We start from the raw sequence: 288,358 nt of genomic DNA on the forward strand, positions 1-288,358 counted from the left end.
TACCAGTCAATATTGGCACAAAACCTTCAGGCTTCTGCTAGAAAGCTGAACATGAAGAGGAACTTCATCTTACAGCATGACAACGACCCAAAGCATACATCCAAATCAACAAAGGAATGGCTTCACCAGAAGAAGATTAAAGTTTTGGAATGGCCCAGCCAGAGCCCAGACCTGAATCCGATTGAAAATATGTGGGGTGATCTGAAGAGGGCTGTGCACAGGAGATGCCCTCGCAATCTGACAGATTTGGAATGTTTTTGCAAAAATGAGTGGTGGAAAAAGTTCTGAAATGATTTATCTTTGTCTCTTTTTTTTTTTACATCACAGAAACCTGACATTTTAACAAGGGTGTGTAGACTTTTTATATCCACTGTATATATATATATATATATATATATATATATATATATATATATATACGTTTTTCTTTATATATACAGACTAGCAGAAGGACCCGGCTTCACTCGGGTATTTTCCATGTATTTCATTTAATGTTTATGTGTGTTGTTAAAAGATATCGACAGTATCCACAATAACAGTGACATCTACAGTACCCCGCCCCTTAAACAGTGACCTCCACAGTGGCCTGCCCCCTTAACAGTAACATCCACAGTGCCCTCCCCTTTAACAGTGACCTCTACAGCGGCCACCCCTTTATTAGTGACCTCCACAGTACCCCGTCTCGTTAACAGTGATTTCCACAATAACCCGCCCCCTTAACAGGGATCTCTACAGAGCTCTGTTCCCTTAAAATATGACCTCCACAACACCCTGCCCCCTTAACAGTGACCTCTACAGCATCCCGGCGCTTAACACTAACCTCCATAGAGGACCGCCCCCTTAACTGTGACCTCCACAGTTCCCTGTCCTCTTAACAGAGACCTCCACCGTGCCCGTCCCTTTAACAATGACCTTCACAGCATCCTGCCCCCTTATCAGTGACCTCCATAGCAGCCCGCCCCTTTAACAGTGACCTCCACAGCATCCCGCCCCCTTAACAATGACCTCCACAGCAGCCCACCCCTTTTAACAGTGACCTTCACAGCGGCCGCCCCTTTATTAGTGACCTCCACAGTACCCCATTTCCTTAACAATGTGTAACGGTCGCGTACACACACACACACACACACGGGGGAGGGAAGTGACCACTGCGCTCCACCCTTACCCCTGGCCCTGCCTACTTGCCTCGCGAGTCCTAATGACAGGGGACAACTGGACGGCAATCCCTAACTTGGAATAAGTGCAGGGATGACAGACAGACAAACAACAGGACGTGAACGGACCGAGTCAATACCAGGAAAGCTACAAAGTACAAATGGAGCAAGCAGAGAATTGTCAGGAGAAGCCGGGGTCATAAATACCAGGAGAGACGTGAAGTACCAAAGGAGTCAGCAGCGGATCGTCAGGAATTCAGCAGGAGGTAAGTACGCCAGGAAAGACCAAATCACAGGTGGAACCTAACTTAACAGGCAACCTGTGGCCAGCAGGCTGCCTGTATTTATAGTGGGGAGTGAGGGTCATGTGACGTGGCCAGCGTCACATGACCGACAGACCAACCAGTCGAGCACCGAGTGATCAGCTCGGCGCTCAAGGCAGACTAGGAGCAGGGAGCCACCCAGCTAGTAAAGCCGCCCTGGGAATGAGGTCAAACACAGATCCTCATTCCCAAAGCTAAGCAACAGTTCTGCGGGCAATGGGGGACCGAGTGCACCTTTCGGAACCCTGTTACAGTACCCCCCTTTTTACAAGGGGCCACCGGACCCAAGACTTCAGGCGATGGCTTTTCAGGGTGTTCTAAATGAAATTTTTGAACAAGTCTAGGAGCATGAACCTCCCTGGCAGGTACCCAAGATCTCTCTTCAGGTCCATACCCCTTCCAGTGAATCAGGTACTGCAAGGTATTACGCACCTTCCTGACATCCAATATTTTAGACACCACATACTCGACAGCATCATTAACAAGAACCGGCGGAGGCGAGGCTTTTGATGGTACTACTGGTTCAAAATATTTTTTAAGTAGAGACTTATGGAACACATTATGAATGTGGAATGACTCGGGCAGCTCCAACCTAAAAGATACCGGGTTAATCACCTCTGTGATCTTATATGGTCCAATAAAACGAGGAGCAAACTTTTTAGAATCTACCTTAAGAGAGAGATTCTTGGAGGACAACCATACCTTATCCCCAACCTGAAAATTCACCCCCCTTGAACGTCTCCTATCGGCCTTGAGTTTCTGAGAACTTTGAGCCTTTTCTAAGTTCGATTGAACCCGGGCCCAAACTGTGCACAGTTCAGAGGAGAGCCTATCCGACTCAGGGTTAGAGGAGGAGACTGATGACCCAGAATGAAAACGGAGATGGAAACCATGGTTACAAAAGAAAGGTGAAACCCCAGCAGAAGAATTGACACGGTTATTCAAAGCAAATTCAGCCAATGGAAGAAATTTCACCCATAATTGCTGGTCATCAGCAACATACGACCTCAATAATTGTTCGACAGACTGATTAAGGCGTTCAGTCTGCCCATTACTCTCAGGGTGGTAGGCAGAGGAAAACGACAATGAAATTTTACATTTTTGACAGAAGGCCCTCCAGAATTTGGAAACAAACTGCACACCCCTGTCAGAAACAATATTTTCCGGGATACCATGCAATCGAACAATTTCTTTCACAAAAATAGACGCCAGGTTTTTGGCTTTTCGGGAATGAAATGGACCATCTTGCTAAACCTATCGACCACTACCCAAACTACAGTCCTACCCTCCGCCGGCGGTAGGTCAGTTATAAAGTCCATCGAGATATGGGACCAGGGTCTACTGGGAATAGGTAGGGGTCGTAGGTTACCAGCAGGGCGAGTCCTAGGTGTCTTGGACCTGGCACAAACTTTACAGGCTGACACGTAGGTCTTGACATCCCTAGTTAGAGTGGGCCACCAATAAGATCTAGAAACCAGATCCTTAGTGCCCTCAACACCCGGATGTCCACAAAAGGCAGAATCGTGACACTCACCCAACAGCTGGAGACGAAATTGTACGGGAACAAACAACTTATCTGTTGGGGTGGATACCGGTGCCAGATGTTGTTCAGACCTAATGCGAGCCGAGATATCCTGGGTAAGAGCTGCTAAGAAGATTTTTGCTGGTAGGATGAATTCAGGTGGTACCTCAGTAGGTTGAAAAGCCTGGAAGCTCCGAGATAATGCGTCCGCCTTCACATTTTTACTTCCCGGCCTGAACGTGATGGAAAAATCAAAACAAGTAAAAAACAGAGCCCATCTGGCTTGACGGGGATTCAACCTCTTAGCAGACTCGAGAAACATAAGGTTTTTATGGTCAGTGACAACAGTTACACAATGCCTTGCACCCTCCAGAAAATGCCTCCACTCCTCAAATGCCCATTAAATGGCTAGCAGCTCCCTATTCCCTATGTCGTAGTTTCTCTCCGTGGGAGAGAATTTTCTGGAGAAGAAGGCACATGGTCTCAGATTAGTGAGGCTAGCAGGACCTTGTGAAAGGACTGCTCCTGCGCCGTCCTCGGACGCATCCACCTCCACAATAAAAGGTTTCTCCTGATCAGGCTGGATCAGAATGGGGGTGCTACTGAATGCCTTTTTTAATTTTTCAAATGAAGAAATGGCCTCAGTAGACCAATTCTCCAAATCCGCCCCTTTCTTAGTAAGGTCGGTCAACGGTTTAGCAATTACGGAAAAATTCATAATAAATTTTCGATAGTAATTGGCGAAACCTAAGAACCGTTGTAAGGCCTTTAAGGATGTAGGTCTTACCCATTCCTTAATTGCTAGTACCTTACCAGGATCCATCTTGAAGGCGTGAGGAGTCAGAACATGCCCTAGAAACAGAATCTCCTGTACACCAAAGACACATTTCTCTTGTTTAGCAGATAGCTGATTCTCCCTCAACACCTCTAATACTTGTTTAACATGAGACACATGGGATTCGAAGTCAGGAAAGAATATCAAAATGTCGTCAAGATAGACAATAACAAATTTACCTAAGAACTCCCTAAGAATGTCATTCATGAAGTTTTGGAACACAGCTGGGGCATTGCTGAGTCCAAAAGGCATCACCTGATATTCAAAGTGTCCTACCGGAGTATTGAACGCCGTCTTCCATTCGTCTCCCTCCTTGATTCGGATTAGATTGTATGCCCCTTTCAGGTCAATTTTGGAAAGCCAGGTTGCCCCCAGAACCTGGTTAAATAAATCCGGAATCAATGGGAGGGAGTATCTATTCTGGACAGTGATTTTATTTAATCTCCGGTAATCGATACATGGCCTAAGACCACTATCTTTTTTCTTAACGAAGAAAAACCCCGCCCCCATAGGAGAGACAGAAGGTCTAATATGCCCTTTACCAAGGCTCTCCTTAATATAATCTTCCATGGCCTTGCGTTCGGGCATAGAAAGATTATAAATTCGTCCTTTAGGAAACTTGGCCTCCTCTACTAGCTCTATGGTACAATCATAAGGTCTATGGGGGGGTAGAACCTCCGGGGTTGGTGATGAGAATACATCAGAATATTCTCTAACAACAGAGGGTAAAGTATCAGACTTTACTGAGACCCCAGCCTGTACCACGGACAAGCACGAGTCACACTTAGGCCCCCATCTCACCAACTCCCCATTGGACCAATCTATAGTGGGGTTACGTAGTCGGAGCCAAGGCAACCCTAGTACCACCTCAGCAGGTAGGTTCTCCAGGACTAGAAGCGAACATCTCTCTGAGTGGCACACACCCACGGTTAGAGAAATCTCCGAGGTACATAAGCTCACCGTACCACCAATAAGAGGAGTAGCATCAATAGCCATGACATGGATAGGAGTTGGTAAGGCAAACATAGGAATAACCAATCTTGCAGCATACTCAGAGTCAATAAAGCTAGCCGCTGAGCCAGAATCAATAAAGGCCTTACCCGGCCATTTATCTACTCCCAGAGAAATCGTAATGGGTACCGAAAGCTTACATTTAGAAAATTCAGGGTGTACCTGGTCTTTAGGTTGCCTTGCCTTAGGAGACTTGACAGAGAGGACCTTCTTAGGACACTGGTTGATCCAATGGTCAGGATCTCCACAGTAAAAGCATTCTCCACGTCTGCGGCGAAGATTCCCTCGGGTCATGCCAACCTGCATGGGTTCTTTGGTGGAGACCTCAGCATTGTCTCTGGGATAGGCCTCTGGCTGGACCACCATCTGGGAAGAGAACTGTTGTTCCTGTCGTCTCTCTCTAACCCGTCGGTCAAGTCGGACAACAAGGGTCATCATCTCCTCTAAGGTCTCTGAAAGTTGATAACTGACCAGAAGATCCTTTAATTTATCAGACAGACCTGACCTGAACTGACTCTTCAGGGCTGGTTCGTTCCATCCTGAGGGGACACACCACCTTCTGAATTGGGTGCAATAATCCTCCGCTAGTAAATTGCCCTGAACCAGTGCCTTTAGAGCCGTCTCGGCTACTAGAGCCCTGTCTGGTTCATTATAGAGGGTACCCAGGGCCTGAAAGAACCCCTCCACAGAATATAAACAACTGGCGCCAGCAGGTAAAGAGAACGCCCAGTCCTGGGGATCACCCTGTAATCGGGAAATGATAATGCCCACACGTTGACTCTCGGGGCCAGAGGACACGGGGCGCAAACGGAAGTAAAGTTTTCAACTCTCCTTAAAAGAGAGAAACTTCTTCCGGTCTCCAGAAAAGGGTTCTGGGAGCTTAATCTGGGGCTCAAAATGCGGACTGGAGGCCTGAGGAGTGGAAAAACCTTGCCCTAACTCAAAAGAACTGAGTTTTTCCCCTAACTCCTGCACCCTCTGCGTCAGATTAGAGACATGGTCAGTCAGGGTCACCAGAGGATTCATAATACAGTGGTTATTGGGCCTGTTAATCTGTAACTGTCGCGTACACACACACACACAGGGGGGAGGGAAGTGACCACTGCGCTCCACCCTTACCCCTGGCCCTGCCTACTTGCCTTGCGAGTCCTAATGACAGGGGACATCTGGACGGCAATCCCTATCTTGGAATAAGTGCAGGGATGACAGACAGACAAACAACAGGACGTGAACGGACCGAGTCAATACCAGGAAAGCTACAAAGTACAAATGGAGCAAGCAGAGAATTGTCAGGAGAAGCCGGGGTCATAAATACCAGGAGAGACAAGAAGTACCAAAGGAGTCAGCAGCAGATCGTCAGGAATTCAGCAGGAGGTAAGTACGCCAGGAAAGACCAAATCACAGGTGGAACCTAAATTAACAGGCAACCTGTGGCCAGCAGGCTGCCTGTATTTATAGTGGGGAGTGAGGGTCATGTGACGTGGCCAGCGTCACATGACCAACAGACCAACCAGTCGAGCACCGAGTGATCAGCTCGGCGCTCAAGGCAGATTAGGAGCAGGGAGCCACCCAACTTGTAAAGCCGCCCTGGGAATGAGGTTAAACACAGATCCTCATTCCCAAAGCTAAGCAACAGTTCTGCGGGCAATGGGGGACCGAGTGCACCTTCGGAACCCCGTTACACAATGATTTCCACAATACCCCATCCCCTTAACAGTGGCCTCTACAGCAATCTTCCACTTAACACTGACCCCCATAGCGGACCATCCCCTTAACTGTGACCTCCACAGCAGCCTGCCCCTAGGGTGGCCAGAGGTCCGGTTTTAAGCAGGACAGTCCATCTTTCAGACTCCCTGTCCTCCGCCTGGTGCAGGACCTGGACGGACACAGGCATGTTCTTTTGAACAGCTCACTCTCAGACAGCAGCACTGTGCTGTGTGAGCGTGAGCTGAAGGGAAAAATTCACCCTCTCTCCCACCCCTGCAGATGACAGAAGTTGATTTTTAACTTAATTTGTTCAATCCCCATCGGCTGCGGAGTGGGAGGGGCATGGCTTAGCAGGACCTGCGGGTGGTGTTTTACAGTCCGTCATTTGAGAATGGCCTAAACGGCCACCCTACCTGCCCCTGAACTGAGACCTCCACAGCACTCTGCTCCCTTAACAGTGTCATCCACAGCGCCCTGCCCCTTTAAAGCTGACCTGCAGCAGTGAAGAAAAATGGCTGGGTTTAAATGGAAACCTGGTGTAGTACTGTGTGTATGTTGAGACTAAGGGCCTGCGAGCTTCTATTGGCTGACAAGGGTCATGTGACCAGGCTTCTATTGGCTAATGCATTTTTTGGGAATATCTCACACAGGGATGTCCTTTTGAACATCTCACTCTCAGACAGCAGCACTTTGCTGTCTGAGCATGAGCTGCAGGAAGAAAGTCACCCTCCCTCCCACCCTGCAGCTCACAGAAGTTTTTACCTTAATTTTTTCAATCCCTGTCAGGCGCGGAGTGGGAGGGGGTGTGGCCTAACCAAATTGGGTCGTGACCTAACTGGATCAGGGGCGTGACCTAACCAAATCAGGGCGTGGCTTAGCTGGACCTGAGGGCAGAGTCCCTGAATGGCCACCCTACCTGCCCCCTGAACTATGACCTCCACAGCACTCCACTCCCTTAACAGTGTCATCCATAGCGCCCCGCCTCTTTAAAGCTGACCTACAGCAGTGAAGAAAAATGGCTGGGTTGTTATGGAAACCTGGAGTAAAACTGTGTGTATGTGGAGACTAAGAGCCTGCGAGCTTCTATTGGCTGATAAGGGATATATGACCGTGTGTATGGCAGTTGGGATATGAAGAAAAAGACTTGCAGGCTTGTATTGGCTAATGGAGGTCATTTTTTGGGAATATCTAAGGAATGGTACGTCCTAGAGAGCTGTGACCACCACAAGATTTCTTTCCAGGTAACAAGGGATGTGTATACCAAGTTTCGATGAAATCGATGGTTGCGTTTTTGAGTGATGGTGGAACATACATACATAGATATATACGTCCTTCTTTATATAGATAGACTGATAAATAAATGAGATCCCCACATAAAAAGTTGGTGTCCCCACACAATATTTTTCTCAAGAGGTCACCACCCTGTATTGGTGGATGAATAATGCAGTGTACTGATCGTACTCTTCTGATCCAATGTATAATCATGTCATGTCTCCTTAGGGTACTTTCACAGTAGCGGCAGGACGGATCTGACAGGCTGCTCACCCTGTTGGATACATCCTTCTTCTATTTCGCCGTGCCGCCGAACCGCCGCTCCGTCCCCATTATAGTCAATGAGGGCGGAGCTCCGGCGCAGCACGGCAGTGCACGGTGAGAGGCCGTCAGACTAAAAAGTCGGACATGTCGTAGTTTTACTGTGTAATGAAGTCAGGCGGCACAGCGTACTGGTTGAGGGGTGCTCGGTTTGTGTGGAGGTAATCCCAAAATCAGAAGAATGAAAGAAAACCGGCACTCCAAAAAATCTTTGCTGGTGATAGATTTATTGGTCACTCATATGACGCGCAGCGTTTCGGCACTCACAGGTGCCTTTTTCAAACAAGAAGTTTGAAAAAGGCACCTGTGAGTGCCGAAACGCTGCGCGTCATATGAGTGACCAATAAATCTATCACCAGCAAAGATTTTTGGGAGTGCCGGTTTTCTTTCATTCTTATGTCGTAGTTTTAGTCCGGCGGCCTTTAGCCGTGCACTGCCGTGCTGCGCCGGAGCTCCGCCCCCATCCCCATTATAGTCAATGGGGACAGAGCGGCGGCCCGGCGGCATGACGAAATAGTGGTAGGACGGATCCGGCAGGTTGAACAGCCTGTCCGATCCGTCCTGCTGCTAGTGTGAAAGTACCCTTACAGGGTCACATAGGAAACTTTGTGAGCAGGGGCGTAGCTATATGGGGTGCAGAGGTAGCAGTTGCTACCGGGCCCAGGAGCCTGAAGGGCCCAAAGACCCTTGTGCCACATAAGACACTGGCATTATATAAAGTGCATGCTGGTCAATTTACACCTCTGGCTGGAGGGAAGGGGTTAGGTCAAGAATTTGGCATGAGGGGTGCCCTTTCAATGTTTGCACTAGGGCCCATGAGCTTTTAGCTACGCCCCTGTTTGTGAGTCTTCTTTCACCACAAATAATCTAACTTTTATCAGATGGTAAAATGTGACAATTTCTTTCTGTAAATAGGATTTCTTTTCTTTTTTTCATTTTGTGTTACTTCCTCTTCTCGTCTCTTCCTCTTGCTTCATAGAAGAAGTAGTGATATACATAGAACAAACTTCCTGCAGTTGTCCAGATCGTCCACCTTCATCTGCAATGAGACTTTTCATCCTACTCTTCTTTTGCTTCCATGGTAAGGTTCAGTAACTTCCCATTGTATATGTTACGGAGATACTGAATTAAAGGTTGTGGGGGTTGTAGAGGATGACAAAATGTTGACTGCCTCCAGAATTATTCCTGCCTCCCACAGGGGACTACCTTATCTTATATACTGTATGTCCTGTGCTGGGATCCCCAGAGACATCAGAATCTTTTGCTATGAGAGTTGTATTTTATGGTTAGTTGTCAATCACAATGGCAATGACAATGAAAACTATGTAAAGTAATCTTTATGACAAACCAGGATGTAAGAGAGTTGAAAACTGTTTTGGTGGCAATACCACCCATGTTAAACCGTTGCACTGTTTGGGAATGTTGATGAGGACACTCCAGTATTGCAGTTGTGTTATTGTTTAGTTGGACGCGTAACTGCAGCATCAGGTAGGTAGTGAGGAACATCCAAGGAGAGATTTAGCGTTGGTACTGTACATAATTAACTACCTGCTGGTGCCCAGTTGGGGGTCCTTGATTCCAATGTCCTGGTTAGGCTAACCGAACTTGCTTTATGCCTTTCCCAAATCCGCCCCTTCTTAGCTAATTGTAGAATGGTCCACCACAGACACAGACAGCATTCATCCCAATAATATTCTCTATGGTCTTCTAGGACTAACATGTTTTGCTCTGGTTTTTTGAGTCCAAGGAGACCTTAAAATGTTATATACCAATTCTGAGGGCAATTGTAGCATATTTCATTCAGGGAGAATCAAGATCTTCTAAAAAAAAAAAAATTTGATGAAACGAATTTCAAGAAACTCGATAATCTCTATTGTAGACCCACTAGACACTTTTCTCTAACTTTGCTCCATATGGTTTACTACTAAAGCAGTTATGATGCCACATACCGATCTAACTCATATGGAGAGCATGCCAATAATGCTGTTGCCTATCAAGCTCAACCAAAGAACACATGGTATTTGTTTGCTGAATTTTGACTGGCTGCAGCAATTAGTCAAAGCATGGAAATGGAGAAATTGTCATTATGAGAAATGTAATAATCCCAACTACAATCCGAGGCTTAGGTCTGTTCTAATCACCAAGCAGCATGGTTCCCCAGGTAATGCATCCAGTCAATGTGTAGATATCCAGATCATTCTACACCTGTGACCTTTAATCAATATATCCGCAGTGAAAGCAGGTGTAAGAAAAAACATTTCTGTCCTTAAATGAGTTATCTAAAAAACTAAAACAAAATAATATTACAGAAACCATATCTAAACTAATACACATTAGATATGATACATATGAGATTCTTAGCAAATATATATTTAATCAAGAGATATCTGAGTCCACCTACCAAAGTGACCTCGGTCCACACTTGAACCTACTCTATTTAATTTCTGGCAAGTGGGCATTAAAATTCAGGAGAGCAGAACCTACACATAGGCTACTTTTTACCTCTGTGTGCATTTAAGCATCTAAGGAGAGGAAGAGTGGACTCCAAACTATGAGATATTAGGAGCATATTAAGACTTGGAGGTGGCCACACCTGCAATTTAAATATACACTAGCAGATGTGGCTGCCTCCAAGCCTCAATACACTCTTAGGATGAACAAATTGATTCTACCAGTTTGGGATTCATTCCGAATTTCTCAAAAAGTTCAGCAGAGAGAGAGGGAGTTTCTCATTATGGAGATCCTCTACTATGCGGAGTACATGCATAGGCCAGGCAATGGGTTTCTGTGAAAGATATTCAATTAGGTTTTGTAATCCTATCTGATGCCAGCAGAAGTTAGACATGATCATTTTCATATATTTTCCCCAGAAATCAAGAGAAGCTTAGTCTAGCCTCCAATAGTCATCATGTATACCAACTGGTCTCTATAATAGAAATAGTACCCACCCAGAGGATCTCACCAAGGCCTTCCAACCAGAAAAGTTGTTTTGATGTGCTTTAGGGTGGGTTCACATCAGCGTTATGGATTCCGTTGTTTTTTTCCGTTATAACATGGTTATAAGGGAAAATAATAGAATCGATAATACGGAAGTCAAAATGGAAGCCTTTAAGAGGCATTCCGTTTTGATCCTTCATAATTCAAGTCTATGCGAAGCATAACGGATCCGTCTGGTTCCCGTTATGCAGAACGGAAAAAAAAGTACTGTCGACAGGACTTTGTTTTCCGTCTTGCATAACGGGAACCAGACGGATCCGTTATGATTCCCATAGACTTCTATTATGATGGATCAAAACTGAATGCCTCTTAAAGGCTTCTGTTTTGACTTCCGTCTTATGGATTCCGCTATTTTCCGTTATAACCATGTTATAATGGAAAACAAAAACTGAATCCATAACGCTGATGTGAAATCAGCCTAAGGTCTCATGCACTCGACCGTATGTATTTTGCGGTCCGCAAAAAACAGATCTGCAAAAAATACGGATGACATCCGTGTGCATTCCGTCTTTTGCAGAACAGAACAGCTGGCCCCTAATAGAACAGTCCTATCCTTGTCCGTAATGCGGACAATAATAGGACATGTTCTATTTTTTTGCAGAACGGAAATACGGACATACGGAAATGGAATTCACACAGAGTAACTTCTGTTTTTTTGTGCAGACCCATTGAAATAAATGGTTCCACAAAAAAAAACGGAACGGACACGGAAAGACAATACGTTCGTGTGCATGAGGCCTTACTCTGAAAAAAGACTTTTGTCCTGAAGGATATACACTGCTCAAAAAAATAAAGGGAACACTTAAACAACACAATGTAACTCCAAGTCAATCACACTTCTGTGAAATCAAACTGTCCACTTAGGAAGCAACACTGAGTGACAATCAATTTCACATGCTGTTGTGCAAATGGGATAGACAACAGGTGGAAATTATAGACAATTAGCAAGACACCCCCAATAAAGGAGTGGTTCTGCAGGTGGTGACCACAGACCACTTCCCAGTTCCTATGCTTCCTGGCTGATGTTTTGGTCACTTTTGAATGCTGGCGGTGCTTTCACTCTAGTGGTAGCATGAGACGGAGTCTACAACCCACACAAGTGGCTCAGGTAGTGCAGCTTATCCAGGATGGCACATCAATGCGAGCTGTGGCAAGAAGGTTTGCTGTGTCTGTCAGCGTAGTGTCCAGAGCATGGAGGCGCTACCAGGCGACAGGCCAGTACATCAGGAGACGTGGAGGAGGCCGTAGGAGGGCAACAACCCAGCAGCAGGACCGCTACCTCCGCCTTTGTGCAAGGAGGAACAGGAGGAGCACTGCCAGAGCCCTGCAAAATGACCTCCAGCAGGCCACAAATGTGCATGTGTCTGCTCAAACGGTCAGAAACAGACTCCATGAGGGTGATATGAGGGCCCGATGTCCACAGGTGGGGATTGTGCTTACAGCCCAACACCGTGCAGGACGTTTGGCATTTGCCAGAGAACAACAAGATTGGCAAATTTGCCACTGCCGCCCTGTGCTCTTCACAGATGAAAGCAGGTTCACACTGAGCACATGTGACAGACGTGACAGAGTCTGGAGACGCCGTGGAGAACGTTCTGCTGCCTGCAACATCCTCCAGCATGACCGGTTTGGCATTGGGTCAGTAATGGTGTGGGGTGGCATTTCTTAGGAGGGCCGCACAGCCCTCCATGTGCTCGCCAGAGGTAGCCTGACTGCCATTAGGTACCGAGATGAGATCCTCAGACCCCTTGTGAGACCATATGCTGGTGCGGCCCTGGGTTCCTCCTAATGCAAGACAATGCGAGACCTCATGTGGCTGGAGTGTGTCAGCAGTTCCTGCAAGACGAAGGCATTGATGCTATGGACTGGCCCGCCCGTTCCCCAGACCTGAATCCAAATGAGCACATCTAGGACATCATGTCTCGCTCTATCCACCAACGTCACGTTGCACCACAGACTGTCCAGGAGTTGGCAGATGCTTTAGTCCAGGTCTGGGAGGAGATCCCTCAGGAGACCGTCCGCCACCTCATCAGGAGCATGCACAGTCATTGTAGGGAGGTCATACAGACACGTGGAGGCCACACACACTACTGAGCCTCATTTTGACTTGTTTTAAGGACATTACATCAAATTTGGATCAGCCTGTAGTGTGTTTTTTCCACTTTAATTTTGAGTGTGACTCCAAATCCAGACCTCCATGGGTTGAAAATTTTGATTTCCATTTTTTTTATTTTTGTGTGATTTTGTTGTCAGCACATTCAACTATGTAAAGAACAAAGTATTTCAGAAGAATATTTAATTAATTCAGATCTAGGATGTGTTATTTTTGTGTTCCCTTTATTTTTTTGAGCAGTGTATTTGCAGAAGTCAGGCTTATTATGTTTTAGTGTGACACCTAGAGGCTCTGCACTTTGATTGACATTGCCAGGCACTGTCAATCAAAGTGCAGAGGGCATTGGCAGTTGCAGAGAGAGCTGAGCCTCCAGATGTAATGGAAACAACGCCATTGCTCCTAGAGGCTCATTTGCATATATTAACATTTTCTACTCCAGAGGTTGTTTCTTTTTTGTCTTCCCAGAGCCATAACTTTTTTACTTCTCCTTTCACATAGACTTTTTTGTGGGAAAAGTTGTACTTTGTAATATCAGCATTTAATAGTGCATAGTATGTAGTGGGGAAAAAAATTCCAAATGTGGAATTGGGGAAAAAAATTCTACCACAGTTTTAATTTTGTTTTTATTGCGTTCACTATGTGGTACAACTGACTAGTGCTCTTCATTCTCCAGGTCAGTACAAACCCGACAATACCACATATGTATAGTTAAAAAAAAAAACTTGAAAAACATATATATTTTTACATTTTTCAACCCCTATAACTTTTTGGTAGTTATGTCTGCGGAGCTGTAAGAGGGCTCATCGGCCATTTTGACACTTTTTTTTCGTTTTGCCTTGTTTCCTATGGAGCCCTGCTACAGGCAAGGACTCCATAGGAAACACTGTGCAGCAGCCTCCTGTCGTGGACTATGACAGGGGCTGCCTCACACAAGCTTCGGCTCCTCCGACCGTCACATGGGGGAGCCGGAGCATACCTGAAAGCACGTGCTTTCGGTAATACATGCCCTCAGATGCCGTGGTCAGGTTTGACGATGGCATCTGAGAGGTTAAATGTCTGCAATCGGCATTACCACTGGTCACGGACATCGGCTGTGGGTGCCTGCTGTATGAAACAGCAGGCACCAGGTTGCTATGAGTGAAGCGGGCGCCATCTTTAAAGACCTAACATGTGACGTACTATTGGTCACAAGTCGGGAAGGGGTTTAAACTTCATTTTTCTCAGCAATGTGGACACATATGAACATGGGACCAACACAGATGTCTTCAGCTGCCAAGCGCACATGTAACAGGTCAGCCGGTGTCGTAGGTACAAATCTGCTGATAGATGTCCTTTAGAAGAATAACATCCAAGTAGTACATTCTGGCCTGCACATTTTGATTGTTAAACATATTAGGAGAAATTTTATGACCATCAAAATATATTCTTGAGGTTCCTTAGTATAATCAGTTCCTGTAAAGCTTCTCCCAGTGATGCCCATGCTCTGTGCTAGTATACAGAGCAGTGAGATCACAAGTAGGCCACTTATATTCTGGTGGCCATTTTCTCTTCTCCATCATTCTTAGAACTTCCATGGTGTCTTTGATAAAACCTGGACATTGTCTGACAATTAGCTGGGTGAAATCATCCAGCCGGTTGGAGAGCTTACCCATCAGTGAACCTATACCAGTTATGATAGGGGGAAAGACAACTTTGTGTATCTTTGGAAGGGCATGGTATATTGGAATAACAGGGAAAGGTGAATTCATGGCCTCTAACTCTTTGGAACTAAAAAAAAAAACTCTTCCAATATATGTTTATATTTTATACGGATCCGAGTGCACCCGTCTATAAATTTTTCCGTCCTTGAGCGACGACATAATTTTCCTTTCATTTAGAGCCATACCCATAACTGATCTCTCTTTATCAGAATAAGCCAGTACTCTCTGCTCTGCACTTATAAGGGGCAATCACCCCAAAACCGCTGTCTGCAGATGAGATGCTGGCTTATTTAATATCTGAGTCATATCTCAAGGCTTGTTTAAAAAGTCGAACATCGATAGCTGCCTTACATCTGGTGGCATCAGAGCCAGAGCTTGTTAAGATTTGCATCCCTTTCTTCTCAGAATTTTTAAGGATGATTACATAGTTTATAGTAACATAGTTTATAAGGCCGAAAAAAGATGTGAGTCCATCTAGTTCAGCCTGTTATCCTGCAAGTTGATCCAGAGGAAGGAAGGCAAAAAAAAACTCTGTGAGGTAGAAACCAATTTTCCATTCTTCCCGATTCCAATCAGGCAATCAGAATAACTCCCTGGATCAACGACCCATCTCATAGTTACATGTGACTGTTCTCAAATTCTTGAAGGGCTTTCATCTCCAAATTAGTTATGTTCTGAGATGAAGGCTGGCTTCTTGCTTATTAATAATGTAGGTGATTGAAATATTACCTATGTTACTTGAATGGGTTAACTTAGTATGGCTTAGTAAACCCTGTATGTCAGTTTTTGTTTTATGCCATGACTAGGGATAGCATGAGTCTGTCTGAAATGTGTAGGGAATGATGTATTACAAGTGATCTAATAAAGGAGAAGACTTATGGATGTGCTGGTGGACTTTCTCAGTTTGGTATGCTGTATCCGTAGCAGAAGTGACCTCTTGTGCGCCATCCTATATGTGTGGTCAGATACATTGAAGCTACAGACTCGGCATCCTTTTCTTATTTACTTGTTGCCATAATATGACTGTCCACTAAAACCCTCACACATGTATCCTAGCCATTGTTCTTGAATTATTCTATATTGAAATAAAATCTTGATTTATAATTTGTTTTCTCTCCCTAACCCCTGTGGTTTATTACAGGGATCTGCTGGGCATCAAATTTTTACTGTGTTCACCAACCAAAAACCCTCCACGTGAAGGAAGGAGATTCGGTCACCATCCCGTGTTCATACACCTTTCCTGAGGACCACAAAGGGAAGTCACAGATTATAGTAACTTGGTGGGAAGCATATACAGTACACTGCTCCAGTGTCAAGAAATACATAATAGAGAATAATGGGAATATTCATAAGGAGTATAAAGACCGGATCTCTGCAGTAAACCATCCTGATAACCAGACAGCGTCTATCGTAATCCGAGGACTGAAAGCTTCTGATGGAATCACATTCTGCTGTGGAGTAACTGTGGTCAATGCTCGCTATCAATCTAATGATGTGTATGGGACGTTTCTGAACCTTGCAGGTAAATAAACATTTTATATAATACCTTCCTACACTATGGACCTATGTAAAAAAGTATATGTTAAAACAAATTTTTGGGGACAGATATATTTTTAACACACAAAATGTGTGTGTATATATATATATATATATATATATAATGAAGAAAAACTGCGGCACTTCCAATTGTTGAAAAAAAGTGAAGTCCTTTATTCACCCACTCTCAAAGTTTCAGTCCACTTGCTGGGACCATTGTCCAGCCTTTCTCAAGGCTTGAGAACGGTCTCAGCAAGTGGACTGAAACGTTGCGTGGGTGAATAAAGGACTTTTTATTGAATAAACAGTGGTCAAGTTTATACTGCTGGCACTCCTTCTCTTTATACTAAGGTGTGCTGCCCTGGATTTGTTTGTTTGTGTATGTGTGTGTATATATATATATACTAGCAGAAAGACCAGGTTTCTCACAGGTATATTTCATTTAATGTTTCTGTGTGTCGTTAAAATATATCGACAGTATCCACTATAACAGTGACATCTACAGTCTGCCCCCTTAACAGTAACATCCACAGCGCCCTCCCCTTTAACAATGATCTCCACAGTGGCCGTCCCTTTATTAGTGACCTCCACTGTATCGTATCTGGTTAACAGTGATTTTCACTATAACCCACCCCCTTAACAGTGACCTCCACAGAGCTTCTTTCCCTTAAAGTGTGACCTCCACAACACCCCGTCCCCTTAACAATGACCTCTACAGCACCCCGCCCCTTAACACTGACCTCCATAGCAGACCGTCCCATTAACTAAGACCGCACCATTCCCTGCGCCTTTAACCACCTCAGCCCCCAGTGCTTAAACACCCTGAAAGACCAGGCCACTTTTTACACTTCTGACCTACACTACTTTCACCGTTTATTGCTCGGTCATGCAACTTACCACCCAAATGAATTTTACCTCCTTTTCTTCTCACTAATAGAGCTTTCATTTGGTGGTATTTCATTGCTGCTGACATTTTTACTTTTTTTGTTATTAATCGAAATTTAACGATTTTTTTTGCAAAAAAATGACATTTTTCACTTTCAGTTGTAAAATTTTGCAAAAAAAACGACATCCATATAGAAATTTTGCTCTAAATTTATAGTTCTACATGTCTTTGATAAAAAAAAAATGTTTGGGTAGAAAAAAAATGGTTTGGGTAAAAGTTATAGCGTTTACAAACTATGGTACAAAAATGTGAATTTCCGCTTTTTGAAGCAGCTCTGACTTTCTGAGCACCTGTCATGTTTCCTGAGGTTCTACAATGGCCAGACAGTACAAACACCCCACAAATGACCCCATTTCGGAAAGTACACACCCTAAGGTATTCGCTGATGGGCATAGTGAGTTCATAGAACTTTTTATTTTTTTTCACAAGTTAGCGGAAAATGATGATTTTTTTTTTTTTTTTTTTTTTCTTACAAAGTCTCATATTCCACTAACTTGTGACAAAAAATAAAAAGTTCTATGAACTCACTATGCCCATCAGCGAATACCTTGGGGTCTCTTCTTTCCAAAATGGGGTCACTTGTGGGGTAGTTATACTGCCCTGGCATTCTAGGGGCCCAAATGTGTGGTAAGGAGTTTGAAATCAAATTCAGTGAAAAATGACCTGTGAAATCCGAAAGGTGCTCTTTGGAATATGGGCCCCTTTGCCCACCTAGGCTGCAAAAAAGTGTCACACATCTGGTATCCCCGTACTCAGGAGAAGTTGAGGAATGTGTTTTGGGGTGTCTTTTTACATATACCCATGCTGGGTGAGATAAATATCTTGGTCAAATGACAACTTTGTATAAAAAAATGGGAAAAGTTGTCTTTTGCCAAGATATTTCTCTCACCCAGCATGGGTATATATAAAATGACACCCCAAAACACATTCCCCACCTTCTCCTGAGTACGGAGATACCAGATGTGTGACACTTTTTTGCAGCCTAGGTGGGCAAAGGGGCCCATATTCCAAAGAGCACCTTTCGGATTTCACTCGTCATTTTTTACTGAATTTGATTTCAAACTCCTTACCACACATTTGGGCCCCTAGAATGCCAGGGCAGTATAACTACCCCACAAGTGACCCCATTTTGGAAAGAAGACACCCCAAGGTATTCCGTGAGGGGCATGGCGAGTTCCTAGAATTTTTTATTTTTTGTCACAAGTTAGTGGAAAATGATGATTTTTTTTTTTTTTTTTTTTTTCATACAAAGTCTCATATTCCACTAACTTGTGACAAAAAATAAAAACTTCCATGAACTCACTATGCCCATCAGCGAATACCTTGGGGTCTCTTCTTTCCAAAATGGGGTCACTTGTGGGGTAGTTATACTGCCCTGGCATTCTAGGGGCCCAAATGTGTGGTAAGGAGTTTGAAATCAAATTCAGTGAAAAATGACCTGTGAAATCCGAAAGGTGCTCTTTGGAATATGGGCCCCTTTGCCCACCTAGGCTGCAAAAAAGTGTCACACATCTGGTATCCCCGTACTCAGGAGAAGTTGAGGAATGTGTTTTGGGGTGTCATTTTACATATACCCATGCTGGGTGAGATAAATATCTTGGTCAAATGACAACTTTGTATAAAAAAATGGGAAAAGTTGTCTTTTGCCAAGATATTTCTCTCACCCAGCATGGGTATATATAAAATGACACCCCAAAACACATTCCCCACCTTCTCCTGAGTACGGAGATACCAGATGTGTGACACTTTTTTGCAGCCTAGGTGGGCAAAGGGGCCCATATTCCAAAGAGCACCTTTCGGATTTCACTCGTCATTTTTTACTGAATTTGATTTCAAACTCCTTACCACACATTTGGGCCCCTAGAATGCCAGGGCAGTATAACTACCCCACAAGTGACCCCATTTTGGAAAGAAGACACCCCAAGGTATTCCGTGAGGGGCATGGCGAGTTCCTAGAATTTTTTATTTTTTGTCACAAGTTAGTGGAAAATGATGATTTTTTTTTTTTTTTTTTTTTTCATACAAAGTCTCATATTCCACTAACTTGTGACAAAAAATAAAAACTTCCATGAACTCACTATGCCCATCAGCGAATACCTTGGGGTCTCTTCTTTCCAAAATGGGGTCACTTGTGGGGTAGTTATACTGCCCTGGCATTCTAGGGGCCCAAATGTGTGGTAAGGAGTTTGAAATCAAATTCAGTGAAAAATGACCTGTGAAATCCGAAAGGTGCTCTTTGGAATATGGGCCCCTTTGCCCACCTAGGCTGCAAAAAAGTGTCACACATCTGGTATCCCCGTACTCAGGAGAAGTTGAGGAATGTGTTTTGGGGTGTCATTTTACATATACCCATGCTGGGTGAGATAAATATCTTGGTCAAATGACAACTTTGTATAAAAAAATGGGAAAAGTTGTCTTTTGCCAAGATATTTCTCTCACCCAGCATGGGTATATATAAAATGACACCCCAAAACACATTCCCCACCTTCTCCTGAGTACGGAGATACCAGATGTGTGACACTTTTTTGCAGCCTAGGTGGGCAAAGGGGCCCATATTCCAAAGAGCACCTTTCGGATTTCACTCGTCATTTTTTACAGAATTTGATTTCAAACTCCTTACCACACATTTGGGCCCCTAGAATGCCAGGGCAGTATAACTACCCCACAAGTGACCCCATTTTGGAAAGAAGAGACCCCAAGGTATTCGCTGATGGGCATAGTGAGTTCATGGAATTTTTTTTTTTTTGTCACAAGTTAGTGGAATAGGAGACTTTGTATGAAAAAAAAAAAAAAAAAAAAAATCATCATTTTCCACTAACTTGTGACAAAAAATAAAAAATTCTAGGAACTTGCCATGCCCCTCACGGAATACCTTGGGGTGTCTTCTTTCCAAAATGGGGTCACTTGTGGGGTAGTTATACTGCCCTGGCATTTTCCAGGGGCCCTAATGTCTGGTAAGTAGGTAAATGACCTGTGAAATCTGAAAGGTGCTCTTTGGAATGTGGGCCCCTTTGCCCACCTAGGCTGCAAAAAAGTGTCACACATCTGGTATCTCCGTACTCAGGAGAAGGTGGGGAATGTGTTTTGGGGTGTCATTTTACATATACCCATGCTGGGTGAGAGAAATATCTTGGCAAAAGACAACTTTTCCCATTTTTTTTATACAAAGTTGGCATTTGACCAAGATATTTATCTCACCCAGCATGTGTATATGTAAAATGACACCCCAAAACATATTCCCCAACTTCTGCTGAATACGGAGATACCATATGTGTGACACTTTTTTGCAGCCTAGGTGGGCAAAGGGGCCCAAATTCCTTTTAGGAGGGCATTTTTAGACATTTGGATACCAGACTTCTTCTCACGCTTTGGGGCCCCTAAAATGCCAGGGCAGTATAAATACCCCACATGTGACCCCATTTTGGAAAGAAGACACCCCAAGGTATTCAATGAGGGGCATGGCGAGTTCATTGAAAAAAAAAAATTTTGGCACAAGTTAGCGGAAATTGATTTTTTGGATTTTGTTCTCACAAAGTCTCCCTTTCCGCTAACTTGGGACAAAAATTTCAATCTTTCATGGACTCAATATGCCCCTCAGCGAATACCTTGGGGTGTCTTCTTTCCAAAATGGTGTTATTTGTGGGGTGTTTGTACTGCCCTGGCATTTGAGGGTCTCCGCAATCATTACATGTATGCCCAGCATTAGGAGTTTCTGCTATTCTCCTTATATTGAGCATACAGGTAATGAGATTTTTTTTTTCCGTTCAGCCGCTGGGCTGAAAGAAAAAAATGAACAGCACAGATTTCTTCATTCGCATCGATCAATGTGGATGAAAAAATCTCTGCCAAAAAAAGAAAAAGGAGGGGAAAGGCGTCTGCCAGGACATAGGAGCTCCGCCCAACATCCATGCCCACTTAGCTCGTATGCCCTGGCAAACCCGATTTCTCCATTCACATCAATCGATGTGGATGAATAAATCATTGCCGGGATTTTTTTTTTTATATATACAAAGTGTTTGCCAAAGTATATGAACACCGCCACCTCCTCAGCTCATATGCCTCGGCAAACGTATCTTTTACTGCAGAGGAGAAATCTCGTCTTGCAGCGCCGCATACACCGACTTGCGTGTAATCTGACAGCAGCGCAATGCTTCTGTCCGAATGCACATCAGTGCTGCAGCTAGTCGATCGGTTGGTCCACCTGGAAGGTAAAAAAAAAAAAAAAAAAGAGAAAAAACCAGGCCGCAACACAATAATTTTATTAACTTTGGAAGAGAACATAGAAACTTTAACTTTTTGAACTGAACATTAACCTTTTTGCTTACTGGTGTTTTTTTTTTTTTTGTTTTTTTTTTACCTTTATAGAACAAACCTCTCCTTCCCCATGGGTCAATGTGCAAAGCGCAAATCGCCCAAAGATGTGGCGAAGTACGTTATGCACTTTGTCCCATGTGAAAGGAGACGTTTGCAGCAGCTGTGAGTGAATGGGCCCTAATAGCCCTGTGTGCCTGTCCTGGTGAGATGTGATCCCTATGCTAGGTGTACCTGTGTGTGGTACTTCCGGAAACACTCTCCTAAGCATAGGGCAGGGTGGTCAGGGCAGTCAGGACAGAAATAGCGGGTGTCACGCCTTATTCCACTCCTGCTACAGACACGACATCTTTTTCGGGGTGACGGTTGGATTGAGGTACCAGCAACGACATTGGGGAAATGTCGCTCGTGTAGACGGCTAACTACACTGGTGGATGGGGCCACGGAACCTTCTGGATACAGGAGGTTCTCGATGATCTCTTCCTGGAATTTGAGGAAGGATCGTGTTCTCCCAGCCTTACTGTAGAGAACAAAACTATTATACAGCGCCAATTGAATCAAATATACAGACACCTTCTTATACCAGCGTCTGGTTCTGCGGGAAACTAAATACGGAGACAACATCTGGTCATTGAAGTCCACCCCTCCCATGAGCAAATTATAGTCGTGGACTGAGAGGGGCTTTTCAATGACACGGGTTGCTCGCTCAATTTGGATTGTCGTGTCTGCGTGAATGGAGGAGAGCATGTAAACGTCACGCTTGTCTCTCCATTTCACCGCGAGCAGTTCTTCATTACACAAGGCAGCCCTCTCCCCCCTTGCAAGACGGGTGGTAACAAGCCGTTGGGGGAAGCCCCGGCGACTAGGTCGCACGGTGCCACAGGCGCAAATCCGTTCTAGAAACAAATGCCTAAAGAGGGCCACACTTGTGTAGAAATTGTCCACATAAAGATGGTACCCCTTGCCGAATAAGGGTGACACCAAGTCCCAGACTGTCTTCCCACTGCTCCCCAGGTAGTCAGGGCAACCGACCGGCTCCAGGGTCTGATCTTTTCCCTCATAGACACGAAATTTGTGGGTATAGCCTGTGGCCCTTTCACAGAGCTTATACAATTTGACCCCATACCGGGCACGCTTGCTTGGGATGTATTGTTTGAAGCCAAGGCGCCCGGTAAAATGTATTAGGGACTCGTCTATGCAGATGTTTTGCTCGGGGGTATACAAATCTGCAAATTTCTGGTTGAAATGGTCTATGAGGGGCCGAATTTTGTGGAGCCGGTCAAAAGCTGGGTGGCCTCTGGGACGGGAGGTGGTGTTGTCGCTAAAATGCAGAAAACGGAGGATGGTCTCAAATCGTGTCCTGGACATAGCAGCAGAGAACATGGGCATGTGATGAATTGGGTTCGTGGACCAATATGACCGCAATTCATGCTTTTTAGTTAGACCCATGTTGAGGAGAAGGCCCAGAAAAATTTTAATTTCGGAAACTTGGACTGGTTTCCACCGGAAAGGCTGGGCATAAAAGCTTCCCGGGTTTGCGGTTATAAATTGTGTGGCATACCGGTTTGTCTCTGCCACGACTAAGTCCAAGAGCTCCGCAGTCAAGAACAGCTCAAAAAATCCCAGGGCCGAACCGATTTGAGCCGTCTCAACCCGAACTCCAGACTGGGCGGTGAAAGGGGGAACTACAGGTGCGGCTGAAGTTGGTGACTGCCAATCAGGGTTTGCCAGCACCTCAGGGACTCTAGGGGCTCTACGGGCCTGTCTGTGCGGTGGCTGCGACGGGGTAACTACTGCACGTGCCACCGTACCAGCTTCAACTGCCCTTCTGGTGCTCGCTACTTCACCATGTTGTACGGCAGTGCTGGTACTAGGTCCAGGAAGGGCTGCGCTGCTGGTGTATGCCTCACCACGTGATCCGGCAGCGACAGCCCCACTCTGCTGCTCTTGAAGCGGATCCTGCGTAACCTGTGGTCTAGCGACACGGGGCCGGGTACGCCTGGTGCTATCAGGGACCTCAGCCTCCTCGTCCGAACTTTGGGTCAGAGAGCCACTGCTTTCCACAGGTTCATATTCTGACCCGCTAGATTCGTCAGATGAGGGTTCCCACTCCTCATCCGACTGGGTCAGAATCCTGTAGGCCTCTTCAGAAGAATACCCCCTGTTTGACATTTTGGACTACTAAATTTAGGGGTATTCCCTGAGACTACCCAAGAAAAAAAGCAAACCTGTCTTACAAAGGGGAGGCTAGCGAAGTACCGGAGGCCGCTGCGGTTGATAAAAAATATCAAAACTGATTTTTTTATCGCCGCAGTGCGTGTACAGTGAATGTGCAGTGATCAAAAAACTAAAAATTTTTTGTCACTGCGGCGGGGCGGGCGTGGGTGAACGCACGTGTGGGCGACCGATCAGGCCTGATCGGGCAAACACTGCGTTTTGGGTGGAGGGCGAGCTAAGGTGACACTAATACAAGTATAGATCTGACAGTGATCAGTTTTGATCACTTACAGATACTATAAAAGTACAAATGCTGATTAGCGATACGCTAATCAGCGAATAAAAGTGACTGCGGTGCAGTGGGCTGGGCGCTAACTGACGCTAACTACCTAACCAAGGGGCCTAAACTATCCCTAAAACCTAACAGCCAATACTAGTGGAAAAAAAAAAGTGACAGTTTACACTGATCACTTTTTTTCCTTTCACTAGTGATTGACAGGGGCGATCAAAGGGGTGATCAAAGGGTTAATTGGGGTGCAGGGGGGTGATCTGGGGCTAAGGTGTAGTGTTTGGTGTACTCACAGTTCAGTCTGCTCCTGTGCTGGATCCAACCGACGAAAAGGACCAGCACAGGAGCAGACAAGCCATATAACAGATCATATTTACTAATATGATCTGTTATATGGCTTGTGATTGGATTTTTTGAAAATCGCCAGCCTGCCAGCCAATGATCGTTGCTGGCAGGCTGGTGACGAAATTGTTCTTTAACTTTTGCCGGCCCGCGATGCGCATGCGCGGGCCGGCAATACCCGAAATCTCGCGTCTCGCGAGATGACGCACGGATGCGTCCAGGAGGAATGAATCAACCACCTTCCGGACGCATCCGTGCGTTAGGCGGTCGGGAGGTGGTTAACAGTGACCTCCACAGCATCCCGCCCCCTTATCAGTTACCTCCACAGCAGCCCGCCCCTTTAACAGTGACCTCCACAGTGGCCGTCCCATTATTAGTGACCTCCACAGTACCCCATCTCCTTAACAGTGATTTCCACAACACCTTGCCCCCTTAACAGTGGCCCCTACAGCAATCTGCCCCTTAACACTGACCTCCATAGCGGACTGTCCCCTTAACTGTGACCTCCACAGCAGCCTGCCCCTAGGGTGGCCAGAGGTGCGGTTTTAGGCCAGACAGTCCGGCTTTCAGACTCCCTGTCCTCCGTACGGCGCAGGGCCTGGACAGACACAGGAATGTCCTTTTGAACAGCTCACTCTCAGACAGTAGCAGTGTGCTGTGTGAGAGTGGATCCAGGTTCCAGTGCATGAGCCCTCCTACCTTCAGGGTTTGCATATGCGTTCAGGAGATCAGGGTCAGGATTAGGGCGGCTGTAGGTTGTGGCCTGCTCCCTTCATTGTTGTCTGGCCTAGTAACAGTTCCCACTATACGGTTTCCCCCCACTCCCCACCGAGACAGTATGTTCCATAAGGTGGCCCTCAAGGACTGGGCTGGAACACCCAGGCAAGGAGCAAAGCTCCAACACCAAGCAAGGCTGTAGTACAACTGCCCCCAGCCAGCAAGCCGCAGGTTTATATCAAGCTTGTGGCCACACCCAGGAAACACCTTAATCCCCACTAGCCAGACGATTAACCCCTTGCTCACTAAACAGCAGGGAGGCACACCTTAAAGGGGAAGTGCACGTGCAAACCACAAACTACACGTTGTCCCTGGCAACCAGTCTGCACGGCAACCGCGTCACGGTCAAACACCAATATGACTGTGACACCAGTATTATGACTTACTCCACCTCTTGCAAAAGTGGCTACAGCCTGATGTGCTGAGTCCCCTGGCTATGCTGGATAAACTATTAGCCGATATGTTCTGGAGGGCTTTGCCATACCCTCTCCTGCACTGGATTGGTCAGGTGTCTCCTGGCATTGCCCTTGAGATGGTGGACTTGGTGGAATGCTATGAAGCTACCAGGAATCTAAAGGAGTGTTCTGTAGGGAGGGGGTCGGCGAACCCCAGAAATCTCCACCCCAGGCCCGGAGATTTGAGCCGATAAAACCCACCGGGGATGTCCTTAAATAGGCAGCTTTGCTCAGAAGCCATGTCTCTGTGTTGGTATCTGGGAGCCTTGTGTCTGGATGAAGGCTTGCTACCTGTTTGGCGTGAAAACAGGTTGGTGTTGCTATCAGCAAGGACTCTTTGAGGCAGAATTGCAGCATGGTGTGAATTACCACCAACATCGCAAGGTAACTTTTTGTTTGAATTCGACTGCTTGTTTTGTCACTTGCCTAAAGTGTGAATAAAACACTGAACTGTTTGATCCAAAGAACTTGTTGTTCCCTCTCTACTGCCTCCGCTAATCCTGTCTACCAGAGCGAATCCCCACTATATATATATTGTAGGAGGGCGCAAGGGTCCGTCATTGACGAAAGGTATGTGTCACCGAGGTTCCTGGCCTCGGTGAGATAAGACACTCTCTGACACTGTTTTACTTAGTGTGGCTGTAAAGCCAATCCGGGTCGGTTCTTATTGGGAGCAGCCAAAGAGCAGGGTGGGTGGCTGTTCCCCACATCCAGGCCAGCTTTTGGGCTGGGGTTTAAAAACCCAGCCAGCAGCTCAGCTGGGTGTGGTATGTTCCTCTAAGTGAGAGTGGAGCTGTGAAAGCTCTGTGCTTTTGGGAGCTGTATGAGAGCCGCCTGCTGGGAGTTAGGCGCCCTAAAGCCTGCTGTGGTCTGCCAGGTGATTTATGTTATTTTTGGGAGCTCTTGCTGTGTGAACTAACACCAGGACTCTGTAAAGCATTGTTTTTTCTTTTCTGCCTTTTCTGTGTGAATAAACACTGGACTTTTGTTTTTTCAACCGTGGTCTTGCCTCTGTATTGCGTCCGCTTACCCTGCCTACCAGAGCAAATCCCTACAATAATATATATATATAAAACAAACGAAAAAATAGCAGCACTCCTAAGGTTAGCCAGGTGCAAAAATCCTTGGAGGGATTCTGGATGGGAATCCACCGGACGTAGGTAAAGATGAACAAGGCAGCACTCCGGTTTTGGTGAAAAATATGTGGATTTTTTATTACACTTAATGCAACGTTCCAGTTTATCTCAATGGAGCCTTTGTCAAGCAGTGATAACAGTGCCCAGTACAAGTATATATAGGTCCATATACAGATTATCATGATTAAACAATGATTAAACAATTTAAGACTCAATTAAAAAGTGAACATGATTTTAGATAAGTAATACAGTGATAATTCAGATTATACAGGGTGGGCAATTTATATGGATACACCTTAATAAAATGGGAATGGTTGGTGATATTAACTTCCTGTTTGTGGCACATTAGTATATGTGAGGGGGGAAACTTTTCAAGATGGGTGGTGACCAATGCGGCCATTTTGAAGTTGGCCATTTTGAATCCAACTTTTGTTTTTTCAATAGGAAGAGGGTCATGTGACACATCAAACTTATTGGGAATTTCACACGAAAAACAATGGTGTGCTTGGTTTTAACGAAACTTTATTCTTTCATGAGTTATTTACAAGTTTCTCTTTGTTTACAGCCATTGACATGTCGCCGAGGTTAACACGTGAGGAGCGGATAGAAATTGTGTTGATGTCTGGTGAACGCAGTAACCGGCTCATTGCAGCAGATTTCAATGCAAGACACCCTACGAGACCACCCATCTCCCATGATACAGTTAGCAAACTGCTTGCTAAGTTTCGTGAAACTGGTTCAGTGTTGGAATTGCCAAAATGTGGACGCATGAAATCTGTCTCTAATGAAGAAACATCAGTGGCTATCCTAGCTTCATTCAGCAAGAGCCCACAGCGTAGCACTCGCCGCATGTCACTGGAGAGTGGCATTAGTCGAACATCCCTTCGGCGGATATTAGCTACTCACAAATGGCACCCTTACAAACTCCAGCTACTGCAGCATCTCAACGAGGATAACCCAGATCGGCGCACTGAATTTGCAGAATGGGCAAAACAAAAATTGGAACAGGACCCTCAGTTTACGCAGAAGATTTTGTTCAGTGATGAGGCAAACTTTTATGTGAATGGTGAAGTTAACAAACAAAACCACCGCTATTGGTCTGACACTAACCCACATTGGATAGATCCCTCCAAGACTGTTGGAACAAAAAAAATTATGGTATGATGTGGTATATGAGGTACAAAGATAGTGGGGACATTCTTCATCAATGGAAACCTCAAGGCCACTGGATATTCGAAATTGCTACATGATGATGTGTTTATGCACTGAAGCTGGCACATTCCCTGAGTTTTTCCAGCAAGATGGTGCACCACCACATTATGGGTGTCAGGTCCGAGCATTCCTAGATGAACAGTTTCCTGGAAAGTGGATTGGTCGTCGTGGGCCAGTTGAATGGCCCCCAAGGTCTCCCGATCTGACCCCCTTAGACTTTTATCTTTGGGGTCATCTGAAGGCAATTGTCTATGCTGTGAAGATACGAGATGTGCAGCACCTGAAACTACGGATATTGGAAGCCTGTATTAGCATTTCTCCTGCGGTGTTGCTATCAGTGTGTGAAGAGTGGGAGAAGAGGGTTGCACTGACAATCCAACACAATGGGCAGCACATTGAACACATTTTATAAGTGGTCAGAAACTTGTAAATAACTCATGAAAGAATAAAGTTACGTTAAAACCAAGCACACCATTGTTTTTCTTGTGAAATTCCCAATAAGTTTGATCTGTCACATTACCCTCTTCCTATTGAAAAAACAAAAGTTGGATTCAAAATGGCCAACTTCAAAATGGCCGCCATGGTCACCACCCATCTTGAAAAGTTTCCCCCCTCACATATACTAATGTGCCACAAACAGGAAGTTAATATCACCAACCATTCCCATTTTATTAAGGTGTATCCATATAAATGGCCCATTCTGTACATCCCAAGGTAACCATTAGTGATGAGCGGCAGGGGTCATATTCGAATTTGAGATATTTCATGAATATTCGTCGAATATTCGCAAATTCGAATATTCGTTATATTCTACTTTTTGTTTTACTCGAAAAAATCGGCAAAGTAATGATCGCGTAATATGCGAATATTACGCGATCAATACAGGCGTGGGTCAAAAATAAATATATAGCACTACAGAATTTAGTGCTATATATTAGTTTTTTTAGAATATTCGTCATTTTTTTTCCATCTGAAGTCATGATTCCTCCCTGCTTAAGTTACTTAAGCAGGGAGGAATCATGACTTCAGATGGGAAAAAATGACGAATATTCTAAAAAACAAATATATAGAGAAATATAGCTAATAGTGATGAGCAACAATATTTCGCAAATCTTTGGCTGAATATTCACCATAAATTCGCTAATTAAATGATTTGTTTACTTGATTGTAAAGAATCGGCAATGTAATATATTCACGATAAATTCGCGATTAGAATATTTAACACTATTCGCGAATACGAATATATAGCACTATATTCTAAATATTTACGAATTCTCGCGAAGTGGCGATATTCGCGATTTAAATTTGCGATTCGAATATTCGCACTCAACACTAGAGGTCACATTGCAGCACCTATAAAAGAATACACACAATGGGCATAAGTGCTTGAACGTTGCTTAACCTGTAAACATGGTGGGAAAAACAGTGCAAAAACATTATTCATTTATTAGTGCAATCAATACTATCATAATACGCTCAAATATAGTCCTTTTTCTTGAAGTGCTTTAATATGGAATCCTCTGGAAACAAAACAAAAGTCACTTGTAATCCACGGGAAACAATAGAGTTAATTGTAATCCAATAGAAGGTACTATATATTTGTAATCCAAGGAACAGTATAAAACAGTAGATAAAAGCACGTAAAATAGCAGCAAAAGTGAGAACCATACAGTAGTTCCATGAGGCTCTCAAGTAACCTGAGAAAGGGCATCAAACAATACGCAAACTTGGCACAAACTGGGGAGTAAAAAGTTGATGAAGATGGGGGGAGTCCTTACAAACCATGTCCAAACTGGTGAAGAGCAAACATGGGCAACACACAGAACAAATGGCCAACAGATCTTCACCCATCAAGTGCAGTCCATGTTGTGGATCCCAGTAGTTCTTTATTTTTTAAGGACAAGGAGGAATTTAGAGAAGGACTTGCACGTCCTCCTCACTGCTGGAGCTGCTGAAGCTCATTAGAGGGTGCTCCTGCTTTTGATAATTAAATATCGCAGCTGTTGTAGTGCGCCACTGCCCTCTTGTGGGTTTTTTTGGTACTGACTGAGCAATTAGTTTAGAGAATGCAGCTGCCACATGCTGAAAGCCGGAATCCCTAACCGGTCCAGAAGTGGGCAAAACCTCTGGCTGAAGGGGTTCTGGAAGTTCAACCAGGTGAGACTGTGGATGCTTCCACGGTAGAACATAAAGTTTCACCCTGGGATTAAAAGTTAGGACCGAGTTATTAATCTGGTCCACACGTAGTGTTGGGGGTGCTGCCAGGTCAGGGATGAGGGGCTCTAGCTCAGGTTGTGCGCGTTCCCTGAAACGCAATTGTCCATCCGGGGTCTCTTGTAAGCATCAAACTCTCCCTGCAGAGCCTGGGTCTTCCTGCCAGGTCTCTGGGGTGAAAGCAGGGGTTAATGGCATTGCAAAACGGGTCACTCCTGCGGCAAATGGGCCTTGTATGAACCACATCAGGGTATATTCTACCTGATCCCCAACATATAAGGATAATTTATCTGCAGGAAGCCCACTCCTCTCTCCACGGAAAACCAGAGCACAATTCCGGTGCGCCGGGTGAGTTTAGGATCGCCGGGCTGGGGGTCGTCCAGGACTTGCTTCACCTATTCCTCCACTGCCGTTTTATATTCCCACTGACTTTGGGATTGGCTAATAATTTCGAATGGGACCTCAGGATTGAGGTGATTGGGCCTGGGCTCAGTCCTGCTGGGCGGCGGAGTGGAAACTCCTGCCGCCTCCGCCGCACCAGCGGGCATGCGGAGCGGGGCCTCTCTAGGCCTAGTAGGTGAGTCAGGTACCACCGGGCCGTTTGCAGGGGCAGCTACGGGTTGGACTGGGCCTCAGGGAGCAGGACTGCTACTACCTGATGTCGCAGCCGGGTGGCCGGTTCCGGCGCCTCCTGCTGGTCATCTTTGACAGTAGTGGCTGTCTTCGGAACGGCGGTCAACTCATCCGAGGACGCAGCTGGTTTCTGAGCGCTTGACGGTGATGTCACTGGGGCTTGGTTAGCCTTGTCGAAGGCTTCAGTAGGAGCAGGCTTGGGTGTGGCGGCCATCTTGGAGGACGTCTGGTCTGTGAGTTCAGCCATCGCAGAGGAATCCACAGCCTCTGGGGTCTGGACTGTAGTATGAACGTCATCTTCCACGGGAGCAGGCTTGAGAACGGCGGCCATCTTTACATCAGCAGCGGCGGCCGTCTCGCCACCAGTCGAGGAATTCACAGCCTCCGAGGACGCTCTGAAGGTGCTGGGGGCCAGCTCTTCTCACAAGTTGGGAGACCCGGATCTCCAGTGAGTGAGTCGCTGTCACAGCCAGTTCTGTGAGAAGGTCTGGCAGACGTTCTTCTCTACCTCTTGGATGAGGTTCTTTGTTTTGGTTTCACTTTGTCATCTCCTTTCCTTCTCCCAGCTGTCACCTATTTACACTAATTGTTTCCCCTTTATATTCCCTCTCATACTGCCTCACTTTGCGGTTTATACTTCTTCCTGGATGAGTTGTTCACTGTTGGAGGCTACTACTGCTGATTCCTCAGATAAGTCCTTTTCCTTTATTTGTGTTTCCTTGCTGGCTTGATTCTAGGTGACCCAGACTCCGTCCGTATTAAGTGCAGGGAGCCGGTGTTCGTGTCCCCTCACTATTATAGGGTTTTCAGGTGTCACATTGTATAAGGTACGTGGGCATGCAAACGTCTACCATAAAGACCTTTGCATGGGCATAGCAGTCAGGGAGAGCTCTAGGGGTTTTATAGGGTTCACCCATATGCTCCTTAGTTTGTGATCAAGCCAGTCGGATGTTTATTTATAAGTTCCAGCTTTCTGCAACACCATCCGTGACAGTCGCATAGACTGGTTCTCCTAGCACAGACATTTGGTCCCACTTGGGCTTTGTGAGCGCCATCTTCCTTGGCTCCTCAGTTAGGATGAATGCAGGAAGTGAGGGTGGAGCTCATGGGGAGGAGTCTTCACTTCCTTGGTTCACATTGCAAAGTTCTTGGTGGGCAGGCTTTTGTTTTTCCGCTTCTAGTAGGGCATAGTCATCATTTTTGCGCTCTTGAAGGCCATGAAGACACTGCGCCATTAGGGAAAAAATTGTGGATTAACCCTTGAAGTGCTCACGCGCACAATGCAGCGTTTTCTGGTCCCGCAACAAAAGTAATAAAGTCAATTTTCAGCATTTTTAACACAATTCTTTGGCCTTGTAGCAATGATAGGCACACAATCTGATCCTGTTGTAGCATTGATAGGCCCACAATCTGATCCTGTTGTAGCAGTGATAGGCACACATTCTGATCCTGTTCGTGATGCCACTTTTGCAGTGACCAAGAACGGGTACGCTGACGCCACTTTAATGCAGTGGCCGGGTCAGGTGGATAATAATCTGTATTTGTCGTGATGCCAATTGCAGCGTGTGCATGGTACTATCCCAGGGCCCTTCCAAGGTGTTATAATGCATGTCCCAGATTAGGAATGCCAGAGTGGTGTAATGGCCTATAATGTCTCTATAGGGTAGTGATAGTTGTGTCAACGGTGTCTCCTACCTGGGTATGGCTGTACTCCTGGCTCCTGGCTCACTTACAATAAATTTGAGTGTAGTGATAGTAGGAGTAATAGAGGGATTTTGCAGAATAAATGATATCCAGACCTTTAGATGAAGTTCAAACGTTTCTTTACTTGACATAACTTGTATCCAAGCAGTATACAGCTTTGGTCTCTAGTCCCAGCATGTTTTGGCAATCATTGGCAGGAATGAGTACTTCTGCTTTAAATCTGGAGCTTGCAGGATAAGTCGTCTGCTTGGTAGCTCTGTAATTGTGACAGGAATTAATCTTCTGCACTTTTCTGTAACTTCTTCTGTATGGGGACAGACTAGCTCAGGAGGAATCACTTCTCCTAGGTCTCTGGACTTAACTCACAGATTCTCAGGGGATACTTTCTTTCTTGGACTCTGGAGGTTTTAGTTTCTGCTTTATTCATCCAGCTGAGGCTGAAGGTGCTCAGGCTGGGTATATGACCAAATCTCAGCCGAGACAAGGTCCTTCCTGTCTTCCCTATGCAGGGGAACTCCTCACACACACCCTTCCCCTAGCAGGGGGCGGGCTACATTAACTCTAACTTCCTTCTCCACCCATGTTGCAGGATGTGGGAACAGCCCACTTCTCTCACAGAGGAGGAGCTAAGCTGGAATAATCCATTCCAGCTTAGATATACTAAACTGTAACTAGTACCTTGCCAACGTGTTGCTGCCACCTCCTGGTAACCAGGCAAATTACAGGAATAATTACATTTAACATGGTTTTGTATGCATATTTCTGGAGGACATACTATAAATTACATCAGATGACAGTATAAAGGCACTTAGGAGATAGTAGCAGGGTAGAGGCGTGTAGTAACACAACTCTGGGGTGTTACAATTGTCCGAACATGTGTTTAGCACGCGGGGGGGGGGGGGGTGATCACAAACAGGTGCATTCGTCTGTCCACAGCCAACGTGGATCAAGCTCACGTTCATTAAAATGAACCAGACATGGATCCCACAGGACTAGAGATGTCCCAAACTATTTGCCGGCGAACAGTTCCCGGTGAACATAGCTTGTTCGCGTTCGCCGCGGCGGGCGAACATATACGATGTTCGGTCCGCCCCCTATACATAATCATTGAGCAAACTTTGACCCTGTACCTCACAGTCAGCAGACACATTCCAGCCAATCAGCATACCCTCCCTCCCAGACCCTCCCACCTCCTATCAAAAAGCAAGGACAGCATCCACCTTAGATTCATTCTGAAGCTGCAGTGTCACAAATTTGAATAAGTTGTAATTGCAATGCGATTAATACAGGTTAGAGCTGGGTTTCTAATGGTTTTATTGCTAGAATATAACGAAGATTGAGAATATAGTGCTAGATTCGTTATATTCGTCAATACAACCATTAGGAACTTAGCTCTAAGTTGAATTAGCAATGCGATTAATGCAGGTTATATTAATCGCATTGCAAATTCAACTTACCACACTCTGCGTCAACTACGTAATTTTCCATGGGAGTTTTGCCATGGATCCCCCTCCGGCATCCCACAGTCCAGGTGTTAGTCCCCTTGAAACAACTTTTCCATCACTATTGTGGCCAGAAAGAGTCCCTGTGGGTTTTAAAATTCGCCTGTCTATTGAAGTCTATGGCGGTTCGCCCGTTCGCGAACATTTGCGGAAATTCGCATTCGGCGTTTGCGAACGGAAAATTTTATGTTCGCGACATCTCTACACAGGACTTGTCCGTACCTTGGCCAGAGTAGAGAGGTATACCAGACGCACCTAGCCATTGTTGTACTCCGGCACAGTTTGTGCGTTCTCTTTGCTATTTCCAAATGTTTTGGTGCTTCCACAACCTAAAAACAAAAAAATATATAAATATTAATAGAAATAAGGTTGGTGACCTCCTCCGCTTCCTCTGTATGCACCGCCACATCCACTTCCTCCCTCTGCCACGTCCGCCTCCTCCTCCACTGTAACCTCCGTCTCCAGGCTTAAAATTGTTATGTCTTATATTGGCAGAGTAGAGATGTATACTGGGTGCACCTAGCCATTGTTGTACTCCAGCACAGTTTGTGCATTCTCTTTGCCATCTCCCAATGTTAGGTGGTAGACAGTTACCACCCCCCATCCCCCCAAAAAATTAATAATACTAATAAGACGACCCATTTTGAATCCATCCAAAAGGGAGAGGAAATTATTCTGTGTAGCGTGTCTGCGAAAGTCATGAATATTTGTAGGAGAGTAAATTCTTATGTGGAGTGTGTCTGTGACACTGGCAATTTTTTGAAATTTATAACACCCCTTTGGCATCTGTCTTACTGTAGCACGAGAAAGATTATTTTAATATATAGTCCCCAGGGGGACGTGTGAGATCTATAACTGAGGCAAAAATTTTTACCCAGTTTTAACCCAGGACATACAAACACCAAACTGTCACGCCGTGGCTCTTAGCAACCTGACACAGAATTGATGGACACATGGAAAAAAAACAAACAGAAATAATGTTGGCTTCCTCCCCCGCCTCAGCTGTCTCCTTCACCTACACCGCCATGTCAACAGCCTCCTCAACTACCTACTTCACTTGGACCTCCGCCTCTTGGTTCAAGATTGCAATTTTTTATCTTTATGTATGTATATCTGTAAAGATTAACCCTCCTCTTATGTTAGGGTCAGAACCGACCCGTTTTCAGGTTTTGAATGTCTATAAGTATCACATAAATTTGTTTATTGCATCAAGATTTTTTTACTTTGTCAGGAACCTCTATTTAAACAATGTAATAGAAAAATAATCCTTTTCACTAAATTATAAAATACTGTGGTGAAAATTAAGACGTTTATGGTGTTAGGGTCAATTCTGACCCAGTTATAATATAGGATTATAGGACACTAATAAGTGCTAAAACTGAAATCCTAAACACTCTCTCTGCTTAGTAACACTGACAGCCAATCACCTCTCAGCCCTGTGAGCTGTAGTTAGGGAGGGGCCCATCTCTTTGCCTGCTTGCCTGCTTCTCTAAATAAAGTAAAGAAACATAGGACCAATACATTTCAGAGTTGCTGACTTGCAGAGTAATCATCTCCAATATGCAGCATGCAAGAGTGAGAAGATTTACAGGAAGCCAAATACTGGATTATATCTTGGATGAAAATGAGGCAGAGGACACAGAGCAGCATAGCGATATGGATGAGCAGGTTTCTGAGGCAGAAGATGAAGTAGAGTATCAACCAGAATACACAGACACATCTGATGAGTCTGATGAGGAGGCCACCAGTGCTGAACCTGCTGCTGTTCCTGCTGAAACATTCAAATCCAAAAGTGGTAAGATCTGTTGGAGTTCAGAACCTCCTGACTTACATGGCAGGGCAGCTGCTGCAGATGTAATCAAAATGACCCCTGGGATCACAAGGTTTGCTGTGACGAGAGTAAGTGACATCAAAACATGTTTTGAACTGTTCATGCCATGGTCACTAAAAAAAGTGATCATTGCAATGACAAACCTTGAAGGAAAAAAAGTCCATGGCAACATGTGGAATGACATAAATGAGGAATGCCTAGATGCTTATATTGGTGTTCTTCTTGCTGGAGTGTACAGATCCTATAATGAGGCCACTGATAGTCTCTGGGACAAGTCAAGAGGCAGATATGTCAAGATGGCCGATGGCTGTGTTTTCTAACATCCTAGATGTGTCTGCATACAATGCATTTGTGTTATGGACCCACATCCACCCAGGTTGGAACACAAAAAAAAATAACAAGTGGAGAATATTTCTCGAGGAGCTAGGAAGTTCCCTTGTCAAGGCACACATTGAGCAAAGGAAACGGGTGTCTCGAGATCCAATCGCTGCAGCCGTGATCAGACAGATGCAGAGTTCATCAAGCACTCCATCCACACCATCAGCAACACAAAGAGAATCAGTGCCAGCATCCTCATCATCATCTAGCCTTGCCTCAACATCAACCAGCACAGCCACAGCCACAACTCCAGTGATGCCATCTGATTCTAAAAGAAAGAGGTGTCAGGTCTGCCCCAGCAATAAGGACAGAAAGACACACACATTATGCCTCCACTGTAAAAAATATATCTGCAAAGAACATGCTAAAAGTGTCAGCTTTTGCAACACATGCATCTAAAAACACCCACACAAACACACACAAAGATGCTTTGAAACTAGTACTTGATTTCTATTGGTTTGCCTTGCTTGATTGTGTGTTGTTTGTTTGACCTTGCAAGTCTACATTTTGTATTATTACTTGCTTTTCATTGTTTATGAACGTTTTATGTTAAAAAAAAAAAAGACTTTTGGCTATTTTCTTGAAGTAAATATATATGGGTCAAAATTGACCCTAACACCATCAATGTTATTATAGTTAATGTTATTAAAATAAAAATATAATTTTTTTTTTTAAGAGATGTGTTTAAATACTCCTCAGAAACATTCTGGTGACATAACAACCTTTTATTTACTTATAATATTCTATTGAGGTTTATTTTACCATTTTTTAAATTTGGAAATAAGAGGTATGCTATCAAAAGAAAGGTCTAAGGGGTCACACCAAAAATATTAAAACCAATCTTTTCAAGGATAAAGAAGCCTAACAAGGTATCCAAGAGGTAAGAAACAAATTGGATGATAAATAATTGTTCAGAGGGTATTTTATGGCTGATTTAAGACACGGGTCAAAACCGAACCCGTTAACATCATGGATAGTAACAGAAAGCTAACATAAGAGGAGGGTTAAATCAAGGCAACTGGACTTACTGTGAGAACCTTCACAGACTTTATGTATTTATGTCATTTTAAGTCACTTCTCTATACACATTTGTTTTCAAGGCAATTGCACTGCTTTTACGCACACTTTGGAGCCTTTTGCATCCCACTCGCCCTTTTTATTACTTTTTTACAGCCATTTTAGTGCCCCAAAGTTCGGTTCCTCATAGACTTCAATAGGGTTTGTTGTTTGGGGTCAAGTTCAGAACGCGAATCGAACTTTGAAACAAAGTTTGGCTGAACCCGGACATCCAGCGGTCCAGCGCTGATCCCTAGCCCTGAAATTTTTAGGCCTCATATATAATGTTGTGCTCTACTCTGTGTATTGCTGTAGTAATCAAGTATAGGATGGTTTTAATAATTTCAACAAAAAGAAAATTTGATTGGAAACGTGTGGAGATAGTAATAAAGGGAAATGGATTTAGGAGTAAATTCATTATTACTCACAGATAATTTGATGCCCTACCCTGTGTATTTGTTTACTGATTACCTATATGCAGGGGCAGATTAAGTGCATCATACAGTTGCAAGAAAAAGTATGTGAACCCTTTGGAATGATATGGATTTCTGCACAAATTGGTCATAAAATGTGATCTGATCTTCATCTAAGTCACAACAATAGACAATCACAGTCTGCTTAAACTAATAACACACAAATAATTAAATGTTACCATGTTTTTATTGAACACACCATGTAAACATTCACAGTACAGCTGGAAAAAGTATGTGAACCCCTAGACTAATGACATCTCCAAGAGCTAATTGGAGTGAGGTGTCAGCCAACTGGAGTCCAATCAATGAGATGAGATTGGAGGTGTTGGTTACAGCTGCCCTGCCCTATAAAAAACACACACCAGTTCTGGGTTTGCTTTTCACAAGAAGCATTGCCTGATGTGAATGATGTCTCGCACAAAAGAGCTCTCAGAAGACCTACGATTAAGAATTGTTGACTTGCATAAAGCTGGAAAGGGTTATAAAAGTATCTCCAAAAGCCTTGCTGTTCATCAGTCCACGGTAAGACAAATTGTCTATAAATGGAGAAAGTTCAGCACTGCTGCTACTCTCCCTAGGAGTGGCCGTCCTGTAAAGATGACTGCAAGAGCACAGCACAGACTGCTCAATGAGGTGAAGAAGAATCCTAGAGTGTCAGCTAAAGACTTACAAAAGTCTCTGGCATATGCTAACATCCCTGTTAGCAAATCTACGATATGTAAAACACTAATGGATTTCATGGGAGGATACCACAGAGGAAGCCACTTCTGTCCAAAAAAAAACATTGCTGCATGTTTACAGTTTGCACAAGAGCACCTGTATGTTCCACAGCAGTACTGGCAAAATATTCTGTGGACAGATGAAACCAAAATTGAGTTGTTTGGAAGAAACACACAACACTATGTGTGGAGAAAAAGAGGCACAGCACACCAACATCAAAACTTCATCCCAATTGTGAAGTATGATGGCCCGGGCATCATGGTTTGGGGCTGCTTTGCTGCGTCAGGGCCTGGACGGATTGCTATCATCGAAGGAAAAATGAATTCCCAAGTTTATCAAGACATTTTGCAGGAGAACTTAAAGCCATCTGTCCACCACCTGAAGCTCAACAGAAGATGGGTGTTGCAACATATCAACGACCCAAAGCATAGAAGTAAATCAACAACAGAATGGCTTAAACAGAAGAAAATACGCCTTTTGGAGTGGCCCAGTCAGAGTCCTGACCTCAAGCCGATTGAGATGCTGTGGCATGACCTCAAGAAAGCGATTCACACCAGACATCCCAAGAATATTGCTGAACTGAAACAGTTCTGTGAAGAGGAATGGTCAAGAATTACTCCTGACCGTTGTGCACGTCTGATCTGCAACTACAGGAAACGTTTGGTTGAAGTTATTGCTGCCAAAGGAGGTTCAACCAGTTATTAAATACAAGGGTTCACATACTTTTTACACCTGCACTGTGAATGTTTACATGGTGTGTTCAATAAAAATATGATAACATTTAATTGCCTCTATCACACTCACACAGCCCACTGCCCTGCTGCCCATCATTAACATTCATTAAAATTTACTATGGAGCTTTGGCTGCTGCTCACTCTGGCTGCTGCTGGAAGCAGGTCCTTTTTGCTTGCTGCTTTCTTATAGTTGCCTGCCACTTGCCGCCCACAGACCCAGCCCGCGGTCTGATGAAGCTGGCTGCTGGCACTGAGAAGACTGGGGGCGGGCATTAGTTAGGTCAGACTCACAGATGGGGCAGGCACATTGGCGGCTCTGGCTGGTGGGGATAAGCACAGCAGCTTCGCCTTCTGTGCCGGAGGAGGTGGAGCTGCAGTGAATGACTGAGTCACGTGCCCGCTCTGAGTCCTCAGCACTCTTCCGCCTAGCTTTGTGCCAGCCTTCAACCGCGGCGCAGACGGTTGTCAGTGTCTGCAGCAGGCAGCGAGTAAGTAAAGCTCTGCTGCTGCAGAGTATACTTTGCTATATTAATTTGTACAGACTTAATTACTGGTGGCACAAAATGGGGCGTTTGGGATGGAGAATTTGCGATGGGCCCTTCTCTAACCCTGGGCCAGGAGGTGCCGACCCAAACACCCCAATTATAATCCGCCACTGCCTATATGCTGGTTTAATTAAATTGAACAACCATCCCAAAAGAAAAATTTAGAACTGCGTTGATCTAGAAATAAACATATAGCCTTAAAGGGATTCTGTCACCAGGTTTAACCCCTGTCAGCTAAACATATGCTGATGTTCAGGGCGTCTTCACGATTCCTAATGTGGGCTTCTAAATGTGATCCGTAGCCTTATTTTGCTAAAAAACAGGTTTTACTAACCTGTCACTCAAAGAAATAAGGTGCCCAAGGGGATGTCAAAGGATGCAAGGTGCCGGCCGCACCCACCGCCGTTCGTGCCCAGTGCCGCCTTTCCAGACTTCTGAACCGCCTCCTAATCCTCTGTGCCGCCTCTCGCTCCCCCTTCCTCCCCCCTCCTCCCTCGCCCCTTCTCCCTCCTCCTGCTGTAAGATCTCGCGCGTGCGCACTGAGCTCTGCCTGATGCGCCCGTGCGGACTTCTCGATTTGGCTTCTTAAAGTGAAGTGCGCATGCGCCGGCACTTTGCTCAACCCAGGTATGACCTGCACTCTGGCGCCAGCCTCTCAGAGCCCTGTGAGCACACGTGAGATCTTACAGCAGGAGGAGGCGGGAGGGAGGGAGAGCGAGAGGCGGCACAGAGGATTAGGAGGCGGCGCAGAAGTCTGGAAAGGCAGCGCTGGGCACGAACAGCGGTGGGTGCGGCCGGCACCTTGCATCCCTTGACATCCCCTTGGGCACCTTATTTCTTTGAGTGACAGGTTAGTAAAACCATGTCAGGATAGATCTTCTAAAGAATCTAATATCGAGATGTTCAGCCACAGATGGAATCTAAATAAAAAGAGGAGACTGCTTAAAGGGAACCTGTCACCAGTTTTATGGTGTCCTAACTAAGGGCAACATAAATAAGTGATTGATTCTCTTAGAACAATGCTGGGTCACTTTCTTTAATTGACCCAGTCAATCTACCAACATCTTGTATTGAAAAGCTCCAGCTGATAATGATGAGTCCTGAATATTCATGAGCTCTTGACTCTCCCCGCCCACCTGTTGCTGAATGACAGTTTGTTTCCATATGAACCAGCAGCAGGTGGGCAGGGGAGTGGCTATAGCTCTGAATTAAATAAACGCTGGACTTAATGATATCACGCCGGACTCAAATCAGCTCTTTAGCATGCGGCATGCGGCATCTTTGTGTGTATATTATGAGGTAACCACCTGTCATACCAGTAAGTCAATACATCTAAGGTACTTTTTAGTAGTTAATGATTGTATATAATTAGTTAGATTATAATCAAATATCCACATGACAGGTTCCCATAACTAAAGATAAAAGAGAAGAAATACTGTAACTACTCGATTGAAATAAACTCTCAATGATTTTAGAGTGAGCAGCGATCCAGCAATCCAGCAGATAGGCAATACTACCAAACACGTGGGACGCCAAGTCTGGAAAATAACCATTGCGGCTACAGTGCTCGGTGTATGTGTGGAGTATACAGGTATATTCTTTTTTAGAGGCTTTTTGGGTAATCCTTTGTAACAGAGCACCTTAATCCAGAAATCACGACAGGTGAGCCACCATATACATTTGACTACATAGGATGTCTCGATAGTAGTTCAGTTTATCCTCCCTCTCAGTGGATAGAAAAAAGGCCTCCATTTTGGAATTGTAGCGAGGGTCTAACATGATGGAGAGCCAGTAGTCATCCCTCTGCCAAATTGTGACAATTCGGCTGTCACTGCGCAAGCAACTGAGCATGCATAGGGCCTTTTGTGCAAGGGACTTCATGCCTCCATCTCCACTGCATACTGCCACAGTGTGTCGGTGTCATCTATCTGGTCACTTGTGCAGAAAAACCACCCATTTATGTATACATTGCTTGTGCGTGAATATCCTCCTCCTCTAGTTCAGCCTTCACACGGCTCATGTGGCCGTGAGATGTAGGCGCCACATCTCCTGTCCCCTGGCCTGCCATATTTAGCAGCATCTGTTCCAGGACATGAAGCAGTGGAATGATGTTGTTCATCCCGTAGTCCTGGTGACTGACAAATTAAGTGGCCTCCTCAAAGGGCCTGAGCAAACGGCAGGTGTCATGCTTGATCTGCCACTGGCTAACGTCAAAGTTACACAGGGGAGTGCTTCTGTTTGCCTGCATCATCAAGAAATTGTTTATGGCCTTCCTCTGCTCATATAGTTGGTCCAACATGTGGAGGGTGGAGTTCCAATGGGTGAAAACGTCACATATGAGGCGATGTTAATGAATGCCATTCTGCCTTTGCATGCACAGTTTCCTGGCTATTTTCAGGATGTCTTGCAGATGGGTGGAAGACTTAAAGGGAACCTGTCATGTGGATATTTGATTATAATCTATATAATTATATACAATCATAAACTACTAAAAAGTACCTTAGATGTATTCACTTACTGGTGTGACAGATGGTTACCTCATAATATACACACAAAGATGCCACATGCCGCTAGCTGATTTGAGTCCAGTGTGATGTCATTGAGTCCAGCGTATATTTAATTCAGAGCTATAGCCACTCCCCTGCCCACCTGCTGCTGAGTCATATGAAAAATAACTGTCAATCAGCAGCAGGTGGGCGGGGAGAGTCAGGAGTTCATGAATATTCATGACTCATCATTATCAGCTGGAGCTTTTCAATACAAGATGTTGGCAGATTGACTGGGTCAATTAAAGAAAGTGACCCAGCATTTTGCTAAGAGAATCAGTCACTTATTTATGTTGCCCTTAAATAGGACACCATAAAACTGGTGACAGGTTCCCTTTAAGGAACCGTTTTACAACCAGAATAAACACGTGCACCATGCAGGACGCATCGGTCAGCCCTCCTTGATGCAGCACCGACACAATGTTCTTCCCGTTGTCTGTGACCATGGGTCCAATTTTCAGTTAGCGAGGAGACAGCCAGGATTCAATTTCTAGATGGAGAATGTGGATGCACATCCAGAGAAAAACACTCATCATATGGGCCAAGATCCTCTGATAAAGGTCATTTTTGACCGAAACATTGGGACTTCTCTTTAGGCCCCATGATTAGGCCCCATGTATTGTTACATACTCTGGATGAAAATTAAACACAAAATGATGTTGATGTAATTGCACAAATATGTATTAAAGCATCGCTTGAAAAAGAATCTTTTGGTTACTGAACTAGACCTGAACTTGACCTCCAACCCCATAGAAGTCAATCGAAACCCGAACTTTGTGCTTTAAAATGGCTATAAAATATTCATAGTATGAGCTGCAAAAGGAACCAAAGTGTGCATAAGATTGCTCTGCAAACAAATGTGGATAGGGAAATGACTTAAAATAATATAGAATAGAAAAAAATAAACCAGGAGGAGGAGGTCCAAGTGGTGTAGGAGGTGGGTGAGGCTGTGGACATGGCGGTGTAGGTGGAAGAGGCAGAGGAGGAGGAGCTAGCCAAAACTATTTTGTGAGTATTTTTTCTCTTTATTTCTTCTTTTTCTTTGGGGAGGCACCAAAACATTGGAAAATGGCAAACCGAACAAACAAACTAAAGTATAACAATGGCTGGTGCGGCCGGTATACCTCTCTAATCTACTCAATGTACGGACAAGTAGCCCTTCGTGTTTTGCGGTAGCGAATCAATTTAACTTGAAATAGTATTTAAAAAATCATACTTACCTCATCCTTGCTCACGACGGGCCGCCGGCCGCTATCTTGATTGAAGATCCCGGCCGAAATCTGTGCGTGTTGACGTATGACGTCACCGCGCCAGCTGGCATTATGAAGTCGTCTCGGGCGCCCAGCCTGTCGCGAACAAATTAATGAGGTAAGTATTTATTTATTTTTTTATTCAACACCAGATTAATGCTGATTCGCCGCTCCATGTCATTGCACCCGCTACTTACAAAGAAATGCACTTTGTGACGAATTACTTAGTAAAATTCGGCAAAGCAGTCAAATCTAATTTTCTAAAACTTCACTCATCTCTAGCAGGCACTGCAGCATGTGCTCTCTTATGTGTGCCAGGCTGCCCAGAGGCAATGACCAGCTGTCTTCAGTGGGAGGTGTATTGTCTGAGTCCTCTGAATCCCCCAAGCCCTGCTCCATTGATGTCCATGAACTGATTTGGGTGCCACCCTGCTATAAACACAGTTCCTCCCCCTCCTCCTTCCTATCCTCAAAAACTGTGCCCTGGCTGGAAGTTGGTTACCTGGCCGCTGTTGGTGCAGGAACCCACCCCCCAAGCCACCTGTGGACAACTGGTCTGATAAGTGTGTGAATGATTTGTGTTCCTCCTCCTCTTCCTACTGTGCCACCACCTCATCCATCATTGCCTAAAGTGTTTTTTCATGTTGGTGCAGTATTCGAAACAGCTAAACACGGCACTCACGTCCCACATGGAGGGAAGTGGTGCTGTTCCGTAGAGAGACTCACCCGTGCATGCTGCAGATGAAACTCCACTATCGCCTGCTGCTGCTAGAACAGTCTCTCCAGCATGTAGAAGATGGAGTTCCACCTTGTCGGTACATCGCATATGAGGCGGTGAGCGGGAAGGTAGAAGTTATGCTGCAGGGCAGACAGCAGCTCTGACATATCGGGGTAATTCTTCAGGAACTTCTGCACCACCAAATTCATCACATGCACCAGGCAAGAGATGTGCGTCAAACTGGCTAGGCCCAGAGCTGCTACGAGCATAAGGAGCCTTAGATCTTTCGTGGTTTTTCAGGTGCCTACTCCACTGCAGCTTGTACTTTGTATTTAGATGCCTAGTCATGTAGGTGGTTCTCAGGTTTAGAAAATGTATGCCTCGCTTCAGGCTCTGCCTGCGCAGCATGCTAACCACCTGTGTCTTTTTGTCAGCACATTGCCTGAAGAACTGCTATGCCAGGGAACTAATTTCACCTGGCTTTGTTGTGCTCAGTCCCTCAGCATGGTGGGCAGGAGTACTGGCTAGGGGCCAGCTGCTGTGGTTTTGCGCTCTGCTCCTTCTTTTGCTGTGCAGCTGGCGCTGCGTGACCACCACCTTTTCCTCAGAATTGCACATGTCACTCGGATGACCTTGATTCCATGTGGGGTCTAGGATCTCATCATCCTCCACTTCATCTTCCACCCACTCCTTACCCCTGCCCTCCTTGCTGGTCTGCACACTGCAGAAAGCTGCAGCAGTTGGCACCTGTGTCTTGTAATCATCATCATCACAGATGTGCTGCGGTGGTCCTCCCACATCATCATCCTCAAATATAAGTGGTTGGGTATCAGTGCATTCAATCTCTTCCACTTCTGGGGCAGGGCTAGGTGGATAGCCCACGGAAACCCCACCAGCAGAGTCATCAAAAAGCATAAGTGACTGCTGCATGACTTGGGGCTCAGCAGAGGTTGAGGCGGAAGACAAATGCTCGTGGGACGTTGGTGCCAACTCTGCGCTTTCAGCACGGGACCGGGTGGAAGACAACGTGAAGGAACTGATGGCACTATCAGCCACCCAATCTACTACCGCCTCTACTTGTTCTGGCCTCACCATTCTTAGAGCGGAATTCGAGCCTACAAAATGACACAAAACGTCCTGTCGGCTGCGTGCACCAGATGAAGGTGTTTAATTTGGGCGCGTAGCTGGCACAGATTAACAATGTCATCTCCTTACAGAAGGAGCTCCACCAGCACCAATATTAGCAGCACCACGGACAGAGCATTAAATAAGGTACTTATTTAATGCTCTCCTCATTCTTTGAGTTCACCCACAAAATTGACAGACGAACAATTGTATTTGTGTGTCAGGGGTGCAAATGAGGTGTAGCCAAAAAATGGCTACAGGTCACCCACAGAATTAACAGACAGATTAACAGCCTAAGGCTACTTTCACACTCGCGTTTTGTGCGGATCCGTCATGGACGGATCCGTTCAGATAATACAACCGTCTGCATCCGTTCAGAATGGATCCGTTTGTATTATCTTTAGATTCTTTAACATAGCCAAGACAGATCTGTCTTGAACACCATTGAAAGTCAATGGAGGATCAGTTTTCTATTGTGCCAGATTGTGTCATAGAAAACGGATCTGTCCCCATTGACTTACATTGTGTGCCAGGACGGATCCATTTGGCTCAGCTTCCTCAATCGGACACCAAAACGTTTTGGACCACTTGTGAGACCACTGAATGGATCTCACGAGCGGAAAGCCAAAACTCGAGTGTAAAAGTAGACTAACATTGTCCCCCACTACATCAGCATCCTGTCCCTACACTAGTTATAGCAGAATGGCAGCGCAACATGTGACCAGTAGTGTTGAGCTCGAATATTCGAATAGCAAATATTAATCGCGAATATCGTAACTTCGTAAATTCGCAAATATTACGAATATAGTGCTATATATTCGTTATATCGAATATTCGTCATTTTTTAACATCTGAAAACATGATTCCTCCCTGCTTCTTTCTTGTGGGTCAATAAGCCATTGGCCCACAAGCAACTTAAGCAGGGGGGAATCATGTTTTCATATGGAAAATAAAATGACCAATATTCTAAAAAACAAATACATAGCAATATAGTGAATATATTCGTTATTTTGAATTTTGGCATTATTTTTTTCCTATCTGTACAGTTGTTCGCAAACTCCTCCCCGACAAGCGTCCCCGTCACCATGGGAACGCCTGTGGGTTAGAAAATACCATCAGATCTGAGTTTTCCCTGAGATCGTGAAAACTCAGATCCGATGGTATATTCTAACCCACAGGCATTTCCATGGTTACGGGGACGCTTGTCGGGGAGCAGTATGCCAAAGTGGAATAACAGTACACATTGGAAAAAAAACGAATATTCTAAATAACAAATTTATTCGCTCTATTGCTCTAACTTCGTCTTTTAGAATACTATGAATATTCTAAAAGACGAAGTTAGAGCAATATTACGAATATTCGTAAAATACACATATAGACTGTAATTTAGCTAATATAGTGCTATAATCTTTTCTTTTTTTAGTCAAATTTTTTTTGCCTCTTCTGAACTTCAGTTTTGGAAAATATGTACACTATTAAAAAAAATTACTATAGCACTATATTAGCTAAATTACAGTCTATATGTGTATTTTACGAATATTCGTAATATTGCTCTAACTTCGTCTTTTAGAATATTCGTAAAATACACATATAGACTGTAATTTAGCTAATATAGTGCTATAGTAATTTTTTTAATAGTGTACATATTTTCTAAAACTGAAGTTCAGAAGAGGCAAAAGAAATTAGACAAAAAAAAAAAAGATTATAGCACTATATTAGCTAAATTACAGTCTATATGTGTATTACGAATATTTGTAATATTGCTCTAACTTCGTCTTTTAGAATATTCGTAATATTCTAAGAGACGAAGTTAGAGCTATATATAGAATATTCGTAAAAAATATACACATATTAACCTAGCCATAGTCATAGGAACGTTGCCTTATACTGTCAAAAGAAAAATCGCATTACGCAAATATCTAAATTGTATATTATTCGCGATAAATAGAATAATGACGAATATTCAATTTCGACGAATATAAGACGAATATTCAATCGAATATTCGCAAAATATCGCAAAATCGAATATGGCACCTCCCGCTCATCACTAGTGATCAGGCATTTATACAGGCTGGGTGACGTGCTGCACTGGCCAATCACAGCCATGCCAATACTAGGCATGACTGTGATGGCTTCTAAGTGCCCACAGCTTAAAAGATTGTTGATTGGCTGCACTCACTGCAGCCTTTCAACAAGCTTTATTCTGCATATGAACACCAAACCCGAACACGGACTTCCCTCATCCCTATTGTCAAGGCTTTGTTACTACTAAATTAATTAACTGTATTAATTGTAATTCCTATGTATTGATGGTGTCTGTTTATAGGTGGAAAGTGGTTGTCTCAGGTGGAGGAACTGATCGCTGTAGAAGGAGAAGAGCTGATCATCCCCTGTCATCACCCGCTGAAGACCCTGAGGGAAGCCCTACAAGTGACCTGGTATGGTGGATACACTGAACTGTGTGATGTTATTAAAAATGAAATTTATAAATGGGACCAAAAACCCACTATCGGTGCAGATAAATTTTCACTGGTGAACATCTCTGAAGACTTCTCTCTGCGTATACACCGTGTACAGAGTAATGGACATCCCCAGTATTGTTGCCGTGTGACCACCAGTGATAGAGAAGAATTAAAGAGCCGAATTAGTACAGAACTGATCATCGCAGGTAAAGAACTATTCCTTGTTGTAAAAAGAGAATGTAACGAGGATCATTATCAAGCAAGGACATCTGTAAAGAATTTGTATGTTCTCCCCATGTTTGCATGGATTTACGGAATTTAGATCTTTCTTGAGCCCCAGTGGGTGTAGAAAACTATGTGCGTGCATAGCTCTGTGGAATATACAGTAAGCAGTATAAAATAAAATAATAATACTAAATATACATAATGGGTAGGTATAGGTATGCTTCATAAATATGATACTAAAGAATTGGTGCAAAGGTTTTCTAAGAATACTAGCTAGAATAGCATATTTTTAAAGAGGTCAAATCCCTGAATCCAATTTTTCCATTCACTCAGCTATAGAGTTAAAGGTGTTGTCTGAGTTTTGAAAAAAAATAAAAATAATTGCACTGTAAAACTGATGGTCAGCAACAGTGATGGCCAGTTCGCATTGTTCGCCCGCGAGCATATGCGGGCTGCCATCTTTTTCCACAAGTCCGGCGAGGCACAGGTAAGCGCTTACCTGTGCCTGTGTGCGAGGCCCCCGGTGGCTGTTCTGGGAGCTGCCTGCTCCCGCTGACCGCACTTGTGGAAAAAGATGGCGTCCCGCATATGTTTGCGGGCGAACAATGCGAACTGGCCATCACTGGTCAGCAATACATACAATACATAAGCTAAGCAAGTTTTAGGCAAAAATAATTCTATTTGATGAAGGGAATTTTGCTTATTGGAAATTGGAGATTTATATCTATCTCTGTGTATTATATACTATATTCAGATTCCTCCAATATACTTTCTACTGAATCTACACTTCAAACCAACTCACCTGACCATTAGTGATGTCCCGAACTATTCGCCGGCGAACAGTTCACGGCGAACATATGCCCCTATACATCATCATTGAGCAGGGGCGTACATAGAAATCACTGGGCCCCATAGCAAAAATCTGAATTGGGCCCCTTAACCCCGCCCACTACCCACCATGGACCCTCCTACTTCCTGACCTGGCTCCTCCTATGCCACACCCCCATTAAATACATTTATACATGACCTACAGAAACTGTTAGGGATAAACATTTTTATTTTATTATTAACCAACTTTGTTCAGTAACGTATAAAATGTGCATGTATTTTCCAATAAGGATTTGTTCTGTGAAATTTTTTGTAATTATGTATACGGAACTATATGGGGGCTCAAATTTTGCGGGGCGATCTGAACTTTCCATTGATACCATTCTGGGGGGTTTATGACTTTTTGATCACTTTTTATTTAATTTATTGTGGAAAAGGAAGTGACCAAAAACAGCTAATCCACCTTTTGGACTTTTTTTCTGTTTTGCTGTTTGCCATATGGGGAATATTTTTTTATATTTTCATACAATGGGCGTGTCACTTGCCAGGCTTGCCAGAGTGTGCACAGGACAGTGGACACAGATGGGCCATGTCACTTGCCAGGCTTTAGCAGAGTGGGCACAGGACAGTGGACACAGGGCGCAATATGTATGCCACACAACTAAGCGAGTGCAGGGCAGGAGCGCATACACATCACTCCTCCTGCCTCTGTCCACTGTGCTAAAGCCGGACGTAAGTCATCCCCCACATCTTAACCTAACTTGCTACCTGCACCATTTTGTCATCACTTCTCTTAGGGTTCTTTCACACTTGCGTTCTTTTCTTCCGGCATAGAGTTCCGTCGTCGGGGCTCTATGCCGGAAGAATCCTGATCAGTTTTATCCTAATGCATTCTGAATGGAGAGAAATCCGTTCAGGATGCATCAGGATGTCTTCAGTTCCGGACCGGAACGTTTTTTGGCCGGAGAAAATACCGCAGCATGCTGCGCTTTTTGCTCCGGTCAAAAATCCTGAACACTTGCCGCAAGGCCGGATCCGGAATTAATGCCCATTGAAAGGCATTAATCCGGATCTGGCCTTAAGCTAAACGCCGTTTCGGCGCATTACCGGATCCGACGTTTAGCTTTTTCTGAATGGTTACCATGGCTGCCGGGACGCTAAACTCCTGTTTGCCATGGTAAAGTGTAGTGGGGAGCGGGGGAGCAGTATACTTACCATCCGTGCGGCTCCCGGGGCGCTTCAGAGTGATGTCAGGGCGCCCCATGCGCATGGATCATGTGATCACATGGACACGTCATCCATGCGCATGGGGTGCTCTGACGTCATTCTGGAGCGCCCCGGGAGCCGCACGGACTGTAAGTATACTGCTCCCCCGCTCCCCACTACTACTATGGCAACCAGGACTTTAATAGCGTCCTGGCTGCCATAGTAACACTGAACGCATTTTGAAGACGGATCCGTCTTCAAATGCTTTCAGTACACTTGCGGTGTTACGGATCCGGCGGGCACTTCCGGCAAATGGAGTACACGACAGATCTGGACAACGCAAGTGTGAAAGAGGCCTTACCCCAAACCCCTTTAACTCCTTGGAGGAGGAAAGCACACTGTCCTCTATGAGCCCCCCCCCCCCCCCCCAACCCCTAATGCCCCCCAAAAAAATCTCAGGACACAGTGTGCTTTCTTCCTACTTTTCCCCCATGGGCATTTTGGGTCTCATAGAGGACAACAGGACTCACTGAAGTGGGATTGAAGCATGTCCCACCACCCTGTCCTGGCTGTCCCCCCCCCCCCCCCCACCCCTCCTCTCTCTTGCTGCCTGGCAGTGGCCTGTCAGAGTGTCAGGTCAAATCTGATTCTGACATTATCAAGAAGACAATAGACACACATCGACTCGAACTCGATCATACCTAGAGTCGACTCTCTGCAGTGCTGTCAGTCTGCTCTCTCTCTCTGTGCGGCGTCTCGACTCTCAGGCAGCCAGAGCCAGGCAGTGACACGGCAGCCTCAGGAAGGAGTCAGTTAGGACAGGACTGGACGGATGGTTCTTCAGGCCAGCCAGGGACACACACTGGCGAGACGGCCGATGGGCCGGCGAACCAATTCTCCCGCCTGTCTGAGTCTGATTCCGCAGCGCCAGCAGACAGGATAGGATCAGCAGGTCAGGAGGAGGTCAGCCGGACAGGATCTGATCAAACTTCGGCGCCTCAAAGGGGAGGGGCGGCGGCGCGATTGCGGAAGAATAGTTAGGCAAGTTAGCAATAGCTCATATTTATAAGAGCAGCCGCACATAGCGCTATAGGCCCCCGCAATGAGTGGGCGGGGCCAAATAGTGTGGGCGGGGCCTTCGCTGCGCTTCGGGCCCCCCAGTGCCGCGGGCCCCATAGCAATGGCGTGGTCTGCCTCTATGGGCGGTACGCCACTGTCATTGAGCAAACTTTGACCCTGTACCTCACAGTCACAGCAGACACATTCCAGCCAATCAGCAGCAGACCCTCCCTCCCAGACCCTCCCACCTCCTGGACAGCATCCATTTTAGATTAATTCGGAAGCTGCAGTTTTAGTGAGAGGAGGGACAGTGTAGCTGCTGCTGATTTAATAGGGAAATCGTTAGCTAGGGCATTGTTCTGTGTCCACAGACTCATCTGCTGTAAGGACTGCGTCCTGACAGCACCCCAAAAAGCCCTTTTTAGGGCTGGTACATCAGTCTGCTTTTTTTTTTTTTATATATACACTCACCTAAAGAATTATTAGGAACACCTGTTCTATTTCTCATTAATGCAATTATATAGTCAACCAATCACATGGCAGTTGCTTCAATGCATTTAGGGGGGTGGTCCTGGTCAAGACAATCTCCTGAACTCCAAACTGAATGTCAGAATGGGAAAGAAAGGGGATTTAAGCAATTTTGAGCGTGGCATGGTTGTTGGTGCCAGACGGGCCGGTCTGAGTATTTCACAATCTGCTCAGTTACTGGGATTTTCACGCACAACCATTTCTAGGGTTTACAAAGAATGGTGTGAAAAGGGAAAAACATCCAGTATGCGGCAGTCCTGTGGGCAAAAATGCCTTGTGGATGGTAGAGGTCAAAGGAGAATGGGCCGTCTGATTCAAGCTGATAGAAGAGCAATGTTGACTGAAATAACCACTCGTTACAACCGAGGTATGCAGCAAAGCATTTGTGAAGCTACAACACACACAACCTTGAGGCGGATGGGCTACAACAGCAGAAGACCCCACTCATCTCCACTACAAATAGGAAAAAGAGGCTACAATTTGCACGAGCTCACCAAAATTGGACTGTTGAAGACTGGAAAAATGTTGCCTGGTCTGATGAGTCTCGATTTCTGCTGAGACATTCAAATGGTAGAGTCCGAATTTGGCGTAAACAGAATGAGAACATGTATCCATCCTCTGATGGCTACTTCCAGCAGGATAATGCACCATGTCACAAAGCTCCAATCATTTCAAATTGGTTTCTTGAACATGACAATTAGTTCACTGTACTAAAATGGCCCCCACAGTCACCAGATCTCAACCCAATAGAGCATCTTTGGGATGTGGTGGAACGGGAGCTTCGTGCCCTGGATGTGCATCCCTCAAATCTCCATCAACTGCAAGATGCTATCCTATCAATATGGGCCAACATTTCTAAAGAATGCTATCAGCACCTTGTTGAATCAATGCCACGTAGAATTAAGGCAGTTCTGAAGGCAAAAGGGGGTCCAACAACGTATTAGTATGGTGTTCCTAATAATTCTTTAGGTGAGTGTATATATGTATATATATATTGCAGTTGCCTGCCCGTGTGTGAGAGGCTGCAGGCCCACAGACTGTACTGTGTGCACACCACTCATATAGGGTGTCACAGTACCTTGCAGATAAAAAAAGTCAATTTATTATTTAAAAAAAAATATAATCACAGTTGCCAGACAGTGAGAGGCTGCAGGCTCACAGACTGTACTGTGTGCACACCATTCAAACAGGGTGTCACAACACCTTGCAGATAAAACTAAAGTCAATTTATTTTTTTCTCTGTAATAAATATAATCGCAGTTGCAAGCCAGTGAGTGTCTGGCCGACACAGACTGTACTGTGGCCACTGGCCAGGCCACCACTCATACCGTTACAGGGTGTCACAATACCTTGCAGATAAAACTAAAGTCAATTAATTTTTTCTCTGTGATATAATTGCAGTTGCCTGCCAGTGTGTGTCAGGCCCACACAGACTGTACTGTGCCCACTGCCCACCACTTATATAGGGTGGCACAGTACCTTGCACGCATAGTACCACTTGTCTAAAAAAAATGACAGGAAGAGGCAGGCCACCCCGCAGGGGCCGTCGTGGTCGTGGTGCTGTGATTTCCACTGGCCCTGGAATAATGCCCAGTGTTCAGAGGCCACGTACCCTGAACCCCAAAAATTCTGAGAAAATAGTTGACTGGCTTACACAGGACACCCAATCTTCAACAGCTTCTGCTAAGAACCTTGACGCACCATCCTCAGCTTCGGTCACCTGCTGTCAAGTTACCACTCTCCCGCCCGCTGCCACCACTACCACCACAGCCACCACAGCCGCTTCACTTGATTCGTCAGAGGAGTTATTTACACATCAGTTGGATGAAATTAGTGATGCGCAACCATTATTGCCAGAGGATGTAGATAACAGGGATATGTCTCAGTCAGGCAGGATTACACACATGGACGTACAGTGTGATGATGATGATGATGATGTTGTACCCGCTGCTGCTTCCTTTGCTGAGGTGTCAGATACAAGTGAAGTGGTTGATGATGACGATGTGTCCGTGGATTCCACATGGGTGCCTGCTCGAAGAGAAGAAGAAGAGGGGGAAAGTTCAGAAGGGGAGACAGAGAGAAGGAGGAGACGAGTTGGAAGCAGGGGGAGGTTGTCGCAAGGAGCTAGTGGCACAGTCAGACAGCATGTATCGGCACCCGGGGTCAGCCAGACAGCACGCCAATCAACGCATGCTGTTGCCACCACCAGAATGCCGTCATTGCAAAGCTCAGCAGTGTGGCATTTTTTTTTGTGTGTCTGCCTCTGACAACAGCGATGCCATTTGCAACCTGTGCCAAAAGAAACTGAGTCGTGGGAAGTCCAACACCCACCTCGGTACAACTGCTTTGCAACGGCACATGATCTCACATCGCAAACGCCAATGGGATCAACACATGAGTACAAGCGGGTGTGAGAGTAAATTGCACGGCGCAGACGCAGGGACCGTGGATCCAAACAAAGGGGAGGGAGCCAGCGTTTTTTTAACCATCTCCCCGTTCGAAAAATCAATTCAATAAATGGACCCCAGATTGGGGACGTAACAGAGATTAAACTGATGAGAAGAGAACTACAGAAAATAACACTCATATAGGGTGTGAGAGTAAATTGCACGCCGCAGACGCAGTGACCGTGGATTCAAACAAAGGGGAGGGAGCCAGCGTTTTTTTAACCATCTCCCCGTTCGAAAAATCAATTAAATTCACCTTTCGGGGACCCTTGGTGTTGTACGTGGCTGGGTGGAGGAAGAAACCTTCAATGACATCAACGGGACATGGCTAGCTTGGTATCCAACCTTGTGCAAATGGGGAGTTTGCGGTTGGGCAAATGGACTGTTTGCGGTTGTTTGCGATGCATTAAAAGGGGAGTTTGGTCTGTCAATGTCTGTGAAGCGGGCGTAACCCTTACACTACCTGATCGATACAACATCATACCTGATCGTATACACACACTGGATGTTTTAAACCACGTTGTTCAAAATTTTTTAGGATTGTTAGGTGATTTATGCCCTTTATGGATTAAAACCCAACTCTGCGTCAACTATGTAATTTTCCATGGGAGTTTTGCCATGGATCCCCCTCCGGCATGCCACAGTCCAGGTGTTAGTCCCCTTGAAACAACTTTTCCATCACTACTGTGGCTAGAAAGAGTCCCTGTGGGTGAAGTCTATGGCGGTTCGCCCGGTTCGCCCGTTCGCGAACATTTGAGGAAATTCGCGTTCGCCGTTCGCGAACTGTAAATTTTATGTTCGCGACATCTCTACTGACCATTAGTACATGTACATATAGAGACTCATACATAAATAGCATATATAATCTACTGGTAATACAATTGCAGGCTACAAATATCTATATGCACATATATAATGTCTACTGGAATATTACACTTATATACATACACACATAAGATTACATATAACTTAGTTTGCTCCTGAAGTAATGTTGGTCCAGGAAGAGAGAGCAGGAATCCCAAGTTTCATATAACCTACATGTTCCTGTGTCCCAGCCCCACCATGGACTCCACCAAATGACCACCCAAATATCTTCCCAATTTGTTGGCCAAGAGAATGTTGTCCAACTGATTTTACAATGTGCCCTTCCTGCCTTTGATATGCTAACAAGGGACACAATTAGGGATGAGCGAATCGACCTCGGATGAAATATCCGAAGTCAATTTGCATAAAACATTGTTCTAATACTGTACGGCGCAGTAGCTCTGTACAGTATTAGAATGTATTGGATCACATGATTTCATAAATTAATTTGTACTGTAAAAAAACATTTCCCAAACTGGGGTTTGGTTCAAAGTGGTACCTTGGAACCGAACCCAAGATCGGGAAATGTTTTTTTACAGTACAAATTAATATATGAAGTTATTGCACGAAGTCTTGCGAGACTTCGCGAAGTAATGACTTCGGCTCATGTGAGCCAATACATTCTAATACTGTACGGAGCTCCTGCTCCGTACTTTAGAACAATGTTTTATGCAAATCGACTTCGGATGTTTCATCCGAAGTCGATTCGCTCATCCCCAGACACAATGACCAAATGGCTTCTGACCATACTGATATCACTCAATGGGTGAATCTCACTGAATAATATCAGTATATGCTATATCATATTTGTGTGGTCTTGGACTGAGTATTTCCTCATTTTCCTAGTTCTCTTCTGGCCTTTGATTACCTGCAATAACAACAATCTCTGAGGTTATCCTCATGAATATTTGTGCCCCTCCGCCTGCTCTGCAAAGTGAATGAATAAAAGTGCTGCCCTGAGTGACATGTCTGACTGCTAGGATACTCAGCAACATGTTGTATTTGTAGGACTACAAATCCCAGCTGTACAATGACACTGCTGATACACACAGGATCTTCCCCTTACCTGTTCTTGTGCAATGCTCTGTAGAACTCCTCCAGTCTGTCAGCTCTGTTTCTGCAGGTTGAGAAGGGAAGATCCTGAGCATTTGTCTCTTCACTGCCTGCAGCTGCTCAACAAAGCCTACAGCCCCGAGTCTGTGCGGCTGATGGTAGAAGTGGTTAATTTTCCTGAAAAATCCAGTGGAAGGGTGACACAGGGCAGACAGGAGCAGCAGCTGGCAGTGTAGGGGGGGTGACCAGCACAGTGACATCTGGTGCACAGACACAGAGCTGCTCCTCAGGCTTGTGCTCGAAACATAATCAGAGCAGGGAGAGAAGCTGGCACCATAGGTCAGTGAAATCTGAGAAAGGGGCAACTGCAGATGAAGTAAGTGCATTGTAAACTCCTTACATGTGATTAGTTAGAAACATACAAAGAACAAAAAAAATAACAGACCCTTTAATTATAAAATGTTGTGTGTGTTCTTTCTAGTTTTGTATGTTTTTTGCAACTTCACATGAGTCAAATGCCCTCACAATATTTTCAGATACAAACAAACTCCTGTTGAGCACCACATTTTTTGTCTTGAGTGGTGCCTCTCTACAGGTCTGTGTCCCCTCAAAACAATATGTCAGCACTGTATAGTATATACAGTACAGACCAAAAGTTTGGACACACCTTCTCATTCAAAGAGTTTTCTTTATTTTCATGACTATGAAGGCATCAAAACTATGAATTAACACATGTGGAATTATATACATAACAAACAAGTGTGAAACAACTGAAAATATATTATATTCTAGGTTCTTCAAAGTAGCCACCTTTTGCTTTGATTACTGCTTTGCACACTCTTGGCATTCTCTTGATGAGCTTCAAGAGGTAGTCCCCTGAAATGGTCTTCCAACAGTCTTGAAGGAGTTCCCAGAGATGCTTAGCACTTGTTGGCCCTTTTGCCTTCACTCTGCGGTCCAGCTCACCCCAAACCATCTTGATTGGGTTCAGGTCCGGTGACTGTGGAGGCCAGGTCATCTGGCGCAGCACCCCATCACTCTCCTTCATGGTCAAATAGCCCTTACTTTTAAAGTTTTCCCAATTTTTCGGCTGACTGACTGACCTTCATTTCTTAAAGTAATGATGGCCACTCGTTTTTCTTTACTTAGCTGCTTTTTTCTTGCCATAATACAAATTCTAACAGTCTATTCAGTAGGACTATCAGCTGTGTATCCACCTGACTTCTCCTCAACTCAACTGATGGTCCCAACCCCATTTATAAGGCAAGAAATCCCACTTATTAAACCTGACAGGGCACACCTGTGAAGTGAAAACCATTTCAGGGGACTACCTCTTGAAGCTCATCAAGAGAATGCCAAGAGTGTGCAAAGCAGTAATCAAAGCAAAAGGTGGCTACTTTGAAGAACCTAGAATATGACATATTTTCAGTTGTTTCACACTTGTTTGTTATGTATATTATTCCACATGTGTTAATTCATAGTTTTGATGCCTTCATAGTCATGAAAATAAAGAAAACTCTTTGAATGAGAAGGTGTGTCTAAACTTTTGGTCTGTACTGTACGTAAATCTGAGGTAAATGAATTTAGAGTATGGATCCATAGAACAGGTAGTAAATTCTGGATTACAGATGAGCAAATAGATTCTAAAGTTATTGAATGTTACAATTTCCCCAAAACATTTGGGTTCTAGAGAATAAAAACATTAGGGTTTTGTTTCAGATGAATCACTCAAAATGGCAGGCACCATTTTAAAAGTTAGAAGACAGAGAAGGTATCTGCCACCAAAATGGGATAATTTATGGACTGTTTTATAGGCTCCAAAGAGTGAACACATGTGTCTCCTCTTGCTTCTTCAGATAAACTCACCTACTGAACTAGGGGCGAACCTAGACTAATCACCCAGTCTCTTAAAAGGGAAGAGTCAGGATGGGTAACCCTGAATTATCCATACAAAACTATGCAGATACAATGCAATTTTTTATCAGAACGTTAAATAACATTTAAATAACAAGAAACAACATTTTTTTGTGTTCTTCTAGGTCCATCCTCATCCTCGTCAACATTCACTGTAACCCAGCCATATAACATCACAGGTCATATAGGACAGTCTGTGAACATAAGCTACTTCTACAGCCGATATATGGAGAGTGATGTCCTGGGGGTTGATATTTACTGGAGAGTGGGCAACACAAGCGGACCTTACGTCTACCACCCCTACAAGGAGATGATTCATCCTGATTATAGAGGAAGAACAGAAATGCAAGATGAAGCAGGTTTGCAGATACGGGGGCTGCAGATGTCAGACAACTCCATGTATTACTGCTTTGTGATGATCAGACTGTGTACTGGAAACAGCAAATATAAAAAACTAGCTCAGTATGGAGAAGGGACACGACTAATTGTGACAGGTAAAAAATAACATTGTGGACCCTTTGCACAGCTTCCTGAATGACAGATAGATGTAAACACTACTAGAAATGAGAAAATTGAAGTTGACAAAGTGGAATTCAATCAGAATTTCAGGAAAAATTTGATTTGTCATTAAGTCAAATTTCCTCGCGCTTTATGGTAACAAATCATATTTTTTCTAAAATTGCTGATACACATGTTAGAAAGAGTAAATAAGAAGCCCGGGTACTAGGGATCACCCATAATGCCATGCAGACATCCAATCAGCAGATAGCCAGCCCCTATGATGTCACAGGCCTATAAAAAGTCTCCTCCTGCCCGGTCTTTGCCATTTTACAGTGAACTTAGTGCAGGGAGAGACATTACAGGCACTAGAGACAGTGTTTAGGCAAGACTTTATTCACTAAACATTACTATTGGGCAGTTCAGGGACAGTTTCTTGATAGAATAGGGATATAATAGGGAGGCACTATCCACACTGTAGGGAGAGAGCAGGAACCAATTGCACAAAACAAACCTGGGTAATAAGAGCTCTGCTATTACACCTTGCTGCAGTAATTGGGATTAAAATGTCCTCTAGTACTACAGATTTTAGGTTGTTTGCATTCTTTTATATATACAGTAAGTATTTCCATGAATCCTTAATTCTGTTATTGGGGTGAAACTGTGGTCTGATTCTACAGATTTTGAAGGGGTTCACAATCTTTTATATATAAATTAATCTGTTAATCCTTGATTGTCTAATTGGGGTGAAATTGTGCCCTGATACTACAGATTTTAGGGTGTGTACACTCTTTTGTATACCCTTTTATACATAAAATAATCTTTTAATCCTTAATTGTGTAATTGGGGTGAAATTGTGCCTTGAGAGTACTTCTGTTTTACACTTACAGTTACTGTTACAGTCTAGTATGTCTGACAGACAGGTGACAGACCCTTCAAAGGGAACAGGCCAAAATGTTTCTGGAGCTGGCAGAAGTATCAGCAGAGGAAGGGGGTGGTAGCAGCAGTTGCAGCGACAGGCCAGAGCTGCCAGTGTCATCCAGATGTCGGGTTTGGACCAGAAACCTAGCTGTTCTTAAATGATTGACTTGGTAGACTTCAACATCATCTCAAGTGACATCAGACACCCACAGCCAGGAGTCGGTGGGTTCCTCTGACACCACGCTTAGTTGGCATGGCCCCCACCTGTCCTGAACCACCCTATTTTATTTTGTGTTGCGTCTGCCTGTGAAGTCTTGTATGCTGTTGGCTCGGCTCCGCTTTTCAGAAAGGACGAGCTTATTAAGGACAATCAGCAGCTACTGCCCAGCCAAGATGTCGAGGAGATATCCAGTGCATCCTTCGGTAGAGCCACAATGAGAGTCGTGCGGGAGTATATGTTATAAGCAGTCAGGCAAGCGACCCTGAGACTGGTGAGAGTGACATCAGTAATGTGCATACAGTAGTGGATGATGATGTAGCTGATCACATGTGGTAGCCGGGCTTCATCATCTTTATCATCGGCAGGGGTTGAAGGTGGCACCTTGTGCATGAGGCAGCGGCTGAGCCAGCAGGGTGCTAGTGTGGCCTTGAGACAGCAGCTTGGCAGCAGTGTGAGGTTTGGAACCAAACGTGGCTGGGGTAGAATGTCTGCTACTCAGGAGCCTACCTGTCCGGAAACAACTAGCAGTGCACAGGTTCACAGAGGCAGCAGCAGGAAGTCAGTGCGGAGAGGTAGAGGGAAAATGCCATACTCACAGGTGTGGGAATGTTTCATCAAGCAACCGGACGACATCATTGTGGCCATTTGTCGAATCTGTGGGCACAAGGTGAAGTGTGCTGGCCATGCATCAATACATGCAGTTTAACCATAAAGTGGCCTGGGAAAACTGACGCTAATGTAGTGGTACAGCCTGGCGCAGAAACCACTGCATCACCCAGTGACCTGCACCACTTTTCCACAAGTCAAGACTACCCCAACTCAGCAGAAGGGAGCTCTGTTTCCTTCCCATCATCTACTGGTCCTGATGGTCCTGCTCCTCCTCCTCCTATTCCTCATCACTCATTTCTTCAGCAATCGATCACTGAGGCGATTGCAAAAAGACAACAATACACATGCTTCCTTTACATATCTCTCCCTAACACGTGTTGGGACTGTACAACATTTTATTTACATTTGGTCACTGGGACCATAGATGTCCCTGATTTACACGTGTTATTGATTCTAAAATTTAACATTTATTTCTTATCCTTAAAATGTAATGAACACTACTATTAAAATAATCAGCTATGCATACTGGATACATATGTGAATTGTGCCAGTGATACTGTTTCCTGAGTTCTCAGTGTTGCCAATAGAGGGCGCTTATGGCATAGGCTGTTTGAGGCTCTCTTGCCTGTGATTATGATGCTCCAATACTAGGTTGCTGCGCTCTGTTATTAGCACAGTGCGCCACCCTCAACAACAATCGCCCTCATGAGGCACACTCTCTCACTCTGTGTCCTCTACAGATCACGTCCTAGTTATGCATAAGCTGGCTAAAACACGCTATCTGCCCCCCGACATGTTTCGCCAAGACACTTGGCGTCTTCAGGGGTTTGGGCAGTGAAGTGTGTGTTGGGGGCGGATCCCAGTTTATAAGACCTCCCTATCGGCGTGGCCATTCTGTTGTCCAATACATGTCTCTCTTTTTCTGAGTCAGTAGCGCTCAGCCACTCATAATGTATCTACCATCTGCGATTCTTAGATGGCTCCTCCTAGTGTTTCAATAGCCAATGATGGTTCATCTGCGCCGTGTGAATTGCGCTAATACTTAATCTAAGTTACCGATCTCTGTGTGTCACTTGCGCATGTCTGGGCACTTAGCCGCTGGCTAATGTCAGTTCAAACTCTATGCGCTTCTCCGTTCTGGATGACGCCTAGGCTGTGCGCCGTCATCCATATGCGCATGTCATCTGACTTAGTGTCAGTGCCGTCCGATCATGGAGTATATTGCGGCTGCTCAGGGTGATTGTGCAGAAATGTCAGATCAGTAAAGTGCTTATATTCATTCTCCCTTATATGTTATAGGTCCTGATACATCTTTACAAATATCTCTTTAGGTTCTTATCTCCTAACCTAATTTCATAGTTCTTATAACAGCATGTCTGAATATACGTTCCCTTATTTTATCCATATCTATGTCCTTACTTGGAAGATGAGTTTTATGTCTATATGTTAATGTTATTGGACATTGCCTGCCCTGTGTCAATATCTATTTTACATTTATGTATTACAGGTTCTTGTAGGATCCCACCCATCCCAGGATACCCTCAACTCTCACCACGTAAGTATTTTTTATGTATACCCTGTGCATTTGGGCTACTGTTCGTTATAGTATATTTTTTCCTTAATTTTTATGTATTATGATTATTTATTGTTTATTTTATATTTTTATTTATTTTTATTTTTTTATTATTAATTTTTTTGTGTATTATTTTTTTGTATATATTTTTATATTTTATTTTTTTGGAGTCTTTTGTTAATTAAATTAATATTATTTTTTACATTATTTTTTACATTATTTTTATATTATTACATAATATTAATTTAATTAACAAAAGACTCCAAAAAAATAAAATATAAAAATATATACAAAAAAATAATACACAAAAAAATTAATAATAAAAAAATAAAAATAAATAAAAATATAAAATAAACAATAAATAATCATAATACATAAAAATTAAGGAAAAAATATACTATAACGAACAGTAGCCCAAATGCACAGGGTATACATAAAAAATACTTACGTGGTGAGAGTTGAGGGTATCCTGGGATGGGTGGGATCCTACAAGAACCTGTAATACATAAATGTAAAATAGATATTGACACAGGGCAGGCAATGTCCAATAACATTAACATATAGACATAAAACTCATCTTCCAAGTAAGGACATAGATATGGATAAAATAAGGGAACGTATATTCAGACATGCTGTTATAAGAACTATGAAATTAGGTTAGGAGATAAGAACCTAAAGAGATATTTGTAAAGATGTATCAGGACCTATAACATATAAGGGAGAATGAATATAAGCACTTTACTGATCTGACATTTCTGCACAATCACCCTGAGCAGCCGCAATATACTCCATGATCGGACGGCACTGACACTAAGTCAGATGACATGCGCATATGGATGACGGCGCACAGCCTAGGCGTCATCCAGAACGGAGAAGCGCATAGAGTTTGAACTGACATTAGCCAGCGGCTAAGTGCCCAGACATGCGCAAGTGACACACAGAGATCGGTAACTTAGATTAAGTATTAGCGCAATTCACACGGCGCAGATGAACCATCATTGGCTATTGAAACACTAGGAGGAGCCATCTAAGAATCGCAGATGGTAGATACATTATGAGTGGCTGAGCGCTACTGACTCAGAAAAAGAGAGACATGTATTGGACAACAGAATGGCCACGCCGATAGGGAGGTCTTATAAACTGGGATCCGCCCCCAACACACACTTCACTGCCCAAACCCCTGAAGACGCCAAGTGTCTTGGCGAAACATGTCGGGGGGCAGATAGCGTGTTTTAGCCAGCTTATGCATAACTAGGAAGTGATCTGTAGAGGACACAGAGTGAGAGAGTGTGCCTCATGAGGGCGATTGTTGTTGAGGGTGGCGCACTGTGCTAATAACAGAGCGCAGCAACCTAGTATTGGAGCATCATAATCACAGGCAAGAGAGCCTCAAACAGCCTATGCCATAAGCGCCCTCTATTGGCAACACTGAGAACTCAGGAAACAGTATCACTGGCACAATTCACATATGTATCCAGTATGCATAGCTGATTATTTTAATAGTAGTGTTCATTACATTTTAAGGATAAGAAATAAATGTTAAATTTTAGAATCAATAACACGTGTAAATCAGGGACATCTATGGTCCCAGTGACCAAATGTAAATAAAAAAACAATACACATGCACTCGTTCAACGGCATGGTCACCACTACTAGAGATGAGCGAATCGAAGTTTGACGAAGTGTAATTCGATCTGAATTTCAGTAAAAATTCAATTCGCACCGAATTCGAATTTCCTTACGCTTTGTGGTAACGAATCTCATTTTTTCCTATAATGGCTGCTGCATGTGTGAGGACAAGAAGCAAGGAACGAGGGATCAACCACAATGCCATGCATGCAGCCAATCAGCAGCCAGCCAGCCCTGTGATGTCACAGTCCTATAAATAGCCTCAGCCATCTTGCATTCAGCCATTTTCCAGTGTACTTAGTGCAGGGAGAGATGTCAGCAGGCACTAGGGACAGTGCTAGGAAAGAATTGAAAACTTTTATTTTGCTTTATAGAAGTTCAGGGAAAGGAGGGAGGAATCACTCCACAGTATTGAAGCAGAACAGGGTTCAGTAGGGGAGTTTACAGCCTGGGTAATAGGAACAATCCTATTACACCTTGCTTCACTGACCGGGGACCCAAATTGCCATTATACAGCTCTGTAATTCCAGCAAACCGTTCTTGTTTTCGGGTGAAAGTGCTGTGTGATACAGCCATTAACAGGGTTTATTACAAGGAAATATTTCTATGTCTTATTTTCCCTTGTGCGGTGCAGTTATATGTTCTAAAGTATTTTTTGGCTTCTATTAGTGGGAAAAAAGGGCTTATTAGCCATTGTGTGGTGAAGTGAGAAAATTGCAGACTTTTTTCGCGTGTATTAGTGGCAAAAAAATATATATTTGCCATTCAGCAGTGCAGTTATATGTTCTAAAGACTTTTTTGGCGTGTATTAGCGGCAAAAAATATCTAATTTGCCGTTCAGCGGTGCAGTTATATGTTCTAAAGCCCTTTTTGGCGTGTATTAGTGGCAAAAAAATATATATTATTTTCCGTTCAGGGGTGCGGTTATATGTTCTAAAACCTTTTGTGGCGTGTATAAGTGTTCCAGGACACTGCTTCATGTCCTGGAACAGATGCTGGTAAATCTGGCTGGTTAGGGGACTGGAGACAAAGCGCCTAGATTTCATGGCCACATGAGCCCTGTGGGGGCTGAACTGGAGGAGGAGGAGGACACTGGAGCACAAGCAGGTGACAGGAGAGGAGGAGCAGGAGCAGCCAGAGGAGCTACAGGGCGATGAGGAAGACAAGGCAGAGGACGCAGACACACTGTGGCAGTATACAGTGGAGATGGAGGCAGAAAGTCCCTCCGAGTCACTTGCACAAATGGCCCAATGCATGCTCACTTGCTTGCATAGTGACAGACGAATTGTCACCATTCAGAAGAGGGATGACTTCTGGCTCTCCACCTTGTTGGACCCTCGCTACTGGTTCAAAATGGGGACTTTTTTTTACACCCGCTGAGAGGGAGGGCAAACTGAACTACTATAGAGACATCCAATGTAATGAGTTGGCCGCTGCCCATCTGCGCCTTTGTTCATCCTCTCGCAGGTATGACCAGGGGGCCCTCTGTGCTTACGTTCCTCTGCCATGGCTGCTGTGGCAGGGTGGGGGGGGGGGGTAGGAGCAGTTCCAGCTCCATCAGCAGCAACTTGAGCCTAGAGTCGCTGATGAGCAGCTTTCTTTACCCGCTTAGTGAGGAAACTACTCACCAGCAGCTAGATATAGAGCAGAACCTAAACCAGCAGGTGGTGGCATACTTGGACAGTACTCTGACACCCCATATTGAAGATCTGCTGGACTACTGGGCCGCCAAACTGGATTTGTAGCTGCAACTGGCAGAGTTTGCCCTGGAAAAGCTGTCCTGCCCAGTCAGTAGTGTGGCATCAGAGCGGGTGTTTAGTGTGGCAGGGGCCATAGTTACCCCAAGAAGAACTGGCCTATCCACCCAAAATGTGGAGAGACTGACTTTTTTCAAGATGAAACAGGCATGGATCAGCCAGGATTTCCACCCACCAATGCCTGATGCATCAGACTAGATCATCCAAGGTGCCACACCAACACTTTGACAAAAGAGACCGGATTCTTCTGGCTACCTGCCTCAGCTACTATTCTAATGGTGTCACCTGCCTGATGCCACACATCTGATGCCAAGTGCTCCTTCTTTGACCCACCATCTTCAGCAGGTACTGGTATTGCCACCCACCTTCACACTCTGTCACCGGGTCACTCTGTGGTCTACTGATGCTGCTGCCACCTCCACACTATGTCACCTTGCCATTCTATGGTCTCCTGATGCTGCTGCCACCTCCACACTATGTCACCTTGCCACTCTGTCGCCTCCTGATGCTGCTGCCACCTCAACACTGTCACTGTGCCACTCTGTGGCCTCCTGATGATGATGCTGCCCCCTACACACTGTCATTGTGCCACCCTGTGGCCTCCTCCTGATGCTGCTGCAGCCACCTCCACCCTCTGTCATTGTGCCACTCTGTAGTCTTCTCATGCTGCTGCTGACACCTCCACACTTTCATTGTGCCACTCTTTTGCCTCCTCCTGATTCTGCTGCTGCCACCACCTCCACACTCTGTCATTGTGCCACTCTGTGGCCTCCTGATACTGCTGCTGCCACCTCCACACTGTCATTGTGCCACTCTGTGGCCTCCTCCTTATGCTGCTGACACCTCCAGACCCTGTCATTGGGCCACTCTGTGGTCTCCTCATGCTGCTTCCTCCTCACCACTATATCATAGGGCCACTCTGTGGACTTTTCATGCTGCTTCCACCCTCCCCACTTCATGACTGGGCCACTATTTTGCCTTTTGGCCTGGCTGACATCATCATTTCTTTGACCCTTCTTCTGATCTGTCAGAAGGAAGGAAAAATGAGACGCACAATGGATCCTGTCTATGTAACTGCTGTAAGGCCTGCATGACATGGTCCCTATTTTGCATCAGAATTGGCTTATAATTTGGTAGCCAAAAGCAGGAGTGGGTACAAAACACAGAAGACATGCAAATATTCCATTTACGTGTCATCTTTGTTTTGGTACCACTCCTGTTGTTTTTGGCTTTAGCAAGACTGATGGATTACTGACCAAATGCCGACCAAGTGAAGGCGGATGCTCCACAGACAGGATCAGTTTTTTGGGGGTTTATTGTTCTGAAGGATCAGAGGCAGGGCAAAATAATCAGTGATGTCAACACAAACTTACTGCTGACACCCTCTCCACGCTGTCGGGGGGCTTTACTTGTATATGTGTTTAATACAGGGTGGGCCATTTATATGGATACACCCTAATAAAATGGGAATGGTTGGTGATATTAACTTCCTGTTTGTGGCACATTAGTATATGTGAGGGGGGAAACTTTTCAAGATGGGTGGTGACCATGGCGGCCATTTTGAGGTCGGCCATTTTGAATCCAACTTTTGTTTTTTCAATAGGAAGAGGGTCATTTGACACATTAAACTTATTGGGAATTTCACAAGAAAAACAATGGTGTGCTTGGTTTTAACGTAACTTTATTCTTTCATGCGTTATTTACAAGTTTCTGATCACTTACAAAATGTGTTCAATGTGCTGCCCATGGTGTTGGATTGTCAATGCAACCCTTTTCTCCCACTCTTCACACACTGATAGCAACACCGCAGGAGAAATGCTACCACAGGCTTCCAGTATCCATAGTTTCAGGTGCTGCACATCTCGTATCTTCACAGCATAGACGATTGCCTTCAGATGATACGAGATGTGCAGCACCTGAAACTACGGATACTGGAAGCCTGTGGTAGCATTTCTCCTGGGGTGTTGCTATCAGTGTGTGAAGAGTGGGAGAAAAGGGTTGCATTGACAATCCAACACAATGGGCAGCACATTGAACACATTTTGTAAGTGGTCAGAAACTTGTAAATAACTCATGAAAGAATAAAGTTACGTTAAAACGAAGCACACCATTGTTTTTCTTGTGAAATTCCCAATAAGTTTGATGTGTCAAATGACCCTCTTCCTATTGAAAAAACAAAAGTTGGATTCAAAATGGCCGACTTCAAAATGGCCGCCATGGTCACCGCCCATCTTGAAAAGTTTCCCCCCTCACATATACTAATGTGCCACAAACAGGAAGTTAATATCACCAACCATTCCCATTTTATTAAGGTGTATCCATATAAATGGCCCACGCTGTAGAACAGGTTCTGTAGACATCTATGTGGAATCAGCTGTCAATGGTGTAAAAAGAGTGCGCTTCTTCTTGACGCTAACATTGACTTGTAAAGCTGAGTTCACACTTGAGTTATTTGGTCAGTTTTGGCCCCGTAACTGCCCAAAATAGTGAAGTGTGCAGTGATTCTAAGAATGACGCCTGTCATCTGCATGTCATACTAACTCACAGTATTGTTTCACTACCACAACAGACTTCATATGCGTGCTACTGCAAGGCACAGTGTTCTAAACCATTATAAAGACTCTCTGCAGCCAGGAAATAACCGTTTATTAACGTGATTCACCCCGAATAAATTCGGATCGAACCAAACTTTTTCGAAAAATTGGTCGAACAAGCCAAATTGAATTTTTTTAGAAATTCGCTTATCTCTAACACCTACGATGGTCAATGACAACAGTAAGAACGTTGTATCAGCACTGCGTCAAGGAGGGCTGACCTATGCGTCCTGCATGGCGCATGTCTTTAATCTTGTTGCAAAGTCATTTCTGAAGTCTTCCATCCAACTGCAAGACATCCTGAAAATGGCCAGGAAACTAACTGCCACTCTTACACTTCAAAACACGCCCTGTTTGAACTGCAAAGGAAGAATAGCGTTAACCAACATTGCCTGATAAGCGACATTTTCACCCGTTGAAACTCCACCCTGCACATGTTGGACCGATTATATGATCAGAGAAAGGTCGTTAACAATTTATTGATGATGCAGGTAGACAGGAGCACTCCCTGACATTAGCCAGTGGCAGCTCATGCGTGACACCTACCGTTTGATCAGGCCACTTTGTCAGTCACCAGAATTACGGGATTAACAACATTAGAGTTGAGCGAACACCTGGATGTTCGGGTTCGAGAAGTTCGGCCGAACTTCCCGGAAATGTTCGGGTTCGGGATCCGAACCCGACCCGAACTTCGTCCCGAACCCGAACCCCATTGAAGTCAATGGGGACCCGAACTTTTGGGCACTAAAAAGGCTGTAAAACAGCCCAGGAAAGAGCTAGAGGGCTGCAAAAGGCAGCAACATGTAGGTAAATCCCCTGCAAACAAATGTGGATAGGGAAATGAATTAAAATTAAAATTAAAAAAATAAAAATTAACCAATATCAATTGGACAGAGGTCCCATAGCAGAGAATCTGGCTTCACGTCAGCAGAGAATCAGTCTCTTCATGCCATAGCAAAGAATCTGGCTTCACGTCACCCACCACTGGAACAGGCCACTGTCACACATTTAGGCCCCGGCACCCAGACAGTGGAGAGAGGTCCCGTAACAGAGAATCTGGCCTTATGTCAGCACAGAATCAGTCTTCATGTCATAGCAGAGAATCAGGCTTCACGTCACCCACCACTGGAACAGGCCACTGTCACACATTTAGGCCCCGCACCCAGACAGAGGAGAGAGGACCCGTAACAGAGAATCTGGCCTTAAGTCAGCACAGAATCAGTCTTCATGTCATAGCAGAGAATCAGGCTTCACGTCACCCACCACTGGAACAGGCCACTGTCACACATTTAGGCACGGCATCCAGACAGAGGAGAGGTTCATTCAACTTTGGGTTGCCCCGCAATATAATGGTAAAATGAAAATCAAAATAGGATCGAATGAGGAAGTGCCCTGGAGTAGAATAATATATTGTTAAGGGGAGGTAGTTAATATCTAATCTGCATAAGGGATGGACAGGTCCTGTGGGATCCATGCCTGGTTCATTTTTATGAACGTCAGCTTGTCCACATTGGCTGTAGACAGGCGGCTGCGTTTGTCTGTAATGACGCCCCCTGCCGTGCTGAATACACGTTCAGACAAAACGCTGGCTGCCGGGCAGGCCAGCACCTCCAAGGCTCTGGCCACGTGGACAATTTGGAGACCCAGAAGTTGAATGGGACCGAACCATCAGTCAGTACGTGGAGGGGTGTGCACAGGTACTGTTCCACCATGTTAGTGAAATGTTGCCTCCTGCTAACACGTTCCGTATCAGGTGGTGGTGCAGTTAGCTGTGGCGTGGTGACAAAACTTTTCCACATCTCTGCCATGCTAACCCTGCCCTCAGAGGAGCTGGCCGTGACACAGCTGCGTTGGCGACCTCTTGCTCCTCCTCTGCCTTCGCCTTGGGCTTCAACTTGTTCCCCTGTGACATTTGGGAATGCTCTCAGTAGCGCGTCTACCAACGTGCGCTTGTACTCGCGCATCTTCCTATCACGCTCCAGTGTAGGAAGTAAGGTGGGCACATTATCTTTGTACCGGGGATCCAGCAGGGTGGCAACCCAGTAGTCCGCACACGTTAAAATGTGGGCAACTCTGCTGTCATTGCGCAGGCACTGCAGCATGTAGTCGCTCATGTGTGCCAGGCTGCCCAGAGGTAAGGACAAGCTGTCCTCTGTGGGAGGCGTATCGTCATCGTCCTGTGTTTCCCCCCAGTCACACACCAGTGATGGGCCCGAGCTGCTTTGGGTGCCACCCCGCTGTGAACATGCTTCATCCTCATCCTCCTCCACCTCCTCCTCATCCTCGTCCTCCTCGTCCTCCAGTAGTGGGCCCTGTCTGGCCACATTTGTACCTGGCCTCTGCAGATGCAAAAAACCTCCCTCTGAGTCACTTCGAAGAGACTGGCCTGAAAGTGCTAAAAATGACCCCTCTTCCTCCTCTTCCTCCTGGACCACCTCCTCTTCCATCATCGCCCTAAGTGTTTTCTCAAGGAGACATAGAAGTGGTATTGTAACGCTGATAACGGCGTCATCGCCACTGGCCATGTTGGTGGAGTACTCAAAACAGTGCAACAGGGCACACAGGTCTCGCATAGAGGCACAGTCATTGGTGGTGAAGTGTGTCTGATCCGCAGTGCGACTGACCCGTGCGTGCTGCAGCTGAAACTCCACTATGGCCTGCTGCTGCTCGCACAGTCTGTCCAGCATATGCAAGGTGGAGTTCCACCTGGTGGGCACGTCGCATATGAGGCGGTGAGCGGGAAGGCCGAAGTTATGCTGTAGCGCAGACAGGAGAGCAGCGGCAGGGTGTGAACGCCGGAAGCGCGAACAGACGGCCCGCACTTTATGCAGCAGCTCTGACATGTCGGGGTAGTTGCGAATGAACTTCTGCACCACCAAATTTAGCACATGCGCCAGGCAAGGGATGTGCGTCAAACCGGCTAGTCCCAGAGCTGCAACGAGATTTCGCCCATTATCGCACACCACCAGGCCGGGCTTGAGGCTCACCGGCAGCAACCACTCGTCGGTCTGTTGTTCTATACCCCGCCACAACTCCTGTGCGGTGTGGGGCCTGTCCCCCAAACATATGAGTTTCAGAACGGCCTGCTGACGTTTACCCCGGGCTGTGCTGAAGTTGGTGGTGAAGGCGTGTGGCTGACTGGATGAGCAGGTGGAAGAAGAGGAGGAGGAAGCTGAGTAGGAGGAGGAGGAGACAGGAGGCAAAGAATGTTGCCCTGCGATCCTTGGCGGCGGAAGGACGTGCGCCAAACAGCTCTCCGCCTGGGGCCCAGCCGCCACTACATTTACCCAGTGTGCAGTTAGGGAGATATAGCGTCCCTGGCCGTGCTTACTGGTCCACGTATCTGTGGTTAGGTGGACCTTGCCACAGAATGCGTTGCGCAGTGCACACTTGATTTTATCGGACACTTGGTTGTGCAGGGAAGGCACGGCTCTCTTGGAGAAGTAGTGCCGGCTGGGAACAACATACTGTGGGACAGCAAGCGACATGAGCTGTTTGAAGCTGTGTGTGTCCACCAGCCTAAATGACAGCATTTCATAGGCCAGTAGTTTAGAAATGCTGGCATTCAGGGCCAGGGATCGAGGGTGGCTAGGTGGGAATTTACGCTTTCTCTCAAATGTTTGTGAGATGGAGAGCTGAACGCTGCCGTGTGACATGGTTGAGATGCTTGGTGACGCAGGTGGTGGTGTTCGTGGTACATCCCATGTTTGCTGGGCGGCAGGTGCCAACGTTCCTCCAGAGGCAGAGGAAGAGACCGAGGCGGCGGCAGCAGCAGAAGAGGCCGAGGCGGCAGCAGCAGAAGAGGTAGCAGGGGGAGCCTGAGCGACTTCCTTGTTTTTAAGGTGTTTACTCCACTGCAGTTCATGCTTTGCATGCAGGTGCCTGGTCATGCAGGTTGTGCTAAGGTTCAGAACGTTAATGCCTCGCGTCAGGCTCTGATGGCACAGCGTGCAAACCACTCGGGTCTTGTCGTCAGCACATTGTTTGAAGAAGTGCCATGCCAGGGAACTCCTTGAAGCTGCCTTTGGGGTGCTCGGTCCCAGATGGCGGCGGTCAGTAGCAGGCAGAGTCTCTTGGCGGCGGGTGTTCTGATTTTGCCCACTGCTCCCTCTTTTGCTACGCTGTTGGCTCGGTCTCACCACTGCCTCTTCCTCCGAACTGTGAAAGTCAGTGGCACGACCTTCATTCCATGTGGGGTCTAGGACCTCATCGTCCCCTGCATCGTCTTCCACCCAGTCTTGACCCCTGACCTCCTGTTCAGTCTGCACACTGCAGAAAGACGCAGCAGTTGGCACCTGTGTTTCGTCATCATCAGAGACGTGCTGAGGTGGTATTCCCATGTCCTCATCATCAGGAAAAATAAGTGGTTGTGCGTTAGTGCATTCTATCTCTTCCACCCCTGGGGAAGGGCTAGGTGGATGCCCTTGGGAAACTCTGGCAGCAGAGTCTTCAAACAGCATAAGAGACTGCTGCATAACTTGAGGCTCAGACAGTTTCCCTGATATGCATGGGGGTGATGTGACAGACTGGCTTGGTTTTCATGCGCCATCTGTGCGCTTTCTGCAGAAGACTGGGTGGGAGATAATGTGAACGTGCTGGATCCACTGTCGGCCACCCAATTGACTAATGCCTGTACCTGCTCAGGCCTTACCATCCTTAGAACGGCATTGGGCTCCACCAAATATTGCTGTAAATTCTGCTGGCTACTGGGACCTGAGGTAGTTGGTTCACTAGGACGTGTGGCTGTGGCAGAACGGCCACGTCCTCTCCCAGCACCAGAGGGTCCACTAACACCACCACGACCATGTCCACGTCCGCGTCCCTTATTAGATGTTTTCCTCATTGTTCCCGTTCACCACAATTTAGAAAATGGCAAATTTGGGAATAGTTTTTCAACCCAGAACAAAAACTGTGCTTTTACGGTCACTACAAATAATTTGACCAGCTAAAACAGTACAGATTTGGTTGAATAGAAATGTGAGGCCTATTTTTTTTTGCGCTGTGTGACAGGTATACGTTTAATCACAGAATTAGACTTGTATCTGCACGGTAGCGTGTGTGTTAAGTTTTTCTGAATGACACTATCAGCACCTTCAATCTAAGATATCCTTTTTGGGATAGATTTAAAGTAGGCCTGATATAGCATAAACTACTTATTTTGAGAATTGCACATTTTGGAATAGTTTTTCAACCCAGAACAAAAACTGTGCTTTTACGGTCACTACAAATAACTTGACCAGCTAAAACAGTACTGATTTTGAGGAATATAAATGTCACGTCTATTTTTTAGGCACTGGGTGACAGGCTCAACTTGCCCCTGATGTAGTATATGGCCAAAAAATAACCACACTATTGATGGTTAAATGCACTTGGGTGACACAAGCTCAGCCTGCACCTGATGTAGTATATGGCCAAAAATTAACCACACTGTTGATGGTTTAATGCACTTGGGTGACACAGGCTCAGTCTGCACCTGATGTAGTATATGGCCAAAAAATAACCACACTTTTGATGGTAAATGCACTTCGGTGACACAGGCTCAGCCTGCAGCTGATGTAGGATATAGCAAAAAATAACCACACTATTGATGGTTAAAAGCACTTGGTGGTAGCTTGTGCTGGCGCACCACAAGCCACAAAATGGCCGCCGATCACCCCAGAAAAAAGTGATATAAAAACGCTCTGGGCAGCCTAAAAAAAGTGAGCAATTCAATATTAGCACTTCAATGATCCACAGAATGAAGTCTTTTGGAGGAGTTAATCTGCCTAATCTCGCCCTAACGTCGCAGCAGAAACCTCTCCTTATGCTTGAATCAGCAGAGTGATGTGCAGCGCTACGTGACCCAAGCTTATATAGAGGCTGGGTCACATGCTGCACTGGCCAATCACAGCCATGCCAATAGTAGGCAAGGCTGTGATGGCCTCTTGGGGCATGTAGTATGACGCTTGTTGATTGGCTGCTTTGCAGCCTTTCAAAAAGCGCCAAGAAAGCGCCGAACACCGAACCCCGAACCCGGACTTTTACGAAAATGTTCGGGTTCGGGTCCATGTCACGGACACCCCAAAATTCGGTACGAACCCGAACTATACAGTTCGGGTTCGCTCATCCCTAAACAACATCAATCCACTCCTTCACATTTTGATGTTGATAAATCTGGCTGGCCAGGGGACAGGAGACGTGGTCCCTACATCTCGCAGCCACCTGAGCTCAGTGGGGCTGAGCTTGTGGAAGAGGAGGACATTCACGCACAAGCAATGTATGCAAAAATGAATGGTTTTTCTGCACAAGTGACAGGACAGGAGCAGAGGGTGCTAGAGGGTGATGAGGAGGACCATACAGGTGACCCATACACACCGTTGCAGTATGAAGTGGAGATGGAGACAGGGAGTCCCTCCAAGTACCTTGCACAAATGGCCAGATGCATGTGTAGTGACAAGCGCATTATCATCATTCAGCAGAGAAATGACTACTGGCTCTCCACCATGTTAGGCCATTGCTACCGCTCCAAAATGTTTTTTTTTTCCACCACCTGAGAGGGAGGATAAGCTCAACTACTATCGAGACATCCTATGTAGTCAGTTGGCCGATGCAATATGTGCATCCATCCTCACGAACATGACCGAGGGGGCCATCTGCACTCACGTTCCACTGCTATGGCTACTTGGGGCAGGAGAAGCATGAGCTCCTTAAGCAGCAATATAAACCACTAGCAGCAGCAAGACTTGTAGCAAAACCGAAACCAGCAGGAGGTGGCATACTTAGACTGCATCCTGTCACCCCACATTTAAGATCCCCTGGACTACTGGGCATCCATACTTAATTAATGGCCGCAACTGACTGAGTTTGCCCTGGACTAGCTTTCCTGCCCGGCCAGTAGTGTGTCATCAGAACGGGTGCTTAGTGCGGTGAGGGGCATAGTTACTCCAAGGGGAACTTGCCTGTCTACCCAGAATGTTGAGAGGCTGACCTTTGTGAAGATGAATCAGGCATGGATCAGCCAGGATTTCCACACGCCAGTGCCTGATGCATCAGACTAGATAATTGTGGGTGCCACACCAAAACTTTGTGAAAAAGACCTGTTTTTTTCTGACCACCTGCTTCAGTCACTATTCTGATGTTGCCACCCGCCTGATGCCACACACCTGCTGTTTCCACCCTCACCACTCTGTGACTGGGCCACTGTGTTGACTCCTCATGCGTTTGCCACCTCCCCACTACGTGACTGGGCAACTTTGTTGACTCCAAATACAGTTGCCACCCTCACCACTCTATGATGGGGACACTTTGTTGACTTCTCATGTGGCTGCCACCTTCCACACTTTGTGACGGGGTCTCTAGTGTCCCTCTTTGGCCTTGTTGACATCACTATTTATTTCACCCTTCTTCTGATCTTTTTGAAGGATGGAAAAATGAAAAACACAATGGATCCTGTCTTTGGAGCATCCGTAAGGCCCCTATCACAACGTCCCTATTTTGTATTAGGATATGCTCATGATTTTAAAGCCAAAAGCAGGAGTGGGAACAAAACACAGAAGACATGCAAATATTCCAATTATATGTCATCTCTGTTTTGGATGCTCTCCTGTTTTTATTTTGTTTTTATAACCTTATAAATAATAATGATGGATTACTGACCGAATGCTGACCTTGTGAAGGCGGATGCTCAAAAGACAGGAACCATTTTTTGGGGTTGTTCTTGTGAAGGATCAGATGAAGGGAAAAATAAACATTAATGTCAACCGAAACTTACTGCTGACACCCTCTCCACTCTGTCAGGGGGACACTACTTATATCAGTGTGTAACAGAACAGGTTCTGTAAATCTATGTGGAATCAGCTGATCATGGTGTAAAAGGAGTGCACTCTTTCTCTCTATAGTACAATCTTGGCCAATTGCACAGTTGTATGTTTGAGTTCCCAATTGAGGTCTTTGGTCAGTTTTGGCCCCCGTAACTGACCAAATAAGTGAAGTGATTCTAAGAGTGATGCCTGTCACCTGCCTGTCATACTGACGCACAATAACTGTTTCACTATCACAGTGGACTAGCTATGCAATGCACAATGGTGTTCTACACCAATATACAGGTTCTCTGCAGCCAGGGAATAGCTGATTTTTAACAAGATTTTAGAAGATATATGGTGGCTCACCTGTTGTGGCAAATGGTTCTAGTGCTCTCAAAAACCTCTCAAATGTATGTATACTAATGCCAGAAGCATGACTAATAAAACTGGGGAACTGGAATTAGTGATGTGTGAGGAGGACTATGACATAGTGGGAATAATTAGACATTTCTGGATGATAGCTATGACTGGGCAGTTAATGTACAAGGTTACAGTCTGTTTAGAAAGGATCGTCAAAACCGGAGAGGAGGAGGGGTCTGCCTTTATGTAAAGTCCTGTCTAAAGCCCACAGTCCAAGAATATATAAGTGAGGGACATGAACATGTGGAGTCACTGTGGGTAGAGATACTTGGAGCTAAAAACAATAATAAATTACTAATAGGAGTTTACTATAAACCACCTAATATACCAGAGTCCACAGATTATATAAATGTTAAAAAGTATAAATCTGAAGGTGTCGGCCCTTTAAATAGTAATGAGGGGGGAGTCGCAGAGAGCGACGAGGAGAAAGCAAAGCTGTTAAATAATATTTTTTCCAATGTATTCACTGAGGAAAATAAACTGTCAGATGAAATGCTGAATGTAAAAATAAATTCCCCATTAAAAGTGTCCTGTCTGACTCAGGAAGAAGTACAACAGCGACTTAAAAAGATTAAAATAGACAAATCGCCAGGTCCTGATGGCATACACTGCCGTATCCTAGGGGAATTAAGTAATGTCATAGCCAGACCATTATTTCTGATATTTGCAGACTCTATACTGACAGGGAATGTCCCACAGGATTGGCGCATAGCAAATGTGGTGCCAATATTCAAAAAGGGTCCAAAAACAGAGCCTGGAAACTATAGACCGGTAAGTTTAACATCTGTTGTGGGTAAACTGTTTGAAGGTTTTCTGAGAGATGCTATGTTAAAGCATCTCAACGGACATAAGCAAATAACGCCATATCAGCATGACTTCATGAGGGATCGGTCATGCCAAACTAATTTAATCAGTTTCTATGAGGAGGTAAGTTCTAGACTTGACAGCGGCGAATCAATGGATGTCGTATATCTGGACTTCTACAAAGCATTTGACACTGTACCACATAAAAGGTTAGTATATAAAATGAGAATGCTCGGACTGGGAGAAAACGTCTGTATGTGGGTAAGTAACTGGCTGAGGGATAGCAAACAGAGGGTGGTTATTAGTGGTACACACTCAGATTGGGTCACTGTCACTAGTGGGGTCAGTACAGAGATCTATACCATCATCTATTTATCCTCAGGACTGTGACTGTGACGAGGGGACAACCTCTGCGTCTGTAGGAAAGAAGGTTTGTACACAAACATAGCAGAGGATTCTTTATGGTAAGAGCAGTGAGACTATGGAACTCTCTGCCTGAGGAGGTGGTGATGGTGAGCACAATAAAGGGATTCAAGAGGGGCCTGGATGTATTTCTGGAGTGTAATAATTTTACAGGCTATAGCTACTAGAGAGGGGTCATTCATCCAGGGAGTTATTCTGATTGCCTGATTGGAGTCGGGAAGGAATTTTTTATTCCCCTAAAGTGAGGAAAATTGGCTTCTACCTCACAGTTTTTTTTTTTTGTTTTCCTCTGGATCAACTTGCAGGATGACAGGCCGAACTGGATGGACAAATGTCTTTTTTCGGTCTTATGTACTATGTTACTATGAATTTATATCACAATAACCAATTAATTGTGTTACAATCACCTATTGATTATATAAAATAGTGTATAAATGCATACATAAAATTGCAATAAAAAACTGTAGAATGTATTAAGATATTATATTCTAATATAAATATATACAAAAATTATAAAAAAAATCTGAAAAATGTATATAAAAGTATATACAAAATAATGTAAATTAATCAATGGGTAATCTTGTTGTAATTTTAATTAAGTTAGTTATGTCCACGTAGGAAATAGATATATCCATAATTTCCTTTAACCAAGAAAAAAAAAAAAAAAAAAGGAAAAATGTTCCAGGTATTTGTGAAAAATTGAAAAAGTATAATAAAAGTATAAACATATGAAAAAGTAAAAAAAATAAGTCCAGTGATTGTAAAAAAAAAAAAATGGTAGAGGTTAAAAGAATATAAACATATTCTTAATTTAGATGTAGTAGAGTTAGCAGCCATGCTTTATGAGATGTGTTATCTAAACTAAATGTGTTAAGCAAACACCTTCAATTGCTTTTCAATGGTTTTGTTTCAAGATAATGCAATGAGTTAAGAAATTTGAGTTAAGAGTTTGTGTGTTAACCCTGCTACATCTGTATATGGGTGTAGTTATAGTGAAAATTGGTAGGGTCACCGCAATGATAGTAGTGGTAGTGGATTGTGCCTCTAAGTTTCCTTTACATTTAGAAGTTTGTATCCAATGTATTTATAGTATTAATATTTTATATCAAATGGAGGTAAAAAGATATTTATGTTGGCTACGATGTAGCTGGATTACTGTACTCCCGGCTTTGATGTAGCTTTCCTCCCGGCTATGTCCATGCAGTGACGTGTAAGCGCTTGTTCCTGGGGTCAGCGTCCCACGTGGCATTCAACGTGTTGGCACGCTCTTTATTCCTGGATTACAGGCTGGGGGATCGCAGGGTAACTTGAATCGGGGACTGTAGGAATCTCACCCCAAATGGGGATTGTAGAAATCTCAACCCCATTGATTACCAGCCAGGCTATATTTCACAGTCGGCGGTAATATTAATTTTCAATAGATGATTTTAGCCTTTTGTATTCGGGCTGTATGGTGTATAAAAAGCTTCTTATAAGATTGCATTCATGTTTTCACCAGACGTGTTTCGGGACCTATACGTCCCTTCATCAGTGGTACATGAATGCAATCTGTAGTGTTGTCTTTAATTAGATGCTCTTTTCTGGTGCAGTTCTAATTGATGGTTAATTGGAAAAAACTGTATGGATTAGCGTCAAACCGGTCAATGTCCTCAATGGATGGTCAATGGCAGCTTATCTCATATGTAAATAAAAAAATTAAATAAAAAATACCTAAGAGTATATCTAAGATATACAGTACAGACCAAAAGTTTGGACACACCTTCTCATTCAAAGAGTTTTCTTTATTTTCATGACTATGAAAATTGTAGATTCACACTGAAGGCATCAAAACTATGAATTAACACATGTGGAATTATATACATAACAAACAAGTGTGAAACAACTGAAAATATGTCATATTCTAGGTTCTTCAAAGTAGCCACCTTTTGCTTTGATTACTGCTTTGCACACTCTTGGCATTCTCTTGATGAGCTTCAAGAGGTAGTCCCCTGAAATGGTTTTCACTTCACAGGTGTGCCCTGTCAGGTTTAATAAGTGGGATTTCTTGCCTTATAAATGAGGTTGGGACCTTCAGTTGCGTTGAGGAGAAGTCAGGTGGATACACAGCTGATAGTCCTACTGAATAGACTGTTAGAATTTGTATTATGGCAAGAAAAAAGCAGCTAAGTAAAGAAAAACGAGTGGCCATCATTACTTTAAGAAATGAAGGTCAGTCAGTCAGCCGAAAAATTGGGAAAACTTTGAAAGTAAGGGCTATTTGACCATGAAGGAGAGTGATGGGGTGCTGCGCCAGATGACCTGGCCTCCACAGTCACCGGACCTGAACCCAATCGAGATGGTTTGGGGTGAGCTGGACCACAGAGTGAAGGCAAAAGGGCCAACAAGTGCTAAGCATCTCTGGGAACTCCTTCAAGACTGTTGGAAGACCATTTCAGGGGACTACCTCTTGAAGCTCATCAAGAGAATGCCAAGAGTGTGCAAAGCAGTAATCAAAGCAAAAGGTGGCTACATTGAAGAACCTAGAATATGACATATTTTCAGTTGTTTCACACTTGTTTGTTATGTATATAATTCCACATGTGTTAATTCATAGTTTTGATGCCTTCATAGTCATGAAAATAAAGAAAACTCTTTGAATGAGAAGGTGTGTCCAAACTTTTGGTCTGTACTGTATATATATAAAAATATAGAAGTATATGTAGTAATATATATTGTATAAGGTACATTTTACATACAGTATATATTGTTCTCAATCCTCAATTCGCTGTTTGCGTTATTGATGCGTTTTTTTGGGTCTTTATAATGAACAAAAGTGAAGATTGGAAATAAAGTTGGTGTTATACATATATATGTATATATAAAGAAAGTATATTCTTGTCTATATATGTACCTTCAGGATTTCTTTATTTATTAAGTATCTATTAATGTTCCACTATTTCATATATTTTTGTGTATATTCGATTTCAAGGATGATGTTGATGGAGATGGGAGTGGGGACCTCCCACAAAGGAGAGATCAAGATGCTGGTAGAACAGCCTGACCACGATGTCTCGTCCATGAAGGGCACCCACTCCAGGTATACAGAAAGCCAAAAAGTTCTATCTCTGCATTAAGTCCATTTGGAATTAATGTGTCAAATTCAAAAATTCTTCTCAATTCTACTCTCGACATCTGTGCAATGTGGTTGCCTCCCCTCCATTTTCTTTTGACACTACAAAGGTAAGTACTGTTGGATCTTTATTGTGGCAGTCGTTAAAGTGTTTTGATAAAGAGTGTTGTTCAAAGCCTTTTTTTATATTGTTCATGTGTTCTGATAGTCTCTTTTTTAAGGTTCTTTTGGTTCTACCAATGTATTGTTTATTGCAAGGACAATGTAAGATATAAATTACCTCTGTTGAGTTACATTTTAGATTGTCTTTTATTTCTAAGTTGAAAGAATTTATAGTGGATTGTACATTGGTGTTTTTTTTTTTTTTTTTTACATTTAATAATATTGCCCCCACTACAGGTTCCACATCTGAAGAAACCTCTAAGATGTAACCAATTGTGTGTTATTTCTGTTTTGGTTCTTTTGTATGTTGGTGCAACTTTTAGGCCTAAGTTGGGTGCCTTAGTATACGTTATTTGAGAAGTTTTGGTTAGTAGTTGTCCTATTGCTTTGTCTTGTAATATATAATGCCAATGTCTATTTATAATTTATTTTTATTTTTTTGTATTGGTTATTGAACTGGAGTATGATGCGTAAAATGTCTTCTTTGTCTTCTCTATTTTCTTTGTTAGTAAAAAATTTGTTCCTATCTATTTCCCTAACTTGGCTTAGGGATGCATCTTATAGTTCTATTGGATATTCTTTTCTCAAAAATAGTTCTTTCATTAATTTTGCTTCTTTTTCAAATGTATCATTAATTGTGCAGTTGCGTTTTAATCTTCTAAATTGTCCAGTCGGTATATTTGTTAGCCATCTTGGGAGGTGGCAACTTGAAAAACAAATGTGACTATTTCTCACTACTGGTTTTTGGTAGGTGTTACATATTAATTGTCCATTTTGTATTTTGATTGATATTTAAGAAATCTATTTGTTCTTTACTCGTATTTACTGTGAAGTTTAAATTTCTATTGTTATTATTTCTTTTATAAATAATTGTAGCTGTTCTTTTGTGTCTTGCCAAATAAAAATTATGTCATCAATATATCTGCCCCAGAGCACCAGACTCTCCCCCAGCTTAGGTTCTATGATATCCGCCTCCCATTTTGCCATAAATAAGTTGGCATAGCTGGGGGAGAATCTGGTGCACATGGCGGTTCCCCTTTTCTGTATCTAAAAATCTGATTAGTAAAAAAAGTAGTTGCGTGACAGTATATATTTAATTCCATCCAATATGAATTCAATTTGTTCATCTAACATCTGATCACTTTTTTGTAGTCTATTTTGTAGGGCTGCAATGCCTTGAGAGTGATCAATGATTGTGTAAAGTGAGTTAACATCCATGGTTCCTTTTATCCAATGTTGTTCAACCGTTAATTGTTCCAGTATCGTAATGATTTCTGTCGTATCTTTGATATATGAAGGTGTTTTCTTTACTATTGGTTGTAGGATTTTGTCTATATAATGTGATAGATTAGATTAAACTGACCCAATGCCTGAAATGATTGGTCTTCCTGGTGGTTTTAATGGATTTTTAGGAATTTTTGGAATGCAATAAAATACCAGTATTTTTTGTTATGTATTGGTAATGAATTTGCGTTCTGTGTCTAATAAGATCCCTTTATCTAAGGCTTTGTATTAGTTCCCCTGAAAAATCTTTAGTCGGGTCACTTTTCAGAAGTTCATATGTAGTTGTCATGCCCTGCCCTGTGAGTGATCTCAGAAGGTCTGTCAGACTTGCGGCACGTGAGCCTATTTGACAGATTGCTTTGTTGTGGCTTTGGGCAGGATCCCACCCCCTCACAGGTTCTGCTCATTAGTTTGTTAGTGATGCTATTTATACCTGCCTCTCACTATAGCCTTTGTGGTTTATAGCTTCTTCTGGAGTTCTCTGCTGTTCATGTTGTTAGCAGTGAGGGAAAGGCTTAGGGTTTGTCAGGTGGTGACCATTCCCTGTTCCTTAGCTGTGGGGCCTAGGCTGGTGTTTTGTTACCTGTTAGCTGTGTTTGGTTTTCTTTCCTTCCCTCACCTTCCGTGACATTATAAACCGCCCATACCATCTTTTTTTTTTTTTTCCTTGCTCCGTGCAAAATGGAAGCTGTTGATACTCTGGTTGATCGCATGCAGGAATTATCTTGGGAGGTAGCAGACCTCTGTAGTTCAGTTGCACTGTATCAGAGATATCTGGCATCTGGTGCCGCTGGTGGGAACCAGGTCAGCCTTGAACCAAAGGTCGCTCTCCCAGATAGGTTTTCCGGGGGAAGTGATAACTTCGTTCTGTTCAGGGAGTCCTGTAAATTATATTTTCGTCTGCATACGATTTCATCTGGAGACGAAAATCAAAGAGTGGGGATTATCATTTCTCTGCTAAAAGGTGATGCTCAGTCCTGGGCTTTTTCTCTGCCGATCGGTTTGCAGTCCCTCCGATTGGTGGATGAATATTTCAGAGCCCTGGGGCTGATTTATGATGACCCAGACCGGGTCTCTTTAGCTGAATCTAAGCTGCGTAGCTTGTGTCAGGGAGAACGTCCTGCTGAGTCATATTGTGCTGAATTCAGAAGAATGGAGACTGACTCGGAGTGGAATGATCCTGCACTCCGTACTCAGTTCTGTCAGGGGCTGTCTGAGAGACTAAAAGACGCCCTTGCATTTCATGAAAACCCTGATTCATTGGAGACGGCCATGTCCCTAGCCGTAAGGATTGATAGACGTCTGAGGGAGAGGAGCAAGGTTCCCCTCAGGCAGGAGGCACTGTCGTATGGGGAATCTGTCCCTCCTGTCCCTCGGGGTACAGTGACACTGGAACCAGGGACTGGAGATGAGCCTATGCAGTTAGGTCAGGTCTCCTCTTACCCTGGTTATAGGAACTCTAGAGGGCAGAATGGACTGTGTTATTTCGGTAGTAAAGAAGGACATTTCTTTAATGTGTGTACTTTTATTAAGCCTCAAAGTGGTAATAAAAAAGGGGGGTTCTTTCAAAGGAAAAACGAGTTCCCTTACTCTTTGTAGTGTGAATGGGGAGTCAGAACAGGTATATTTGTATTCTACCTGCAGTACCCATTTTCTCCTGCATGCCATGGTGGCGCTAGACTCTGAAAATATTGAGTTAGAAGTATTTGTTGACAGTGGTGCAGGGGTTAATCTTATTGATTATCAATTTGTTCAGAGTCATGGTTTTATAGCTAGCGCATTGAACAAAGAGATATCAGTGTTTGCTTTTGATTCCGCTCCTCTCTCGCAAAAATGTCTAACTCACATTGTGCAGGATATTCATTTGAGGGTGGGTGATTCTCATGTTGAATCCATTTCTTGTTTTGTTCTGAAGGGTTTGCCTGCTCCTCTGGTTCTGGGTTTACCATGGTTGATCAAACATAACCCTACCATTGATTGGCAAACTAGACAAATCAGTAACTGGAGTGATTTTTGTATGGACAACTGTCTTAGCGCATCTATTTCCGCGGTATCCACTAAGGTGTTACCTCCGTTCCTACTTGATTTTTCGGACATATTCTCGGCGGGTGGAGATCAGGAGTTGCCCCTCGGTTATATAATCTTTCCCAACCCGAAAGAGTAGCTATGCTATTGCCGAGAGTTTGACAAAAGTTCATATTAGACCATCTAAATCACCTATGGCAGCGGGCTTCTTTTTTGTAAAGAAAAAAGACGGGTCCCTTAGACGGTGTTTAGATTTACGGGAACTGAATCTCATTACTGTCCGTGCCCCCTATGCCCTTCCCTTGATTCCGGATCTATTTGATCAGATTGTCGGTGCCAAGGTTTTTTCTAAGTTGGATTTAAGAGGGGTTTATAATCTGATCAGAATCAAGTAAGGGGATGAATGGAAGATGGCCTTCAACACCCCTGAGGGTCACTTCGAAAACCTGGTTATGGCCTTTCGTTTGACTAATGCCCCGGCAGGTTTCCAGGACTTTATCAATGACATTGTTTATCATTTGGTGGGGAGGTTCATTACTATTTACCTCAATGACATACTAATTTACGCACCCGATATGGAGACTCATCAGGATCATTTAAGACAAGTATTATTGATCCTTCGGGAGAATAAATTGTATGCTAAGTTGGAGAAATGTGTGTTTGCTGTCCAGGAGCTGTAATTTCTGGGTTACTTACTTTCTGCCTCACGTTTTTTCATGGATCCAGAAAAGGTCCGTGCGGTACTAGAATGGGCGGCCAGAGAATAAGAAAGCTCTGATGCGGTTTTTGGGATTTACTAATTACTACAGAAAGTTTATCCTGAATTATTCCACGGTTGTCAAACCTTTGACTGATATGACTAGGAAGGGTGTTGACTTCTCTGTCTGGTCGGAAGAGGCATTACAGGCTTTTTCCACCATAAAGGAAAGTTTTGCTTCCGCGCCCATTCTGACGCAACCCGATGTGTCTCAACCCTTCATTGTGGATGTCGGATGTAATGACCGGCGTCACGCACAGGGAGGAAAAAGGGAAAGCCCTGCCCAAGGGAGAGGGAAAGGTGGTGACCCCTAACTCACCTTGCGGCTGGCACCTGACTGCCCTGATGTCCCTAGACGGGTTCCTCACCCGTGCGGCGATCACGTGCCTAAACCCTGGCTTTCCCTAAAATGAGCCCTAGATAGTGAACGGACCGGTGGGATCGCTAGTCCGCACCACTGTCACTAAAAGGGAAACACCAGGGAGAGGACAGACAAAACAGACAAACACATACACCCAGGTGGGCGACCACAATAGACCACCACGGTCCAACAGGGATCCGGAAGGTAGTGTTCTGGACTAACTACCAGAGAACGCAGCAACACAGCTCCAGAGGGTCAGAATAGATGTCCAGGCAGGAAGCTCTATATCTGGCAACCAGAGAAGTGTGAGAGAGGAATATAAGGAGGTTTGGGAGTGCTGGACAAGGAACAGCTGAGGAGAAGGAGCTACGGATCCCTGAGTGAGCCAAAAGGGTTTGCAAAGCAAACCCAGAAAGCTACCATAAGCAAACAGCCCTATCTTAAATAGAGCGTGCAGCCAAACGCTGCGACTTCCTGACCCCGGGTATAACGGAGTCAGGCGTGGTTCTTGACACCCTCGTGACATCGGAGCAGTTTTGTCACAGGGTCCCTCTCCTAGCAAATGGCGCCCGTGTGCTTTTTTCTCAAAGAAACTCTCTGCTGCCGAAATAAATTATGATGTTGGGAATAGAGAGTTGCTGGCCATCAAATTGGCATTTGAGAAATGGCGTCATTGGCTAGAAGGAGCGATTCATCCGATTACGGTAATTACTGACCATAAGAATCTGGCTTGCCTTCAATCAGCAAAGCGTCTGAACCCTAGGCAGGCCAGGTGGTCATTGTTTTTTCAGCAGATTTAATTTTGTGGTCACTTATCATCCTGGGATCAAAAACATTAAAGCAGATGCTTTGTCACATAGCTTTCCTGGGGGGAGGATCCCGCTCCGATTTTGGCTGATGGGGTGGTGGTATCTGCTCTTTATCCTGAGCTGTAGGCGGAAGTGTTGGGGGCTCAAGGTGAGGCACCTGATTCCAGTCCTCCAGGGAACTTGTTTGTTCCTTCAGAACTGCGACACAAGGTGTTCAAGGAACATCATGATACTGTCCTTGCGGGACACCCTGGAGGTAGATCCACAGTGGATCTTATTTCCCAGAGATTCTGGTGGCCAGGTTTGCGTAAATGTGTTGAGGGCTATGTAGCAGCTTGTGAGACCTGTGCACGCGCTAAGGTGGCTCACACTCAGCCATCAGGATCTCTTCTTCCATTGTCCATTCCATCTCGTCCTTGTACGCATTTGTCCATGGATTTCATCACTGATTTACCAAGTTCCTCTGGGAAGACTGTGATTTTGGTTGTGGTGGACCGCTTCAGTAAGATGGCTTACTTTGTACCATTATCTGGTTTGCCCAATGCTAAAACTCTCGCTCAGGTGTTTATTGATAACATCGTGAAATTACATGGCATTCCCTCTGATGTGGTGTCTGATAGGGGGACGCAATTTGTATCCAGGTTTTGGAAGGCATTTTGTAGTCGTTTGGGTATTCAGTTGTCTTTCTCTTCGGCTTTCCATCATCAGTCGAATAGTAAAACTGAGCACACTAACCAGAACATGGAGACTTATTTGAGGTGTTTCGTCACTGAAAATCAGGAAGAGTGGTCCTCATTTTTGTCCTTGGCTGAGTTTGCTTTGAATAACCGTAGACAGGAGTCAACTGATAAGTCACCATGTTTTGGCACATATGGTTTTCACCCTCAGTTCGGTACTTTTTCTAGGACTGAAGCTTCTGGTATACCTGAAGAGGAGAGATTCTCTTCTTCGTTGTCTTCTATCTGTCGGAAGATTCAAATTAATTTGAGAAAAATAGGCGAAAGATATAAATGTATGGCTGACAAGAGAAGTATGACGGGTCCGGACCTGTATGACAAATTGCTTTGTTGTGGCTTTGGGCAGGATCCCACCCCTCACAGGTTCTGCTCATTAGTTTGCTAGTGATGCTATTTAGCTTCTTCTGGAGTTCTCTGCTGATGCTTGGTGGATCTCCTGCTCCCAGTCCGTCTTGAGATAAGTCCTCTTTTCTTCCCTTTTGTTGTATTTCCAGGCTAGGCCTTAGGAAGACACTGGTTCCTTCATCTCTTGCAAGAAACCGGTTGTCTAATCGCCTGTTTCCTAGCTAAGGGTCTGTTTCAGTTGCAGCAGGGATTAGGTTCCAGTGCATGAACACTTCTACCATTGGGATTTGTTCATGTTGTTAGCAGTGAGGGAAAGGCTTAGGGTTTGTCAGGTGGTGACCATTCCCTGATCCTTAGCTGTGGGACCTAGCCTGGTGTTTTGTTACCTGTTAGTTGTGTTTGGTTTGCTTTCCTTCCCTCACCTTCCGTGACAGTAATATTGTCTGATAATTGTCTTCTAAATTCAAAGTTGTAGTCTTCTAGTTTCTGAATAACAATAGCTCCACCTTTGTCTGCTGGTCTTATTGTTATGTTTTCTGATTTCTGTAGTTGTTATTTCTTTTTTTTTAATCAATTTTCAATGTATTAATTTTGGGTTTTCTAAGATCTGTTTCTACGCATTTTCTAAATGTTGCAATCTCTTGTCCAATTTCATTTTTTGGGTATTTTTGGATTTTAATTTCAGGTCTGTGTGTTTATATATTGAGGGATCAGTGGTTGAGTTGAGAACTAGATTTTTGATATAATATTTTTTTAGACAAATTCTCCTTATGTATTTCTCAATTCCAATATATGTATTGAACTTGTCCAAATTTGTTGTGGGGGCAAACTTTAGACCTTTATTTAATAGTCTTGTTTGAGATTCTGTCAATTTAGTTGTACTTAAATTGACTATTGCGTTGTCTTCTAATATCGTGTGTGATTTCTTCTGTAGTTCCCCCCCCTCACCGTCCTCTTTGTATTTTCTTCCACCATTGTATGTTTGTGTTCTTTAGTTCTGTGTTTGACCTTATGGTTGTTTTTCTTGTCATTGATATGTGTTGTATGTATTCCTTGTTGTCCGTGTTGGTGAAATGTTCCCCCCTTCTTTGTTGTAGTGTAAGTTTGGTCTATATCTCAGATTGTATCTGTGTATTGGTGATTGTGACCGTTGTCGTTTCTGTTCTGTTGGTTGTGGTGGTATATGTCGAATTATTGGTCTGTGGTGTGGTGGAGTCCTTCCTAACAAAAGAGAGTTTATTAATACCTCATAACGTTTGGTCGTTGGAATATTGTATTGCGGTTTTGTTTTTACTTGTATTGCTATCTTCCTGTTGTGTATTTCCATTTATTAGTGCATATTTTATTATTATTAGCAAGTTTTTTGGTCTTTTTGTTTATTATTTCTTGTTCTAATTTGTCTAGTCCTTTACAAATTCTTTGTTGCCATTCATTGAACTTATCATCTTGAGGAAAGGTTTCTATTATAATTTTTATTGATTCAATTTGTTCTATGGTTTCTTCTAGAATTAGATTTCTTCTTTTTATTATCATTTGTATCAGTGTAATAGATAGTTTTTTTTAGAAATGTGTTCCATTCAATGTCGAAGTCTTCATTAGACAAGTCTTGTGCTGGATCTTTGATTAGTCTTAAACCTTTTGGTATTTGGTCATTTTTTTAGATATCGGTTTAATGATTTGATTTCCCATTTTTGTCTAAGTTGTTTGTATAATAAATTTTCTAATTCTCTGAATGTTTCTGTTTTTGATCTTTGTGTTGTGTTTAGTATATAATTATCATCACCAAAATTGTATGTTTCTACTTTTTAGCATTTATCCTCAATGCAGTTCCAGATGTTGACACCTCAGGGAGCAACACCTGCAGGGAATTTGTAAACTAAAATATAGAAGGTATATGGTGGCTCACCTGTTGTGGCAAATGGTTCTGGTGCTCCATTAAAAGACATTTCCATGAGAAAGCAGTAAAAACAAAATATAAATGGTGTTGTACCGATTTAAGATGTAACAGACAAGATCTAATAAAGGAATGTATATCACAATAACCAATTAATTGTGTTACAATCACCTATTGATTATATAAAATAGTGTATAAATTCATACATAAAATTGCAATTAAAAATTGTAGAATTTACTAAGATATTATATTCTAATATAAATATATACAAAAAGTATAAAAAATCTGAAAAATGTATGTAAAAGTATATAAAAAATAATGTGAATTAATCAATGGGTAATCCTGTTGTAATTTTAATTTATTTAGTTAAGTCCATGTAGGAAATAGATATATCCATAATTGCATTGATCAAAAAAAAAAGGGAAAATGTTCCAGTGATTTGTGAAAAATTTAAAAAGTATAATAAAAGTATAAAAATATAAAAAAAAGTTAAAAAAAAATGTCCAGTGATTGTGAAAAAAATAATAGTAGAGGTTAAAAGAATATAAACATATTCTTAATATATGGGTGTAGTTATGGTGAAAATTGGTAGGGTCAGCGCAAGGATAGTAGTGGTCGTGGATTGTGCCTCTAAGTTTCCTTTACATTTAGAAGTTTGTATCCAATGTATTTATAGTATTAATATATTGTATCAAATGGAGGTAAAAAAATACTTATGTTGGCTAAGATGTAGCTGGTTTTCCGTAATGACAGCTTTGATGTAGCTCACCTCCCGGCTGTGTCCATGCAAGCGTGTAAGCGCTTGTTCCTGAGGTCGGCGTCCCATGAGTTGGCGTGCTCTTTATTCCTGGATTACATGCTGCGGTGAAAGTGCTTACACACGTGGGACGCCAACCCCAGGAACAAGCGCTTACACGCCGCTGCATGGACACAGCTGGGAGGAAAGCTACATCAAAGCCGGCAGTATGGTAATCCAGCTACATCGTAGCCAACATAAGTATCTTTTTACCTCCATTTGATACAAAATATTAATACTATAAATACATTGGATACAAACTTCTAGATATAAAGGAAACTTAGAGGCACAATCCACTACCACTACTATTCCGGTGACCCTACCAATTTTCACTATAACTACAACCATATATTAAGAATATGTTTATATTCTTTTAACCTGTACTATTATTTTTTTCACAATCGCTGGGCTTATTTTTTTATATTTTTATACTATTATTATACTTTTTAAATTTTTCACATCACTGGAACATTTTTCCTTTTTTTTCTTTTTATTTTTTTTCCTTTTTTGATCAATGCAATTATGGATATATCTATTTCCTACATGGACATAACTAACTAAAATAAAATTACAACAGGATTACCCATTGATTAATTCACATTATTTTGTATATACTTTTATATACATTTTTCAGATTTTTTATACTTTTTGTATATATTTATATTAGAATATAATATCTTAATAAATTCTACAATTTTTAATTGCAATTTTATGTATGAATTTAAACACTATTTTATATAATCGATAGGTGATTGTAACACAATTAATTGGTTATTGTGATATACATTCCTTTATTAGATCTTGTCTATTACGTGTTACATCGGTGCAGTTCTGGATGGTTGAGTTGCCTGTTATACAACACCATTTATTTTTTTTTTTTATTGGGTTTTCAGGAAAATGTCTTTTCACAGAGCACCAGAACCATTTGCCACAACAGGTGAGCCACCTCTATATTCTAGTTTACAAATTCCCTGCAGGTGTTGTTCCCTGAGGTGTCAACATGGACATCTGGAACTGCATTGAGGATAAATACATAAAAGTAGAAACATACAATTTTGGAGATGATAATTATAAACTAAACATAACACAAAGATCAAAAACAGAAATATTCAGAGAGTTAGAATTTTTTTTATACAAACAACTTAGACAAAAATGGGAGATCAAATCATTAAACCAATATCTAAAAAACAACCAAATACCAAAAGGTTTAAGACTAATCAAAAATCCAGCACAAGACTTGTCTAATGAAGACTTCGACATAGAATGGAACACATTTCTAAAAAAACCTATCTATTACACTGATACAAATGATAATAAAAAGAAGAAATCTAATTCTAGAAGAAACCATAGAACAAATTGAATCAATAAAAATTATAATAGAAACCTTATCTCAAGATGAGTTCATTGAATGGCAAAAGAGAATTTGTAAAGAACTAGACAAATTAGAACAAGAAATCATAAATAAAAAGACAAAAAAACTTAGACAGATAACTAATACAGAAAATTGGAGTTGGTGGTGGCTGCTCTCCTATATAGCCTATGATATGGTGCTACAAGTCCAGGGAGAGGACACCCTACCTCTCTAAAGAAAATGAAAATAGAACAAGGTTGTATGGACGAGCACTCTAACAGTTGGCACACATTTATTGAAAGTATATAATAAGCTAGCAATATAAAATAGATAAAACAATACAATAAAATACAGGTGTATGAATACAACCACTATGGGGTGATGGGTATTGGTGGATATTCTTCAATATCCGAAACAGTCCTTGAGATGAAATGGTAAAATTGGTATAGAAGCCTTGTAATGGCCTAAGTGTCTATAGAAGTCCAATAACCCTAATCAAATGGCAATGATGCTTATATAGTTCCAACGGTTCTGGCAGGCTGCCGCTATTCAGTGCATTCAGTGGTAATCCCGTATCATACAAAAATACTCTAATGGAGATACACTTGCCGGCTTTTCAGCCGCTTACCTCCCCTTCGTATGCGGCTTCAGTCCTGCGGTTTGCTCAGACTGCGTGCATAGGGCCCATAGGATGCGGCGTCTCCCGTTGTTGGATACAATAGCCGGGTTTGCCGACTATAATAGCGCTTACCTTTTCTTGTGAGTGGTATACTTAGCTTTCACAGTACGGGTAAAGCGCATAGATCATCCCCGTTAGTATGCAGGGCCGGCGTCTCGCAGTGTTCTGTTTGATGCCCGCGTTGAACGCTTGCGGGATGATGGGATGGTGTTTGCTTGCGTCACTTCCTGTAGATACCGGTGGTGACGTATTCCTTGTATAGCGTCCGATAATTCCAGGCTGCGATATTCAGATGTTGAATATTATCGATATCAAAGTCCTGTTTGCATGGCCATGCAATTGAAGAAGTGTCGACAGGTATATGGCGTGAAACCCATAGATAACTAATACAGACGTATTTTCACCAACACAAAAAACTGAAAAAAAAATACACTATTAAATAGAAATCACTAATACACAGGTACAATCTAAGATACAGACCAAACGAACACTACAACAAAGAAGGGGGGAACATATCATCAACACGGACAACAAGGAATACATACAACACACATCATCAACGACAAGAAAAACAACCATAAGGTCAAACACAGAACTACAGAACACAAACATACAACAATGGAAGAAAATACGGAGAGGACAGGGGGGAGAAAACTACAGAAGAAATCACACACGATATTAGAAGACAATGCAATATTCAATTTAAAGGGCTTCTGTCACCCCACTAAACTCTATTTTTTTTTTTTTGGGGTACTTATAATCCCTATACTGCGATTTATCCATACATAATGAAATTAATCATTTTGGTTCAGTAGATACTGCAAAAAACGTACTTTTATAATATGCAAATTACCTGTCTACCAGCAAGTAGGGCGGCTACTTGCTGGTAGCAGCCGCATCCTCCTCTCATAAACACGCCCCCTCCTCATGTTGATTGACAGGGCCAGCGAATGCTGGCCCTGTCTGCATTCAAAATCTGGCGCCGGCGCCGTACCTGTCTTGAGTCGGCGCAGGCACACTGAGGGGAGGACGCTCGCTCGGCCGCTCCTTCCTCAGTGCGCCTGCGCCGGGTGTAGATGTGACGTCACCGGCGCATTGAGGATGGAGCGGCCGAGCGAGCGTCCTCCCCTCAGTGCGCCTGCGCCGACTCAAGACAGGTACGGCGCCAGATTTTGAATGCAGACAGGGCTAGCAGAGAACGAGCGCGTTCGCTGGACCCTGTCAATCAACATGAGGAGGGGGCGTGTTTATGAGAGGAGGATGCGGCTGCTACCAGCAAGTAGCCGCCCTACTTGCTGGTAGACAGGTAATTTGCATATTATAAAAGTAAGTTTTTTGCAGTATCTACTGAACCAAAATGATTAATTACATTATGTATGGATAAATCGCAGAATAGGGATTATAAGTACCCAAAAAAAAAAAATTGTTTAGTGGGGTGACAGAAGCCCTTTAAGTACAACTAAATAGACAGAATCTCAAACAAGACTATTAAATAAAGGTCTAAAGTTTGCCCCCACAACAAATTTGGACAAGTTCAATACCTATATTGGAATTAAGAAATACATAAAGAGAATTTGTCTAAAAAAATATTATATAAAAAATCTAGTCCTCAATTCAACCACTGATCCCTTAATATATAAACACATAGACCTGAAATTAAAATCCCAAAAATACCACAAAAATTTAATTGGACAAGAGATTGCAACATTTAGAAAATGTGTAGAAACAGATTTTAGAAAACTCAAAATTAATACATCTAAAATGTATCAATTAAACAACTACAGAAATCAGAAAACATAATAATAAGACCAGCAGACAAAGGTGGAGCTATTGTTATTCAGAATCTAGAAGACTACAACAATAAATGTAGAAGACAATTATTAGACAATACTACATATGAACTTCTGAAAATGTGACCCGACTAAATATTTTTCAGGGGAACTAATATAATTATGTAACAAAGCCTTAGATAAAGGGATCTTATGAGAAACAGAACACAAATTCATTACCAAGACACAACAAAGAATACCGGTATTTTATTGCATTCCAAAAATTTATAAAAATCCATTAAAACCACCAGGAAGACCAATAATTTCAGGCATTGGGTCAGTTTCATCTAATCTATCACATTATATAGACAACATCCTACAACCACTAGTAAAGAAAACACCTGCATATATCAAAGATACAAAAGAAATCATTACGATACTGGAACAATTAACGGTTGAACAACATTGGATAAAAGGAACCATGGATGTTAACTCACTTTACACAATCATTGATCACTCTCAAGGCATTGCAGCCATACAAAATAGACTACAAAAAAGCGATCAGATGTTAGATGAACATATTGAATTCATATTGGATAGAATGAAATATATACTGTCACGGAACAACTTTTTTTTCTAATCAGATTTTTAGATACAGAAAAGGGGAACCACCATGGGCACCAGATTCTCCCCCAGCTATGCCAACTTATTTATGGCAAAATGGGAGGCAGATATCATAGAACCTAAGCTGGGGGAGAGTCTGGTGCTCTGGCGCAGATATATTGATGACATTATTTTCATTTGGCAAGACACAGAAGAACAGCTACAATTATTTATAAAATAAATTAATAACAACAATAGAAATTTAAACTTCACAGTAAATATGAGTAAAGAACAAATAGACTTCTTAGATATCACAATCAAAATACAAAATGGACAATTAATGTGTAACACCTACAAAAAAACAGTAATGAAATATAGTCAAATTAATTATACATTTGAAAAAGAAGCAAAAATAATGAAAGAACAATTTTTGATGAAAGAATATCCAATAGAACTACTAGATGTATCCCTAAGTCAAATTAGCTAAATGGATAGAAACACATTTTTTACTAACAAAGAAAATAGAGAGGACAAAGAAGACATTTTACGCATCATAATCCCGTTTAATAAACAATACAAAAAAATAAAAGAAATTATAAATAGACATTGGCATTATATATTACAAGACAAAACAATAGACCCACTACTCAAAAAAAAACCTCTAAAACTCCTCAAATAACGTATACTAAGGCACCCAACTTATACCTAAAAGTTGCACCAACATACAAAAGAACCAAAACAGAAATTACACACAATTGGTTACATCTTAGAGGTTTCTTCAGATGTAGAACCTGTAGTGGGTGCAAGATTACTAAATTTCCCACAAAAACACCAATGTACAATCCTCAATAAATTCTTTCAACTTAGAAATAAAAGACAATCTAACATGTAACTCAACAGATGTAATTTATATCTTACAATATTCTTGCACCAAAATAACCTTAAAAAAAATACACATCAACAATATAAAAAAAGTTTTTGAACAACACTCTTTATCAAAACACTTTAAAGACAGTACTTACCTTTGCAGCCTTGGAAAAAGTCAAAAGACAATGGAGGGGAGGCAACCACATTGCACAGATGTCGAGAGTAGAATCGAGAAGACTTTTTTGAATTTGACACATTATTTCCAAATGGACAAGATGGAACTTTTTGGCTTCTTGTAGACTTGGAGTGGGTGCCCTTCATGGATGAGAGATCAAGGTCAGGCTGTTCTACCAGCACCTCGATCTCTCCTTTGTGGGAGGTCCCCACTCCTATATCCATCAACATCATCCTTGAAATCGAATATACACATACAGTCAGGTCCATAAATATTGGGACATCGACACAATTCTAATTTTTGGCTCTATACACCACCGCAATGGATTTGAAATGAAACAAACAAGATGTGCTTTACCTGCAGACTGTCAGCTTTAATTTGAGGGTATTTACATCTAAATCAGGTGAATGGTGTAGGAATTACAACCGTTTGCATATGTGCCTCCAACTTGTTAAGGAACCAAAAGTAATGGGACGGAATCATAATCATAAATCAAACTTTCACTTTTTAATACTTGGTTACAAATCCTTTGCAGTCAATTACAGCCTGAAGTCTGGAACGCATAGACATCACCAGACGCTGGGTTTCATCCCTGGTGATGCTCTGCCAGTCCTCTACTGCAACTGTCTTCAGTTCCTGCTTGTTCTTGGGGCATTCTCCCTTCAGTTTTGTCTTCAGCAAGTGAAATGCATGCTCAATCGGATTCAGGTCAGGTGATTGACTTGGCCATTGCATAACATTCCACTTCTCTCCCTTAAAAAACTCTTTGGTTGCTTTTGCAGTATGCTTTGGGTCATTGTCCATCTGCACTGTGAAGCACTATCCAATGAGTTCTGAAGCATTTGGATGAATATGAGCAGATAATATTGCCGAAAACACATCAGAATTCATCCTGCTGCTTTTGTCAGCAGCCACATCATCAATAAATACAAGAGAACCAGTTCCATTGGCAGCCATACACGCCCATGCCATGACACTACCACCACACCATGCTTCACTGATGAGGTGGTATGCTTAGGATCATGAGCAGTTCCTTTCCTTCCACATACTCTTTTCTTCCCATCACTCTGGTACAAGTTGATCTTGGTCTCATCTCTCCATAGAATGTTGTTCCAGAACTGTGAAGGCTTTTTTAGATGTCATTTGGCAAACTCTAATCCTGTCTTCCTGTTTATGAGGCTCACCAATGGTTTACATCTCGTGGTGAACCCTCTGTATTTACTCTGGTGAAGTCTTCTCTGTATTGTTGACTTTGTCACACATGCACCTACCTCCTGGAGAGTGTTCTTGATCTGGCCAACTGTTGTGAAGGGTGTTTTCTTCACCAGGGAAAGAATTCTTCAGTCATCCACCACAGTTGTTTTCCATGGTCTAACGGGTCTTTTGGTGTTGCTGAGCTCACCGATGCGCTCCTTTTTTTTAAGAATGTTCCAAACAGTTGTTTTTGCCACGCCTAATGATTCTGCTATCTCTCTGATGGGTTTGTTTTGTTTTTTTTCAGCCTAATGATGGCTTGCTTCACTGACAGTGACAGCTCTTTAGATCTCATCTTGAGAGTTGACAGCAACAGGTTCCAAATGCAAATAGCACACTTGAAATGAACTCTGGACCTTTTATCTGCTCATTGTAATTGGTATAATGAGGGAATAATACACACCTGGCCATGGAACAGCTGAGAAGCCAATCGTCTCATTACTTTTGGTCCCTTAACAAGTGGGAGGCACATATGCAAACTGTTGTAGTTCCTACACCTACACGCTGACAGTCTGCAGTTAAAACACATCTTGTTTGTTTCATTTCAAATCCATTGTGGTGGTTTATAGAGCTAAAAATGTTACAATTGTGTCGATGTCCCAATATTTATGGACCTGACTGTTTGTATATGAAATAGTGGAAAGTTAATATATACAGTTGCAAGAAAAAGTATGTGAACCCTTTGGAATGATATGGATTTCTGCACAAATTGGTCATAAAATGTGATCTGATCTTCATCTAAGTCACAACAATAGACAATCACAGTCTGCTTAAACTAATAACACACAAAGAATTAAATGTTGCCATGTTTTTATTGAACTCACATTCACAGTGCAGGTGGAAAAAGTATGTGAACCCTTCTATTTAATAACTGGTTGAACCTCCTTTTGGCAGCAATAATTTCAACCAAACGTTTCCTGTAGTTGCAGATCAGACGTGCACAATCAGGAGTAATTCTTGACCATTCCTCTTTACAGAACTGTTTCAGTTCAGCAATATTCTTGGGATGTCTGGTGTGAATAGCTTTTTTGAGGTTATGCCACAGTATCTCAATTGAGTCGAGGCCAGGACTCTGACTGGGCCACTCCAGAAGGCGTATTTTCTTCTGTTTAAGCCATTCTGTTGTTGATTTACTTCTATGCTTTGGGTCGTTGTCCTGTTGCAACAACCATTTTCTGTTGAGCTTCAGCTGGTGGACAGATGGCCTTAAGTTCTCCTGCAAAATGTCTTGATAAACTTGGGAATTCATTTTTCCTTCAATGATAGCAATCCGTCCAGGCCCTGACGCAGCAAAGCAGCCCCAACCCATGATGCCCCCAACACCATACTTCACAGTTGGGATGAAGTTTTTATGTTGGTGTGCTGTGCCTCTTTTTCTCCACACATAGTGTTGTGTGTTTCTTCCAAACAACTCAACTTTGGATTCATCTGTCCACAGAATATTTTGCCAGTACTGCTGTGGAACATCCAGGTGCTCTTGTGCAAACTGTAAACGTGCAGCAATGTTTTTTTGGACAGCAGTGGCTTCCTCTGTGGTATCCTCCCATGGAATCCATTCTTGTTTAGTGTTTTACATATCGTAGATTCGCTAACAGGGATGTTAGCATATGCCAGAGACTTTTGTACGTTTTTAGCTGACACGTTAGGATTCTTCTTTACCTCATTGAGCAGTCTGCGCTGTGCTCTTGCAGTCATCTTTACAGGACGGCCACTCCTAGGGAGAGTAGCAGCAGTGCTGAACTTTCTCTATTTATAGACAATTTGTCTTACCATGGACTGATGAACAGCAAGGCTTTTGAAGATACTTTTATAACCCTTTCCAGCTTTATGCAAGTCAACAATTCTTAATCGTAGGTCTTCTGAAAGGATGGGCACGCCGCCTGCTTAATTCATACAGTAAGCGGCGTAGGCACGTGACGTAGTGAGTGACGCGCCGCCCACCTGTCCTCCCATCCTGCCTCCTCCCTCCTCTCTGCTACAGAACTTAATTTTGTAATGTAAGTAATACAAATGGATTATTATATCTTAACAATGCAGGTTAGATCATAAGATTATACTACAGTGAGCGGGGTCGGTGCATTAGAATACAGGGACTGCACCGGTCCCCGCTCTCTTGGATCCGTCGGATTCGAATTTAGTAACAAGATTCGAGGGATTCGAGGATTCAACGGATTCATCGCCCCACCTCTACTTCTTATACACCGTACAGTCCGAATACAAGAGGCTAAAATCATCCATTGAAATCTAATATTACCGCCGACTGTGAAATATAGCCTGGCTGGTAATCAATCGGGGGGTGAGATTCCTACAATCCCCATTTGGGATAAGATTCCTACAATCCACGATTCAAGTTACCCGGCGATCCCCGCAGCCTGTAATCCAGGAATAAAGAGTGCACCAACATGTGGGACGCCACGTGGGACGCCAACCCCAGGAAGAAGCGCTTACACGCCACTGCATGGACAGCCGGGAGGAAAGCTACATCAAAGCCGGCAGTACGGTAATCCAGCTACATCGTAGCCAAAATAAGTATCTTTTTTCCTCCATTTGATACAAAATATTAATACTATAAATACATTGGTTACAAACATCTAAATGTAAAGGAAACTTAGAGGCACAATCCACTACCACTACTATCATTGCGATGACCCTACCAATTTTCACTATAACTACACCCATATATTAAGAATATGTTTATATCCTTTTAACCTCTACTATTATTTTTTTCACGATCACTGGACTTATTTTTTTACTTTTTCATATTTTTATACTTTTATTATACTTTTTCAATTTTTCACAAATCACTGTAACATTTTCCCTTTTTTTTTTTTTTTCCTTTTTTGATCAATGCAATTATGGATATATCTATTTCTTACATGGACATACCGGTAACTAACTAAATAAAAATTACAACAGGATTACCCATAGATTAATTCACATTATTTTGTATATACTTTTATATACATTTTTCAGATTTTTTTTATACTTTTTATACTTTTTGTATATACAGTACAGACCAAAAGTTTGGACACACCTTCTCATTCAAAGTGTTTTCTTTATTTTCATGACTATGAAGGCATCAAAACTATGAATTAACACATGTGGAATTATATACATAACAAACAAATGTGAAACAACTGAAAATATGTCATATTCTAGGTTCTTCAAAGTAGCCACCTTTTGCTTTGATTACTGCTTTGCACACTCTTGGCATTCTCTTGATGAGCTTCAAGAGGTAGTCCCCTGAAATGGTCTTCCAACAGTCTTGAAGGAGTTCCCAGAGATGCTTAGCACTTGTTGGCCCTTTTGCCTTCACTCTGCGGTCCAGCTCACCCCAAACCATCTTGATTGGGTTCAGGTCCGGTGACTGTGGAGGCCAGGTCATCTGGCGCAGAACCCCATCACTCTCCTTCATGGTCAAACAGCACTTACTTTCAAAGTTTGTCCAATTTTTCGGCTGACTGACTGACCTTCACTTCTTAAAGTAATGATAGCCACTCGTTTTTCTTTACTTAGCTGTTTTTTTCTTGCCATAATACAAATTCGAACAGTCTATTCAGTAGGACTATCAGCTGTGTATCCACCTGACTTCTCCTCAACGCAACTGATGGTCCCAACCCCATTTATAAGGCAAGAAATCCCACTTATTAAACCTGACAGGGCACACCTGTGAAGTGAAAACCATTTCAGGGGACTACCTCTTGAAGCTCATCAAGAGAATGCCAAGAGTGTGCAAAGCAGTAATCAAAGCAAAAGGTGGCTACTTTGAAGAACCTAGAATATGACATATTTTTAGTCGTTTCACACTTGTTTGTTATGTATATAATTCCACATGTGTTAATTCATAGTTTTGATGCCTTCAGTGTGAATCTACAATTTTCATAGTCATGAAAATAAAGAAAACTCTTTGAATGAGAAGGTGTGTCCAAAATTTTGGTCTGTACTGTATGTATATTAGAATATAATATCTTAATAAATTCTACAATTTTTTATTGCATCTTTATGTATGAATTTATACACTATTTGATATAATCAATAGGTGATTGTAACACAATTGGTTATTGTGATATACATTCCTTTATTAGTTCTTGTTTATTACATCTTACATCGGTGCAGTTCTGGATGGTTGAGTTGCCTGTTACACAACACCATTTATATTTTAACGAGATTTGTCAAAAATAATTATGGATCGAATCCAATTTTTTTTTTAATTCAGCGAAACGTCCAAATCCAATTTTTGAAAACATTGCTTATCTCTAAATACTACGTTGTCTAGTGAGCCTGATATCTGTCATCATCTTTTCATTTAGTAACTAAAAGGTATTACAGGTTGTCCAAGATAGTTTTTGTAAATGAAAGATAATTGCAGGAAACTTTATAAAATTTAAATAAGTTATTCTCATCCTGCCTATCGCTGCTTGTATGGTCCTAGCCTTCCGTTACTCACCACCCAAGAGTGGTGATGTTCTGTCTGTCTTCAAGCACCTGGTGCAGCCAGTCAAAGGCCTTGACAGCCATATGCTGTTTTTATACACGTGGCATGTCGATTTTAAACATGATTGACTACTATGATTCTTGAACAATCTATAAACTTTGTGAATCATTCATCTACAGAACCTTCGCCTGTTCCTGATGAATACCTGCTTGTGATCATCATTTCCATCACCGTTGCAATCCTGTTGGTTCTTCTATTTCTGATCTTGATTATCCTGAAGATAACAGGTAGGAGGATTAGTTTGTCTGTTATAGGACAACCTTCTGTATCCATCCATTTCACAAATGTGAACTTTTTGTTTCCTAGTTCACACTTCACAGTTTTATCTACTAAACTTTTCATTAGTGTTTTTAAGCTTTACCTTTTTCACTTATGTAAATCTTAATTTCATCTTCTACTACTCATCCATTATATGGCGACTCCTACACTTCTATGTCACCCTAATTTGTGTACGCATCTGATTTAAGATCTGATGCAAGGAAGCTTTCTGGTGGTTTCTATATGAATATGACACAATTTAGTATGATTCTTTCACAAATACCATATTACCAAGGTGTTGCGTCTTGGGACTAATACCCAGACACCATATGTCAACATAGGATGGCTAGGGGGTTGGTGTAGAGTAGAGATGAGTAAGTCGATTCTATCAAATCGAAATTCTGACTGAACTTTCCAAAAATTCTGATTTGTTACAATCAGAATTTCTTGGAATTTGATTACCTGTAGAAGACATCTTGTGCCTCCATAATCATGGCCCATATATATAGCTCTGTCATATGCCTGACACCTTAAAAAGTAACTGATTACTGTGTACCTGGCCTGGCCCAATAAAGGAGTATTTTGGACCCTGGATGATACTACTTTTTATGGATATTTGAGGAAGAAGAGTACGGATAGCTTCCACTACACATGTGCATCTAGGATTTAAGATTTATTTCAGTACAGGAGTATTTTTATATGTGCTTGGAGCTGTCTCAAACTCTGTATTATGTGGCTGAGGCCTTAACTGGAAATTGTAGTCATGAATGCAGTTGCTTTTCATGCATTTTTTCAAGAAAAAGAAGGCTCTCAATGATTACCCATATTATTTCTTATATGATGGAAATACTTATAGAATGTATGAATTAATTTTTGAGGTGAGTAAAAGTAGAAAAATATGTTTTAGATATAAGGGCTTATCTGAAGTGCCATAGAGAGGTGTCGTACGACTATGATTAGACTTTATGTGATTGACTCTCTAGTCAATTTATTTAGGTATTTATGGTTATAACTAATTGCCGTTCAACGGTGCAGTAAGATATTTTTCAGCCCGGTTTGGCGTGTATTACTGGCGAAATACAAATATATTCGCCTATCATCGTTGCACTTATGTGTTGAAAAGCCTTTTGTGCAAAAATAGAATTTTTTTTTAGCCTAATTGCCGTTCAGCGGTGCAGTGAGATATTTTACAGCCCAGTTTCACGTGTATTACTGACGAAATACAAATATATTCGCCTTTAATCGTTGCTCTCATCTGTTGACAAGCCTTTTGTGTAAAAATGTTAAAAAATTGGGGACTAATTGCCATTCAACAGTGCAGCTATATGTGGTGAAGCATTTTTTGCGGGCTGGACGGAATGACGTAGTGGTGAAATATTTTATGGGAAACAGGCTTTTTTGGGGGAAAATTGATGGTTGATAGTAGACTTTCTTCTGTATGAACTGAATTCCATTATCCTTTCTTTGGTGCAATTTTTTTTTTCAACAAATTTTTCTTCGGGAAAATTGATGGGTGATTGTTCAACTCCTTTTGCGGTATGGACTGAATTATGTAGTGGTGAAATTATTTATGGGAAACAGTAGTGTTGATCGAGCACCAAAGTGCTCGTGTTCTCGTGTGCTCTGGCCAAACAAATCAGTATGCTCAAGTGCTCTACCGAGCACCCGAGCATAATGGAAGTCAATGGGAGAACCCCAGGCACTCCCTGCTCGGAAGAGAAGAGGATGTCTGGTTCACAAAAAAAGGTCAGAAATTGATGGAAAATCGATCAAAATGGTTTGGAAACAGCATTAAGAGGATGGCTGGATGCATCTTGGACTCCGATTATCTATGACATACAATAGACAACCACACAAAGGCTATATGCCAAAAGCCAGGTATGTGGAAGCCAACAATATATCCATGAGACAGATAACAGTCAGCATATCTTACAATGGCAACCTTGTGCACTATGAGACATTCTAAACCAGCTCTCATCTGACTGAGAGCCAGTAAGCCTCAAAGTTTCTTCACATCTGTTGGATGGCTTGGGTGGACCTGCGCACATAGATCAATATAATTAGGGTGACAAAAAGTTTTCTGATTGTCCTAACATAATATTCAATAAATTTCTATACAGTTTTGTCATGTAAAAACTAATTTGTATAAACATGGGCATATGGGAAAGATATGCAAAGGAGCAGAATCTGCCTTGTTTTTCTGCTGAAAAACCATTTGCATGGGAAATTTGCGATCTACACTACTCATGAACAGAGACATCTATTGGTTTCATAGTCTTATGACAAGATTATTAGTCTTATCATAAGACTATGAAACCAATAGATGGCGCTGTTCACAGATGTGAAGTAACTTTGAGGCTTACTGGCTCTCAGTCAGATGAGAGCTGGTTTGGAATGTCTCATAGTGCACAAGGCTGCCATTGTAAGGTATGCTGACTGTTATCTGTCTCATGGATAGATTGTTGGCTTCCACATACCTGGCTTTTGGCATATAGCCTTTGTGTGGTTGTCTATTGTATGTCATAAATAATAGGAGTCTAAGACGCATCCAGCCAGTCTCTTAATGTTGTTTCCAAACCATTTTGATGGTGTTTCTATCAATTTATAACCTTCTTTTGTGAACCAGACACCCTATCTCTTTCATTGTATTAAATTGTTCTCTAGCACCCATAGTATTCGGCCGAGCACTGCAATGTGCCGAGCAGGCCGCTGATAGGCCAGTACAGCTGGCCCAGTTGTACCGGGCCCGGCTGGCAGGGGGGCCCGGGCAGCCTCGACATAACCAATTAATGTTTTAAAAAAAAACAAAAACCTCCACAGCCCTGACCGCTAGTCAAACGCCGTCGTACCCCCCCCCCCCTGCTTTCTACGTTTTTTTTTTTTTTAAATCGCCGCTCAGTACCTGCCTGCTTGCTCCGTTTGTATGCGGCAGCAGGTAGGGACTATTTCCTCTGTTTCGGGCGCGGAAGAGAATCAAGTCCCGGCCAGCTTGTCCTTCCCTGGCGCCGCGGAGTGATTCTTCTCCCTCCGCGGCGCCAGGGAAGAGAGTGAGAGAAGGAAAAGCACCACTGGCAGTGAAGAAAGGAAAAAAAATAAAAAATTTTGTGACACTCCGGGCAGCGAATCCAGGAATCCAGGGAGGCAGACAGCACAGCAGCCAGCGCTACTACTACAGTCTATCTACAGTGAAGGAGGAAGTGACTCTGTCCTGGGGCCAGGAATCAGGATAACAGGTATGAATGTACTTGTTTGGGGGGGGGGGGGTCAAGATCTACTGTCTGCAGGCTCACTCTAATTATTATTTCAGGCCTGGCTACCCCACTGTAGTTGAGTTGTCTACAGTAAACTATCTTTAACGAGACCTGGCTTGTTGTTTTTTTTCCACCTTTATCATTTGTTTAATCTTCCTAATTTTTTCAAAATACCACTTCATTTATTCATTAATGTTTTTTTATTACATATTGATATTAAAGAGGTCTGTTCTCATCTGAAAACAGTATTTATTTTGGATAATAAAACTTATAACTGGCTGGAGAAAAATAAATATCACTTGTAGACAAATCTGCATGTTGTTTCAAGGCGGCGTCTGGGGAGGGGCCAAGGGCGGGGCCAGGGGTGTGGCTGAAGGAGGGATCAGGGGGTGGAGCTGAAGGGGGCCCCATCATGTATGCTGTACGGGGCCCCATGATTTCTATCAGCGGCCCTGGTGCCGAGCATAGCGATGCTCGAGCCGAACAGAAGTTCAGCTGAGCATGCTCGCTCAACACTAGGAAACAGGCTTTTTTGGGAAAATTTATCAGTGATAGTAGACTTTCTTCTGTATGAACCAAATTCCATTATCTCTTCTTTGGTGAAAAGTTTTATTTCAACCAATTTTTCTTTGGGAAAATTGATGGGTGATTGTACACCTTCTTATGCGGTATGGAACGAATTACTTAGTGGTGAGATTCTTTATGTGACACTGGCTTTTTTTCTGAAAATGTATGGGTAAATTTACACCTCCTATTGTGGTATGGAACAACTTACTTAGTGGTGAAATTCTTTATGTGACACTGCCTTTTTTCCCGAAAATGTATGGGTTAATGTACACCTCCTTTTGCGGCATGGAATGACTTACTTAGTGGTGAAATTTTTTACGTGAATTATGTTGGAGGCATGTAGTATATGTAAGCCATGTGCAACCCCTCTCATCACTTTCATGTTGTTCTGCACCTGGTTTGCCTAGGTCAGTGGTGGGCAACTTTTTTTTTCAACTGAGCCAAATATTGCCAAAACCACGATTGAAATTTCTTTGGAGAGCCACATTTTTAAAACCTAAAATATTGCGTCAACAGTACCAGTGAGGACTATTAGGGCTCATGCTCACGACTGTGTGCCTGCCGTTGCCATATTGCAGGTCGCATACGGCGGGTCCGCAATACACGGGCACTGGCCGTGTGCAGCCCGCATCAAGGACCCATTCACTTCAATGGGTCCAGGATCCGGAATATGAGTGCTACAGAGTGCTTCGTGGTGCTTCTGGCTGTGCCTCTGCACCGCAAAAAAGTAGCGCATGCACTACTTTTTCGCGGTGCGGAGGCACAGCCAGAAGCACCACGGAAGCACACTGTAGCACTCATATCCCCGATCCTGGACCCATTGAAGTGAATTGGTCCCTGATGCGGGCTGCACACGGCCGTGTGCAGCCTGCATCATGGACCCATTCACTTCAGCATGCGCTACTTTTTTGCGGTGCGGGCAGTCGGATGCGGATCGCGAGCCCCATTCAAGTGAATGGGTCCGCGATCCTCATGCAGCTGCCCCATGGTCTGTGTCCGTGCATTGCGGACGGACCGCTATTTGCGGTCCAGAGCACAGGCACGGCGCCCTTACATTCGTGGGCATGAGCCCAGAGTGTGTTTTTACATACTTTTATATGTACTTTCTTTTATTTGGATCTTGATTATTATTTCATTTTATCTTTATCATTTTTTACTTTTATTAAACTTGTCTGCAGATGTGGATGTAATGTGGATGACGCACTTATGGGGGATATCTGTGGATGACGCACTTATGGGGGATATCTGTGGATGACGCACTTATGGGGGATATCTGTGGATGACGCACTTATGGGGGATATCTGTGGAGGACGCACTTATGGGGGATATCTGTGGAGGGCGCACTTATGGGGGATATCTGGGGAGGGCACATTTATGGGGGATATCTGTGGAGGGCACACTTATGGGGGATATCTGTGGAGGGCGCACTTATGGGGGATATCTGTGGATGACGCACTTATGGGGGATATCTGTGGATGACGCACTTATGGGGGATATCTGTGGAGGGCGCACTTATGGGGGATATCTGTGGATGACGCACCTATGGGGGATATCTGTGGATGACGCACTTATGGGGATATCTGTGGAGGGCGCACTTATGGGGGATATCTGTGGAGGGCACACTTATGGGGGATATCTGTGGAGGGCACACTTATGGGGTATATCGGTGGATGACGCACTTATGGGGGATATCTGTGGATGACACATATATAGCATAAGATGCTATATAAGTGCCCTCCACAGATATCCCCCAATTTAGAGAGGAAAGGATTATTGACAGAGTAGACATATCTGTCCTCTAGTCTAGAAAGGTACATATTAGCAAAAGTGCAGGAGACGGGGGTGCCCATAGCCGTGCCCAGCTTCTGCTTGAACCACTCGTCACCAAACTGAAATACGTTATTGGTTAAAATGAACCTAAGCGCCTCCCCTACAAACTCACAATATATAGGGCTTTTACCTAGGTTCGCCACGATGTCAAGGATCGCCTCTACACCGGCATCATGAGGGATGCGGGTGTAGAGGCTCTCCACATCGAGGGATACCAGTTGGTAATCTTTCTGCCAACAGATTTCTTTCAGGGCCAATAAAAACTCATTGGTATCCCTGAGGTAGGCGGGGGCGCTGCTGAGTACAGGTCTAAGAAGCCAGTCCACATACTTGGATAAAGGCTCAGTCACCGAGCCAATCCCCGCGACGATGGGACGTCCCGGGGGGTGGCTCAGCGACTTGTGAACCTTTGGAAGAAAATACCAAGAAGGCTTGGCTGGAGATAACGGGACAAGTTTGTCCAACATGTTTTTGGGTAAAAAACCGACCTCCACGTATTTCTTGACGAGGGATTGCAACAGTCGCTGGGCATTAGGCAGGGGATCCCCCCGTAACCTTTCATAGACCCCGGTGTCACCCAACTGTCTATGGGCTTCGCTGACATAAAATTCCCTAGACATGAGGACGACATTGCCCCCCTTGTCCGCTGGTTTCACTATTATATCCTCCTGTGAACGTAGCCACTGTAGGGCTTTTTGTTCCTCAATAGTAATATTGGGTTGAGCAGTAGAGTATATCACCGCTTTAATATCCCTCATAACTTGATATTGGAAGATATCAATGCTACTCCCAGCGGGCATAGGTGGGCAAAAGGTGGATCTGACTCCACCAGTGAATGGATCCACGGAGACGTCAGCTGGGGACATCTCAGAGGTATCCATTCCAGTTAGGAATTCCAGGCAGGCTCGTTCATCATCATTAAATTTATTAGACACTTGAAAGGCCCCAGAGTCCAACTGGAGTGGTGACTCTCCCAGGGTAGTGGGTAACTTCTGTGGGGTGTCTCTGAAAAGCTTATGCAGATACAATTTACGGGTGGCTTTGAACAAATCGACCTCAAAAGTTACAGGATCAAACCTTTCGGTTAAACTGTAACCAAGTCCCTTGTTCAGGATTTTCATACAGCCAGGTGGTAACAGGCGGCCTGTTAGATTGATCACCAGGCTCTCATCAGGACAGGGGAGTCTGTCTACTTTCTCCAAGAGACTTGTTTCTTCTCCCTTCCTGATTTCCTGACCCCTGTTGTTTTTCCTGGTCTTCCTCCCTCCTCTTCTGATCCTTTTCCCAAAGGGTCACATGGCTCCCTTACAAGATCAACTGACGTATGGCCAGGATCATCCGAGATGCTGGAATCGGAGTCTGTTGTCCAGTAATCATTATTTTGGCGTCGATAGATTTTCTTCTTTTGTTGTCTTTTTCCCGGTATTCCAATTAAAAATGGTACCAGTTTCATAATCTTGCTTGTCTCTTACGAATTTATCTCTGCTTGTATGACAGTCAGCTTTTTACTTAATTTCTTCTCAAAGGCGTTCAGAAGATTTTCAGACAATCTGGATTCCAACTCTGTACGTGCTTTATCGAGCTCGCCTTTGATGATGTCATACTCTTTAATATCTCTTTTCAATACCATTTCTAGTCTAAGTCTAAGTCTAATGAACTGTCCGTATGGTACGGCTTTTTTGACTTAGACGTATAAATAGCAAAGACAGCGGCTATAATAGACAGGCCAATGACCTTAAACAACGTCTAGTGAAAAGAGGCTACCCTGAGGATGCCTTAAACAAGGATATGGAAAGAGTGGAGGAAAATTTCTCACAGGATTATCTTTTAAGGGGTGATAACCGGAAAAAAGATAATGATGCGGATCCGATTAAGGGTAACAGATTTGCGTTCTCCTTTAAATACAGCCCCATGGCTGACCGCATCCTATCAGTCATATTCAAAAACTGGGATGTTTTGAGGAGGGACGCAGCTCTGAGTGAGCTGACAGGACAGAGACCCCTCGTCTCATTTAGAAGGAGTCACACTATTAAGGACAAACTCGTCAGGAGTAGGCTCCAAAAAGATAGTAGTAAGAACTGGCTCAAGAGTAGTCTACCCAAAGGCAATTACAGATGTGGAAACTGTTCACTGTGCACTAATAACTCGCAGAAAAAAAATATTGAATTTGCTGGTATTCGGCATACAGTCAATACCTTCATTAACTGCCGTAGTACTTATTTAGTTTATTTATTATTGTGCACATGTGGACGTTTCTACATCGGTAAAACTATCAGATGTCTCTTTGAACGAGTAAGAGAACACTTTAATTCTATCAAGACAGGTAAAGGTTGCCCCAGATTGATAGAACATATTAGAAGTGTCCATAATGGTGATACGAGCTGTATCTCTTTCTCTGGCTTGGAAATTGTATCCACCCCCCCCCAAGGGGGAGACAGACACCGCCTCCTGTTGCGGAGAGAGGCTAAATGGATATTACGTACCCACGCCCTAGGGGAATTAGGACTTAACGATAGAAATGATTTGAGTCCTTTTCTGTAATATCCTAATATGTATAGTTTTCTGCTGCACAATCTGTGTTCATTCCTTGGATACCGCATTTGTATTGTTTTTATACTGTTTTTATATATGTATTTCGTCTTAGCCACCTCCTTTGTGCTGATGTGGCCCGGGTTGTCAGTCTCTATGGCAACGGTCCACGCCAGCATTTAAAAGGAGTAGTGCGCCAGCACGCATTGACGCACAGCCAGATGAAGCGCATTTAGCGCGAAACGGCCGCCGCTGATCAATGCGTGTCTTGAATCGTCTGCACCCTGCCTGATGTAACCCTGGATTAAATAAAGCTGAATATCCTTTTGACTACACACTGGTGAGTGCCGCTACTTTCTTCTGTTCTACATTACCTTCTACTTGCATCGCACCTGCATAGCTGAGCACCGCCGTTGTGTGTGTCCTCTCCAGCCACGTACAGCACTGGATCTTAGTGCGCTTAGCCGCTGTGATTGGTGCCGCCCCCTACCTCAGTCCTTAAAAGGACTTTTGGGTCTGTAAAGTTTTAACAATTTAGTGCAGGTTGCGCAAAAAATATATATTGCTGCTGCCACACACAATAGTCCTTATAAGGATATTTGGGTCTCTAAAATGTTTTTCAACTGAAAAAATAATAATTTCACTCCCTACACTATCTTTACCTTTTTCAGCACAGCTCTCCCTGAGTAACACTGAGCCGAATATGTGTCATCGGGTGCTATATAGCAGTACTTAACTTAACTGCACGTTTATTGGCTGCATAGCAGCCAACAAACGTGTGGGGAGGAGACTCAAGCATTGCGCTCGTGCACATGCGGTATTCGGCCAAATACCGCCATGTGCCAAGCATCGAGATGCTCGAGCCGAACTGGTGTTCGGCCGGGCATGCTCGATCAACACTAGTTCTCATTAATAAACCATCTCGAATACCGAACTGATATTTGGTTTTCACTAGTAATTGGAGGTCTCCTTGTTGGGCATACTAGGATCTTCAAGGTGTTTATAAAAGATTCCAAGTATAGGATCTTGCTTTTGGTTCTTAATTAGTTCCTCACTTGTAGACTCTTGACTCCATTGAGCCACATTCTTTACAGACTGTTCCCTAGCTTGGCGTCTAGTTACAGCTTCAATGGGTTTCATTTCTAGTAAATGATCAATATTTACATGATCACCATTTATGACACCTTGTTTGGCCAGCTTATCGGCTAGATCATTACCTTCCTTGTCCATGTTATGGGTTTTAGAATGACCTTTAGTTTTCTTCCAATAAAGGGTTAAACCATTACTTTGGACTAATTAATCTATGACACAAAGCAATTTAGCATGTTTCACAGGTTTGTTATTAGACCCCAACATATTATTTATTTTCCAAGTAGGCATATACTCGAAAAAACTGTTCCGTATATAATTGGAATCCGTGACTATAAAAAATTCTGTAATATTATGCTTAAAGCAATTTGAACAGTTTTGTATACAGCGGCTAATTCTCCCACTTTCATCACTGATACTGTAACCTACTGAGACATTTAGGAATTCACCCGTCCAAGTAATTCCAATGCCCGCTACTACTTTTATTTAATCCCTTATGGTGGTGTGATAAGCACAACCATCAATGTATACACAGGGGAGTAGAGGACAGTAATCTTTATCATAAGCTTTGTAAGGGGAAGAAATGTGTTCCTCTAATAAATCATCTGCTAACTCTTCCTTTTGAGAAAGAACTGCACAATCATATAGTTCAGCAAGTCCTTGAGCTACCAGACTCTTATTATTTTGTTTGTACCGGACTTCCAATGGCCATCCTTGTAAGGATAACGTCTAAGCAGTTATTTTGCTGTTTGACAAATTACCATCCCTGATGTTGTCACTTTGTAAATATTGTAGCTGTTGGTGTGCCGTTTCAATGATGATTTTCTCACCTTGAATATAACTTCTAAAGTTTTGAAGGGCCCAGACTGTGGCATTCTCACAGTCATTGAATTTTACCTCACAGGTCACCTTACCTACAGGTGACAGGGACTTACTTGCATAAGCAATAACTTTGTTCAATTTGTCTTGTTTTTGACACAGTACAGCACTAATAATGAGGTTTGTAAAACCAGTTTCCAGATAAAAGGGCTTACCCCCCTCTGGATATGCGAGACATGGGGCTTGGTTGAGTTTTCTTTTAAGCTCAATCATGGCTTGTTCCTGATCCTCTTCCCACGTCCATGGTACACCTTTCTTTAATAATGTCAACAATGGTTTACTGATTTCCGCATAGTTATCAATAAACTTACGTGAATAATTCATCATACCCAAAAATGACCTCAGTCCACTGACATTGGTAGGCTTTTTAGACTTCATCACAGCCTCCACCTTCTTCTTTTGGAGATTTAGGCCTTCGGAAGTAACCTCATGTCCCAGGAAGTTGACCTTGCAGTGGGATTTCTGTAATGAGATTTTACCACCTGCCTCTCTCAACTGATTAAGCACATGCCTAATCTCATCGACATGCTTTTCAAACGAGGTACTTTTCAATTAAATATCATCCACGTACATTAAATTTCCTTTTTCAGTGGCATCAGGCATAGCCTTATGTAAGAGCACAGCAAATTCATGACAAGAGTTTATATAACCAAACGGCAGTCTGGTCCAGGCGAACTGCTCCTTACCAAAGGTAAATGCCAATTTATATTGGTCTTCAGGACTTACCTTCATGGTCCAATATCCCTGAGCACAATCCAGGGTGGTAAAGATATTGGCGCCTTGCATTTGTACCAACCATTGGTCAATATATGGCACGGGGGCGAGACAGACCTATATACTTGTTTATTGAGTTGTCTGAGATCAGCACATAAACGCCATTGACCATTCGGTTTAAGGATACCAAAAATAGGATTATTATAAGAATTGTGCACCAATCTTATAATGCCTCTTTCCTTGAGATTCCTCATAATTTCCACTAGTGAATCATTACGTGCTAGTGGAGAACGATATTGCTTGATATAAACAGGAGGTGTGTTTGGATCAGTTTGAATTCTGGCAATGTGTATGTCTGTTAGACCACAATCATAGGAATCTTTAGCAAAGATATCCTTGAATTCCAAGAGGACTTCTTTTAATTGTTGGCACTCCAGGTCATTAGCGCATCCATCAGCTAAGGATATTTGCTGCTGGACCATTTCCATAAATCCTGGAAATACTTCATTTTGACCTATTTCATAGGCTTTCTAAAGCCTGTCAATGAGGTCATGATTTGACTTACCAGCCTTTTCGGTAACCTCACAATATTCCTCAGCTTCCTGCTCATTAAGTGTATGATCAAAGGTAAGGGAGGATTCCTCCACCTTGCAGGTACCTACTTCAGGATGAAAAGGATAAATTGAATTGATGGTGAACAATCCTTCAGGAGAAGAATAGAATGTTTGTTCAAACAATTGCTCCTCGGTGAGATATGATTCAGGTATTAGGCCAATAATTACATTTTGAAACCCAAAGGTATAATAATCCGAATTTAAAGCCAGACCAATTATAGTGTCTTTAGACAAATGGGCCTCATTTGGCAAACCATTATTAACAATTATTTGGTTTTTGACGGTTTTTATATTTACCATGGGGGTAGGATTTACTGAAATTCCTAATTGTTGCATTCGGTTTGAGAGGCATATTAATGCATCAGAATTCTTTAACTTCTGGCCGTTTGATACCTGAATGGATAACAAGAAATTATTAGTACCTGGGGGGATAATAACATCTTGTGGTACCAATACACTGAGTGCATAAGGCAGTATCTGGAATGATTTAAGGGCTACATGTTCATCCATAAAATCATCTGATTTCCTTTTAATCTAGTCCACAATGTGGAATGCAACATATCCACATGTATGGTAAAACTGTGTAATATATCGTTGCCTATGTAAATGGAATATCGTGGCTCATTGAGTACCAGGAATAAATGAGAGGCTGATTTACCCCCAATGGAAATGGATAACATGCATTTTGCAATTACATTTTGGCTATCAGAGTCATCATCCAATTCATGGACCTAGTTATCCTGAGGGTTTGGATATCTAATTACCTTAGTATTGGCCAACTGTTTTAGTAGGTCCCTACTAATGTAACTGTTCTCTTGGCGTAATTTCATTTTGGCCCTCTTAGTCCTCCCTAGGTCATTAACCTGTAATGGGAAGAACACCTCATCATTCACCTTTTCAATCCCTACTAGGAATTGTTCATGACCACTGAACCCAGTAGAGTTAGTAGTTTCTGGATGTAGGTGAATTGTGAGAACATCACCTTCCAAGCAAACATCTCTAACTCTTTCAGGAGATACACATATGGAGTTATCCTCCTGTCCACCTACAGTGGAGGTTGGTGTTGCCTGTAAGAAGGAGACATCTGGAACCTGGCTATTCCTGAAGTGGATCTCAAAAGAGTCCGGCCTTTCCTCTATCACATGGCAATTACGCCGACTGTAATAGGATTGGGAATGCTCATAGATAATGGGCATTCTCACTTGGGATCAGATAACCTTATCGATAAAATCAATAATAGGATTTAATCTCTTAAGGAACTCAATGCCAATAATTAAGCGATCAGTGGGCATATTCACTATCAGTGTGGGATGGCAGATTACTTTATTTCCCACTTTGAAATCCAGCCAAGCTTTACCTAAGACCTTGAGGGCAGTGCCTGAGACATTTACCAGGTTAGCAGTAAAACTTTTCAACTTATACTTCTCATAAGATAAATCCTGCATTTGTTGAAAATATTTCTGAGATAATAAGGTCGCTTGGCTACCTGTATCCATTGAAGCCAATATTTGCGGGAAATTCTCAAACAATTCCACTTTAATAAAATATCGTTGTTCTATTTTATGTAAAGAACACAAATATTTTGGAAGATAAGTGAAACTGCTTTCTTGCTATGCAGGCATTCTTACCCTTAACCCCCCTGACTTTTCTGTACAAACAGGATTACATGTCATGCTCTGCAGAGCTGAAGACTCTGTAGGCTGCAAGATAAAATCACAAACATGTCGCCCCTCCCTCTTGCCATGTGACATTGGAAGGGTTAAATTCTTTTCAGGGATACTGACACTTGTGTTATTTTGCTCACTTTTACATAAAGTTAAATCATCAGCATTTACAGTAGTTGACACTCTTACCTGCTTCCCCCCATTTATAATTGGGGAGAGCTTTTTATAGGAGTAACTGTCACTAAAAAAGGATTTTTGGGATTAGCAGTGAGAGCTTTGGATAAATCCTTCATCCTTTGCATTAACACTACAAACTGGCTCTGGATCTGATCCATCCGATCATGTATATTAGCTCTATTTTTCCCATAACCTTTTGGAGGTTGATTTTGGAATTTAGACGCTTGAGACTTACCAGAACCTTTAGATTCAGAACCATTTTGAACCCTTTCAAGGCCACGTGGTAATCTCCTGACATAACCTCTCTGGTATCTCCTGAAAGGAGGGAACCGCCTATTTACAAAATGATTCTTTTTATCTGGGCTCTTGTCTACATTTGACACCTTAATATCATCTGGTCTAAGTTTAACTTTATTTGGATGGGGAGGTCTGGAGCTTTTTACAACTTCAGCATAACTCCTCCTAGGAGCCTCAAACTGTCCCTGATCTCTTTTTATATAAGTCTCAGCTATTTCCTCATTTGTTTTTTTAAATCTCCTATCTTGAGACTCATCTCTATTTTGCAAAGCAGGATACAGAGTTGTACTCTCTGTCAGCAGCCAATCCAGAGTTTTCCTGGGATGGTAATCCCAGGCCAGAATAAATTTAATTTTATTGGGCAAGGTATCATAAAACAACTGGATATCATAAAACAACTGGCTTTCAAAATTAGGATCTTTCTCAGCCAGGCTATAGGCATTTTTGAGAACAGACAAACATTCTCTGGGACTCTGATTTGGCCGACATTTTAGGGTAAACATGGCTCTCCTTGCAGCAGTAGCTGACCGCAGTGGTGTATCTTGGTTTTGTGCTGCCCTAGGCGAGACTAAACTTGGGCACCCCCCTAATATAAATTTGACCCACCCCTTCCTGTCAAGGCCAAACCCCTTTCTCTCTAAACCCCACCCCTTCCTGTCAAGGCCAAACCCCTTTCTCTCTAAACCCCACCCCTTCCTATGTGCCATCCACAGATCCCCCTCCCCTAAACAGTGCCACCCACGGATCCCCCTCCCCTAAACAGTGCCATCCACAGATCCCCCTCCCCGAAACAGTGCCATCCACAGATCCTCCTCCCCTAAACAGTGCCATCCACAGATCCCCCTCCCCTAAACAGTGCCATCCACAGATCCCCCTCCCCTAAACAGTGCCATCCACAGATCCCCCTCCCCTAAATAGTGCCATCAACAGATCCCCCTCCCCTAAATAGTGCCATCAACAGATCTCCCCCCTAAACAGTGCTATCCACAGACCCCCCTCCCCTAAATAGTGCGATCCACAGATCCCCCTCCCCAAAACAGTGCCATCCACAGATCCCCCTCCTTAAACAGTGCCATCCACAGATCTCCCCCCTAAATAGTGCCATCCACAGATCCCCCTTCCCTAAATAGTGCTATCCACATATCTCCCTCCCCTAAATAGTGCCATCCACAGATCCCCCTCCTTAAACAGTGCCATCCACAGATCTCCCCCCTAAATAGTGCCATCAACAGATCTCCCTCCCCTAAATAGTGCCATCAACAGATCCCCCTCCCCGACGCTCACAGGAGAACATTTATAAACAAATCATTAACTTTAACTTTAATCATTGCTAATCTCTTTACTGGATATCTTACTCTGTCTTGACTCTTAGCTCTGGTAACAGCAGGCAGTGCGGGCGGCGCTCACTCACTGACGTCACGCACCTGCTCCTCCCACTAGGCAGCGCAGGCGCGTGACGTCAGTGAGTGAGCGCCGCCCGCACTGCCTGCTGTTACCAGAGCTAAGAGTCAAGACAGAGTAAGATATCCAGTAAAGAGATTAGCAATGATTAAAGTTAAAGTTAATGATTAGTTTATAAATGTTCTCCTGTGAGCGGCGTGGCCCTGTATATTCTAACCCCAGGCAAGCGTCCCTGTCACCATGGGAACGCCTGGGGGTTAGAATATACCATCGGATTTGAGTTTTTACGATCTCAATGAGATTGTGAAAACACAGATCCGATGGTATATTCTAACACCCAGGCAAGCGTCCCTGTCACCATGGAAACGCCTGGGGGTTAGAATATACCATCGGATCTTCTGAGTATACCGGCGGCAACGGACGGGACAGGGGCAAACAAGGCATTTTGCCGCCCCATTGGCAAGTTCCGCCCTAGGCAAATGCCTTGTTTGCCTCGTGATAGATACGTCACTGGCTGACCGATAAGGACCACATTCTGTCTTAATCTCTGAAACTACCTCAGACCAGATATCTATGCTTATATCCCTGAGGGAATTAAAGAAATACCTGTGGTTTGGCTCAAATACCCAGGAAATAAATAAAATTTTCTGTTTATCACGTTCTAAATGTAGGGTCTTCATCGCCTCCTGATAAGTTTCTATAGGATTAATTATAGAAGGCGATCCCTTCTTAGTAAATAGACCCACGGTTTCTTTTAAAAACTTGATAACTTGTGTCGTGTCAACCATAGGCTGATAGACTTTCTGTGACAAACTTTTGGAGGACTTAGGAGGAGAGATGGGTTTTAATTTAGGAAGAGAATGTTCTTTAATAAAAATTTGTTCTTTTTCTTCAGAGGGGCTATTGTAATCACTTTCTACCTCTGACCTCTATACGGAAGGTTTAACTTTTACTCTGCTGGCGTGGTTTTCCTGTCTGAACTGCAGATATGCTGGATCCTGGCTATCCTATCTCTGCAAGCTTATATTAGCATTATACAGCCTTTCACATTTTTTTTCCAGATACGATTTTGACTTTTTACATTCTAACGCTTCACTAGAAACTTGATCCAAATCCCTTTTTAGAGCCTTGATCATTTCTCTATTCGGGTTATCTCTGTCACAATATTCTGATATTTTAGCAGACAATTGCTCCTTTTGAGCCGAAATTTCGGTCAGACTCAATTTCCAACTCATTTATCTCTTTTTGTAACTGTTCAATTTTGTCAGCCTTTTGACTTTTTTATGCTTTGCTTTATTTAATTGTTCTGCCAATTCACAAATCAGATAAAGAAATTCTGGCCATGATCGGATCTTTATCCTTCTTTGCTTTAGCATCAGCAATGCAAAAGAGAAATCCAGCAAACCCTGATTCATCAGACCAAACATCATGTACATATTCTGCAACTTTACTCTGCAGTCCAACTGCCCAGTCATTTATATCCTCTTTTACATTCAATCTATCTCAAATGAAAGACATCACATGAAATTTAATGAATTCTCTAGTCTCTATATCATGCATATCAGCCACAGCTTCTACCTCAGACTGAACCGATTTGCCAGCAACACTGTTAATCTCAGACATTTTAAATTTTGCACTTGTTTCACAATAACCAATTAATGTCTAGAGTAACAAAAATATATATATTTTTCGCAACTACCTTTGTTTCAACTTCTCAGCAGATCTCAGCAGTGCCTCCACTTATGTCAGAATATTAATACTGCTCTTAAAAACAATTAAATGTATTTATGGAAAGACAAGCTAGAATCTGTAATAAAGGAGATTCTGACTTATTTCCACAAATAAAAACAAGAACTAACGAGAGCTCCTTATCTGTGCTAAGTTGAAGACAAAATGAAGACAGTTGTGTAAAATATATATACATATATTTATTAATAATATTTCAGTGTAATAAAAAAATATAAAATATAAGATGATATAAAATTGCTTACAATTCAAGAATAATAATTAATTATATGCAATCAAGAAGACAAAATAACCTATAAGATATAAATACAATCAATTAAACTGGTATCGAACAGATTTTCTAAATTAAAATTTAACGGTGTATGATGACTTCATCTCATTATGCCTGAGTTTTGTAACTCTAGATTACAATCCAAATAAAATTAAGCTTCCACCATGTAAATGTAATATATATCAATTGAATTAGACCATCTGACTAGAACTACAATCAGTTCTGTGGAGATCACACAATTGTAGATATATTAATCGTATAGATTTATCTCCCCAGATTGAAAAGGTAAAATTGATGCTGCAGGTACAATTATCTCAAGTCAATCTAGATCGTACAAAGAGCAATATGGTCTATTTGAATATGGTCCCAACAAGTGGACCGAAACGTCGCTTGGGTGAATAAAGGATCCCGCGTTTTTTTTCACCATTGGAAGTGCTGCGGTGTATTTATTTATTCTGGATTCGACACAGTGGTAGAGTGTTGACATCGCTGGCACCCAGTACTTGTTGCAAGGTGTGCTGCCCTGAACTCCCGTTACTACTATATATATATATATATATATATTATTAGTGTTGATCTAGCACCAAAGTGCTCGTGTGCTCTACTGCACACGAGCACAATGGAAGTCAATAGGAGAACCCGAGCATTAAATGAGGCACCCCCTGCTCTGAAGAGGGGAGAGTGTCGGGACTATAGTTCGGCTTAGGAGTCCCTGCTCTGACTCCATATTCTGACAGTGTTTCAGGTAAGGGTTAAATATGAGTATGAACATAAATTATTATAATGTATTTGTGTACATGAGAAATATGAAATAGTCCACAGCAGATCCCCATTCCAACCTCTATTGTCTTATCTGCTTGTAATTCAGCTCTGGAAGGAAAACAACACAGAAGCAAATTTTTTGATTTACTGTAGATTTGCCAGTTAATGAACACAGGTCTCTGGGACAGTAAAATATTATCTGTGCTTCAAGTTCTCAGAATATATTTGCTTTCATTGCCAGAGTCAGAGCTGAGCTTCATGTATCCTAAAAATTGATTCTGCTCATATTTTTTAGGTGTCATTTGTAAAAAGAAAAATGTGTAAGTACCGCCATCCTTGTCTACGTAATCGCTATCTACTGCTCCTTCATCCTTTGTATACAATATCAATAGTACAAAACTATTTCTTAAAATTCAAAGTTGGCAACATTTTGTAGTGACTCACTTAGGCTCCTTTCACATCACCGTCTCTCCTTTCCGTTCTCCGGCTCCATTGAAGAGCAGGAGAATGGAAAGGACAGATTCTGCAGATAACTGAGACCTAACTGAACCGAACAAAAATCATATTCTGAGTGGACACTGAACGGACCCCATTATAGTCTATGGGGTCTTTAGGCTCTGCTACGCTCAGTTAGGTCTCAGTTATCTGCAGAATCCGTCCTTTCCGTTCTCCTGCTCCTCAAGGGAGCCGGAGAACGGAAAGGAGAAATGGTGATGTGAAAGGAGCCTTAGGGGTCTTATTCAAGAGCACTCAATAAAGACCCCTGTGTGGGTGGACAAGTGGTGTTTTTGATGTAGAGGTGTCTACTTCCTTAACTTTGTTCCTGGCTTGAGAAATTCCAAGAATAGTGGAATGAGACGACATAAACTCCCTTGTTAAAAACAAAAAAGTATACCTGCGACAGATGTCATCTATTAGTCACCAGTGTCGAGCAAATCGAACTCAATGAAGTGAAAGTTGATCAGAATTTCAGGAAAAAATTTGATTTGCCGCAAAGGCGTATTTCCTCATGCTTCGTGGTAAAGAAGCGATTTTACATGAAATGGGGTAGAAAACAAAAAATCATACTCACCTCATCCGTTTGAGTGCGAAGAGCCGGTCGCCGCCATCTTGATTGGAGATCTGGCGCCAAATCTCGTGCTCGGTGACGTATGATGTCACCACGCCGGCTGCCATGGTGACATCATCATGGGCCGCACAAAATTTCACACCAGATCTTCAATCAAGATGGCAGCGGCCGGCTCTTCACAATGAAATGGAGGAGGTAAGTATGATTTTTTATTTAATTTTTTTAATACTGTGATATTACTGTCATATGATGCGATCAGCTATAAATGTGGCATCTGAGGGGTACAATGACCGGGGGGAGGGGGTGGCGCAATCATTGAACCCACTACTTACAAAGAAATGTGCTTTGTGATGGAGTAATTCATCACAAAGTGAATATTTTTGGCCAAGCAGCAGAATCAAATTTTTTAGGTCTTCGCTCATCTCTATTAGTGACCCGATGCCCATAGGCTGCCATGTTTAAAAAAAAAATCTGTCATATGGAAAAGTTTTTTATTGGATGTCATGAGAATATACCGATTTTGTATACTGAGAAATTGGAGTCCATAACAGGACACTTCCATCAGAAAGAGGTCTTTTTAAATTCAGAATTCATAGGAAACATTGTTTTATAAATATTTACTGTTTGAACTTTTTTATTTTGGGAGTATTATATCATATAAAATGACAAAAAATTGTTCTTCTGTAAAGCCTGTATCAGTGATGAGCGTCAGGAACAATATTAAATCGGAAAATTTGCGATAAAAATTTGCAATACGAAAATTAGTGATCAACACTACTCCTAAAGTCAAAGATACTGCATCCTTCTCATTGGCCCACAAGCAAGAAGCAGTGAGGGATCATGGGTACTGATGAAAAAAAATCTAGAATATTCGCGATTACGAAGATATAGCACTATATTCTAGATATTCGCAAATTCTCGAAGTGTCAATATTCTCAATAAAAATTTGCTATTAAAATATTTGCGATCAACACTAGCCTGTATTAGACAGACCGATTGAGCAAGTGATTGTTGGGGGGGAAGCGTTCCCTCTCGGCTCTTACATGCAGCAATCTCTTCCACATCTGGAGGAGCGATCGCCATGCCATTGCTTGCCCCGATACTGTCTAGTGGTTTGCCGGTGGCAGATCGCTATTAGATAGCAAGATCTGCTGCCAACAAACAATGATTTTAATGCATGCCGTTGCTCGTTGATCGGGTATTAGCGGCAGTATTACTCTGCAAGATGATTGCTAACGAGTGATACTACGAATGTTCGTTAGCGATCATCTACGGAAAAATTGGCATGTATAATACAGCCTGAACAGTCAGCATATTTCATAAAACCTTTTATATAGAAAAGTAATCCATTGTCAGCTTACTACAGCAGTGAGGGGAAGATGTTATCCGAAGGGCAATCCTTATTATCATAGTAGATGTAGTAGAATTGGGATAATGACAGCATGACAGTATCGTCCTCTTGATCGGCCTAGAAAGATACTGACTGGAAAGCACTGTGTATAGCTTCAAAAACGTATTTCCCAAAAATAACTTACCTGTTAATTATATTAAAATATTACACAGAATATTCCCATATAAAAACATGTTGATTGAAGTATCCCTTTAATGTTTTCATTTTCTCTTTTCATTAATATTTACTCTTTTTTTTTTTTCTTCAAAGCTCTGGAGAAATGAAAACTGCTGAAAATCCAGAAAATGGTAAATAGAAATATGTAACTGTGATTTTCATCGATGTTATTGGATCTAAAAATTTATTTTCAAATCAAAAAAGTAACATTTTTGTATTTTCAATACAATTTCTCATTCAAAAATAATACAGTCTACAAATTTATAATAATATACATCTTTGGCTACTGTGAGGCAGTGACAGGCCTCCTAGCTATTAGAGGAGATGTATGGTATGATTTGCTGTGTTTTCCCCACGATCACCGGGCCTGTTTTTCTAACTGTGTGACTGGAACTTTCACTACCACTTTTTGCCGGTCATCTAAAAAACCTTATCTCTTAAACTACTAAGAGGTCCTAAACACTTATTTAAGCCACATTCTTATCAGTAAGATAAGGACTGAGCTATAAAGAGTGTTTATAATGTCAAAGCAGAGATAAGGAGCCTGTCAACTCCCCGCCTGACGGAAGAGACAGAAAATCCACAGGCTGCAACTACAGCATCTCAGCTCTGTAAGAAAAAAAGGAAGCCAGATTTTTAATAAAGACCAATTGAAAAAATTATTTTAGCTCAAAATTAGTACAATGCACTAATAAAAAATTGCCCCCAAAAGTGTAAAGAGCCTTTAAGTAACTTTTTTTTTGATTAGCAGGATTCACAGACCAAAATATTATGTCCACCTGGTGACTACATTTTGGCTGTGGCTCAAATGTGAAACAACTGTGCAGTGCCCACTCTGGAGGATACCACTATGACAAGTTTAATCCCTCTCACGGCTGTTTGCTATAAGTTCTAGTGTTGATCACGAATATTCGAATTTCGAATTTTTAGCACGAATATAGGTTTATCCAGCGCACCTTTCCTTATTGTGCTCTTATGTTTGTTGATCCTTTCTCTCACCTCCATTGTAGTCTCACCCACATAGATGAGACTACAAGGGCACTGTATCATATAGATAACATCTTTTGATCGACAGGTAAAAAAAACATTTGTTTAAAATCAATGTTTTTTTTACCTGTCGATCGGGTGAGAGTAAGTGTTTCTATGGCGCAATCTACCCAGGTGAGACAGTTGATTTATGAAAAAGAGGGATTACTATTGTGACCAATTATGATTGGTTTTGTGTGGCAGGTGAACGCATACTATTGGCTGATGTCATGTGAGGAGGGTGGTGGTTATCCTATTTAATGTTGGTAGATGTCACAGTTTGATTATGCTTGATAAAGGCTGGTTACAGCCGAAACGTTGCACTTTATTTGTATACATGCTGTGAAGCTTTTGCAATAAAAAAGAAAAAAAAACGGAGATGCTGCTGTGACTCTTCTACTTCAACCTTCTGGCATGACCGCCGTGGATCCGCAGTTTTTGGTGGCTGATGCATTCTGGTGACCCGATGAGACCGTGTGTGCTGCTTTCATTCCTTTTTCTACTATCCAGAGGACAGGTCATTATTTGGAAAGTCTTGAAAAACCCCTTTAATCTTATAGGCTACCTACTTCATGAGTATACTTGCATTTGTCATGAACATCTCTTAACATTTATTTTCCCCTTGATTTCCAGTGGAATTTGATTTTGAAGAAAAAACATATTGTGAGATCTCAACAAAGGTCAGTAACTGGATTCCATTAAAGAGTCTCAGCATTTTATTTAATTTCAATTAATAGAGGATGGTGTAAATAGCACTTTTCTAAATCACTTCAATTACAAAATCTGCCTGCATCCACCTGGAAAAGGGCTGTAAAGTCTTCCACCTAATATTCACTTCACTGCCTTCTGTCAGGCAAGATTTGTGCTTAACCCTACATAAAATGGGCTGCAAAGGGTAAAGTGCATGTGCTAATATGCAACTAGCAATACTGATAGTATTTTGTGCCCATTCCTTGCAATTTGAGATTCTGACCCTATTAGGCACTCACCTTGTGGATTGTATGTCCTGTGATTATATGTGTTTTTTACAAATAAGATTTGCCCTTAGTAACAGAGATGACATAGAGGCAGTGGGGTCGTGTCAGAGCTAGCTGAGATCCTGAGCCTGATAAAAGAACTGTTTCTATACAGCTTCTGAAGAATATAGCAGCCTCCTGTGTGTCTGTAAGTTAGATTTGCTACTCTTTATCTGTTCTGTGAGCTACGGAGCTATAAACAAACATAGTGGGAAGTAAAGGAAAGGATGTCACAGCAGTACAGTGCTGGCAGATTCCACAGAAGGGAGATGCCTCCTGCTTCTGAGTGAAATGCATCTAGCTGTGCAGCTGAAACAGGGAATAATATGGCTGAAAAACATTCGGGAAGTCCAAAATATACATGTTCCTTCACAGTTATGATTGTAGAAAGAAGCACAATCATTATGCAAAACATTTTTAAACACTCAGGTACACTTTAAAACTGTAAAGGGGTTGTCCGGAAAATAAAAAAAAGGTCTGCTTTTATTTTTAAGGAAATAACATCACTTGTGCCCATTGGAAAAAGTTGGGATTTTTGTGGGAAAGAAAATAATTGGTTATCAAACCTTTCAATTAATATATTATAACCTAATACAAATGCATCTGTCCTCCTGGCTCAATATTATACTGAACTGACTGCTTCTAAAGACTCATTTCTCACATTTTGAAAATCTGGTAGGTTTCTTTGGCATTGGTAGGCAGCGTGTCATTGTTTAGACAATGGGGGAGATTTATCAAACTGGTGTAAAGTAGAACTGGTTTAGTTGTCCATATCAACTAGAGATGAGCAAATCGATGTTGACGAAATGGAATTCGATCCGAACTAATCCGAACTAAAATGGCTGCTGCACGTGTTAGGACATGGAGCAAAGAACTCTGGGAACGAGGGATCCCCCACAATGCCATGCATCCAGCCAATCAGCAGACAGCCAGCCCTGTGATGTCACAGCCCTATAAATAGCCTCAGACATCTTGGATTCAGCCATTTTCCAGTGTACTTAGTTCAGGGACAGACGTTAGCAGGCGCTAGGGAAAGTGGTAGAAAAGACTTAAAAACTTTTTTTGGGCTGAATATAATTGTAGTAAAAGGATAGGGAGGAATTATTCCACACTATAAAAGCAGAACATGGTCCAATAGGAGAGTGTATAGCCTGGGTAATAGGAACAATCCTATTACACCTTGCTGCACTGACTGGGGATCCAGATTGCCATTATACTGCTGCTTTCAGGTTTGCAATAGATGATACGTCTGTAATTACAGCAAACCTTGCTTGTTATTGGGGTGCAAGTGCTGTGTGATACAGCCATTAACAGGGTGTATTACTAGGAAATATTTGTATGTCTTATTAGCCCTTGTGCAGTGCAGGTATATGTTCTAAAGCATTTTTGGGGTGTATTAGTGGGAAAAAAGGGCTTATTAGCCGTTCAGCTGTGCAGTTATATGTTACAAAGCCTTTTTGGGTGTGTATTATAGGGAAAAAAGGGATTATTTGCCATTCATCGATGAAGTTATACTTTCCAAAGACTTTTTCTGGGTGTATTAGTGGAAAAAAGGGCTTATTTGCCGTTTTGTGGTGCAGTTATATGTTCTAAAGCCTTTTTCTGAGTGTATAAGGGGAAAAAAAGTCTTATTAGCAGTTGTGCAGTGAAGTGACAAAATTACAGCCTTTTTTGTGGTGTATTAGTAGAATAAAAAAGTCTTATTAGCCGTTCAGCGGTGCAGTTATATTGTGGTGTATTAGTGGAAAAAAAGGGCTTATTTGTAGTTGTGCTGTGAAATGACAAAATTACAGCCATTTTTGTGGTGTATTAGTGAAAAAAAGGGCTTATTTGCCGTTCAGCTGTGCATTTATATGTTCTAAAGCCTTTTCCTGGGCGTATTAGTGGGGAAAAAAGTCTTATTAGCCTTTGTGCAGTGAAGTGACAAAATTACAGCCTTTTTTTGTGGTGTATTAGTGGGGAAAAAATGTCTTATTAGCCGTTCAGCGGTGCAGTTAGATGTTTTAAAGCCTTTTTTGTGGTGTATTAGTGGGAAAAAAGGGCTTATTTGCCGTTCAGTGGTGCAGTTATATGTTCTAAAGCCTTTTTTGGGGTGTAGTAGTTGAAAAAAGGGGCTTATTTGCCTACAGCGGTGCAGTTATCTGTTCTAAAGCCTTTTTTGGGTTGTATTAGTAGAAAAATAAGGGCTTATTAGCCTTTGTGTGGTGAAATGACAAAATTACAGCCTTTTTTGGGTTCTATTAATTACCTTTTTATTTATTTGATCTAACAGTATGTCAGACAGAGAAGTGACAGGCCCTGCACAGGGGAGGGGCAGAGTCCTAAATGTTTCTGGCGCAGGCACAGGTCGCAGCAGAGTAAGGGGGCGTGGCAGCAGGAGTTGCAGCGAGAGGCCTGAGCTCCCAGTGTCATCTAGCAGACGTGTCTTGACCAGCAACCCAGCGGTTCTTGAATGGTTGACTCGGTCATCCACTTCATCCCAAGTAACATCAAACACTCCCAGCCAAGAGTCGTGGGTTCGTCAGACATAACCCTTAGTTGGCATGGCCCGGGAGCAGGCCCTGTGCTCTGTCCTTTTCTGTTCCCTCAGCCAGACAAATATTATATGCTGTGGGCTCAGCTCCACTATACAGCGAGGACGAGCTACTAGAGGACAGTCAGCAGCTTCTGCCCAGCCAAGACCTGGAGGAGACATCCGCCTCTTCCTCTGGCAAGTAGTGATGAGGAGAGTGGTGTGGGAGCTGGTGTTGCGAGCGGTCAGGCTCCTGGCTCAGAGACCGTTGAGGAAGACATCAGTGACGTGCAGACAGTACTCGATGATGATGTAGCCCACGGATGGCCAACCTGCGGCTCCCCAGCTGTTGTAAAACTTTAACTCCCACCATGCCCTGCTGTAGGCTGATAGCTGTAGGCAGTCTTTGCATGCTGGGAGTTGTAGTTTTGCAACAGCTGGAGAGCCACAGGTTGGCCATCCCTGATGTAGCCGATCGCAATTGGGAGCTGGGTGACGAAGGGGCTTCATCATCATCGGGAGAAGAGGGTGGCAGCTTGCGCTTGAGGCAATGGCGGAGCCAGAAAGTCGCTAGTGTGGCCAGGAGTCAGCAGGGTGGCAGCAGTGGGAGGTCGGGAGCCAAACGTGCCCGGGGTAGACCACCCGCTTCGCAGGAGCCTAGCTGCCCATAAAGTAGTGGTGCAGGGGTTCACGGAAGCAGCGGTGGTAGCAGTCAGTCAGTGCATAGTGTTGGGGGTAAAATCACCTACTCAGCGGTGTGGCAGTCTTTTGTGAAGCCGCCGGAAGAGGTGAACATGGCCATTTGCCAAATCTGTGGGTAGAAGGTGAAGTGTGGCCAGGGAGCCAATGTTGGCACCACGGCGCTGTGTCAACATATGCAGCATCACCATAAAGTGGCCTGGGAGAACCGTGGATCCAATGTGGTGGTCCAGCCTGCCTGCATCACCCAGTGGCATGCACCCAATTTCAGGCAGTCAAGGCTCCACCACCTCACCCGAAGAGAGCTGTCTGTCCTTCCAATCATCTGCTGGTCCTGATGCTCCTGCTCTTCCTCCTACTCCTTGCCAGTCATTCCGTCAGCAATCGATCACCGAAGCGATTTTCAAGAGACAACAGCATGCGTGCACTCATCCAACGCCGCAGAAGCTGAATGTGCTCCTGGCCAAGTTGCTGGTGCTGCAGTTCCTCCCTTTCCAAGTGGTGGACTCTGCACCTTTCAGAGAACAAATGGCTTGTGCCGTGCCGAGCCTAGGTGGAGAGTCCCAAGCCGTCATTTATTTGCCAAAAAGGCAGTACCAGGCCTGCACACACATGTAGAACAGAAGGTGGGCCAGTCCTAGCCTGTTGGTGTCTGCCAAAGTGCACGACAGCACCGACGTGTGGAGCTGTAACTACGGTCAGGGACAATACATGTCCTTTACGGCCCACTGGGTAAATGTGGTTCCTGCCCAGCCACACCAGCAACTTGGCCAGATGACGCTGCTTCTGCCTCCACATTCTCACTCCATTGGTCCTGCGACAATGTCCACCTCTGCCTCCTCATCTACCACTGTGTCCTCAGCCTCCACTGTAAGAACAATTCACAGTGCTTCCCCAGCATACCACATGTGCAGGGCACAGTGATGTCCTGCTGTTCTACACCTCATTTGCATGGGCGAACAGAGTCACACAGGGGAAGAACTGCTCCGTGTCCTTCATCAAAAAATCTAATCCTGGCTTTCTCCGCGACAACTAAAAATCGGAACCATGGTGACCGACAACGGGAAGAACATGGTGTCGGCCCTGCGTCAAGGAAGGCATGGTGCATGTGTTCAAACTGGTTGTCAAGCGGTTCCTCAAGTCTTCCACCCATCTGCAAGACATCCTAAAAATCGCCAGGAAACTTTGCATGCACTTCAGCCACTCGTACACCGCCAAGCACACTCTCCTTGAGCTGCAGAGGCAGAATGGCATCCCCCAACATAGGCCTTTATGCGACGTTTAAACCCGTTGGAATTCCACCCTCCATACGTTTGACCGACTATACGAATAGAGAAAGGCCAGAAATGATTGATCTTGATGATCCAAGTGGACAGAGGAGTACTCCCCTGTGTAACTTCGATGTCTGCCAGTGGCAGCTCATGCTTGACACCTGCCGTTTGCTCAGGCCCTTTGATGATGCCACGTTATTTGTCAGTCGCCAGGACTACGGGATGAACAATGTCATTCCACTGCTTCATGTCCTGGAACAGATGCTGGTAAATCTGGCTGGTTAGGGGACTGGAGACATGGCGCCTACATCTCACAGCCACATGAGCCCTGTGGGGGTTGAACTGGAGGAGGAGGACATTGGAGTACAAGCAATGTGTAGTGAAATGGGTGGTTTTTCACACAGGTGACAGGTGAGGAGGAGCATGAGCAGCTGAAGGAGCAAGAGGGAGATGAGGAAGATGAGACAGATGACCCAGGCACACCGTGGTAGTATGCAGTGGAGATGGAGGCAGGGAGTCCCTCCGAGTCACTTGCGCAAATGGCCCGCTGCATGCTCACTTGCTTGGGTAGTGACAGCCAAATTTTCACCATTCAGCAGAAGGATGACTTCTGTCTCTCCACCTTTACCGATCCAAAATGGGGGCTTATTTTACACCCTCTGGGAGGGAGGACAAACTGAACTAATATAGAGACTTTCTATGTAGTCAGTCAGCCGCTGTCTATCTGTACCATTGTCCATCCTCTCGCAGGTCTGACCAGGGGGGTCCCTCTGTGCTCTCGTTCCACTGCCATGACTGCTGTGGAGGGGTGGAGGGGTGGGAGCAGTACCAGCTCCATCAGCAGCAGCTTGAGTCTAGAGTTGATGATGAGCAGCTTTATTAACCCGCCTAGTACACCAGCAGCAGCAGCTAGACCTGAAGCAGAACCTGAACCTGCAGGTGGTGGCATACTTGGACGGTACCCTGCCACCCCACATTGAAGATCTTCTGGACTACTGGGCAGCCAAACTGGATTTGTGGCCGCAACTGGCTGAGTTTTCCCTGGAAAAGCTGTCCTGCCTGGCCAGTATTGTGGCATCAGTTGGTGTTTAGTGCGGCGGGGGCCATAGTTACCCCAAAGAGAACTCTCCTGTCCTTCCAAAATATAGAGAGACTGACCTTTGTCAAGATGAATCAGGCGTGGATCAGCCAGGATTTCCATCCACCAAAGCCTGATGCATCAGATTACATCCATGTTGCCTCACCCAAATCTTGACAAAAGAGATCGGTTTCTTTTGGCTACCTGCCTCAGCTACTATTCTGATCCTGCCTCCCGCCACACATCTGATGCCAAGTGCTCCTTCTTACACCCACCATCATCAGTGGGTACTTTTATTGTCACCCACCTCGCCACTCGGTCACCAGGTCACTCTGTGGTCTCCTAATGCTGTTGCCACCTCACCACTCAGTTCTCCTCATGCTGCTGTTGCCACTTCTACACTGTGCCATTGTGCCACTCTGTGGTCTCATCTTGCTGCTGGTGATGCCACCTCCACACTGTCATTGTGCTACTCTGTGGCCTCCTCATGCTGCTGCCACCTCCACACTGTGTCATTGTGCCACTCTGTGGTCTTCTCATGCTGCTGCCACTTCACCACTATGTGGTCTTTTCATGCAGCTGCCAAATCAACACTCTGTGGTCTCCTCATGCTGCTGCTACCTCAACACTATGTCACTGGGCCACTCTGTGGTCTCTTCATGCTGCTGCCAACTCACAACTCTGTCTCTGGGCCACTCTGTGGTCTCCTTATGCTGCTGCTGCCACCTCCACACTATGTCATTGTGCCACTTCATGACCTCCTCATGCTGCTGCTGCAACCTCCACACTATGTCACCTTGCCAGTCTGTGGTCTCCTCATGCTGCTGCCACTTCACCACTCTGTGATCGGCCGAGCCCCCCAAAAAAGTAATACAGAGATTTTATATACTGATGACCTACAGTATCCTCAGGATAGGTCATCAGTATCTGATCGGTGGGGTATCTGATCAGCTGTTTGAGAAGGCACCAGCGCTCCTCTGGTGCCTTCTCAAAGGCACCGTGGCCTTCTCTCTGCTTTTCCTAGGCCAGTGATGACACGTTCATGTTTCACGTGGCCCAACAGCAGCTCCAAACACAATACCAAACACAGCCACTATACAATGGACGATGCTATGTTTAGTCAGCTGTGAGAGGGCATCCGCGGACCCAGGTATCGGACCCCCACAAGAGACTAATAGGCCAGAGAGTAGGTCATCAGTATATAAAATCTCAGAAAACCCTTTTTATTAGAGCTCAGCTTAGACATGTATGAGTGTTTTTATGTTGACAGACTATAACTTTGATATAATTAATTTTCAGAGCATAGAGAATAATCAAGCAGCGGAGTGTACGGAAGAAACAAATGAAAATGAGATGCAGGGAGAAAAAGATGAACCGGAAAATGTAAGTACCAGAAGATGCATCTTGCAGTAAACCTACCAGAAGGCTCCTTTCTCTATTTACTCTATGTAAAAACACATTAACGCAAAATTGCGCAGCCATTGACTGCAATGATTGGGCTTGGCCATGGGCAGCTAGCCACACCATGTGGTCCCAACTTAAAGCTGTTCAGGAACCTTGTACTTTGGTAAAAGTATTTCTCTTGAATTCTTTCTCCCTCTGTAGTATCCCATAGGTAAGCAGTTGCCTGGAATCCAGCAAAAAAAGACTAAGGATGCATAGGATCAATGTGACAAACCGAACCTCGCAGCCCCGTCTGACATTACACTCTGTGGTCTCCTTATGCTGCTGCCTTTTCACCACTCTGTGGTCTCATGCTGCTGTCACCTCACCACTATGTCACTGGGCCACTCTGTGGACTTCTCATGCTGTTCCCACCCTCTCCACTCCATGACTGGGCCACTATTTTGCCTATTTTGCCTTTTTGGCCTGGTTGCCATCATCATTTATTTGACCCTTCTTCTGATCTGTCAGAAGGAAAGAAAAATGAGACGCATAATGGATCCTGTCTATGTAGCAGCTGTAAGGCCTGTATGACATGGTCCCTATTTTACATCAGAATTGGCTTATGATTTGGAAGCCAAAAGAAGGAGTGGGTACAAAACACAGAAGACATGCAAATATTCCATTCGTGTGTCATCTCTGTTTTGGATCCACTCCTGTGAAGACGGAGGCTCAACAGACAGGATCCGTTTTTTGGGGGTTGATGTTCTGATGGATCAGAGGAAGGGCAAAATAATCAGTGACGTCAAGACAAACTTACTGTTGACACCCTCTCCACTCTGTCGAGGGGCTCTACTTGTATAAGCGTTTAATAGAACAGGTTCTATAGAAATCTATGTGGAATCAGCTGACGACGGTGTAAAAGGAGTGCGCTTTTTCACGCTATAGTAGGATCTTGGACCTCTGCATGGTTCTTTATACCTGGTGCTAACATTGACCTGTAAGGCTGAGTTCACACCTGAGTTATTTGGTCAGTTTTGGCCCCGTGACTGCCCAAATAAGTGACATGTGCAGTGATTCTAAGATCGACGCCTGTCATCTGCATGTCATACTGACTCACAGTATTATTTCACTACCACAGCAGACTCCCTATGAGTGTTACTGCAAGGCACAGTGTTCTACACCACTAAACAGGCTCTCTGCAGCCAGGAAATAGCTGTTTTTTAAACTCGATTCTCCTCTAATAAATTCGGATCAAATCAAATCTTTTCGTAAAATTCGGCGAACCGGCCAATGGAATTTTTAAAAAAATTCGCTCATCTCTAATATCAACCAATCAGATTTCACCTTTAATTTTCCAAGGGAGCTAAAAAAATTGAAAGGTTGATTCTAATTGGTTGCTATGAGCCAGTTTTCCTTTATACCAGTTTTGATAAACCTCCCCCAATATGTTTAAAACAATCATTATCCGTAGGCTATAATAACTATGTTTTTTTTTTTTTTACTGCACTTTGTGAGTGCAATAGTTTAGTGCAATATTTAATATATTCTTTTTTAGCAGTATACTGACATATACCAGTCATTCTAAAGCTGCCCATACACAGTAGTCTTTTTTGGCTGAACTAACCGTAGCGACCTGGTGCCTCCCCTGTAGTGAAGTCCAGATCCCTGTATAAGGGATAAAGAGTGATTAGCATGGGACCGCCAGGATAAGTCTTTTGAATTAGCCCTAAGCTAAGGCTATAGGTTGACACAGTGGTTCAACCCCCACTGCCGTAAAAAAAAGTTTTAGGCGGTTGTGGAAAAAATACTTCCAACTAAGAATTCTTTCAAAAATAGAACTGTAAATGTTTTGTTTTTATCAATTAACAAAATGTAAAGTGAATGAAAAAAAGAGAAATCAAAATCCAATCAATATTTGGTCTGACCACCCTTAGCACTCAAAACATCATTGGTTCTTCTAGGTACACTTTTGAAGGAACTTGGCTGGGAGGTTTTTTCAAACTTCATCTTTTGTGGATGTAGGCTTGCCACATTTCTTCTGTCTCTTCATTTAATCCCAGGCAGACTAGATGATGTTGAGATCAGGATTCTGTGGGGCCATATCATCGCTTCCAGGACTCTTTGTTCTTCTTTTAGCTGAATATAGTTCTTAATTACACTGGCTGTTTGTTTGGGGTCATTGTCCTGCTGCATAATAAGTTTAAATTTAAACTATTAACACTTCTAGTTCTGAAAGCATTATTACTTTGCAGCATTTTTTTCCCATCTGCTTAATTTTGCACAACATTGTAAGTCAATGAGCCCTTCTACGATTTAGGTCTAGGTAAATTTGTTGAAAAATAAGATGAAAAATTAATTTGATACTTGATGTTAAACCTGTTACAATTTGAATAAATAAGATGCCCGTCTTAACCAAAATTTTTATTGAATGTCCGAGACCCCCAAAAAAGTAATACAGAGATTTTATATACTGATGACCTACAGTATCCTCAGGATAGGTCATCAGTATCTGATCGGTGGGGGTCTGACACCTGGGACCTTCGCCCATCAACTGTTTGAGAAGGCACCAGCACTTCTCTGAGCACCGTGGCCTTCTCTCTACTTATCCTAGGCCAGTGATGACACGTTCATGTGTCACGTGGCCCAACAGCAGCTCAGCCACATTCAATACGCGATACCAAGCACATCCGCTATACAATGGACGATGCTATGTTTAGTGAGCTGTGAAAAGGCAGCAGCGGACGCAGGTATTGGACCCCCACCAGAAACTGATGACCTATCCAAGGATAGGTCATCAGTATATAAAATCTCAGAAAACGCTTTTTATTAGAGCTCAGTTTAGAGTTTTTTATATGTTGACAGACTATAACTTTGATATAATTAATTTTCAGAGCATAGAGAATAATCAAGCAGCGGAGTGTACGGAAGAAACAAATGAGAATGAGATGCAGGGAGAAAAAGATGAACCGGAAAGTGTAAGTACAATAAGATGCATCTTGCAGTAAACCTACCAGAAGTCTCCTTTCTCTACTTGAGAAAAAGATCCTTAGTGTGAAAAAAACTTGAATGCAAAATCGCGCAGCCATTGGCTGCAATGATTGTGATTGGCTTTGCCATGGGCAGCTAGCCACACCATGTGGTCTCAACTTAAAGCTGTTCAAGAACCTTTCACTTTGGTAAAAGTATTTTTCTTGAACTGTTTCTCCCTCTGTAGTATCCTTGTACTTTGGTAAAAGCATTTTTCTTGAACTCTTTCTCCCTCTGTAGTATCCCATAGGCAAGCAGTTGCCTGGAATAAAGAAACAAAAAAGACTAAGGATGCATAGGATCAATGTGACAAACCAAACCTCGCAGCCCAGTCTGACATTACACTGCATTGGGATCACACGGCATGGTCCTACTCCCCCTCTCATTAGGTATGGTAGCCAAAACTCCAAAAATCCAATTGGGATCATAACTCCTCACTGGAAGATCATCGGGCGGAAGGTCATCGGGAGGCGGTTCTGGTGCCAATGCATCCGGCCTGGTCCCTGGTACATTTGGCCACCCGTTCTCCATATTTCCTCTTCCCTGTGTCGTACAAGCGAGGGACATCCAGGTGAACATCCGGCTCGGTCCCGCGATCCCAAAGATGTAACCGGTATATAGCTAAGACGTATGTGTCACGCTCGTGTGTGGGAGGAAAACACCACACCGAGCATAGGAGGGAAAGGGGATACCGGAATAAGGTATGGGAACTAGGGAACACTACTGCCAGTGCCCAGTGCCACCACTCATATCTGGTGTCACAGTAGCTTGTATTTAAAAAATAAAAACAATTTTTTCACTGTAATCTAATTGCAGTTGCCTTCAAGCGTGTGTGTCAGGCCTACAGCGTGTACTGTGCCCACAACTGCCAGTGCCCAGTGCCACCACTCATATCTGGTGTCATAGTAGCTTGCATTTAAAAAACAACAACAATTTTTTCACTGTAATCTAATTGCAGTTGCCTGCAAGCGTGTGTGTCAGGCCTACAGCGTGTACTGTGCCCACTACTGCCAGTGCCCAGTGCCACCACTCATATCTGGTGTCACAGTAGCTTGCATTTAAAAAAAACAAAAAAAAATTCACTGTAATCTAATTGCAGTTGCCTGCAAGCGTGTGTGTCTGGCCTACAGCGTGTACTGTGCCCACTACTGCCAGTGCCCAGTGCCACCACTCATATCTGGTGTCACAGTAGCTTGCATTTAAAAAAAAAAAACTATTTTTTTACTGTATTCTAATTGCAGTTGCCTACAAGCGTGTGTCTCAGGCCTACAGCGTGTACTGTGCCCACTACTGCCAGTGCCCAGTGCCACCACTCATATCTGGTGTCACAGTAGCTTGCACGCATAGTACAACTAATCGGAAAAAAAAAATGACAGGCAGAGGCAGGCCACCTCGCAGGGGCCGTCGTGGTCGTGGTGCTGTGATTTCCTTTGGCCCTAGAATAATGCCCAGTGTTCAGAGGCCACGTACCCTGAACTCGAAAAGTTCTGAGGACATAGTTGACTGGCTAACACAGGACACCCAATCTTCTACAGCTTCCGCTCGGAACCTTGACGCACCATCCTCCTCCAGCTCAGCCTCGGCACCTCTCAAGTTACCACTCGCCCGCCTGCCACCACCACCAACACAAGCACCACAGCTGCTTCACTTGATATGTCAAGTTATTTACACATCAGTTGGAAGAAATGAGTGATGCGCAACCATTATTGCCAGAGGATGTAGATAACAGGGATATGTCTCAATCAGGCAGCATTACACACATGGACGTACGGTGTGATGATGATGATGTTGTACCCACTGCTGCTTCCTTTGGTGAGTTGTCAGATACAAGTGAAGCGGTTGATGATGACGATGTGTCCGTGGATGTCACGTGGGTGAAGGGGCTTGCCTATCACAGTGAAGCGATCACCTCTATGAGTGTGTTGGCAATGGCAATGTTGGCACACCCCAGATGAGATAAGGTCGCTGCTTCATTGTGAACAGACCAAAAGTGATCGGCTGGATAATTTTACATAGAAAAAACATTAATTTTCTTTGTGATCATCTAAGGTGATCATTAAAGCCTACTAGGCCAACAATGGGCCCACACTGCAGAATTATTGTTTTCTGGGTCACTTAACTGTCACTGAACTACCTCAGCACGACCATAGGCTTTGAAAAACCGCCATCGACTGCAATCTCCCAAACGTGCGCACGAGCACAGTCATCACTACACCAAGATTGACGCATAGAGGAATAAAATTTATGTCATGAGTGTGTCAACTATTGACAACTCTTTGCGGTTGTCTAAACTCTATTCCATACACGTCCCCTGATAGGGGATGTAACAGGGATTAAACTGATAGGAATAGTACTACTTAACATACCACTCATGTCGGGTAGCACAGTACATTGCACGGCGCACGCGCAGTGCCCCAAATTGGAAGTAAGAGGACCAACCAAGCATTTTTTTCCATCTCCCGGTTCCTAAAATCTATTCCTTACACGTCCCCTGATAGGGGACGTAACAGGGATTAAACTGATAGGAATAGTACTACTTAACATACCACTCATATCTGGTAGCACAGTACATTGCACAGCGCACGCGCAGTGCCCCAAATTGGAAGTAAGAGGACCAACCAAGCATCTTTTTCCATCTCCCGATTCATAAAATCTATTCCATACACCGGCCCCTGATAGGGGACGTAACAGAGATTAATCTGGTAAGAACAGATTTTTTTAATTTAAAAAAAAGAGGACAGCCTCTGCGGAGCTGGGTATTTTTTGGCCGCGTTACTGAACGCTCATGCACAATGGCTGTAGGCTCATGCGTCCTTTTGCGGAGGTGACAAACCTGGTCAGTCAAACTCAAGGCAACATCATCGACCTCATCCCATATGCGTTTTTTCTGGAGCGTGCCCTGCGAAGAGTGCTGGATCAGGCCGTTGATGAGCATGAAGAGGAAGAGTTGTGGTCACCATCACCACCAGAAGCAGCCTTGTCGTCGTCGATTGCTGGACCTGCGGCAACACAGAGAGAGGAGTCTGAAGAAGAGGAGTCAGAGGAGGAAGGTGGCTTTGAGGAGGTGGAAGACCAACCACAGCAGGCATCCAGGGGGCTTGTTGTCACGTTTCGGGGACCCTTGGTGTTGTACGTGGCTGGGTGGAGGAAGAGACCTTCAATGATGTCAGTGAGGACAAGGAACGAGATATGGCTAGCTTGGTATCCAACCTTGTGCAAATGGGGAGCATGCTCATTTGCAATCAGACAATAGCAAAAATCTGTCTAACAAATTCCTTACCTGTTTTGAAGCACAGTGTCTGAGTAGCCACCAAAAACACAGCTGATTTTCTGCTGTTTTGAAGCACAGTGTCTAAGTAGCCACCAAAAACTCAGCTGAAGTTCTGCTACAGTGGAAAAGCTCTAAGTTAGTCTCCTGAATATCTCAGATGCACTTAGTAATGCTGCACTTTGAGAATGCTGCAAGCTATATGACGGCTTGGGACTCTCCACCTCGGCTCAGCACAAGCCATCAGTTCTCTGAAAGGTGCACAGTCCACCACTTGGAAAGGGAGGGACTGCATCACCAGCAACTTGGCCAGGAGCACATTCAGCTTCTGTGCTGTTGGATGAGTGCACACATACTGTTGTATCTTGGCAATCATAGGTGATCTATTGCTGACGGAATTACTGACGAGGAGTAGGAGAAGGAGCAGGAGCATCAGGACCAGCAGATGATGGGAAGGACAGACAGCTCCCGTCGGCTGAGGTGGTGGAGCCTTGACTGCCTGAAATCAGGTGCGTGCCACTGGGTAATGCAGCGGTTGCTCCAGCAGGCTAGACCACCACATCGGATTGACAGTTCTTTCAGGCCACTTTATGGTGATGCTGCATATGTTGACGCAGGGCCGTGGTGCCAACACCCTCGCCACGCTTCACCTTCTGCCCACAGATTCAGCAAATGGCCATGTTTACCTCCTCCGGCAGCTTAACAAAAAGCTGCCACACTGCCGAGTAGGTGATTTTACCCCCAACACTCCGCACTGACTAACTGCTACTGCCGCTGCTTCCGTGAATCCCTGCACCACTACTTTCTGGGCAGGTAAGCTCCTGTGAAGCTGGTGGTCTACTCCAGGAATGTTTGGCTCCCAACCTCCCACTGCTGCCACCCTGCAGACTCCCGACCACGCTAGCGACTTGCTGGCTCTGACACTGCCTCACGCGCAAGCTGCCACCTTCTTATCCCCATGATAATTAAGCACCTAATTCACCTGGCTCCCAAGTGCAATAAGCTACATCATCATCGAGTACTATCTGCATGTCGCTGATGTCCTCCTCAACGGACTCTGGGTCCGAGCCTGACCGCTCTCAACACCAGCTCCCGTGCCACTCTCCTCATTACTACTTGCCCGCCTACCGGAGGAAGCAGCGGATATCTCCTCCACATCTTGGCTGGGCAGTAGCCTCTGACTGTACTCAAGTAGCTCGTCCTAGCTGTATAGTGGAGCTGAGCCCACAGCATATAATACTTGTCTGGCTGAGGGAACAGAAAAGGACAGAGGCAAGGTGAGGCCAGGTGAGGGCACAAGACCTGCTCCCGGGCCATGCCAACTAAGGAACCCACAAACCCACTGACTTTTGGCTGGGGGTGTCTGATGTCAACCATTCAAGAACCGCTGGGTTGCTGGTCAAGACACGTCTACTAGATGACACCGGGAGCTTAGGCCTCTCGCTGCGACTCCTGCTGCCATGCCCAATTACTCTGCTGGGACCTGCGCCTGCGCCAAAAACATTTAGGCCTCTGCCCCTCCCCTGTACAGGACCTGGCACTTCTCTGTCTGAAATACTGTTAGATCAAATAAATAAATAAATAAAAAGGAAAAAAATAAATAAAATAGTCTGTAATTTTCTCACTTCACCACACAACGGCTAATAAGCCTTTTTTCCCACTAATAGATGCCAAAGAAGGCATCTAAAGAACATATAAATGCACCGCTGAACGGCAAGTAGACCCTTATTTTTTTTCCACTTATACACTTCCCAAAAGACTTTGGAACATATAACTGCACCGCTAAATGGCAAATAATATACATTTTTTTGCCACTAATACACGCCAAAAAAGGCTTTAGAACATGTAACTGCACCACTGAACGGCAAATAGGCCTTTACTTTTTTCCACTTATACACGCCACAAAAGGCTTGAGAACATACAGTCCTGATCAAAAGTTTAAGACCACTTGAAAAATGGCAAAAAATCATATTTAGCATGGCTGGATCTTAACAAGGTTCCAAGTAGAGCTTCAACATGCAACAAGAAGAAATGGGAAAACACACAAAAAATGGAGTGCTACCACACTATTATCCAATAAAAAATTAAATTTTTTTTATATCTCAATAAAAAATAACATACAATACATGAATATCAATAAGCAGGGACATGACACAGTCATACATCACCCTGTCAGCAAACCCCTCATGATGAATACTCAATAATATACCCCCTTCATCTATACTCAATGGAACAAAATTCCTAGTCTATGGTCAAGCAAAAGGGGTATGCAATACAAAAAGCCAATCTCAAATACAGGTAAGCCTCCCTTACAACTGATGGCCACAGTAACAAGGGCTCAAACCGCATGGGTCAAAAAAGCCGAGGGGTGCACAAAATGAAGGTAGGACATACCGATGTAGCAGGGGCTGCTGGCAGGGTGAAGGCGCTCCTCAACGCGCGTTTCGCGTATACTTTGCTTCCTCAGGAGGAGTGAGACAAAACATTTTTTGAGCATTCAATTTAATGAAAACAACGAATAAACTGAAACAGGCTGTTTTTTCAGCTGAACAAAAGTTTAGGACCACACCTCCAAAAAAAAAACTAAACCCCCCGAAAACATAAATCCAACTTCCAAACATGTACTCAGTAATGAGTAGATCCGCCGTTATTGTTTATCACTTCAAAAATTAATTTTGGCATGCTTGATGCAAGCGTTTCCATGAGGTGAGTGGGAATATTTCTCCAAGTGGTGAAGACGGCCGCACGAAGGCCATCTACTGTCTGGAACTGTTGTCCATTTCTGTAAACTTTCCATCCATCCCCAAAGGTTCTCAATTGGATTTAGATCAGGGGAACACGCAGGATGGGCCAAAAGAGTGATGTTATTCTGCTGGAAGAAGTCCCTTGTCCTGCGGGCATTGTGTACTGTAGCGTTGTCCTGTTGAAAAACCCAGTCGTTACCACACAGACGAGGGCCCTCAGTCATGAGGAATGCTCTCTGCAACATTTCGACATAGCCAGCGGCCGTTTGATGCCCCTGCACTTCCTGAAGCTCCATTGTTCCACTGAAGGAAAAAGCACCCCAGACCATTATGGCGCCCCCTCCACTGTGGCGCGTAGAACACATCTCAAGTGGGATCTAAATTGTCATGCCAGTAACGTTGGAAACCATCAGGACCATCAAGGTTAAATTTTTTCTCATCAGAGAATAAAACTTTCTTTCACCTTTGAATGTCCCATGTTTGGTGCTCTCTTGCAAAGTCCAAACGAGCAGTTCTGTGGCGTTCAAGGAGATGAGGTCTTCGAAGACGTTTTTTGTTTTTGAAGCCCTTCAGTCTCAGATGCCGTCTGATGGTTAAGGGGCTGCAGTCAGCACCAGTAATGGCCTTAATTTGGGTCGAGGATCGTCCAGTGTCTTGACGTACAGCCAATTGGATCCTCCGGCTCAGTGCCGATGACATTTTTTTGGGTCTTCCACTTGACTTTTTTGGTCCATAACCCTCAGGATTATTTAAGGAATTCCAAATGACTGTCTTACTGCGTCCCACCTCAGCAGCGATGGCGCGCTGTGAGAGACCCTGCTTATGCAGTTCAACAACCCGACCACATTAAAAAAGGGAGATTTTTTTGGTGTTTGCCATCACAACGTGTGACTACCTGACAGAAAATGACAATGAATCCACATCTTTGCACAGATTTGGTCTTTTAAAGGCATGTGGTCCTAAAATTTGGATCAGCTGAAAAACAGCCTGTTTCAGTTTAATTGTTATTTTCAATTAATTGAATGCTCAAAAAATGTTTTGTCTCACTCTTATTTCTTCTTGTTGCATGTTGAAGCTCTACTTGGAAACTTGTTAAGATCCAACAATGTAAAATAAGATTTTTTGCCATTTTTCAAGTGGTCTTAATCTTTTGATCAGGACTGTATAACTGCACCACAGAACGGCAAATAATTAATATTTTTTTGCCGCTAATAGACGCCAAAAAGAGTTTTAGAACATATAACTGCACCGCTGAACGGCAAATAGGCCCTTACATTTTTTCCATTGATACACGCCACAAAACGCTTTAGAACATATAACTGCACCACAGAACAGCCAATAATATATATTTTTTGCCACTAATACACGCCAAAAAGGGCTTTAGAACATATAACTGCACCGCTGAACGGCAAATAGGCCCTTACTTTTTTCCACTGATACACGCCACAAAAGGCTTTAGAACATATAACTGCACCTCTGAATTGCAAATATATATTTTTTGCCACTAATACACGCCAAAAAGGGCTTTAGAACATGTAACTGCACCACTGAATGGCAAATAGAGATGGCCCGAATAGTTTGCCGGCGAATAGTTCCCGGCGAACATAGCTTGTTCGCGTTCGCCGCGGCGGGCGAACATATGCGATGTTCGGTCCGCCCCTATACATCATCATTGAGTAAACTTTGACCCTGTACCTCACAGTCAGCAGACACATTCCAGCCAATCAGCAGCAGACCCTCCCTCCCAGACCCTCCCACCTCCCGGAAAGCATCCATTTTAGATTCATTCGGAATCTGCATTCTCAGTGAGAGGAGGGAAAGTGCTGCTGATTCAATAGGGAAAGCGTTAGCTAGGGCATTGTTCTGTGTCCACAGACTCATCTGCTGTAAGGACAGCGTCCTGACAACATCCCAAAAAGCCCTTTTCAGGGCTGGTACATCAGTCTGCTTTTTTTTTATATACACATATATTGCAGTTGCCTGCACGTGTGTGAGAGGCTGCAGGCTCAGTCACAGACAGTACTGTGTGCACACCATTCATACAGGGTGTGACAGAAAATACCTTGCAGATAAAAAAAATTCTATTTAATTTTTTTCTGTGATCTAATCCCATTTGCAAGCCCGTGTGTGTCAGGCCCACACAGACTGTATTGTGGCCACTGGCTAGTGGCTAGACCTCCACTTATACTGTTACAGGGTGTCATTTACTCACAAATACCTCGCAGATAAAAAAAAATTCAAAAAATCATAATAAAGTCTCTTAATAGTTTATTAGAAATAATGCAGACAATTTAACCACTTTCCGTCAGCCCATAGGATATAAACGTCCTATGGGTGGACCTCTATTTCTGAAAGCACGTTTTAAAACGTCCGTTCAGAAACATCAGTCAGTGACAGCAGGACAACCCAGAGAGAAGGCAGGGACAGTTCCCAAGTGTCCCTGCCTTCTGGATCGCTGCAGACACAGCGCTCACCGAGCACTGTGTATGCAGAGCAGGAAGCGCTATGCGCTTCCTGTTCCGGCCCGGGGGTCATCTGACCGCCGGGACCGGAGAGTGCAGGAGCTGTGTGAGGTCTTTCAGAGACCTCGATCAGCCCTGCTCTGAGGCTGTACAGCACTGTATTATGCTGTACAGCCTCTCTGGGGGTTGCATTTCTTCTGTAACTACGGCTACTATGTCAGCCCCAGTTACAGGAGAAATCAACAGTGAAAAAAAAAAGAAAAAGTGAAGAAAATGTCCCCCAGAGGTCTTGAATGCCCAAGTAAGGAATAATTTTTTTTTTAAAAATAGAAAAAATAAAATAAAATAGACATATTTGGTATTGCCGCGTCCGTAAAAACCAGCTCTATAAAAATATCACATGATCCTAACCCCTCGGGTGAACACCGTAAAAAAAAAAAAAAAAAAACTGTGTCAAAACAAGCAATTTTTGTCACCTTACATCACAAAAGGTGCAACACCAAGTGATCAAAAACGCGTATGTCCCACAAAATGGTACCAATAAAACCGTCACCTCATCCCGCAAAAAATGAGCCCCTACATAAGAAAATCTCTCAAAAAATAAAAAAAACTATAGCTCTTAGAACATGGAGACACTAAAACATCATTTTTTGGGTTTCAAAAATGCTATTATTGTGTTAAAGTGAAACAAATAAAAAAAAGTATACATATTAGGTATTTCCGCGTCCGTAAAAAACAGCTCTATAAAAATATCACATGAGCTAACCCCTCAGATGAACACCGTAAAAAAAAACAAAAAAAAACTGTGTCAAAACAAGCAATTTTTGTCACCTTGCATCACAAAAGGTGCAACACCAAGTGATCAAAAACGCGTATGTCCCACAAAATGGTACCAATAAAACCGTCACCTCATCCCGCAAAAAATGAGCCCCTACATAAGAAAATCTCTCAAAAAATAAAAAAAAATATAGCTCTCAGAACATGGACACATTAAAACATAATTTTTTTGTTTCAAAAATGCTATTATTGTGTAAAACTTTAATAAATGAGAAAAAGTATACATATTAGGTATCGCCACGTCCGTAACAATCTGCTCTATAAAAATGTCACTTGACTGAACCCCTCAGGTGAATGCTGTAAAAATAAATAAATAGAAACTGTGCTAAAACAACCAATTTTTTGGTCACCTTGCCCCATAAAGTGTTATAATGAATGACCAAAAAATCATATGTACCCAAAAATAGTACTAATAAAACTGGAACCTTTTCCCCTAGTTTCCAAAATGGGGTCACTTCTTGGGAGTTTCTACTGTAAGGGTCCATTAGGGGGCTTCAAATGGGACATGGCATCTAAAAACCATGTGAAGTTCCTTTTCTTCTGCGCCCTGCCGTGTGCCCATACAGCAGTTTATGGCCACATGTGGGGTGTTTCTGTAAACCGCAGAATCTGGGTAATAAATATTGAGTTTTGTTTGGCTGTTAACCATCGATGTGTTAAAGAAAAAATTGGATTAAAATGGAAAATCTGCCAAAAAAGTGAAATTTAAAAATTTGATCTTCATTTTCCTTTAATTCTTGTGGAACGCATAAAGGGTTAACAAAGTTTGTAAAATCGGTTTTGAATACCTTGAGGGGTGTAGTTTCTACAATGGGGTCATTTATGGGGGTATTCACTATGTAGGCCCCACAAAGTGACTTCAGACCTGAACTGGTCCTTTAAAATGTGGGTTTTGGCAATTTTCTTAAAAATTTGAAGAATTGCTTCTAAACTTCTAACCCTTCTAACGTCCTAAAAAAATAAAATGACATTTCCAAAATGATGCCAACATAAAGTAGACATATGGGGAATGTTAAGTTATAAATATTTTATGAGGTATCACTTTCTGTTTTAAAAGCATAGAAATTGAAATTTAGAAAATTGAGAATATTTTGACTCAAATTTATGACTATCATGAAGTACAATGTGTCACGAGAAAACAATCTCTGAATGACTTGGATAAATAAAGGCGTTCCAAAGTTATTACCACATAAAGTGAGATATGTCAGTTTTGCAAAATTAGGCCTGGTCAGGAAGGGGGCAAATGGCCCAGATGGGAAGTGGTTAAAAAATCCCCATCAATTCCAATACAAAGCAAGTACAAAGCTCAGAACTAAATTATTACAGGATGTCGTAATGGTTTGTTAATTCGACAATGGTTAATCAATTCGACACACGTCCCCGGATAGGGGACGTAACAGGGATCAAACTGATAGGAATAGTACTAGTTAAGACACCACTCATATAGGGTGTCACAGCACATTGCTCCGTGCACGCGCAGTGCCCCAACTTGGGACTGAGTAAGAGGACCGACCAAGCTGCTTTTTCCATTTCCCGGTTCCTAAAATCAATTCATTTTGGTGTATCAGAGTTTGGTCTGTCACTGTGAAGGCAGTGACAGACCAAAAGGCAATCCCACCCTGATATGGGACATAACAGGGATTAAACTGATGAGAATAGTACTACAGAAAATACCACTCATATCGGGTGGGGCAGTAAATTGCACGGCGCAGACGCAGTGACTGTGGCATGGATTCAAACAAAGGGGAGGGAGCCAGCATTTTTTTTAACTATCTCCCCGTTCGAAAAATCTATTTAATAATTTGACCCCAGATTGGGGACGTAACAGGGATTAAACTGATGAGAATAGTACTACAGAAAATACCACTCATATCCGGTGTGACAGTAAATTGCACGGCGCAGACGCAGTGACCGTGGCGTGGATTCAAACAAAGGGGAGGGAGCCAGCATTTTTTTAACCATCTCCCCGTTCGAAAAATCTATTTAATAAATTGACCCCAGATTGGGGACTTAACAGGGATTAAACTGATGAGAAGAGAGAACTACAGAAAATTCCACTTATATCGGGTGGGGCAGTAAATTGCACGGCACAGACGCAGTGACCGTGGATTTAAACAAAGGGGAGGGAGCCAGCGTTTTTTTAACCATCTCCCCGTTCGAAAAATCTATTCAATTCACCTTTCCGGGACCCTTGGTGTTGTACGTGGCTGGGTGGAGGAAGAAACCTTCAATGACATCAACGGGACATGGCTAGCTTGGTATCCAACCTTAATCAAATGGGGAGTTTGCGGTTGGGCAAATGGACTGTTTGCGGTTGTTTGGGGTGCATTAAAAGGGGAGTTTGGTCTGTCAATGTCTGTGAAGCAGGCGTAACCCTTACACTACCTGATCGATACAACATCATACCTGATCGTATACACACACTGGATGTTTTAAACCACGTTGTTCAAAAAAAATTGGATTGTTAGCTGATTTATGCCCTTTATGGATTAAAATCCAACTCTGCGTCAACTACATAATTTTCCATGGGAGTTTTGCCATGGATCCCCCTCCGGCATGCCACAGTCCAGGTGTTAGTCCCCTTGAAACAACTTTTCCATCACTACTGTGGCTAGAAAGAGTCCCTGTGGGTTTTAAAATTCACCTGCCTATTGAAGTCTATGGCGGTTCGCCTGGTTCGCCCGTTCGCGAACATTTGCAGAAATTCGCGTTCGGCGTTCGCAAACGGAAAATTTTATGTTCGCGACATCACTAATGGCAAATAGGCCCTTACTTATTTCTACTTATACACGCCACAAAACGCTTTAGAACATATAACTGCACCACAGAATGGCAAATAATATATTTTTTTTGCCTCTAATACATGCCAAAAAGGGCTGTAATTTTCTCACTTCACCACACAATGGCAAATACTTTTTTTGTGCCACTAATACACGCCAAAAAGGGCTTTAGAACATATAACTGCATGGCTGAAGGGCAAATAATATATATTTTTTTGCCACTAATACACGCCAAAAAGGGCTGTCATTTTCTTACTTCACCACATTTTCTGCCTTCATACACATTCACACAGTGTGCAGTCTGACATTTAGCATAAACCATTTCTGTCTTCCAAATAAGAGGACTGTTCTTTGTAGTCTAACTTGTTTGTTGGTAAAACAGGATTGTTGATTGGTAAAACTGCAAGCATACAAATAGCATGTATAAGTATAAAGTATAGAATAGCATGTACTATAACATTTGCATTAACACTGAAAGCACATGGTGAAATGGCTGCCTATACATATGATTACATGTCTAGCTAACAGTAGTAACAACTCCCCAGTAGTAACAATTACAACTTTTTGAACAGCTCTGCATAACACAGTGTCCCTTAAATTAAGGTAGTAATCTCTCCAGAAATGCTTATACAAGGATGGTGGAGTTTAAGGAGATATGCAAAAGGACAGGTCTGCCTGTGTCCTGGAGACAAAGTATAATACAACTTCACACCGCTAGATGGTGCTATAACCACACTAACCACTTGAGAAATACGGATCGAATTCCACTTCGTCAATTTTGATTCCCTCATCTCTATGGAGATCCCATAATGATGCCTATATGCGCAGAACTGTAATGTAGTAGAAATGGTCAATAATTAGTCTATAGGGAAAGCACAAGTAAAATGCTAAAATGCTAACTATTCCCATGCCGACCTAGTAAAATAATGTAATATAGTCAGTGTCAAAATTGGCGTATTTCACTGGAATAAATTGGTACACGGTATACGTTCCACCTATTAAATTATATCACTGTAGTTTGGAACGCTATTTTGCTGCTAAAACTAATATTTTATTAATTCAAAAAGGGGGAAGGGGAAACTACCTATATTAAAATTCTAGGACACCATCTAACCAGTATAAAATCGATGAAGTGGACCATATGAGACCGCAAATGCGGTGCATATAAATGTAGATGGGGTCACTGGAAATGCCGCAACTAGTGCTATACTAAAGGCTGAATCATAAGGCCATGAGGCCGTACTAGATCCACTCCACCAGAAGTATGCACTGTGGCGCGGTCAAGGTGCTCTGAACCATTGCCAGCTAGTGTGGCCCTAGGCTAAAGTTTAATCAGTTAGGACTAATCCGTTGATAAACATCTACCTGCAGAAGCCGACCTCACTGAAACCATCCGTTCAGGTTGAATCAGATGTCTGAGTGTCAGCCCTGCAGGCACGAATCAAGGGACCTAGACTAAGCTGGATAGAGCAGAAAAGCCTGATTGCATGTACTCATCAGCTGCAGAGGGCTGGAATCCACAGACCTCAACTGCAATGTGAGCGCGTTACAGGCACTGTAGACATTAGTTCATCCCCACAACACACTCGACGCGTTTCGCCATACTCGGCTCGTCAGGAGCATAGTTCTGTGGGTATTTGGACAAACAATCAGAGCTGCTAAGCCTCCATGACAGAGGCTGCAGCTGTCAGTACGAGGTGGCCGAACGCGGCCGCTCAAGTGCACGATATATAAGGAGAGTCCTCCTCCCCTGTGCTGAGTCACGCCTTCAGGACGGCCAATGAGAAGGTAGGAGGCGCGGCACCGCCGCATCATCCATCCCGCCCCCATTGGTCCGCCCCCTCTGTGAGGCGGGCCCAGATGAATGTCACAACATTCATACACTAAAGACAAAGTTGATACATACGGCGACTTGGTAATCCGACAGCATGGTATAGCAGCCGTAGGAACAAGGATTATAAAGCGGTCTCAGGTATGTTATGTAAAAGACGTCATTCAGTTGTGGTCAGAGTATCGCTGCAGGGTCATGGAAAAGACCCTGTGGCATTTCTCATCATGGGCGATATCACAACGATCAGGTCAATATGTAATGTGATGGTGAGCCCTGCATAAATAGGGTTGGGATGTGATATGGTGTGTACAACCTGTACTTAATAAATACACTCCCATACCCCTGCTATCATTGTGGCCCTATTAAGCGCTCTAAGAATCACATTACTGATGGCCTCCTGACAATAATGTCTAGTGATCCGTATTTATGAGGCACATGCATCACGGAGAGATAATATTACTCCTGATGTTCCACCTGTTGCACTCTTTAGGAAGGAATATTTTACCTGTTACACTCTCTTTCTAGAGAGTGTAACAGGTAAAATATTCCTTCCTAAAGAGTGCAACAGGTGGAACATCAGGAGTAATATTATCTCTCCGTGATGCATGTGCCTCATAAATACGGATCACTCTCTTTCTAGAGAGTGTAACAGGTAAAATATTCCTTCCTAAAGAGTGCAACAGGTGGAACATCAGGAGTAATATTATCTCTCCGTGATACATGTGCCTCATAAATACGGATCACTAGACATTATTGTCAGGAGGCCATCAGTAATGTGATTCTTAGAGCGCTTAATAGGGCCACAATGATAGCAGGGGTATGGGAGTGTATTTATTAAGTACAGGTTGTACACACCATATCACATCCCAACCCTATTTATGCAGGGCTCACCATCACATTACATATTGACCTGATCGTTGTGATATCGCCCATGATGAGAAATGCCACAGGGTCTTTTCCATGACCCTGCAGCGATACTCTGACCACAACTGAATGACGTCTTTTACATAACATACCTGAGACCGCTTTATAATCCTTGTTCCTACGGCTGCTATACCATGCTGTCGGATTACCAAGTCGCCGTATGTATCAACTTTGTCTTTAGTGTATGAATGTTGTGACATTCATCTGGGCCCGCCTCACAGAGGGGGCGGACCAATGGGGGCGGGATGGATGATGCGGCGGTGCCGCGCCTCCTACCTTCTCATTGGCCGTCCTGAAGGCGTGACTCAGCACAGGGGAGGAGGACTCTCCTTATATATCGTGCACTTGAGCGGCCGCGTTCGGCCACCTCGTACTGACAGCTGCAGCCTCTGTCATGGAGGCTTAGCAGCTCTGATTGTTTGTCCAAATACCCACAGAACTATGCTCCTGACGAGCCGAGTATGGCGAAACGCGTCGAGTGTGTTGTGGGGATGAACTAATGTCTACAGTGCCTGTAACGCGCTCACATTGCAGTTGAGGTCTGTGGATTCCAGCCCTCTGCAGCTGATGAGTACATGCAATCAGGCTTTTCTGCTCTATCCAGCTTAGTCTAGGTCCCTTGATTCGTGCCTGCAGGGCTGACACTCAGACATCTGATTCAACCTGAACGGATGGTTTCAGTGAGGTCGGCTTCTGCAGGTAGATGTTTATCAACGGATTAGTCCTAACTGATTAAACTTTAGCCTAGGGCCACACTAGCTGGCAATGGTTCAGAGCACCTTGACCGCGCCACAGTGCATACTTCTGGTGGAGTGGATCTAGTACGGCCTCATGGCCTTATGATTCAGCCTTTAGTATAGCACTAGTTGCGGCATTTCCAGTGACCCCATCTACAGTTATATGCACCGCATTTGCGGTCTCATATGGTCCACTTCATCGATTTTATACTGGTTAGATGGTGTCCTAGAATTTTAATATAGGTAGTTTCCCCTTCCCCCCTTTTTGAATTAATAAAATATTAGTTTTAGCAGCAAAATAGCGTTCCAAACGACAGTGATATTATCAAAATTGGCGTAGAATAACAGTGCTCTTCTGCACCCAATTGCAGCCTATTACCATCTTCCCCCCATTCCTATACAACCTATAGTGATTCCAGGGAAGTTACAGAAACTTTCTTTATTGACCCTATGATGGGAAAACAAGGAGCTTTTCTTTAGGTTTAACTCCTCTTTCCAGTCACATACTGTTACTGTCATATCTTATATGTAAAGCCTCCAGTGACCCTAGGGGGTCCAGGAACTTTTGATGCTATCATCCCTCTTTGGGGATTCAGGACTTTTATCTCATGTTATCACACTTATCATTCATAGTTTGTGTTATCTCTCCCCCTGGTGGCCCTATTGTGGAAAATAGGAATTTTTCTTTATGTTTATCTGCCAGTCAGGGGAATGTCAGCTCCAGTAAGCAGGGAACCAGGGGAGCACGGCAGGCCAGACAGGTGCTGGTAGTGGGAGACTCCATTATTAGGGGAACAGATAGGGAAATCTGTCACAAAGACTGTGATCGCCGAACAGTGTGCTGTCTTCCTGGCGCTAGAGTTCGACACATTGCGGATCGGGTTGACAGATTACTGGGAGGGACTGGAGAAGATCCAGCAGTCATGGTCTATATCGGAACCAATGAGAAAGTTAGAGGTAGGTGGAGAGTCCTTAAAAATGATTTCAGGGATTTTGGTCAAAAGCTTATGGCAAGGACATCAAAGGTAGTATTTTCTGAAATACTGCCTGTACCACGAGCCACACAAGAAAGGCAGCGGGAGATTAGGGAGATTAACAAGTGGCTCAAGAACTGGTGTAGGAAGTAGGGGTTTGGGTTCCTGGAGAACTGGGCCGACTTTTCTATCAGCTACAGGCTCTATCATAGGGACGGGCTGCAGCTCAATGGGGAAGGGGCAGCTGTGCTGGGGAGAAAGATGGCTAGAAGGTTGGAGGAGTGTTTAAACTAGGGACTGGGGGGGAGGGAAATTACATTATAGGAGGGGAAGATAGTGCAGATAGAGACCAGGGGCAAGGTAGTGGGACTGGGGGAGGAATGGAAGGAGGGACTAGAACAGTTCAGAAGGAAAGGTGTGGGGTAAAAAATATACATAAACCTCTCAAATGTATGTATACTAATGCCAGAAGCCTGACTAATAAAACTGGGGAGCTAGAATTAGTGATGTGTGAGGAGGACTATGACATAGTGGGAATAACTGAGACATGGCTGGATGATAGCTATGACTGGGCGGTTAATGTACAAGGTTACAGTCTGTTTAGAAAGGATCGTCAAAACCGGAGAGGGGGAGGGTCTGCCTTTATGTAAAGTCCTGTCTAAAGCCCACACTCCGTGAAGATATAAGTGACACCATTCCGCAGATAACTGACAGGAACTGAACCTAAAAAATCCCATTGATTATGATGGGATCCGTTAGGTTTCTGTTTGAAAGAACTTTTTTTAGCGGAGAAAAAAGTCCTACATACAGGATTTTTCGCTCTGCTATTTTTTATCAGTTCTGTGACAGAGGCTCTGAAGAGGCTCTGAACGGAGCTGCCGACGCAGATGTGATTGTAGCCTAAGTGTGTTTACGTGTAATAGTTGATGCATAGCTATATACCTGGTAGAATTGAAAAAAGACCTAAGTTTAATAGAATTAGTGACACAATTCTAAAAATTCGATTTGGACTTTCAACCCAAATTTTTCAAACAATTCTGATTCTTGCAAATTTGGATTTTGTGTGATTCGATATAGGAGAATCAAGCAGAGAGAGACTGTTTTTCTAGGCAATTGGAGCACTTTCAATTCAGGTTGAATTTACATTATTTAGAACTGACTCAAATCAGATGGCCGAATTGGACCCAATTTTAAGAAATTCTTTAATCTGTGTAACCAAGTGATTTATTTATTATGTCTTCATCCCGCCATTAAAACACGCTATATTTTACTATCTAGGAGAACATTCTCTATTCTGAACTAAACAAAACCAAACTGCAACAAAGAAATCCAGCGACATACCAAAAGCCGGAAGAAGAAACTGTGTACGCAGCCGTCGTCAGTCCAGATTCAAGGAAATAAGAAGACACAGAAATGGGGACTGCAAGGGATGAGATTTTTAAGACACCAGATTATATTTCAAGGATTTAAAAAATTGTTTGGTGTTTTATATGAAGCAGATTAAAGTTTGTCTTACTGCAAAAGGTTAATAAATCTCTTTAAAGGCTACGTACAGTACACCTTCGGAGGCAATTTTTTTTAGGATTACATTTTACACATTTGGGGCTAAAAATCATTTTTTAAATTGGTTCTTATTAAAAAAATATTGAGCCGTTCTGTCACGAAGGGTTAACAGTTTTTCTAGCTGTGTGAATCCAAATTTTGACTTTCATTTTGTGCCGGTCAACTAAAAGCCCTTATCTGTAAATTACTAAAAGGACTGAGAGCAGAGATAAGGAGATGTTAGATTAGCTGGCTGACGGACCAGAGAAAAAATTAAGATCCTGCTAGTAGAGCATCTCAGCTTTGTACATAGAAAAGTGTTCCATATTTGTAATAAAGACCAATTTAAAAAATGATTTTTAGTTTAAAATGAGTACAATGCAATCCTTAAAATAATTAGCCTTTTAATTTCTACTGCCTTTCACAAAATATATGTACAATCAGATTACTATTATTAATTTTACTAATTTCCATACATTTCATACACAAGAAGTTAATCCTTGTCTCTATAAATTATTTATAATAATTTCAGTTACATTTATACAACTGTATTTTGGTCTGTGTCCAATCTGCATTTTTTGCAAGTTGCACGCGGACCATTTGGTGACATCACTCTTCTACACTATTGTCTATTAGGCTGTAGCTAAAGCCTGTGGTGGCCATGATGTTACAACAGGTATGAGCCACTAAACTGGCCGCATAGGAAATGCTGTGAATGCCAACCATTGCACATGGGAGTTGGGTGTAGTTTCTATTCTAGCTAACAAGTAGCATGTACCTACGTTTCTCAGTTGACATTATCATTGGGCCAGTATGGTCTACAGAGTAGAGGACAATGGGGGTGATGTAATGGTTGTAAATCTTTTGGGGAGATATAGAGCTCAATTGAACTAGCTGAAAGCAGAATTTTATATATTGTTTTACCCTGGATTTACACTCTCAATACAAGATCAATACTGGAGACACCGTTCTAATAGATGAGGATCTAAAAAAATTGAGCTTGACGTCCCTAGCAGCTAATCATCCACAGAAGATCAATAAATAACAGATAGCGTTATGAATGCGTTAAATGGTCTTTGTACTTTGCTCAAGAAACCATATACAGCCGTATCTTACCAAGCCAAGAATTGTATGTGAACCCTTTAGAATTATATGGATTTCTGCTCAAATTGGTCATAAAATGTGATCGGATCTTCATCTAAGTCACAACAATAGACAATCACAGTCTGCTTAAACTAATAACACACAAAGAATTAAATGTCACCATGTTTTTATTGAACACACCATGTAAACATTCACAATGCAGGTGGAAAAAGTATGTGAACCCTTGGATTTAATAACTGGTTGAACCTCCTTTGGCAGCAATAACTTCAACCAAATGTTTCCTGTAGTTGCAGATCAGACGTGCACAACGGTCAGGAGTAATTCTTGACCATTCCTCTTTACAGAACTGTTTCAGTTCAGCAATATTCTTTGGATGTCTGGTGTGAATCGCTTTCTTGAGGTCATGCCACAGCATCTCAATCGGGTTGAGGTCAGGACTCTGACTGGGCCACTCCAGAAGGCATATTTTCTTCTGTTTAAGCCATTCTGTTGTTGATTTACTTCTATGCTTTGGGGCGTTGTCCTGTTGCAACACCCATCTTCTGTTGAGCTTCAGCTGGTGGACAGATGACCTTAAGTTCTCCTGCAAAATTCTTGATAAAATTGGGAATTAATTTTTCCTTCGATGATAGCAATCCGTCCAGGCCCTGACGCAGCAAAGCTGCCCCAAACCATGATGCCCCCACCACCATACTTGACAGTTGGGATGAGGTTTTGATGTTGGTGTGCTGTGCCTCTTTTTCTCCACACATAGTGTTGTGTGTTTCTTCCAAACAACTCAACTTTGGTTTCATCTGTCCACAGAATATTTTGCCAGTACTGCTGTGGAACATTCAGGTGCTCTTGTGCAAACTGTAAACGTGCAGGAATTTTTTTTATTTTTTGAACAGCAGTAGCTTCCTCTGAGCAGTCTGAGCTGTGCTCTTGCAGTCATCTTTACAGGACGGCCACTCCTAGGGAGAGTAGCAGCAGTGCTGAACTTTCTCCATTTATAGACAATTTGTCTTACCGTGGACTGATGAACAGCAAGGCTTTTGGAGATACTTTTATAACCCTTTCCAGCTTTATGCAAGTCAACAATTCTTAATCGTAGGTCTTCTGAGAGCTTCTTGTAAAAAAGCAAACCCAGAACTGGTGTGTGTTTTTTATAGTGCAGGGAAGCTGTAACCAACACCTCCAATCTCATCTCATTGATTGGACTCCAGTTGGCTGACACCTCACTCCAATTAGCTCTTGGAGATGTCATTAGTCTAGGGGTTCACATACTTTTTCCACCTGCACTGTAAATGTTTGCATGGTGTGTTCAATAAAAGCATGGTAACAATTAATTATTTGTGTGTTATTAGTTTAAGCAGACTGTGATTGTCTATTGTTGTGACTTAGATGAAGATCAGATCACATTTTATGACCAATTTGTGCAGAAATCCATATCATTCCAAAGGGTTCACATACTTTTTCTTGCAACTGTTTATGTATTTTTTTTTATGTTTTTGCTGATTATTGCAGCATTTTTAAGACCATTTTTAGCATTTTTATGCAGCCAGATGTTACTTCAAAATTTGAAGAGCATGATGAAATACACTATAGAAAAAGGGTTTTTCATGGTATTTCTGAATTGCTTTCAGACATTTTCAGAAGTTTATTTCTAAATTGCAGCATATTATAGCTAGAGTGTTTTTTTATGGGATTTTTCCCAGATGCTCATCTAAAGGAGCTGAAAAACAGCAGGAAAAAGTGTGTGTTTAAAGTGATACAAGAAAAACATGTTGTTAAAACTGTAAAAAATAAAAAAAATATGTAAAGCCTTACTACTTGTCCTTGAATGGTTTGGTTTTAATGTTATAATTTTACCCTTGCTCTTTATTGTTAATTCATATTTTATATTTGCTTTTGTAATAAACATTTATCTATAATTACATTTTTCTCTTGGTGTTTAGTAGACCATATGATTAGTTCCCGGCGAACATCGCTTGTTCGCGTTCGCCGCGGCGGGCGAACATATGCGATGTTCGGTCCGCCCCCTATACGTCATCATTGAGCAAACTTTGACCCTGTACCTCACAGTCAGCAGACACATTCCAGCCAATCAGCATACCCTCCCTCCCAGACCCTCCCACCTCCTATCAAAAAGTAAGGACAGGATCCATCTTAGATTCATTCTGAAGCTGCAGTGTTAGTGAGAGCAGGGACAGTGCTGCTGCTGATGAATTAAAAGGAAAAGTGTTAGCTAAACCAGTGTTCTGTGTCCACTCCAGTCTTCAAAGACTCATCTACTGTAAGGACAGCGTCCTGACAGCACCCCAAAAAGCCCTTTTTAGGGCTGGTACATCAGTCTGCTTTTATTTAGTTTTTTCTATATATATATTGCAGTTGCCTGCCCGTGTGTGAGAGGCCACAGGCCCACAGACTGTACTGTGTACACACCACTCATATAGGGTGGCACAGTACCTTGCAGATAAAAAAGTCATTTAGTTGTTACCCTTTAATATAATTGCAGTTGCCTGCCAGTGAGTGTCAGGCCCACTGACTGTACTGTGCCCACTGCCCACCACTCATATCGGGTGGCACAGCACCTTGCAGATAAAAAAGTCATAGAATTTTTCCTCTGAAATATAATTGCAGTTGCCTGCCAGTGAGTGTCAGGACCATAGACTGTACTGTGCCCACTGCCCACCACTCATATAGGGTGGCACAGCACCTTGCAGATAAAAAAGTCATTTAATTTTTCCTCTGTAATATAATTGCAGTTGCCTGCCAGTGAGTGTCAGGCCCACAGACTGTACTGCGCCCACTGCCCACCACTCATATAGGGTGGCACAGCACCTTGCAGATAAAAAAGTAATTGTCACGGCTATGTTCATGGTCATGACTTTAGACCCGCATGCTGTTGCCAGCGGTCAGTTTGTTGTTCTCCTCAGGTGAGGGCTGTGAGTTGTTTGCCCCACCTGTGATTGTCGCTGGCAACATTATGTTGTTGGCAGTGTAGCAGCCTTAGCTGGTTGCTGGGCTGCTCGCTGGTCTATGCATGTGGTTGCCTCTGGCAACCTGCGTAGTGTATGTGTGCACTTTCCCTGTTTGGTGTGCACGCGGTTTTGTTGTGTGCGCATTTCCCCTTTAAGTAGCTTCACTACCCTGTCTGGTGTTGGAAGGTTAACTCCATCCTGGTGTGTGTGTGAGTGGGTGTGGCTGCTTGGGCTATTTAGCTTCCACTGGATGCCTGATGCAGGGGGGGTACTCCAGCAATGCAGTATGCTGCCATATCCATATGCTGTATATGTTCCCTTCTCCTTGCAGCTTGGCCAGTGTGAGACTCCTGTTCGTCCGTAATTTGGAGGAACAGGTCGTTTTTACTCTGCTCCTAGTCCAGGGAATTCCTGAGGGCTAGTAGGGACCTGAGGTTCGGAGTATGAGCCCTCCTACCATCTGGGTTGACTCATACGGTTAGAGTCAGGGTCAGAATTAGGGACGGTTTTAGAGGTGACCGGCTCCTGATCTGTCGTCCTGGCCTAGCAGCTTCTTTATTCACTAACATCGCTCGGTGGGGGGTGTTCCCCCACTCCTCACCGTGACAGTCATTTAATTTTTTCTCTGTAATATAATTGCAGTTGCCTGCCAGTGTGTGTCAGGACCCACGGACTGTACTGTGCCCACTGCCTACTTACTCATATTTGGTGGCACAGTACATTGCACAGCGCACGTGCAGTGCCCCAAATTGGAAGTAAGAGGACCGACCAACCATCTTTTTCCATCTCCTGGTTTCTAAAATCTATTCCATACACCGGCCCCTGATAGGGGACAAAACAGAGATTAAACTGGTAAGAACAGATTTTTTTCAATTTAAAAAAAAAGAGAACAGCCTCTGCAGAGCTGGGTATTTTTTTGGCCGCGTTACTGAACGCTCATGCACAATGGCTGTAGGCTCATGCGTCCTTTTGCGGAGGTGACAAACCTGGTCAGTCAAACCAAGGCAACATCATCGACCTCATCCCATATGCGTTTTTTCTGGAGCGTGCCCTGCGAAGAGTGCTGGATCAGGCCGTAGATGAGCATGAAGAGGAAGAGTTGTGGTCACCATCACCATCAGAAGCAGCCTTGTCGTCGTAGATTGCTGGACCTGCGGCAACGCAGAGAGAGGAGTCTGAAGAAGAGGAGTCAGAGGAGGAAGGTGGCTTTGAGGAGGTGGAAGACCAACCACAGCAGGCGTCCCAGGAGGTTATTGTCACCTTTCGGGGACCCTTGGTGTTGTACGTGGCTGGGTGGAGGAAGAGACTTTCAATGACGTCAGTGAGGACAAGGAACGAGACATGGCAAGCTTGGTATCCAACCTTGTGCAAATGGGGAGTTTGCGGTTGTGCAAATGGACTGTTTGCGGTTGTTTGCGGTGCGTTAAACGGCGAGTTTTTTGTCTGTCACTGTGAAGCGGGCGTAACCCTTACACTACCTGATCGATACAACATCATACCTGATCGTATACACACACTTGATGTTTTAAAGCGCGCTATTCCAAACAATTTAGGAATGTTAGGTTATTAATGCCCTTTATGGATTAAAACCCGACGTCAACTGCGTCAACTACGTAATTTTCCATGGAAGTTTTGCCATGGATCCCCCTCCGGCATGCCACAGTCCAGGTGTTAGTCCCCTTTTCCATCACTATTGTGGCCAGAAGAGTCCTGTGGTTTTAAAATTCGCCTGCCTATTGAAGTCTATGGCGGTTCGCCCGGTTCGCCTGTTCGCGAACATTTGCGGAAATTCACGTTCGCCGTTCGCGAACGGAAAATTTTATGTTCGCGACATCTCTACATATGATCTTTATTCTTCCTTTCTTGTTTATGTTTCAAAAGGTATTTATTGAGTTTTGCATAGAAAAAAACAATATGACAATTAGTATTATTATTTATTATAAAGCGCCATTCATTCCATAGCGCTGTACATGTGATAAGCGGTGCACATACATAATACAGACAATTGCACTAATCATAAACAAGACAAGTTACAAACTGGTACAGAAGGAGAGAGGGCCCTGCCCGTGAGGGCTTACAATCTACATGGTATGGGAGAAGGACACAGTAGGTGCGAGTTAAGTAGGTCATGGTGGTATAGAGGCAGCAGGGTCACTGGTTGTAGGCTTGTCTGAAGAGGTGGGTTTTCAGGTTTCTCTTGAAGGATTCCAATGTAGGTGAGTGTCTGATATGTTGGGGTAGCGAGTTCCAGAGTATGGGGGATGCACGGGAGAAATCTTGGAGTCGATTGTGGGAAGAGGCAATAAGAGGAGAGGAGAGAAGGAGGTCTTGTGAGGATCGGAGAGTGCGTGTGGGGATGTATCGGGAAAGTAGCTCAGAGATGTAGGGAGGTGACAGGTTATGGATGGCCTTGTATGTATTTGTTAGTACTTTGAAGTGAATTCGCTGGGCAATGGGGAGCCAGTAAAGGGATTGGCAGAGGGGAGAGGCAGAGGAGTAATAGGGTGAGAGGTGGATTAGTCGGGCAGCAGAGTTGAGGATAGATTGGAGGGGTGCGAGAGTGCTAGATGGAAGGCCACAGAGGAGAATGTTGACCGGGGAAAGTGAGCAGCCATTGTTAATGATAGATAGGTCTGTTGAGGGGGTTGAACAAGATGGGGGAAAGATTATGAATTCTGTCTTATCCATGTTAAGTTTTAGAAAGCGAGAGGCGAAGAAGGATGATATAGAAGATAGACATTGTGGGATTCTTGATAGTAAGGTGGTGATGTCTGGACCAGAGAGGTAGATTTGCGTGTCGTCAGCGTAGGAGTGATACTGAAAGCCATGGGACTCTATGAGCTGTCCCAGGCCAAAGGTGTAGATAGAGAAGAGCAGGGGTCCTAGGACAGAGCCTTGCGGGACACCAACAGAGAGGGAATGAGACGAGGAGGTGGTGCGAGAGTGGGAGACGCTAAACGTCCGGTCTGTGAGGTATGATGTGATCCAGAAGAGGGCCAGGTCGGTGATGCCAAGAGATGAGAGAGTTTTGCAACAGAAGGGAGTGGTCAACAGTGTCGAAGGCAGAGGGACAGTCAAGGAGAAGGAGGACAGAGTATTGTTTCTTGTTTTGGCTGTCAGTAGGTCATTGGTGACTTTGGTAAGGGCAGTCTCGGTCGAGTGGTGGGGTCGGAAGCCAGATTGTAGGCGGTCAAAGAGGGAGCAGGAGGAGAGGTGGGAGGACAGTTCTGAATGGACATGTTGTTCAAGTAGCTTAGAGGCAAATGGAAGAAGTGATATGGGGCGATAACTGGACAAGGAAGATGGGTCAAGTGAAGGCTTTTTGAGGATGGGTGTAATGGTAGCATGTTTAAAAGCAGAGGGGAAGACACCAGAGTTTTAGTGATAGGTTGAAGAGATGAGTTAGGGCTGGGATAAACACTGTGGTGAGGTTAGGGAAGAGGTGGGATGGGATTGGGTCAAGTGCACAGGTGGTCAGATGAGATTTGGAGAGTAGAGTGGAGAGTTTTTCTTCTGTAATGGTGGAGAAGCGGGTTTTGGAGAAGAGGACCGAGCCGTTTGTGTAGAGGGTCTGTGGGACTGTGTAGTGAAGCTTTCTCTGATGTTGACTATCTTTTGTTTGAAATATTTGCAAAGTCCTCAGCTGAGAAGAGTGGAGAGGGTGGGGGGCGCTGGGGGACGGAGAAGGGAGTTAAAAGTGCTAAAAAGTTGTTTAGGGCTGTGTGACAGGGAAGATATGATAGATGAGAAGTAGGCCTGTTTTGCATCAGCGAGTGAGGATTTAAATATGAGGAGGGATTGCTTGTATGCGGTGAAATGATCATTTGAATGGGATTTCTTCCATTGCCGCTCAGCAGCCCTGGAAGCTTGTCTGAGTTTTTTGGTCAGGTTGGTGTGCCAGTGTTGTCTGTTGATTTTTCGGGTTTTGTTGTGTGTGGAGGGGGGGCAACAGTGTCCAGAGCTGTACTTATTGTGTTGTTATATAGGGTGGTAGCAGCTTCTGGGTCTAGGAGGGAGCAGATGGTAAAGAGTGAGAGAAGAGAGTCGGAAAGCAAGCGAAAGTCGAGATGTTTAAGGTTCCTGCGGGGGTGTGCTGGTGTGTGGACCGGGGGAGCAGCAGAAGAGACCAGTGAACAGAAGGTGAGTAGGTTGTGTCGGCATAGGGGGAGAGGCGAATAAGAAAGGTTAGATAGGGAGCAGAGGCGGGTAAAGATCAGATCCAGAGTGTGACCATCTCTGTGGGGTGGGAGCTGAAGACCACTGTGATAGGCCGAAGGAGGAAGAGAGTGACAGGAGTTTAGAGGCGGGCCGAGTGGCAGGTGTCAATAGGGATGTTGAAATCACCCATGATGATAGTGGGGATGTCGGAAGAAAGAAAGTGTAGTAGCCAGATGTTAAAGTGTCAAGAAAGATGGTGGCTGGGCCTGGAGGGCGGTAAATGATGGCTACTTGAAGGTTGGAGGAGAGTTGATGCGAACAGAGTGTACTTCAAATGAGGTGGAGCGTAATGGAGGGTGGCAGTGGAATTGGGCTGTAGGAGCAGGTGTCTGATAGGAGGAGACCAACTCCTCCACCATGTTTTCCAGCCAGGGTGGGGGGGTGTGAGTGAATTGAAATCCACTATAAGAGAGTGCAGCAGGGGAGGAGGTGTCTGAGGGTGTCAGCCATGTTTCAGTGAGACCCAGAAAAGGAAAGGTTTTGAAAGATGAAAAGTTCGTGAATGTACGACAGTTTGTTACAGACAGAGCGCGCGTTCCATAATGCTCCTGCAAGAGGAACCAAAGGAGCAGGGGTCAGAGGAATGGCTATTAGGTTTAGGGGGTTGCAGAAATTTGTAGAAGGAGATTGTAGTGGGACATGGAGGTGATAGTGGGGATTTGCTGAGGGGGTCCTGGATTTGGAGAGATATCACCAGCAGTAAGGAGAAGCAGAGAAAGTGTTAATAGATGAGAATAAGAGAGGGAATGAGGAGTGTGTGTGTGTTTGGGAAGGAAGTGTTTTATGTTGGGAAACAGGTTTGTGCAAGCGATCAGATGAGAAGGTAAAATGTAGGAAGAGATGAATAGTTCCTTGCTGGGTGAATGGATGTGGGGGTATTTCAGGAGGTGTTGGAAAAGTGGGAGAGTAAGAGGAAAAATTGAAACATAGTTAATGCAAACAATGTCTGTAATTACCTAGATCCCCTTCTGGTCCAATTCTGGTATAATTCAGTATGTGCACTTAAGAGTGGCACTTGAGAGATGTGGCATTTGGAAAGACAAAGGTCTGAAAGACCTAAGGACTTAGATTTATACCACTCAGTGTTCAATCAGGTGTGACCAAGAGGGGAGGGGGCTACATATGGCCTAATCAAGGGGCACAAGGGGCACCAGATACAGGGGTGAAATAGTCAATGCAAACAAATACTCAATAAATCTAGCAGGGAAGGAGACATTAATGCTTCAGAAAAGACATACCAGGATTTAGAAGGAGAGATGAGAGGGGGTGGACAAGATCAGACTGTGGAAAAGCTGGGTGTAGCAGTTAGGTTCAATGCAGACATACCTGGAGATGAGAGAATTGGGTGATGGTCAGTAGGCAGTGATGACAAAGAGGATTCAATATCCATAATATTACATTCTGGTATAATTCAGTATGTGCACTTAAGAGTGGCACTTGAGAGATGTGGCATTTGAAAGACCAAGGTCTGAAAAGGATTATGAAAATATTATCACATTGAAAAACAAAACATCTCTTGGAGACAAGTATACCATTGGTATATTCATTAACATTATAGTAGGGTTATACAAAGTTTGGGACTGGGAAATGAAGCAGAAAGATAATCATCCTGCCTTCGGTTAGGAGGAAACACATTCTTTATAGGGAGATATTAAGACGTAGATCCGAAGAGTGTGGTGAAGATAGCCAGGGATCCCACAACTTTTCAAAAGTGGAAAATGAGTCTGTGCGGATGGCCGCCAATCTCTCGAATATCAATATTTTATTTATCCTATCTAGGACAGCATGGAAGGACAGCGAATCTGAACGCCACTTAAAAGCAATATGGATTCTAGCTGCAAGCAAAATAATTGAGGAAAGTTTAAACCTTGCAAAGGATAGCCCATGAGGTTGATCCCTAGAAGGCAGAATGGTACCGTTAGTGGGAAATTATAGTCTAGGAGTGATGAAATCAGATTCGCTATCTGGTTCCAGAAACCGTCCCACTACAGGACAAGACCACCAGATATGAAGCATTGACCCTTCCTCATTCCTCATTACAACCCCTGAAGCACATAGGGGATACTTCAGGGTAAATGCAGTGAAGTCGTGTAGGAACCATGTAAGTTCTGTGCAACACTTTTATGGAGGATTCAGCTAATGTGACTTGCCAAGAACCCTTAGAGAGGATCTGTGATCGCTGGAACCATTTGGAGGGAGGAAATTCCTGATGCAGATCTTCCTCCCAGGCCCTCATGTAAGGCAATTTCTGGCCTTCAGGAATAGTATTGAGGGCTCCATAATTCCTTGATAATAGGCCTTGTCTGTAAAGTGAGTATGTAATAGAGCGTTCAAAAGGAGTAAATTCCACTTTTTGGCTAGGAATCTGGACAGATTTTAAGTAGGAGAATATCTGCTCCATGACCTAGATAAACACCGTTAGGAGGAGAATATTTGTCTTTAAATCTGCAAGTGACAATCATTTACCTCTAACAGTGAATTTGTGAGTGCACATAGTTGGTTATTGGACCACCACTCAAGATTACGGTATTGAAGGCCCGGAAGGAAGACTGGATTTCCCATGATATTCAGTGCGGGGATGGCTTGGATTGAAGGGCAAATTTGAATCTAACTGACCTCCAAAGTAACAGAGAGTAGTAGGACAGGGGGGAGTTGACTCGTAAGGCCTGAGGGATAGGAGAAGCGTCCAAGTCAATGCCTTCCATGTATAGGGGTTGAGATTGGAACCTTCAAGCGAGATCCTTATCGGATGTCACATTTCACGTGGGGCTAGATGGGTCAAAAACATCTGGGCTAGTCTAGCTGCTTGGTAATATTTTACAAAATCTGGGACAGACAAACCCCCTTGCGTCCTATGCCTACACATAGTAGATTTAGAAATGCGTGGGCACTTGTTACCCCAAATAACTTCATAACATCCTTCTGAATGGATCTAAGATCCTTTACTAGGACAGGGATTGGCAAGGCCCTGAACAAGTATAGGAGTCTAGGGAGGACCACCATTCTGATGATGTTTATCCTGCCTACCCATGAGGTTTGTAATGATTGCCATGAAGCTAAATCTTGCCGGATCTTACGATACATAGGTAAGTAATTGGTTCTATAAACCAAGTCAAGGGAATTTGGTAGCAGTATTCCTAAATAAAAGAGATATGGTGGTATCTGTGCTGAAATGGAAAATTTTTGTTGTATCAGCGTTTTAGTGGAGGCAGGGGTGTTACACAAAAGCAATTAAGATTTGGAGTGATTAATAGAGAGTCCAGAGGCTTCGGTGAATGACTCTAAGAGTTTTAATAGGGAGGGAAAGGAGATAATGGGTTGGTAATAGATAGAAGAAGGTCATCTGCAAAGAGACTTAATTTGTGGTCCGTTCCCCCCAATCACTAACCCTTTAATATCAGGGTGGGACCCTTATGTGAGCTGCTAGGGTTCTATGGCTAGTGCAATAATGCCGGGAATTACTTTCTTGTTTATACTAGTCTATACTGGGAACCCTTAGTGCCAGTTCACACTGAGTTTTTTTGGTGCTGATTTTGGAGCGTTTCTGCCTCAAAAGCAGCTTCAAAATTGTGCTCGGATCGGCTCATGCTGAGAGGGTCCCCTACCTACGCCTATACTCCACCCCCCAACCTAGAAGCAGCAGAGTTATGCCGGAACTGCTTATCGAAGGGTAGCCTAATGGGGGCTACCCAATAATGAGACCTGAAAGAAGGGAGGGCTCCTGGGTGGGTTGAAATCGTTCGAACCGACCAAGTGGGGGGAGGAGGGCCAGGTTAAAATAGTGAACGCCCCGCCTCCCCTCACACAAAATACGGCACTCTTAATTGCCTACCACTTGTCTCGGATCGGCTCATGCTGAGAGGGTCCCCTACCTACGCCTATACTCCACCCCCCCAACCTAGAAGCAGCAGAGTTATGCCGGAACTGCTTATCGAAGGGTAGCCTAAAGGGGCCAAAAAGAACCATGCATAGGAGTTAGAAACTTGATAACAGAAACTACAGACCAAAACTCGAAAGCCAATGATATTTCGTATAGGATCCGGGATATTACGTACGGAACACACGGAACTGCGACGCTGCCACTCATGCGGAAGGAATGTCCTGTGATCCAGCGAGGACCGACCCCTGGACCTGTCAACTAACCTGAAAGTACGTAAGAAAGGCCAGCGGTGGTTAGCCGGGCATTGACTAGTTCGAGTACGGGAGAACATGCCGCTTGGACTAAATACTACGCAGCCAAGCCTCCAAGGCCTGCACCGGACACCATCTGCTGTCCGTGGGAAAGTATCTGACCGCCACTGGTTGCCCCGGCCGTGAGTCTTGGACGAGGCCAAGGTGAGGACATAGATGGACCCGCGCCGGATGAGCTGACCTTTCCGCAGGCACCCAGCCAGCGTATTGGTGCCCATGAGCTCGCCTGACCTGAGGAATCCATGGAAAGCCAGGTACAAGGCTGTTTCTACCAGAGCGCTAACCTGCGGCCCGAACGGTTTGCCCCTGCAGTTGCCTGTCACGGCCTGAACAAGCTACCGGTAAATGGCTGACGCCCATGTCGTTTCACAACAGACATCTTGCGCAAACCCTTCAACGCCGCTTTGATCGGGTGGGCGGAGAAGAGTGACGGTAGGTCGGATGTAGCCTGTACCAATGGTGCTGAATACCTGCCATGTATAGTTAACATGCTATAGGACAGGTTTAATTGAGCAGTGGCAAAACCAGACGAAGCCCAATAGGTGAGTGATAGGTCCCCGGCCAGCGGCGGGTAGGTGTTCTCATATCTCTGAAACAGGTGCCAAGCTGTCTTGTAAGCCCTCAGAGTATTACTGGCCCAAGGAATTGGCCATCAGTCTCTTAGCTATGGTGAGATGGGAGACTAGTCCCAGCGCAGCTGGGCCTGGTGAGGAAATTTTTTTTTTATTTTTTTTTTTAATCTCCATGCGTGAGAGACTCTAATGGCGGAGTCATATGTGTAAAACTAAAACGGAGAAGCTCTGCGTGAGGGACTCTATGGCGGAGTCATATGTGTAAAACTAAAACGGAGAAGCCATGCGTGAGAGACTCAGATGGCGGAGTCATATGTGTAACCTAAAACGGAGAAGCCATGCGTGAGAGACTCAGATGGCGGAGTCATATGTGTAACCTAAAACGGAGAAGCCATGCGTGAGAGACTCTAATGGCGGAGTCCTATGTGTAAACCTAAAACGGAGAAGCCATGCGTGAGAGACTCTAATGGCGGAGTCATATGTGTAAAACTAAAAACGGAGAAGCTCTGCATGAGGGACTCTAATGGCAGGAGTCATATGTGTAAAACTAAAACGGAGAAGCCATGCGTGAGAGACTCAGATGGCGGAGTCATATGTGTAACCTAAAACGGAGAAACCATGCGTGAGAGACTCTAATGGCGGAGTCATATGTGTAACCTAAACGGAGAAGCCATGCGTGAGAGACTCTAATGGCGGAGTCTATGTGTAAACCTAAAAACGGAGAAGCCATGCGTGAGAGACTCTAATGGGCGGAGTCATATGTGTAACCTAAAACGGGGAAGCCATGCGTGAGACTCTAATGGCGGAGACATATGTGTGAACCTAAACGGAGAAGTCATGCATGATAGACTCAGATGGCGGAGTCAAATGTGTAACCTAAAACGGAGAAGCCATGCGTGAGAGACTCTAATGGCGGAGTCATCTGTGTAAACCTAAAACGGAGCAGCCATGCGTGAGAGACTCTAATGGCGGAGTCCTATGTGTAACCTAAAACGGAGAAGCCATGCGTGAGAGACTCTAATGGCGGAGTCATATGTGTAACCTAAAACGGAGCAGCCATGCGTGAGACTCTAATGGCGGAGACATATGTGTGAACCTAAACGGAGAAGTCATGCATGAGAGACTCAGATGGCGGAGTCAAATGTGTAACCTAAAACGGAGAAGCCATGCGTGAGAGACTCTAATGGCGGAGTCATATGTGTAAACCTAAAACGGAGCAGCCATGCGTGAGAGACTAATGGCGGAGTCATATGTGTAAACCTAAAACGGAGCAGCCATGCGTGAGAGACTAATGGTGGAGTCCATATGTGTGAACCTAAACGGAGAAGCCATGCGTGAGAGACTAATGGCGGAGTCATATGTGTAAAACTCACACGGAGAAGCCATGCGTGAGAGACTCTAATGGCAGATCTGTATGTGTAAAACTAACACGGAGAAGCCATGCGTGAGAGACTCAAAAATGTATATATTATTATTTTTTTTTTTTATATATATATATATATATATATATATATATACATTTTTTTTTTTTAATTATTTTTTTTTTCACTATCAACCACTTAAGCAGCTCCCGTATGGGCACAGCTCTGAGTACGAGCATGAAGAGCATGGTATAACGCAGATCACCTGCACGGACTAACTAACATCTTGTGCCTAAATAACCCCCTTGGAAACCTAATGTACGGCCGGCAGCAGGAAGCCAGCCACCGCCTATGATCTGCTCCCCCTGACCGAGCCTAGTACTCCTTCCCCTGATCCCTGCCTACCTAACGGCACGGCGGCCCGTGCCAGACTTTATTGAAGATGAGGAGCCTTACCCCCCAGCCGCGTGGGGAGCTCACGCTGCTCCCTGGCAGAATGCACCAGTGCGGGAGGGCCGACCCACCGCCGGCTGGACACTCGTACCGCGTGGGGAGCAGCGCCACTCCCTGGCAATGTGCACCGGATCAGAGGGAGCCCTTCCTTTACCGTGGGCCCCGGCCCCCGCTGGTTTGAACCGTGTGCCGCGTGAGGAGCCGCACAGCTCCCTGGCATTGTGCGCCGGTGCGGGAGTGCCCCCCCCCTCACCTAGGGGCTGGTTATTGTGACTGGAACCCGCTGGGAGACTGAAAGCCTAACTGGACCTACCTGTGACCGTGAAGGCTGACCTCCCAGGCCGTGGCTGACCCACGTGCGTAGTCGTGACGCAACTACCCGTAGATGCCCACCCAGTGCCTGTAGTTAACGGAGTGCGACCGAGTCTGTGGATGTGACCGACTAGCCCCTATAGTCGTGAGGGGACCCTACATCGAGAGTAGCGGTAACGGACCATCGCCTGTAGACGTGGTAGTATTACCTCATGAGTCTGTTGACATGAGACTAATGCCTGCAGTCGTGGCCGGTCTTAATAATGAGTCTGCAGTCGTAACGGATTTGTGCCTGCAGTCGTGGCAGGGCTTTAGAGCGGGTCTGTAGTCGTGACAGACTGATGCCTGCAGTCGTGGCAGGACTTTATAACGAGTCTGTAGTCGTGACAGACTGATGCCTGCAGTCGTGGCAGGGCTTTATAACGGGTCTGTAGTCGTGACAGACTGATGCCTGCAGTCGTGGCAGGACTTTATAACGAGTCTGTAGTCGTGACAGACTGATGCCTGCAGTCGTGGCAGGGCTTTATAACAGGTCTGTAGTCGTGACAGACTGTTGCCTGCAGTCGTGGCAGGGCTTTAGAGCGGGTCTGTAGTCGTGACAGACTGATGCCTGCAGTCGTGGCAGGGCTTTATAAGGAGTCTGTAGTCGTGACAGACCTGGCAAAGCAACATTCCTATCTATACCATTATTATAATTTTTTCTTTTTTTTTTTCTTTTCCCCCCCACCAAAGGCCACGACTGTAGGCGCCACCCTGTAAGAGATGCGCCAGAGGCCTGGACATAATAGACCACCATCCCCTGTCCCCCAAGCCTATGCAGGAGAAAAGAGGGGGTTGGCCCCCGCATGCACCACCCCTGACTCACCTGGCGGCCATGACAGCCACGAACCCCACAGTATCGTAAGTTAGCCCACCACCTGTGAACCTGAATAACCAAGGACAGACGTGTGAGTGAGCACACGCCAGCTGGGCGACACTTCACTCATGCCACCGCTCCCTAGCTAACCACCGGATTATTGTGACTGCGCCCGAACCAACCCCCTGACTGACCGTATGGGCTTACGGGCGGCCCGGCTGCGTGCGCAAAGTGACGTGGCCAGCCCCCCTCCTTGAATCCCTCTTTATATTTGATCCTTGAACATATTCAAAAAATTTTTAAATATTTTTTTTTTTTTTTTTTACTCCTGCCTTAGTACCTAGCCACTGTGCCTGAGCAGAGGAGCCCTGCACCAAGACTGCAGTACCAGTATGGGCCTGTAGGTGTCGACCATCCCCCGCCCTCTCTCAAGCCAGGACCTGCTGGAGCGCAGCAAGCCAGTGATTCCCTTCTAGGTTAGAATTAACCATTGAAATCCTAACTTGTTATACAGTGCACATGTCTGAGTATCTGCTTATCTCGTCTTGCCTGAGTTTGGCGCAGTAAAGAAGACGAGTTTATTCTGCAGCGGATTCCTAGACATGAATAAGCATGTCCACCTTCACAGCCTCGCTAATTGTAATTACCAGGAGAACGTGCATCAGGATCTGGCTGCGAGGGATTTGCGCTCCGCCATGTGGAACATTGCATCCCGTGCCCACCGCTATCGACTATTTGTACAGGGAAAGCCGCGGCGTATTAATCGCCTATAGGTTTCGGCTTCCGTCCCCTGATCCTGCAGCTGGACCTCCGCTTACTGATTGCAGCTAATGAATAGACCCCTGTGTGAGCGGACGGCGTTTTCCTCTACGGCGGAACGTTCTGATACGGGAGTGAGTGATATATAACGCTGCGTCGTGGAGCCGACGGCCGGCGTGACCGATGCTCAGGGTATGCGAGCGGACGTCGTGACCCGTCGCTGCTGAGCCACAGGTGAGGGGTGCCCGCCTGGGGGATGCTGCATGTGGGAGCGGGGATGCTTAGCGCAGGGCCTGGAGCGGATCGGGGTGCCTGTCTCGGGGTGCCGGAAGCGATCGGGAGTGCGGGCAGTCTCCAGCGCAGCTGGGGACCGGCGGCACGCTCGGCAGCCCCCACATGTTATACATAGCGAGACGGGTGTGCAAGCCACCCTGCCTACCTAATCACCGTAGCGACGAGCTCGACGCAGCCGATCCCCCGATCCTCCAGTGACGCATGCCCTTCTCTGGCACCAACCCACAAGCCGATTCGAAATCGTTCGAACCGACAAGTGGGGGGAGGAGGGCCAGGTTTAAATAGTGAACGCCCCGCCTCCCCTCACACAAATACAGCACTCTTAATTGCCTACCACTTAGCTCCAAAAATGCCTCAAAACAGCTTCCATTCATTTCAATGGGCAGCACTTGCATCATTTTTACACGTGTAAAAAAGAAGCAGCATGTCCTATCTTGGGGCAGAATCATCACTGAATTTCCCAATGAAATGAATAGGAAGCAGAAAAAAATAGTTCCATGAAAGTCCATGTGTTATTGTGGGATTTTCCATGCAGTTTTTGGCACATATCTGCTTCAAGAACCTCAAGCTGAAAATTTGCGTGTATTTTCGCTCCTAAATAAAACAGCACGTGGATTCCACACTGATTTTTAAGTATGTTTTTCAAAATCAGTCATGATTGTAGGATGAATGACGATGACCCAGGACATTCTCAGGCTCATAGCAATACAGAGAGCCATAATTCTGCTTCCATCTCAGTGAATAACTGGTGATGCTCCATTTACGCTCATTTCCAGAGATCATGGGAATATAGTAAGATCCGCCAGTTTTACTTCATGGTATATAGTCCCATTGTCATCCCCACAAATCTTAATTCATGTTGTGTAAAACAAAATAATCCTAGATGTTCTGATGTTTTCTCTGTACCTTGGTCGAATAGTTGGATTCTGCACAAGCTTTACGATATATCCAGACTAGCAAAGTATGTTTGCTATTTCTGGATAGGATTTCCTCCACATATGTTAAGAGTACTTTCACACTAGGGTTTTTCTTTTCCGGCATAGAGTTCCGTCCTAGGGGCTCTATACTGGAAAAGAACTGATCAGTTTTATCCCCATGCATTCTGAATGGAAAGCAATCCGCTCAGGATGCATCAGGATGTCTTCAGTTCAGTCTTTTTCACTGTTCAGGACAAAGTTAATACCGCAGCACGCTACAGACTGAATTTTTTTTTAAAAACATTAATGCTGGATCCGTTTTTTTCCGGATGACACCGGAAAGACGGATCCGGCATTTCAATGCATTTGTAAGACAGATCAGGATCCTGATCAGTCTTACAAATGCCATCAGTTGGCATACGTTTTGACAGATCCGGCAGGCAGTTCCGGTGACTGCCGGATTCCTCTGCCGCAAGTGTGAAAGTACCCTAAGATTAGTGATGAGACAAATTTCCTCGTGCTTTGCTGTGCTTGAAAAAGTGTAAAAAAATAAAATAAAATAAAAAAAAGAATGCTTACCAAATCCATTTGGGATGTCACAAGGACAGAAGTCATCTTGTGTAAAGAGCATAAGCATCTTTGTAGAAAAACATGGCAAAAGAGAGATATGACTAAGGCTACTTTCACACTAGCGTTGTTTGAATCCGGCTTTCAATTCCGACACTGGAAATGCCCGCCGAATCCGGAAAAACGTGTGAAAACGGATTACATTTGAATCCTGATCAGGATTTTGATCACAATTAAAAAATGCATTGGAAAAAACGGATCCGCCATTTATGGACTTTAACTTTTTTTTCACATTTTTCGCGTTTAACATGCAAAAGCCGGATCCGGACGGCTTTTGATGGAACACACGGCGCCGGCGTTAATGCAAGTCAATGGGAAAAAGGCATTCAGTCAAAGTGTTCACGATTTTTGGCCGGAGGTAAAAATACAACATGCTACGGTTTTCTGAAAAGCCTGATCAGTCAAAAAGACTGAACTGAAGACATACTGATGCATCCTGAACGCATTAGGGTACTTTCACACTTGCGTTGTTTGATTCCGGCAGGCAGTTCCGTTGCCTGAACTGAACTGTATGCAAACGGATGTCATTTTTTCTGACTGATCAGGCATTTTTCAGACTGATCAGGATCCTGATCAGTCTGAAAAATGCCAGATCAGTCAGCAAAATGCATTGCAATACCAGATCCATTTTTCCGGTGTCATCAGGCAAAACGGATCCAGTATTTTTTTTCCTCATTTTTAAAGGTCTGCGCATGCGCAGACCGGAAGGACGGATCCGGCATTCCGGTATTTTAAATGCCGGATCCGGCACTAATACATTTCTATGCATTCAGGCAAGTCTTTCGTTTTTTTCGCCGGAGATAAAACCGTAGCATGCTACGGTTTTCTCTTTTGCCTGATCAGTCAAAATGACTGAACTGAAGACATCCTGATGCATCCTGAATGGATTACTCTCCATTCAGAATGCATGGGGATATAACTGATCAGTTCTTTTCCGGTATAGAGCCCCATGTGACGGAACTCTATGCCGGAAAAGAAAAACGTGTAAAAGTACCCTAAGTAAGCAAATGATACAATCTACAGTTCAATGTGTTCTTGATATTTCTGTCTTTATTTTACCTATGGCTTGCTTTCAAACCTACCACTTATTCATTGCCTTGTTGGATTCAGTTTTAATGCCCATGGCTTATTTTCATCCTGCAGATATTGCACATGGCAGTGGGTTTGACTTGAGTCTGCTCCAATAGTAGACTTTTTTGTGGTTTTGTCCATACGTTGGCTGTGTTCATTAATGCCTTCTCCTCTGATGTCACTTCCTTCTCAGAACCCCAATCTGGTATCTAGGTCCTGTCCAATACACAATCGTCATGATAGTCCTCACTCAACCCTCCTGCCACTTTATCAGACCGTTATTTGTCATAACTGGCTCCTTAGGCTCTCTCCTGGTACCCTTCTCTGCATTGCCCCATGTGCCACTGTCACTCCAGCTACCACTGCCCACACCACCGCTACCATGGCTATGAGTGCCATTACTACTACCAATATTAAATATTTTCTTTCTCCACTGTATTCACTGAATAAAATATATTGTCATATGAAATGCAGAATGTAAAAGTAAATTCCCCATTAAAAGTGCCCTGTCTGACCCACCCAGGAAGAAGTATAGCGGCGTCTTAAAAAGATTAAAATAGACAAATCGCTGGGACCAGATGGCATACACCCCCGTATCCTAAGATAATTAAGTAATGTCATAGCCAGACCCTTATTTATGATATTTATGCACTCTATAATGACAGGGAGTGTACCACAGGATTGGCGCATAGCAAATGTGGTGCCAATATTATATATAAAAAGGATCCAGAAACAGACCTTGCAAACAATAGGCCAGTAAGTTTAACATCTGTAGTAGATAAACTGTTTGAAGATTTTCTAAGAGATGCTATCTTGGAGTACCTCAATGAAAATAAGCAAATAACGCCATATCAGCATATAATTTAATCAGTTTCTATGAGGAGGTAAGTTCTGGACTTGAATCAATAGATGTCGTATATCTGGACTTCTCCAAAGCATTTGACACTGTACCACATAAAAGGTTAGTATATAAAATGAGAATGCTCGGCCTGGGAGAAAATGTCTGTATGTGGGTAAGTAACTGGCTGAGTGATAGAAAACAGAGGGGGGTTATTAATGGTACACACTCAGATTGGGACACTATCACTAGTGGAGTACCTCAGGGGTCAGTATTGGGCCCTATTCTCTTCAATATATTTATTAATGATCTTGTAGAAGGCTTGCACAGTAAAATATCAATTTTTGCAGATGACACTAAACTGTGTAAAGTAATTTGCACTGAAGAGGACAGTATACTACTACAGAGGGATCTGGATAGATTGGAGGCTTGGGCAGATAAGTGGCAGATGAAGTTTAACACTGACAAATGTAAGGTTATGCACATGGGAAGAAATAATGCAAGTCACCCGTACATACTAAATGGTAAAACACTCGGTAACACTGGCATGAAAAAGGACCTAGGAATTTTGGTGAACTGCTGCCAAGGCCAATAAGATAATGGGTTGTGTGGATACTGTTGCCACTTACCGGATTCCCTGGCTCTCGCCCCCAAGTCAGGGGCATTTCCGGCGGTCCGATATTTTGAAGTTGTTAGACATATTTCTTTTAAACAAAGGGCAACCCTGAATATATGTCTCTAGCTCGTTCGGCTTACTCTACTCTATTATATATTATATTATTTGTTGCTATATTACCACTATTTAAGATGCTTTATCTGTAACTACAATGTGGAATGCATATGCGTTCCAAATACCGGAAATGTGGTCATACCACTTCCGGTCTTTTGAAAAACGCGCCCTTTTCAGGGTTAAGGTATAAATTCCTTTATTTCATTGTCATTTGGTTATGTAATGCTCCTGAAGAAGGGGAATTGTTGTCCCCGAAATGTGTCGAGCCACATATGTGTATTAAAGGTAATTGATCAGAAGCACTGGATTCTTGCTGCCTTCCATCACTACTACTCTACATGCGATCCTGGCCGGGGGGTTCAAGTCACAGGTGTTTTATGCTTATCCTGATGACTACCCCCCAGTGAAGTGAGTGTTACTTGTGTGAAATTGCCCTGAGGGGCACTTCACATTTTTATCATTACTAACTATACCATTTATACTATTATTATTATTTTTAAATGGTTTTAGTCGGGCCTTTCTCTACAGCTGTGTGTATTCAGGGTCTTCTATCCGGAGTACTTACTATTGTTTTACGATACATTTTGTGCTATATAGTCGTCATCACTGCGAGTGGTGCTTTCTATTTCATTCCTAACTGTACTTTGAAACGGGGTTTGGCGCTCTCTTTCCCTCACTTTGTCCTTGGGGTCTATATTGCAAGTGAGTGACCCTGTTCAACACTGTAGATATATCAACCTGCACACTTATATACTATTCTTTTAAGTGTCTGTAATCACAAACACTTCTTGGAGCTGCCTCCCCCTCCCTTCTCTTTTCCTTTTTGCACTATCCTAACCACCCCTGTCGGCGCCCAGATTTTTTCATTCCTTTGGGATACGTCGTGATCCCTACGGGTCTGAATTAACTTCCGCCTGTTTTTTTCTCTGTTCTATATTGCATCAAAAGGGGCATAGATGCCGGTGATGAGAACATAGTCCTACCAGTTTACAAATCACTAGTCAGACCACACATGGAGTACTGTGTACAGTTCTGGGCTCCTGTGAACAAGGCAGACATAGCAGAGCTGGAGAGGGTCCAGAGGAGGGCAACTAAAGTAATAACTGGAATAGGAAGACTAGGGTTATTCACTTTAGAAACAAAAAGACGACTGAGGGGAGATCTAATTACTATGTATAAATATATCAGGGGTCAGTTCAGAGATCTATCCCATCATCTATTTATCCCCAGGACTGTGACTGTGACGAGGGGACATCCTCTGCGTCTGGAGGAAAGAAGGTTTGTACACAAACATAGAAGAGGATTCTTTATGGTAAGAGCAGTGAGACTATGGAGCTCTCTGCCTGAGGAGGTGGTGATGGGGAGTACAATAAAGGAATTCAAGAGGGGCCTGGATGTATTTCTGGAGTGTAATAATATTACAGGCTATAGCTACTAGAGAGGGGTCGTTGATCCAGGGAGTTATTCTGATGCCAATTGCGGAACTGGTGCGGACCCATTCATTCTCTATGGGGACGGAATGGATGCGGAAAGCATCCGCATTTCCGGAGTGCGCCCCGGGTCTTCCGGTCTGCGGCTCCGGAAAAAAATGGAACATATCCTATTCTTGTCCGCAATTGCGACAAGAATAGGCAGTTCTATGGGGGTGCGGATCCGCAATGCACTACGGACGTCTGAATGGGCCCTAAAACTGAGCTATCCTATCAGACAAATATTAACAGAAGATAACAGACAGTATAGATGAAAAAGGATGTAATTTGCTGAAGAAACATTTTACAGTCCTATCACACCATGCAATGGTGAGATCATAAATGAAGTTTTTGCTATTTTGTAAGCTTTTTTAACAACAATTTTTAGCATTTTTTCATCCAGTGAAAGGTTATTTCAAAGTCTACAGTGCATTATGAAATGTACTACAGATAAAGTCATTTTTTTCATGTGTTTTTTATGTATAAAGTTCAATTTTTTTTGCATTTTGTTTCAAACCGCAGCATACCGTAGGTAGGATATATTTTTCCCATAAGCTTCTCTATAGGAATTGAAATAACACTATTACTGATTACTGTAAAACGGCTAAGGCAGCGCTGAAGCTAGCCCATCAGAGCCTCTGCCTAGCAGTGAGCCAAAGTAAAGAAAAAAGCCCTGTGCTACAAGGGAGAGCATTGGAGCATGAAATGCTCCGATGCTCCTGTCAGGGAGTCGAAAGGATTGAAGATAGGGATATGTCCGGGTTCAGCATTGAATCCACACAACCCCTTTAATAGAGGGATGGCAAAAAGAAAACCATTTTTGAAAGCAATCCATAAGAAGTCATGTAGGGGATACAGAAAACATGTGGAAGAAGGTGTTCTGGTCAGATGAGACCAACGTTGAGCTTTTTGACCTAAATGCACAACAGAATGTCTGGTAGAAAACTAAAACGGCGCATCACCCTGAACACACCATCCCCACCGTGATACAGCGGACCATGACTCCCAGGCGGTGTACGGTGCTGGAAGTGAAAGCATTGAATTATATAACCGTCCATAGGTTTTTTGTGTGTATACACATACGTCTTTTCTTTTTTTTCATAAAAAAAAAAAGTATACACAGAGCTCTTTTCAGGGCATAATTTGTCTGCATATACTTCTGCTTTAGAAAAAAACAAAAAAACAAAGCTTTTATCACTTTTACTAATAATTAGAATAGCGGTCTTTTGGTGTTTGTCATGTATACAGATAAAGGTGTTTGACTTCATTAAAAATGCACATAAACACACACACCTATTTTTGACGTATATTTGAACAAATCTTTATTTGAATACATTTTTGGTTGTTTATATAAAATAAAATGGAGCGCAGACATTTCAGCGCTAAAGACGCCTATGCCTTTCTTTGTTCCTCCAGTGAGGAACGTTGTGCGGAAGAGTCCAGTTCTGAGTATAAACCCATTGAAGGCAGTAACAAATTAATGGAAAGCTCTGGTGGCTCTGATTGTGACACCCACATGCCACAATCCAGAGAAGGCAGCAGAGTGTAGTTGCAGCAGTGATGGCCAGTTCGCCGTGTTCGCCCGCGAACACATGCGGGCTGCCATCTTAACTCACAAGTCCGGCGATGCACAGGTAAGCCCTTACCTGTGCCTGTGCCGCGAGCCGGTCTGAAACAAATGCGGTCACCGGGAGCAGGCAGTTCCGAGAACAGCCCGATGAAGGACCCCGGCGGCTGTTCTCGGAACTGCCTGCTCCCGGTGACCGAATTTGTTTTAGACCGGCTTGCGGCAAAGGCACAGGTAAGAGTTTACCTGTGCATCGCCGGACTTGTGAGTTAAGATGGCAGTCCGCATGTGTTTGCGGGCGAACACGGCGAACTGGCCATCACTGGTTGACAGTGATGAGGAATGTTTGGCGTGTACCAGCAATGCTGTGCCCAGGCCATCTACTATACAAGTCACATGGCATACCTGAATGGGAAATTTTGAGCAATTTATACCCCCAAGAAAAATGTTGCAGTTGATGAATCCCTGATCCACTCTACTGGCCGACTGTTGTTCAAACAGTACAACCCAAGTAAACGTGCTACATATGGTGTCAAGATGTATAAGTTGTGCGAAAGTGGTACAGGCAACACCTATACATTAAGGGTGTATGAAGGAAAGGGCAGCCAGTTGGATCCCCCTGATTGTCCATCCCATATGGACACGAATGGTAAAATTGTCTTGGATCTAATTAATCCACTATGAAGACTACGAAAGCTATCATCTGTATGTGGACAACTACTATACAAGTATTCCACTGTCCAGACACTTGAATGAGAGGAAGACAGTGTCCTGTGGGACAATTGGAAAAAAAAACAAGAGGGGCTTTCTACAGTCACTTGTCAATAAAAATTTAAAAAGGTAATGTAAGGATGGGCACATACGTAAAAAGAAGGAAGGTAAAGAAAGACATGTATGGAGAAAGAGGGAAGGTAAGGAAGGACATGTATGGAGAAAGAGGGAAGGTAAGGAAGGACATGTATGGAGAAAGAGGGAAGGTAAAGAAGGACATGTATGGAGAAAGAGGGAAGGTAAGGAAGGACATGTATGGAGAAAGAGGGAAGGTAAAGAAAGACATGTATGGAGAAAGAGGGAAGGTAAGGAAGGACATGTATGGAGAAAGAGGGAAGGTAAGGAAGGACATGTATGGAGAAAGAGGGAAGGTAAGGAAGGACATGTATGGAGAAAGAGGGAAGGTAAAGAAGGACATGTATGGAGAGAGAGGGAAGGTAAGGAAGGACATGTATGGAGAAAGAGGGAAGGTAAAGAAGGACATGTATGGAGAAAGAGGGAAGGTAAGGAAGGACATGTATGGAGAAAGAGGGAAGGTAAAGAAAGACATGTATGGAGAAAGAGGGAAGGTAAGGAAGGACATGTATGGAGAAAGAGGGAAGGTAAGGAAGGACATGTATGGAGAAAGAGGGAAGGTAAGGAAGGACATGTATGGAGAAAGAGGGAAGGTAAGGAAGGACATGTATGGAGAAAGAGGGAAGGTAAAGAAGGACATGTATGGAGAAAGAGGGAAGGTAAAGAAGGACATGTATGGAGAAAGAGGGAAGGTAAGGAAGGGCATGTATCCCTCTATCCCACATTCCATTGCACTTGAAGCATTGGAGTATCATCTCCACAAGTGCAGTGGTTATGGAGATGACTTCATAGATTATGTCCTTGATGTAACCCGCTTCCTCATGTGCCATAATTATTTTTTATTTGATAATGTGTTCTACCTTAAATCACAAGGTGTTTCAATGGGGGCCAAATATTCTCCAGCTCTCGCTAACTTAACTATGATTTACTGGGAGCAAAAATACATATATAATGTCAACAATCCTTTTGCCCACTGTTTGAACTGGTATGGCAGGTACATCGATGATTTGCTCATAATCTGGAGTGGCGATGTACCTGCCATACACAAGTTCATACAGTATATACAAAATAACAACTACAATCTCAAATTCACATACAGTGAGGACTCAAGTATGATGAATTTTTTGGACCTAAGACTTACGGGCATCCCAAATAAAATCATCCAAACAGAAACTTACAGAAAAGAGATTGCAGGGAATACAATATTTAACGATATTTAAACTAGAGACAAGATATCCAAAAGGTTTAAACCTAAGAAGGGAAATTATGCATTTTTACTAATATTGTTTTGTAACTTATAAATCTGTATATTTATGCTTTTTTCCTGTTTGCCTATAATATGTATGCAAAATGCTTTTGTATATACCTACACATATATATTACCTATCAAGTTTTTCAGTAATAATTTTTGAAAAGCAAACTAAGAAGTAACGCATATACAATGTGAATGGATCCCTATCTAACGCAGCGGATTTGCCAGCAGAGTTTTCTTTCCTTTTCTTTCCGCATCTGTTTCTCTTCTTTTCATATTCTTTTATTTCTATGTTATGCAATTTCAATATGCTAGAAGAGATAATCTGTACGTATAGAAACAAGCTTGTTTTTAAAGTAACTTTATGTAAATCTCTGTATGTCAGATTTTCGATTGGAATGATTCTGATACTCCAGGTGATAGCTATTAGGGACAGGGGCGGACACAGACAGCAGAGGACCCCTGTGCAAAGTATGTACCTGGGCCCCCCCCCCCCAGAAAAAAAAAAAAACCCATACAGATATAAATATATAATATGGGTCAATATGTTTATATATTTTTTTCATACTAGGTCATGCCTCTAACTCCTCCCAAGGCCAGCACATAGTAGTAACGCCCACACTATGCCCCCTTCACAGCACTTATGCCCAGATATGTGCCCCCTTTCACAGTCGTTATATCAAGATATGTGCCCCTCACAGTAGTTATGCCCAGATATGTGCCCCTCGCAGTAGTTATGCCCAGATATGTGCCCCTCACAGTAGTTATGCCCAGATATGTGCCCCTCACAGTAGCTAATGCAGATATGTTCCCCACAGTAGCTATGCCAGATATGTGCCCCTCACAGTAGTTATACCAGATATGTGCCCCTCACAGTAGTTATACCAGATATGTGCCCCTCACAGTAGTTATACCAGATATGTGCCCCTTCACAGTAGCTATGCCAGATATGTGCCCCTCACAGTAGTTATACCAGATATGTGCCCCACAGTAGCTATGCCAGATATGTGCCCCTCACAGTAGTTATACCAGATATGTGCCCCTCACAGTAGTTATACCAGATATGTGCCCCACAGTAGTTATGACAAGATATGTGCCCCTTCACAGTAGCTATGCCAGATATGTGCCCCTCACAGTAGTTGTACCAGATATGTGCCCCTCACAGTAGTTGTACCAGATATGTGCCCCTCACAGTAGTTATACCAGATATGTGCCCCTCACAGTAGTTATACCAGATATGTGCCCCTCACAGTAGCTATGCCAGATATGTGCCCCTTCACAGTACTTATATCTACAGTCGTGGCCAAAAGTTTTGAGAATGACAAAAATATTAGTTTTCACAAAGTTTGCTGCTAAACTGCTTTTAGATCTTTGTTTCAGTTGTTTCTGTGATGTAGTGAAATATAATTACACGCACTTCATACGTTTCAAAGGCTTTTATCGACAATTACATGACATTTATGCAAAGAGTCAGTATTTGCAGTGTTGGCCCTTCTTTTTCAGGACCTCTGCAATTCGACTGGGCATGCTCTCAATCAACTTCTGGGCCAATTCCTGACTGATAGCAACCCATTCTTTCATAATCACTTCTTGGAGTTTGTCAGAATTAGTGGGTTTTTGTTTGTCCACCCACCTCTTGAGGATTGACCACAATTTCTCAATGGGATTAAGATGTGGGGAGTTTCCAGGCCATGGACCCAAAATGTCAACGTTTTGGTCCCCGAGCCACTTAGTTATCACTTTTGCCTTATGGCACGGTGCTCCATCGTGCTGGAAAATGCATTGTTCTTCACCAAACTGTTGTTGGATTGTTGGAAGAAGTTGCTGTTGGAGGGTGTTTTGGTACCATTCTTTATTCATGGCTGTGTTTTTTGGGCAAAATTGTGAGTGAGCCCACTCCCTTGGATGAGAAGCAACCCCACACATGAATGGTCTCAGGATGCTTTACTGTTGGCATGACACAGGACTGATGGTAGCGCTCACCTTTTCTTCTCCGGACAAGCCTTTTTCCAGATGCCCCAAACAATCGGAAAGAGGCTTCATCGGAGAATATGACTTTGCCCCAGTCCTCAGCAGTCCATTCACCATACTTTCTGCAGAAGATCAATCTGTCCCTGATGTTTTTTTTGGAGAGAAGTGGCTTCTTTGCTGCCCTTCTTGACACCAGGCCATCTTCCAAAAGTCTTCGCCTCACTGTGCGTGCAGATGCGCTCACACCTGCCTGCTGCCATTCCTGAGCAAGCTCTGCACTGGTGGCACTCCGATCCCGCAGCTGAATCCACTTTAGGAGACGATCCTGGCGCTTGCTGGACTTTCTTGGACGCCCTGAAGCCTTCTTAACAAGAATTGAACCTCTTTCCTTGAAGTTCTTGATGATCCTATAAATTGTTGATTGAGGTGCAATCTTAGTAGCCACAATATCCTTGCCTGTGAAGCCATTTTTATGCAACGCAATGATGGCTGCACGCGTTTCTTTGCAGGTCACCATGGTTAACAATGGAAGAACAATGATTTCAAGCATCACCCTCCTTTTAACATGTCAAGTCTGCCATTTTAACCCAATCAGCCTGACATAATGATCTCCAGCCTTGTGCTTGTCAACATTCTCACCTGAGTTAACAAGACGATTACTGAAATGATCTCAGCAGGTCCTTTAATGACAGCAATGAAATGCAGTGGAAAGGGTATTTTGGGATTAAGTTAATTTTCATGGCAAAGAAGGACTATGCAATTCATCTGATCACTCTTCATAACATTCTGGAGTATATGCAAATTGCTATTATAAAAACTTAAGCAGCAACTTTTCCCATTTCCAATATTTATGTAATTCTCAAAACTTTTGGCCACGACTGTAGATATGTGCCCCCTAGGGGTGGAAACAGAAAGCAGAGGGCCTGCCCCCCCCCCCCCCCCCGCAACACCAGATTGTCAGCTCCTCCCGATCCTTTAGGGGGAGGAAGGGGTAATCAAGGGCATCACAGATGGTGGAGACCGTTCAGATCCTATGGTCCATATTAATGCCCCCTTAATGCCCTCACACAGTAATTATTGCCCCTTTGTGCCAGCACACAGTAGTAATACCCACATTGTGCCCTGTCACAGTAGTTATGCCAGATATGTGCCCCTCACAGTACTATGCCCTGATATGTGCCCCCTCACACAGACCCATTGAAATGAATGGGTCTGGATTCAGTCTGGATGATATGCATTTGCTGCACACATCGCATCCAGTAGGAAAATTCGCTATTGAAAGAGGATTTAATCTGACATCACACGTGGACGGACACCGGTGCATGCCATCTGCCGACACCAGACAAAGCAACCATGCCACGCTCAGCAAGTATCGTACGTGGACCCTTCGGATTTGATAATTGTTGGGTGTCGGTAATGTTTTTGCCATTTCTCCGTGTCTGATCAGAAGAACCTGAGGGGGTCATTTATTATCCCGAAATACGCCTATATTTCAGGTGCAGTCGCCGCAATCTGCGACTTTGCCCCGCTCACGCCATGTCTAAATAAGTAGACATGGAAGGGGAGGGGCCGACAGGCCGTCTCATTCACCATTTTCTACGCCTGGTTTAGGGGTAGAAAATTATCTACATCTAGAACTGGGACATCTAAAACATGTAGAACTGGCGGAGGATCCACCAAGGGCTATGGAGAGGCCGGCGCCTCTCCATAACTTCAGCGGAAGCACCGCCAGATATAGGGGTTATTAAGATCGGGGTCTAAAACGCTGGTCTTAATAAATGACCCCCTGAGTGTCTGAGCAACACTTTTAACCAATTTACACAACACGAACCATAAGCATTTTGTGATCTGCAAATTACGGATGACACCCATGTGCCATCTACCTTTTTTTTGCAGACCCATTAACTAGCCTGCATGTTGGGGACCAGTATAGGACATGTCACATTTTCTGTCCTTTGGGGAACAGACATACGGATGCAGAAAACAAATGACTTCTATGTGCTTTCCATATCCGTGTGTCCGTTCTGCACAAAACAGAAAATGTGACACGTCCTATACTTCTCTACAAAATGCGGACTGCAGACCTATCTAAGTCAATGGGTCTGAAAAAATATGCCGATCCATGGACCGCAAAATACAGGAGTGTGGGCCAGGGCCAGTCACAAGAGGGCCAGAGGGGGACAGGGGTGATGGGTGGAGTAAAAAAAAAATAACATACCAGTGTCTTGGCAGGGACAGTGGGCACAGGGGCCACCTCCAGTCCTCACTCACTTTCACCTGAGTTGCTGGTTTGCTGCAGGCCTCACACATTAAGCACCAACTCTGAGGTGCTGAAAAGCTAGGAGAGGACCAGATGTGGGTGAAGCTACCGATGGGGGCTACCATTATCACTAGACTAGGGCGGAGCTACCGCCATCACTAGATGGGGCGAAGCTACCATCATCACTAGATGGGGGCGGAGCTACTGCCATTACTAGACAGGGGCGGAGCTACAGTCATCACTAGAAGGGGCGGAGCTACATCCATCACTAGAAGGGGCGGAGCTACCGCCATCACTAGATGGGGCGGAGCTACCGCCATCACTAGATGGGGCGGAGCTACCGCCATCACTAGAAGGGGCCGTAGCTACCACCATCACTAGACGGGGCGGAGCTACCGCCATCGCTAGACGGGGGCGGAGCTACCGCCATCACTAGACGGGGGCAGAGCTACCGACACAGTGAAGTGGCTCAGCACAGGCCTGCCACAGGAGGCAGGACGATCACAGTCAGGATGGGCTGCCCAGGCCCTGCTGCAGTGCTCAGAGCTGTGGACGGCACAGCACGTCCTCAGACTCAAGACAGTGAGCCGCAGTTTGCCAGGGGGGGCCCTTCTACATGCTGGATGGAGTTATGAATGGTGAAGCTGGGAGCGGGCGGCTCTCTGCTTCACCATTAAAATAATTAGCTGTCTGTGCGTCCTGTGGAGGGCCCCCTCCCACGCTGGGCCCCTGTGCAGCTGAACCGGCTGCACAGGCGGTATGTCCGCCCCTGATTAGGGACACGTGTTGTGCAAAGGGGAGGAATTTCAACTGCCCCATGCTATTTTCTCTCTCCACCCTGTGCACGGTCACGGGTGGGAGTAACTACAGCGCTAATTAAACACACATGAATTCCTATTTATACCTGAGAGCACCAGACGCACTCCACTGTTACGAATAAGAATCACCAGAGAGAATTTGAGTCCTGTATTGTCTGTGCACAATTACCAAATAAAGATGGAGAACTTGACACTTCAAAAAAAAAGTGAGTGCTGGAGTCTGAATCTATCCATTATTTCTCTATGGAGAAAGAGGGAAGGTAAAGAAGGACATGTATGGAGAAAGAGGGAAGTTAAGGAAGGACAAATATGGAGACAGAGGAAGGTAAGGAATGACATGTATGGAGAAAGAGGTAAGGTAAGGAAGTACATGTATGGAGAGAGAGGGAAGGTTAGGAAGGACATGTATGGAGAAAGAGGAAAGGTAAGGAAGGACATGTATGGAGAAAGAGGAAAGGTAAGGAAGTACATGTATGGAGAAAGAGGAAAGGTAAGGAAGGACATGTATGGAGAAAGAGGAAAGGTAAGGAAGGACATGTATGGAGAAAGAGGAAAGGTAAGGAAGGACATGTATGGAGAAAGAGGGAAGGTAAGGAAGTACATGTATGGAGAGAGAGGGAAGGTAAGGAAGAACATGTATGGAGAAAGAAGAAAGGTTAGGAAGGACATGTATGGAGAAAGAGGAAAGGTTAGGAAGGACATGTATGGAGAAAGAGGAAAGGTTAGGAAGGACATGTATGGAGAAAGAGGGAAGGTAAGGAAGGACATGTATGGAGAAAGAGGGAAGGTAAAGAAGGACATGTATGGAGAAAGAGGAAAGGTTAGGAAGGACATGTATGGAGAAAGAGGAAAGGTTAGGAAGGACATGTATGGAGAAAGAGGGAAGGTAAGGAAGGACATGTATGGAGAGAGAGGAAAGGTTAGGAAGGACATGTATGGAGAAAGAGGGAAGGTAAGGAAGGACATGTATGGAGAGAGAGGAAAGGTTAGGAAGGACATGTATGGAGAAAGAGGAAAGGTAAAGAAGGACATGTATGGAGAAAGAGGAAAGGTAAGGAAGTACATGTATGGAGAGAGAGGGAAGGTAAGGAAGAACATGTATGGAGAAAGAGGAAAGGTTAGGAAGGACATGTATGGAGAAAGAGGAAAGGTTAGGAAGGACATGTATGGAGAAAGAGGAAAGGTTAGGAAGGACATGTATGGAGAAAGAGGGAAGGTAAGGAAGGACATGTATGGAGAAAGAGGGAAGGTAAAGAAGGACATGTATGGAGAAAGAGGAAAGGTTAGGAAGGACATGTATGGAGAAAGAGGAAAGGTTAGGAAGGACATGTATGGAGAAAGAGGAAAGGTAAGGAAGGACATGTATGGAGAAAGAGGAAAGGTAAGGAAGGACATGTATGGAGAAAGAGGGAAGGTAAGGAAGTACATGTATGGAGAGAGAGGGAAGGTAAGGAAGAACATGTATGGAGAAAGAAGAAAGGTTAGGAAGGACATGTATGGAGAAAGAGGAAAGGTTAGGAAGGACATGTATGGAGAAAGAGGAAAGGTTAGGAAGGACATGTATGGAGAAAGAGGAAAGGTTAGGAAGGACATGTATGGAGAAAGAGGAAAGGTTAGGAAGGACATGTATGGAGAAAGAGGGAAGGTAAGGAAGGACATGTATGGAGAGAGAGGAAAGATTAGGAACGACATGTATGGAGAAAGAGGGAAGGTAAGGAAGAACATGTATGGAGAGAGAGGAAAGGTTAGGAAGGACATGTATGGAGAAAGAGGAAAGGTAAAGAAGGACATGTATGGAGAAAGAGGAAAGGTAAGGAAGGACATGTATGGAGAAAGAGGTGAGGTAAGGAAGAACATGTATGGAGAAAGAGGAAAGGTTAGGAAGTACATGTATGGAGAGAGAGGGAAGGTAAGGAAGAACATGTATGGAGAAAGAGGAAAGGTTAGGAAGGACATGTATGGAGAAAGAGGAAAGGTTAGGAAGGACATGTATGGAGAAAGAGGGAAGGTAAGGAAGGACATGTATGGAGAAAGAGGGAAGGTAAAGAAGGACATGTATGGAGAAAGAGGAAAGGTTAGGAAGGACATGTATGGAGAAAGAGGAAAGGTTAGGAAGGACATGTATGGAGAAAGAGGGAAGGTAAGGAAGGACATGCATGGAGAGAGAGGAAAGGTTAGGAAGGACATGTATGGAGAAAGAGGGAAGGTAAGGAAGGACATGTATGGAGAGAGAGGAAAGGTTAGGAAGGACATGTATGGAGAAAGAGGAAAGGTAAAGAAGGAAATGTATGGAGAAAGAGGGAAGGTTAGGAAGGACATGTATGGAGAAAGAGGGAACTTAAGGAAGGACAAATATGGAGACAGAGGAAGGTAAGGAATGACATGTATGGAGAAAGAGGGAAGGTAAGGAAGTACATGTATGGAGAGAGAGGGAAGGTAAGGAAGAACATGTATGGAGAAAAATGGAAGGTAGGAACGGCACATATGGAGAAAAGAGGGAAGGTGAGAAAAGACAAATGTTGAGAAAATATGGACGGTAAGGGAGGACACATCTGTACTGAACTAGAGCACTATAAAGTCTGAGATTATCATCATATACATGGATCATCATAAAATGGAGAAATGATTGTCTATGAAAGAAATCAAAATAGTCATTATCAGAAAGTTTGGATGGATTGTCTTCTGGACCTTGTAGGCTGTCCTGTGGCTGAGCAACATGTCAGGATCTAGGTCCATCTGAGGATCCTCTGGATGCTGGGTTACATCTCTGCCATGATAAGACATCCTGATATGCGAAGGTGGATGAGAGAACGCTTGTTAATTTACCATCTCTGATCAATTACATCAGGATGAAGCCACCATTTACCATTCTGTATTCATAGAGAGTAATGTCTCCTTTCATTGCCTCATATACAGTATGAAAATCGGGTGACAACATAATTCCCACAAATTGGTGACTTTGGGGTACATTTGGGGTTTGCAGCTATGGGAGTGCAGAGAATCTTACAGATACTGATGTGTACTACAGTAACCAGCAGAAGCCATCAGCTAGAATATCCGAGCAATAGATATAAGGATATTTTATGTGCAGCCTGATCTGGTTTTATATCATAGATTTTTTATAATAGATAAAAGTAAAAATGATAAATGCAAGCGAGATGAAGAATTTCAGACCAATGTACGAGGCAAAGATGACGGTTGGTGGATGTAGATGTGACTGGACAGGATCTGTAAGATATAACAGGAGACAGTGGTCAGGTGTCCACAGAATAGAGAAACAGATTTACAGCAAATTCATGGAATGTTCTGATATTTTATTCTCTGGTTCGATTTTATGAAAAGAAAATCTATGCATATGATGTAGAAACAACCCCATTCAGAAGGCCCACATGGAAATACCCCAAGGCTATGTTCACACCTGTGGGATCTGATATGAATCTTCTTACAGGTTCCAAAATTTACACCAAATCCAATGACAATCGTATGCCATGCATGTAAAATAAGGTTTCAGCAGAACCATTCATGGATGTGGATCCATAGCAGGGCAAACCGAACATCCACAACAGAAACAGGGCTGGACTGGTGCACATAGGGCCCAACAGGGGAACCCATTCTGAGGGCCCAATGCTCATTTAAGCAAAAACACCATGTGTTTGATTATAGCATATAGAATTATATATAGTATATAAAAGTATATAACAGCCTCTGGTCAGAGGTGGATATTATGCCAGAGGATACTCCTGATGTATTCTTCTAATGCATCATAGTACACACCTCAGCTGCTGCAGAACATCATAGCACACACCTTAGCTGCTGCAGAACATCATAGTACACACCTCAGTTGCTGCAGAACCTCATAGTACACACCTCAGCTGCTGCAGAACCTCATAGTACACACCTCAGCTGCTGCAGAACCTCATCATACACATCTCAGCTGCTGCAGAACATCATACTGCACATCTCAGCTGCTACAGAACATCAGAGTACACACCTACACTGCTGCAGAACATCCTAGTACACACCTCAGCTGCTGCAGAACATCAAAATACACACCTCAGCTGCTGCAGAACATCAAAATCCCTACCTAAACTGCTGCAGAACCTCCTAATACACACCTCATCTGCTGCAGAACCTTCTAATACACACCTCAGCTGCTGAAGAACTTCATAATACTGCTGCAGAACCTCATAATACACACCTCAACTTCTGTAGAACCTCATAATATACATCTCAGCTGCTGTAGATCATCATACACACCTCAGCTGCTGCAGAACATCATAGTACACACCTCAGCTGCTGCAGAACATCATAATGCACACCTCAGCTGCTGCAGAACATCATAGTACACACCTCAGCTGCTGCAGAACATAATAATACACACCTTAGCTGCTGCAGAAACTCTTAATACACACCTCAGCTACTGCAGATCTTTATCATACACACCTCAGCTGCTGCAGAACATCATAATACACACCTTAGCTGCTGCAGAACCTCATAATACACATCTCAGCTGCTGTAGAACTTCATTATAGACATCACAGCTGCTCTAGATCATCATACACACCTCTGCTGCTGAAGAACATCATAGTACACACCTCAACTGCTGCAAAAGCTCCTAATTCACACCTCAGCTGCTGCAGATCTTCATCATGCACACCTCAGCTGCTGAAGAATTTCATAATACTGCTGCAGAACATCATAATACACACCTCAACTTCTGGAGAACCTCTTAATATGCATCTCAGTTGCTGCAGAACCTCCTAATACACACCTCAGCTGCTGTAGATCATCATACACACCTCAGGTGCTGCAGAACATCATAGTATACACCTCAGCTTCTTCCGAACATCACAATGCATACCTAAGCTGCTGCAGAAACTCCCAATACACACCTCAGCTTCTGCAGATCTTTATCATTGACACCACAGATACTGCAGAACCTCATAATACTCACCTCAGCTGCTGCAGAACCTCCTAATACACATATCAGATGCTGTAGATCCTTATCATGCACACTACAGCTTCTGCAGAACATCATAATACATCATAATACACACCTCAGCTGTTGCTGAACCTCATTATACACACCTCAGCTAGTTTCACATCTGTGGCAGCAATTCCAGTTGGCTGTTCAAGCAGAGAACAGCCTTCTGGAGTTCTCCGGATCCAGCACAACCTGCTGCAACTGGAATGCCTGCTGGCCCCTTTAACTTTAATGGGTTCCAGTGGAGATCTGACCACAATCCGGCAAAAATGCTGAGAATTGGCTCGACAGAAACCGTTGCATGCTGCCTATTCCCGCCATTCTCTGCCAGAACTGGTGGCCGGATCAGATTTGAGCCTAATACTGCATTTGTTGTCCATACTGGATTTAATGGAAGCTGTTGAATAAAGCCTAAAGATTGTATTATTCATTACATGCCGGTATACACGTTACACGAGCACACACACTGAAAGGGACATTTATTAATGTAGTGTCCCACTAGGTAGGGGTGGGCACTACACAAGGGTCAATTGGGTCACGTGTTACTCCTACTCCTAAGGGACAGTAATATTATATTTGACCATGTATGTTAATGTATTTTCTATGTGCTTTTTCATGTATATTTCCCCTGTGACATGCATAGCAGGCCTATTAGGATGTAGTTAGGCATCCTAGGCACTAGAGGGAGTTAGGGAGCCCCTAGTATAAATGTTCAGGCCCAGACAGGGAGGAGTTAGTCTGTAGTCAGGAGTCTGTGGACACAGAAGTGAGAAGGTACCAGCCAGAGATATGCTGAGGGCCTCCTCCTGACATGCAGCTTGATAGTCCAGGCTGCTAGTTGCCACCAGGAGGCTAGTGAAGGATTATAGCCTGCCTGTTGATAAAGTGAGCCTCAGTTAGCTCAGAAGATTACTCCAAGAGAGGAGATGTACCTCCTGGGAGAAACCTGCAGTTACCCTCAAACCAAGCAGAGACAGTGCAACCAGCTAAGACAAGTAAGCTAATGGGCAGAGGGACTATAAAGTAAGAGCAAGGGTCAATACGGGAGGAAGATTATTTACCAAGGATTAAAGCCAGCATTTAGGCATACGGGCCTTGGGATAGAAACCAGACAGGAGTTCTAAAGAACAGTGTACACTATTTCTGAGGAGAAGGTACAACCTGATTCTGAGTGTGTTGTTGATTACCCTCCGAGTATCTTGCATGATTAATACCTTCCATCTTGTGAAATAAGCCTGCTTGTGAAGCACTTGATATAAGGGACTGCATTACCATCTTGATGTACAAAGTTGGACTGTTATAAGTAAAGCAACGTTTGGTTCACCATATCACCTGTGTACCTCACTTATTGCTTTTAAAAATCGGTGTGCCACCGTTACAGGCACTGGCGTCACGATCCTTAAAGGGACCTTGCCCCAGGCACTCAAAACACCTGCAACATCCAGGAAACCTCATCCACCATCAGGCCTGGTCCCTACATACAGAGTGTGCCCCAGAAGAACTTTGTGTCAGCCTCTCCTTCACTGTCACATGCCTGCCCAGGGTTCTCCTATGAACAATGAGTAACCCTCGATTGCCCATAACTGTGACCTCACTTCACAATACCCTGCAGGTCTGGCGTGCTGCATTAAGACCGGCTTTTTGTACCCTGGTCTTATGGGTAATGTATAAAGTTTGGTGCAGCAGAAAAGTGGAAGGATTTTGCCTGTTTTGTCAGTGTAGTAGGATTTGCACGAAATTATGATGAAATTGGACTATTTTTACGGTGGTTTGCAACATGACCGGAAGTTTGCATTCACTAAAGAATGGCCAGATATTTTGTGGGCAGAGCTTCATTTTTAGCAATATATATACTGTATCATTGTGAATTTTTGAAAAAAAGTCATGTGTACTTACTTCAGTGACAGGCTGATGGAGCCTTTTTAATAAATATGACCAGACTGTGCCAAATGTAACAAATGTGTGACACCTTGATATCAACCAAACAGAAACTCCATGAAAAATACCAAAAACTTCCTTACGGTACCTCCTTAATCTTTGTCCCACTGGTGGAAGATGCACCACATTTATTAAGAGGCAGTGGAGGCAGTGGACAGAAAAGGGATAGCAGCTTGAGGCAGTGGACATAAGAGGGATAGCAGCTTGAGGCAGTGGACAGAAGAGGAATAGCAGTTTGAGGCAGTGGACAGAAGGGGAATAGCAGTTTGAGGCAGTGGACAGAAGGGAAATAGCAGCTTGAGGCAGTGGACAGAAGGGGGATAGCAGCTTGAGGCAGTGGACAGAAGGGGGATAGCAGCTTGAGGCAGTGGACAGAAGGGGGATAGCAGCTTGAGGCAGTGGACATAAGAGGGATAGCAGCTTGAGTCAGTGGACAGAAGGGGAATAGCAGTTTGAGGCAGTGGACAGAAGGGGAATAGCAGCTTGAGGCAGTGGACAGAAGGGGGATAGCAGCTTGAGGCAGTGGACAGAAGGGGGATAGCAGCTTGAGGCAGTGGACAGAAGGGGGATAGCAGCTTGAGGCAGTGGACAGAATAGGGATAGTAGTTTGAGGCAGTGGACAGAAGAGGGATAGTAGTTTGAGGCAGTGGACAGAAGGGGGATAGTAGTTTGAGGCAGTGGACAGAAGGGGAATAGCAACTTGAGGCAGTGGACAGAATAGGGATAGTAGTTTGAGGCAGTGGACAGAAGGGGAATAGCAGCTTGAGTCAGTGGACAGAAGGGGGAAAGCAGCTTGAGGCAGTGGACAGAAGGGGGATAGCAGCTTGAGGCAGTGGACAGAATAGGGATAGTAGTTTGAGGCAGTGGACAGAAGGGGGATAGTAGTTTGTGGCAGTGGACAGAAGGGGGATAGCAGCTTGAGGCAGTGGACAGAATAGGGATAGTAGTTTGAGGCAGTGGACAGAAGGGGGATAGTAGTTTGTGGCAGTGGACAGAAGGGGGATAGCAGCTTGAGGCAGTTGACAGAAGAGGGATAGCAGCTTGAAACAGTGGACAGAAAGGGGGATAGCAGCTTGAGGCAGTGGACAGAAGAGGGATAGCAGCTTGAGGCAGTGGACAGAAGAGGGATAGTAGTTTGAGGCAGTGGACAGACGGGGGATAGTGCTTGAGGCAGTGGACAGAAGAGGGATAGTAGTTTGAGGAAGTGGACAGCAGGCGGATAGCAGCTTGAGGCAGTGGACAGAAGGGGGATAGCAGCTTGAGGCAGTGGACAGAAGGGGGTAGCAGATGGGGAGCAGTGGGATTCAGATGGATAGCAGCTTGGGGGCAGTGGCAGAAGGTGGAGGACATAAGAGGCAGCTAATTGTGGTAGATGATCTCACTGCTCTGCTGCACTGACATCCTAGAGGGGGTGGGCCCCACTGGAGGATCAGAGGATCCGTCAGTGGGCCAGTCTGACACCGAATACAAGGTCAGCCTCAGATTTCTGACACAGAATAGTTGTATATTTTTGGTATACCCAATTGGTGAATTCACACATTCATCTGAATAGGGCTTGTAGAATTCCTTGCACCTGGCTGGAGTAGATTTCAGTGTTCTTCTATGCCAGAAAACTGGAGTAAAAGATGATAAATGTGGCAGAGTCAGTGGCACCTCCCAGGCCAGCAACACTACTTGCACAAATATATTTGCACAAGTTGCATTGATAAGGTCATGTGATGTTTTAACAAAAAATTATAAATCTGGTCCTAAGTCACCAAAACAACACTTTGTGCACCAGCACGGCTATTAGAGCAGCATCCCATCTACTATGGCATCTCTAAACACTTTTACACTTGAAAGATGTCCATAGTCTGTTTATGTTCCTTTGAAATATGGATTGTGTTATAGGAAAGTTGTGTTATTTTTTACCTGTCACAATTAGTCGTGTCCCTCCTCCATACTGAACTAGTTTTTTATATTGTTCATTTCCAGTACACAGTCTGATCATCACAAAGCAGTAATACATGGAGTCGTCTGACATCTGTAGCCCCCGTATCTGCAGATCTGCTTCTCCTTGTATTCCTGTTCTTCCTCTATAATCAGGATGAATCATCTCCTTGTAGGGGTGGTAGACGTAAGGTCCGCTTATGTTACCCAGTCTCCAGTAAATATTAACCCCCAGGACATCACTCTCCATATATCGGCTGTAGGTGCAGCTCAGGGTCACAGACTCTTCTCTGTGACCTGTGACGTCATCAGGCTGGATAACAGTGAATGGTAAGGAGGAGGAGGAGGGACCTAAAATACAGAAAATTAGTACATTCCAACCTTAAATGTTCCACATTAATCAGATCACTACATATTTAGCACATATCACATTTCTCCTCTGTTCATCCTCTAAATCATGCACAGACAATGCAAAAAAAAAACAACAACTCCCATTTAGCTACAGAAATGATATACTCCATTGGAAAATGAAGGAAGAACATCTGAAGAACTTAAAGGGGTTCTTCGGGTTTTTAATATTGATGACCTATCCTCAGGGTCAATATCAGATTGGTGGAAGTCCGACACCCATCACCCCCACCGATCTGATATCGATGACCTATCCTTTCCATATTTTTGGCAAATCTTGGATTTTTTTTTATAAATAAAGGTAAAATATATCAAATAAATTTTACCACTGTCATGAAGTACAATGTGAAGGAAATCCCAGCAGCCGTGTCTTGATTTTCCAATTTTCAGCTTTTATTTAGTTTTCACACTTTACATGGAATATACCAGAACGCGTTTTGGCAAGTATGCCTTCATCAACAGGTAGATAGTCAGGTATACAAGCTGCATACATAGGTGAAAGGACGGGTCATATGTCAGTGACGTCAGGTGCCCATTTTGGGCGGTAATTACAAAAACAAACAAATAACACAAACAAAATATCCAATGTGAACACAATATATAGCAATGCTATGTCAAAGGATACAGCACGGCCACCGATAGTAATTCCTCAACGAGAGGATGAAGTCTGCAGGGAAAAGAATAATAAAAATGGTGATCTGCAGGTGCTGTATCTCGGATTCCTTGTTTAAGCCCCTTGGTTGCAATGTATCTAACACATGGATGCAGTATGCTTCCCTACACAATAAAAGTCTTTATTTGTTCCAACACCTGGAACTTCAACTGGGCAATGGAATCTTTGTATTTATCAAAATGATAGGGTAAAGGTAACGGCAGGTTACCTTTGATTACTGCTTTGCACACTCTTGGCATTCTCTTGATGAGCTTCAAGAGATAGTCCCCTGAAATGGTCGTCTTCCAACAGTCTTGAAGGAGTTCCCAGAGATGCTTAGCACTTGTTGGCCGTTTTGCCTTCACTCTGCGGTCCAACTCACCCCAAACCATCTCGATTGGGTTCAGGTCCGGTGACTGTGGAGGCCAGGTCATCTGGCGCAGCACCCCATCACTCTCCTTCATGGTCAAATAGCCCTTACTTTCAAAGTTTTCCCAATTTTTCGGCTGACTGACTGACCTTCATTTCTTAAAGTAATGATGGCCACTCGTTTTTCTTTACTTAGCTGCTTTTTTCTTGCCATAATACAAATTCTAACAGTCTATTCAGTAGGACTATCAGCTGTGTATCCACCTGACTTCTCCTCAACGCAACTGATGGTTCCAACCCCATTTATAAGGCAAGAAATCCCACTTATTAAACCTGACAGGGCACACCTGTGAAGTGAAAACCATTTCAGGGGACTACCTCTTGAAGCTCATCAAGAGAATGCCAAGAGAATGCAAAGAGTGTGCAAAGCAGTAATCAAAGCAAAAGGTGGCTACTTTGAAGAACCTAGAATATGACATATTTTCAGTTGTTTCACACTTGTTTGTTATGTATATAATTCCACATGTGTTAATTCATAGTTTTGATGCCTTCAGTGTGAATCTACAATTTTCATTGTCATGAAAATAAAGAAAACTCTTTGAATGAGAAGGAGTGTCCAAACTTTTGGTCTGTACTTTACATGCGTTAGCGTAGGGCGGAGCCACATTCAAACCCATCGTGGTCCCCTTCGCTGAAGGTAGAAGTTATCCTCAAACATGAAGTAATTTTAAAAAAAAACAGATGTAACATTTGAATAAAAAATTCTTGTTGCAAATCAGTATAATCGCTAGTTTGTAATAAGGCATTTATGGACTCTATCCCCTTCCTGTGTTCAATAGAGGTGTAAAAACTGAATACATCAATAGTTACTAGCCAGTAGGAATGAGCGAATTTCATGTTATGAAATTAGTTTGCGCTTTGTTTGGTGTTAAAAGCAGAATTGCGTTACGGATTCTATTACCATGGACCATAATGCAATTCTGTTACTGAATGCATAACGGAATGCATTTAGAGGGATTCCGTTATTCATTCCATCTAACTGCATAACGGATCCGTCCCATTTCCGTTATGCAGGGGAGTCCTCTCCTGCATAACGGAAAAGGGACAGATCCGTTATGCAGGCTATAGACTTCTATTATTATGACCGAATGAATAACGGAATGCCTCTAAAGGCATTCCGTTATGAATTCCATCATAGAATTACGTTATGGTCCGTGGTAACGGAATCCATAACGCAATTCTGCTTTTACCACCAAACGAAGCGCAAAATCATTTCAAAATATACATTCTCTCATTTCTACAAGCCAGCTATCAGGAGGAATGGATTGTAGTTCAGCATTTTGTCAGAACTATTGGGTATAAAAAGAGTCCATCATATAAGGGCTATATAGGTATATGAATGGGAACATTAAGAGAAGCCATTTGGTCTGATTTTGTCTTATTCAAGAGGGTAATAGAAGTTCAAACCCTTGTGAACTTAGAATCACTAACTCAGATTAGACTTGTGTAAAGACTTTTCTTTATAAAATTTAGCAGGATTTGCATAGTCTGCTCTTGTGTGAGAAGAAATGTAAACAGGTCTAATAAAATGTATTTACCCAGATAAGACACTGAAGTAGAGATGTGTAGATTTTAGGTTAGTTGAAATGGATAGAAAGAGACTTAAATTTTTTGGGGGGTTTTATATTAGTCAATGTATGAGTGGATTTTAATTTTTATATAATCAATTTAAATATGTGTGTTTTATATAACTACGAGTGTGGTAATTAGGGATATATTCATTTTAAGGTTAGAATTGAGGTAGAAATTCCTATGTAATTTCAAAATGTCTCCCAGAGTAAAATGTAAGTTAATGATCTATTTCCCTGAAGATTTCTTAAATGGAGAAATGTGGACACAGGTGATCATAAACAAACCCTGGCTTTTTACCAAACAATGACCACAAGTGTTGTAGTGTGTGTTTGGAATGAATTAGGTTTACTCAGAGATTTAGAAAGAGACTAGAAATTTGACAAGAGATACACTTCATTGTCTCTTTCTTGTCTCTTCAAGGTCTGTATGAAGCCTTAGTTAAAATGTATCTCTTCTTCAAATTAAAATAATATATACAGGAACTAGCTATAATTGCCAAATACTTTTATATGGAGCCTTAGTGCCACCTAGTCTTAGGATAAAAAATTAAGGAATGTATTGTGAAATCACTAGGGGAGGTCCTATTAGTTATAAAGTGATGTCACTAGTTGTTGCATTCATTTTCTTGAGTCAGCTTGGGATGGTCATCTGGAAGAAAACATCTTGAAACATCTTGATCCATCGGATCCAGCCACTTGACCACCTTTTCAGCCATTGGAGGCAGCCATCTTAGGACCATTGAAACAGATTTCTGCTAGCTGACATTTTGGGTATAGTATAATCTTACCGATATTTTATAGGATAATTAATTAAGATTATATCTATCTATATATATTACATTAACCATACTTTGTGTATAGTATCTGTTTTGGAATAAGATTGGGGTGTACCTGCAACATCATCCTAAAACTTGATCCAATTCAGGGAGATTTATCTGTACTGTTGGCAACATGGTATCATCTCAAAAGAACTGAATTCAGTTCTAGGCCGTTATGGTTAATTATGTATATATATTTGTATCAATAAAAGAGGAAATCTGAAATAGACCAGATTTGGATTTAATTAGACATTTGTCGGCTGAGAGAAATCAGGTATCAAATTGATTTAAAATATAATTTAAGGGTATTGTCATAATAAGGCATAGTAGTGGATATATAGACTCTAGATTATTTTGACTTTCTTAAAATTTTGCATATTGTTGCTTGAATTTCAATTGTCACCAATTTTCCTATATATATTAATTTGCTCTGTATTATTGTTATTTAATAAATATATATTTTGATATACCACCGCCTTCTTTTTGTCCTCTAATTTAGCGCAGATCATGAGCTCGTTTTAGCTTGGTATTTATGATAATAGATTAGAATCTCCTTCATTACAGATTCTAATTTATTTACATAAATAATATAGACTGTTAATCGGAGACAGCATAAATATTCAGACAATTACTCTTAGGAAATGTGTTGTGTCTAGGGATGAGCGAACCCGAACTGTATAGTTCGGGTTCGTACCGAATTTTGGGGTGTCCGTGACACGGACCCGTACCCGAACATTTTCGTAAAAGTCCGGGTTCGGGTTCGGTGTTCGGCGCTTTCTTGGCGATTTTTGAAAGGCTGCAAAGCAGCCAATCAACAAGCGTCAAACTACTTGCCCCAAAAGGCCATCACAGCCTTGCCTACTATTGGCATGGCTGTGATTGGCCAGTGCAGCATGTGACCCAGCCTCTATATAAGCTTGAATCACGTTGCGCTGCACGTCACTCTGCTGATTCAAGCATAGGGAGAGGTTGCAGCTGCGACGTTAGGGCGAGATTAGGCAGATTAACTCCTCCAAAAGACTTCATTCTGTGATCGATCTGCAGCTGTGGATCATTGAAGTGCTATTATTGACTTGCTCACTTTTTTGAGGCTGCCCAGAGCGTTTTTAGATCACTTTTTTTCTGGGGTGATCGGCGGCCATTTTGTGACTTGTGGTGCGCCAGCACGAGCTATCACCAAGTGTATTTAACCATCAATAGTGTGGTTATTTTGTGCTATATCCTACATCAGCTGCAGGCTGAGCCTGTGTCACCGAAGTGCATTTAACCATCAACAGTCTGGTTATTTTTTGGCCATATACTACATCAGCTGCAGGCTGAGCCTGTGTCACCGAAGTGCATTTAACCATCAACAGTCTGGTTATTTTTTGGCCATATACTACATCTGGTGCAGGCTGAGCCTGTGTCACCCAAGTGCATTTAACCATCAACAGTGTGGTTATTTTTTGGCCATATACTACATCAGGGGTAAGTTGAGCCTGTCACCCAGCGCCTAAAAAATAGACCTGACATTTCTATTCAACCAAATCTGTACTGTCTTAGCTGGTCAAGTTATTTGTAGTGACCGTAAAAGCACACTTTTTGTTCTGGGTTGAAAAACTATTCCCAAATTTGCCATTCTCAAAATAGCTAGTTTCTGGTATATGAGGCCTACTTGAAATCTATCCCAAAAAGGATATCTTACATTGAAGGTGCTTATAGTGTCATTCAGAAAAACCTAAGACACACGCTAGCGTGCAGATAGAAGTCTGATTCTGTGATTAAACCTATACCTGTCACACAGCGCAAAAAAAAAACAGGCCTGACATTTCTATTCAACCAAATCTGTACTGTTTTAGCTGGTCAAGTTATTTGTAGTGACCGTAAAAGCAGACTTATTGTTCTGGGTTGAAAAACTATTCCCAAATTTGCCAGTCTCAAAATAACTAGTTTCTGGTATATGAGGCCTACTTGAAATCTATCCCAAAAAGGATATCTTACATTGAAGGTGCTGATAGTGTCATTCAGAAAAACCTAAGACACACGCTACCGTGCAGATAGAAGTCTGATTCTGTGATTAAACCTATACCTGTCACATAGCGCAAAAAAAAAACAGGCCTGACATTTCTTTTCAACCAAATCTGTACTGTTTTATCTGGTCAAGTTATTTGTAGTGACCGTAAAAGCAAATTTTTTGTTCTGGGTTGAAAAACTATTCCCAAATTTGCCATTCTCAAAATTGTGGTGAACGGGAACAATGAGGAAAACATCTAATAAGGGACGTGGACATGGTCGTGGTGGTGTTAGTGGACCCTCTGTTGCTGGGAGAGGACGTGGCCGTTCTGCCACAGCCACACGTCCTAGTGAACCAACTACCTCAGGTCCCAGTAGCCAGCAGAATTTACAGCGATATTTGGTGGGGCCCAATGCCGTTCTAAGGATGGTAAGGCCTGAGCAGGTACAGGCATTAGTCAATTGGGTGGCCGACAGTGGATCCAGCACGTTCACATTATCTCCCACCCAGTCTTCTGCAGAAAGCGCACAGATGGCGCATGAAAACCAAGCCCATCGGTCTGTCACATCACCCCCATGCATATCAGGGAAACTGTCTGAGCCTCAAGTTATGCAGCAGTCTCTTATGCTGTTTGAAGACTCTGCTGCCAGGGTTTCCCAAGGGCATACACCTAGCCCTTCCCCAGGGGTGGAAGAGATAGAATGCACTAACGCACAACCACTTATTTTTCCTGATGATGAGGACATGGGAATACCACCTCAGCACGTCTCTGATGATGACGAAACACAGGTGCCAACTGCTGCGTCTTTCTGCAGTGTGCAGATTGAACAGGAGGTCAGGGATCAAGACTGGGTGGAAGACGATGCAGGGGACGATGAGGTCCTAGACCCCACATGGAATGAAGGTCGTGCCACTGACTTTCACAGTTCGGAGGAAGAGGCAGTGGTGAGACCGAGCCAACAGCGTAGCAAAAGAGGGAGCAGTGGGCAAAATCAGAACACCCGCCGCCAAGAGACTCCGCCTGCTACTGACCGCCGCCATCTGGGACCGAGCACCCCAAAGGCAGCTTCAAGGAGTTCCCTGGCATGGCACTTCTTCAAACAATGTGCTGACGACAAGACCCGAGTGGTTTGCACGCTGTGCCATCAGAGCCTGAAGCGAGGCATTAACGTTCTGAACCTTAGCACAACCTGCATGACCAGGCACCTGCATGCAAAGCATGAACTGCAGTGGAGTAAACACCTTAAAAACAAGGAAGTCACTCAGGCTCCCCCTGCTACCTCTTCTGCTGCTGCCGCCTCGGCCTCTTCTGCTGCTGCAGCCGCCTCGGCCTCTTCTGCTGCTGCTGCCGCCGCCTCGGCCTCTTCCTCTGCCTCTGGAGGAACGTTGGCACCTGCCGCCCAGCAAACATGGGATGTACCACCAACACCACCACCTGCGTCACCAAGCATCTCAACCATGTCACACGGCAGCGTTCAGCTCTCCATCTCACAAACATTTGAGAGAAAGCGTAAATTCCCACCTAGCCACCCTCGATCCCTGGCCCTGAATGCCAGCATTTCTAAACTACTGGCCTATGAAATGCTGTCATTTAGGCTGGTGGACACACACAGCTTCAAACAGCTCATGTCACTTGCTGTCCCACAGTATGTTGTTCCCAGCCGCCACTACTTCTCCAAGAGAGCCGTGACATCCCTGCACAAACAAGTGTCCGATAAAATCAAGTGTGCACTGCACAACGCCATCTGTGGCAAGGTCCACCTAACCACAGATACGTGGACCAGTAAGCACGGCCAGGGACGCTATATCTCCCTAACTGCACACTGGGTAAATGTAGTGGCGGCTGGGCCCCAGGCGGAGAGCTGTTTGGCGCACGTCCTTCCGCCGCCAAGGATCGCAGGGCAACATTCTTTGCCTCCTGTCTCCTCCTCCTCCTACTCAGCTTCCTCCTCCTCTTCTTCCACCTGCTCATCCAGTCAGCCACACACTTTCACCACCAACTTCAGCACAGCCCAGGGTAAACGTCAGCAGGCCGTTCTGAAACTCATATGTTTGGGGGACAGGCCCCACACCGCACAGGAGTTGTGGGGGGGTATAGAACAACAGACCGATGAGTGGTTGCTGCCGGTGAGCCTCAAGCCCGGCCTGGTGGTGTGCGATAATGGGCGAAATCTCGTTGCAGCTCTGGGACTAGCCGGTTTGACGCACATCCCTTGCCTGGCGCATGTGCTGAATTTGGTGGTGCAGAAGTTCATTCGCAACTACCCCGACATGTCAGAGCTGCTGCATAAAGTGCGGGCCGTCTGTTCGCGCTTCCGGCGTTCACACCCTGCCGCTGCTCGCCTGTCTGCGCTACAGCGTAACTTCGGCCTTCCCGCTCACCGCCTCATATGCGACGTACCCACCAGGTGGAACTCCACCTTGCATATGCTGGACAGACTGTGCGAGCAGCAGCAGGCCATAGTGGAGTTTCAGCTGCAGCACGCACGGGTCAGTCGCACTGCGGATCAGCCCCACTTCACCACCAATGACTGGGCCTCCATGCGAGACCTGTGTGCCCTGTTGCGCTGTTTCGAGTACTCCACCAACATGGCCAGTGGCGATGACAGCGTTACAATACCACTTCTATGTCTCCTTGAGAAAACACTTAGGGCGATGATGGAAGAGGACTTTCAGGCCAGTCTCTTCGAAGTGACTCAGAGGGAGGTTTTTTGCAACACCAGAGGCCAGGTACAAATGTGGCCAGACAGGGCCCACTACTGGAGGACGAGGAGGACGAGGATGAGGAGGAGGTGGAGGAGGATGAGGATGAAACATGTTCACAGCGAGGTGGCACCCAAAGCAGCTCGGGCCCATCACTGGTTCGTGGCTGGGGGGAAACACAGGACGATGACGATACGCCTCCCACAGAGGACTGCTTGTCCTTACCTCTGGGCACACATGAGCGACTACATGCTGCAGTGCCTGCGCAACGACAGCAGAGTTGCCCACATTTTTACGTGTGCGGACTACTGGGTTGCCACCCTGCTGGATCCCCGGTACAAAGACAATGTGCCCACCTTACTTCCTACACTGGAGCGTGATAGGAAGATGCGCGAGTACAAGCGCACGTTGGTAGACGCGCTACTGAGAGCATTCCCAAATGTCACAGGGGAACAAGTGGAAGCCCAAGGCGAAGGCAGAGGAGGAGCAAGAGGTCGCCAACGCAGCTGTGTCACGGCCAGCTCCTCTGAGGGCAGGGTTAGCATGGCAGAGATGTGGAAAAGTTTTGTCACCACGCCACAGCTAACTGCACCACCACCTGATACGGAACGTGTTAGCAGGAGGCAACATTTCACTAACATGGTGGAACAGTACCTATGCACACCCCTCCACGTACTGACTGATGGTTTGGCCCCATTCAACTTCTGGGTCTCCAAATTGTCCACGTGGCCAGAGCTAGCCTTTTATGCCTTGGAGGTGCTGGCCTGCCCGGCGGCCAGCGTTTTGTCTGAACGTGTATTCAGCACGGCAGGGGGCGTCATTACAGACAAACGCAGCCGCCTGTCTACAGCCAATGTGGACAAACTGACGTTCATAAAAATGAATCAGGCATGGATCCCACAGGACCTGTCCATCCCTTGTGCAGATTAGATATTAACTACCTCCCCTTAACAATATATTATTCTACTCCAGGGCACTTCCTCATTCAATACTATTTTTAATTTCATTTTGCCATTATATTGCGGGGCAACCCAAAGTTGAATGAACCTCTCCTCTGTCTGGGTGCCGGGGCCTAAATTTGTGACAGTGGCCTGTTCCAGTGGTGGGTGACGTGAAGCCTGATTCTCTGCTATGACATGAAGACTTATTCTGTGCTGACATGAAGCCAGATTCTCTGTTACGCGACCTCTCTCCTCTGCCTGGGTGCCTGGGCCTAAATATGTGACAGTGGCCTGTTCCAGTGGTGGGTGACGTGAAGCCTGATTCTCTGCTATGACATGAAGACAGATTCTGCGCTGACATAAGGCCAGATTCTCTGTTACGGGACCTCTCTCCTCTGCCTGGGTGCCTGGGCCTAAATGTGTAACAGTGGCCTGTTCCAGTGGTGGGTGACGTGAAGCCTAATTCTCTGCTATGACATGAAGACAGATTCTTCGCTGACATAAGGCCAGATTCTCTGTTACGGGACCTCTCTCCTCTGCTTGGGTGCCTGGGCCTAAATGTGTGACAGTGGCCTGTTCCAGTGGTGGGTGACGTGAAGCCTGATTCTCTGCTATAACATGAAGACAGATTCTGCGCTGACATAAGGCTAGATTCTCTGTTACGGGACCTCTCTCCTCTGCCTGGGTGCCTGGGCCTAAATGTGTGACAGTGGCCTGTTCCAGTGGTGGGTGACGTGAAGCCTGATTCTCTGCTATGACATGAAGACAGATTCTGCGCTTACATAAGGCCAGATTCTCTGTTACGGGACCGCTCTCCTCTGCCTGGGTGCCTGGGCCTAAATGTGTGACAGTGGCCTGTTCCAGTGGTGGGTGACGTGATGCCTGATTCTCTGCTATGACATGAAGACAGATTCTGCGCTGACATAAGGCCAGATTCTCTGTTACGGGACCTCTCTCCTCTGCCTGGGCCTAAATGTGTGACCGTGGTCTGTTCCAGTGGTGGGTGACGTGAAGCCTGATTCTCTGCTATGACATGAAGACAGATTCTGCGCTGACATAAGGCCAGATTCTCTGTTATGGGACCTCTCTCCTCTGCCTGGGTCCCTGGGCCTAAATATGTGACAGTGGCCTGTTCCAGTGGTGGGTGACGTGAAGCCTGATTCTCTGCTATGACATGAAGACAGATTCTGCGCTGACATAAGGCCAGATTCTCTGTTACGGGACCTCTCTCCTCTGCCTGGGTGCCTGGGCCTAAATGTGTGACAGTGGCCTGTTCCAGTGGTGGGTGATGTGAAGCCTGATTCTCTGCTATGACATGAAGACAGATTCTGTGCTGACATAAGGCCAGATTCTCTGTTACGGGACCTCTCTCCTCTTCCTGGGTGCCTGGGCCTAAATGTGTGACGGTGGCCTGTTCCAGTGGTGGGTGACGTGAAGCCTGATTCTCTGCTATGACATGAAGACAGATTCTGCGCTGACATAAGGCCAGATTCTCTGTTACGGGACCTCTCTCCTCTGCCTGTGTAACTGGGCCTAAATGTGTGACAGTGGCCTGTTCCAGTGGTGGGTGACGTGAAGCCTGATTCTCTGCTATGACATGAAGACAGATTCTGCGCTGACATAAGGCCAGATTCTCTGTTATAGGACCTCTCTCCTCTGCCTGGGTGCCTGGGCCTAAATATGTGACAGTGGCCTGTTCCAATGGTGGGTGACGTGAAGCCTGATTCTCTGCTATGACATGAAGACTGATTCTGTGCTGACATAAGGCCAGATTCTTTGTTACGGGACCTCTCTCCTCTGCCTGGGTGCCTGGGCCTAAATATGTGACAGTGGCCTGGTCCAGTGGTGGGTGACGTGAAGCCTGATTCTCTGCTATAACATGAAGACAGATTCTGCGCTGACATAAGGCCAGATTCTCTGTTACGGGACCTCTCTCCTCTGCCTGGGTGCCTGGGCCTAAATGTGTGACAGTGGCCTGTTCCATTGGTGGGTGACGTGAAGCCTGATTCTCTGCTATGACATGAAGACAGATTCTGCGCTGACATAAGGCCAGATTCTCTGTTACGTGACCTCTCTCCTCTGCCTGGGTGCCTGGGCCTAAATATGTGACAGTGGCCTGTTCCAGTGGTGGGTGACGTGAAGCCTGATTCTCTGCTATGACATGAAGACAGATTCTGCGCTGACATAAGGCCAGATTCTCTGTTACGGGACCTCTCTCCTCTGCCTGGGTGCCTGGGCCTAAATATGTGACAGTGGCCTGTTCCAGTGGTGGGTGACGTGAAGCCTGATTCTCTGCTATGACATGAAGACAGATTCTGCGCTGACATAAGGCCAGATTCTCTGTTACGGGACCTCTCTCCTCTGCCTGGGTGCCTGGGCCTAAATATGTGACAGTGGCCTGTTCCAGTGGTGGGTGACGTGAAGCCTGATTTTCTGCTATGACATGAAGACAGATTCTGCGCTGACATAAGGCCAGATTCTCTGTTACGGGACCTCTCTCCTCTGCCTGGGTGCCTGGGCCTAAATATGTGACAGTGGCCTGTTCCAGTGGTGGGTGACGTGAAGCCTGATTTTCTGCTATGACATGAAGACAGATTCTGCGCTGACATAAGGCCAGATTCTCTGTTACGGGACCTCTCTCCTCTGCCTGGGTGCCTGGGCCTAAATGTGTGACAGTGGCCTGTTCCAGTGGTGGGTGACGTGAAGCCTGATTCTCTGCTATGACATGAAGACAGATTCTGCGCTGACATAAGGCCAGATTCTCTGTTACGGGACCTCTCTCCTCTGCCTGGGTGCCTGAGCCTAAATGTGTGACAGTGGCCTGTTCCAGTGGTGGGTGACGTGAAGCCTGATTCTCTGCTATGACATGAAGACAGATTCTGCGCTGACATAAGGCCAGATTCTCTGTTACGGGACTGCTCTCCTCTGTCTGGGTGCCGGGGCCTAAATATGTGACAGTGGCCTCTTCCAGTGGTGGGTGACGTGAAGCCTGATTCTCTGCTATGGCATGAAGAGACTGATTCTCTGCTGACATGAAGCCAGATTCTCTGTTACGGGACTGCTCTCCTCTGTCTGGGTGCCGGGGCCTAAATATGTGACAGTGGCCTCTTCCAGTGGTGGGTGACATGAAGCCAGATTCTCTGCTATGGCATGAAGAGACTGATTCTCTGCTGACATGAAGCCAGATTCTTTGCTATGGCATGAAGAGACTGATTCTCTGCTGACGTGAAGCCAGATTCTCTGCTATGGTACCTCTGTCCAATTGATATTGGGTCATTTTTATTTTTTTAATTTTTATTTTAATTCATTTCCCTATCCACATTTGTTTGCAGTGGATTTACCTACATGTTGCTGCCTTTTGCAGCCCTCTAGCTCTTTCCTGGGCTGTTTTACAGCCTTTTTAGTGCCCAAAAGTTCGGGTCCCCATTGACTTCAATGGGGTTCGGGTTCGGGACGAAGTTCGGTTCGGGTTCGGATCCCGAACCCGAACATTTCCGGGAAGTTCGGCCGAACTTCTCGAACCCGAACATCCAGGTGTTCGCTCAACTCTAGTTGTGTCTAACAGAAAAGACGTTCTTTACCAATGGTGTCAAGACCTTCTCCAAAACTATGGACAGTGGAGATAAAATAACTAAATAAAAGCAGAAAATTGGAAAAGCAAGACACGGCTGCTGGGACTTCCACGACTCCTTCCCGCTGCAGCGCGGATCACGGACCGGGTGCTGGCCGGAATATTACTATGAAGTACAATGTGTTACGAGAAAATAGTCTCAGAATGACTTGGATAAGTTATTATCACATGAAGTGGCACATGTCATACAAAAATTTGGCCTGGTCCTTAGGCTACATCTATATGACCGCGGCGCGTTTTGCAGTTTGCAAATTGCGGATCCACAAAACACGGATGATGACCGTGTGTGTTACGCAATTTGCAGAACAGAACGGGCAACCCTTAATAGAAATGCCTATTCTTGGACACAAAACGGACAAGAAGAGGACATGTTCTATATTTCTTTGCGGGGTCGTGGAACAGAGCAACAGATGTGGACAACACAAGGAGTGCTGTCCGCATCTTTTATGGACTCATTGAAGTGAATGGGTCCGCATCCGAGCAGCAAAAAATGCAACGGTCGTGTGCATGTAGCCTAAAGGTGAAAAATGTCTCTGTCTTGTAGGGGTTAAAGAAACGGGACAAAATAATAAAAGAAAACATTTTGGTTGCAAAAACGAAATAAAAAATGTGAAAAACAGACAAAAAAAATTTATAAATACGAAAAAATATATTAAGTACCAGGTAAAAGTGTTGCAAAATTAATTTACCTACGGTAACCGGACCACGGAATAAAACTTTATGGATTTCAAAGACACGGGTACTAAAAACATGGAACATGAGCTTGGTAAGGAGGGGAGTCCTGAACTGATTAATTTAGGAATACTGGTTGGGTGATGCTGTTTAACATCCCAGAATCATGATCAACGAAAACATACAGATCGCCCTGATCAATAGACTGATAATGCACCCACAAAGTGGTAGCGGTAATGAATGGTTGGTATCCACATCAGGCCACAGCACCCATCTAAATTTTAAAAAGCACCCGCAACAGGATCAACACTATTAGGCCCCTTTCACACGGGCGAGATTTCCGTGTGGATGCGATGCGGGAGGTGAACGCATTGCACCCGCACTGAATCCGGACCCATTCATTTCTATGGGACTGTGCACATGAGCGGTGATTTTCACGCATCACTTGTGCGTTGCGTGAAAATCGCAGCATGCTCCTCTTTGTGCGTTTTTCACGTAACGCAGGCCCCATAGAAATGAATGTGGCTGCATGAAAATCGCAAGCATCCGCAAGCAAGTGCGGATGCGGTGCGATTTTCACGCATGGTTGCTAGGAGACTATCGGGATGGGGACCCGATCATTATTATTTTCCCTTATAACATGGTTATAAGGGAAAATAATAGCATTCTGAATACAGAATGCATAGTACAATAGCGCTGGAGGGGTTAAAAATAAATAAAAATAAATGTAACTCACCTTAATCCACTTGTTCGCGCAGCCGGCATCTCTTCTGTCTTCATCTGTGAGCAATGATTTGATGACGTCACTGCGCTCATCACATGGTCTATCACACGATCCATCACCATGGTACTTGATCATGTGATGGACCATGTGATGAGCGCAGTGACGTCACCACAGGTCCTTTTCCTCACAGATGAAGACAGAAGAGATGCCGGCTGCGCGAACAAGTGGATAAGGTGAGTTAAATTTTTTTTTATTTTTTTTTAACCCCTCCAGCCCGATTGTACTATGCATTCTGTATTCAGAATGCTATTATTTTCCCTTATAACCATGTTATAAGGGAAAATAATACAATCCACACAACCATGAACCCAAACCTGAACTTCTGTGAAGAAGTTCGGGTCTGGGTACCACATTCAGTTTTTTATCACGCGCGTAGGTACCTGCAATTGGGTACCTACTCGCGCGGGTTTGCCGCATTGCACCCGGGACGCCTCCGGAGCCAAAACGTGAAGCCTGTGTGAAAGATGCCTTAGGCCTCCTGCTCACGACCGTATGGCTTTTTCAGTTTTTTGCAGTCCGTTTTTTACGGATCCGTTGTTCCGTTTTTTGTTTCCGTTGTGTTTCCGTTTTGTTTTTACGTATGGCATATACAGTATATAGTAATTTCATAGAAGAAATTGGGCTGGGCATAAAATTTTCAATAGATGGTTCCGCAAAAACTGAACGGATACGAAAGACATACGGAGTACATTCCGTATGTGTTCAGTTTTTTTTGCGGACCCATTGACTTGAATGGAGCCACGGAACATGATTTGCAGGCAATAATAGGACATGTTCTATCTTTCAAACGGAAATACAGAAATGGAATGCTTACGGAGTACATTCCCTTTTTTTTTGCTGAACCATTGAAATGAATTGTTCCATATACGGACCATATATGGAACGCAAAAAGACGGCACCTAAACGGAAAATAAAAACTTGTGTGCAGGAGGCCTTACACCAGATCCTGCTGATTAAAATGATACTCGTCTTGTAAAAATCGGTTGCTGCGTTCCTGATAAAAAAAATGCAACTACATTTTTTTATGCAAGTGAGGTTTCAGAGCCCCACAGCCCCTCCGCTTTCCGGTTTGTCCAGCAGACATGTGCTCTTTTAGCCCCTGATGGAATCTGTGAAGGTGGGAGTCTACATGAAGACTACAACAATCCCTTCCAGTCTCCTTTTACAACAAGCAATCGTTCTTTACCTGCGATGATCAGTTCTGTACTTCTTCGGCTCTTTATTTTTTGTCCATCACTGGTGGTCACATTGCAACAATAGTGGAGGCCTCTATTACTCTGTACACGGTGTATACGCACAGAGAAGTCTTCAGAGATGTTCACCAGTGAGAATTCATCTGCACCGATAGTGGGTTTTTGGTCCCATTTATAAATCTTCTCTGTATTAAAGTCACACAGCTCACTGTATCCTCTATACCAGGTCACTTGTAGAGCTTCCCTCAGGGTCTTCAGCGGGTGATGACAGGGGATAATCAGCTCTTCTCCTGGGAAAGCGATCAGTTCCTCCACCTGAGACAACCATCTTCCATCTATAACAGAAGCCAAGGATCCAGATGTTTTACACATACACCACATTACACCAAATTAATAGCAGGATCAGGATTTACTGCATTATCACATAAATAGATACCTCAGGACGTGGTCACAACAGGAACCGAGGACAGACACATTCTTAAAAGTAAATGACATTAATGCTTATGAAAACGTGTAGAAATCTGAGTCTCATTTCCTTCTGGGATTCGCGTCCCCACCTATCCTTTGGTTGAACTTGATGGACTTGTGTCTTTTTTCAACCGTATTAACTATGTAACTACATTTTTTGCTCTGGAGTTGGAGCTATTTTCTAGAACGTGTTAAGGGTTCCTGCACATGGGTGCACTTAAAATCCAGAAAATCCAGACACGCAAAAAAAAAAAAAAAATCATTTGTTATTGCAGTTTTTTCATGCAGATTTGATACAATGAAAAGGGTGAAAACTGCACCAAAAATCACACAAACAATTGTGAACAATTAAAACAAAATCAAAGTATTCATGAGCCCGGTCTAAACTGATACGCTTTGCTGTTACTGTACCACGCTGTGGTTCTTCTACTTGGAAATCCGCACAGAGAAACCACATGTAATTCGCACCGTGCAGGTACCTAAAGGGGTCACCATAAAATCAGACATTTCACCCTCGTTTCAATATTTTCCAAGCTGCCAGCAATGTTGTCGAGAATTCTCCTTTTAGCGCACACAGGCGTAGTGTGATGTTCTCATAACTTTTTCTATGGTGTCTTCAGATAGATTTATGGTTTTCTACACTTACTGTACCTATCTAACATACCCATCTGACAAATGATGGCATCTCTACATTGCATGGGCTCAATGCCATTTTGATGATTGAGCTACACTGCCCAGTACCGGAGTAATATTGTCCATTGTCACTAATAATAATCTTTATTTATAAAGCACCAACACATTGCACAGCGCTTTACAATTAGGGGGTTCATTTACAGAGTCATTAGCTTAATCAAAACGCCTATGGAGGGTAAATGACCAGAGATTGGTTATTGTAATAAAGGGGTAATCAGTAATAAGATGGCATATTTAAAACTTAACCTTTAGCATATATCTCATAAAATATATTCAAAGTGTCAAACAAAACAAAAATATTAGGTCGTTCCCTATCATACAAATGATAAAGGGTGGCAACACCTAACCAGCACTATATGGTAAAGTGAGTGTCCTACTACATCAGAGCCATGTTCTGGTGTCCTTTAAGTAGTCGCAGTTGGTGTCCGTTGTGAATCCCTTGAAATAGATTAAAAGACAGGTCAAAGGAGAGGATAGTCTCACCCTATTACGCCCGATGGCGGGTGTTACGAAATCAATAATTACAGCATTGCTGTCACTGCCACTTCTGTGAGAAGGTCTGACAGACGTCCTTTTCTACCTCTTGCATGATGTTCTTTGTTTTGGTTTCACTTTGTCATCTCATTTCCTTCTCCCAGGTGTCACCTATTTAGACTAATCCTCTTTCCTTTATATTCCCTCCCATACTGCCTCACTTTGCGGTATATACTACTTCCTGGATTGAAGTGTTCACTGCTGAGACTTCTGTTGCTGCTTGTTCAGATAAGTTCTTTCATGTTTTGTGTTTCCTTGCTGGCTTGATTCTAGGTGACCCAGACTCCCTCCGTATTAAGTGCAGGGAGCCGATGGTCGTGTCCCCTCACTATTATAGGGTTTTAAGGTGTCACACAGTCTAGGTACGAGGGCATGCAATCATCTACCTCTGAGACCCTTGTATGTGCTTAGCAGTCAGGGTGAGCTCTTAGGGTTTTATAGGGGTCACCTTTATGCTCCTTAGTTTGGGATCAAGCCAGTCGGATGTTTATCCATAACTTCCAGCTATCTGCAACATCATCCGTGACAATTGCGTTCCTTGATATTTCAATAACCAAGAGGAAAGGCAAGTTACATACAGAAACCTACCGAAAATCCACTGCTATTAATAGTCTGCTACAGTTGGACAGTTACCACCCATTGAGTCTCAGAAAGGGTATCCCCAATGGACAGTACCTACGTATCAGAAAGAACTGCTCATGATCTGAATCTTTTTGAACCCAAGCTAGGGATATGAGGAATAGATTTTACTAAAGAGGTCCCCCTTAAGATTCTTAAGGAAGTCTTTGACTGTTCCATTAAAAAGGACCATAGGATCTTAGGAACATATGATGAACAGAAGCAGAAAATCCTAAGCATTTTGAGGAGACACTGGGGCATTCTCTTGTCGGACCCATATATAAGGGATTTGATCCCCCCAAAACCATCAGCCACCTATAGGAGAGGTAGGTCCATTAGGGATATGCTGGTACATAACCATTAGCAAAGACCCCTAGGTGAAGGAACATGGTTGGATCGTAAACCCTTTGGCACATTTAAATGTGGGGTTGATTGTATATGCTGCCCATTGATCTATAGATCTAGCAGTTTCACCAGTGTCTCCACTGGAAAAACTTATTACATGCAGTATTTTGCAAACTGTAAGACCCAGGGTGTGTTTAACCTGTGTATATGTGAATGCCCTCTTAATTATGTGGGAAACACAAAACGTGACTTGAGACGCAGGGTGGGAAACCACCTTGGGGATATTAACAATCGTAGAGATAAACCAATTGCATGTCATGTCTTGGAATGTCATAATGGTGACCATAAAATTTCAAGTAATAGATGTAGTTCACTAGTCCCCTAGGGGTGGTAACTGGGACAAAAGGATCCTTTGTAAGGAGGCCCAGTGGATTCCCCGCCTTAAAACTATGAGCCCGCTGGGTCTTCATGAACAAATCTCTTTTGTTGCTTTCTTCAAACACACCATGATTTGGCCAGCTCAGTTATTTTATTAATGGTACTCTTCCTTTGGCCGTGTAGGTGTAGGTCACCTGTATTTTATCCAACCATAAATGGTTGTTAACTTATGAATAGAAGGGACCCCATAAGGTGCCATTATCACTTGACACCCTGGAGCTAATGATTATTATTCCCTTCCCCCTTTCCCTTCATAATATGGTAACAAATAGAATCTATCTAATAGTCATGTTTGTTCGGTGCTTCAGCTTTAATCCATATGCTGGATATGTACATCACCTTCTATATACCTTCCGACTGATGCACAGTATTGGAGGGGTGGAACGCTGCCTAGCATTCCAAGCTGGAACGCATTCTGGGACGCTCCTCCCTCCTGCAGTACCTTTGGACGCGTTACTTCCAGCGTGGTTTTTCATGGGTCGGAAATGTGTGTTCCACTGTCCGGAAGTGTCGTGCAGACACATTAGCTACATCTGCATGCACCATCAGAAATGACACTACATGCAGCAGGATTTTTGACAGTTATACCATGACCATATAGTTAGAATATATATTGGCACCATTTAAACTTCTGGTGCGCCCATACTATCTAGGGTGCCATCATCTTAACATAGCTATCTTCAAGCTTTGGTTTCCTGATGAACCACTGATAACCATTACTGGATAAACGTGTCAGCCTTCGTTTCCACAAAGCCTATGAAGTATATTCAGGGCCTTCCACGTGAAATGTGAGGTTTTAGCCACTGAGAAGTGGGGTCATCCCTTTCGATGCGGGTGCTCCGCTTTTAGGCAAGGGTAGCCACAGGGGCATCTTAGAGACAGGTCACCTCCCGACTCCATCCTTCAAGGTGGTTATTCCTCAGGCATTACCCAGTACCATGGAACTGTGACTATAATGGGGTATTGACCATCCGTTTTTTTGCTGCATGTCTAGATTTATCAGAAGAGTAAAGGTCTCTGGACCATGAGATAAGTTTTTTGTGGATCTATTAATATATTTCTTAGGGGTTATTTTTTTGTATCTATACATTTTTTTAAATGTGAAGGAATAAAATGATACAGCGATACTAATGGCCCTGAAAACCTAGCCATGGAGCACCCACCCTGACAAGGGCGAGCTAGTCTGGAACTTTACTCGAAATAGCCCTATTTGAATTTTAGAGATGTCTTTGTGGTGCAAGTAGTATGAGCAGGCAAGAGACTGAATATAGGAGGTGGAGGAAAGATCAGCGGTGTGCTGCCAAGCAGTTATGGTAGAGCACACACTGAGAGGGAGATATCAGGTTCAGGTAGGTTAGTAGATGGAGAGAACACAAGAAGTTCCGTTTTTGAAAGATTCAGTTTGAGATAGAGAGAGGACATGATGTTAGAGACGGAAAGACAGTCACTGGTGTTCTGTAATACTGCAGGGGTGATGTCGGGGGATGAAGTGTATAGTTGTGTGTCATCAGCATAGAGATGGTACTGAAACCAAATCTACCCATAGTCTGTCGAATAGGAGCTGTGTAGAGAGAGAAGAGTAGAGGACCTAGGATTGAACCCAGAGGAACCTGAACGGCAAGAAGAGGAGGGGAAATGGAGCTAGAGAAAGATACACTGAAAGAGCGGCCAGAGAGAAAGGAAACAAGAGAGAATGGTGTTCTTAAGGCCGATGGATTGGAGCATGGTGAGCAGGAGATGGTGGTCTACAGTGTCAAATGCTTCAGAGAGATCTAGGAGAATGAGTAGAGTAGTCACCGCATTTAGCTGTCAGGTAGTTATTTGGGATTTTGGTGAGGGCAGTTTCTGTATAATGTAGGGTGCGGAAACCAGATTGTAAGGGGTCAAGGTGAGAGTAGACCAGACTCTCCAGGAGATTAGAGACAGGTCTGCAGTTAGCTGGGCAGGACGGGTCAAGAGATTGGCTCCTTTAGTAATGGGGTTATGACAAAATGAAAAAGAAGCGGAAGATAACAGAAGAGAAAGAGAGGTTGAAGATTTGTTAGGTGAGTGATGACAGCTGGGAAGAGAGACTGGAGGAGGTGTGAGATAGATAGATAGATAAATAGATAGATAGATAGATAGATAGATAGATAGATAGATAGATAGATAGATAGATAGATAACTAGAGTTTGACAAAGGCTCCATTGAGTAGAGCTGAAACGTTGCTGCTATATGGGTTAATAAATCACCCACCATTTCCACTGAATTTTGGAGTGCTGCCTTCTTTTGCTCAACATATACAAAGTGGACCTTGGTCGTCGGTCTCAGGAGGGATTTTTAGCACCCGCTTGGTTTGTGTGCTGCTCTTTACTTTTCTTTTTTTTTTTTTTTTTTTAGATAGAAAGATATGACATCTACATTTAAATCGTTGGTTATATAGCACAATCTGTTGCTGTAATTTTATGTGCGCATAGACGACTCATAGACGATTCAATTACTGATGAATGAGCGCTTCGCTCATCTGTGACGTTGAATACTTTTGCACTAATAAATAACAAAGTATTAAGGGAGTGACACCTTTATTGAATAACCAGAGAAAAACACATTGCAGTTTTCAGAGCACAAAAGCTTCTTCGTCAGGCGAGATTACAGGTGAATGGACAACACTTCTAGGATGTTACAGCAAAACATGTACATGGCCGAGCAACAAGTGGATTTACACCGTCAGATAATCGATAACGAGTGATTCTCAGACCGTGTAATGGGCCCTTAAGGTGCTAACATGTATAAAGTATCTACAACATACTGTGGGCTAGGACTATATCCTACCTGCCAACTCTCCGGGATTATCTGGGAGGCTCCAGGAAAAAGGGGTGAACTTCTGGAGTCCTGGAAGAGTTGGGTGATCTGTTCAGCTCATAAAGGGCTGCTTCCTCCCAGAAAACAGTCCTTCATGTATTTTGAATGTCTGTGACACTTGGACACTATGTCAATAGATGCAACCCTGGTGCACAAACATGCGTAGAGGGGGAGGGGCACCGTCTAAAAGATCATGGGGTGTGGTGTGAAAGGGAAAGAGCCTTTTAAATATGAAAGGACAATACTGTAAAAAGTCTGCCATCACACCTTGCACACCACAACCCCCTCTCTCCCGCAGACTACAAACAAGAAGATGGAGTATATACAGACAGGATATGGAAGGCATTACATAAAATGTTTATTTACCTGCAAGGTTCAGAAACGTCCCATACACATCATAAGATTGATAGCGAGCATTGTCCACATTTACTCCACAGCAGAATGTGATTCCATCAGAAGCTTTCAGTCCTCGGATTACGATAGACGCTGTCTGGTTATCAGGATGGTTTACTGCAGAGATCCGGTCTTTATACTCCTTATGAATATTCCCATTATTCTCTATTATGTATTTCCTGATATTGGAGCACTGTACTGTATATGCTTCCCACCAAGTTACTATAATCTGTGACTTCCCTCTGTGGTTCTCAGGATAGGTGTATGAACACGGGATGGTGACCGAATCTCCTTCCTTCACGTGGAGGGTTTTTGGTTGGTGAGTACAGTAATAACCTGATGCCCAGAAGATCCCTGTAATGAATCATACAGAAAAATTAAAGAAAAAAACCTGCACATAATTTAATATTATATTTCAATATAGTAAAATTTGAAAACAATGGCAGGGATACGTCTTCATCATCTATGACAAGTCCGGATTTATAATGTACCTTCTATCATTCATATTTTCCAATTAATGTGGGACTCAAAGGACATTGATTGGGTTAGTGTGCCAACAAAACCCATCTTCAACCTAAGTTGGCCTACCAGTCTATCACAGGATTGGTTATGGGCAGTGTTTGTGAAACCACTGTGTCAACCAACAGGTTTGACCTTGGGTTAAAGTAAAGCTAAGGGTGTTATCCTAGCAGTCCCCTGGTATTCACCCTTTAACCCCTCATTGCGGGGGGGGGGGGGGGGTTACCAAGCGGCTATCTCTTGTTGTAGTCCTGCTGTGGTTGCTGGTCAGAGACGTTGATGCAGGGTACAGAAGGATAAGGTAAAACTCATAGTCACCAACAGTCCAAAGGTCAGGGCAGGCAGCTCAAGGTCAGTACAGTGATCAGGTATGGGTCAGTTCAGGCGGCAGACAGTCTAAAGGCAGTAATCAGGTAGAATTTGGTACATGGTCAGACAAGCAGATTATAGCACCTTTGCAGGATTTAGCAAGATAGTAAACATTCTGACAAAAAGCACCGCATATATAGCAGAACTGATCACACATTAGAAACAGCTGCCCACAGAACCAAAGAAGGGCTAACCCTTGCAATACTTCACACAATGAAGCGAGGTTTAATGAAGAATACCTTCAATAGACACACAGACACCCTGCTCCGTTGCTGAAGAACTGGACTCGTGATACAGGCTGAGAGGAGTGGCGCCCCTGCCCGCCCAAAGTATCTAGCCAGTGGTGGAGTCCCAACAGATAAGCAGAAAGCAATCTCATTTGGAGCTACCATTCACTTGTCACTAGGGACAATTCATAATGGATATCTCACAATAACCGATGTGACCTTATTGATAACATGTCTGGTGTGCAATGATAAGACACAAGAAAACTACATTGTTCATGTAGATCGATGGAGGGTGGACCTCACATTTACTGATCCAAGGAACCCCAATCCACCATATAACCAAAACATACAAGCAAATTCATTGTCTCATTAGAAAAATTCTGAAAGGAAACTCTTACATTATTGTTTGAGAAAAAATTCTCAGTGTCCCCATATCTGCTTTGCAGATTATGGATTTATTGAAGTAAAAGTCATAGCCCTAGAATATTCTGGATATTCAAACACCAACCATAAACTCACCAGGGAGACACTGATTATTTGATTATTAACATGGTGAATGCACTCAGCTCAGCTAGTCAGTGTGTGGTTGAGTTTCTTAGATTTACTACAAACATAATCATTCAATGTTGTGAAAGTCCACTGAAATCAAGAAAAGGATCTCCATGTTAATGATAGCTTTCACATAGCGATCCGTTACCTCATTCTGGAGATAAAGTACTTTCAATCCATATGCACATGAACAGTTAAGTGTACTGAGGGTGGTCTGAAGCCACTCTGCACCCTTGCTCCCCCGTCTCCTTCCAACATAGTCAATCAACAGGAATTCAAGGGATATCCTTATGCCCCATATCTCAATTCGATCGTCATCTGTGGGATGTGCTGGAGGCACCTCACAACTTGCAGGATTGAAAGGATCTGCTGCTAATGTCTTGTGCTAGATATCACAAGACACCTTCTGGAGTCCATGCCTTGATGGGTCAGACCCAGGGCCGGCACCACCCATAAGCAAGGTACGCCACCGCGTAGAGCGCACTCTTGCTAGAGGCGCCGGCCCGCGATGCCGCCTCCTAGCTAATTTAATCACTTCACTTGCCTCTGTGTAATCTCGCACAGTTGCACTGGCAGAGGCATCATCGAGCGAAGTGCGCATACGCCGTCTTCCAGCGCACCTCGTTCAACGATGCCTCTGCCAGTGCGCCTGTGCAAGATTAAGGCGCTTCTCTGCAATTACACAGAGGCAAGTGAAGTGAATAAATTAGCTAGGAGGTTGCACTGGGCGGGGAGGGGATCTGTGGATGACATTTATGGGGATCTTTGGTGGATGACACTTATGGGGGATCTGTGGATGACACTTATGGGGATCTGTGGATGACACTTATGGGGATCTGTGGATGACACTTATGGGGGATCTATGGATAACATTTATGGGGGATCTGTGGATGACACTGATGGGGATCTGTGGATGACACTTATGGGGATCTGTGGATGACACTTATGGGTATCTGTGGATGACATTTATGGGGGATCTGTGGATGACATTTATGGGGGATCTGTGAATGACACTGATGGGGATCTGTGAATGACACTGATGGGGATCTGTGGATGACATGGTATGTAGCTGGAAGGAGAAAACGTGGCCTTACCACAATGAAGGGTACAGTCTGTATTAATAGGTGGCTGACAAAAAAGGGGCTGGTCAAAGGGCGTGGTCAATAGGAGGAGTCAAGGGGGGCAGCAAATTAGTTTTTGCCTAGGGTGGAAAAAATCCTTGCACCAGTCCTGATCAGACCTGTTTTGTTAGCATAAAGGGGACCTACACAATAGTGGGCAGGTGGTTTTAATGTTATGACTGATCAGTGTATGCCTTGGGCAACCCAAATCATGAGACCCACCATGACTGTCTGGGATCATCGGCTTGGTTAAAGGTTTGTTATTTCCATTGTACAAAGTGATAGGATATGTAATCATAGGGGTTGGCCCATCACAGACTTAAATGGCTTACCTCTGGGACCAGCCTGTATTTTCAGAATGGGGCCACCAAGGTGAAGAAAGCGCACCATACATACACAGCCACCTCCCTGTGGAAGAAAGGGCACCATACATACACAGCCACCTACCTGTGGAAGAAAGGGCACCATACATACACAGCCACCTCCCTGTGGAAGAAAGGGCACCATACATACACAGCCACCCCCCTGTGGAAGAAAAGGCACCATACATACACAGCCACCTCCCTGTGGAAGAAAGGGCACCATACATACACAGCCACCTCCCTGTGGAAGAAAGGGCACCATACATACACAGCCACCTCCCTGTGGAAGAAAGGGCACCATACATACACAGCCACCTCCCTGTGGAAGAAAGGGCACCATACATACACAGCCACCTCCCTGTGGAAGAAATGGCACCATACATACACAGCCACCTCCCTGTGAAAGAAAGGGCACCATACATACACAGCCACCTCCCTGTGGAAGAAAGGGCACCATACATACACAGCCACCTTCCTGTGGAAGAAAGGGCACCATAGATACACAGCCACCTCCCTGTGGAAGAAAGTGCACCATACATACACAGCCACCTCCCTGTGGAAGAAAGTGCACCATACATACACAGCCACCTCCCTGTGGAAGAAAGTGCATCATACATACACAGCCACCTCCCTGTGGAAGAAAGTGCACCATACATACACAGCCACCTCCCTGTGTAAGAAAAGGCACCATACATACACAGCCACCTCCCTATGGAAGAAAGAGCACCATACATACACAGAAACCTCCCTGTGGAAGAAAGGGCACCATACATACACAGCTACCTCCCTGTGGAAGAAAGGGCACCATACATACACAGCCACCTCCCTGTGGAAGAAAGGGCACCATACATACACAGCTACCTCCCTGTGGAAGAAAGGGCACCATACATACACAGCCACCTCCCTGTGGAAGAAAGGGCACCATACATACACAGCCACCTCCCTGTGGAAGAAAGGGCACCATAGATACACAGCCACCTCCCTGTGGAAGAAAGGGCACCATACATAAACAGCCACCTCCCTGTGGAAGAAAGGGCACCATACATACACAGCCACCTCCCTGTGAAAGAAAGGGTACCATACATATACAGCCACCTCCCTGGGAAAGAAAGGGTACCATACATACACAGCCACCTCCCTTCTCTGGGACTTATGGAAATAGCTGGATGGATTTCTTCTTCACTCACCATATTATTAATAGGAAAATATTAAAAAATAAATTTATTTTGTATATTTTATTGCCAGTTTCACAACACAGATCCGAATCTTTTCATATTTTTTCTTTCTTGGTTCCACTCCTGGTTTGGCTTACAAATATTGATTTTGAATACTGACTATCAGGAATAAAGACCGCCTTATCCCTAGTTATTGTAATGTTTGCTATGATATTATATGTCTTATGGTTATATGTCGTTGTGTAACATATTCCGGTGTGATTCACATATACTGTATATATATACAGTGTGTATTTATGTATTTGCATTACAAAGCCAGCAGCCATTTATGAATTGGTTTAAGGCTGCATAAAGAGAGAGTCGTTCTGTCTGCCTTGGACCTGGGAAACAGCCAAATTGTCCCCGGGAGGTAGTTAGCACAGAGATGCTAATGAGGATGGGCCCGTTTGCTGGTCACACCTGGGACAGGAGACTGTAGACTCTCTGGAACCTTTTGTCAGAGGGGGGCTTCCCAACCAGAGAATGAACAATAATTTGTAATCCTTCATAACTTGTTCAGGAGGGTGCGGATGTCCCCAGAATCCAGCTCATCACCTCTGGTATGGTGGGGGCATCACATGGACACCAGACATGGCGTATCTACTTGCCTTCATCTTCTTAAAAAAAGGATCTCACCTGAGCGTCCTGGACATGTCGCATTTGATATGCTAGGACTCGGAACGGTAAGATATGAATTATGAAGAAGGGCTGGGGCCTGCATCTTCACCAGGGCCACTGGGAAAATATCTTTTGGATATTTTCATACCTGTTCCCTAGATGGCCAGGGGGCCAGGCTGCATGTGTAATGAAGCCCAGCCCAGAGGGGCTGAGTCAGAGGTGTGAGGGAGAATCCCCCTCAGGGCTGCCCCTGGAAAGGAAAGACATACAAATGTAATCCCTGCATATTTGGGTGTCACAAAGTGGGAGATCCAATCAAATTGGTTTGTGCACCATTACTGTGCCCAAATCTTCTGGGAGGCAGTGGTGTAGCATGGGGGGTGGGCAGAATGGGCGGAATGAGAACATGTATCCATCCTCTGATGGCTACTTCCAGCAGGATAATGCACCATGTCACAAAGCTCGAATCATTTCAAATTGGTTTCTTGAACATGACAATGAGTTCACTGTACTAAAATGGCCCCCACAGTCACCAGATCTCAACCCAATAGAGCATCTTTGGGATGTGGTGGAACGGGAGCTTCGTGCCCTGGATGTGCATCCCTCAAATCTCCATCAACTGCAAGATGCTATCCTATCAATATGGGCCAACATTTCTAAAGAATTCTATAAGCACCTTGTGGAATCAATGCCACGTAGAATTAAGGCAGTTCTGAAGGCAAAAGGGGGTCCAACACCGTATTAGTATGGTGTTCCTAATAATTCTTTAGGTGAGTGTATAATGGGGGCGCAATACATGGCTCGCCCCGGGTGCTGGCAACCCACGCTACGCCACTGCTGGGAGGAAAGGACTTTTACCACGCAACTGCTAAGTATCAGAACTTTCTATGTTTTCTCCTTTTTATTTTACAATTGTTTGCCATGTATGTCTCTTGCTAATCATTTTTTGTAACCAAGTGCTGTCCATTTTTCATACATTAAACCTAAAAGTTTGATGGTTTGTCTTGTAACCTTAAGAACCTGTTAGCTCCATGAAGAATGTGTGTCCGGTCTTTGGCTGTATGTTGTTTTCTCCGTGAGGCCTCCTGTCATGTGTGTGTCTGCTTGCAAGTGGAACACTCAGGGGTGTCTTGTCGACCTTGTAACGGGCAGGTGGTGGCAGCAAAAGTTTAGTGTTATTGCGTGGGTGTGCTTGCAGGCTTCAGGTGGCAATTTATGCTCGAGTTACGACCTGGTGCAGGGCGTAACAGAGCGTGAGGGCGTGAGATGAATCGGCCTGAAAGGATTGGGCAACCCTTGTCACGTGACGTGGTGGGCCGGTCTGGTTCTCGGTACGTGACATTGACCATTTCTAACATTTTCCATTGAAAAGCAGCAGAACAAGGTTGCCAACCGTTCGCAAATTTACAAACAGTCCGGAAAAATGGAGGAGGAAGGAACTTAAAATGTCTGTGTGATAAACTCTGCAGAGAGAAGATTTGGCTCAAAGAATTTGTCATGGCGGTCTGGGCTGAATAGAGAAGATGAGGAAAAAGAATGTCTACTAAACATCAGTGGAAACATCACTGGATGTACGAGGTATGTGTTGCTTTATTCTCCTGTATGTTTGGTAGTGGTGAATGTGATGTCCATTCAACTATGTCTTTAATACTTGGGGGGGGGGTTGGTTGGATCAACAATTTGGCACATATGCATTGTGGATGCAATACTCAACCTTTTCTTCAGGGCCATTCTCTGCAACTCTGGTCCATTTCCTCTTGCGGCTGCTTGTTTACAAACTGTAGCAGGGACTTGCCGGTAAATAGCATGATACCACTACATCCAATCGCCTGTTAGTGGTCTAATGCTAAGGAGAGTGATTGACTGCAGTGGTCACATGCCATACCCCAGAACATCAGTGTGCACATCACCCAAACTGTGATAGATGTGCACACTTGCCCATTATATCCCTTTCAGTCTGAGTTCAGATGACCACAGCAATGATGTCAGAAAATCCAGCACGTCATATACATCATCACTGCTGCATCAAAGCACTCATACTAGGGTGGATGTAACAGCAGAGAATTTTTCCAATATGTTGCTGCTATATTTTATTTTTAACTACTGAACAACCCCTTTAAAGGGGTTCTCCAAGACTTTATAACTGATGAGCTATCCTCTGGATAGATCATCGATATCTGATTGGTGGGGGTCCGAACACCCGAGACCCCCGCCGATCAGCTGTTTGAAAAGGCATCGGCGCGCTTGTTAGTGCTGCGACCTTCTCTCTGATTTTCCTAGGCCAGTGATGACATTTTAATAGATCGCGTGGCCTAGGAGCAGCTCAGCCCCATTCAAGTGAAAAGGGCTGAGCTGCAATACCAAGCAAAGCCGCTATACATTGTACGGAGCTGTGCTCGGTAAGCACAGAGAAGGCAGCGACAGTCCTGGGAGGGCCACTACCTTCTCAAAACAGCTGATCGGCGGGGTTCTGGTTGTCCGGCTCCAACTATCACATATTGATGACCTATCCAGAGTAGTGATGATCTGTCACGACCATGGTTATGGTCGTGACTCTTTGGTCGCATGCACTTGTCAGTGGTTTGTTCTATGTTGTCAACCACAGGTGAGGGCTCTGGGTTTGTTGCCTCACGTGTGGTTGTTGGCAGTGTAGCAGCTGGAGCTGGTGGCTAGGCGGCTCGCTGTCACGGCATGCGGTTGCCTCTGGCAACGTGTGATTTTAAGTGTTCACTTTCTATGTTTGGTGTTAGGGAGTTTGTTCTGTGTACACTTCTCCTTTAAGTGACACTTACCTTGTCTGGTGATGGAAGGGTTAACTCCTTTCCTGGTGTGTGTGTGTGTGGGTGTGGCAGCTTGGGCTATTTAGCTCCTGCTGGAAGCCAGAAGTCTGAGGGGTACTCCTGCCATGCTTTATGCTGGGGTCATCCTCCTGGTTCATTTACCATCTGTCCAGTGAGGGCCACCCTTGTGGTCATAAAAGTTATGCATGATGTTTAGTTGATGTTGTTATCCTTTCTATGTTTATTGCAGCTATGGATGTCCTGTGTGTTTTGTGGTGTGTGCTGTGTCCTTAGTGTTTGTGTGGACAGCAGTACTGGTGCATGGGTTCCAGTCAGCGAGGCTGTGGCAGGTAGGTTTGGAACTGGTGTAGTTCACCTGCCATATCCATATGTCTGTATATGTTTCCCCTTCCTTTCAGCTTGGCCAGTGAGACTCCTGTTTGTCTGTGTCTTGGAGGAACAGGTCGTCTTACCCTGCTCCTTGCACAGGGCTTTTCCTGAGGGATAGTAGGGACCCTAGGTTACAGAGTATGAGCCCTCCTACCATCTGGGTTGGCTCATACAGTTAGGAGTCAGGGTCAGTATTAGGGACGCGATAGGAGGTGACCTGCTCCCTGATCCTGTGGTCCTGGCCTAGCAGCTACCTGATTTCATAACATCGCACGGATGAGGGTTTCCCCCACTCTGGTCCCTGACATGATCGAAGCGAGCTTCAGATCCTAGACAGATTTCCGTACAGTATTAAACCAAAGTTTTGAGCGAGGCAACTTCGGATGTAGGATCCGAAGCTCACTTCGATCATCACTAATCCAGAGCATAGTTCATCAGTTAAAAAAACATCTTGGAAAACCCTTTTAATTCTAGGTTGTTTTTGATTGAAGGGAATTATGTTTAGGGCATTTTGAGGGTGTGGAATTAGGACGTGGTCTCTAAAAAGGGGTAGGGTGTATGTCGGTAAAAACTTTTGGCTGTCCATGATTTTTTATTTCAGTTGTCCAGAAAAATGTAAAGAGAATGTTGGCAACCCTGAAGCTAAATCAGAATATCCAGAATACCCTCATAGGCTTACCAAAGTGAAAAAATGACTACCTGACAGCTAGGTACAATGGTGACTACTCTCTGCTCATACTTCTGGATTTCTCTTCAGCATTTGACACTGTAGACCACCATCTCCTACTAGGCATGCTTCAATAAATTGGTCTTAAGGACACCACTCTCTCCTGGTTCTCTACTTATATCTCTGGCAGTGTTTTGTGTGTATTCCCTGTTGGAGTTCCCCAGGGCTAAGTCCTAGGTCCTCTCCTCTTTTCTCTTTACACAGCGCTTATTAGAGAGATTATCATAAAATTTGCTTTTAGTACTATCTCTATGCTGATGTCAACCAATTATATCATCTCATCTCATGACCTCACCCCAGCTTTACTACAGAATACCAGTGACTGTCTGCCCGCTGCTTGTAACATCATGCCGTCTGTCTATCTGAAACGGAATCTTTCAAAACTTAATTACTTGTGTTTTCTCCATCTACTAACGTACCTAAAACTGAAATCTCCCTCTCAGTGTGTGGCACTACCATCATGCCTAGGCAGCATGTCCACTGTCTTGCTGTTATGTTTGACACTGATCTCTCCTTCACCCGCTATATTCTACCTCTTGCCCACTCATATCGCCTGCACCTCAAAAACATATCTAGAATCCGCCACTTTCTTACTGTGGAAACAAAAAACTCTCATTGTTGCTCTGATCTATTCCCATCTTGATCACTGTAACTCATTACTAATTGGTCTCCCCCTCACCAGACTCTCCCCTCTCCAATCTATTCGGAACGCTGCAGCCAGGCTCATTTATCTGTCTAACTGCTACTCTTGTAACAGCGATTGCACTGGTTCCTCATACAGTATAGGATTCAATTTAAAGTCCTCATTCTTATCCACAAAGCTCTCCAGAGTTCTGCAACCCCTATATCTACCACCCTACCTGTACTCTATGTTTAGCTAATGAACTAATGGGAACCTTAATTTGAACCTCTCACTCCCATCTCCAAGACTTCTCCCGAGCTGAACCGGTTCTCTGGAATACCCTACCCCAAAAAATTAGGTTCATTCCCAACATCTAGTTTTAGATGTGTGGTGATAGAGGGATCTAAATATTAAAATTATTGTTAGGAGTAGGCAACCCCTCCCTTTACATTCCTTTAGGGTGTCATCACCTTTTATTATTAGAATCTCCTAATAGGTCCCACACAGCAGTCACAACACCCTAAAACTTAGTCAGTAGTGTAGTATGTACGCCCAAATGCAGATTATTAATACCCAAAGCTGAAGAACTGATTATTAGCAGTTACGTGCATATGAATGGTGGCCTTCAAATACAGGTGAAACTTGAAAAATTAGAATATTGTGCGAAGTTCATTTATTTCAGTAATGCAACTTAAAAGGTGAAACTAATATATGAGACTCATTACAGGCAAAACGAGATATTTCAAGCCTTTATTTGTTATAATTTGGATGATTATAGTTTATGGCTTATGAAAACCCAAAGTCTCAATTTTGAGGTCCCCTTTGCTCGGGGGGTATGGATTAATTAGCTGACTAGAGTGCGACACTTTGAGTCTAGAATATTGAACATTTTCACAAAATTCTAATTTTAAGCTGCATTAATGCAATTCCTTTTAATTTGTATTACTGAAATAAATTGACTTTTGTACGATATTCAAATTTTTGGAGTTTCACCTGTTGTTAAATAATCTACAGCCTAGCCATATAATTCAGTTTACCCAACTTCTGTTTTAACAGAATGTTAGAAACATTTGCAAATGTCTTAAGGAAAAACTCAAATATAGCTTAGACTTAAAGAGGACCTTTCACCAGAATAAAACATCTAAACTAACTATACAGACGTGTAGAGCGGCGCCCAGGGATCCCCCTGCACTTACTGTTATACCTGGGAGCCACTCCGTTCTCCCGGTATAGCCTCCGGTATCTTCATATGTTCGGCTCCACCCAGGGGAACCTGACAGCGTCTCTTTCTCCTATGCTGTAGCGCTGGCCAATCGCAGCGCTCAGCTCATAGCCTGAGAGAAAAAAAAAACTCTCAGGCTATGAGCTGAGCGCTGTGATTGGCCAGCGCTACAGCATAGGAGAAAGAGATGCCGGCAGGTTCCCCTGGGTGGAGCCTAACTATGAAGATACCGGAGGCTATACCGGGCGAACGGAGCGGTGCCCAGGTATAACAGTAAGTGCAGGGGGATCCCTGGGCGCCGCTCTACACGTCTGTATAGTTAGTTTAGATGTTTTATTCTGGTGAAAGGTCCTCTTTAAGTGTTCAGACCCTTTGCTGTGACATTTGACATTTAGTTCTGGGAGTATCCCATTTCTCTTGATCATATTTCAGATGTTTATATGCCTCTATTGAGGTCCACCTGAAGTAAATTCAGGTGATTGGACATGATTTGGAAAGACACGGCCCTGTCTATATAAGGTCTCACAGCAGACAATGTATATCAGAGCAGGATTGACAGGATTGTGTGGAGGCATAGAGACCTCGAGAAGGGTACAAAAATGTCTTCTTCACTGAAAGTTCCCAAGAGCATAGTGGCCTCCATTATTCTTAAATAGAAGACGTTTAGAACATGCAAGATCTGGCTGTCCCACAAAACTAAGCAATCTGGGGAGAAGGGCCTCGATAAGAGAGGTAACCAAGAACTCAATGGTCACCCTGGCTGAGATCCTGAGTGTAGATGGGAGAAACTTGCAGAACGTCAACCATCACTAAGGTACAGTTGGTGCTGCACCATAGCTAGTGGGTGCCAGTGGTATTATGCAGCCGACACCCTGCTCTCACTGCCAGGATCAGAGCTAACTGAGATCCAGTTTATCCCCATAGATGTTCTTGTCAGTGGTGACAGTGGAATGTACTTAGAGAGGGGGTTCACTCTCTCACCCTATTGGCAATGCAATCAGGGGGTGCCGAGGGATTGCTATGCAGTCAGGCCCCTAGCCTGCCATGTAAGAATGCCTATTTGGCCCTGCTTTTGTCTATTAGTTATTACAAAGTCTGGAATAATAGACTGTGATGCAGTTATTCTAGTGTTTAGTACACTGCTCAAAAAAATAAAGGGAACACTTAAACAACACAATGTAACTCCAAGTCAATCACACTTCTGTGAAATCAAACTGTCCACTTAGGAAGCAACACTGAGTGACAATCAATTTCACATGCTGTTGTGCAAATGGGATAGACAACAGGTGGAAATTATAGGCAATTAGCAAGACACCCCCAATAAAAGAGTGGTTCTGCAGGTGGTGACCACAGACCACTTCTCAGTTCCTATGCTTCCTGGCTGATGTTTTGGTCACTTTTGAATGCTGGCGGTGCTTTCACTCTAGTGGTAGCATGAGACGGAGTCTACAACCCACACAAGTGGCTCAGGTAGTGCAGCTTATCCAGGATGGCACATCAATGCGAGCTGTGGCAAGAAGGTTTGCTGTGTCTGTCAGCGTAGTGTCCAGAGCATGGAGGCGCTACCAGGAGACAGGCCAGTACATCAGGAGACGTGAAGGAGGCCGTAGGAGGGCAACAACCCAGCAGCAGGACCGCTACCTCCGCCTTTGTGCAAGGAGGAACAGGAGGAGCACTGCCAGAGCCCTGCAAAATGACCTCCAGCAGGCCACAAATGTGCATGTGTCTGCTCAAACGGTCAGAAACAGACTCCATGAGGGTGATATGAGGGCCCGACGTCCACAGATGGGGGTTGTGCTTACAGCCCAACACCGTGCAGGACGTTTGGCATTTGCCAGAGAACACCAAGATTGGCAAATTCGCCACTGGCGCCCTGTGGTCTTCACAGATGAAAGCAGGTTCACACTGAGCACATGTGACAGAGTCTTGAGACGCCGTGGAGAACGTTCTGATGCCTGCAACATCCTCCAGCATGACCGATTTGGCATTGGGTCAGTAATGGTGTGGGGTGGCATTTCTTTGGAGGGCCGCACAGCCCTCCATGTGCTTGCCAGAGGTAGCCTGACTGCCATTAGGTACCGAGATGAGATCCTCAGACCCCTTGTGAGACCATAAGCTGGTGCGGTTGGCCCTGGGTTCCCCCTAATGCAAGACAATGCTAGACCTCATGTGGCTGGAGTGTGTCAGCAGTTCCTGCAAGACGAAGGCATTGATGCTATGGATTGGTCCGCCCGTTCCCCAGACCTAAATCCAATTGAGCACATCTGGGACATCATGTCTCGCTCTATCCACCAACGTCACGTTGCACCACAGACTGTCCAGAAGTTGGCAGATGCTTTAGTCCAGGTCTGGGAGGAGATCCCTCAGGAGACCGTCCGCCACCTCATCAGGAGCATGCACAGGCGTTGTAGGGAGGTCATACAGGCACGTGGAGGCCACACACACTACTGAGCCTCATTTTGACTTGTTTTAAGGACATTACATCAAAGTTGGATCAGCCTGTAGTGTGTTTTTCCACTTTAATTTTGAGTGTGACTCCAAATCCAGACCTCCATGGGTTCAAAAATTGGATTTCCATTTTTTAATTTTTGTGTGATTTTGTTGTCAGCACATTCAACTATGTAAAGAACAAAGTATTTCAGAAGAATATTTAATTAATTCAGATCTAGGATGTGTTATTTTTGTGTTCCCTTTATTTTTTTGAGCAGTGTATGAACAATCAGAGGATTGCATGTTCAAGTTCCTTAGTTTTACATAGAGGGGGGGAAGCAACTTAAAAAAAAAAATCTGTTGAAATAACAAAAGTTCATATTTTTTTTTGCTTGGAATCAAGTTCATATATTAAAAAATATAAAAAAATAAAAAAGAACATAAAAATAAAGAACATACCCATATCCCTTACAGTGAGAAGTGCAAAAAATAAAACAAAAATTTCCAACATTGCTGTTTTTTATTGATTTCACCTCACAAAAATGCAATAAAAAGCCATCAAAAAGTTGTTTGCACCTCAAACTAAAATTTGCCTACTAAAAATAAAGTCCCGACACAACTCTGGAAAAGGAAAAATGCTCGGGGTCTTTGAATGCTGCGACAGATTGAAAGCTCTGGGAAAAAAATGTTTGATTGTGTAAAAGTTGAAAAGCCTAAAAAATGTTCTGTAAATTAAAAATATTTATTGGTGTAATCGTACTGATCTGCAGAATATATTTATCATGTCACTTATACCGAACAACATCAATACGTAAAAACAAAAACAAAAAAATGACAGAATCGCTCTATTCTTTCTCACAAAAACTACCAAAAATAATAGCATAAAAAAATACAACCCATCCCTCAAAAAAAAAGATTTAAAAAAAACCTAAAGAACTCTCCATGTGCTTAACTACCAAGCTTGGTCGTGTCCTTAAAGGGTTATAGATGCACCAAATTTATTAAATAACATTGATAAATTTGGTCAATTTGCAGCAACACAGACTTCTCCTCCTAATAAATCTTCACTTATGTCTATGCAGGAGGTTTGGAGTTCTTTTTCAGAAGATCAGATGGGACTTTTATAAAGATAGGAAATAAATCAGCACAGAATATTGGACTCCATACGTTCAGCTGCTCTTCTGGCAGCTTCCCCCCAATCTATCGCTGAGACTATTTATGCAAATCTTATTACAGTCTTTGGACGTCTCTGCCTTTTCTCCAGAAGTTCTCAGGACTAAACATATGTGAGATAACGTAGTCACTGAAGGGAAGGGGGCAGACAGGTCCTGTTTTCTCATCCCCTACAACCCCTCTAAGTCTAGTTCATCATCCCCCGTCATGTATATAATGGGAAGTCCCCGGCTTCTTATCTTACCATGGAAGAAACAGAAGAGCAGGATGGAAAGTCTCATGGCAGATGATGGAAGACAATCTGGACAACATACAAACATTAATCTGAGATCTTCAGGATGCTTCTTCTATGTATATAGCAGTTTCCCATGTGAAAAGAGGAAGAGACGAGAAAAGGAAGTTGCAGTCAAAGACTAAAGATGCCACACCTATTAAAGGGTTTTTCTGCAATTTTTTGACTGATGACCTATCCTCTGGATTTCTTATAGCTTAGTCTAGACCATGTACTGTCACGTTCATTGGTCACATGGCCTAGGCGCAGCTCAGCCCCACCGAAGTGATATTGATGACCCATCAAGCGGATAGGTCATCAGTTAAAAAATCTCTCTTTAAAGGTTAAAAATTTAATAAAAGTTAAATCAACCGTCTTCTCTAATTTAATTTATTTGATGTGAAGTTTGAGACACGGTGCTTATTATATGACATTCACAGCATGACTACCCATGAAATGAAAAAGAAGCATTCAGGTTGGGGACCTCTGGTCAATATATTTTGCAGCTTGTCTACCTTTTCTTTATTTGTTTAATATATGCAAAATGTGCGTTTCCTTACTATTCCTTTTGGCTCCATAAAGTTCGAAATGTTCACAAATGTATGATTTCCCGATACTCTATCACAAGATGTCTACGCTATACAAGGTTATATGTGGCCACCCAGTGGTTGTGATGTGAATTGCAGCCTTGAGAGTTCTTTACTAAATTCAGGGTGGACACATCTGTGTATGTTCAATGACTCCTATTCAAGGCAATAGGAAATAATTGTTGCATTTCTCACGTCCTACAATAGTTTATGATAGAACTGACGTAATATACTCAACGTGCAAAAGAAAACTAACATGGTCCAAGGTGGGTCTAGGGGCTAATAACGTTATGGGCTGTGGTTAGTGCAGTGACCAAAACTCCAATCTTCAAACCTCCAATCCTTATCATACCTCAGATCAGACCTCCAGTCTTCATCAGACCTCAGATCAGACTCCCAATCTTCATCAGACCTCAGATCAGACCTCCAGTCTTCATCAGACCTCAGATCAGACTCCCAATCTTCATCAGACCTCAGATCAGACTCCCAATCTTCATCAGACCATAGATCAGAACCCCACTCTTCATCAGACCATATATTAGACCCCAAATCTTAATCAGACCTCCAAATAAGACCCCTCAATCTTTTTCAGACTTCAGATAAGACTCCCAATCTGTATTAGACCCCCAATCAGACACTCAAACTTTCAGACCTCAGAGCAGACCCCCCCCCCCCCAATTCTCATCAGACCTCAGACTCCATTAACCTTTCACTGGCCCTTCCACTTTGTACCCTTCACCATCTAGGGCACCCAGGGTGTTCTCCTAGGGAAGGAAGAGTGCATTCTCTATTCACTACTGCATGGCCCCAGGGAGCCCCAGACTGAGGGCAGCCACTATTATTCCTATCCTATTCACGGCTCTGCCCCTGCGGGCTGCCTGCTGAATTGCTTTTGGCATCACAAACAGGATCATATCTCTGTGTCCTACTGAGCACGAATGTGTCTCTATTGTGACTGAACAGTGTGCACCTGTGTCCCACTGAGGTCACTAAAAAGACTTTAAGTGCTAATAGTGACTGTATTGTGGCTTTACCAGCCAAATCGTGGTGCAGAAGTGTTTTGTTTTGGGTGTTGTCACTCACCCCTCTTGCTACCCTAGGTACTTTAGTGTCCCCCCCACCCCCACCTTCCAGACTAAGAGTGCATTCACTGTATGTATTTTGAAGTCCGCAAAAAATACGGATAATGTTCGTGTGACGTCCATGTCGCATCTTTTTTTTTTTTTGCAGATCCATTGTAACAATCCCTATTCTTGTCCTCAAAACAGACAAGAATAGGACATTTTCTATCTTTTTTGCAGAACAGACATACGGATGCGGACAGCACACATTTTTTCACGGACCCATTGAAATGTATGGGTCCGCTTCCGATCTGAAAAAATGATCAGAGGTGGCCCAAAAATACGGTCGTGTGAATGGGGCCTAATGTCCATACAATTTAGAAAGCGGACAGCCAACCGCTCCCTAGGCTGCCTCCCAACTCCCCCATACGTATAGACGCTTAAAGGCATTATCCCAAGATTGATGTAGTAAATGAAAATCAGACATCATATAGGACATGACAATCTCTATCAAAACTAGAAGCAGCCCTGTACCTGACATGGATCCAGAGATTTCCACATTTTTTGCACCAATTGCTCTGCCAGATTTATTTCAAACTGACAGGTCAGGGGATGTGTCCTTTCTCAGGGATTATGTTCTTTTGCTGCAGCTGGTGGCAGGTGAAAAATGAACTGAACATGTGCATCTTCTTCACTGAAATGGAGCCCCTCCTTCCTGTGGCAAATTCTCAATCCAACCCGTTCAAGCCAGGAAAAGTCAGCATCACATATGTCTTACATCGAGTGATGTCTCCTCCTCTAATTTATCTTTTCTCATCTTCTCCATTTGTCCCAGACCACCATGATAACTTCTTTCCGCTACATCTCGTCTCTGCAGAGTTTACCACACAGATGTCTTAGGTTCCTCACTAGTGATGGACGAACATCTGCTGGGACGGTGCGCAAACGCGATCAAATGTTCGCAAACCGCAAGTTCGCGGCGGTTCCCATTAATTTTAATGGCAGGCGAACCTGAAAAACCTTTAGCTCAGTTTTGGAGCCAAGAAATTATTACTAGAAGTGCACAAATAGTCCCACAACATGGACAGTGACATACCAGATGTATTATTCGAATTTGCGATATCCATTCATAAATTTTTTCAATGCGAAATATCGGCAGTATAATTTTCACGTACGCGCAAATGCACTATACAGTACCCAAATGCACTATAAAGAAAGTATATTGGTATATAACACCGCGCTTCAATCAGTTTTTTGGGGGGTGACTGGTATATCACACCAGTAGAAATGATTTGTTCCAATAACGCTTGTCCCTCTATATACCTGCAGTATCGCAGCAGAACGGCACACACCTGCCGCACAATACAAATGCACTATAATATACTGTCTAACATAGAAAGTATATTATAACATTGTACAAGGAAGGCAATTTATTAGAATATACATAAAGATAAACTGTAACCTTTAATAATGTTACTATGAGGGTCCATTCACACGTCCGTAAGTGTTTTGCGTATCCACAAAACACGGACACCGGCAATGTGCATTCCGCAATTTGCGGACCGTACATCGCCGGCACTTTAATAGAAAATGCCTAATCTTGTCTGCAATTACGGACAAGAATAGGACATGTTCTATTTTTTTGCGAAACGGAAGCACAGATGCGGAAGTGCGAATCCGCAAATGCGGATGCGGACAGCACATTCCGGACCCATTGAAAATGAATGGGTCTGCACCTGTTACGCAAAATTGCGGAACGGATGCGGACCCATTTTGCGGACGTGTGAATGGAAAAGATATCCCTCAAAATGAAAATAAATTAAATTATTAAAGTTAAACAAAAAGCATAGATGTGGTCGGCAATAACAAGTGCTCGGCGGCACCAAATCAGAAACCATATGTCCTACCACAATCTGGGGGGTTCCAGTGCACATCCATGAATCCCGGAGGGAAAGCAAAAAACCTCTATCCCTGGGCTAGATGATGATGTGGTATTGAAGGACAGGGTGGACAAAGAACTGTCCCTGATATTGCCCTACAGGGGGGTGCTATCCTGGCCCTGATGGCCCAAACACAGACCACCCGCCCTGAAAAGAGCGACCCCACCCGGAACCTTACCCTATATAAAAATGGTCCTAGTAAGCCCCCAGCCCCTAGGCCTCTGACTTTCAGGTGATCACTATATAGATCTATGTGTGTTTGACTCATTATAAAAGTATATTATAAGTATATCGCACCCCTCTGTGATTCACACATATACAGGGAGTGCAGAATTATTAGGCAAGTTGTATTTTTGAGGATTAATTTTATTATTGAACAACAACCGTGTTCTCAATGAACCCAAAAAACTCATTAATATCAAAGCTGAATATTTTTGGAAGTAGTTTTTAGTTTGTTTTTAGTTTTAGCTATTTTAGGGGGATATCTGTGTGTGCAGGTGACTATTACTGTGCATAATTATTAGGCAACTTAAAAAAAAACAGATATATACCCATTTCAATTATTTATTTTTACCAGTGAAACCAATATAACATCTCAACATTCACAAATATACATTTCTGACATTCAAAAACAAAACAAAAACAAATCAGTGACCAATATAGCCACCTTTCTTTGCAAGGACACTCAAAAGCCTGCCATCCATGGATTCTGTCAGTGTTTTGATCTGTTCACCATCAACATTGCGTGCAGCAGCAACCACAGCCTCCCAGACACTGTTCAGAGAGGTGTACTGTTTTCCCTCCTTGTAAATCTCACATTTGATGATGGACCACAGGTTCTCAATGGGGTTCAGATCAGGTGAACAAGGAGGCCATGTCATTAGATTTTCTTCTTTTATACCCTTTCTTGCCAGCCACGCTGTGGAGTACTTGGACGCGTGTGATGGAGCATTGTCCTGCATGAAAATCATGTTTTTCTTGAAGGATGCAGACTTCTTCCTGTACCACTGCTTGAAGAAGGTGTCTTCCAGAAACTGGCAGTAGGACTGGGAGTTGAGCTTGACTCCATCCTCAACCCGAAAAGGCCCCACAAGCTCATCTTTGATGATACCAGCCCAAACCAGTACTCCACCTCCACCTTGCTGGCGTCTGAGTCGGACTGGAGCTCTCTGCCCTTTACCAATCCAGCCACGGGCCCATCCATCTGGCCCATCAAGACTCACTCTCATTTCATCAGTCCATAAAACCTTAGAAAAATCAGTCTTGAGATATTTCTTGGCCCAGTCTTGACGTTTCAGCTTGTGTGTCTTGTTCAGTGATGGTCGTCTTTCAGCCGTCTTTGCCAAACTGGTGGCAAGTGGCATCTTGGCAGCTGCACGCTTGACTTTTCTCAGTTCATGGGCAGTTATTTTGCGCCTTGGTTTTTCCACACGCTTCTTGCGACCCTGTTGACTATTTTGAATGAAACGCTTGATTCTTCGATGATCACGCTTCAGAATCTTTGCAATTTTAAGAGTGCTGCATCCCTCTGCAAGATATCTCACTATTTTTGACTTTTCTGAGCCTGTCAAGTCCTTCTTTTGACCCATTTTGCCCAAGGAAAGGAAGTTGCCTAATAATTATGCACACCTGATATAGGGTGTTGATGTCATTAGACCACACCCCTTCTCATTACAGAGATGCACATCACCTAATATGCTTAATTGGTAGTAGGCTTTCGAGCCTATACAGCTTGGAGTAAGACAACATGCATAGAGAGGATGATGTGGTCAAAATACTCATTTGCCTAATAATTCTGCACTCCCTGTAGTGGCGGCTGGGCCCCAGGCGGAGAGCTGTTTGGCGCACGTCCTTCCGCCGCCAAGGATCGCAGGGCAACATTCTTTGCATCCTGTCTCCTCCTCCACCTAGTCAGCTTCCTCCTCCTCTTCTTCCACCTGCTCATCCAGTCAGCCACACACCTTCACCACCAACTTCAGCACAGCCCGGGGTAAACGTCAGGCAGGCCGTTCTGAAACTCATATGTTTGGGGGACAGGCCCCACACCGCACAGGAGTTGTGGCGGGGTATAGAACAACAGACCGACGAATCGTTGCTGCTGGTGAGCCTCAAGCCCGGCCTGGTGGTGTGCGATAATGGGCGAAATCTCGTTGCAGCTCTGTGACTAGCCGGTTTGATGCACATCCCTTGCCTGGCGCATGTGCTGAATTTGGTGGTGCAGAAGTTCATTCGCAACTACCCCGACATGTCAGAGCTGCTGCATAAAGTGCGGGCCGTCTGTTCGCGCTTCCGGCGTTCACACCCTGCCGCTGCTCGCCTGTCTGCGCTACAGCGTAACTTCGGCCTTCCCGCTCACCGCCTCATATGCGACGTGCCCACCAGGTGGAACTCCACCTTGCACATGCTGGACAGACTGTGCGAGCAGCAGCAGGCCATAGTGGAGTTTCAGCTGCAGCACGCACGGGTCCGTCGCACTGCGGAACAGCACCACTTCACCACCAATGACTGGGCCTCCATGCGAGACCTGTGTGCCCAGTTGCGCTGTTTCGAGTACTCCACCAACATGGCCAGTGGCGATGACGCCGTTATCAGCGTTACAATACCACTTCTATGTCTCCTTGAGAAAACACTTAGGGCGATGACGGATGAGGAGGTGGCCCAGGAGGAAGAGGGGTCATTTTTAGCACTTTCAGGCCAGTCTCTTCGAAGTGACTCAGAGGGAGGTTTTTTGCAACAGCAGAGGCCAGGTACAAATGTGGCCAGACAGGGCCCACTACTGGAGGACGAGGAGGACGAGGAAAAGGAGGAGGTGGAGGAGGATGAGGATGAAGCATGTTCACAGCGGGGTGGCACCCAAAGCAGCTCGGGCCCATCACTGGTGCGTGGCTGGGGGGAAACACAGGACGATGACGATACGCCTCCCACAGAGGACAGCTTGTCCTTACCTCTGGGCAGCCTGGCACACATGAGCGACTACATACTGCAGTGCCAGCGCAACGACAGCAGAGTTGCCCACATTTTAACGTGTGCGGACTACTGGGTTGCCACCCTGCTGGATCCCCAGTACAAAGACAATGTGCCCACCTTACTTTCTACACTGGAGCGTGATAGGAAGATGCGCGAGTACAAGCGCACATTGGTAGACGCGCTACTGAGAGCATTCCCAAATGTCATGGGGGAACCAGTGGAAGCCCAAGGCGAAGGCAGAGGAGGAGCAAGAGGTCGCCAACGCAGCTGTGTCACGGCCAGCTCCTCTGAGGGCAGGGTTAGCATGGCAGAGATGTGGAAAAGTTTTGTCACCACGCCACAGCTAACTGCACCACCACCTGATACGGAACGTGTTAGCAGGAGGCAACATTTCACTAACATGGTGGAACAGTACCTGTGCACACCCCTCCACGTACTGACTGATGGTTCGGCCCCATTCAACTTCTGGGTCTCCAAATTGTCCACGTGGCCAGAGCTAGCCTTTTATGCCTTGGAGGTGCTGGCCTGCCCGGCGGCCAGCGTTTTGTCTGAACGTGTATTCAGCACGGCAGGGGGCGTCATTACAGACAAACGTAGCCGCCTGTCTACAGCCAATGTGGACAAGCTGACGTTCATAAAAATGAACCAGGCATGGATCCCACAGGACCTGTCCATCCCTTGTGCAGATTAGACATTAACTACCTCCCCTTAACAATATATTATTGTACTCCAGGGCACTTCCTCATTCAATCCTATTTTTATTTTCATTTTACCATTATATTGCGGGGCAACCCAAAGTTGAATGAACCTCTCCTCTGTCTGGGTGCCGTGGCCTAAATATGTGACAGTGGCCTGTTCCAGTGGTGGGTGACGTGAAGCCTGATTCTCTGCTATGACATGAAGACTGATTCTGTGCTGACATGAAGCCAGATTCTCTGTTACGGGACCTCTCTCCTCTGTCTGGGTGCCGGGGCCTAAATATGTGACAGTGGCCTGTTCCAGTGGTGGGTGACGTGAAGCCTGATTCTCTGCTATAACATGAAGACTGATTCTGTGCTGACATGAAGCCAGATTCTCTGTTACAGGACCTCTCTCCTCTGCCTGGGTGCCTGGGCCTAAATATGTGACAGTGGCCTGTTCCAGTGGTGGGTGACGTGAAGCCTGATTCTCTGCTATGACATGAAGACTGATTCTGTGCTGACATGAAGCCAGATTCTCTGTTACGGGACCTCGCTCCTCTGTCTGGGTGCCAGGGCCTAAATGTGTGACAGTGGCCTTTTCCAGTGGTGGGGGACGTGAAGCCTGATTCTCTGCTATGACATGAAGACTGATTCTGTGCTGACATGAAGCCAGATTCTCTGTTACGGGACCTCTCTCCTCTGTCTGGGTGTCGGAGCCTAAATATGTGACAGTGGCCTGTTCCAGTGGTGGGTGACGTGACGCCTGATTCTCTGCTATGACATGAAGACTGATTCGGTGCTGACATGAAGCCAGATTCTCTGTTACGGGACCTCTCTCCTCTGCCTGGGTGCCTGGGCCTAAATGTGTGACAGTGGCCTGTTCCAGTGGTGGGTGACGTGAAGCCTGATTCTCTTCTATGACATGAAGACTGATTCTGCGCTGACATAAGGCCAGATTCTCTGTTACGGGACCTCTCTCCTCTGTCTGGGTGCCTGGGCCTAAATGTGTGACAGTGGCCTGGTCTAGTGGTGGGTGACGTGAAGCCTGATTCTCTGCTATGACATGAAGACTGATTCTGCGCTGACACAAGGCCAGATTCTCTGTTACTGGACCTCTCTCCTCAGCCTGGGTGCCTGGGCCTAAATATGTGACAGTGGCCTGTTCCAGTGGTGGGTGACGTGAAGCCTAATTCTCTGCTATGACATGAAGACTGATTCTGCGCTGACATAAGGCCAGATTCTCTGTTACGGGACCTCTCTCCTCTGCCTGGGTGCCTGGGCCTAAATGTGTGACAGTGGCCTGTTCCAGTGGTGGGTGACGTGAAGCCTGATTCTCTGCTATGACATGAAACAGATTCTGTGCTGACCTAAGGCCAGATTCTCTGTTACGGGACCTCTCTCCTCTGTCTGGGTGCCGGGGCCTAAATATGTGACAGTGGCCTGTTCCAGTGGTGGGTGACATGAAGCCTGATTCTCTGCTATGACATGAAGACTGATTCTGCGCTGACATGAAGCCAGATTCTTTGCTATGGCATGAAGAGACTGATTCTCTGCTGACGTGAAGACAGATTCTCTGCTATGGGACCTCTGTCCAATTGATATTGGTTCATTTTTTTATTTATTTTTTTATTTTAATTCATTTCCCTATCCACATTTGTTTGCAGGGGATTTACCTACATGTTGCTGCCTTTTGCAGCCCTCTAGCTCTTTCCTGGGCTGTTTTACAGCCTTTTTAGTGCCCAAAAGTTCGGGTCCCCATTGACTTCAATGGGGTTTGGGTTCGGGACGAAGTTCGGTTCGGGTTCGGATCCCGATCCCGAACATTTCCGGGAAGTTCGGCCGAACTTCTCGAAGCCGAACATCCAGGTGTTCGCTCAACTCTACTCCTGACCCCAGAGACCCCTGAGGCATGTTCAGACACGAATCTACCATAATGATATCAAATACATGAGACCCCGGCCATGAGAGGAGGATGCAATCTACCATAATGATATCAAATACATGAGACCCCTGCCCTGAGCATAATAATATAATGTGACATGCCCAGGCATGCATTATTCAGATTTGGGAGGGAGGAGGCGCTTGGAAGGGAGGAGGGGAAGGGGTGGGGGCGTGGGGACCTGTCAAGAGGACGAAAGGGGCGTGTTGATGAAAGGGGTTTTGGTAGACAATGAAAAGGGGCGTGGTACCTGTCACTTTTTTGACGAATAATATAGAAGCTTCACTACTGACATATTATACTAAGGCTAGTATTTCCTATGCCAGTGTTAGTAAGAAGCCCACTGGAGTTAGGCACACACCTCTTGATAAATTAAGCACCTTTTTTGGCAGTCCATGCAACTGTCTGCTCACTGATGGCATTTCAGTGACAGTGTGTCATGTCACACAACCGCTCCTGCTTCCTCCTTGGTGGCGTTGGTGTCGGTCACTGAGTGTGAATGGGCGGATTGGTGGAGCTACTGTACCTGCTCACAGCTGCTCCACCAATAAGCTTAACACTTACCACCATAGTGCAGAGGAGAGAGAGAGAATCACTCTTCTCTCTCTCCCACTTTCTCCAACTTTTTGACCCTGGGGCCAGGTCTGATTATAGGTTTTTCTGTGGCCTGAGGTGAACACTGTAATGGAGCCCCTCCTTCCTGTGGAAAATTCTCAATCCAACCCGTTCAAGCCAGGAAAAGTCAGCATCACATATGTCTTACATCGAGTGATGTCTCCTCCTCTAATTTATCTTTTCTCATCTTCTCCATTTGTCCCAGACCACCATGATTACTTTTTTCAGCTACATCTCGTCTCTGCAGAGTTTACCACACAGATGTCTTAGGTTCCTCACTAGTGATGGACGAACATCTGCTGGGACGGTTCGCAAACGCGATCGCGCAAACACGATCAAATGTTCGCGAACCGCAAGTTCGCGGTGGGTTCCATTCATTTTAGAGAGATTTGGAGCCAAGAAATTATTACTAGAAGTGCACAAATAGTCCCACAACATGGACAGTGACATACCAGATGTATTATTCGAATTTGCAATCTCCATTCATAAATTTTTTTAATGCGAAATATCGGCAATATAATTTTCACGTACTCGCATGCGCAAATGCACTATACAGTACCCAAATGCACTATAAAGAAAGTATATTGGTATATAACACCCCGCTTCAATCAGTTTTTTTGGGGGGGGACTGGTATATCACACCAGTAGAAATGATTTGTTCCAATAACGCTTGTCCCTCTATATACCTGCAGTATCGCAGCAGAACCCCACACACCTGCCGCACAATACAAATGCACTATAATATATTTTCTAACATAGAAAGCATATTATAACATTGTACAAGGAAGGCAATCCATTAGAATATACATAAAGATAAAACGAAACCTTTAATAATGTTACTATGAGGGTCCATTCACACGTCCGTAAGTGTATTGCGGATCCGCAAAACACGGACACCGGCAATGTGCATTCTGCAATTTGAGGACCGCACATCGCCGACACTATAATAGAAAATGCCTAATCTTGTCTGCAATTGCGGACAAGAATAGGACATGTTCTATTTTTTTGCGGACGCGGAAGTGCAAATCCGCAAATGCCGATGCGGACAGCACATTCCGGCCCTATTGAAAATAAATGGGTCTGCACCTGTTCCGCAAAATTGCGGAACGGATGCGGACCCATTTTGCGGACGTGTGAATGGAAAAGATATCCCTCAAAATGAAAATAAATTAAATTATTAAAGTTAAGCAAAAAGCATAGATGTGGTAGGCAATAACAAATGCTCAGCGGTACCAAATCAGAAACCATATGTCCTACCTCAATCCGGGGGGTTCCAGTGCACATCCATGAATCCCGGAGGGAAAGCAAAAAACATCTATCCCTGGGCTACATGATGATGATGATGTGGTATTGAAGGACAGGGTGGGCAAAGAACTGTCCCTGATATTGCCCTACAGGGGGTGCTATTCTGGCCCTGATGGCCTAACCACAGACCACCCGCCCTGATAAGAGCGACTCCGTCAGGAACCTTACCCTATATAAAAATGGCCCTAGTAAGCCCATAGGCCCCTGACTTCCAGGTGATCACTATATAGATCTATGTGTGTTTGACTCATTATAAAAGTATATTATAAGTATATCGCACCCCTCTGTGTATCACACCTATCGATAGCACACCTATACTAGTGCTTAAAATGACTTTTGTGGCCCTATTAGCTAGCGTTTGGTGTCCCTGACAGTCTGTCCCTGCTCCACACAGCAACCTCTCCCTACACTGGCAAAAGACTGAATGTAAAATGGCGGCCAGATCAGGTCTTTTTTTAAGGTAGGGGGGGTGTCCATGTGCTGAAATGTCTCAATTGGCTGTCCTGTACCACCTGATGGATGTGTCATGGGTCAAAGTTCTTCACAATGTAAAAGAATATGGCGGGCGCGAATATCTCCATATGTTCGGCGAATCGCGAACACGCAAAGTTCGCCCCGAAACGACCGCCGGGCGAACCACAAGGCCATCTCTATTCCTCACTTTTCTATCATTCTCCCCAACCTAGTGCCCCAACAATGTTATCCTGCTGCTTCCCCAATAACTTGCCCGCTTTTCCCAATGCCTCCAAAAACTGTGCTAAGGAAATGAATGCCTCCAAAATATAGTCCCAGGTAAATTGCCTCACTCCCTCCAGGCAGGCAGGGGGTGTAAGAGGAGAGAACTACAGCTCCAGCATTTTCTGGCCCTCACATTAAATCCATCGCTAATTCAGTTTCTTCTCCTCATGTCACAGAGGTCATATATCCTTCCTTCATCACAATGTCCCTTTTCCAATGCTAATATCTGCCCCATCATGCACTGATTAAATGACAGGGATGTCATCACAGGTCTTTTACCAATATTTCCCCTGCTGAGCTTAACTTCTTCCTTCAGTGATCACAGGGGCTTCAGAGAAACACGATACTTCTCATGCATACTCCATAAGAAGAAATATAAATATATGCAAATTAGTAGATATAACAGCTAGTATCTGAAATAATTAATTTATCTTTTTTGTCAGGATAGCATTGCATTTTTGAGAAAAATATTCAAATTAGCTTGTCTAACAAAAAGGATAATAAAGGTAATTCTTTCTTTTTTTTTTTTTTTTTTTGAACAATAGTTTTTATTGAAAAAATTTTATAACAATAGGTTACATAACAAATGACAGCATTCACATATACATCTTGGTATAGGTAATAATATGGCAGATACGTAGCTAATACAAAAATACAAAAATACAATATTTTTCACAGCATACGGTTGTAAGTGTTGAGTTTGAGTAGGTAGAAAAGTTGTATGGGTACATATATATACAGGAAGGTTTGGAGAAAAGACAATATAAAAGTAGATAACTGGAAAGGCTGTCATGAAAATCATCATAAATCCATAGTCATCTTACATTCTAATGGAGGCACTAGGCGGCAAATTACATCTTTTGTGGTTCAACCAGACTTCCCATCTTTTCAGGAATGTAATTTTCGAATTGTTAGAAGATGCCCATAAACCTTCATATAAGCAGCTATTATCTAGAGATCTGCAAATCCTATTAATGTTGGGGAGGTCCCCAGATTTCCAGCAGGCAGCTATTTTTAGTCGGGTTATGAATATTAAATGACTAGCTATGAATCTGAAATGGTAGGGTAGGTCTATCAGTCCTACAGACAACAAGGCCATCTTAGATGAAGGTTCAATAGGGAAACAAGCTAATGATGATATAAAGCTAAATATTGAGCACCATAGGACTTTAACAGTCGGGCAATCCCACCACATATGTAAAAAACTACCTATCGCTTGACCGCATCTCCAACAGTCTGGGGATGAATCAGGAAAGATTTTGTTAATATATATGGGTGTTCTATACCATCTATAGAGAATTTTTCTCGCCCCTTCTAGATGATCAGAGCATTTAGACAGCTTGGGTACAGAGGTGAAGGCTTCAGACCACTCTGTGTCCGATAGGTCAGAACCTAATTCAAGATTCCATAGGTCTAGGATATGTTGTAAGGGATTAGCGCATGACTCTTTCAGTAAGGTATAGCCTTTAGTAATGCCTTTATCTAATTTTTGGGTCATGTGTATCCATTGTGAGAAAGTTTGATTGTTTGTAGCATGTGAGAAAATTTTTGAGGATTTCAGTAAGTGTCTTAACCTTAGGTATTTGTAGAAATCTGAATTGGGGATATTGAATTTTTTATGAAGATGGGCAAATTCCACAAACACCTCATCCTTCCATAGTTGTTTGACTTCAGTAATGCCCAGCCTTACCCAATTGTCTAGTCTAATGTCTGGGATAGCTAATTCACAAACCTTCAGGGGCATTGCGAAAATTGAGGTATTAATTAATTTATCTATCCTAGCTACAGAATACCAGGTGTTTAGAATTGTTGTCAGGGTTAATAATGGGGCGTTATGTTTGATACCAAAAGCCGCTACAGCAGAAAGACGCAAGTTTATATTGCAGGGACCCATAATAGTTTTTTCTAGTGCTACCCATTTTTTTGTAGAATCATCCTTAAGTAAATATCTCAGTTGGTCAAGTATAGAAGAGGCATGATAATGCTTAATAGAAGGTACATTAAGACCTCCTGTTTTGAGAGGTTTATTAAGTATAAGGGCTTTCACTCTGGGTCTGAGTTTACCCCAAATGTGGCGATTGATTAGAGATTGGAGCTTGTTTATATAACTAGAGGGAATAGATATAGGAATATTACGGAACATATAGATAATTTTGGGTAGAATAACCATTTTCAAAGCAGCTATTCTCCCCAACCAAGAAATATGTTCTAACCTTAAATTGTTCAAGGAATTATTAATTTTATCATATAAGGGCCAAAAATTGACCTTGAATAGTTTGTTAGTAGGAAAGGCAAGTTGAATACCCAGGTATGTCAAGGACTCGTTTGCCCAGGAAAATTTATATAAACTGGAAATTAGACGTTTAGTAGATGGGGGTAAACCCAAGTCCAGAATTTGAGATTTATTTACATTTACCTTATAGAAAGAAGCTTTTCCAAACTTAGAGATGATGTCATTAATGGCAGGCAAAGCTATATTTGGGTTTGATGTAATAATTAAGACATCGTCTGCAAAGAGACCTATGCGGTGGTCTACTTCCCCTACTTTTATCCCTTTAATAAGTGCCGAAGATCTGATGTGTTCTGCGAAAGGTTCCATTGCAAGCGCAAATATCAAGGGTGACATAGGGCATCCCTGCCTGGTTCCATTGTTAATATTAAACGGGGTGGACAGAAAACTAGACGAATATATAGAGGCGCTTGGATTGGAGTATAAAGACATTACTGCCGATAAGTAGAAGTTCCCAAACCCAAACTTTTTCAATGTTGCGTAGATATAATCCCAGTGAATTCTGTCAAATGCCTTCTCTGCATCCAGGGATAGGAGCAGAGAAGGAGTTCGGGTATAATGTGCCACATCTAGTAAGTCTATAAATCTTCTGGTGCCATCTGATGATTGCCTGTTAGAAACAAATCCTATCTGGTCATTGGAGATTAATGAGGGTAATATATTGGACAACCTTTTTGCGAGAATTTTCGCAAAAATCTTTATATCAGAATTTAAAAGTGATATGGGTCTGAAATTAGCTGGAGTGTCTGCTGGTTTACCAGGTTTTGGTAAAGTTATGATCAGTGCACTTAACATGTCCTTTGGAATTGACTTTTGTGTTGCTATTGAGTTAAAGGTTCTATTTAGGAAAGGGTTTAAAATATGCGAAAGAGTCTTATAATACTCATTTGTGAGGCCGTCTGGTCCAGGGGATTTGTTATTTTTGAGGGAGTAGATTGTTTCTGAGATTTCTGAATGTGTAATTTCAGCATTTAGGGATTGATTTTGAGTTGGGGTTAATGATGGGAGAGACACACCCTCGAGGAACTCATTAATGTATTCAGAAGTGGGTTGAAGAGTGTCTGTTGAGCTACTTAAGTTGTATAACTTTGCATAGTATTTTGCAAATTCATCTGCTATTTGTTTGGGGTTGAATAATTTTTTTCCTTGAGAATCATACAAAAAGGGAATTCTAGTTTTGACTTCTCTTTTTTTTATTCTATTTGCTAGGATTTTTGAAGCTTTGTTGCCTTGTGAGTAATGATCTGCTTTGATTTTACGTAGGTGAAATTCATGCCTTTCATGTAAGTGAAGGTAAAGATGGTGTCTGGCCGTTTTTAACTTGCTAAGAATTTTCGGGTCTAGAGAGGATTTAAGTGAATCCTCTAGGGACTTAATATCAGTTAATAGTTTATCCAAGGTTTTCTTTCTATTTCTTTTTTGGATGGCCGCGTGTTTTAACAAAATCCCTCTTATGAACGCCTTGTGTGCACTCCAAAGTGTAGTATCTGAAGTCAGGTTGTTGTCATTAGTCCTAAAGTATTCTTTAAGCGAATTTTCCACATCTATACGAATACTCGAATTCTGGAGTAGTGAGTTATTGAGTCTCCAAGGGGAATAGACTCTATTGTTGTACATATCATCTAATATAAGGGTTATAAATGCATGGTCTGACCATGTTATATTAGAAATGGATACATCCAATACTTTTTGGAGAAGCCATTTATCTGAGACAAACAGGTCAATTCTAGAGTATGTGTTGTGTGGATGTGAAAAAAAAGAAAAATCTTTTTCATTTGCATGGTGAACTCTCCAGATATCATGTAGACCTTCTTGAAATAAAAAATCTTGTAGATAAGAGGAATTATTGGAAGGAGGATGAGCTGGGAGCCTGTCAATTGATGAGTCAGGGCACATATTAAAGTCCCCACAAACTAACAGAGACCCTTGTTTGGCTTCTTGAGCCATTCTAATAGTGCGCTTGATAAAATTTATCTGATCAGAGTTTGGAGCATATAGATTTACTATCGTGTATCTGGAGTTGTTTATGTCACAGGTGATTATAATATATCTACCCTCATTATCTAATAAGATATTGTGACACTGGAATGCTATAGTGTTTTTAAAACCTATAATCACACCTCTCTTTTTTTTTGTGGCTGGAGATATAAAGATGTGTGGGAAAGAGGGGTGACAGAATCTATGGGAATCTTCCTCATTAAGGTGAGATTCCTGAATGCAAATAATGTCAGCTCTCTGTCTTTTCACTTCGTTCCAATATGTGGAGCGTTTAAAGGGGCTGTTCAAACCTTTAACATTTGTTGATAGGATCTTTATGCCATTGTTAGCCATCTTGAGTCTTCAGATGAAGTAACCCTGTAGACTTCAGAATCCTGAGAAATTTGTGAAAAAGAGACAAAGTGAACAGGTGAAGAAAAAAAATAAAACAAAGTACCCCAATGTTACCATTTGGTGAGTGAGGGGACCGTGGAAATAAATCCTTGTTTTCATATTTGTTATGAGCTGAAAATAGACCCCCTGTATGTAACCTTAAAAAATAATAATTTAAAATGTAAAACATAACATAAATACTAAATAACAATAACATATTAAGGGTCCAACAGTGACCGTAAAATTAGTGATGTCTATCACTTAGTATAAGAGGCGTAAAGTGAACAATGGATTAGGGCAAGTGAACACCTAGATGGAAAAAGTGTTCTGTAAAATAGAACAGCAGGGTGTGGATCCCCGCAAGGCTTGAAAAAACATAGCAATTTAATCAGAAGCAAAGGTAGTTATATTTACTGTCCCGGATTGAAGTCATGGTGGGATTCTTCCAACTCTTGTCCATTCTGGAGTTAAGTTGAGATGACTCTTATCAGCAGGAGGTTTTTTAGGAGAGGCAGTCGTAGCTTTGTCTTTATCTTTGTCTTTGGTGCCCTCTTGTGGTAGAATAATGTTCCATTTGGAAAAAGCTTCTGATGCTTCTTGAGGAGAAGTTAGGACATGTGAAGAGTTTTGGTGTCTCACAATAAGTTTGACAGGAAAACCCCATTTGTAGGGGATATTGTTATCTCTTAGCGCTCTGGTGTAAATTTGAAATTCCCGTCTCCTGCTTAGTGTCGCTGGGGATAAATCTGTGAATAGGAGTACAGTACTGAATCTCTCAGGAATATCTTTTTTCTTTTTTTGAGCTTCCCTCATCAGGGAATCTTTCAAGTGGTAAAAATGGATCCTAGCAAGGACGTCCCTGGGAACAGAGGCAGGGAGAGCTTTTGGTTTAGGAACCCGGTGTACCCGGTCAATGATTAACTCTGACTCAAGGGTATCTGGAAGATATGATATAATAAGATCAGAAATAAATTCTTGCAGCTGAGAGTCTGAGACGTTTTCAGGAATATTTCTAAATCTTATGTTGTTTCTTCTGGAGCGGTCTTCCAGATCCGCAATTTTGAGCTTAATGGCTGCTATATCATCCTCAACCACGTTGTGATTATCAACTAGCGAATTGTGTGCTGTGACAAATTCCTCCATTTTTTCTTCTAGATGCGCAGTTCTTTCTCCTATGGCTACTATATCAGCATGGATGACCGAGATTGTCTCTTTGAAATCTCCATGAATGGATCTTTTTAAGTCTGCCAGCATGTCCTGCATTGCATTGACAGTGAGACCAGGATCTATGCCTGGTGAAGGAGGGTAAGTATCAAGGGGAGGAATAGATGTATGATGTTCACTCACCCTTTTTTGTTTTTTAGGCTCCTGTGAAGCAGAAGGACTGGAGCTTGCTGAAGATGGAGTCCCTGAGGAGCGCTGGTCGGGTGTCGCTGCCGGAGAGACACGGAGCTCTCCCTCTGTGTGGCGGGAGCCGGCGCCATCTTGGATCGAGCCTGGAGCAGGGTGGAAGAACGCAGTCATTTTCTGTGGCTGCGTTCCCTTCTTCTTCCCCCTCGTCATCATCAGCCGAGCTATGGGAGCAAGTACCGTCGCGAGACAGGTAAGTTTTGAACTAATTGCTTGTTTTTTTTGTCGCTTTAGGCCGCTGTGTGGGGATCCACGGACGGAGCTCAAGCTCTAAGCGTCCTCTCCTCCCGGCATCCGGCCACGCCCCCCGGTAATTCTTTCTAATGCCAACTGATGTTAGCTAATTTGCATATACTGTTCTCAGAAACCAAGAGGAGTATTGCCTAGCCTACATTAGTCATCACATATATTAACTGGTTTCTATAATAGAAATAGTACCCAGCCAGAGGTACCCCCAAGGCCTCTCAACTGGAAAAGCTGATTCTCTCTGCTATGCTCTGATAAAGACTTTTGTCTTGAAAGCCCTAGTTGCAGATGTGAGACTAGTTTAGCTATTTTTCCAGTTATGTTAAGGCTACTTCCACAATAGCGTTACTTCTGTTACTGATAATACAACCATTTGCATCCGTTATGAACAGATCTGGTTGTATTATCTTAAACATCACCAAGACGGATCCGTCATATACTCCATTGAAAGTCAACGGGGGACGGATCTGTTTTCTTTTGTGTCAGATTTTGTCAGAGAAAATGGATCCGTCACCATTAACTTGTATTGTGAGTCATGACTGGGTCTTGCTTCACATCTCAGGACGGAACAGAATGCATTTTGGAGTATTCCGTTCTGTTCAGTTACATTTTGTCCCCATTGACAACTTAAGCGTTTTTTTTTTCCGGTATTGAGACCCTATGACGGATCTCAATACCAGAAAATATTAACGCTAGTGTGAAAGTAGCCTAAGTGTCTATTATATATTTCCTGATACTGGAGCAGTATATAGAATTTGGTTCTCCCCAAGTTACTCTATTCTGTGACTTCCCTCTGAGGACTTCAGGATAGGTGTATGAACACGGGATGGTGACTAAGTCTCCTTCCTTCACGAGGAGGGTTTTTGGTTGGTGAGTACTGTACAGTAGTAATCTAATAACCAACAGATCCCTGTAATGAATTATACCGAAAAATCAGAGAAAAAATAAACGTGAAAATTAATATTACATTTCAATATACAGGGGTGGATTGGCCATAAACCCTACAGGGAAATTTCCTGGTGGGACAATGCCCAGAGGGCCCCCCAAGAACTCCTTATGTCAACTGGCCAGGTATATAGCGATCTGATGCTCTCAGCATTATTTAATGCTAAGTAGGGTTGAGCGAACCCGAACTGTAAAGTTCGAGTTCGTACCAAACTTTAGGATTTTTGGACCCCGGACTCGAACATTTCAGTAAAAGTTTGGCTTCGGGTTCGGTGTTCGGCGATTTCTTAGCGCTTTTTGAAAGGCTACAGAGCAGCCAATCAACAAGCGTTTAACTCTGTGCCATTAGAAGCAATCACAGCCATGCCTACTAATGGCATGGCTGTGATTGGCCAGAGCAGCATGTGACCCAGCCGCTATATAAGCTGGAGTCCCGTAGCGCTGCACGTCAACCTGCTCTGATTAGTGTAGGGAGAGGATGCTGCTGCTGTGAGGGAGAGAATAGGAAAGAAACTTTAATCAGAACTCCAATACGGTATAACTCAGCGATCTACATAGATTTAGTTGTGTGGGTGCAGTGCACAATCTTTTTACCCTGCCCTGAGCCCAGTGACAGAGAAAAATGTATTTTATCCGTCTGTTAGTTAGGTGGGCGGCGGCGGCCAATTTATGCAAGTTCAGTGCACCAGCACTGCATATGTGCTTTTGTGACATTCAAATCAGCTGGAAATACTGCACTAATAATCTGGTTTTAAAAAAACACCCTTTTTTGGCAATATCCAACATCTGGTGCCTTTGCAGGATTAGTCAGTGTGCAATTTAAGCTAGAAATACAGCTATAATTTTCTGGGTTTTAAAAAACACCCTTTTTGGGCAAAATACACAATTTTACAGCCCTTACTGCATCTGCAAGTGTAAAATTCAAGCGTTATATACAGCTGTCATATTCTGTTAGTAAAAAAATACCCATTTTGGACAAATAACTTAATTTTGCAGCCTTTGCTGCATATGTCATTGTGAGATACACCTTTAGATACTGTGGTTCTATTCTGCTATTAGCAAAACACCCATTTTGGGCAAAAAACTTTAATTGCAGCCTAGTCTGGATCTGTACGTGTGAGATACACATTTTACATACTGTGGTTCTATTCTGCTATTAATAAAACACCCATTTTGGGCAAAAAACTGTAATTGCGGCCTAGTCTGGTTCTGTACATGTGAGATACACCCTTTACACACTGTGGTTCTATTCTATTAATAAAACACCCATTTTGGGCAAAAATCCTTAATTGCGGCCTAGTCTGCATCTGTACGTGTGAGATACACCCTTTACATACTGTCATTCTATTCTATTAATTAAACACCCATTTAGGGCAAGATCCTAAATTTGAGAAATATGAGGAGAGCGTCAAATAAGGGACGTGGCCCTGGTCGTGGTGCTGCTGGTGGAGCTCCTGTTACAGGGAGAGGACGTGTTCAATCTGTGCCAGCTACACGCACAAGTGAAACCCCTTCCTCAGGTGCGAGTAGGCGACAGAACCTGCAGCGGTATTTGGTCGGGCCTAATGCTGTTCTACGAATGGTGAGGCCTGAACAAGTACAGGCGATAGTAGATTGGGTTGCTGACAGTGGATCCAGTTCTTTCATATTGTCTCCCACCCAGTCTCCTGCTGACAGACCACAGTTGGCACCTGCAGCCCATGTCCATCAGTCTTTCACCTCACCCCCTTGCAAATCAGCCAAGCAGTCGGAGCCCCAAGTCATGCAGCAGTCTCTTCTGCTTTTTGATGACTCTGTTAGCTTGGTTTCCCAGAGACATCCACCTAGCCCTGCCCCAGAAGTGGAATAGATTGAGTGCACCGATGCCTAATCACTTATCTTTCAAGATGAGTACATGGGAGGACCATCGCAGCACGTCTCGGATGATGACTGCTGGGGCTTTCGATAGTGTGCAGACCGACAAGGAAGGCAGGGTGAAGACTGGGTGGAAGATGATGTGGAGGATGATGAGGTCCTCGAACCCCACATGGAATCAAGGTCATGCGAGTGATCTGTGTAGTTCGGAGGAAGAGGCGGTGGTTGCACAGAGCCACCAGCACAGCAGAAAAGTGAGCAGGGTGCAAAAGCGGAGCGGCCGTCCCCTAGACAGTACGCCTGCTACTGCTCACTGCAGCAAGGGACCGAGCACACCAAGGCCAGCTCCAAGGAGTTCCCTGGCGTGGCAGTTCTTCAGACAATGTGCTGACGACAAGACACGAGTGGTTTGCACGCTGTGCAATCAGAGCCTGAAGCGAGGCATTAACGTTCTCAACCTGAGCACAACCTGCATGACCAGGCATTTTAGTGCAAAGCACGAACTGCAGTGGAGTAGACACCTCAAAAACCAAGAAAGGTCTCTAGCTCCTCCTGCTTCCTCTTCTGCTGCAGTCTCGTCCTCTTCATCCAACTCTGGAGTGACAGTGCCATCTGCCACCCTGCATACAGAGGATCTGCCAGCAACACCACCACCTGGGTCACCAAGCATCTCCACAATGTCCCACAGAAGCGTTCAGCTCTCCATCTCCCAAACACTGGAGCGGAAGAGGAAGTACCCCCCTATCCACCCGTGATCCCTGGCCCTGAATGCCAGCATTTCAAAATTACTGGCCTTTGAAATGCTGTCATTCTGTCTGGCTGAGACTGAGAGTTTTAAAGGCCTTATGGCGGTGGCTGTCCCACAGTACATCGTGCCCAGTCGCCACTACTTTTCCAGGCGAGCCATCCCTTCCCTGCACAACCAAGTGGGGGCCAAAATTAGGTGTGCACTGTGCAACGCCATCTGTGGCAAGGTGCACCTGACTACGGATACGTGGACCAGTAAGCACGGTCAGGGACATTATATCTCCATAACAGCACACTGGGTAAATGCAGTGGCAGCTGGGCCTGAGGCGGATAGCAGTTTGCCGCATGTCCTTCCACCACTGAGGATTGCAGGGCGCTTCAGTTTGCCTCCTGTTGCTACCTCCTCCCACTCCGGTTCTTCATCCTCTACCGGCTCCTAATCCGGTCAGTGTAACACCTTCACCACCAACTTCAGCACAGCCAGGGGTAAAGGACAGCAGGCAGTTTTAAAACTTATCTGTTTGGGTAACAAACCCCACACCGCGCATGAGCTGTGGACGGGCCTTGAACAACAGACCGATGAGTGGTTGGTGCCAGTCAGCCTCAAGCCTGGCTTGGTGGTGTGCGATAATGGGCTAAATCTCGTAGCAGGTCTGGGACTATCCGGTTTAATGCACATCCCTTGCCTGGCGCATGTGCTGAAGTTGGTGGTGCAGAGATTCCTTAAAAATTACTCAGATATGTCAGAGCTGCTGCATAAAGTGCGGGCCGTCTGTTCGCGCTTTCGGCATTCTTACCCTGCTGCTGCTCGCCTGTCAGCTCTGCAGCGTAACTTCGGCCTTCCCGCTCACCGCCTCATATGCGACGTGCCCACAAGGTGGAACTCCACCTTGCACATGCTGGCCAGACTGTGCGAGCAGCAGCAGGCGATAGTGGAGTTTCAGCTGCAGCACGCACGGGTGAGTCGCTCTGCGGAACAGCACCACTTCACCACCAATGACTGGGCCTCGATATGCAGCCAGCCATAACCACAGGGGCAACACGTGAGGAGCACGGTGGGCCGATGAGGGGCCAAATAATAACACAGTTCATCGGTTTACTCACAGTTAGCAGAAAGCCTTCCTGGGCTGGCAGCACAGTGTTGAGGAAGACAGCATGAAATTCTCAAGGGCACGCTCTGTGGTAGGGAAGCACCAGCCTAGATGGAGGTTGAGGTGCCCTTGATGGCAGTGGTGTTTAGGGTGCTTGTGGCGGCTGGGTCCCTTGGTGTTATTTGTCGTGACGCCAGTACCGTTAATGGTGGTACAACCAGTGGTAAGAATGAAGTTGACAGTGGTAGGATACAACTCACAACTTTTACTGATGTTGGTTCCAGTTGCGGCATATACATCCAGACAGAATACAGTCTTTTGCAATTTAGAGGAATTCTGTTGATCCACTGTTAATAGGTTTGGCTGGGTTTAGCTTAGCTTGAAGGTTCTGTATAAGTATTTCTGCAATTTAGAGGAATTCTGTTGATCCACTGTTAATAGGTTTGGCTGGGTTTAGCTTAGCTTGAAGGTTCTGTATAAGTATTTCTGGTAGGTGACTTTGCTTCAGGTACCTAGTAAACCAGAGTAATTTGGTGAGGTTGCCTGTGGCTAAAGTATCCTTCACCTGGATTCCCAAAGGTCTTTTATGCCTGGTTTGTGGCTTTTATCCTTTGGTTTTTTAGTCTTTCCTTTCTTTTGTCCCTTTTTGGACTAGACTTTTACCTGAGCAGAAGTGCTAGATCTGCACTCTCTCTAACTCAGCAACAGACTGACTGACTACTAATCTGTCTCACTAGGCCTCACCTAGGTATTTATATGACCTAAGTACTATCCCCATCTAGTGGTGGGATGTATAAATTACACCTAGCCAGCCTATAAACAGGGATACAACAGGTGTTGTAGTACAAAATGACATGCAATATAACAATGCCGTATTAAAGCTATTTTGCAGTTCCCACGTGTCCTGAGTGGGACGCTGCATACTCCCATGATAAAATATAAGTCGACCTCGACACATTCTTGACTCGATGTTGTATCTTCCTGTAAGATATAAGAAGAGGGAAAAGCATGCATGCATATGAAATAATACCATAACTCCATTCTTGTACTACTTGTACCTGAAAGTAAAATGGGTTAGGCAAACATATCTCAGGCAACAACAAAATGTGTTAAAAGGTGACAAATGGGGTAGCAATTTTTCCTCTGAAGACTGGTGATGTATTGGAAAAAGCCAGAATAGTCCATAATGATGGAAAACAAAAATAACATCTCAGGAGGCTCACAGGGTATGAGTCTGTTTCCTGGGCACAGGAAAATGTGAAAATAGTATATCACGGAGGCTCAGGTGCGTGAAAGTCTATCTCCGGGTACAGGCTTAAACGTTGCAAAACGGATGAAAGGCATATAGTCCCTTGAAAAAGACCTTTAAGGATGATAGAAAATAAATGTAGATCAGACTCTTTCTTAAATTCTGGAACTCCGGACAATGTAGGGATGTACTCAACGTTGAATTGGCAGAGCTGGAAGTTGTCTTCTCGGCTGCTGGGGCAGGAAATCTCTGTAACGGACAGGTGGTTGTCCTCTGGTAATCCTGTTGGATCTACGAAGCGGGTGAGACTCTGCAGGCCTTGTTTCAAGGGAACTTGGTGTTTCCTGAGCTGCAGTAGTTACAACTTCTGGTTGAGGTGCGGTGGTGTTGGTCTTAGCAGGCACTAAGATGTTGAGCCACGGAGTTAAGAACCATTGTAACGGATCAGAGTCTAATAACGTTTTTCCAAAAGACTGTATTGATTCTTCTGAATCAGATGATTTTACAAGCTTTGGCTCTACGGATTGAATTTCCTCTTGAACAGCTGCCTCTTGAGTAGTTTCTTCTGGAGTATCTTCCTTGAGACACAATTTAAATCGATTTCGATGCACTACACGTGATTTGTCCTCTTGGGTAATCTCATAAGTATCAGTCTATGGATTGAGAATAGCAGTGATGGTATAAGGTTCCCTCTCCCATTTGCTATCTAATTTTCTGGTACGATGGTTGTTTTTTAACTACACACAATCACCAATTTTGAGAGGTTCTGCCTTGGCAGATTGATTGTAATCTTTCTGCTGTTTTTCATGAGCATGTCCCATGCATTGTTGAACAATTTCTTGTGCATCAATTAAATGTCGTTGGTGCTCACTCACCCAATCAGTTTTTGGTAGAGGGTTGATTGAATTAGGCACTTGTACGCCCAAAGTATGATCAGCAGGTAGTGTACCATGTCGGTCAAACATAAGGTAGTAGGGTGCATACCCAGTAGAACAATGAATAGTGTTATTGTAGGTGTACATCAATTGAGGCAATAGAGTAGGCCAATCATTTCTTTAGCATGTAGTACTGCTCTTAACATTTCAATTAAGGTTTGATTCATTTTTTTCACAAAGCCCATTCCCTTGGGGATGGTATGCTGTGGTCCTGATTTTCTGACAGTTGTGAAAGGTACACAGTTCTTTAAAGAGTTGCGACTCAAAGGCAGATGCCTGATCTGTAAGGATTCTTTCTGGGCATCCATACGGCAACAAAAAACGTTTCCAGAAAGCATCTGCAGTTGTTTTGGCAGTCAAGTCTTTGACAGGCACAGCTACAACAAATTTAGTGTAATGATCAATGATGGTCATAGCATATGTGTAACCTGAGCGACTTGGTTCCAGCTTCACATGGTCAATTGCAACTATTTCTAGCGGTGTACGGCTTACAATGGAATGTAAGGGTTCTTTTTGGTCATGTTTCTCGTTTCTTCTAAAAGCACAGGTGGAACATTCTCAACACCATTTTTCAATGTCTCCTCTCCTCCCGATCCAGTAGAATCTTCTACGGATGGTGGCTTCTGTTTTCTGCACGCCAAAGTGTCCTGATTGATCATGGTACATCTCAAGAATTATTCTTGCATCTCGACGTGGTTTTAAGATTTGATACAGACGATCCCAGGTAATTGGATCTAAAGTCCTTCTAATTAGTAGGCCTTTCTGTAGAAAGAGGTGTTTTCTGTGTCTCCATAATTTTGATAATTTTGGATCAGCATTTCTCCTGCGGATTCTTTTTGGTGTTCTTCCGCTGGTGAAGAAATCTTGCAGTTCACCCAACACTCTACTTTCATTTTGCAGCTTGATCCATTTTTCTTTGTCCACTTGGGATTTTGAATCCACTTGTTGTTGAAGGTTAAGGACCTTTTTCCCTTTAACGGTGATGATGTCTTGGTGGGCAAAGTTTTTGTAGAAGGATGGCATCTCTACCTCTTCCCAAACATCTTCTTGTGTTGGCAGACGGGATAATGCATCCGCATTTTTATTTGGTTTTCCTGTTCTGTATTTCACAGTGAAATTGTAGTTAGCAAGGCGTGAGGCTCATCTTTGTTCTAATGCTCCCAACTTGGCGGTGTTAAGATGCGCTAGCGGGTTGTTATCTGTGAAGGCCACGAAGGGTGTTGCAGCAAGATAATCTTCAAATTTTTGTAACAGCCCACACGAGTGCGAGGAATTCTAATTTGAAGGAACTATAGTTTTTGTCGTTTCTTTCAGTACCTCTAAGAGATCTAATAGCGTATGAAATGACTCTCTCTTTACCTTCTTGTATTTGTGACAAAACAGCTCACAGGTCTTTCTTACTGGCATCTGTGTAAAGATGAAATGGCTGTTGGTAATCCGAATAGCCTAAGATTGGTGGTTCTGTTAACTTCTTTTTCAGGAGCTGGAAGGCAATTTCTCTTTCGGTGTTCCATTCAACTGGTATTGGTGATTTCTGATACCTTTTAGGATGTCCTCTCAGAAGTTCTAATATTAGTTCTGCAATTTGGGCAAAGTGAGGAATGAAGTGTCTGTAGTATCCTGCGAAACTGAGGAAACTTCTCACTTCTTTCACCGTAGTAGGAGTAGGCCAATTTCGGACTGCGGTTATCTTCTCTGGATCCGGTTTAACACCTTCAGAGCTAACAATATGCCCTAAGTATTTGACTTCTGGCTTCAGTAGATAACACTTAGATGGTTTGACTTTGAGTCCATGTTTAATGAGGACTTGAAAAACTTCGGCCAGATGTTTCAAGTGATCTTCATAAGATTTGGAGTAGATGATGACATCGTCTAAGTACAACAGGACAGTTTCAAAATGTTTATGGCCCAGACAACGCTGCACATTGCAAAGTCCAAAAGGCATGCAGTTGAACTCAAATAGGCCCATAAGGGTAGTAAATGCAGTCTTCTCACGATCTTCAGGTGCCATTGGTACTTGCCAGTATCCACTGGTTAAATCAAGAGTAGAAAAGTAGGCTGAAGATCCTAAAGCTGTCAAGGATTCCTCTATGCGTGGTAAAGGGTAAGCATCTTTGTGAGTGATTTGATTGATTTTTCTGTAGTCCATACAGAATCTGATGTTGCTGTCTTTTTTACGGACAAGAACTAGTGGTGCAGCCAATGGACTATGGCTATCTTTGATGATATTGGAGTCTTTCATCTCCTGGATCATTTGCTTTACGGATTGGTACATAGTTGGTGGTATAGGCCGATACCTTTCCTTGATCGGTGGGTGTGAACCTGTAGGGATGGAGTGCTTTATGAGATCTACTTCTCCATAGTCTGTAGAATGCATACTGAAGGCACGGTGAGGCTCCTTCACGATTTTCAGTACTCCCTCCAATTGGTGTTCTGGTGTTGAAGCATCTCCCACATGAAGTTCTTTCCACCAGGGGGTGCTTAAATTTTGGTCCTGTGGGTGTTGTTTTTTAGTAAGTTGCTCTTTGGTATCTGTAGCCACACTGATGACATCTTGAAATATAACTTGGATTAGCTGTGCAATGGGACGGTATTTTGTTAATGTTACACTGTGATCACTCAAGTTTAGGAGACAAATAGGCGCTTTACCTTCAGAGACGGTTACTAGGCTTCTTGCAGCTCTAACTAGAGGATAGTCTTTCGAAACAACCGGCTCTACCGGGGCTTGGTAGTCTTGACCTTGAATTCCGACTACAGCTCGGCACCACAAGAGGGTTTCGGTGTTGGGTTTGAGAATCACAGGTTGATTATCTCGGATGCGGACACAGCAGATTTCTCCTTTTTCATTGGCGAATCTCTGTTGCGCATTTAGTACACGGATGGTTTGCTGGATCACCTTCTTAGAAGCAGAAGAGGCAGTAGGCACTGACTAGGGCAAGGCTTCCAGCATCTCAACATAACAGTTCCTGAGGACATTCATTCCTAGGACTATTGGAGGGTTATTGTTATTTTCTTTGACTTGTACCACAATAATGCCTTGTTGAGATAGCGTAGTTCCTCCTACTTGAATGGTAGGTTCCCAATAACCAAGTATTGGTACGGGTTTGCCGTTACTGGCTATGAAACTCAGCCAGGATTCTGGGGGATGGGTAAGCTGATTTTGGTCCCAGTATTTTTCAAATGCTGCTTGTTGAATGGTAGTGACTTGGAATTTAGTGTCAACTAGGGCAACAAAAGGAACTCCATTTATTTGAAGTGTCACTTCTGGACGGGATCCTACGTATCTTGGCATCCAATAGGGATCTTCTGGACCTATTGAGTTACCTCCTGAGGGGTGGTCCTTGGCTTCGGGGGTCGCCCGTTTAACTGCCAGCAGGTTGCTTCAGTATGGCCTGGCTTGTGACAGTTTGTGCAGATAGGCCGCTTAGGTGTACTAGTGCGGTCAGGTGGGCGTCCACCTGAATTTCTGGAATAAGTCTCTTTATAGTCAGGAGAGAAGAGCCTTCTGGACACAGGTTTCTCATCCTCCAGCAATAAAGGTTTTTCCCACTTTTCCAACTTTTGGTGGACTTTTAGTCAGGAATTCGACTTGCTCAGTAAGGGCAGCAACTGCATCAGGAATTGGGGCTTGGGTTGCCTGACTGACGACAGGTAAAGGTTTTACAGGGGTGACCAGCTGTGCTACTGGCATTACAGTGGATCCAACAGGTTCTGTCGGTGGACTTTTTCCCAGTATACTGATAGCTAATTCTTTAAAGTCTAAGAAAGCAGCACTTGGATGCTGGGCGGCTAACATTCTTAGCTGGCTCTTTAAATTGTTTGTATTGACGCCTTCAATAAATTGCTCTTTCAGGGTTTTGTCCTGAATATTAGTGATGAGCGGCAGGGGCAATATTCGAATTCGCGATATTTCGTGAATATTTGGGCGAATATTTGCCATATATTTGAGAATTCGCGAATTCATGATCTCCAGGCATTATTTTCTTGATTGCGAAAATTCGCATAAAATTCACCTAAAATATTCGCATAAAAATTATATTTTTTTTAAAATCAAATATTCACGATTACGAATATATTTTGCGATATTCTAAATATTTGCGAATTCTCGAAGTGCCAATATTCGCGATTAAAATTTACAATTCGAATATTCGTGATCAACACTACTGATTATCTGCCTCACGGGGATCTACTTGGACAACAGCTCTAAGGGCTTCCTGCAAAGATAATGCAAAGTCTCTGAGTGACTCACCCGATTGCTGTTTTTTTGCTGAAGAACCTCATCTTGACCTCTGACACAGTCCTGGGTTCAAAGGTGGTGTAGAGACATTCAAATATCTGCTCCAGTGTCCTCCTCTCTGACCTTGGCCAGGATTTCACTTCTCTGAGAGCAGCTCCTTCTAATTGTTCAAGGAGAATCTCCATCTGCTGTTCTGGCGATACAGGGTACAATCTGAACACAGCAAGCATTTTTTCTTTAAAGTCCCTTAACCACTTAAGGACCACAGGTTTATACCCCTCTAGTGACCAGGCCCTTTTTTACAAATTGGCACTCCACAAGTTTAACGGTTTATTGCTCGGTCATGCAACTTACCACCCAAATGAATTTTACCTCCTTTTCTTCTCACTAATAGAGCTTTCATTTGGTGGTATTTCATTGCTGCTGACTGTAACGGAACTCCTAGCACCCCGACCGGGTACCTCCGCCGATAGATGCTCGTAGTGCTTCCAGAGGACTCCAAGCACTCCACTTGACACTGTCAGCACTGCAGACCCCACGAACCGCCGAAGCTTGGTGAAGGTCTCGCCGTCTCCTACCCACCCTGGACCTACGACAAGGCTCCAGTGGGTGAACCTCTCCTAAATCCAGAGACAGGAACCAGGAGCAAGCTCTTACAAGAGCTTATACTCAGGGGAGTATTGTGATATAGCAATCCCCAAGAGTGTAGTTATTCCCATCCCCCAAACATGAGTCAAGACTTCATGAAGGTATAAAACAGGAACACTTTATTGAGGGCTACCCGCCCGTATTTATGCAGGTCCCCATTTGGTGGACACGCCCCTAGGGGACCAGAAGGAAGACTGTGACACAGGACAGATACATAGCACTCAGGATACACAGACACAACACATCCCCACAATGCATCATGGTTTTCTCCTCTCTCTCTGCCCTGGAGACACCCGAGGAGCAATTCAATTATCTCTCAGGACTAGGGATGAGCGAACCCGAACTGTATAGTTCGGGTTCGTACCGAATTTTGGGGTGTCCGTGACACAGACCCGAACCCGAACATTTTCGTAAAAGTCCGTGTTCGGGTTCGGTATTCGGCGCTTTCTTGGCGCTTTTTGAAAGGCTGCAAAGCAGCCAATCAACAAGCGTCATACTACTTGGCCCAAGAGGCCATCACAGCCATGCCTACTATTGGCATGGCTGTGATTGGCCAGTGCAGCATGTGACCCAGCCTCTATTTAAGCTGGAGTCACGTAGTGCCGCACGTCACTCTGCTATGATCAGTGTAGGGAGAGGTTGCAGCTGCGACGTTAGGGCGAGATTAGGCAGATTAACTCCTCCAAAAGACTTCATTCTGTGATCAATCTGCAGCTGTGGATCATTGAAGTGCTATTATTGACTTGCTCACTTTTTTGAGGCTGCCCAGAGAGTTTTTAGATCACTTTTTTTCTGGGGTGATCGGCGGCCATTTCGTGGCTTGTGGTGCGCCAGCACAAGCTATCACCAAGTGTATTTAACCATCGATAGTGTGGTTATTTTGTGCTATATCCTACATCAGCTGCAGGCTGAGCCTGTGTCACCGAAGTGCATTTAACCATTAACAGTCTGGTTATTTTTTGGCCATATACTACATCAGCTGCAGGCTGAGCCTGTGTCACCCAAGTGCATTTAACCATCAACAGTCTGATTATTTTTTGGCCATATACTACATCTGGTGCAGGCTGAGCCTGTGTCACCCAAGTGAATTTAACCATCAACAGTGTGGTTATTTTTTGGCCATATATTACTTCAGGGGCAAGTTGAGCCTGTCACCCAGCGCCTAAAAAATAGACCTGACATTTCTATTCAACCAAATTTGTACTGTTTTAGCTGGTCAAGTTATTTGTAGTGACATTAAAAGCACACTTTTTTTTCTGGGTTGAAAAACTATTCCCAAATTTGCCATTCTCAAAATAACTAGTTTCTGGTATTTTAGGCCTACTTGAAATCTATCCCAAAAAGGATATCTTACATTGAAGGTGCTGATAGTGTCATTCAGAAAAACCTAAGACACACGCTAGCGTGCAGATAGAAGTCTGATTCTGTGATTAAACCTATACCTGTCACACAGCGCAAAAAAAAACAGGTCTCACATCTCTATTCAACCAAATCTGCACTGTTTTAGCTGGTCAAGTTATTTGTAGTGACCGTAAAAGCATACTTTTTGTTCTGGGTTGAAAAACCATTCCCAAATTTGCCATTCTCAAAATAACTAGTTTCTGGTATTTGAGGCCTACTTGAAATCTATCCCAAAAAGAATATCTTACATTGAAGGTACTGATAGTGTCATTCAGAAAAACCTAAGACACACGCTAGCGTGCTGATAGAAGTCTGATTCTGTGATTAAACCTATACCTGTCACACAGCGCAAAAAAAACCAAGTCTCACATCTCTATTCAACCAAATCTGCACTGTTTTACCTGGTCAAGTTATTTGTAGTGACCGTAAAAGCACACTTTTTGTTATGGGTTGAAAAACCATTCCCAAATTTGCCATTCTCAAAATAACTAGTTTCTGGTATTTGAGGCCTACTTGAAATCTATCCCAAAAAGGATATCTTACATTGAAGGTACTGATAGTGTCATTCAGAAAAACCTAAGACACACGCTAGCGTGCTGATAGAAGTCTGATTCTGTGATTAAACCTATACCTGTCACACAGCGCAAAAAAAAACAGGCCTCACATCTCTATTTAACCAAATCTGTACTGTTTTAGCTGGTCAATTTATTTGTAATGACCGTAAAAGCACACTTTTTTTTCTGGGTTGAAAAACCATTCCCAAATTTACCATTCTCAAAATAACTAGTTTCTGGTATTTGAGGCCTACTTGAAATCTATCCCAAAAAGAATATCTTACATTGAAGGTACTGATAGTGTCATTCAGAAAAACCTAAGACACACGCTAGAGTGCTGATAGAAGTCTGATGCTGTGATTAAACCTATACCTGTCACACAGCGCAAAAAAAAACAGGTCTCACATCTCTATTCAACCAAATCTGCACTGTTTTACCTGGTCAAGTTATTTGTAGTGACCGTAAAAGCACACTTTTTGTTCTGGGTTGATAAACCATTCCCAAATTTGCCATTCTCAAAATAACTAGTTTCTGGTATTTGAGGCCTACTTGAAATCTATCCAAAAAAGGATATCTTACATTGAAGGTACTGATAGTGTCATTCAGTAAAACCTAAGAATCACGCTACCGTACAGATAGAAGTCTGATTCTGTGAATAAACTTATACCTGTCACACAGCGCAAAAAAAAACAGGTCTCACATCTCTATTCAACCAAATCTGCACTGTTTTAGCTGGTCAAGTTATTTGTAGTGACCGTAAAAGCACATTTTTTGTTCTGGGTTGAAAAACCATTCCCAAATTTGCCATTCTCAAAATAACTAGTTTCTGGTATTTGAGGCCTACTTGAAATCTATCCCAAAAAGGATATCTTACATTGAAGGTGCTGATAGTGTCATTCAGAAAAACCTAAGACACACGCTAGAGTGCAGATAGAAGTCTGATTTTGTGATTAAACCTATACCTGTCACACAGCGCAAAAAAAAACAGGTCTCACATCTCTATTCAACCAAATCTGCACTGTTTTAGCTGGTCAAGTTATTTGTAGTGACCGTAAAAGCACACTTTTTGTTCTGGGTTGAAAAACCATTCCCAAATTTGCCATTCTCAAAATAACTAGTTTCTGGTATTTGAGGCCTACTTGAAATCTATCCCAAAAAGAATATCTTACATTGAAGGTACTGATAGTGTCATTCAGAAAAACCTAAGACACACGCTAGCGTGCTGATAGAAGTCTGATTCTGTGATTAAACCTATACCTGTCACACAGCGCAAAAAAAAACAGGTCTCACATCTCTATTTAACCAAATCTGCACTGTTTTAGCTGGTCAAGTTATTTGTAGTGACCGTAAAAGCACACTTTTTGTTCTGGGTTGAAAAACCATTCCCAAATTTGCCATTCTCAAAATAACTAGTTTCTGGTATTTGAGGCCTACTTGAAATCTATCCCAAAAAGGATATCTTACATTGAAGGTACTGATAGTGTCATTCAGAAAAACCTAAGACACACGCTACCGTGCAGATAGAAGTCTGATTCTGTGATTAAACCTATACCTGTCACACAGCGCAAAAAAAAACAGGCCTCACATTTCTATTCAACCAAATCTGTACTGTTTTAGCTGGTCAAGTTATTTGTAGTGACCGTAAAAGCACACTTTTTGTTCTGGGTTGAAAAACTATTCCCAAATTTGCCATTCTCAAAATTGTGGTGAACGGGAACAATGAGGAAAACATCTAATAAGGGACGCGGACGTGGACATGGTCGTGGTGGTGTTAGTGGACCCTCTGGTGCTGGGAGAGGACGTGGCCGTTCTGCCACAGCCACACGTCCTAGTGTACCAACTACCTCAGGTCCCAGTACCTGCCAGAATTTACAGGGATATTTGGTGAGGCCCAATGCCGTTCTAAGGATGGTAAGGCCTGAGCAGGTACAGGCATTAGTCAATTGGGTGGCCGACAGTGCATCCAGCACGTTCACATTATCTCCCACCCAGTCTTCTGCAGAAAGCGCACAGATGGCGCATGAAAACCAAGCCCATCAGTCTGTCACATCACCCCCATGCATATCAGGGAAACTGTCTGAGCCTCAAGTTATGCAGCAGTCTCTTATGCTGTTTGAAGACTCTGCTGCCAGGGTTTCCCAAGGGCATCCACCTAGCCCTTCCCCAGGGGTGGAAGAGATAGAATGCACTAACGCACAACCACTTATGTTTCCTGATGATGAGGACATGGGAATACCACCTCAGCACGTCTCTGATGATGACGAAACACAGGTGCCAACTGCTGCGTCTTTCTGCAGTGTGCAGACTGAACAGGATGTCAGGGGTCAAGACTGGGTGGAAGACGATGCAGGGGACGATGAGGTCCTAGACACCACATGGAATAAAGGTCGTGCCACTGACTTTCACAGTTCGGAGGAAGAGGCAGTGGTGAGACCGAGCCAACAGCGTAGCAAAAGAGGGAGCAGTGGGCAAAATCAGAACACCCGCCGCCAAGAGACTCTGCCTGCTACTGAACGCCGCCATCTGGGACCGAGCACCCCAAAGGCAGCTTCAAGGAGTTCCCTGGCATGACACTTCTTCAAACAATGTGCTGACGACAAGACCCGAGTGGTTTGCACGCTGTGCCATCAGAGCCTGAAGTGAGGCATTAACGTTCTGAACCTTAGCACAACCTGCATGACCAGGCACCTGCATGCAAAGCATGAACTGCAGTGGAGTAAACACCTTAAAAACAAGGAAGTCACTCAGGCTCCCCCTGCTGCCTCTTCTGCTGCTGCCGCCTCGGCCCCTTCTGCTGCTGCCGCCGCCTCGGCCTCTTCTGCTGCTGCTGCCGCCGCCTCAGCCTCTTCCTCTGCCTCTGGAGGAACGTTGGCACCTGCCGCCCAGCAAACATGGGATGTACCACCAACACCACCACCTGCGTCACCAATCATCTCAACCATGTCACACGGCAGCTTTCAGCTCTCCATCTCACAAACATTTGAGAGAAAGCGTAAATTCCCACCTAGCCACCCTCGATCCCTGGCCCTCAATGCCAGCATTTCTAAACTACTGGCCTATGAAATGCTGTCATTTAGGCTGGTGGACACACACAGCTTCAAACAGCTCATGTCACTTGCTGTCCCACAGTATGTTGTTCCCAGCCGCCACTACTTCTCCAAGAGAGCCGTGCCTTCCCTGCACAAACAAGTGTCGGATAAAATCAAGTGTGCACTGTGCAACGCCATCTGTGGCAAGGTCCACCTAACCACAGATACGTGGACCAGTAAGCACGGCCAGGGACGCTATATCTCCCTAACTGCACACTGGGTAAGTGTAGTGGCGGCTGGGCCCCAGGCGGAGAGCTGTTTGGCGCACGTCCTTCCGCCGCCAAGGATCGCAGGGCAACATTCTTTGCCTCCTGTCTCCTCCTCCTCCTACTCAGCTTCCTCCTCCTCTTCTTCCACCTGCTCATCCAGTCAGCCACACACCTTCACCACCAACTTCAGCACAGCACGGGGTAAACGTCAGCAGGCCATTCGGAAACTCATATGTTTGGGGGACAGGCCCCACACCGCACAGGAGTTGTGGCGGGGTATAGAACAACAGACCGACGAGTGGTTGCTGCCGGTGAGCCTCAAGCCCGGCCTGGTGGTGTGCGATAATGGGCGAAATCTCGTTGCAGCTCTGGGACTAGCCGGTTTGACGCACATCCCTTGCCTGGCGCATGTGCTGAATTTGGTGGTGCAGAAGTTCATTCGCAACTACCCCGACATGTCAGAGCTGCTGCATAAAGTGCGGGCCGTCTGTTCGCGCTTCCGGCGTTCACACCCTGCCGCTGCTCGCCTGTCTGCACTACAGCATAACTTCCGCCTTCCCGCTCACCGCCTCATATGCGACGTACCCACCAGGTGGAACTCCACCTTGCATATGCTGGACAGACTGTGCGAGCAGCAGCAGGCCATAGTGGAGTTTTAGCTGCAGCACGCACGGGTCAGTCGCACTGTGGATCAGACACACTTCACCACCAATGACTGGGCCTCCATGCTAGACCTGTGTGCCCTGTTGCGCTGTTTCGAGTACTCCACCAACATGGCCAGTGGCGATGACGCCGTTATCAGCGTTACAATACCACTTCTATGTCTCCTTGAGAAAACACTTAGGGCGATGATGGAAGAGGAGGTGGCCCAGGAGGAAGAGGAGGAAGAGGGGTCATTTTTAGCACTTTCAGGCCAGTCTCTTCGAAGTGACTCAGAGGGAGGTTTTTTGCAACACCAGAGGCCAGGTACAAATGTGGCCAGACAGGGCCCACTACTGGAGGACGAGGAGGACGAGGATGAGGAGGAGGTGGAGGAGGATGAGGATGAAGCATGTTCACAGCGGGGTGGCACCCAAAGCAGCTCGGGCCCATCACTGGTGTGTGGCTGGGGGGAAACACAGGACGATGACGATACGCCTCCCACAGAGGACAGCTTGTCCTTAACTCTGGGCAGCCTGGCACACATGAGCGACTACATGCTTCAGTGCCTGCGCAACGACAGCAGAGTTGCCCACATTTTAACGTGTGCGGACTACTGGGTTGCCACCCTGCTGGATCCCCGGTACAAAGACAATGTGCCCACCTTACTTCCTACACTGGAGCGTGATAGGAAGATGCGCGAGTACAAGCGCACGTTGGTAGACGCGCTACTGAGAGCATTCCCAAATGTCACAGGGGAACCAGTGGAAGCCCAAGGCGAAGGCAGAGGAGGAGCAAGAGGTCGCCAACGCAGCTGTGTCACGCCCAGCTCCTCTGAGGGCAGGATTAGCATGGCAGAGATGTGGAAAAGTTTTGTCAACACGCCACAGCTAAGTGCACCACCACCTGATACGGAACATGTTAGCAGGAGGCAACATTTCACTAACATGGTGTAACAGTACCTGTGCACACCCCTCCACGTACTGACTGATGGTTCGGCCCCATTCAACTTCTGGGTCTCCAAATTGTCCACGTGGCCAGAGCTAGCCTTTTATGCCTTGGAGGTGCTGGCCTGCCCGGCGGCCAGCGTTTTGTCTAAACGTGTATTCAGCACGACAGGGGGCGTCATTACAGACAAACGCAGCCGCCTGTCTACAGCCAATGTGGACAAGCTGACGTTCATAAAAATGAACCAGGCATGGATCCCACAGGACCTGTCCATCCCTTGTGCAGATTAGATATTAACTACCTCCCCTTAACAATATATTATTCTACTCCAGGGCACTTCCTCATTCAATACTATTTTTTATTTCATTTTACCATTATATTGCGGGGCAACCCAAAGTTGAATGAACCTCTCCTCTGTCTGGGTGCCGGGGCCTAAATGTGTGACAGTGGCCTGTTCCAGTGGTGGGTGACGTGAAGCCTGATTCTCTGCTATGACATGAAGACAGATTCTGTGCTGACATAAGGCCAGATTCTCTGTTACGGGACCTCTCTCCTCTGCCTGGGTGCCTGGGCCTAAATGTGTGACAGTGGCCTGTTCCAGTGGTGGGTGACGTGAAGCCTGATTCTCTGCTATGACATGAAGACAGATTCTGCGCTGACATAAGGCCAGATTCTCTGTTACGGGACCGCTCTCCTCTGTCTGGGTGCCGGGGCCTAAATGTGTGACAGTGGCCTGTTCCAGTGGTGGGTGACGTGAAGCCTGATTCTCTGCTATGACATGAATACAGATTCTGTGCTGACATAAGGCCAGATTCTCTGTTACGGGACCTCTCTCCTCTGCCTGGGTGCCTGGGCCTAAATGTGTGACAGTGGCCTGTTCCAGTGGTGGGTGACGTGAAGCCTGATTCTCTGCTATGACATGAAGACAGATTCTGCGCTGACATAAGGCCAGATTCTCTGTTACGGGACCTCTCTCCTCTGTCTGGGTGCCGGGGCCTAAATGTGTGACAGTGGCCTGTTCCAGTGGTGGGTGACGTGAAGCCTGATTCTCTGCTATGACATGAAGCCAGATTCTTTGCTATGGCATGAAGAGACTGATTCTCTGCTGACGTGAAGCCAGATTCTCTGCTATGGGACCTCTGTCCAATTGATATTGGTTCATTTTTATTTTTTTAATTTTTATTTATTTCATTTCCCTATCCACATTTGTTTGCAGGGGATTTACCTAAATATTGCTGCCTTTTTCAGCCCTCTAGCTCTTTCCTGGGCTGTTTTACAGCCTTTTTAGTGCCCAAAAGTTCTCGAACCCGAACATCCAGGTTTTCGCTCAACTCTACTCAGGACAAAGGGAAATCACCAATACACATGTGAAGACAACAGGACAGAAATCACCACCCAAACACACAATGTCACACCCCCACAGCAAACACAGACATTTAACATATTCCCAGATAGCTCAAGTCTGAGTGCATATCATTAGGTGAATGGCACTCAGAATACACGAATACATTAACATGGGCTATCTGGGTACACCCTCATAACAAAATACCATTCCAAAGACAGATTTAAGCTGTGTCTGTCTTTTCCTTTAAAGTTAGTATGGGCCATAATCCTGAGGCAAGAGGCTGGTAGCCAGGCCTCTCCAAAACCCAGTGGCGAGGTTGGTTTCGCCACACTGACATTTTTACTTTTTTTGTTATTAATTGAAATTTACCAAAAATTTTGCCAAAAAATGACATTTTTCACTTTCGGTTGTAAAATTTTTCAAATAAAACTATATTTCTATATAATTTTTTCTCTAAATTTATTGTTCTATGTGTCTTTGATTTAAAAAAAATGCAATAAGTGTATATTTATTGGTTTGTGCGAAAGTTATAGCGTTTACAAACTATGGTACAAAAATTTGAATTTCCGCATTTTGAAGCAGCTCTGACTTTCTGAGCACCTGTCATGTTTCTTGAGGTGCTAGAATGCCAGGATAGTATAAATACCCCACAAGTGACCCCATTTTGGAAAGAAGACACCCCAAGGTATTCCTTGAGGGGCATTGCGAGTTCCTAGAATTTTTATTTTTTTGGCACAAGTTAGCGGAAAATGATGTATTTATTTTATTTTTTTCTTACAAAGTCTCATATTCCACTAACTTGTGACAAAAAATAAAAAATTCCATGAACTCACTATGCCCATCACGAAATACCTTGGGGTGACTTCTTTCCAAAATGGGGTCACTTGTGGGGTAGTTATACTGCCCTGGCATTTTAGGGGCCCTAATGCGTGAGAAGTAGTTTGAAATCAAAATGTGTAAAAAATGCCCTGTGAAATCCTAAAGGTGCTCTTTGGAATTTGGGCCCTTTTCCCACCTAGGCTGCAAAAAAGTGTCACACATGTGGTATCGCCGTACTCATGAGAAGTTGGGCAATGTGTTTTGGGGTGTCTTTTTACATATGCCCATGCTGGGTGACATAAATATCTCTGTCAAATGACAACATTGTATAAGAAAATGGGAAAAGTTGTCTTTTAGAAAGTGATTTATGCCAAGATATTTCTCTCACCCAGCATGCATATGTGTAAAAAGACCCCCCAAAACACATTTTTTACAGATTTTGATTTCAAACTACCTCTCACGCATTCGGGCCCCTAAAATGCCAGGGCAGTATAACTACCCCTCAAGTGACCCCATTTTGGAAAGAAGACACCCCAAGGTATTTCGTGATGGGCATAGTGAGTTCATGGAAGTTTTTATTTTTTGTCCCAAGTTAGTGGAATATGAGACTTTGTAAGGAAAAAAAAAAAAATCATCATTTTCCGCTGACTTGTGACAAAAAATAAAAAGTTCTATGAACTCACTATGCCCATCAGCGAATACCTTAGGGTGTCTACTTTCCGAAATGGGGTCAATTGTGGGTTTTTTCTACTGTCTGGGCATTGTAGAACCTCAGGAAACATGACAGGTGCTCAGAAAGTCAGAGCTGCTTCAAAAAGCGGAAATTCACATTTTTGTACCATAGTTTGTAAACGCTCTAACTTTTACCCAAACCATTTTTTTTTTTTACCCAAACATTTTTTTTTTATCAAAGACATGTAGAACAATACATTTAGAGAAAAATGTATATACATGGATGTCGTTTTTTTTTTATTATTTTACAACTGAAAGTGAAAAATTTCATTTTTTTGCAAAAAAATCGTTAAATTTCGATTAATAACAAAAAAAGTAAAAATGTCAGCAGCAATGAAATACCACCAAATACTTCTATTAGTGAGAAGAAAGGGAGGTAAAATTCATTTGGGTGGTAAGTTGCATGACCGAGCAATAAACGGTGAAAGTAGTGTAGGTCAGAAGTGTAAAAAGTGGCCTGGTCATTAAGGGGGTTTAAAGCTATAGGGGCTGAAGTGGTTAAAAACCATATTTTTTTTTTTTTACTTTTTGGGCGATTGTCTTATGTAGGGGCTTATTTTTGTAAGATGCACGCTGAAAAGGTGTCCGGGTCCTGACACCGTTTCGGCGTGCATCTTACAGTGCATACTAGGCAAGTGATTTTAGTGCTTTGGTGCACTAAGTTATTTTATTTAGATATTAATCACGGGATTTGAACTTGCCTGTCTAGGAATATTATGATATTATGTTACTATGTATCTATGATCAATGAGGGTATGATAGCATAGTTATTAGTAGGTTATTGTGTTTTTCAGCTTATATCCATGCATTGCAAATGGAATATAGTTACAACATAGGCCTTTTATGAATTAGCCTAGAATTTGCACTCCGTTAGATATCCGGTGGTAGGATATTATATTTATCCCCACTATATGAATGTGTATTTGGGTATTTTAAAAGTATTAATAAAATTATTTATAATGGGAACTATAAAGGCTACAAATGTTTGTTTAATATTTTGCCTGCAGATTAATTCTCATTTTTTTCAAACTCCTTTTTACTGAAGCTTTTTCAGAACAAAAGAGAGTAAAAATATACATCGGTACAGTCATGGTCATACACCAATTCCATTGATGCCAATCGAAAACCGTGTTACACTTAACAATTGTGCATTCCATGACGGGCACCAGAGGGGAGGGAAAGGGGAAAAAGGGGGGAAGGGGGATAGACCTCTCTGCCTTAAGAGGGGACACTACACACGTAGGGCACTTAGAGTGCCCTTCAGGGAAGAAGTGAGGTACCAGGAGGTATATTGAAACTATTTGACCACCTCCGAGATTTCAGTGGTACTAAAATGTGTAATGAGGAAGGTTTTCCATTTTCAAAAAAACTTAGTTGCTTATCCCTCCTTGTGCCTCTCTGCCTCAACTCGATCATACCTCAGCAGCAGCCTCAGTTGAGAAATCACTGCTGATATACCGGGCATAGTGGTGGATAGCTATTGCTGCAATAGTACTCTTTTGGCGACCAGCAATACCGAGTGGAGGAAGAGAGGGACACTCTGGGAAAGAGAGGATTGAGATGCCAATAAGAGGATGTAGTGGAATAAAAGTGTCTGAGTTTCAAGGGGGAGGTTGATGGACCAGTGTGACCGAATATTCTATCAGGTCCCTCCAGAACTGAGACACCTGGGGCAGGTCCATATGTCATCAGGAAGATTCCTTACACTTAAGACACTGGGTAATGCGCTCTGGAAAATATATGGCATTATGCATCATCTGGAAGAAGGATTGCGGCCGTCACTCGTTAATGACACAGGACTGAATTTTTGCCCACCCCTCTAGAGGTTACTCAGTGATCTCTGAGTGCTGAGTATTCCCGTCGCATTTAGTGAAAAGCTTAGATGCCAACACTTTCAAAAAGTTGCTAGACATGGCTCTATAAAGTCCCGAGAGAGAGACCAAACACGAAGTAGGTCCTACTATATCATCAAAGTTAGTCGTAAGTGCTTCCTTAGATAAATCCCGACTATATGTTTGCAAAATGACATCACTTGCATAATGTGTAGAAAATAGGAGTCTAGCAATTGTTATTTGTCCTTCAATTTCTGGGGAGTATACCAGCATCTCTCCTCCACATGCATCAGATGTTCTGCCGTGACTATGTCTCTATCCCGCCAGTCCCCAGAAAAGTTAACATGTCTCCCTTGGGGAAACTCAGGATGTTCCCACAGTGGCATCCACCTCGATATAGAGTAGGGTAGCCTGAAGGCCTTCTTGATTGTTTTCCATGCCACCACAGTATCCCTCCCTAAAACTATTTCTATAGGAAGGTTTGCTAAGTTGGAATGTAGGCAAGACACCAGGCCCCAAGGGGCCACCAGGTTTTGCTCCAGGTCTCTGTTGAAAAAGTGATCCGTCTCATGTAGCCAATCCACAATATGTCTCATAACATTAAATCCCTGTATGTGTGGAAACTTAGCCTTCCAGAGAATCACCAGGAAAATTACCTGACCAAATAAACTTAGTAAAGGCTGTATTAAGAGTAGTTGTTTAACCACTTCAGCCCCCCTACCTTAAACACCCTTAATGACCAGGCCACTTTTTACACTTCTGACCTACACAAATTTCACCGTTTATTGCTCGGTCATGCAACTTACCACCCAAATGAATTTTACCTCCTTTTCTTCTCACTAATAGAGCTTTCATTTGGTGGTATTTCATTGCTGCTGACATTTTTACTTTTTTTGTTATTAATCGAAATTTAACGATTATTTTGCAAAAAAATGACATTTTTCACTTTCAGTTGTAAAATTTTGCAAAAAAAACGACATCCATATATAAATTTTTCTCTAAATTTATTGTTCTACATGTCCTTGATTAAAAAAAAAATGTTTGGGTAAAAAAAAAAAATGGTTTGGGTAAAAGTTATAGCGTTTACAAACTATGGTACAAAAATGTGAATTTCCGCTTTTTGAAGCAGCTCTGGAGAAGTTGGTATTGCCGTACTCAGGAGAAGTTGGGCAATGTGTTTTGGGGTGTCATTTTACATATACCCATGCTGGGTGAGATAAATAACTCGGTCAAATGCCAACTTTGTATAAAAAAATTGGAAAAGTTGTCTTTTGCCAAGATATTTCTCTCACCCAGCATGCAAATGTGTAAAAATACCCCCTAAAACACATTGCCCAACTTCTCCTGAGTACGGTGATACCAGATGTGTGACACTTTTTTGCAGCCTAGGTGGGCAAAGGGGCCCACATTCCCACATACCTTTCGGATTTCACCGGCCATTTTTTACAGATTTTGATTTCAAACCACTTCTCACGCATTCGGGCCCCTAAAATGCCAGGGCAGTATAACTACCCCACAAGTGACCCCATTTTGGAAAGAAGACACCCCAAGGTATTTCGTGATGGGCATAGTGAGTTCATGGAAGTTTTTATTTTTTGTCACAAGTTAGTGGAATATGAGACTTTGTAAGAAAAAAAAAGAAAAAAAAATCATCATTTTCCGCTAACTTGTGACAAAAAATAAAAAAATTTAGGAACTCGCCATGAACCTCACGGAATACCTTGGGGTGTCTTCTTTCCAAAATGGGGTCACTTGTGGGGTAGTTATACTGCCCTGGCATTCTAGGGGCCCTAATGTGTGGTAAGTAGTTTGAAATCAAAATCTGTAAAAAATGACATGTGAAATCCTAAAGGTGCTCTTTGGAATGTGGGCCCCTTTGCCCACCTAGGCTGCAAAAAAGTGTCACACATCTGGTATCGCCGTACTCAGAAGAAGTTGGGCAATGTGTTTTGCGGTGTCTTTTTACATATACTCATGCTGGGTGAGAGAAATATCTTGGCAAAAGACAACTTTTCCCATTTTTTATACAAAGTTGGCATTTGACCAAGATATTTATCTCACCCAGCAAGGGTATATGTAAAATGACACCCCAAAACACATTGCCCAACTTCTCCTGAGTACGGCGATACCAGATGTGTGACACTTTTTTGCAGCCTAGATGCGCAAATGGGCCCAAATTCCTTTTAGGAGGGCATTTTTAGACATTTGGATCCCAGACTTCTTCTCACGCTTTAGGGCCCCTAAAATGCCAGGGCAGTATAAATACCCCACATGTGACCCCATTTTGGAAATAAGACACCCCAAGGTATTCAATGAGGGGCATGGCGAGTTCATAGAAATATTTTTTTTTTGGCACAAGTTAGCGGAAATAGATTTTTTTTTGTTTTTTCTCACAAAGTCTCCCTTTCTTGGGACAAAAATTTCAATCTTTCATGCACTCAATATGCCCCTCACGGAATACCTTGGGGTGTCTTCTTTCCGAAATGGGGTCACATGTTGGGTATTCATACTGCCCTGGCATTTTAGGGGCCCTAAAGCGTGAGAAGAAGTCTGAAATATAAATGTCTAAAAAATTTTACGCATTTGGATTCCGTGAGGGGTATGGTGAGTTCATGTGAGATTTTATTTTTTTACACAAGTTAGTGGAATATGAGACTTTGTAAGAAAAAAAAAAAAAATGTCCGCTAATTTGGGCCAAAAAAATTTCTGAATGGAGCCTTACAGGGGGGTGATCAATGACAGGGGGGTGATCAGGGAGTCTATATGGGGTGATCACCCCCCTATCATTGATCACTCCCCTATAAGGCTCCATTCAGATGTCCGTATGTGTTTTGCGGATCCGATCCATGTATCCGTGGATCCGTAAAAAACATACGGACGTCTGAATGGAGCCTTACAGGGGGGTGATCAATGACAGGGGGGTGATCAGGGAGTCTCTATATGGGGTGATCACCCCCCTGTCATTGATCACCCCCCTATAAGGCTCCATTCAGATGTCCGTATGTGTTTTGCGGATTCGATCCATGTATCCGTGGATCCGTAAAAAACATATGAACGTCTGAATGGAGCCTTACAGGGGGTGATCAATGACAGGGGGGTGATCAGGGAGTCTATATGGGGTGATCACCCCCTGTAAGGCTCAATTCAGACGTCTGTATGTGTTTTGCGGATCCGATCCATGTATCCGTGGGTCCGTAAAAAACATACGGACGTCTGAATGAAGCCTTACAGAGGGGTGATCAATGACGGGGGTGATCAATGACAGGGAGGTGATCAGGGAGTCTATATGGGGTGATCACCCCCCTGTCATTGATCACCTCCCTGTAAGGCTCCATTCAGACGTCCGTATGTGTTTTGCGGATCCGATCCATGTATCCGTGGATCCGTAAAACACATACGGACGTCTGAATGGAGCCTTACAAGGGGGTGATCAATGACAGGGGGTTGATCAATGACAGGGGGTGATCAGGGAGTCTCTATATGGGGTGATCACCCCCCTGTCATTGATCACCCCCCTATAAGGCTCCATTCAGATGTCCGTATGTGTTTTGCGGATCCGATCCATGTATCCGTGGATCCGTAAAAAACATACGGACGTCTGAATGGAGCCTTACAGGGGGGTGATCGATGACAGGGGGGTGATCAGGGAGTCTATATGGGGTGATCACCCCCCTGTCATTGATCACCTCCCTGTAAGGCTCCATTCAGACGATCGTATGTGTTTTGCGGATCCGATCCATGTATCCGTGGATCCGTAAAAAACATACGGTCATCTGACTGGAGCCTTACAAGGGGGTGATCAATGACAGGGGGGTGATCAATGACAGGGGGGTGATCAGGGAGTCTATATGGGGTGATCAGGGTTGATCAGGGGTTAATAAGGGGTTAATAAGGGGTTAATAAGTGACAGGGGGGTGTAGGGTAGTGGTGTTTGGTGCTACTTATTACTGAGCTGCCTGTGTCCTCTGGTGGTCGATCCAAACAAAAGGGACCACCAGAGGACCAGGTAGCAGGTATATTAGACGCTGTTATCAAAACAGCGTCTAATATACCTGTTAGGGGTTAAAAAAATCGCATCTCCAGCCTGCCAGCGAACGATCACCGCTGGCAGGCTGGAGATCCACTCGCTTACCTTCCGAACCTGCGAGGGCGCTTTCGCAGGAAATCTCCCGTCTCGCGAGATGACGCATATATGCGTGACTCTGCGCTGAGCTGCCGCCTCCGGTCCGGTTAAAAAATGGACACATTAAACATGATTTTTTTTTTGTTTCAAAAATGATTTTATTGTGTAAAATTTTAATTCATTAAAAAAATAGACATATTTGGTATCACCGTTTCCGTAATAACCTACTCTATAAAAAAAATCACATGATCTACCCCCTGAGGTGAAAGCCGTAAAAAAAAAAAACATTTTAAACTGTACCAAAGAAGCCATTTTTTGGTCACCTTTTATTACAAAAAGTATAATACCAAGCGATCAAAAAGTCATTTTACCCCAAAATAGTACCAATCAAACCATCATCTATTTTCATAAAAAATGAGCCCCAACATAAGACAATCACCCAAAAAATTAAAAAAAATACGGAGACACTAAAACATTATTTTTTTTTTCAGAAATGCTTTTATAGTGTAAAACTGAAATACATTTAAAAAAAGTAGACATATTAGGTATCGCTGCATCTGTAACATCCTGCTCTATAAAAATATCACATTATCTACCCCGTAAAGTGAATGCTATCAAAAATTTTAATAAAAACTATGCCAAAGCAACCAATTACAAAGTATAATATTTAATTATCAAAAAATCATATGTACCCAAAAATTGGTACCAATAAAAACGCGAACTCTTCTAGCAAAAAATGAGCCCCAGCACAAGATATCAGGTAAGAAAATAAAAAAATATATGGCTTTCAGAAAATGGAGACACAAAAACATGAAAAAAGCAAAAAAAAGACATCTTTGATATTGTCGCATCTGTAACCACTTGCTCTATATAAATAGCATATAATCTAACCTGTCAGATGAGTATTGTAAAAAACAAAAATAAAAAGTTTGCCAGAACAGCCATTTTTTTGTTACTTTGCCTCACAAAAAGCGTAATGTCAAAAATCATATGTACCCCACAAAAGTACCATTAAAACTGTCACCTTTTCCTGTAATGTTTTCAAAATGGGGTCACTTTTTGTGAGTTTCTACTGTAGGGTTCAACAGGGGGGCTTCAAATGGGACCATTTCTAAAATGGGGTCATTTATGGGTGGTTTCTATTATGTATGTCCCACAAAGCGATTTCATAACTGAACTGGTCCTTAAAAAGTGGGTTTTGGAAATTTTCTTAAAAATTTTAAGAATTGCTTCTAAAATTCTAAGCCTTCTAATGTCATAAAAAAATAAAATGACATTTACAAAATTGATGCCAACATAAAGTAGACATATGGGGAATGTTAAGTAATAACTATTTTATGAGTTATTACTATCTGTTTTAAAAACAGAGAAATTAAAAAAATTTAAATCATTAATTTTTTCATATTTTGGCAAATTTAGGATTTTTTATTAATAAAAGTGAAATATATTGACTCAAATTTACGACTGTCATGAAGTACAATGTATCACTAGAAAACTATCTCAGAATGGCCTGGATAAGTAAAAGTGTTCCAGAGTTATTAGCACATAAAGTGACACATGTCCGATTTACACAAAATGGCCTGGGCAGAAAGATAAAAACTGGCCTGGGGTAGAAGTGTGGTCATACAAATCCGAGGTCCTAGCTGGCAAACCTTTTGGTAATTGTTAGCTTACTTGTAACTAGAATAATCTTTCTCTTAATGTAGTTATCCCAGGAAAAGTGTATGGAGTATTATTACAATATACATGCAATAAAATATTGTTAGTATTTTAAAGTGCATTACATTTTCCTCCCTGGTAGCGCCCCTTCCTGTTTATTCTTCTAGTCCATCTTCTCCTGCATTTAGCAGTAGACTGAGATCCTCAGTGGTAGACTAAGATCAGCATTTAGTGGTGAACTGAGATCAGCATTTAGTGGTGGACTGAGATCCTTACTGGTGGACTGAGATCATCATTTAGTGGTGGACTGAAATCCTCAGTGGTAGACTGCGATCAGCATTAAGTATTAGACTGGATCAACCTGCAGGATAACAGGCTAAAATGGATGGACAGATTCTCAGTGATGGACTGAGATCAACATTTAGTGGTGGACTAAGATCCTCAGTGGTGGACTGAGATCAGCATTTAGTTGTGGACTGACATCCTCAGTGGTAGACTGAGATCAGCATTTAGTGGTGGACTGAGATCCTCAGTGGTGGACTGAGATCAGCATTTGGTGGTGGACTGAGATCAGCATTTGGTGGTGGACTGAGATCAGCATTTAGTGGTGGACTGAGATCCTCAGTGGTGGACTGAGATCAGCATTTAATGGTGGACTGAGATCAGCATTTAGTGGTGGACTGAGATCAGCATTTAGTGGTGGACTGAGATCAGCATTTAGTGGTGGACTGAGATCAGCATTTAGTGGTGGACTGAGATCAGCATTTAGTGGTGGACTGAGATCCTCAGTGGTGGCCTGAGATCAGCATTTAGTGGTGGACTAAGATCAGCCTTTAGTGGTGGACTGAGATCAGCATTTAGTTCGGACTGAGATCAGCCTTTAGTGGTGGACTGAGATCAGCATTTAGTGGTGGATTGAGATCAGCATTTAGTGGTGGACTGAGATCAGCATTTAGTGGTGGACTGAGATCAGCATTTAGTGGTGGACTGAGATCAGCATTTAGTGGTGGACTGAGATCAGCATTTAGTGGTGGACTGAGATCAGCATTTAGTTGTGGACTGAGATCAGCATTTAGTGGTGGACTGACATCCTCAGTGGTAGACTAAGATCAGCATTTAGTGGTGGACTGAGATCCTCAGTGGTGGACTGAGATCAGCATTTAGTGGTGGACTAAGATCAGCATTTAGTGGTGGACTAAGATCAGCATTTAGTGGTGGACTGACATTCTCAGTGGTAGACCGAGATGAGATCAGCATTTAGTGGTGGACTGAGATCCTCAGTGGTGGCCAGAGATTAGCATTTAGTGGTGGACTAAGATCAGCATTTAGTGGTGGACTGAGATCCTCAGTGGTGGACTGAGATCAGCATTTAGTGGTGGACTAAGATCAGCATTTAGTGGTGGACTAAGATCAGCATTTAGTGGTGGACTGACATTCTCAGTGGTAGACCGAGATCAGCATTTAGTGGTGGACTGAGCTCCTCAGTGGTGGCCTGAGATCAGCATTTAGTGGTGGACTAAGATCAGCCTTTAGTGGTGGACTGAGATCAGCATTTAGTTCGGACTGAGATCAGCATTTAGTGGTGGACTGAGATCTGCATTTAGTGGTGGACTGAGATCAGCATTTAGTGGTGGACTGAGATCAGCATTTAGTGGTGGACTGAGATCAGCATTTAGTGGTGGACTGAGATCAGCATTTAGTGGTGGACTGAGATCAGCATTTAGTCGTGGACTGAGATCAGCATTTAGTGGTGGACTGACATCCTCAGTGGTAGACTAAGATCAGCATTTAGCGGTGGACTGAGATCCTCAGTGGTGGACTGAGATCAGCATTTAGTGGTGGACTAAGATCAGCATTTAGTGGTGGACTGAGATCCTTTCCTGCTCCCTTCCTTCTCTCTCAGCACAGTGTTCCTGAAGCCATCAGAAACCTTTCAGTCATTTTTCCCTACTTGCAAATTCCTAGACGTTTATAGCTATATCTCTCTAGACAGTGAAGAAGGCGATCAGGGGGGATTGTTTTCTGTGCAGGGAAGAAAAGCATTAGGAAGCTGACTGCAATGCACTCCTGGGAGATTTAGGATTTTGAAGGTCACAAGTAACAAGTTGCTGCCCACCCACAGGAAGTGAAGAGATCAGAGTTGCAGAGAGTTGAGTAAAGAAGCGAAAACAGATGAAAATTACACTGGGGATTGGTGGTTTATAGTTAGAATAATGGTGTACATTACTCCAGGTAGTCTGATTTCATTTTTTGTTTAAAGGGTTTCTGTCATGAGAAATAACCCTATGTAGCTGGCTGACATTAGCGATGTGCTAATGTCAGCAGTACATAACAGTGTGCTTAATAACTCCCTGCCTGCCGCCGTTCTCTTAAAATAAAGACTTTTATAATATGCTAATGAGCCTCTAGGTGCTATTAGGGCGTTGCTTTAGCACCTAGAGGCTCAGTCTACGCACCCTTTGGCACACCCAGGTCTAGTTGATTGACTTTCGAGTTTTCCTCAGTGTCCCGTAAATCCGGTTCCTGCGCCGTCCTGTTAAGTATTCCGCACAGTGAGTAAAGGATGCGCTCCTGCTGACTGCTTCCTCACTGCGCCTGCGCCGAAGGAAGGAAGCCGGCAGCAGGAGTGCGTCCTTCACTCACTGCGCCTGCGCCGAATACTAAAAGGGACGGCGCAGGCACGGGATTTACGGGACGCTGAGGAGAACTCGAAAGTCAATAAACTGGACCTGGGCGTGACAAAGTGTGCGTAGATCGAGCCTCTAGGTGCTAAAGCAACGCCGTAATAGCACCTAGAGGCTCATTAGCATACTTTAAAAGTCTTTATTTTAAGAGAACGGGGGCAGGCAGGGAGTTATAAAGCATTCTGTTATGTACTGCTGACATTAGCACATCGCTAGTATCAGTCACCTACATAACGTTATTTCTCATGACAGAAACCCTTTTAATTCATGGGATAACTCCAGTTGTGTACCATTCAGGGCAGGCCTTACTGGATGATGTCTTGTGCAGTATCTTCTATTAAAAACTCCTGTATGATGCCCCATATAATGCCCAACTAATACTGTGACTGACTTATTTGCCCTCTTAATGTACGGTCATGTTGGTGACTCGGTGGGATTCACCACTGTATCCGACAACTTGTCTGCATGACTTTGAATTGCTGTTGTTTCACTTATCCCACACATATTTTGGTGAACAGGGGCTTTAAAACTGTGGAGCTTACTGGGGGCTTGAATATAAGTAACTGTCCTGCACACTGTCCAGAGAAAAGACCTGGACTGTGGTGGTGATAGAGAGGAGGACTGTATGGCCTTCTTCACCTATTGCTCAGAGATCCTCCAGAAGATGCTGGACTCATGAGTAGAGGGGTGATTGGAGGATGGTAACTATTTACATCCCTGCCCACCCCTTGGGCTTACCAGACAGAGGGAGTTTTGAACATGAAAAGCAGTTATTGTAGTGGTGATTTTGTGATGTGCTTTAAAAGGGTCTGGAGCTGATGCTGAGGACAAATCCTGAGGCCAGGTGTGATGTTCACCTGGTCAGGGGCTGAGGCTTGCATATGCATATAGTATTACTGAGACCTAAGTGTATTACAGTCAGCCCATATGGGAGTCAAAAGAAGCTCAAATAAAAATCTGATCTTTGGAAATGCAATTAAACTTTAAAGGAATTGTCCACTCCTTTCATATCATCTATGTTACCTGATGCCCTGCACCACTGCTGATTGTTTTGCAGTAGGTTTGGTGCAGGAATTAGGTGTCAGAGCTAACCAGCTCCATCTGTTGTGTAGAAAATGGAGCTGGTTACTATTCACTTCAATGAGGGCAGTGCTGCAGTAATATCAGGTTGACATCAACGTTTAACAAATGTTCTTCTGATCCATTAGAACAGAAAATAAATAAATAAATGAATCCTGTATTTTAAGCATCTGTTATTCACATTTGGAATCCATTTTGGCCGTCTCCATCTGAGATCTGTTATTTTAGATGGGGAAAAAAAATCCTTCTTGCAGCTCCACCAGCTGTGGACAGGGCTTTGACACCTGTGGACACCAGCTGTTGACAGACCTATTCCTGGTGCCGGAGTTACTCCCTTACCTCCACTGATTGGCAGGAGTGTGGGATGTTGGAACCCTGCTAATCTGATATTACCGGCTCATCCTATTGATAGGCCATCAATATAATAGGAATGGACAACCTCTTTAAAGGTGCCTTGGTTTCAAGTTGCAGAGTAGGGACAGAGTGGTAGTTAGCAGTCATTTGTGTGCAGTTACCAGGCTCCACCAAAAAATACAATAGCACCCCTAGCAAATCCATATTTATTGCCATTCTCACCATATAGTGGATGCACGTAGGAAAAGGTCAAATCTACCAGTATAGTGGAGCTGAGTTTTTGTTACGTAGTACAAGATATAATATTTTAACTTTAGATTTACATAGGACTGCAGGTAATTCAATCTTGTCTGATGAGCTAAAGTATCTAAGCTGGTTATGTATGATACAATCTGCTAAGTCACTGTACTGTATCTCAGGCTGCTATGTGTGATACTGTCTACTGAGTCACTTTATCTCAGCCTATTAAGTGGATACTGTCTGCTGAGTCACTGTATCTCAGCTTATTATGTGTGATACTCTCTACTGAGCTAGTATATCCATAGTACCTGCAGCCATTCATAGAACTATCTAAATATTGCCAAAGCGCCACTTTCTATCGACCCATAAATACAGAGGTAAGTGACTCTCTCTGGTGCTTAGAAGAACATTATCAACTTTATTTTCATTTTAAAATGTAGTAAATTGTCTCACAAATGCATTTTATTGCTTGTAAACAAGGTTGTATTCTGGTCTAATCAATTAGACTTTATTTACAAAGAACAAAAAGAATGTGTCCTCCAAAACATCTACTGTATGATTGTCCATCCATTGTTTCATTCTGTCCTTGAAAAAAACATATCAAGTTCCAGGGTACAAAACAGTAGGATGACTATGTCTTCTTGGTGGTGCCTTTACCCAGTAGGTTCTGTCGGGAGTTCAGGTTGGGTCTTAGTAATATAATATAGCATTTGGGGAAGAATATACAACCTACAATCCCAGCACTGGAGGATAAAATTCCAAAAACTTCAACAGCCACCATGAACTTGCCTTGAGAGCTTAGATAGGCTGGGACAAAGGAAATCCAGACACTCAAGAAGATCAACATGGAGAATGTGATCCACTTGGCCTCGTTAAAGCTGTCTGGTAATTTTCGTGCCAGAAAGGCAATAAAAAAGCTGACACAAGCCAAAAATGCAGTGTATCCCAACATACACCATAGAAGGGTATCTGAACATTCATTGCACTGGAAGATGATGATTCCTGTTTTGATCTTTGTATTTCTTTCAGGGAAAGGAGGGCATTGGAGCATCCAGTAGACACATATAAAAAACTGGATGGAGGTGCACAGCGATATAGTTGAGGTTGGAACTTTAGATCCCATCCATGTCCTCATGTTGCTTCCTGGTTTGGTAGCTCTAAAAGCAATGACCACCATGATAGTCTTGGCTAAGACGCATGAAATACTGAGAACAAAAATGACACCAAAGGCTCCTTGGCGAAAGCGACAAGTGAATTTTTGAGGTTCCCCAATGAAAAGTAATGAGCACAAGAAGCCTAAAAACAGACAAGTGAGAAGAAGGTAGGTGAGATCTCGATTGTTGGCTTTGACTATGGCTGTGTCTCTGTATTTGATGAACACACACAATATGCTGATAGTGATGAGTGAGCTAAAGATGGTCGTTGTGGTCAACGTAATTCCAAGCGGTTCCCAGTAGGACAAAAACTCAACAACTTTCGGGATGCATACAGTGTTGTTTTTATTTGGCCACAGTTCATCTGGACATAAGAAACAGTTGCTGGAATCTGGAAAGCAAATGAGATCAGGTAGAGTATATACCCGTTTCCTACAAAAAGGGTCACCTTGTACTCAGCTGTAATTTGTGGTAGAGCATGTTCAATTTCCCTGCAGCTCCTCCATAGGCGAAATGAGGTATTACACAGCTCCAATTGAAATTAAAGGATTGGTGACAGAAGGTCTTTGTAGACACCCTCTGCTCTGCTTAATAAATAGGTGTCAAAATTCCCTATTAGAGCTTATGCACATGGCTGTAATGGTTTTGAGGTCCGCAAATTTTACTACTGTAGTATAGTCCTATCCTTGCCTGCAAAACAGACAAAAATAGAATATGTTATATCTTTTTTGCAGGGCCACGGAAGGACGTGTGGATGCGGACAGCACGCGCTGTTCCGCATCTGACCCACAAAAAATGCATATCAAATGCGGACCAAACATACTGTCATGTGCATGAGCCCGTAGGATAATAGAAATGGTTTTCAAAAACTAAAAAAAGCTCTTTAACCGCTTAAAGAACAGGCCAATTTTCCTACCAACATTCCAAGAGTCACTTTTTTATTTTTTTCATGAAGGCTTTTTGGGGGACTAGATGTACTTTCTAATGTCTAAGTCATACAGTATATTGAGAAGCTGTAAAAAAATATCAATCAGATAGAATTGGAGATAAAAAAAAAAATGATGGCTACATTTTTTACCTTTTTTTCCAGTACGATTACTGTGATGCTAATTTTATATTCTTTTTGGTGTTTTTTATAACTTTGAAAAAATTTTAATCCTTGAAAAAAGGTCTTTGCATTGCCTTAATCTCACTCTCATAACCTTTCATATTTTATGGGTGTTTTATATATATTTTTATATGAAAAATGGGGAACGGGGGTGATCTGATTTTTTAAATTATTTTATTTAAAAAGAAAAAACATTTACTAACTTTACTTTTAATCCCGCTAGGGGACTTGAACAAACATGTAATCACTTATACCAAAGACTGCAATATTAATGATAAAATTTCTATGTTCTAGTAGGGTGTGTAGACATCAAAGGTGGTAAGTATTATGCTCAGGACCTCGTCTCCAAGAGCCAAAGTGAAGCAGTTCAAGCCTTTAATTTAGTCAGTGAATTCTATATGTTTTGGGACCTATGTCTAGTTTCACACTAGCACTAAAATGATCCAGTAGACTGTTCTGGTAGAGGAACAGAATGCCAGAGTTCATCTCATTCAGCATAGCCAGAGCACCACCAGACCCCACTGACTAGCCTGTTTTCAGCATTAGTGCCAAGAATAGGATGGACAAATACCAGTGGTTTTTCTCCTGGCCGAATCCTGGCGCTAATGCCGGATACAGGCTGGATCCCCACCAGGTCCCATTATAGTGAAAGGGCTCCAGTGGGGAAAGATAGTGTATGAACTTTGGCAGGCTTTTCCTCTACTGGAACACCCTTCCAGATCATTTTAGCGCTAGTGTGAAACTAGCCTAAGCCGAGTTGGTAAACTATTGCCATGGTGGCTTATAGATTAAAGGGGTTGTCTTTGATGTGACAACCCATTAACCTTAATTTTAAAAATATTACTTGGCTTTGCTGTCAGTGTGGGGGGGGGGTACTTTAGTTTTGATATGGGAACCTAAGGCCCTAAGATTTCTGTTAATGTTTTTATTTGATAACAGACACCACACAGTCCACAACAGGAGCAGGGTATGGAACCAGTTTATAAACCTCTAGAGGTTGAACATTTGTTATAAACAATAGTTTGTATATGATAGCTAAGACATGTCTGGTGACCGAGACGTATTAATAAAAAATAATCCATACAGAAACCCAAATTTGACTTTTGTTCCAAAGAAGGACCAACACAAAGCACTTGGTGCATAGTGGATTGTTATGGGCAAATAGTGTATCACATAATTCTCCTCGGCCAGTCAGCAGCTCCATGATGGATGATGTGAATCAGCCTGTGAATATCGTGTCAAGGAGTGTTTGGCACATGGTCTTTTCCACAGTTCTGACCAGCCAAAGAATTGAGTCGAGCTGACGGTATACTCAATCATTTCTAAATTATAGGGTTTTTAATCAATATGGCATAAAGGTTTAAAAATGTATTTTTGACCGAAGCTTTTTTTTTTATTTGACTTTTTCTGATGTTTTTGCAGTTTCTTTTAAGCTAAGAAACTTATTTTTAAAACAATATAATGGATAATTTTCAATAATATTGTATATGACCAGGTTTGGGCTGGTGCACCAGTGCCACAATAATGGTCCCCAGTGGAGATGACTTTGGAGTTAATCATTAGGGTTTATTTCTTATGTGATTATCTACAGTCCAGCTCCACCTAAAACTGATTTCACAACTCTAACCCCACAGTCTTGATTAAAAATGGATGAGTATATGTTCTGTTTAGATAGAAGGTGGCCTTCAGAATTATCTCCTCTGAAAGACCCAAGAAACCTCGGTCAACAATATGTATATATATATATATATATATATATATCAGAGTATTCTCTTCCTTTATTGCTAGATGAAACCTACCTATACGATCAGATATTTCCCCTTCTGAACAGGGAAGACAGTCAAAGCAGCACATCGGTTGTCCATTTTTAGCAGCCTTTCGAAATCCAGGAGAGCAGTGCTCAGAGCACAAAGAGCAAGGGATCTAAAGGTAGAATAAAAAATGTTCACCAGACCACTACTTCAATAATCTTATTTTTTTCAGGACTATAAACATTAGATGTTGTACCTCCAGTTCTCCAGTGATCCACCTAATTGCAGAGATATTGATGGTCAGCTCATTCTGTTGAGACTCACGTAAATTATAGCGCCCAACCTTCACAAAGTTGATGGATCCATCTAGGTTCCTATGCCAGTTTATCACATCATAGTCAGTTGGTGGATTTCCAGTAGAATCAAAATACATTTCCTCTCCCATTGGATTCTTGAAATGGATATTTTTTATGGAGCGAACAATCTACCATTGGAAATATTAAAGAGAACTATAACTTCCCATAAAGTTTATAGTAATAAAAGCACTGGTTCCCCACTGCACAAAAATTTTCCTAGATATAGACATAATAACAAGTTGAGTAGTCTTGAAAAACCTAGGTCAAAAACACCCCCTTCTCAAAGTTTATATAATGTTACTACAGTTCATATTGTATTAGAAAATTTAAGTACATCTGATTTTTTTATTTTTTTTGGACTTAATATACTACAAGTTAGTAATTCACCTTTGGAATACAGAGTCTTGCAAAAGTTCAAGTGAATGGAGGGGGTGCTTGTAATTCCACTACGCCATCGCTTCACAGAAGAAAAGACAAAGTGTAATGATGAAGCGCCATTCAGCTGGAGTGTCACCTCCTCATCTCACAGCTGATCGGCAGGGGTGCCAGGTGTCGGACCCCCACCAATATTGATGACCTGTCCTAAGGGTATGTCATCAATATTAAGCGCTAGACAACCCCTTTAAGACCCTTTCACTTTTTGCACATTTTGTTATGTTGCACCCTTGTGTTAACATTAAAAAAAAAAAGTTTCCCTGGCAATCTGCACTCAGTTTCCCATAATGACAAAGGTACTTGAAATTTAGCTCTGGGGGCTTCTTATTTAGAAGCCTTGACACCTCTGGAGACTGAACTTTTTCTTCTCCACCTTGATTTGAGTCATCTGTGACAAATTAAGTTGATTGGACATGATGTGGAAAGACACAGCTATGTCTTCATAAGGTCTCACAGCTGACAATGCATATCAGAGCAAAAACCATGCCTTGAGGAGAAAAAAATGCCTTAGAGACAGGATTGTTTGGAGGCACAGATCTGCGGAAGGATACAAAACATTTCTTCTGCACTGAAAGGTCCTAGAGCACTTGGGCTCAGGTCCAAAAGTTCTGTATGCAGATGGGAAAAACTTCAAGAAGGTCAACCATCACTGCAGCACTCCATCAATCTGGGCTGTATGGCTGTAGTGGCCAGAAAGAAACCACTCCTCTGTAAATGACACATGGAAGTTTGCAATAAAGCAGCTAAAGGACCCCCAGACTGTTAAAAACAAGATTTTCTGGTCTGATGAAACCAATATGTAACCTTTTGTCTTTACTTGCAGGCATGAGAAAACCAGGCACTGCCCAATATCATCCCTACAATGAAGCATGGTGGAAGCATCATGAGGGTGTTTTTTAGCCGATGGGGCAGGGAGACTAGTCAAGGTTGAGGGAAACCTGAATGGAGCAAAATACAGAGATATTCTTATTGGAAACTTGATCCATGGTGCTCTGGACCTATGACTGGGCCGAAGGTTCACCTTCCAACAAAGATAATGACCCTAAGCACACAGTCAAGATGAAACAAAAGTGGCTTAAGCTGGTCATACATCTGAGATAATGATCGGTCGCGTTGTAGCTGATCAGTCAACCATGGGTTCGTTTGTACGAACGGTTCCACCAACTAAATTGTCCAACCAGGCAGTTCGTTTTTTATTAAAAAAAAATTAAATCCCTGGTGCTTGAGCACAATCGAAAGGGATCATCTGAATTTAAACATGCAGTTTCAGTGGAAGTTTTCCAGCATGACGGATCGCATTTTCGCAAGACAAGATGGCCACCTTTAGGGGCAATTTTGAATGTCCTTGAGTGGCCCAGCCAGAGCCCTGACTTGAACTCAATCGAACATCTCTAGAGAGAAGTGAAAATGACTGTCCAGTATCCACTGATGGTCCGCATCCAACCTGACAGAGCTTGAAAGGATCTGCCCAGAAGAATGGCAGAAAATACCCAAATCCAGGTGTGTAAACCTTGTGACGCCATACCCAAGAATACAGTGTTCAGTTTAGGACATGGTCAGATATCATAGTCAAGTATCAGAATAACATCATTTTGAGGCAAAATATTTACCATGATACCTGTACAAGAAGACTGGAGGCTGAGATCACTGCCAAAGCTGCTTCAACCAAGTCCTAAGTAAAGGGTCTGAATACTTATGTCAATGCAAGATTTTAGTTTTCCTTTTCAATAAATTAACAAAGATTTCAAACATTCTGTTTTTACTTTCTCTTTATGGGGTATTGAGTGCAGAATGATGGGGAACAGATGAGATGGTCTTATCAATAGTAATGATTGGCCTTAATATGCATTTAGTGACTTATCTTAAATACAGAGTATAAGGAGTATTAAGAAAGTAAAAGGCATATACATTTTCTGTATTGATGTAAGGTGGGTCTTCCATTTCCACCGAAGGATCCATGGTATCTCAAGGTGGCCATATACATTGGTTCTAATTTGATCAAAATTGACAATTTCAACCAAATTAAATGTTTATCAGCTGAAATTTAACAGTGAACAATCCTTTTAGCCGACTGATGACAGACCATTATCGCCTGAAAAGAAGTCGGTTGTGTTAAATATTTTTGTCCAAAATGGTTCCTGAACAAAAGATCTTTATATGGAAAATTGTTCCCAGGAAGATCTTTTGTCCATCTCCCGTCTGGTTTCAGTACACGTATGGTCACTTTCAATAACTGTAATGTCCACTAATGACTTAAATGTGTAAGGCCATGTCTGCAAAATGCAAGCTCACCAGATGTTTGTTCAACTCCTGTTCAACTATCAATCGACTTGTGTCTAATGAGTATGGCCACCTTCAGTTCAACACTACATCTAATTGTTACTGAACATTTTTTAAAGCAAAATTTGTACTATGTACCTGCCATGGTGCTATGGCTTTTTGATTTCTGCATTTTCCAGGTTGACTGTCACTAGGTGTGCAGAAGATTAGTTCATGTAGGGCATGGGCCACAGCATATACTGCACTATACACCAAATAGTGCAGTCGAAAGTCAAATTCATTAAACTCATATTCATTGCTCCTAAATCTGGTCAATGTTTCCTCCCCTGTGCACCACACTGTACCATTTTCTGCAGCACTGCTTTTGTTTGACCACTGACATTCGTGGACTTTTTCCCAGAAATCTTCAATGAAGATATCCTGAGGAAGCAAGGTTGAAGGTCGAAGAGCAAGTTGATATTCCTTTAACCCTGGTATATCCATCCCATGCAAGGACAGTGCAAGAGTCCCAGACATAATTTTACTAAACTTTTTACTGGCTAAAAAGGGTGAATTTGACCATCCTTCAGTACCAAGCCAAATGCGCTTGTTGTTGTCTCTCTCTAGAAGAATGGCCATTAAAGGATAGGTGAAAGGTTCCCTGGAAAAAATTATAATAACCATAGCAGATGACTCAATGACCAAATTTACAATGTAATTCATTTTCATTAGGGAGGTTGTTTGACCAAATGTTTCATGATATGCAAGGCACACCCCCAATTTATGAAGCTCCTCTTTGAGAAGTTGAGAACCTATAATTCCATAGTCTTCATTCAAAGATAGTAAACCAACCCAGTTCCATCCCATGTGGGCAACAAGTGCAGCCAAGGCCCTGGCCTGTCTGTTGTCACCAGAAATGGTTCGGAAGAATGATGGATACAGAAGCCGGTTATTCAGCGAGGCTAGGGATGCTCCATAGCTTACCTATAGAAGATCAAAGGAAAGTTAAACAAGAATTGTCTA

General features: G+C 43.7%; 3 protein-coding genes across 5 annotated transcripts in view; 1 reads left to right on the forward strand and 2 right to left on the reverse strand.

Annotated features, from left to right (window-relative positions):
• The first annotated feature begins 9,107 nt into the window (after positions 1-9,107).
• Positions 9,108-151,805, forward strand: PILRA (paired immunoglobin like type 2 receptor alpha). 2 transcript variants are annotated; one of them, XM_040415191.1, is made up of 11 exons: positions 9,108-9,226; positions 16,097-16,477; positions 47,932-48,273; positions 58,317-58,685; positions 101,012-101,119; positions 119,237-119,261; positions 121,671-121,708; positions 123,237-123,283; positions 130,479-130,562; positions 133,457-133,540; positions 151,428-151,805. In XM_040415191.1, the coding sequence occupies exons 1-11, from the start codon at positions 9,190-9,192 to the stop codon at positions 151,548-151,550; spliced, it is 1,638 nt and encodes a 545-aa protein (XP_040271125.1). In that variant the 5' UTR covers positions 9,108-9,189; the 3' UTR covers positions 151,551-151,805. The 2 variants fall into 2 exon arrangements, with proteins under 2 accessions (XP_040271125.1, XP_040271126.1); XM_040415192.1 differs by lacking the exon at positions 133,457-133,540.
• Positions 151,806-185,566: 33,761 nt separating this feature from the next.
• On the reverse strand, positions 185,567-228,776 carry LOC120986557. 2 transcript variants are annotated; one of them, XM_040415196.1, is made up of 5 exons: positions 228,684-228,776; positions 214,090-214,470; positions 207,780-208,121; positions 191,974-192,342; positions 185,567-186,368 (listed from the first exon to the last, which is right to left on the reverse strand). In XM_040415196.1, exons 1-5 carry the CDS (start codon positions 228,757-228,759, stop codon positions 186,244-186,246), a joined length of 1,293 nt encoding a protein of 430 aa, XP_040271130.1. In that variant the 5' UTR covers positions 228,760-228,776; the 3' UTR covers positions 185,567-186,243. The 2 variants fall into 2 exon arrangements, with proteins under 2 accessions (XP_040271130.1, XP_040271131.1); XM_040415197.1 differs by lacking the exons at positions 185,567-186,368; positions 191,974-192,342 and adding an exon at positions 192,985-193,066.
• A 52,127-nt stretch (positions 228,777-280,903) lies between these two features.
• LOC120988890 (extracellular calcium-sensing receptor-like) overlaps positions 280,904-288,358 on the reverse strand; it is an 8,700-nt gene continuing 1,245 nt past the window's right edge. The window contains exons 2-5 of the mRNA XM_040416662.1: positions 287,495-288,319; positions 284,542-284,769; positions 284,334-284,457; positions 280,904-281,817 (exon numbers count right to left, since the gene is read on the reverse strand). Coding sequence (XP_040272596.1) covers positions 280,904-281,817; positions 284,334-284,457; positions 284,542-284,769; positions 287,495-288,319 — 2,091 coding nt within the window. The remainder of the gene's footprint in view (positions 281,818-284,333; positions 284,458-284,541; positions 284,770-287,494; positions 288,320-288,358) is intronic.

This window comes from Bufo bufo, chromosome 1, assembly GCF_905171765.1.
Source record: "Bufo bufo chromosome 1, aBufBuf1.1, whole genome shotgun sequence".
NCBI lineage: Eukaryota > Metazoa > Chordata > Amphibia > Anura > Bufonidae > Bufo > Bufo bufo.

What these genes read in the sequence shown, in the direction of transcription:
- PILRA (XM_040415191.1), top strand. Translation starts at nt 9,190, where the DNA reads ATGAGACTTTTCATCCTACTCTTCTTTTGCTTCCATG. An exon ending in TACAGAACTGATCATCGCAG is followed by an intron (nt 48,274 to 58,316) that starts GTAAAGAACTAT and finishes GTGTTCTTCTAG; the next exon opens with GTCCATCCTCATCCTCGTCA. An exon ending in AAAAAGATGAACCGGAAAAT is followed by an intron (nt 130,563 to 133,456) that starts GTAAGTACCAGA and finishes ATTAATTTTCAG; the next exon opens with AGCATAGAGAATAATCAAGC.
- LOC120986557 (XM_040415196.1), bottom strand. Translation starts at nt 228,759, where the DNA reads ATGTTTGTATGTTGTCCAGATTGTCTTCCATCATCTGCCATGAGACTT. An exon ending in GACGTTTCTGAACCTTGCAG is followed by an intron (nt 208,122 to 214,089) that starts GTAAATAAACAT and finishes CTTCTGTTATAG; the next exon opens with ATGGAAGATGGTTGTCTCAG. An exon ending in GACACGACTAATTGTGACAG is followed by an intron (nt 186,369 to 191,973) that starts GTAAAAAATAAC and finishes TATATCTTACAG; the next exon opens with ATCCTGTCCAGTCACATCTA.